The 288,358-nt window shown below is 42.8% G+C and overlaps 1 protein-coding gene and 1 long non-coding RNA gene across 2 annotated transcripts; both read left to right on the forward strand.

Moving 5' to 3' along the window:
* The first annotated feature begins 11,055 nt into the window (after positions 1–11,055).
* On the forward strand, positions 11,056–11,618 carry LOC126416146 (uncharacterized). The gene is made up of 3 exons (XR_007575413.1): positions 11,056–11,233; positions 11,355–11,425; positions 11,570–11,618. It is a non-coding gene; the product is annotated as an uncharacterized LOC126416146 (long non-coding RNA).
* A 50,818-nt stretch (positions 11,619–62,436) lies between these two features.
* On the forward strand, positions 62,437–211,031 carry LOC126417145 (carbonic anhydrase 1-like). The gene is made up of 4 exons (XM_050085043.1): positions 62,437–62,581; positions 151,887–152,045; positions 182,232–182,464; positions 210,678–211,031. Exons 1-4 carry the CDS (start codon positions 62,437–62,439, stop codon positions 211,029–211,031), a joined length of 891 nt encoding a protein of 296 aa, XP_049941000.1.
* Positions 211,032–288,358: the final 77,327 nt, after the last annotated feature.

Here is a 288,358-nt window from a genome sequence, read left to right on the forward strand (position 1 = left end):
CCGGAGATCTTGCTGGCCAGGGTAGTTGACTTACACCTTCTAGAGCACGTTGGGTGGCACGGGATACATGCGGACGTGCATTGTCCTGTTGGAACAGCAAGTTCCCGTGCCGGTCTAGGAATGGTAGAACGATGGGTTCGATGACGGTTTGGATGTACCGTGCACTATTCAGTGTCCCCTCGACGATCACCAGTGGTGTACGGCCAGTGTAGGAGATCGCTCCCCACACCATGATGCCGGGTGTTGGCCCTGTGTGCCTCGGTCGTATGCAGTCCTGATTGTGGCGCTCACCTGCACGGCGCCAAACACGCATACGACCATCAATGGCACCAAGGCAGAAGCGACTCTCATCGCTGAAGGCGACACGTCTCCATTCGTCCCTCCATTCACGCCTGTCGCGACACCACTGGAGGCGGGCTGCACGATGTTGGGGCGTGAGCGGAAGACGGCCTAACGGTGTGCGGGACTGTAGCCCAGCTTCATGGAGACGGTTGCGAATGGTCGTCGCCGATACCCCAGGAGCAACAGTGTCCCTAATTTGCTGGGAAGTGGCGGTGCGGTCCCCTACGGCACTGCGTAGGATCCTACGGTCTTGGCGTGCATCCGTGCGTCGCTGCAGTCCGGTCCCAGGTCGACGGGCACGTGCACCTTCCGCCGACCACTGAGACAACATCGATGTACTGTGGAGACCTCACGCCCCACGTGTTGAGCAATTCGGCGGTACGTCCACCAGGCCTCCCGCATGCCCACTATACGCCATCGCTCAAAGTCCGTCAACTGCACATACGGTTCACGTCCACGCTGTCGCGGCATGCTACCAGTGTTAAAGACTGCAATGGAGCTCCGTATGCCACGGCAAACTGGCTGACACTGACGGCGGCGGTGCACAAATGCTGCGCAGCTAGCGCCATTCGACGGCCAACACCGCGGTTCCTGGTGTGTCCGCTGTGCCGTGCGTGTGATCATTGCTTGTACAGCCCTCTCGCAGTGTCCGGAGCAAGTATGGTGGGTCTGACACACCGGTGTCAATGTGTTCTTTTTTCCATTTGCAGGAGTGTAGGTTTTTTCCCCTATTACACATACCGGAGGTAACGTAAAGATAAATTTTGAAAATGAAAGTGTCCTCCGAGAAACAGTCTGATGAAGTGCTAGTGTGATGCTACCGGATACTACATTTAGCCCAGATTCAAAATTTTCATTGTTTAATTTGTATTTGTGACCCCGAGTATGAGCTTTCGTCTCTAGTCACTAGCCACATTTCCATCCAGCTGGATGAAAAACAGAGGTACTATGTAATTAAAACAATTTCGTCTTCAGTATTTTGACTAATGTACCTGGATAAACCTAGCTGATGCTGGAGAATCTTTGTCATAATGGCAAACAGTCGCTTTGTATATAAAGAACGTTCAACTTTAACGTCCCACACTTATTCGCCATGAAAAATCTAAGTCTGGAAGGCAGGAACAGAATATGAGACCACAGTCTTAATCGGTACGTCACTTCTGAAGGTCAGTTTGGATTTGAGGAACTAATTTGTAAAAGGATAAATGATTCACGACTAAAATTTCCTACAATCTACGTGATTAATAGCTTCCGTTTGATTCGTGATCACCTCTGAGATTGTGGCAAGGTGTCAGTAATAATCAGAGATTAAATGAAGATGGAAAAATGATTTGGCAATAACAAAGCCATTGATGTTTTTGTATATACATCCCTTCCTCTTTTGAACTCAGTACCTTTAACACATTGAACACACATGTTTCTTACTGCCTTGAAAATATTTCCGCTTCTGACTTATGAGAAGAACACAGCAGTGCCATAACCATATTTTCGACAAACTTCGCTCAATGGAAGAGGGGTCAAAATAAGCAAACACGTATCTCGGTATATCTGCAGATATTCGACAGGTTCAGAGAAAAATACGGTCACCATTGTTGAGGGACTTTAAGTGCCTTTCAGCGAGCAAATAATTTAACTGTAGCCGTCATATAGTGGCTAGCATTGTGGCTGAAAACTTTTGCCACCTGTGTTCGAAACCCCACTACTATTATGTTCTTTTATTTTTGTTTACCATTGGTCTACCCATGTCCGTAGAAGATTGTTTTCCAACGCATGTTGAAGTAACGTTGTCTTTATTGTTCTAAAAACTATATGTTTGTGAATGAATTAAATAAAGTAGTAATTAGTCATTGGAAAAATTAGTTCACATTACACTACTGGCCATTAAAATTGCTACACCAAGAAGAAATGCAGATGATAAACTGGTATTCAGTGGACAAATATATTATACTAGAACTGAGATGTGATTACATTTTCACGCAATTTGGGGGCATAGATCCTGAGCAATAAGCACCCAGAACAACCACCTCTGGCCGTAATAACGGCCTTGGTACGCCTGGGCATTGAGTCATGTTGGATGGCGTGTACAGGTGCAGCTGCCCACGCAGCTTCGACATGATACCACAGTTCATCAAGAGTATTGACTGGCGTATTATGACAAACCAGTTGCTCCGCCACCATTGATCAGACGTTTTCAGTTGGTGAGAGATCCGGAGAATGTGCTGCCCACGGCCGCAGTCGAACATTTTCTGTATCCAGAAGGTCCCGTACAAGACCTGCAACATGCGGTTGTGCATTAGTCTGCTGAAATGTAAGGTTTCGCAGGGATCGAATGAAGGGTAGAGCCACGGGTCGTAACACATCTGAAATGTAACGTCCACTGTTCAACGTGAAGTCAATGCGAGCAAGAGGTGACCGAGACGTGTAACTAGTGGCACCCCATACCAGTACGCGGGTGATACGCCATTTTGGTGATGACGAATATATGCTTCTAATGGGCGGTCACCGCGATGTCGGCAAACACGGATGCGACCATCACGATGCAGTCAACAGAACCTGGATTCATCCGAAAAAAATGATGGTTTGCCATTCGTGCACCCTAGTTCGTCGCTGAGTACACAAATGCTGGCTCTCCTGTCTGTGATGCAGCGTCAAGGGTAACCGCAGCCATGGTCTCCGAGCTGATAGTCCATGCTGCTGCAAAAGTCGTCGAACTGTTCGTGCAGGTGGCTGTTGTCTTGCAAGCGTCCCCATCTGTTGACTCAGGGATCGAGACGTGGCTGCACGATCCGTTACAGCCATGCGGATAAGATGCCTGTCACCTCAACTGCTAGTGATACGAGGTCGCAGGGATCCTGCACGGCGTTTCGTATTACCCTTCTGAACCCACCGATTCCATATTCTGCAACAGTCATTGGATCTCGAGCAACGCGAGCAGCAATGCCGCGATACGATAAACCGCAATCGCCATGGGCTACAATCGGACCTTTATCAAAGTCGGAAAAGTGATAGTACGCATTTCTCTTCCTTACACGAGGCATCACATCAACGTTTCACCAGACAACATCGGTCAACTGCTGTTTGTGTATGAGAAATCGGTTGGGAACTTTCCTCACGTCAGCACGTTATAGGTGTTGTCACGGGCGCTAACCTTGCGTGAATGCTCTGAAAAGCTAATCATTTGCATATCACAGCATCGTCTTCCTGTCGGTTAAATTTCGCGTCTGTAGCACGTCATCTTCATGGTGTAGCAATTTTAATGGCCAGAAGTGTATTTTCGGTGAATTTCCTGTAGTGTGCAGTGATTCATAATTATCTGCAAGCGCCAATTTTCGAAAAAGTGGTCGGTTAAACATGGTGTGTCCCGAAATTATTGGCAACGCTTGAAATCTTTCACAGTGTTAACGGTGCATCTTTTCCGAGTGAGATTCATGCGAAGAAATGTTTCAGTGTCAAACATGGCTTCGAGCGATGCTCGTGGTGTTAGGAATTCCTATGTTTCAAATGTCTCTGAACTCGGTATCAGTCAAGGGAATTGACCAAATCTTCTTGAAGAATAAACATGAGAAAAAAATAGGAATCGAGAACTGATATAAGAATAAAATATAAGGAATTCTAGCTTAAAAACATTGTAGCCCCTGAAAATACCACGCACGCATATATTGTGTAATAAATCTACGACATTTATTGTGAAACTCAACTGAAATTTTACAATTAATATAACGCTCTTGCATCACCTAACTTGATAGGAAACATTCGTGCAATAATCTTCAACATACATGGATAGATAAATAAAAGGCATAAAATAAATAAAAACGATAATCGGTTCTCTAACACTGGACACAAAAGTGACCTCCTGCGATGGTAGCCACTACGCCAGGCGTTCGGCTGATCACATCACGCGCTAGAGCGTCATCTACATTACGTCGAGGACTTTGATGGCCATTTTCTCAGAAACTGTCGAATATCTACGGATAAAGCGACACACGTGCTATCCTATTTCGACTCGTCATCGACAGAGCGACATTTCTGGGAAATCGGGTTATCGCACTTGCCGTGTTCTCCTCGTTAGTGTAATGTTCATTTGCAGTAACGTTTACCGCTTCTTTCAAAGAAAATTTCTAGGCGTTGAGAATGAATCATACTAGGGTAGAAATAAAGAGAAGAGTGAAAATGACGTTTAGTGTCCACTCTGACAGAGTAAGTTTATGATAAATGCGTTCTTCCAGCTTGTGTGTAATATACTAATAGAAGGTGAGAGGATGACTTTTGAAAACATCCAAGAGTCGTTTTAGTGAGTGCCGTATGAGACCAAAGGACGTAGGAAGGTCTAAAGGAAATTTTTATCCAGGAGCGATTGTCAAGTGATCTTTGATGTTGTTTCTGATGTTTTGACGAGATACTATTGCTTATTTATTTCAGTCGCAACCTGTTTCCACAGTTACAGACCATCTTCAGCTTGGCAGCAGCGTTGTAAGATGTCTTATTCGCCATCGTATGTTAATGCGTCGACGACTATGACATGTTAGTTTGTAAGCAAACATTTGAGATCTGAATATGTCCTTTATCAATAGAAATGGTCTGAATCAAATATACCACTGAGTGAGATGGTGCCACTTTTAGCACACTGGATTTGCATTCGGTTGGACGACGATTCAAATCCCCGTTCAGCTATCCAAATTCAAGTTTTTGGTGATGTCCCTAAATCGATGAAGGCAAATACGGATGGTTCATCTCAAAGGAAGCGGTCTGTTTCCTTCCGCATCTCTTGCTAATCAGAGCTTGTGCCTCATCTCTAATGAACTAGTTCTCGATAGGGCGTTAAACTCCTCCATTCCTCCACATATACACTCTTTCAGTAGTGACTGAAACAAATAACCAGTTGGTAGAGGCATTGGCGGGAATTTACCATTTTGAAGTCCATATTGTGCGAATTTGTCAAAACGTGAGCAGGCTTATTACCGTGATGTTAGATCTCAACTGTTAAACTAAGTTACATCTTTTTCTATTAGTAATTCCAACCATCCAGAAAGCTGCACAATCTCCAAACGAAGTTTTGGCTTACTGTTGGTCGTTGTTTTGTTCATCCAACGATTTTTCGACAGGGCAACCGCCCGTCAAATTCAAATGAGCCATCGAAGGCTGACAAAGACTTTTTCTTTTTTCTTTATTCTTATTTCAGTTCCCCGCAAAGATGGTGAGCTGGCATCGCGTAACAACCGCACTTCAGCGAGATGTTACATAAAATGTATTTAAAAGACGGTTTAAATAGATAAATAAACGAATGTGAATGATGCCTTGGTCTGATCATGAGACTAGGTGAGGTAGGCAGAATCTGTCAGGCTGAAGGCGCGATGATAAGAATGACAACGGGACCCTGTACCATTGCACGTGCGACTAGGAATCAGCAGCGTGGAAGAAGAGGAAAGGAGAAAGTGGAAGGATGGTGTGAGGTGGGGTGTTTTGATTGGGACTCGATTACGGAGGATTTCATTGTTAGGGAGTGAGAGTTGGTTAAAATTGCGGCCGAAAATGGATGGATAAGCCGTGAAGGTGCATGGACGGTAGAATATGTATGTGATGGCGCAACAGGAAACCTAAATTGCATAACAGTGGGTGGGAAATCAGGTTCTGGGACTGGGTTTTGCGATTTATGTTACAGATCCATCGGTATTCTACGGAGAGGAGAAGGTTTGGGCAGTGGATGAGTTGGTACAAGATGCGAGTTGAGGTAGCTAGGCGGATGTAGAAAACGAGGTTGAGTGCGTGGCTTTGCAGGATTTCAAGGGACTTATGGAATTTAGCGACGCGGAGGTTCAGGCAAGTCTGGTTTGGGTTAGGATGGTGCGGATGAGGGATTTATAAGTGGGGATAACGGTAGCAGTGTGTATACTCCAGGTTAGTAGTTTTAATCGGTTTCGGGCTTTCTGCTGGAGGGTAAGGACTAGGCGTTCCATGTTAGTTTCCTTTACTGTGATAGTCAGATGGATGGTTTGGTTGTAGATGGAGAGATGGGAGTCTGAGTGACGAAACTACCAAGCGCTGCGACCAAAGACGGTGGGGGGAAGACTTGCTCAATTCCACAATACCTAGTGTGCTGCGAGTATTCCGCGCATGCATGAACATCAAGTTGACGCTTCCTGGCAGATTAAAACTGTGTGCCCGACCGAGACTCGAACTCGGGACCTTTGCCTTTCGCGGGCAAGTGCTCTACCAACTGAGCTACCGAAGCACGACTCACGCCAGGTACTCACAGCTTTGCTTCTGACAGTACCTCGTCTCCTACCTTCCAAACTTTACAGAAGCTCTCCTGCGACCTTGCAGAACTAGCACTCCCGAAAGAAACGCAATGGTCCCGAGTTCGAGTCTCGGTCGGGCACACAGTTTTAATCTGCCAGGAAGTTTCATATCAGCGCACACTCCGCTGCAGAGTGAAAATCTCATTCTGGATCAAGTTGACAGACGGACCACACTACCCAACGGCAGCGCTCTCGCTGCTGCAACCGCGGAACGCTGCTATCCTCTGCGTTACCACTCTGCAAGGCCGTTGTCGCTCTGTCGTGTACGATTAGAACAAATTGTAGAAGTGACCGAGCTATCTCCACTGTCCAACTGGTAGCCACTATCACAGTTCATCAGTTTTTCCGCAAGATGTATTTCCACGGATTCTTTAATAATGGAGTCGCAAAAAGATGTTGCTGAGGTGCGAATCATATTTCTGCCGTACTCCATCGAAGGTCATGTGGAAATACAAGGTTCGGCAACAGCAGACTTGCTTGGGAGCAAAAGTCGACTGCAACGTTGATACGCAATGCAGCGTTCTTTCGCAGTGCGTGTGGTCTGTGCTACGTAAGCCGCACCGAGTAGACAAAGTATTTTCTAAATTGCGGCCTGCCGCCCAAAAGGTTGTAGTGCAATGACCACAAAAGGTCTCCAGTATTAGTCTGAACGGAAAATCACATCCACCTGAAATTTACAGATAATTCTCGTTACTTTAAACGAAATATTGCTCACAAAAGGAAGAAAAGCTAAAGATTTTGATAGCATGTTCTCCTCTTCATCTTCCTGATTCTTGAGTTTAACTAAAAGTGCCTTGTTGATCTGCTCTATGAAATATCAATATCTGCCCCTCGAAAGACTGTGGTTAGAGATAATGGATATAACACTCAGCAGGTTAACATAGCACTGTCAGAAAAGAACCATGAATCAGAAAGTGAATAAAGAAGAGAATATGCTGGTAAAATTTGTAAATTTTCTTTCTTCTGAGAACAACATTTAGGTTGAAATAGGGAGAATTGTCTGTAAATTTATGATGAAAGTGATTTTCCGTTCACCATCTAAGATTCCAGGCCTTTCGGAATCAATTAAGTGCTACTTGTTTCTGCGGAAGGCCGGATTTACAAAAACTCACAAGCTGTACCATAATATCGGGTTATTATTTTAACCTTTGTTAGGTCAACGATATTAGGGGAGACACAAAAAACAGTCGCCAACACTTTTCGCAATGACAATATTATTTTCACTTGTTCTTCAGCGGACTTTAGCTTTTTCCCGACCACAATCTTGATTGCAGCTTAGTGTCGTGGGTACAATGACGCTGCAGATATCTTTTAATAATAGATAACTAAATTCCAAATCGGATGACGAAATTTTGTTCGTAAATGTAAAGACTACTCCGGGATGATGTCTTAGGTTTTTCCCACATAGTGTCTGCTGCCTACAAGGCTGTATAGGGCGCGATCTGTGATAGTGACACACCTGATTAACACGTCGTCTATCTCTCCTGCCATTATTGCCAATACGTGACTTTTGATGATGCCGCTGCTTCTTTATTAGAGCAACTCCTAACTCTGGTGTGACGAGGCAGAGTCAACCCACTTCCAGACATCCCCACCGCAGAAAAAACTGATGATGTATCTGGAATCGAACCTGTGTCCTTCCTCGTCTATGGCAGCTATGCTAACCATTCTGCGACGAAGGCGCACATCAGCTGAAATTGAATCCGCTCTCATCAAAAAGCGCTCTTTCGCATTCTGCTTCTTCCTGTGCAGTGGTACATTCTGTCTGTACACGTACATACGCCCTCGTATGGATTAGTCGAACGAAACGAGACTCTATAATGGGCCTGTTCTCAACGACCTACGGAGATTTTAGCCTTGAGAGAATCGTTATTAAGCAAGAATAAAAAGTACTTCTCATTGTCCGATGCCGCCAAAATATCCGGGAGGTGTGTTTTGGTTGTAAAACTGGAGAATTTAATCTCCTCGAAAAAAATCTGTTGGCTGGTGAAGATGAATTACCCTTGAATAATTCTTTTCACAGCCGTCTACTTAAACCAAACACATGCATTCCAAAGTATGTATGGACTACAGGAACTGAAAAAAAAGAGATACGGGAAACACAACACATTACCATGCCTAATATGGTATAGGAAAACCATTGCCGTTCAAAACTGTTTGCAGTCGTCTCCGAACGGATAAAACCAGGTCCTGTATGGTTCTCAAAGGAACCTTATATCGTTGTTCCTGCAAAACAATGGCAATTTTTCGTAACAGTGTTGGAGGTATACAGCGATAACGCACCGTTCTCTCCAAAGTAAACCACAAAGGCGCAATGATATTGAAATCTGTTGACTGTGGTGTCTAAGGAAATGTGGCAACTTATCCTCCTAAAATCAGTCTTGTGCACTACTGGCCATTAAAATTGCTACACCAAGAAGAAATGCAGATGATGAACGGATAGTCACTGGACAAATATATTATACACTCCTGGAAATTGAAATAAGAACACCGTGAATTCATTGTCCCAGGAAGGGGAAACTTTATTGACACATTCCTGGGGTCAGATACATCACATGATCACACTGACAGAACCACAGGCACATAGACACAGGCAACAGAGCATGCACAATGTCGGCACTAGTACAGTGTATATCCACCGTTCGCAGCAATGCAGGCTGCTATTCTCCCATGGAGACGATCGTAGAGATGCTGGATGGCTTGCCATGCCATTTCCACCTGGCGCCTCAGTTGGACCAGCGTTCGTGCTGGACGTGCAGACCGCGTGAGACGACGCTTCATCCAGTCCCAAACATGCTCCATGGGGGACAGATCCGGAGATCTTGCTGGCCATGGTAGTTGACTTACACCTTCTAGAGCACGTTGGGTGGCACGGGATACATGCGGACGTGCATTGTCCTGTTGGAACAGCAAGTTCCCTTGCCGGTCTAGGAATGGTAGGACGATGGGTTCGATGACGGTTTGGATGTACCGTGCACTATTCAGTGTCCCCTCGACGATCACCAGTAGTGTACGGCCAGTGTAGGAGATCGCTCCCCACACCATGATGCCGGGTGTTGGCCCTGTGTGCCTCGGTCGTATGCAGTCCTGATTGTGGCGTTCACCTGCACGGCGCCAAACACGCATACTACCATCATTGGCACCAAGGCAGCAGCGACTCTCATCGCTGAAGACGACACGTCTCCATTCGTCCCTCCATTCACTCCTGTCGCGACACCACTGGAGGCGGGCTGCACGATGTTGGGGCGTGAGCGGAAGACGGCCTAACGGTGTGCGGGACCGTAGCCCAGCTTCATGGAGACGGTTGCGAATGGTCCTCGCCGATACCCCAGGAGCAACAGTGTCCCTAATTTGCTGGGAAGTGGCGGTGCGGTCCCCTACGGCACTGCGTAGGATCCTACGGTCTTGGCGTGCATCCGCGCGTCGCTGCGGTCCGGTCCCAGGTCGACGGGCACGTGCACCTTCCGCCGACCACTGGCGACAACATCGATGTACTGTGGAGACCTCACGCCCCACGTGTTGAGCAATTCGGCGGTACGTCCACCCGGCCTCCCGCATGCCCACTATACGCCTATAAAATAAATAAAATAAAATAAAATATTAATTATTTTTATCTGTATGATTGGCTCTCCTATGAGTCGTCAGGTTTTGATTATTCGGTATCAGACGCTTGACAATGGCTTTTTCGTAAAGGCAATGTTACTCGTAGTTGACCGTGAAATAAAACTGAAATAATCGGACTTCGTAATTAAATCGTTTCCAAAGACTGCTGCGGTAGGTGCGGACTCATAAACTAAATCTCAATATTACAATAATTTGCCAGCCATGCCAAAACGTCGTACAGAGGTGATTGTCTACTAAACAAAAAATTACACAGTTAGTTAAATCAGATATATTCAATGAATAAGCCTACAGTTCATAATCCTACTTACTTTTATAAATATAAATTCTTTACAGAATCGAGTGCCTAGTATGGTTGCAACTCGCAGTAATTTTCTATATCATGAAATATGGCGGTGTGCCAGACAATAAACTAAAATACGTGCTTCTCGCACCACTTCAACCAGGGCTCTTTTTTTTTTTTTTAATCAAACATACGAGTAACGTAAATGTACTTTTGTTTTATCAGCGACACAGCGCTGCAGTTGTGTGCCATAGGCTTTATTTATTTGTCACTGATTATTTATTTAATTAATATCTCGCTTTTCCGAGGAAACTCACGCTCGGCATGCAAATGTGCCTTTATATTGCCCCCTGAATTGCGAGGCGAAAGGACACACCTGCAGGCGAGCAATTCACCTAAAGGCACAAGAAAACTAAGTTATCTACAACTATTTACATGACTTACATTATACTGTATATTATATACAAAATTTGAATGACGCGCGTGCGCCGAAAAGTTCTTATGTTGGCAGATAGAGTGCGCGCATGCGCAGAAGCGTCTGTGTAACTACGGCACTGCCGTTATTTCGTAAATTTAGATCACGCGGCACAGTATTGCAGTTCATATTGTTCGTGTGCGCGCGCATTTCTTAGTCGTTGCACAAAGAAAATATTCCACCAAGATTACATATGAAGACTACATTCTATGACAGGTAACTTAGTTTTAAAATTACAATATTTGTTATAATACAATACAACTTTAGATTGTTGAATGTTCTTAGTTACATAGCATTGCAATGAAATGCTTCAACGAAAAATGTTCTGTTGTTTCAGGTGCGTTGACCTATACACATGGTGTCGTTATCACAGTTCATATTCATCTGCTGCACAATAATTTTTTACAGGTTAGTATCGTCGTGGTAAAGTTTTTTGATCACAGTAACATCGTTGTATAACAACGTGATTAATACATAAGCGTGTCCATTTCCTATTTCCATTATAGTCGTGGTGATGCAGTTCGTTGTGACAAAAAGCATTGTTTATTACAGATCAGACGTGACCCGTCGAGTAATTGGTCCACGTGCAGTTCGTTTTTTTTTTACATTCCGTGGAAGCTTGGTTGCAGAACCTCGGACGGCACATAGCTGGCGTCGATCCTTGGACAGTCCAGGTAAGAGTGTCCGTCACATTTCGAGAACATTTCATTCCCTGAAGTTCCAACCAAAACTCTTCCACCCGTCGTGTTGTTTTCTGGACAGGCACTTTGTGTCCATTTAATCCAGTTAACATCTTGAAGTTGGGTACTGTAGTAATGTCACTAGACGATGCACGAATTATGCACTTCACATATTCAGTTTTTTTTTTAAATATAGCTCACCTAAATGTTCGTGGTTACTCATCGAAGAAATCGTTCATCGCGTTAACAAAGGTACGATGCATCATGAATGTCATTAACAGTTTCTTTCACATAGGTTTCTGCGTAGTTGCAGACTTAGTAATGTACGTTAATGTCCGTGAACAGTGGTTCACTACGCATTTTTTTTTTTAAAGTTTTTCACATTTTGGCACTCGTTATCGTTCAAATTTTCACACAGTAACAGTTACATTATACATCAGTTTAAAAAAAAACATAAGTAATAATACATACACACGTCACATATTTTCTTAGCATAAACATAATACAGTTGCACATAAACATGTTTACATCATCATTACATAGCTATAGGTTATTACATTGTGTCACATTTGATTACATGAGTTTCAGATATTCACATCCTCTTTAGCGGTTTTGCTGGGATATTATCGATGTTTTTTGTGATGTCATCTGAAATTAAGATAGGTTAGACACAACATTCATTACATCAGTAGGCAAGACCAGGCGTTTTCACTACTCAATAAATATTCAAAATAGTAAGAGAGAGAAAATGTTCGATTCCTCGCGTTTTGTGCGTGTGTGTAGAGTGTCTGTGTGGCCTTGACTACTGATAGATGCTTTTCGTGTTGAGAGATGTGCGTCTAATCTATTTCTCAAAGTAAAAGATCGCTTCACAGATGACGTCTGTCAGTTCGTCAGGTGTCATACCAGGTCAGTGGTACCTACAGTCACAAATGTTCCGTGAAAAATTTATATATCATTCACTGCTGCGTAATCATAAATTTTACTTTAATATTCAGTCTTCTCGGTGGTGCCGCGGCGTTGAAAGAAAAGTTCTTCTGTCTTCAACTGCGTCACTGGAACCGCTGAAATGAACATTTCTATACTACTTCTAATCCATGTTGTAATTTGTTTTAGTTCTTGCCACACAGCAGGTCGTTGAGATAACGGTACGTTATATGTCTTATGGTAGAAGATCTTGTGAGGCTTAACTTCAATCTTGTACACATACGTGTTGATAACACCTAATCGTTTGGTAAAAACTTGTAAATATTTGGATAACACTTCGTGTAGTTTTATACGTTCATGTACACTGAGAGCTGTAGCTTCACTTATCTTATGATCAAGCAATGTTTTCAAGTCCATTAGCTCTGCGTCAGATGAGTGTGTTTGCATGTCTTGAATGTCTTTGTCAAGTACTAACTGAACCTTGTACCCTGTACAGTGTTTGTCATGCTTTAGAGTTCTCCTGTCCAAATCAATAATAATTACCCTGCTTTTATCATTTAAAATACATTTACCTTTGGAGAAGTCTATAATGCAGTCCTTCTCGCTCATAATATCTATTCCTAATATGCAATTTGTCACAAGGTTTTGTACAACCAGGAATGGCCATTGTACGGTTCCATTACCTATTTTAACGTTTACAAAAACTTGCTTCGTAACCCTACATGACTTATTACCTAGTGCAGTAGTTATTTTACAGTTTTGGGCAGGAAACTCAGGCACAGGTTCCAATTCACACATCTTTTTATAAAAATTAAAAGATAAAACGCTCACAGCTGCACCTGTATCTAGAATAATAGTAGTTGGAATCCCACCTACTACACCAGTAGTGGATGCTAAAACAATTTCATTTGTGTTTAAACGACATTGTGTACTGTCTTGTAAAAGTTCATCTGATATATTGTTATTGTGGTTGTATCTTATAAATAAAACAGGTAGTTTTTGTTTAGAATTACTCGGCATATCATTATTCTGTTGTTCAAGTGTGGTGTCAAATAACTGATTAACATTGAAGCCGCCCCCCAAGGATTCTTCGGCCACGACCTGGGGCAAAGTAGTGACTGTTTCTAGTTTGTTGGATTAGCATTTGTACTAGGTACTGACACAGATTGAGGTTGTGCATCAGGTGTCATTTCTATTATATTCACATTCGGATATTGCCTATTATGATCTCCAAACTTTTGCGGTTGTTGTTGCTGTTGCGCATTATAACTTACCTGTCGGTCGTAAGGTATGCTCCAATTTTGACCTGGTGGCTGCTGTGGTGAAGCAGAGTTTGAATGAAAGTACTGATCGTTACGAGTCCAACCTTGATGCTGTCTTGGCTCGTAGTTATTATTATTTCTATTTCTGTTTGTGTTTTTGTTATTACCTTTGTATCCGTTGTTACCGTTGTAGTTATTACCGCGGTGCCTCTTGTAGGGATTGCCGCATGAAATGTTATTACTGTTGTAACTATTGTTTGTATTGGAATACGCGTGTTGATTTTGATTTCCGTACTGAGACGGCATGTGAGTTTGCTGTTTTTGTTGTACCGCGTATCCAACTGTGGGCGCGCCAGAATTGTGTTGGCAAGCCTGCATGTTTTGCATACCACTAGTGTAAACATTGTGGCTGCTGTTTTGCCGCGCGAAGCGCTGATCTTCAAGTAACATGTCAACCGAATCTAAAGCTGTTAAAAAATAATCTGAATCGTCATCCGGGATATGTAGAAGTTTTTCCTCAATGTTGAAAGGCAATTTGGCCTTCAACGCTCGGAGTATATCACGTGTTGCGACTGGTTCGTCTAAAAAATGTCCCATGTTCAAGTATTTTTCAAAATATCTGCGTAAGTTACCATTTTTACTGTTAAAAGTTTCAGGTTCTAAGATTTGTCTTCTGAGTCGCTCCTGGACGGATTGCGACCAGAATTTGTTCAGAAAAGCACGCTCAAACTCACTGTACGTGGTACATACGTCAGCTTGACTGTATGCCCAGACAGCTGCATCGCCTTGGATGTAACCGACAATATATGAAATCTTTTTCCGGTCACTCCAAGTGCGTGGAAATGCGTTACTAAAAGATTTGAGAAAAATCACCGGATGAATGCTTCGTTTTTCTGGGATAAAAATCTGAAATTGCCTGTGTTTCATTAAGCTTTCTTCTTCCTTTGCATTATGATATGGATTTGTACCACTGTAATTACTGCAATGCTCAGCTGGCGAGTAATTACGATAATGTTGCTGTGGTTTACCATGAAAATACCTTGTGTTTGTGTTTGCACGTTGTGGTATGTGTTGTTGTCGTGGTGTGTTTTGTTCTTGTGTGTATGTTGTGTGCGGTATGTGTGCGTCATACTCGAATGTATATTGATTTCTAAACTGTACATTTTGACTGATATTTTCGTTACATTCAGACTGTGGTTGATCGGTGAATTGTCTCATGGGTGCAGTGACGGATTGTACTGCGTCACTAATCAGCTGTTTGTTATTAGTGATGTATTCCGCTACGGAGTCGTGCACAATTGTTGGTAAATTTTCACGTATGCATCTATCAAAATGTTTGTCTTTGTTCTCTACCCAATCATGAAATTCTTTATTAATATTTTGAAAATGAGCTGTGGCATCAGATTGTAAGATGTCAGTCAGGTGTTGTTCAACATCGTCAAATTTATTCTGCACGTCAGTAATTCGTTTTTCAAGGTTGTCGTGTACTGAAGGATATGTTTGAATTTGTTCAGTAAGAGCTTCACACGTGACATTAAGGTTTTTTAATTGTGTCTGTAAAAGTGCTACGTCATTTGTGGTCTTTTCTTGTCTCGTATTAAGCTTGGAAAATTTCGTACTGAGTTCAGTCATCTGTTTGGTCAGTGTGGCGTCTATAAGTTCCACACGCTTACATAAAGTGTCATTAGCTGTCTTGAGTGCTATGAGATCAGATTTGATTCCGTCATTTTGTGTCTTTAACTGTTCATTTTGCATCTGTAAGGTTGCCATGTTTTCGGCGTTTTGCTTCATTAGCATTTGTAACATGTCGGCAATGTTTACCGTTTGCAAGGTCTCTGCCCCCGCCGCGTCATTAGACGTGACGTCATGCATTAACATGGGCTCTGATTGAGACTTTGAAATTTTTGTGGTGGAAGGCCTATTGTCAAAATTTTCGTCAACACTCGCGTCAATGTTTGATGAATCGTCACTACCGGTTGCTGTCGTAAAGTCATTTTCTAACATTTGTCTCTCGTCCGAGTCGGATTGCGTCTGAATAGTACGTCTTTGCTGTTCCATTTTTGCGTATTGTTTTCTAGTTATTACCATGCCACACGTGATATATGTTTCAAGAAAATATTTGACACTGATTTTAAAATAAAATACAGTTGAGTATGAATCGGTCGTAGCAACAATGGCTTTTGCTGGAAGCTTCTTTGCGTCTTCCCGCAAAATTTTATAATTGGCTAATATCTTCTGATTTTTTTATTTCTCATATAGTCAAGTCCAGGACCAGAAGGTTGATTTTTCCCATGAAACAAAGAGAACAATGTAACAAATGACAAAATAACAAGTCCTGTCACGGTCGCCAATATAAAATAAATAAAATAAAATAAAATAAAATATTAATTATTTTTATCTGTGTGATTGGCTCTCCTATGAGTCGTCAGGTTTTGATTATTCGGTATCAGACGCTTGACAATGGCTTTTTCGTAAAGGCAATGTTACTCGTAGTTGACCGTGAAATAAAACTGAAATAATCGGACTTCGTAATTAAATCGTTTCCAAAGACTGCTGCGGTAGGTGCGGACTCATAAACTAAATCTCAATATTACAATAATTTGCCAGCCATGCCAAAACGTCGTACAGAGGTGATTGTCTACTAAACAAAAAATTACACAGTTAGTTAAATCAGATATATTCAATGAATAAGCCTACAGTTCATAATCCTACTTACTTTTATAAATATAAATTCTTTACAGAATCGAGAGCCTAGTATGGTTGCAACTCGCAGTAATTTTCTATATCATGAAATATGGCGGTGTGCCAGACAATAAACTAAAATACGTGCTTCTCGCACCAATTCAACCAGGGCTCTTTTTTTTTTTTTTTAATCAAACATACGAGTAACGTAAATGTACTTTTGTTTTATCAGCGACACAGCGCTGCAGTTGTGTGCCATAGGCTTTATTTATTTGTCACTGATTATTTATTTAATTAATATCTCGCGTTTCCGAGGAAACTCACGCTCGGCATGCAAATGTGCCTTTATACGCCCTCGCTGAAAGTTCGTCAACTGCACATACGGTTCACGTCTACGCTGTCACGGCATGCTACCAGTGTTAAAGACTGCGATGGAGCTCCGTATGCCACGGCAAACTGGCTGACACTGACGGCGGCGGTGCACAAATGCAGCGCAGCTAGCGCCATTCGACGGCCAACACCGCGGTTCCTGGTGTGTCCGCTGTGCCGTGCGTGTGATCATTGCTTGTACAGCCCTCTCGCAGTGTCCGGAGCAAGTATGGTGGGTCTGATACACCGGTGTCAATGTGTTCTTTTTTCTATTTCCAGGAGTGCACTAAAACTGACGCGTGATTACATTTTCACGCAATTTGGGTGCATAGATCCTCAGAAATCAGTACCCAGAACAACCACCTCCGGCCGTAATAACGGCCTTGATACGCCTGGGTATTGAGTCAAACAGAGCTTGGATGGCGTGTACAGGTACAGCTGCCTATGCAGCTTCAACAGGATACCACAGTTCATCAAGAGTAGTGACTGGCGTATTGTGACGAGCCAGTTGCTCGGCCGCCATTTACCAAACGTTTTCAATTGGTGAGAGATCTGGAGAATGTGCTGGCAGTTCAACAGTTGAACATTTTTTGCATCCAGAAAGGCCCGTACAGGACCTGCAACATGCGGTCGTGCATTATCCTGCTGAAAAGTAGGGTTTCGCAGGGATCGAATGAAGGGTAGAGCACCGGGTCGTAACACATCCGAAATAAAACGTCCACTGTTCAAAGTGTTGTCAATGAGAACAAGAGGTGACCGAGACGTGTAACGAATGGCACCCGATACCATCACGCTGGGTGGTATGCCAGTATGGCGATGACGAATACACACTTCCACCGTGCGTTCACCGCGATGTCGCCAGACACGGATGCGACCATTGTGATACTGTAAACAGAATCTGGAATCATCCGAAAAAATGACGCTTGGCCATTCGTGCACCCGGGTTCGTCGTTGAGTACACCATCGCAGGCGCTCCTGTCTTGTGATGCAGCGTCAAGGGTAACCGCAGCCATGGTCTCCGAGCTGATAGTCCATGCTGCTGCAAACGTCGTCGAACTGTTCGTGCAGATAGTTGTTGTGTTGCAAACGTCCCCATCTGTTGACTCAGGGATCGAGACGTGGCTGCACGATCCGTTACACCCATGGGGATAACATGCGTCATCTCTACTGCTAGTGATACGAGGCCGTTGGGATCCAGCACGGAGTTTCGTATTACCCTCCTGAACCCACTGATTCCATATTCTGCTAACAGAATTGGATCTCGACCAACGCGAGCAGCAATGTCGCGATACGATAAACCGCAATCTCGATAGGCTTCAATCCGACCTTTATCAAAGTCGGAAACGTGATGGTACGCATTTCTCCTCCTTACACGAGGCATCACAACAACGTTTCACCAGGCAACGCCGGTCAACTGTTATTTGTGTATGAGAAATAGGTTGGAAACTTTCCTCATGTCAGCACGTTGTAGGTGTCGCCACCGGCGCCAACCTTGTGTGAATGCTCTGAAAAGCTAATCATTTGCATACAACAGCATCTTCTTCCTGTCGGTTAAAGTTTGAGTCTGTAGCATGTCATCCTCGTAGTGTAGCAATTTTAATGGCCATTCGTGTAGAATGCGTGCTAAAGAACAGTGGGCCTGACTTCTTGACATCTTGGAACGCAATATCACCATTGGGGAACAAACATCGGGCTGTGGGGTGGAGCTGATCAGCCTGATGGTCACACAATAGTTGGCAGCAATGCGACCCTGCAGAGCGACCACGATATGGTTGCCCAAACATTCAAGAAACGGACGCTACGTTACACTAGCGACGCGTACACTCGGCCAGAAGACGTAAAAAGTGTGAAACAAGGCTCATCCGGCGGAAACAGTGTGAAACAAGACTCTTCCGACCACAAGAAATTCTTTCATTGCTCCGTATTGCAGATTTTATGGCTACCGTACAGCGTTTTCCTTTTTACGTGCTACTGAGTCACTGATGAGTGGTTTCGAGATTGCAGCTCGCCCTGCAGTTCCCTGGTTCTGGAGCTCCTTTCGTATTCTTTTGATGCTGACGAGGGTCGCGAGGGAACATTTAGTTCTGCAGTGTGTTTCGCAGCTATTCTCCTCTTATTTTTCGACACAACTCTGTTCGATCGTCTGTCCCGATCACTCAACACACACACTCACGTCTGCGTTGAGAGTTATTGGATGCTGTTTTTCTGCTTGCCCTTAATGCGGTATAAATTTTCGATCAAGTGTCTCTGGAAACACCGAACACTTAGGCAACCTTGGTTATGGAAAACACCCACCATACCAGTTCCAACAATTTGGCCGCGTTTGTATTCATTTATGTCCGACATAATGAATTCACAGCCACTCAGAACACAGTTCTGAACATGATGGTCTCTTTCAACGTATTGAGGAACTGCACACGTCTCTAGCACAGCAAGCTACACGTTTAGCTAACGTCTGCGTTTGTATCCAGGCATGTATCTCTCGCGGTGCTTCCACATGCTTCTTAAGATAAAGGAAAGACGCACCACGAAGGAATTATCCGAATGGGATGGAAATCGGTAATTATGATGTACATGTACAGACAGACAAATGATTACTATTTCAGAAAAATAGAATGATTTATTCAAGGGAAAGGGCCTCACATATAAAGCAAGTCAATTTTGCGTTCATCCACCTCTGACCATAACGCAAGCAGTTATTCGACTTGACACGGACTTATAAAACTGTTGGATGTCCTGAGCGCTATCGTTCCGAGTTATGTCCAAATGGCGAATTAGATCGTCAAAAATTTCGGGATGGTAGTAGGGCCCTGTCATAATCTTCAAGCGTTCTCAGTTGGGGATAAATTTAGTCAAGGCTTGACAAGCAGTAGAAACTCTTTCAGTGTGCGGACGGGTATTATATTGCTGAAATATCAGCCCAGGATTACTTGCCTTGCATGTAAACAAAACGGGAAGTAGAATATCGTTGACCTTCCTCCGTGTTGTAAGAATGCTCTGGACAACAACCAATGTGGCGCCCCAGACCATTATACTTGGTTGTCTGGCCGTGTGGCTGGCGACACTCAGGTTGGTACGCCACGACTGAATTTTCTTTGTTTTTCAGTAGAGTATATTTTTCCAACCCACTTTTGACATGACACAGACTGCTTCTCTCTTTCCTTCCTTTTTATTTCCTCATGATCGCGTAGAGATACCAAGCTGAAACTCAAATCGAATACTAAGGTCTCCAGTCCGTTAGCGGTGTTACAAAGTTGGACTTCCAAGTTAATGTAATCAAGAGATATGATTATTCATCACAATTTTCGGTAAAATATCTACAGAAAGTGACTGTAGAATAACAATGCTCCAACATTTAGTGCAAAGAACATGAATATTGTGACGAGAAAAGTTCTTAATGTGAAAATGAGCTATGTTTAGAAAGTGAAGACAAAGTGCACCTCCGGGATGTTGTTGGATGAGAGGAAATTCAGATACAAGCCAAAAATTCGAATAACTGTAAGTAATCACTTATTTATGCAAAAATTAAGACATGGACTGTCTTATAATCGGGAAATGTCACATATCAAAACAGAACTGTATAATTCTAGATTCCACCGAGGACGCCTTAAAGTAAAAGGAGAAACACGAAGGGAGGAAAAAAATACACTGCAGCAAGGAAAAGGTGCTTTATCTTTACAAAACGAATATTTCCGTGCTTGCTGCGGATGTGGTCACGCAAACAAACTTGACATTCAACCAATATTTTCACTGAATACTTCTACATTAAGGTGGCACAATTCTAATGCCTTTTCCGATTTTCGGATTCGTATAGCTCTTAATCAAAAAAAGTAATGACACAATTGTTAGAAATAATCAAACACTCTGATAAAACACCAAATAGAATGGCTAATTATGTCAAAAGACTTGCGGAAGCTCTGAAGGGCGAAGTGTAGCTACGCAACAGTTATAACTAACATTGTTAATCATGTAGTCGAAGATTCCGAGAAAATTATGAAGCTGAAATCGGCACAGTTTCATCTGTTTTAGACTAGACCTCTTTAATTGTGAATATTGATCTTCTTGTGTACAAGTTCCATGGGCACCATATCTTATTATAGTGAGGCGTGATGATAATTACATAACGTACAAAGTCCATTTTCTTGCAGTTTCTAATCACACGGTCGCGACCACCGTCTATGTTCGACATCAACGTGCAATAACCACTCACACACTGTAGGTGGTGCACTAGCAGTGGAGCGTATGTAAAGAATGTCACGAAGATGCAGAAGCATTGCAGCCGCTGTCGTAATGCGGAAACGGGTCGATTTGCCTCATGTCCAAAATGATATTACCACTGGTTTCTGGCCAGGGGCGGAATCATTTCAAAACGCCTAAGTTTCTAAACTGTTCGCCTGTGGTTAAAGTATACAGTATACGGTATACGGCAAAATGGCGGTATATCCAAACACGGCGTCGATTCAGCCGTGGTGCACCACGGCCCATAGGCTACAGGGAGAGCCGGCAGCTGTGGCAGAGCGGTTTTAGGCGATTCAATCCGGAACCGCGCTGCTGCTACGGTCGCAGGTTCGAATCTTGCCTCGGGCATGGATGTGTGTGATGTCCTTAGGTTAGTTAGGTGTAAGTAGTTCCAAGTCTAGGCGACTGATGACCTCAGATGTTAAGTTCCATAGTGCTCAGAGCCATCTGAACCATATTTGAGCTCCAGGGTTGAACGACGGCTGCGTAGGTGTGTACGGCCGAACAGACTTGAAGATGCTGAGCAGCTGACCTCCCAGATGAACCAAGAGGCTATCAACAGTGTCTTCTCAACGAAGGTTCAACGAACATTGCTCCTTATGCGCCTCCGCAGCAAGCACCTGATTCATGCACCAATGCAAACCGCTGTTCATCGACGACGAAGGTTAAAATTTGCACACCAGTACCGTAGCTGGACATCCTCTAATAAGGGAAACTACTCATCGCACCCGCTCTCCCTCATATTTTGTGGTAAGGTGACCCATTGGACATGCCGTCTAAAACAGTACAAAGATCAAATATGAAACAAGAAGAAAGCGTACTGAGCTGTGAAATACGAAGCTAAATTGAAACAATGAATGGACAAAGCTCAAGATGTGCATTATTGAGCGCACTGCGAGACTCGCAATGGTTGTGTGGTTGCGATGGTGGAATACAAAACAGGAGACCCGCGGGCCCAATTTCTGTTCCATAAAATTTTGAAAATTCCGTCAGTTCATTTGACGTGTCTGTTCTCCTGCTGTAGGCTTGGCTACTGTCATACTACACTTTTGTCGTAGAATATGTCATGTGGTAGCAGTATATAACCGTAGCAAATAAATGGTACAAGTAGCGAGAGCAGGTGAGATGCTGCATAGACCTCTCACAGAAAGAAAACAACAAATACTCGGATGTGAACTATGTTGTAAATAAGGAACGCAAAAGTTCGAAAATGTTACCCAAGAGTCATAACACGTGGTACTTGTGTATAACAGGAGATACTTACGTCTGGAGGTCCCTTCCTTACACCTCGCTGTTACAAACGGACGGTGCACGACGATAAAGAAGCAGACACAAAGTTCAAGACATCTCAATGACCGCACGTACAGTTCATAAGTTTGTGAAAGAATGTATGGAGCAAGAAAGGAGATTTCAAAACCGTCTTCCCTCCGCAGTCCAGCCCCGTGTCCACATAACCACGACGCAAATTCGCTCGACGTTGCACATCTTCTGCTGGGACTGATCACTGTTTCTAGTTTGCTTCTTTTCCCACAATTCAGTACACATTCTTCCTGTTTTCGTGCTTGATCTGTGCACAGTTTTTGACGGGCTACCCACTGGGTCATCTTATCACAAAATATGAGGGGGGCGCAATGGGGAGTTTCAGTTGTGAGTGGCAAAAGATGGCCTTTTCAGATGGCTCACATTTTATGCTCCATCGGATAAACGGACCTTGGCGTGTACGGCTCTGCAACAATCGCCTGAATGATCCATGCCGGCGGAGGGAGCGAAATGGTCCGGGGAATGTTTTCGTTGCGTTGCCTGGGTGATTTCGTCATTCTAGAAGGCACAATGGAACAACGTAAGTGTGCATAAATCCTTGGGGACCAAGTCCACACCTACATGTGTTGTTGTTGTGGTCTTCAGTCCTGAGACTGGTTTGATGCAGCTCTCCATTCTATACTATCCTGTGCAGCTCCTTCATCTCCCAGTACCTACTGCAACCTACATAGTTCTGAATCGGCTTAGTGTATTCATCTCTTGGTCTCCCTCTACGACTGTTACCCTCCACGCTCCCCTCCAATGCTAAATTTGTGATCCCTTGATGCCTCAGGACATGTCCTACCAACCGATCCCTTCTTCTAGTCAAGTTGTGCCTCAAACTTCACTTCTCCCCAATCCTATTCAATACCTCCTCATTAGTTACGTGATCTACCCACCTAATCTTCAACATTCTTCTGTAGCACCACATTTCGAAAGCTTCTATTGTCTTCTTGTCCAAACTATTTATTGTCCTTGTTTCATTTCCATACATGGCTACACTCCATACAAATACTTTCAGAAACGACTTCCTGACACTTAAACCTATACTCGATGTTAACAAATTTCTCTTCTTCAGAAACGCTTTCTTTGCCATTGCCAGTCTACATTTTATATCCTCTCTACTTCGACCATCATCAGTTATTTTGCTCCCCAAATAGCAAAACTCTTTTACTACTATAAGTGTCTCATTTCCTAATCTAATTCACTCAGCATCACCCGACTTAATTCGACTACATTCCATTATCCTCGTTTTGCTTTTGTTGATGTTCATCTTATATCCTCATTTCAGGACACTGTCCATTCCATTCAACAGCTCTTCCAAGTCCTTTGTTGTCTCTGACAGAATTACAGTGTCATCGGCGAAGCTCAAAGTTTTTATTACTTCTCCCTGGATTTTAAAAACTACTCCAAATTTTTCTTTTGTTTCCTTTATTGCCTGCTCAATATACAGATTGAATAACATCGGGGAGAGGCTACAACCCTGTCTCACTCCCTTCGCAACCACTGTTTCCCTTTCATGCCCCTCGACTTTTATAACTGCCATCTGGTTTCTGTACAAATTGTAAATAGCCTTTCGCTCCAAGTATTTTACCCCTGCCACCTTTAGATTTTGAAAGAGAGTATTCCAGTCAACATTGTCAAAAGCTTTCTCTAAGTCTACAAACGCTGGAAACGTAGGTTTCCCTTTCCTTAATCTTTCTTCTAAGATAAGTCGTAAGGTCAGTATTGCCCCACGTGTTCCAACATTTGTACGGAATCCAAACTGATCTTCGCCGAGTTCGGCTTCTACCAGTTTTTCCATTCGTCTGTAAAGAATTCGTGTTATTATTTTGCAGCTGTGTCTTATTAAACTGATGTCGGTAATTTTCACATTTGTCAACACCTGCTTTCTTTGGGATTGGAATAATTACATTCTTCTTGAAGTCTGAGGGTATTTCGCCTGTCTCGTACATCTTGCTCACCAGATGGTAGAGTTTTGTCAGGACTGGCTCTCCCAAGACCGTCAGTAGTTCTAATGGAATGTTGTCTACTCCCGGGGCCTTGTTTCGTCTCAGGTCTTTCAGTGCTCTGTCAAACTCTTCACGCAGTATCGTATCTCTCATTTCATCTTAATCTACATTCTCTTCCATTTCCATAAAATTGTCCTCAAGTACATCGCCCTTGTATAGACCCTCTATATACTCCGTCCACCTTTCTGCTTTCCCCTCTTTGCTTAGAACTGGGTTTCCATTTGAGCTCTTGATATTCATGCAAGTAGCTCTCTTTCCTCCAAAGGTCTCTTTAGTTTTCCTGTAGGCTGTATCTATCTTACCCCTACATGTGGTCTGTTTTTTTTTTTTTTTTTCGGCCCGATGGCATATGCTAACACCACTATGTATTGTGTCACACAACTCCCAGCCACACAGCTCGCATTGTACGTCCGTTGTTCGAAGATCACTGGGACGAATTTACTGTGCTCCCTTGGACACAAAGTTCACAGAATTTAAAGCTAATACAGAACCTGAGGAATCACCTCGATCGCGCCATGGTTCCTCAACCGAGAAACCTATCGCAGCTGGTCACTGCACTGGAGACGGCATGACTCCACATCCCTGCCGATAATTTCCAGTCTTTTATTGGCTTTCCTCTTCCATTTCTGGGGTACAATAGCTGGTGTTTCAGGCTTTTGGCAGATGGTCTCATGAATGTGAGTGGACCGTGTATTCAAATATAAGTACGTTGACTGCTAGAAATACAGACTAAATCCGCTCATTTTTTCGTCTTATGCGATCATCAAGGAGATGCTTGTAAATGTTTGTGTAAAATACCAGCTAGCCTGCATCCTGTCGCTACCAGAGAACAAATAATTCGTTACATCCGTGAATGACTGCAAAAAGCATGTCTGACAGCCGGAGTAAAACACGCGAACGACCGCGATTTCGTACCATATGCACAAAATAGTGGAAAACTGTTAGGTAAATTACTGATTTCAACCGTTAACATCTTTAGAAAACGTGACATAGCGTGAAATACAAGTAAACGATCGAATAATGTCATGAACTTTTGTTTCAGCTAAAAAGTATCACCTTCTGATGCAGGCGAATTTTTGAGGACTGAGATAATGCAATACCGATTTAATGCTGGGCATCAGCGGGATGATCGACTGTCCTCTCTGTTTTCATACTGTCGAGAAATTTATGTTCCATATTATCTCTTAGAACGCTTTAGTTCCTGACATACTTCTATGAGCTTACTGAGCTCAGTAGCCATAAATAATTCTTACTCTGAAAGTTCTTCGATACAGATAATACTCCAAAGCTATAATTCGGAACTCAGGGAACACTATAAATATGTCGCCTTAATTTATGAGTGTGGTGAATGTTGTGGCTACGAAACTCTGTTTGCAGGCGAACACAAAACGTATGACCAATTTATGGAAATCTACCTGAAGATAAAATTAGCTATGAAGTTACTTTTCCTGTAAACCCGCTGTAACGTAATACATGGTAGATGTTGATGTAGAATTACGACCTAACCCCCAAGGTCTCTTACATAAATTCCACCCACACCATGAATGCAAAGAAACGAGTTATACGTGCGTTAAATTTTAATATTTTGTATCTGAGTCTGCCACAGTTTATATATTCCTTTCGTCTTTCTGCACTATACCTATTTTCACTTGACTCCCATAAAAGTAGTCAACTAATTCGGCGCAAGTATTCTACGGGCAGATTGTTTCCTAATTTATGTGCTAGTTTGCTGTACTATCAAAAGAAGTTACTTAATTTTTAGCTCATAAATTTCCGTACTTTTTAAGAGTTTCATAAGGACGGCAAAAGTCGCATCAGCGATTTAATAATTTGGTAAGTTTGTAGTTCTGTATTTCCAAGATAGTGGTCCTAGACGTGTATAATAAAGGAAGATGGTTAAGCAATTTTCAGTTTGCACATTATGTCATTTGTTTCACATTTTTCGCTCCGTGTGACATTCTAAGTCGTCGTTAAATTTTGTTGCGGCAAGTTTCTGGAAAGTTTAAGTAGAGTAATTTGTCACATAGTTTTGTTAAGAAACGACCTCAATGTCTAGTTGCTTATTTATAATACCTACATGTTTTACTACCTTTAGTTGTATAGTATTTGATGTATACCGCATGTTTCTCATACATCCGTTAGTGCATTGTCTCTGGTGTTTCGGTAATTATTTGCAATTTAATTCTTTCAGTCTGTTACTGAAATCATGTTAAAAGCTCGCCACGACTTTCATACGATGCTTGTATTAGCAGAATGCGATGTTTAAAGTGTTCCGATTCGGTAGAGAATTCCCAAAGTAGTCTAGTGCGTTAGTCGTTTTATCGATATTCATTGATAAAGTCTATGAACACAAAGGATGACCAGCAGAGGCCGCTGTGGCCTAGAGGCTCTAAGCGGTTCAGTCCGGAACCGCGCTGCTTCTGCGGTCGCAGGTTCGTATCCTGCCTCGGGCATGGATGTGTGTGATGTCCTTAGGTTAGTTAAGTTTACGCAGTTCTACGTCAAGGGGACTGATGACCTCAGCTGTTAAGTCCCATAGTGCTTAGACCCATTTGACAATTTTTTTTTTTTTTTGACCGGCACTGCAGCAGTAGTCTTTGCCCAAATTATCCCATCTTGTGTGCCTCCACAGCCCGTGTTCTGTGGTATCGTCATGGAGCAGCGCTAGTCATTCGCTGATGGGCTACTGATTGTTCTTCGTATTTCGCTGCCCCTGTTCATACACATCGCTGAACTGATTATCTCATTCATTTGGACATCTCTATCGAATGGACAAGCTTTAAGATTAAATATGTTTGGAACGGGAAGAAACCAACATGCCTGAGTTTCTCTGAAAGTCTACAACCATCTAATAACGTTTTCCAAGCAAATCAACAATTCAGAGCATGACCTTTAAAAATCAAACTGTGTTATGGATAGCGGTTGTGAATGCATGCATACTGAGGGAGTGTCTGGGAAGATAGTGGCATTTGCCTGTATTTTTGACAAAACTGTTTATTTTTGTTACAAAGGGGTTTCGAATATTCTGTTGAAAATAAAACGCAAATGTCATGAGCGTCTCACAAATGAATATGATGTATCAAGTAATGAACATACTGAAACTGCCTAGGAGATTGTAGTTATCTGTTTGAAACTGATATGGAAATAATTCGTACACAGCACTATGCTTAAATTTACAAGATTATCAGCTCATGATTCCTCTGCAGCATATTGCGTTATCGACTACTATATCTCCAGCTGCTTAGTTGGTTCTTTCCTGAGGAAATGCAAAACAATAAAATTTTCTGTTTTACTTACTTTATTGTTTTATTTTTAATTATTAGGTCCATTTTCAACAATATTTTGTGATTCGCTCTTAGCAGACCCACTCTCAAAGTGCCTGCCATCCAAATGTTGATGTGGATACTATTGCGAAGCAACTTATTTGCGCAGGAAAGGGCTAGGCAATAAACATCGAAACAAAGCACCACGACTTCACATTAGTTGTGGTACCGCTTTATCTGAGTATCAGAATTCCGATAATATTGATTTTATATTAAATTAAAAAAGATTGAAATATACGTCGTCTCGTATCCCCGATGTTCGAAATTGTTCAGTGACCTTTGCGCTACGTGGAACGCTCGAGAATGTTATTTTATTCATTAATCTGTGGAAAGAACAACCATTCGCTTCACACGTGAATAAACAAAGTTTCATCGACCTAGCAGAAAGCCGCAGCGTACTGCAGAGTAATAGAATATGGATCGCCTTTTCTCGTGGTTGGCCGAGCATGAATTTCTTACGGAACCCTGGCTTTTCCCATTCAGCTAATGGCAGCTCTACAAGACCAGGAAGAACACTGAAAATACCTTGGTTTGACATTCAAAATGTAAAAAAATGTAAATGGCAAATAGCACAATTGCTGATTAGTTATTTAGTGCTCAAAATCTCATTCTAAATGAAGCAATTATTTTATCTTAGTAATACTCTTATTTATTATATCTGTTCTGCTTTTCCTTTAGGGCTATTATCGAACACGAACTATCCACAACACCTTTAACTACGTGATGCAATGTACCTAAATGTTGTTTTAAACACATTATCACATATTTTTTTGTGGTTTGTCTATCTGTGGCTCTCCGTAAGGACTGTCGTTTTCGTACAGTTTTACGTTACGGTTCGTCTTAAATGCAGAAATATAGAAAAAATAGTTCTATAGAATTTATGTCTCAGCTTATCTGTAGCGGAGGAGGTTACAAAGCTTTAACTAACATCTCGAAAGAACACGTAATTAATATTTTCTTTAATTTTCTAGCAAATGTCTGCACTCCAGAGGTACAATGAAATCACCGCTGCAACACAGCGAAAATGTGCTGTCACATGACAGTGTTTAATTATGCATTCGCTTCCAGTGTGGTCAAACAAATCTGAATAACGAAGAAAGAAGTCACAGACCATCTCTCTGTGAAGGACCGGAGAAGTGCGTGGCGTGGTGTTCCAAGAGAATTGAGGTGATAGTGATAAAAAAAAAAAAAAAAAAAACAGTCATCGGCCACTTCTTACCATCCTTTACAACGTTTCCAACTTGAGAAAAGTCACTGCCAGCTGGGTCTCCCTGCTGCTCACAACCATTCAAATAACCTTCCAAACCGACGAACCAGCGAATATCAGGCAACTGCGTCAGGCCTACCTTAATGATTTCTTTAGTTGTTTAATTACCATGGACTAGTGCTGGATGTATCACTGAGGGCCCGAAAGGTAGGGAAGCCAGCGGTGGAAACATGTTGATTCACATTTGTCGAGGGTGATGGACATCCAACCAATATCGGCGAAGGTAATGTTACTTTTTGGTCTGCCGCTGTATGACGCTAGCAGATTACACTTCTGAAGGGCGGAACTTCACAGTAGCCTATTAACGAAGCTTTGTGGCGAGGATACGGGTATTTGTGAAACTAAAGCATCAGGAGATAGACGCTGCGTTCTTTTTTCTTCTTCTTCTTTTCGCTTCATGAGAATAACCTACCTTATTTTGCACAGGAAACCTTAACATGCGGTGCTTCCTTCGGCCATCAAATCCTAACATGGCAAACAGTTATTGCTCCCTCTTTGCTCAGATGAAGAGACCATTGCGTGGCAGGCTTTTCCAGAATGACCATTAGTTGATTTTTGAGGTGGACTGTTGCCTGAATAGCCAAAACTGAGACTTCTAGGACCAAGGTCTGTGTTAAGTCAGCCAGTATTGGGTCAAATTTGTCGCAATGACGGACAAACAAGCAGAGAGCTAACATCCCCAACACGTGTCATGGTTCAGATGCTTTTGAGGTGATAAGTAAAACGTTGCGATTAGCCACCATCCTACGTTTCCTTAACTAGAGGTAGGTAAAGTATTTTTGTTCTACTAAGTTTTGTATGCGTCTAACTGCTTTTGGGACATCTCCAGGAAACAACGGACTAACATCCACAAGGAACACTAGTTAATAGATAACCAAACATTATAAACGAAGATTCGATTACTCATCCAAGCCGAACAGCGCTCAACTACGGTGGCCTGACGGGAAGGGACGGTATCATTGCGACAGGGTTGTTGGCGACTATATTAAAAGCATTAAGTAATTAGAATCTACAATATTACAATATTGCAGGTTATTTACTTATAATGGTAAAGTTGTTGAGGTCATGACATTGGTCGAGAAACTGTTGACTATCCCTATTTTTTTTTCTTTAAGTTGAGAGTTGAGGATGACGAACCATGATTCTGGGCTATTCTTCTCTGAGTTGCCATCTGCTGCTGACTGGCGCACCCTAGCGGATGTTGGGAAGCGTAAACGTCGCAGCCCTGGCAGTGAGGCCCATATTCTGAGCCGCTCGCTACTCAGTCTGCCACGCAACTAGTGTTGCCTGTCCATTACAACTTTTCTCTCTTTTTATCCTGTCGACTTTGCATGCGGGAGCTGTCCAGGTAAGGACATCTTGCTTCATTTCCTCCATACAGTCTTCCATATAATTTGCTACCTGCCGAGGTGTTACCATCATTTTGCGTAATTCCTTTTGAGATTTTAAGACAACATATTCTCTGTCTATCATGCGGATGTGTGCATTATCAAGGACCAAAAAAATGTGTTAAGAATTGAAATTTTCACTCTGCGGCGGAGAGTGAGCTGATATGAAACTTCCTGGCAGATTAACATTGTGTGCCAGACCGAGACTCGAAATCGGGACCTTTGCCTTTCGCGGGCAAGTGCTCTAACGACTAAGCTACCAAAGCACAAGTCTCGACCTGTCCTCAAAGCTTTAATTCCACCAGTAACTCGTCTCCTATCTTCTAAACTCCCGAGTTAGAGACTCGGTATGGCACACCAGGAAGTTTCAAAATGTGTTATAGTCAGACTTTCCTTAGACATCAAAATCTCTCAATTGTTCTACAACTTTTGAGGGTTAGGTGACACACAAATAATAAATATAACCTGTTGTTTATCTCAAGTTTGTTGTTCTCACTATGGTGTTGTTTACATGGCGTATAGTAACCAAACACTGTCAACTGCTGTAAGCAGTTAGAGAGAGCCACTATCGAGTTTCAGAGGATTGAGACGTTGTCACTGCTCCACTTCACTTGCATGATCGGGACATATACCACAGCCTAATTGCATTTTTGAACCTATGATGGCAGTCAGCGTAGTGAGAACTTATGAAGACTGATGAGATAGTCGAACCGAATGGCGTCGGATATCATTTAGCATAAACAGCAATAGAGATCCACTGTATTCGTCAAGAGACACCAAATACAGTTAGAGGTGCTTTGAGAGCAAATGAAGCTCAACTTTTTTTCATCGCAGAAGATGGCGGAAACTTGCAACAGGAGTCATGGAATGTACGAATTACGGCGAAACACGAACAAAGTCGGAGCGTGCAGCTGTCTAAATGCCTCTTATTAAACCTTTGTAAGAAATTAGAAGAAGAAGAGACATAGCAATACAAGTGTTAGGATATCAGGGAATACTTTCCACGGTACTAGAGCGTGCTGTGGAAGGTTAAGGGGCTCCGGAACGCCCTATACTTGCAATGTTAAAATAACGCTTATAAATCACATCTTTCCTCACAAAGTATTTGAGGTAGGAAGTTGAACATTTTACAGTTTATTTATTGGAATATGGGCTACAACTTAACACAGGGATTTTACAAAATTTTAGTTCAGTTATTAAAGATGATTTTTTTTCAATTGTAATGAAAATTCACAACATTTTTTTGCAATTTTTTATTTACATATTCAAAAATGTACAGTTTTTTGGAAAAAGGCTGTGTTAAATTATGCAGAGGGTACTGTGTAACATTTACTGAAAGTTTGAAACAAATATGTTTGGAAGATCCTTGGAAAACATGTAATTAGTATGAGAAAATAAAAATTTTGGGAATCGAGTGACTAAGATTGGATTAACTTTTTAGTGCATTCCAGGTCCATTGGATGGGTTATCTTCATCCTCTGCAAACTCCTCCTCCAGCTTCCTCTTGTTCCTCCTCCTGTTTACTCTTGCTTGTATTTCTAGACTCTTTACAGCCCTGTCTGCAGCCCGAAGTCGTTCCTTGTCTAAAGCAAGCATCGCTCGTTGTTGTGTTCGTAGATTTTGCTACCATTTTCTTCAGTTGCAGTTACTGCAACACTGTTCCAAAAGGTGGTCATGTATGAACACTTATCACATTTCAGATGTATTTCACTAGCAAGTCCTACGTGCTTTATTATGGAGAGGTCCAGACCAACTTCACTACAATGAATACATCTTACACAGTTTGAAAAAATTCCTTTGAGAACCGACATATCAAATACTTCATTCACATCCGATTCGCCCATAAAACATTCGTAGTTTTCACTGAACCAAGCTTCTTCTGTGAAGTATTTTCTTGCCCACTTTGACTGCTATGGGCAGGTGTACTTGAGAGGTTAGGTTCACTCACTTGGTTATCGTCTTTATTGTTTACAGTAATAACACATACCTTTGGCTTTCCAACATTTCTCCTTTTCTTAAAAGCCTTCAGAGGATTTCTAATAACATTACTTTTACTCATTATTATACTTCAACAAAACAGAGACTCAAGAAACAGAATTAATTACGAATATTTTCGAGATAACGACAGAGTAAATAAACATGAAACAATCGACAATCACACCAGCGATAAATATTGAACCATCACAGGTTATCCACAACACATACTTTATCTCACATCACTAAAATGTACCTGATGAACATGGACGTTAATAATAACACCATTTGACAGCAGTTTAATAGCGCCACAGTGGGTCACGCCCATGTAGAACACATTTCAAAAAAAATTTAAAAATAGTTGTAGTCTTCGGAATTGAATAAATTATATATCTATTAAAAAGTAATAGTCTGCAGATTCAGAAAACGCAAAAAAGTAAAAATTGAACTTTTCATGATTTTGAGCCTTTTCGGAGCCCCTTAACACTCCAGGGGAAGACACAGACCGGAATACATCCAACTCTGAGGTGAACAGGTTAGCAGAGAAAGGAATTTGTGGCGATCAGTCTCTAGACCGATCACCTTAAATCAAATAAATGGTGAAACAATTCTTTTGTTGAAAGCCTCACTGCCTACAATACTAAATTTCTACTTCCACATAGAAATATAATAAAAAGGATGTTTGGCTCCACGTCCATAATTATTACGATTTAGTGTCCCTTTACATTTGCTTCTACGTAAGACTAAGTTCTGTGAGGCAGAATACTTGAGCTGTACAAGAAATCTGTGGTCCTACTAGCAACTACAAAATCTTAATAGTGATCAGCACTGTAGACTATTTTCCTTTCTAAAGTATAGTACGAATTTCTGACATTCTTAACGATTATAACTTTCAAATATCACTCTCGGTCAATATTTCCACAAAATATTCATTACTGTAATCTAATAAAAGCTTAAAAATCATTTAGTTTCAAGATTTGGTCACGTGATCGAACACTCTCTGTTATCAACTGAAGCTCCTCTGACGTTACAGGCCAAGAGTAAGACGAAGCTACACGTATGTTACCGAAGTGTTGGCCGAAGTTACTAGTGTCTCTCCGTACTTTTTCGTCAAACATTTAGGTACTTAGTAGTGGAAAACACATTTAAAGCTTTTAATTAACAATGGAAAGTAATTTTGCGAAGCCTCATGGAAGCCTTCAGAAGAATGATGCTATTATGGTCTCATTGTTTTTAAAAAGCAACCCGTACTCTTAAATCCGGAAACAAGGAAAGTGGGAACAACATTTCATGGCGACCGGGACGTCAGTAAGTCGCAGAACTGTCCTAAAACTGAGGGAATCTAAAACGGGATTATTTGCACAGATCATACTGAAAAGGTTTTCCAGTGCAGCTTTTGAAACCCTGAGCAATGAAATATAGTGGAAACTTTTCCATTCAGAAGATAATTATGACTTAATTTCTGTGGTTGTAGCCAGTCTACTGCTATTTTCCAGGTACCTCTTTTCTCAATTTAAAGTTTTCAGACAGCGTAATAACACTCGTGGAGAACTGTATAACATTGTTGTGTTGGCCTTCAACAGCTTCGTACATTGCAGTTCTTCTGTTCCTCCACATCATTAACTCAAACCACCAGAAAATTATGGCTATAAAAATGTAGTTTACGTAGCACACTCCTTAAGTATTTGTAGTTCTACTGTGATCTTAACTGTTTCTCAAGAACTATGGTTCGAAACCAGGACAAATTATCATTTTATCGTTATTGCCCTGGTCTTATCAGCGACATTCTGAGTAACGTTCAATTTTTCACTTTGTCAAAATCTTACAGCCTTACAACAGACTCACTGGAGACAATAGGAAATGGTAAATTACTGTCTTCAACTCATTGTTTCAAAAGAATACTGTCGTCAGGAATTGTTAAATGGTTTCTCAGATTCTTCAGAATAAGAAAAAACACCAGGCATGGAATAGAGTTTCTTAACACTATACTTGTTATTCGTCTGAAATTGTTCAGGTGCAAAATGAACCTATTAAATGAAGATAGATATTAAAACGTAATATGATGCAGAATTTAAAACTCTTGCGGAACTGCATTATTAGGAGTATAGTGAACTTAAGAAGAGCGTACATTTAATCGAAAAGAACAGGAAGGAAATAAGGAAGTAAGAACTTGGTGTTAACCGATTCCAACGTCTAGACTGTTTCTCTCCTCTTCCATGGGTACCGTTATTTCGAAAGGAAGCTCATAGTTGAACTGAGTCACATCACAGCTTCCATACAGAACTCGATTTCATATGTGGCTGCAGAGCACAGAGCTACAGTGTAACAACATTCTTTTTACTTCCTTTAATTACGTCAACTGAATAGCATAATACAATGGCACACTGATATCAGCATAGACATTCAAAACTACAGCAAGTGGTACTTAGCCGGTAAACTTTGTTTGAATTAAACATAACAATAAAATGAAAACACTAAAACTGACGATAAATTGAATTAATGGATTGGGGCAATGCCGGCTAGTCCGTGAAATACAACACATAAAATAATTAAAAGCGTAAATTCTTAAGAAAAATAGAGTTTTAGCTGTGAATGCCTCAATGTAAAACAAAGTCACCCTTGTAACGTGAACATACAGACGCGGGTAGTGAAATTGTGTCTCAACTGAACTTATACTTCAGATTCAGATATTGCTATTCCATAAAAAATTAATCATCACAAGGATACAGCCAACCCATTGTCAAGAGGTCTTTAAGCAAGACACAATTTTACAGCATTCTAACATACTTCAAGAAAAAATAGAAAAAAAACAAAAATATTTCAAAGAGCAATTTTCGTTTGTCTATTCTGCACCCTGATGGGACAAGTAGAATCACTACCCTCTATTTCCTCTTACTTAACTAGCATGATTTACAAGACAATTTTTTTTTAAAAAGAAAACACTGTGTTATCAGCATTGTGTTGTAGGACTACGTCACTCTCGAGAGAGCTTAGGCCCCAATGACAGCACCCGACGGCGGCAGCATCTAAGTCAGCGTCAGACACGACGCAGACAAACAAGTTGTACGTTCAAATAACTTACGGGTTTGTCGCCGGGTGACGTCGTTGACCTCCGCCGATATTTCGACAGGAGCACACCCTGCCATTCTCAAGGCACAAATGCAAGGAGGAAGCAATGTGCAAGGGAATTTAATACTTCGGTTCACAGAGGAGAAAGAAGGACGATACCAGACACAGAACAAGTAACCTCAGAGGCAACACACAACCAAGGAAAACCAACATCAGAAATATCGATAGTGACTATTAATCAACAGGTGAGGTAGCACTGATTCTGTCCTTCTGTTTTCTGATGACAGACAGAGCCGGATTCCAAGCAGCATTTAAACCAAATCCACCATCTCTGTTTATAATGTTGCTTGTAGTTTGATTTCAACAGCAGTTTACAACATACGGCAAATCAAGAAATTTATACCCAAGTAATGTGACATTTGTTCAGCCATGATCCTTTTACGCATAACTAATTTAAGATAGCATATACCGAATTAACCAATCATAGTCATCACTTATTTCGGTAATTGTGGTTCATATTGACCAGGGCTAAACAACTGGCCGGTTTTGACCGCGAGTACTCGCGTCTGCTCAGGCACGTGCTCGCGAGCAGGTGCAAGGTCGCGGAGTAGGGAGGGAGGGAGGGGAAATGCGCGCGTACGTTTGAATGTGATCTCGCGTTCTTAGCAGATTTAACTAGCTATCTGAATGCTTTGAACATTTTACTACAAGGTAAAGATCTGCTAATTACTCATTTCATAGATCGAATACGAGCTTTTAAAATGAAATTGACACTTTGGGTGAGTCAGGTGGAAACGGGAAACCTAGCTCATTTTCCTAAATTATCATCCATGCAAGATGTTCACAAAGACTGTGAACGTTATTCACATAGTTTAGTTGATCAGCGCTTTCAAGATTTGACAGCACTAGACAGTGATTTTGATCTGTTCTCTCCATATTCAGCGAATATTTAAGAGATTCGTCCTGAGCTGCAGCAAGAAATTATTGACCTGCAGTGTGACAGAGAATACAGAGACAAATTTCAGAACAAGAAAAACATTTTGGAATTCTACAGACACTTCCCTCAGGATAGATTTCCTCGTTTGCACAAACTGGCAGCTACAATAATATCAATGTTTGGTTCCACGTATGTTTGTGAACAACTGTTCTCTGCAATGAAAGGTAACAAGACGCGCCTGAGAAACGCATTGTCTGATCGAAATTTAAACTGCACGCTGCGCCTAAAATGCACAAGAACACTTACTCCGAACATGGACGCAATTGTAAAGGGCAAAAGGTACAAGATAACAGAGAATCCCACACTGCAGTGACACCTTTTATTGTGTAACAGTTCACAAATTAATGCAAATGTAGAGGCATACACTAAGCTAATAAAATTATGTGGTATGTGTACATTCTCCTTTGTTTCATTTGTCGCAGTAATAATTCGTGTGATATCCCTGCAGGTGGCCGCGGATTTACATTGACTGGCGTCAGCTGTTGTGTGCCCCACGTGACTTTCCCTACTCTCCGCTCTGGTCCGGTAGTGGGGGTAGCGTGCTCGCGCTGCTCCGTGCTCGCGCCTTGCTGCTCACAGCTTGCTCCACGAGCACGTATGTTGTGAAGCCCTGATATGGACCAACTTTCAGACGAGGAGGTGAAAATGAATTATGAGGAATCGGATTCTACCCTTCCTCTTAACTAACCTAACTCACACCGAATACCAGTAACATGCAGTCCGCAGCTCGTGGTCGTGCGGTAGCGTTCTCGCCTCCCGCGCCCGGGTTCGATTCCCGGCGGGGTCAGGGATTTTCTCTTCCTCGTGATGATTGGGTGTTGTGTGCTGCCCTTAGGTTACTTAGGTTTAAGTAGTTCTAAGTTCTAGGGGACTGATTACCATAGATGTTAAGTCCCATTGTGTTCAGAGCCATTTGAACCATTTGGTAATGTGCAACAAACAGATTTAAAATTTGAAGTGTTTACAATGGCACTTCCCTCACTGAATGTTGTTTAAGAATCACTAACAGAGTCTTTATCGTTTTTCATTGGCTTGACATTAAAACATTTTATATTATACGTGCCTGACACAACCGTGGAGACTAATTTTTAAGGCACAGCTGTTAGAACAGGCTACACGAACATTTACAACCAGCTGATTTAAGTATAAACAGCAGTATAGAAGGGACTAAACTCGGACACTGATGAGCCAGAAAGTAAGATAGCACAATCACAACATGGCACGGTTTTGCAGCAGAAAAGATGAGTGCTGCAACTTGGTATTTCTGAGCACAGATCTTCAAACGGCTAGCTTGCTAGAATGGACGCGTTCGGTAACAGCAGCCTGAGGGTTGAAGACATGGCGTTATGCCACGGGGCAGAACGCAGCCACACCCAGGCCGAAGCGCCCACGGACAGCAACGGCTTCCTCTGCGGACGCTGACAACCCCAGTTCCGCTACGACAACGCGGCCTCGCCTCGCCTATCCACTCAGCTGTGTCGCTCCTGCGCGCCACGCCCAACAGCGGACCTGCACTGCTCCAGGTTGACTGCTCGCTGCGACTGCCGTAGCCGTACCACGGCCGGTTCACAAGAGTACTGCGCTCACCCTGATGTGCTCGTAACTCTCTCAGACCTGGCCAGAAACCGCCATCTCAGTCCATCTTAGCCCGCTCCTTTTTTATTTTCAATTGGCCCATCCCGCCACACAAAGCGAGCTAGCGAAGAGCCGACACGTAGCCAGAGCCACAGGTAAAGAGAATGCGCCACGGCCCACATTAGGATATTTTGTGTCGTCATAAGCGCAGTGCTTTCAGTAACAGATGTTGGAGGTCGTGACGTGTACGTCACATAAATATTGACATTTTTATCGGTTGCAAACAGTGAACAATATTGTTAAGGGTGAACCAAAACTTATTTGTATTTTATGTATTTGTATTTGGTGAACATAAGTAATTAGTATAAAAGAAACAGTTAATGTTCTTGAAACAACAGATATGCAGCGATGATTTAAAAATAGCAACAAAAAAAATGGTTTAAATGGCTCTGAGCACTATGGGACTTAACATCTTAGGTCATCAGTCCCCTAGAACTTAGAACTACTTAAACCTAACTAACCTAAGGACATCACACACATCCATGCCCGAGGCAGGATTCGAACCTGCGACCGTAGCAGTCCCGCGGTTCCGGACTGCAGTGCCTAGAACGCACGGCCACCGCGGCAGGAAAAAATAGCATCTTTATTTAAAACATGTCTACGAAAATAAAAAAGGATCGAAAAGAGACGCGATTGTACGGCCAAGGAGGAAGGACGCACTTTATGGTACACACACTGTTTTGTTTTGCGATACGGAAGGCAGCCATAGAGCGGCTACACATGTTTTACGTAAGTTATTCGGTATTCTGCTAAAATAAACTAGTTATTGTTATCACAAAATGAATTTCATTGTAACAGTTGTCACCTCAAATGGTCGCAGCGGCAGATTATTTTTAATAAGAACTTTTTCAGTAGTTTTCGCTGGGGGAAGCTCATCTTCCGATGCAGCCTCTGGTCGACCATTACGCGCCGAAGTATTAATTTATTTCTCAAAGTGTTAACAGTAATTGCAAATGCGGGAGATTTCGTTGTAAGAACCCTTTTAAATTGCAACAGGTAATTAATTAACCTTAAAGTTCATTTTTTAAATTGTACAGGTTCCATGACTTCCGTAAGTTTTCTTTTGGCCGCACCACGGCAACAATCGAAATTCTCTCGAGCCTTGCTTGGCAATCAATAAATAGAAATTGACAAAATTGCATTCAATTCAGTTGACGGCAACTATATTTTAGTCATCACGTTCAAAATCTAAAGCTGGTACATGAATAACAGCGGCCCTTCAAGAACCCGTTTCATATTTACTTATGCACGTAAGTAAAAGTGATAAGAAAAGATAATATCCCTGAGAAAAAGAATCATGCTCTAACAAAAGAGAAATTCATGCTGAACAATAAAAAAATTAAAATGTATAAAAGTTTTTTTTATATATATATAACGTAACGAATGGCAAAGTAACAAATTCTGTGAATTATCTCTTCCTCGTCATCCATATTTTTTGTGCTCGAAGCATAGTTATAAGGTATGATCTTATCCTACATTACCTTTTCAAATTAGTAATAAATCCCAGTGATGGTGCAAAGTTCGTACAACCGAGGTTTCTGGCTACGTCCAAAGCCAAATGAAGTAAATGTCAATAATGAACGGAGGAACCGCTTTCTCGCACTTCAGTAAACTTAGCCATTACACGCTGCTTGATAACATCGAACTGAAGAGTGCAATTATCTTAGAAAACTCTATTGCCTTCTTTTTTGTTTGCAAGATTACACAGTACGCTTTTAGTAGTGCTTCTAGCCTTCAGTTTTGAGTATCTTTCCAGGAGCATGTCATATGTGTTGAAACCTGTGATGTGATAATCATCTTAAATGTTCTCTAGTGTGTCATCATCAGACACAGTGACGACACTTTCAAATTTAAATATCTCACCAGGAGAAGCTTGAACTCAATTTCACTGCTTCTATTGCCTCTTCTTTAACTTCTCATATCACTACCGATTTCAGCGAGGTGTTTGTCATTGTCCTCAACAGTATCGTAATTATGTGTTAGTTTAATAATAGGGTTCTCTTTCTAACCTGTGATAATTTTACACGAAGTTACTTGCAGTACTGTCAAGAAAGTCATAATGCGGGTTAGATCAGCTTCTACTGGACATGATGGCATCACTATCCAGATGGTAAAACTTATTATTGACCAACTACTGCCCTCTATAACAGACATTTTCAATGATTCGTTAATCACAAGTGTTTTCCCTGAGGCCTGGAAACTGGGACAAATTAAGCCACTGCCTAAAGTGGACATCGCTACAGCACCCTCTGACTACCGCCCCATCTGCCTTCTTCCTGCACTATCAAAGGCCTTAAAATATATAGTTCATGACCAGCCCACCAACTACCTAACTACTAACAACCTACTAGACGAGTACCAATCAGGTTTCCGTGAACATCGAAGCACAACATCCGCACTGATAAAGGTGACAGATGACCTGAAACTTGCCATGGACAGACAAGAAGCGACTATCATTTGCTTCTTAGATTTCCGCAAAGCATTTGATACTGTCGTTTACGACATCTTACTAGCCAAACTTAGCGGTCGAAATTTCTCACCAAGTGCAGTGCAATGGTTTCGCTCATACATGACGTCTCGTCGGCAACGCGTTCTGTCTGGGAATATAAAATCACAATGGCGGCAGGTAGTGTCAGGCATTCCCCAAGGCTCAGTATTAGGTCCTATACTCTTCTCTCTGTATGACAATGATGTGTCATCGGTTCTAACCTATTGCAAATATCATATGTATGCTGATGTTGTATCTAAGTGCGAAACCAAGCAATCTCAAGAAAGCTATTCAAAATTTCAATACTGACCTCGATGCACTGACAAAATGGGCACAGGACATAGGACTACAACTAAACGCATCTAAAACCCAAGCGGTACTTGTTGGTCACTCTAAGCTCATTAGCCCAAAACATCGGGAATCTGTACCATCTCTTATCCTAAATGGAACAAATATTAACTTCTCTCCATCAGCAAAGAGTTTGGGAGTAGTAATAGAAGAAAATATAGATTGGACAGAGCAAGTAACTGGAGTGTGCAAAAAAGCATCAGCATCTCTTCATGTTCTACAAAAATATAAAGAACCCTTCCCTTTCGATCTGAAAAAGAAATTAGTGCAAACGCTTATACTCCCAATCAGTGACTACAGCGATATTTTCCCACAAGGCCTCTCTCAGGAAAATTCGAGACGTCTGGAACTGGTCATGAATGCCTGCGCCCGATATATCTCTGACGTTCGACTTTTTCATCACATTTCACCAGCATATGCAAAATTGTCCTGGCTGAGTGCAGACGAACGAAGAGATTTCCATACTCTCTGTCTCATCTACTGCCTTATAAATGTACACTGTCCCTCATATCTCTCCTCGTCCCTAACGCTCATGTCGGAACAACATGACAGAAACACACGTTCCCATCATAATAAAATCCTCTCTGTGCCACTGCATCGTTCAGTCACCTTCTCCAAGTCCTTTCCAGTAGCGGGAACCAGACTCTGGAATAACCTCCCTCGTTATGTTAGAGAACTTAAAAACATGTCCGGCTTCAAAAAACAGTTAATGACGTATCTACTTAAGTAACAGTAATGCCTTCCTCTGTACATGAATGCACTTCACCTCATTACTTCCCTCTTTCCTCCTCCTTAAATCTCCCTTCCCCAAAACTCGCTATACTAGTAAACATCTACTTTACACACCAAGATATTTACGTACATCTGCACAAATCTTTATTACTATTGCCAATTTTTCTCATGTTTATCATTATTATTTGATTTTTTTACTGTTATTATTATTGCTTTCATCATAATCTGTATGTATAGCACCTGTTATAAAAATACTACCAGCAGTTACTTTATTAGGTCTTAGTCACTACTCTTTATTCATATTGTCAATAGAGTAATCTAATTTTCTCATTTAAACTATTGTCATGATGTAACTCTGATGTTTGAAATGCTGCATGTGTGAACACTGGTCCGATGTAAGAGAGGGCCTGATGGCTAATCGGATCAGGTTAAATAAATAAATAATATTTTTTGCACTATAACAGATACTAGAAAACATGAGAGTGCTTCGCCTTCTACACCAATAGCCTCTCCTTGGAGAAGTGTTCATAGTAACTTCGTATCATCCAACCGCAATACAACAGCAGGGTTGATTATCAATCCCCAACCTATATGACGCATAATTATACAGTTAACTTCACAAAAGGCAGTTTCTCATACACAATGAACGGTCTGTATTGGTCTCGACTCGAAAACGTTGAATTCGATGAGACATACTCAGGGGTCTCTAATGGATGACTGCAGGGATGTGCAGATAAACGAGCATCACTATTGCAGTAAGGGACCTATAACTGTCCCAACGCGGGATTTTGGTGTAAATGGTTTTGTACGAGCGTAGACGCTGTACTTGTTCATACGGCGAACAAGGAGGTACATTAGAATAAAGGACACCCATACTTATGTCTACATCTACATCTACATACACTCCTGGAAATGGAAAAAAGAACACATTGACACCGGTGTGTCAGACCCACCATACTTGCTCCGGACACTGCGAGAGGGCTGTACAAGCAATGATCACACGCACGGCACAGCGGACACACCAGGAACCGCGGTGTTGGCCGTCGAATGGCGCTAGCTGCGCAGCATTTGTGCACCGCCGCCGTCAGTGTCAGCCAGTTTGCCGTGGCATACGGAGCTCCATCGCAGTCTTTAACACTGGTAGCATGCCGCGACAGCGTGGACGTGAACCGTATGTGCAGTTGACGGACTTTGAGCGAGGGCGTATAGTGGGCATGCGGGAGGCCGGGTGGACGTACCGCCGAATTGCTCAATACGTGGGGCGTGAGGTCTCCACCGTACATCGATGTGGTTGCCAGTGGTCGGCGGAAGGTGCACGTCCCCGTCGACCTGGGACCGGACCGCAGCGACGCACGAATGCACGCCAAGACCGTAGGATCCTACGCAGTGCCGTAGGGGACCGCACCGCCACTTCCCAGCAAATTAGGGACACTGTTGCTCCTGGGGTATCGGCGAGGACCATTCGCAACCGTCTCCATGAAGCTGGGTTACGGTCCCGCACACCGTTAGGCCGTCTTCCGCTCACGCCCCAACATCGTGCAGCCCGCCTCCAGTGGTGTCGCGACAGGCGTGAATGGAGGGACGAATGGAGACGTGTCGTCTTCAGCGATGAGAGTCGCTTCTGCCTTGGTGCCAATGATGGTCGTATGCGTGTTTGGCGCCGTGCAGGTGAGCGCCACAATCAGGACTGCATACGACCGAGGCACACAGGGCCAACACCCGGCATCATGGTGTGGGGAGCGATCTCCTACACTGGTGATCGTCGAGGGGACACTGAATAGTGCACGGTACATCGAAACCGTCATCGAACCCATCGTTCTACCATTCCTAGACCGGCAAGGGAACTTGCTGTTCCAACAGGACAATGCACGTCCGCATGTATCCCGTGCCACCCAACGTGCTCTAGAAGGTGTAAGTCAACTACCCTGGCCAGCAAGATCTCCGGATCTGTCCCCCATTGAGCATGTTTGGGACTGGATGAAGCGTCGTCTCACGCGGTCTGCACGTCCAGCACGAACGCTGGTCCAACTGAGGCGCCAGGTGGAAATGGCATGGCAAGCCGTTCCACAGGACTACATCCAGCATCTCTACGATCGTCTCCATGGGAGAATAGCAGCCTGCATTGCTGCGAAAGGTGGATATACAGTGTACTAGTGCCGACATTGTGCATGCTCTGTTGCCTGTGTCTATGTGCCTGTGGTTCTGTCAGTGTGATCATGTGATGTATCTGACCCCAGGAATGTGTCAATAAAGTTTCCCCTTCCTGGGACAATGAATTCACGGTGTTCTTATTTCATTTTCCAGGAGTGTAGATACTCCGTAATCCAACTGACAGCGCGGGACGGAGGGTACCCCGTACCACTACTAATCATTCCTTTTCTTGTTCTATTCGCAAATAGAGCGAGGGAAAAATGGCGGTTTATATGGCTGCGTACTTAACCGTAATTTCTCATATTTTACCTTCTTTCCCTTAGGTGCAATGTATTTCGCAACCACCAGGATCGTTGTGCAGTCAGCTTCAAACGTGGTTCTCTAAATTTTCTCAATAGTGTTCCTCGAAAAGAATGTCGTTTGCCTCCCAGGGATTCCCATTTAAGTTCATTAAGGATGTTCGCAACACTTGCGTATCGTTCGAACCCACCAGCATCAAATCTAGCAGTCCGCCTCTGAGCTGCTTCGATGTCTTCCTTTAATCCGACCTGGTACAGATTCCAAACATTCGAACAATACTCAATAATAGGTCGCACTTGCGCCCAAAATGCGGTCTCCTTTTACAGATGAACCACACATTCCTAGAATCCTCCCAACAAACCGAAGTCGACCATTCAAGTACCCTACCGCAATCCACGCACTCTCGTTCCATTCTATATCGCTTTGCAACGTCACACGCAGATGTTTAAGTGATGTGACAATGTCAAGCAGGACACTACTAATGCGGTTCCTAACATTACGGTTTTTTTTCCTACTCATTCGCATTAAGTTACATTTATCTACATTTAGAGCCTGCAGCCATTCATCACACCATATGTAAATTTTGTCTAAATTATTGTATCCTTCATCAGAAAATAACTCCCGATTAGTGCCCATCTTTGCCCGCCAAATCGTTATTTATGTAGACATCAATAGCGTACCTGTCACACTTCCCCGCGGCTCTCCAGACGATACCCTTGTCTCTGATGAACACTCGCCATCGAGAACAACATACTGGGTTCTATAACTTAAGAAGTCTGCGAGTCACTCGCGTATCTGTGAGCCTATTCCATCTGCTCGTACCTTCAATAACAGCCTGCAATGGAGCACGGTGTCAAACACTATCCGAAAACCCAGAAATATGGAATCTGCCTGTAGCCCTTCATCCACCGTTCGCAGTATATCAGCTGAGAAATGAGCAAGTTGTTTCGCACGAGCGATGGTTTCTAAAGCCATGCTGATTCGTGGGCAAAAGACTCAGTCTCAAATAAAATTATTATATTCGAAATGAGAATGTGTTCAAGGATTCAGCAGCAAACCGATGTCAGGAAAATTGGTCTGTAATTTTGTGGGTATGCTCTTTTGCATTTCTTCTATACAAGAATCAACTGCGTTTTTTTTTTTTTTTCTAGTCGCTTGCAACTTCGCACTGGGCGAGAGATTTGCAATAAATTCTAGAGAAGGGGTCAAATGAATTGGGATTCCATCCGTACCTGGTGACTTATTTGATTTGATTTCTTTCAGTTGTTTCTCTACGCCAGGTATACTTATTTCTATGTCGTCCGTACGGGAGCCTGTTCGATAGGGAAACAGTGGTACACTTGTAGGATATTCCTACGTGAACGATTTCTTAGACATGAAATTTAGCAGTTCAAACCCACACCCAGTCATCCTGATTTAGGTTTTCGATGGTTTCCCTAAATCGTGATTTCCCTAAATGGTTCCTTTGAAAGGGCTCGGCGGTTTTTCTTCTCTAATGCGATGAGACCGATGGCCTCTCTGTTAGGTCCCCTCCCCCAACTCAACTAACCAACCAACCAACATGAATTTGAAAACTTCAGCTTTAGTTTTGCTGCCCTCAACTGCCACACAAGACTGGTCATCAAGTGACTGGATGCAGGCCTTAGACCCACTTAGTGACTTTACATAGGACCATAATATCATTGGGTAATCTGCCATATGTTTTGCTGAGGTATGACGGTGGTAGTCGTTGTGTATTTCGCGCGTAGTTCTATTCACAGTCCCACGAATCTGTACTAGCCGTTGCTTGTCGTCATTTGGGCGTTCTCTCTCGAACCGAGAGTGCAACAGGCTATGCTTCCACAGCATTTTCCGAATCTCGTTATTAAACCATGGTGGGGCTCTACCGCCGTTAATCCACTTAGGAGTCACATAGTTCTCCAGACCACTATTTATAATCTGCTTAAACTTTACCATAATTCCTCTATCTCCATCTTACTAGAACTATCTGATGTCAGTTCACTGTCTGAGTGAGATGCTAACAACTCATTGTTTGCTCTTTCTAGAAGAAAAACGCTCCCAGGCTTCTTGACTGTTTTACTAACTTTCGTGACTGTAGTTGCTATAATGACATCATAGTTACAAAAAAACACCGTTTCCGTACTGACGTTGCCGATAAGGTTCGCCGCATTTGTAGCTGCAAGAACTAAGCTAATTCTGTTGCGTGTGGGCTGCCGAAATAACTCCTCAGGATAGTTTTCAGAAAACGGGTCCAAAACTACCACAACTTCTGTCTGTACCCTTACAACGAATCCTTAGACGTCCCAGTCTACACGGTGTTTCCCTAAGAGAGTGCAAGAATTTAACAGGACATAGAGGATGCTTCACTGAACAATTTGAGACAGGGAACCTGGGGTCGGAGAAACCAGTTTAAGAAGATAATAGGAGTATGATCACATTACTGTGCACTTATTTATTTACATTAATTACAGTTAACTGCAAATACCATCACTGACAAAATGAACATACCATTTGTACTGTATCTTACAGAATGTGCTGAAACTGACGGCATTAGAGCTCAAAGCAAGCAAGCATGACATCGGCGAACAAGATTCTGACGTACCCTGACAAATATTCCTGGAGTGTTTCGATTCACATCACAGGCAGCTACGATTCTGGCAACTAATTCCATCTCCTTATCCACTAGGGTCTCATACACTAGTGACTTTAGATATCCTCATGGGAAATAATCAACGAAATTGAGGTTGGGCGAGCTCGCAATCCATGGAACAGGACCTCCCATTCCAATTCAGCAACCACGAAATGCAACAGTTTGTAACTAAAAGAATAGTGTATAATGACAACATAAATAGACTAAACTGGATGCTAGCACAAATAAAATGGTTTGAAAATAATAGCTTCTCATATGACAACTAATGTCACTGAAGCGAGAGAAAAATTAAAACTACTCCACAGTGCAATGCTGAATAATAGAGAGATTCCTGAGCTAAAGAAAGCCTTCAAAATATATCAAGCACACTAAAAGGAGTTACTTACACAGACCAGGAGCAACTATGTTGCAAATAAGCTTCAAAACTAACACAACATAACTACTGGCATCTGGGCAGTCATAAACAGTTTTAGAACCGGCAATGACAAATCCTGTATGGACTTTACTATTAACCACAATGGAATGCTCATAAAAGACCAACTGGATATTGCAAATATTTTTAATGAATATTTTTCTTCCGTAGGGGAAGCCATAAATGACAAACATAAAAACATGCACTACAGTTTTAAAGGTAATACATGTGACCATAGTATATATCTAGCCCCCACAAACTGTGCAGAAATAATGGGCATCATTAGCTCTCTAAAACCCTCTAATTCAGCTGGGCATGATGGCCTAAATACTAATGTTTTAAAAGCCTGTAGCCAAAATGTCTCTGTACCTCTGTCTGCAGCAGACAACAATATAATAGAATGAGGCACCTTTCCAGACAGACTCAAAATAGCACAGGTAACACCCAATTTTAAGAAAGGTGACAACAACAAAATAGAATACTACAGACCAGTCTCAATCCTTCCGGTCTTGTCCAAAATAGTTGAGAAATTTATATACAACAGGATTATAAACTTTCTTAACAAACACAACCTCATGTTCGAAAATCAAAATGGATTCGTAAAAGGTAAATCAACTAGCACTGCAGCTACTCAACTTATTGAAGAGGTGTTAGGGGGTATCGAAAGCAAGGAACATGTGGCAGGTGTACACCTAGACCTGGAAAAAGCCTTTGATTGTGTGAATGTTGACATCCTATTAGACAAGCTACGGAACATGGGCATTAGAGCTGCTGCTTATGACCAAATAAAGTGTTATATGAGCAATAGAAAGCAGTTTGTTCTACTTAAAACGGAAAGTGGTGTCTACAAATCAGAGATCACTTGCATAAAATATGGGGTGCCCCAGGGCTCGGTATTGGGCCCCCTTCTGTTCTTGATCTATGTAAATAAAATTAAATACTGTACTATAAATTCCAAAATTGTTCTGTATGCTGATGACACGTCCATTGTATGTAAAAAGGAATCATGTAATGAACTAGAGGCCGAGCGTAATAATGTGACAAAAGAAATTGTTCAGTTTTTTAATGAAAGCCACTCAAATGTAAGCACCAGTAAAACATGTTTGATGGAGTTTAACAAAAGTAGTTTGAGTAATGAAATTAATTATACATGGGCAACGAATTGGTAAAGATAGAGTCTAGTGTAAAATTCCTTGGCGTAACAATCCAAAGCAACCTGAAATGGGACATACATATTGACTCTCTAGCAACTAAGTTGTCAAAAAATATATTTGCAATCAGTACTACTAGCAAGTTCTGTAGACACACCATAGTCCTAAAGACTGCATACCATGCTCTTTCCTCCTCTCACTTGAACTATGGTATTGAAATTTGGGGGGCAACAACCAAAGCTAATCTAGATAAGCTACTCATTCTTCAAAAAAGGGGTGTGAGAATAATCTGTGGAGCAAAATATAGGGAATCTTGTCGCTACTTGTTTCCAGAAACAGAGGTGTTAACTGTTATAAACACATACATTCTAAAAGCAATATTGCTTGTGAAAAGACTGCACCCAAACACTTATTCAGATTTCCACCAGTGCAATACTAGAAATAAAGAAAGATTTTACATTGGCAGCCACAGAACAGCACTTTACGAAAAGGGACCTCAGTATGCAGGTATAAAATTAGCTAATGCACTGCCTAGAGCAGTCATGGCTCTTCCTACAGTTAAACTGAAACATCAGCTTAACAAATTTTCAGTAAAACACCCTTTCTACGCATTAGAAGAGTACCATACTTATATGAAGAACAACAAATGCTTTGTGAAATTATGTGAACAGATATAAGTAAACACCTTATTGTAATTTTGTTGTAAATTAATGACGTATTCACAAGAATGTGTCTTGTGTATTGTACAAATAACTTTAATCATTACTGTTTCTTTGTACATGTGCAGTGTACCATTCGATGTTGAATAAAGCTATTATTATTATTAAACTGATATGGTTGCGGACATCTACACTGAAGGGAGGTAGAGCACCGTTATGTTGTTCCCACATCCTCACACGAACAGCCAAGGGTAAGTTCTTCAACAGTTCAAGCAGAACTTTTTGCACGAATCTCAAGTACAGGTGGCCATCCAGACTGCTAGGTAGAGATATGGCCCAGATATTCACAGCAAAATGTGCTTGATGGGGTGCCAATACTACAACGTGAGGCTTTCCTCATCCCACACGTGGCTCTTCCTGCGCTTTGTTGTTGCTGTGGTCTTCAGTCCTGAGACTGGTTTGATGCAGCTCTCCATGCTACTCTATCCTGTGCAAGCTTTTTCATCTCCCAGTACCTACTGCAACCTACATCCTTCTGAATCTGGTTAGTGTATTCATCTTTTGGTCTCCCTCTACGATTTTTACCCTCTACGCTGCCCTCCAATACTAAATTGGTGATCCCTTGATGCCTCAGAACATGTCCTACCAACCGATCCCTTCTTCTGGTCAAGTTGTGCCACAAACTTCTCTTCTTCCCAATCCTATTCAATACTTCCTCATTAGTTGTGTGATCTACCCATCTAATCTTCAGCATTCTTCTGTAGCACCACATTTTGAAAGCTTCTAGTCTCTTATTGTCCAAACTATTTATCACCCATGTTTCACTTCCATACATGGCTACACTCCATACAAATACTTTCAGAAACGACTTCTTGACACTTAAATCTGTACTCGATGTTAACAAATTTCTCTTCTTCAGAAATGCTTTCCTTTCCATTGCCAGTCTGCATCTTATATCCTCTCTACTTCGACCATCATCAGTTATTTTGCTCCCCAAATAGAAAAACTCCTTTACTACTTTAAGTGTCTCATTTCCTAATCTAATTCCGTCAGCATCACCCGACTTAAGTAGACTACATTCCATTATCCTTGTTTTGCTATTGTTGATGTTCATCTTATATCCTCCTTTCAAGACACTGTCCATTCCATTCAACTGCTCTTCCAAGTCCTTTGCTATCTCTGACAGAATTACAATGTCATCGGCGAACCTCAAAGTTTTTATTTCTTCTCCATGAATTTTAATACCTACTTCGAATTTTTCTTTTGTTTCCTTTACTGTTTGCTCAATATACAGATTGAACAACATCGGGGAGAGGCTACAACCCTGTCTTACTCCCTTCCCAACCACTGCTTCCCTTTCATGTCCCTCGACTCTTATAACTGCCATCTGGTTTCTGTACAAATTGTAAATAGCCTTTCGCTCCCTGTATTTTGCCCCTGCCACCTTTAGAATTTGAAAGAGAGTCTTAAAGCTGCATGCCCTCGGGAAAAATTACGGCTGTAGTTTCCCCTTGCTTTCAGCCGTTCGCCTGCGCTTTGAAATACCATAATTACAAAATGTCGCCTCATCAGTTAACAGCACGTTTTGGAGGAAATCTGGTCGTACAATCCGTTGTTGGACAAACCACTGACGCTAAGCGATCCTTGGTGCAAAGTCAGTCACGAGCATTGCGGGGACTAGTGGCTGGTGATAGGGGTGTACTTGTTGTTCGTGGAGCACTCGCCACAGACTGGTATGTGCAGCGCCCATTTCACGTGCAGTTCGACGAGTTTTTATAGTGGGATGCGCTGTAACACGTTCCAGCACCTCCTCTTGAAAATCAGGTGTGCGACTGGTTCTCATGTTACCCGGTCCCTCGTTTCTTCTTTCCAACGACCCAGTCTCCCGCAATCGTTGATCTAGAGAATTAAAAACTCGTCATGGCGGATGATGCCTGTTAGCAAATCGGTCCCTTTACAGCCTTTCAGCAGCAAGAGCGTTGCAACGTATTTCCCCATACAGAAGGTTCACGTCAGTGACTTGTGCGATACTGTGCCGATACTGCTCCATCGTACTGTGCTGTACGTCTCTGAATAGCACTGAGTTAAGAATGGGTCTGTCGTTGTTACATAACGCGGTCTGTTATGGCACAATGTAAATTCAATACAACAGAGAGCCACCTTATGAACAAGTGAAGTAAACAAAACCTGCACTATGACTTGCTAATATTCGGGCTCTTGCTCGTTTCCTAGCAGAAAATAAAGAATGTACGTGCAAATAAAGAGCGTAGTAAGACCAAACTTGTACGCGTGTTAGTTCTAGATGAGTTGGGAGACAGTAACACTAGACAAGTTTACTTCCATACCTCCTTCAGCTGGCACCTCCAACCCCACGTTTCCTACCTCAGATTGTTACGTGGAGCATTCTCCATGTCCTGTTACATTTTTGCAGGGTCTTATGGGAAAACCCTGGACACTCGGGAGGTTGAATTAACCTCCAACTAGCATTGCATGATCTGGGCATTTACACTGCAGGACCGCAGTCTCTCTTTTGAATGACTCTATAACTTCCACAGCAAAATCGGGTGTCTGGTGAAAAAATCCAGCAATTAAGTTGGTTTCACATGGTTTCACGTGTTAAACACGACAAGCTAACTTCGCTGTCACATTCAACTTCGACCTCAATGCTTTTGTCTACTGTAATGAAACTCCCCTCCTGTGGCCTTTTGTCTGTCTTTCCAGTATATGTTCCATGATTCGCTATACATCTCAGAGCTTTCAACCTTGTATTTCAGCCACCTCTCGGTCCCGCAAATAATTTTAACACGAGAACTTTCCTAGAGTCAGTAATTTTGGGAATTTTGTTACGAACTGTTCTACAATTTACTGATAAAATTTTGACAGTCAAAGTAACAGGAAGAGGAGGGGATTACTGTTTAACGTCCCGTCGACAGCGAGGTCATTAGAGACGGAGCACAAGCTCGGATTAGGTAAGGATGAGGAAGGAAATCGGCCTGAAGCGATTTAGGGAAATCACGGAAAACCTAAATCAGGATGGCCAGACGCGGGATTGAACCGTCGTCCTCCCGAATGCGAGTCCAGTGTGCTAACCACTGCGCCACCTCACTCGGATCAAAGTAACATTACTCCCAACGCGATCTGACTTCCCTCTCTGTATACCTACTGGCGAGTGTTTCAAACCGCCATCTGGCATGATAACTACCCTTACGTGTACTCCACAAGTAATCTGCTACCCGAGTAGTTACTTGCTTTGTGTAGTTCACCCCTGACCTATCAAGGGGAGTCCTACAAATCCGCAGTCTATAAAGCAGGTTTAGAAACCTGCAACGAAACCGTCCCAAAGACCCTTCACTCGGCTACATACCAGAGGACCGCGATCAACTCTGTGAACGACGGTTCCCCTCACACGCAACATGTGGGGCCAGCAGCCTTCATCACCTCCGTCACATGCCTGTATGAACTGACGACGGCCTCAGAACCCTTTGCGACAGGCGTCATCGGTGCCGAGCACAATTTGCACACGAATGCGTCAGGCACACTCGGTAGCCACAGGTAAGGCCGCCTCCACATCTCGGATGACGCCTCCCAGCAGACATACCGCGTACACATCTACTTTCCTTCCAGCGCTGAACGCTATCTGCCTAAGGGTCTCCGTAACAAACCTAACATTAGAGCTCCCGACATCTGGTTAACCCATCCCCCCGTGTGCTTGTTCGGACCTTTCTGAAAGAGTGGTCACCTGGAAACTCACAGGGTGAGCGCTAGGTGCCAGATATCCAGTCTATACACTGGCCTTCCGCCTCGAGCGACGCGAACATGATGCCGCTCGCCACTCACGCTGCGTCGGGTGCGTTACGAGGTGCCTTGCAAGAAGAGCCCGTAGCCTAAACAAGCGACACACGTGGTGTCCGATGCTACGCGCCACATTCTCCACCGCATTCTCGATGTACGCCTAGCGGTTCACGGCTGACGCTGTGAATCAGAAATTTTCTAAGTCCGACGTCGGGCGGATATCCTGGACGCATACTGTAGTAATACTAGCGGCACGCGTCTCATTTTGCTTGTCATGTTCGTATAATATTAGCAGCATTGACGGTAGGTAATATAATTTAGCTATGTCTTTTTTGTAGACCTCTGCGATGTGAAATGCCCGATAAGCGATGACGTCCCGGCTATTAAAACTTTCCAGCCTTGGAAATTTGTCCACTTTTGGCCCACAGTTAACCAGCCGTTACCCTGCTGCAGTTTATCATTGTTGCTAGTGGTAAAGTTAAACATATATATTGTGGTGTCACCACCAGACACCACACTTGCAAGGTTGTTGTTGTTGTTGTGGTCTTCAGTCCTGAGACTGGTTTGATGCAGCTCTCCATGCTACTCTATCCTGTGCAAGCTTTTTCATCTCCCAGTACCTACTGCAACCTACATCCTTCTGAATCTGCTTAGTGTATTCATCTCTTGGTCTCCCCCTACGATTTTTACCCTCCACGCTGCCCTCCAATACTAAATTGGTGATCCCTTGATGCCTCAGAACATGTCCTACCAACCGATCCCTTCTTCTGGTCAAGTTGTGCCACAAACTTCTCTTCTCCCCAATCCTATTCAATACTTCCTCATTAGTTATGTGATCTACCCATCTAATCTTCAGCATTCTTCTGTAGCACCACATTTCTAAAGCTTCTATTCTCTTCTTGTCCAAACTATTTATCGTCCATGTTTCACTTCCATACATGACTACACTCCATACGAATACTTTCAGAAATGACTTCCTGACACTTAAATCTATACTCGAAGTTAACAAATTTCTCTTCTTCAGAAACGCTTTCCTTGCCATTGCCAGCCTACATTTTATATCCTCTCTACTTCGACCATCATCAGTTATTTTGCTCCCCAAATAGCAAAACTCCTTTACTACTTTAAGTGCCTCATTTCCTAATCTAATTCCCTCAGCATCACCCGACTTAATTAGACTACATTCCATTATCCTTGTTTTGCTTTTGTTGATGTTCATCTTATATCCTCCTTTCAAGACACTGTCCATTCCATTCAACTGCTCTTCCAAGTCCTTTGCTGTCTCTGACAGAATTACAATGTCATCGGCGAACCTCAAAGTTTTTATTTCTTCTCCATGAATTGTAATACCTACTCCGAATTTTTCTTTTGTTTCCTTTACTGCTTCCTCAATATACAGATTGAACAACATCGGGGACAGGCTATAAGCCTGTCTTACTCCCTTCCCAACCACTGCTTCCCTTTCATGTCCCTCGACTCTTATAACTGCCATCTGGTTTCTGTACAAATTGTAAATAGCCTTTCGCTCCCTGTATTTTACCCCTGCCACCTTTAGAATTTGAAAGAGAGTATTCCAGTCAACATTGTCAAAAGCTTTCTCTAAGTCTACAAATGCTAGAAACATAGGTTTGCCTTTCCTTAATCTTTCTTCTAGGATAAGTCGTAAGGTCAGTATTGCCTCACGTGTTCCAGTGTTTCTACGGAATCCAAACTGATCTTCCCCGAGGTTGGCTTCTACTAGTTTTTCCATTCGTCTGGAAAGAATTCGTGTTAGTATTTTGCAGCTGTGACTTATTAAGCTGATAGTTCGGTAATTTTCACATCTGTCAACACCTGCTTTCTTTGGGATTGGAATTATTATATTCTTCTTGAAGTCTGAGGGTATTTCGGCTGTTTCATACATCTTGCTCACCAGATGGTAGAGTTTTGTCAGCACTGGCTCTCCCACGGCCGTCAGTAGTTCCAATGGAATATTGTCTACTCCGGGGGCCTTGTTTCGACTCAGGTCTTTCAGTGCTCTGTCAAACTCTTCACGCAGTATCGTATCTCCCATTTCATCTTCATCTACATCCTCTTCCATTTCCATAATATTGTCCTCAAGTACATCGCCCTTGTATAGACCCTCTATATACTCCTTCCACCTTTCTGCCTTCCCTTCTTTGCTTAGAACTGCGTTTCCATCTGAGCTCTTGATATTCATACAAGTCGTTCTCTTATCTCCAAAGGTCTCTTTAATTTTCCTGTAGGCAGTATCTACCTTACCCCTAGTGAGATAGGCCTCTACATCCTTACATTTGTCCTCTAGCCATCCCTGCTTAGCCATTTTGCACTTCCTGTCGATCTCATTTTTGAGACGTTTGTATTCCTTTTTGCCTGTTTCACTTACTGCATTTTTATATTTTCTCCTTTCATCAATTAAATTCAATATTTCTTCTGTTACCCAAGGATTTCTACTAGCCCTCGTCTTTTTACCTACTTGATCCTCTGCTGCCTTCACTACTTCATCCCTCAAAGCTACCCGTTCTTCTTCTACTGTATTTATTTCCCCCATTCCTGTCAATTGCTCCCTTATGCTCTCCCTGAATCTCTGTACAACCTCTGGTTCTTTTAGTTTATCCAGGTCCCATCTCCTTAAATTCCCACCTTTTTGCAGTTTCTTCAGTTTTAATCTACAGGTCATAACCAATAGATTGTGGTCAGAGTCCACATCTGCCCCTGGAAATGTCTTACAATTTAAAACCTGGTTCCTAAATCTCTGTCTTACCATTATATAATCTATCTGATACCTTTTAGTATCTCCAGGGTTCTTCCACACTTGCAAGGTGGTAGCCTTTAAATCAGCCGCGGTCCGGTAGTATACGTCGGACCCGCGTGTCGCCACTATCAGTGATTGCAGACCGAGCGCCGCCACACGGCAGGTCTAGAGAGACGTCCTAGCACTCGCCCCAGTTGTACAGCCGACTTTGCTAGCGATGGTTCACTGACAAATTACGCTCTCATTTGCCGAGACGATAGTTAGCATAGCCTTCAGCTACGTCATTTGCTACGACCAAGCAAGGCGCCATTATCAATTGCTATTTATCTTGTGATGCATGGACCGTCAGACCGATGTTCACCAATTATGGATTAAAGTTAAGTATTCCAGAAGCTACGTACTTTTCTTGCTAGTATAACTCCTTTAACTGTTCCAGACCTCACGCCAGCCTGCGTGAGTTTAAACGCGTGCCCTTCGGCCCCCGTCCTAGTGGATTGGCTGTCTTGCCAGTCCACAAAAATATATCTCACCCATTATAACAGAAATTAAATTCAATCTTTCCTTCCCCTATTCCTCACCAAAAAAACCTGCAATGCCGTTTCCCAGTTTTGTCTATATAAGTAGTGAACCGGGAACCTGCGAAGAAGGCGTCAGTCTTCGTGCAGCCGCGCGAGCAACAGCATGCAGTTGTCTATGTACACCCCGACTCAGCAGCCTGAAGGAGACTGACCATAGCCAAAATCCCATCCAGCTCTTTGGGAACTGCGGCCAGGTCGTCCTGCGTCCGCACACTGCATGCACGCATCCGACCCATCCTAGCTAGACTAACTGCAGATGTAAAATGTAATAGCAGACATAATGCTAGATGTGCAACTTGCTAACTTGCTAGCCTCCAGACGTGTCGCCAATGGTTGCTGATGTCTCAACGAGCTATGTAGCTGTTTGTTCAGAAGAAATGAAAACTGCGGTACAGGCTGCCTGAATTTACACTTAGAAAATGTGAACTTACATCTCTTAAACAGAATAATACGCTCGAAATTTAAGAAATTTACTGAAACCTGGTAATCAAGGAAGGCAGGATTCGGTTACGATTGCGGACGGGGCCGAAATAAGTTACTGTTGGTTCCCTTTTGCTATTACACGTATTTACTTTAAAATGGTGATTCCAGGCTAAGCAGTAAATAAAGACATCACACGTTATTAAAGATGGAATAAACAACTGTGTAATTAATAGTGCTTTCACTGCGTTACAATTTACCAAATGAGCATTAAATATGGACACAGCAAATAATGTATTAAAAACAAGCCAAATTGATTGCAATAAAAATTTTAAGGCAATTAACCATAGTCACGGCTGAAGGCCCTTAACGCCAAGAACGGCAATTATAAAAAAATTTAAGAAACACATTGTAAAACAGCAATGGAATATCAAGTTTAATTTAAAAAGACAGGCAACTGATCACCAGACGGGTGAGACAAAATGATGATAAACAACCGTTTAAACCTGCTGTAACACCAAGAATGATAATTATATAAAAATTAGAAAACATGCAAACAGGAAATAAATCAAGAAAGGTCTATTTAAAAGGGCAAGCAACTGATCAAAACAGGTAAGACAAAATGATGATAAACTTGGTAGCAAAATCATTTAAACCTGCTGTGACGCGAAGAATCGCAATTGTATAAAAAATTTAGAAACATACAATGAAACAGCAAATACAATAACAAGACACAAGGACCAGTCGCAGACAGTGCACCAGGAATCGACCTCTGAGTGTTTCAGGCAAAAATCACTTTCGTGAACCATGAGATAGGCCGCCAAGTGTTGCATTCACTTCACAAGATGGTAAATCAGGCTAGGGGGAGTCTAACGAATGACTAATGATAATCTTGCTGAGGCTACCTGACGTCCAATAAATCAAATGCAAAGATGTAAAAATGCGCCAAAGCCGGAACCGGCAGTCTGGACTCCGCCTGCAAAGTACTGTGCTTAGAGCACCCAGAACGAGAAAGGAATCACTACCACTAGAGTAGAACAATCGCCAACCACCTTACAATCAAGAAAGCTGTCAAAACTACAAGCCTCTCCGGACAGCACTGGCAAGGCAAGGAAACGTACACTGCTACTACATACACTAACCCACAGGGCGGGTAACTGGGACGTTAGAGGCCACGAGGCAGGAAAAATACCGCTGGTTGAACGCAACAAATTGTAACAAACTGAAAGCAATAAATAGTAATTAGAAGTGCAGGAGAGCTAATCATATCCGCCTTCCCCAAGCACTCCACTCGCTGCTCTTCACCTCGGCGACACTACGAGCAGCAACACGAACCCAAGTCACTGGAGAATCGCAATATCTCACAATGGTGCAGGTTTCTCTACTTAAATACAAATGCACTCAACTTAAAACTTGCACGATCCGGTTCACGACGAGATCGTGCACCCTCGTGGCCATAGGTCTTCGATCCGGCAGTCCATGCGCGCCGCCAGCGAACCCGGCGTGTTCTGGCACTGCGCGGACCTGCCTCCTCCTGAGTCCCCCACCGAACTGCCCACTGGCAAGACCCGGAAGAACCACGACGTCGCCCCAAAGATAGGGCCACAGTTATTACATATCGATAACGGCCGCTGCTACCACTAGCGGACAGGCAACGCTTGCAAAACCAAGTGGCGCTAGTCAAATCGAGAAGAAGACAAACAACCGCAACCATGTCAGCTAAACGATACGGTCTTGCCTCCAATAGGGGGCGGAAACCTACAAACGGCACCAACGTGAGCCGCAGCACGGCTCATTTACGACGAGGAAATGACAGGAAAAAATAACCACTTGACCTGCCGTTCTATAAATGTACAGAGTTATTACAAATGATTGAAGCGATTTCACAGCTCTACAATAACTTTATTATTTGAGATATTTTCACAATGCTTTGCACACACATACAAAAACTCAAAAAGTTTTTTAGGCATTCACAAATGTTCGATATGGGCCCCTTTAGTGATTCGGCAGACATCAAGCCGATAATCAAGTTCCTCCCACACTCGGCGCAGCATGTCCCCATCAATGAGTTCGAAAGCATCGTTGATGCGAGCTCGCAGTTCTGGCACGTTTCTTGGTAGAGGAGGTTTAAACACTGAATCTTTCACATAACCCCACAGAAAGAAATCGCATGGGGATAAGTCGGGAGAGCGTGGAGGCCATGACATGAATTGCTGATCATGATCTCCACCACGACCGATCCATCGGTTTTCCAATCTCCTGTTTAAGAAATGCCGAACATCACGATGGAAGTGCGGTGGAGCACCATGCTGTTGAAAGATGAAGCCGGTGCTGTCGGTCTCCAGTTGTGGCATGAGCCAATTTTCCAGCATGTCCAGATACACGTGTCCTGTAACGTTTTTTTCGCAGAAGAAAAAGGGGCCGTAAACTTTAAACCGTGAGATTGCACAAAACACGTTAACTTTTGGTGAACTGCGAATTTGCTGCACGAATGCGTGAGGATTCTCTACCACCCAGATTCGCACATTGTGTCTGTTCACTTCACCATTAAGAAAAAATGTTGCTTCATCACTGAAAACAAGTTTCGCACTGAACGCATCCTCTTCCATGAGCTGTTGCAACCACGCCGAAAATTCAAAGCGTTTGACTTTGTCATCGGGTGTCAGGGCTTGTAGCAATTGTAAACGGTAAGGCTTCTGCTTTAGCCTTTTCCATAAGATTTTCCAAACCGTCGGCTGTGGTACATTTAGCTCCCTGCTTGCTTTATTCGTCGACTTCCGCGGGCTACGCGTGAAACTTGCCCGCAGGCGTTCAACCGTTTCTTCGCTCTCTGCAGGCCGACCCGTTGATTTCCCCTTACAGAGGCATCCAGAAGCTTTAAACTGCGCATACCATCGCCGGATGGAGTTAGCAGTTGGTGGATCTTTGTTGAATTTCGTCCTGAAGTGTCGTAGCACTGTTATGACTGACTGATGTAAGTGCATTTCAAGCATGACATACGCTTTCTCGGCTCCTGCCGCCATTTTGTCTCACTGCGCTCTCGAGCGCTCTGGTGGCAGAAACCTGATGTGCGGCTTCAGCCGAGCAAAACTTGATGAGTTTTTCTACGTATCTGTAGTGTGTCGTGACCATATGTCAATGAATGGAGCTACAGTGAATTTACGAAATCGCTTCAATCATTTGTAATAGCCCTGTATATCAGGCGAGAACTGGAGATTCCTGGAGGGAGGCTGGAAAACTTACTGAACATTGCGTGTTACTTAGCAATCCTTATAATCAATTTATTGAACATCAAAACTACTTACTAACCTTTTACAACGTGTAAGCGTAAATTAGTCTCTTATTTGGATCAATACAAGCTTTTAATGAACCCAAAGGTTAAAAGTCTCTTTTCTTTTCAGCAATATAAACCTCAAAGCACCAAACATAAATGTACCAGGTGATCAAAAAGTCCGTATAAATTTGAAAACTTAAATAAACCACAGAATAATGTAGATAGAGAGGTACAAATTGACACACATGCTTGGAATGACATGGGGTTTTATTAGAACAAAAAAAATGAAGTTCACAAAATGTCCGACAGATGGCGTTGGACAGCAAATGGTCAGTGACTGCGCATGACAATCGTGTATAAAAGGAGCAGTAATGAGAGAGAGAATCAGATGCGCCACAGTCGCAGCATGTTGACGTTGCTTGAAAAGGCGCTTTTAGTGAAGCTGTATTATCAGAATGGGGGATCGTTGACAAATGCAGCGGTGTTGAGAATGATTTCGAAGTTCGAAGCCACGGTTTGTTAGACGATAGACCCCGTAGTGGCAGACCGAGCACAAGCCGTAATACTGCTGAGACAGTTCAGGAAGAAATGGAGACTGTAGCGGGTTCGTCTACGCACGGTGAAGTCAGCGCTCGTGCAGTCGCACGTCGCACCGGCATTCCATACACCACTGTTTGGTTGGCACTGAGGCGTACCCTCCGATGATATCCGTACTAAATCCATCGGTATCATGAACTGTTACCTGGCGATTTAGTGAAGCGGAGGGCATTTGCGGTGTGTGCGTTTCAAAAGATGGCGGAAGATGACGATTGGTTGAGTAACGTCTTGTGGACCGACGAAGCTCATTTCACGCTCCGAGGGTCTGTCAACGCCCACAACTGTAGAGTTTGGGCTACCGAAAATCCTAGAACTGTCGTGGAAACTCCATTGCATGACGAGAAAGTCACGGTATGGGTTGGATTTACCACATCTACCGTTATCGGGCCTTTTTTCTTCAAGGAAATGCGTGATTCTGGTTTTGTAACTGCTACCGTGACGGGTGAGAGGTACGCCGATATGTTACAGAATCGCATCATCCCCAGCCTGGCTGATAAACACCTGCTGGAGCGTAGAATGTTTATGCAGGATGGCGCTCCACCCCATATTGCTAGACGCGTGAAAGATCTCTTGCGCACGTCGTTTGGTGATGATCGGGTGCTCAGCCACCACTTTCGTCATGCTTGGCCGCCCAGGTCCCCAGACTTCAGTTTGTGCGATTATTGGCTTTAGGGTTACCTGAAGTCGCAAATGTATCGTGATCGACCGACATCGGTAGGGATGCTGAAAGAAAACATCCGATGCCAATGCCTCACCTTAACTCCGGACATGCTTTACAGTGCTGTTCACAACATTATTCCTCGACTACAGCTACTGTTGAGGAATGATGATGGACATATTGAGCACTCCCTGTAAAGAATATCATCTTTGATTTGTCTTACTTTGTTATGCTAATTATTGCTATTCTGATGAGATGAAACGCCATGTGTCGGACATTTTTTGAACTTTTGTATTTTTTTGGTTCTAATAAAACCCCATGTCATTCCAAGCATGTGTGTCAATTTGTACCACTCTATCTACATTAGTCCGTGATTTATTCAGTTTTCAAATTTATACTGACTTTTTGATCACCCGGTACGTCACCTTTAGAATGACAGTCCTTAAGAAATACAGTTTCACTCGACTCTCACTTCAGTATCTAACCACGTTTCATGATCTTCGTGACACAAGTAGGAAGTATATCACAGTTGGTCAGTCCGACGTCACATCCTGGCGCAAGTTCGCAGGTGGCACTATAGGCACAGAGGCGCCAGTCTCAGTGCTAAATTCGCCATTTCTTTTGGCTCCTCTAGTAGCGTTTCGCGGTACTGTGACGCGGGGATTTTAACATGTGCTGCATTAAATGCAGACTGTTTCTTGCAACCGAACCAAAAATTAATTACATAACTTCACGTTTCGAGGTGATAATTGCTACACGAGTGTCACCCATTCTAGATGTCGTCTCGTCTCGTTATTCGAAAGCACCTATGTGTCCAGAAATACTCTCGCGTGATAGGACGGAATGATACAAGACGGAGTGCTACTTGTATTTGATGTGCTGATTCTACTCAAATTATTACCACCACCTGTAAAACTCCGCCCCAGTTCACAGTCCTCATTAACAGAACTGCGTTCCGGTGAAGCGCTTCATTACTGGCTAGTAGAAAAGAAGCTGCAGTAACAGCAGCCCGCTAACAACCTTTGCAGGCAATCGTATTTGAGGCGCGCCTTCAGCCGGCGCCGTGAGCGGGAAGACTCCAGACACGCTGGTGTAGCATCTCGTAGCGTTCGTCGCGCGGCCTGCGCCAAGCGGTGCGTTTCAAAGAGGAAACGAATTAGTGCCGCTGCTCCGAAACGCCTGCGGCTGTAATTCCCCCACGATAGTCCGCGCGGAGACGAGCTCCCATTTTTAATAAAAATCCCTCTCCCGCCGCGCAAAAGCTACCACCTACTCCGCGTTTTAATTGGATGAACCCTCACGGAGAAACGAAACTGCCGGCGCCACCAACTATGTGGGTGTGTGTGTGGGTGTGTATGCGTGTGCGAAATGTAAGCTCGCCGCGTAAGCTGCGCGACAAAATAAAGAGTTCATGGCTGCCGGCGGCGCACGACGCGCAGAGGAGAGAAAACAGCTGCGTTTTGGTGGCTTCAACCGGTAACTCACACTGAGTTGTTACGAGGGCGCCGCCATGAGTTCCGCACGTACAGATTCCGTGTATCAACACTGCGCATTTAATTATCACACGCTGTACGTTGGGCTATCTACAGGTTTAAGGTCCCATGTTTTCTATGCATTTGGTGCAGTCATGTAGTAACCCTCAGGTCAAACAATAGCCTTGTTGCTTAGATAAAGCTCACATAACATGTGCTCGTCTCAATTGTTTAGCCGGCCGCGGTGGCCGTGCGGTTCTGGCGCTGCAGTCCGGAACCGCGGGACTGCTACGGTCGCAGGTTCGAATCCTGCCTCGGGCATGGGTGTGTGTGATGTCCTTAGGTTAGTTAGGTTTAAGTAGTTGTAAGTTCTAGGGGACTTATGACCTAAGATGTTGAGTCCCATAGTGCTCAGAGCCATTTGAATCAGTTGTTTAACTAATAAGGGAAATTAATAAGGCCACCTGAGAAGGTTGTCACACCGTGATTTAACACCACTGAATGCCGCTTTCTTACTTAATCAGAATTCCAGACCGACCATTCGATCTATTTCAGACAGTTTGCTTCAGATCGAAACAGTTCCATTCGCCCTAACCTACGTTCTATATAACCGGAGTTGGTTGAGACGAAAATTCATAGTATTTTTCGCTCACTACATAAAATTGCTTGAAATTTCCCTTTCCTTCCCATATCAGTCAGTTTACTTTATTCACTTTCTGCTTGTTTTTTACGTTGTCTTTGGTTCTTCATTTGGAAATTATCTTCAGCCTTTCTAATATGTATTGGAAGTCAGAATCACCTGTTATTCTTAGAGACATGACAGGTTTTTCGACATAGTTTTCGTGAAAGTAATCCTACGAATCCTGATGTGAGAACACTGATTGTCTTAATTTCTACACCTATTTATAGAGATTTTTGTAGCAACTGATGTAATCCGAGTCAGCAGGTCAAAATACCTCTATTCTGATAGCTGGTTTTACTTCAAAGACTATCTTTTTAAATACTATTACGTCATTAACATATCGATAAATTAACATTGATTACTTTCTTAATATTTTGCTAAAACAAAATGGTATTTCAGGTCTGTAATACTCCGCACAAACAGAGTTGTTTGATAAACATCATAGTAACATTCTGTTTGACTTTTACTTTGAGTTTTTCTAGTGATTTCTGCTTTGCTGTGTTTAGCTTTTTCCAATCCTCTTCCAACTCAGCTCGATAAATTAAATCTTTGAACCGAACTGGCCGTCTGAGAGGTACGCCCAGTGCTGTTTGGATGCACACCACCTTCTTTTCAAGTCTACATCTACATCTACATACATACTCCGCAATCCACCATACGGTGCATGGCGGAGGGTACCTCGTACCACAAATAGCATCTTCTCTCCCTGTTCCAAACAGAACGAGGGAAAGATAACTGCCTATATGCCTCTGTATGAGCCCTAATCTCTCTTATCTTATCTTTCGGGTCTTTCCGCGAAATGTAAGTTGGTGGCAGTAAAACTGTACTGCAGTCAGCCTCAAATGGTTCACTAAATTTCCTCAGTAGCGATTCACAAAAAGAAGGCCTCCTTTCCTCTAGAGACTCCCACCCGAGTTCCTGAAGCATTTCCGTAACACTCGCGTGATGATCAAACCTACCAGTAACAAATCTAGCAGCCCGCCTCTGAATTGCTTCTATGTCCTCCCTCAATCCGACCCGACAGGGATCCCAAACGCTCGAGCGGTACTCAAGAATAGGTCGTGTTAATGTTCTACAAGCGGTCTCCTTTACAGATGAACCACATCTTCCCAAAATTCTACCAATGAACCGAAGACGACTATCCGCCTTCTCCACAACTGCCATTAGATGGTTGTCCCACTTCATATCGTTCTGCAATGTTACGCCCAAATATTTAATCGACGTGACTGTGTCAAGCGCTAAACTACTAATGGAGTATTCAAACATTACGGGATTCTTTTTCCTACTCATCTGCAATAATTTACATTTATCTGTATTTAGAGTTAGCTGCCCTTCTTTACACCAATCTGCCAGGAAGTTTCATATCAGCGCACACTCCGCTGCAGAGTGAAAATCTCATTCTGGAAACATCCCCCAGGCTGTGGCTAATCCATGTCTCCGCAATATCCTTTCTTTCAGGAGTGCTAGTTCTGCAAGGTTCGCAGGAGAGCTTCTGTAAAGTTTGGAAGGTAGGAGACGAGGTACTGGCAGAAGTAAAGCTGTGAGTACCGGCCGTGAGTCGTGCTTTGGTAGCTCAGAAGGTAGAGCACTTGCCCGCGAAAGGCAAAGGTCCCGAGTTCGAGTCTCGGTCGGGCACACAGTTTTAATCTGCCAGGAAGTTTCATATCAGCGCACACTCCGCTGCAGAGTGAAAATCTCATTCTGGAAACATCCCCCAGGCTGTGGCTAAGCCATGTCTCCGCAATATCCTTTCTTTCAGGAGTGCTAGTTCTGCAAGGTTCGCAGGAGAGCTTCTGTAAAGTTTGGAAGGTAGGAGACGAGGTACTGGCAGAAGTAAAGCTGTGAGTACCGGGCGTGAGTCGTGCTTCGGTAGCTCAGTTGGTAGAGCACTTGCCCGCGAAAGGCAAAGGTCCCGAGTTCGAGTCTCGGTCGGGCACACAGTTTTAATCTGCCAGGAAGTTTCAATAGCCTTGTTGCTTAGTTAAAACTCACATAACATGTGCTCGTCTCAGTTGTTTAGCCGGCCGCGGTGGCCGTGCGGTTCTGGCGCTGCAGTCCGGTACCGCGGGACTGCTACGGTCGCAGGTTCGAATCCTGCCTCGGGCATGGGTGTGTGTGATGTCCTTAGGTTAGTTAGGTTTAAGTAGTTGTAAGTTCTAGGGGACTTATGACCTAAGATGTTGTGTCCCATAGTGCTCAGAGCCATTTGAATCAGTTGTTTAGCTAATAAGGGAAATTAATAAGGCCACCTGAGAAGGTTGTCACACTGTGATTTAACACCACTGAATGCCGCTCTCTTACTTAATCAGAATTCAAGACCGACCATTCGATCTATTTCAGATAGTTTGCTTCAGATGGAAACAGTTCCATTCGCCCTAACCTACGTTCTATATAACCGGAGTTGGTTGAGACGAAAATTAACAGACATTTTCGATCACTACATAAAAGTGCTTGAAATTTCCCTTTTCTTCCCATATCAGTCAGTTTACTTTATTCACTTTCTGCTTGTTTTTTACGTTGTGTTTGGTTCTTCATTAAGAAATTATCTTCAGCCTTTCTAATATGTATTGGAAGTCAGAATCACCTGTTATTCTCAGAGACATGACAGGTTTTTCGACATAGCTTTCACGAAAGTAATCCTACGAATCTTGATGTGAGAACACTGATTGTCTTAATTTCTACACCTATTTATAGAGATTTTTGTAGCAACTGATGTAATCCGAGTCAGCAGGTCAAAATACCTCTATTCTGATAGCTAGTTTTACTTCAAAGACTATCTTTTTAAATACTATTAGGTCATTAACATATCGATAAATTAACATTGACTGCTTTCTTAATATTTTGCTAAAACAAAATGGTATTTCAGGTCTGTAATACTCCGCACAAACAGAGTTGTTTCATAAACATCATAGTAACATTCTGTTTGACTTTTACTTTGAGTTTTTCTAGTGATTTCTGCTTTGCTGTGTTTAGCTTTTTCCAATCCTCTTCCAACTCAGATAAGATTCGATAAATTAAATCTTTGAACAGAACTGGCCGTCTGAGAGGTACGCCCAGTGCTGTTTGGATGCACACCACCTTCTTTTTAAGTCTACATCTATATCTACATACATACTCCGCAATCCACCATACGGTGCATGGCGGAGGGTACCTCGTACCACAAATAGCATCTTCTCTCCCTGTTCCAAACAGAACGAGGGAAAGATAACTGCCTATATGCCTCTGTATGAGCCCTAATCTCTCTTATCTTATCTTTCGGGTCTTTCCACGAAATGTAAGTTGGTGGCAGTAAAACTGTAGTAGCGATTCACAAAAACAAGGCCTCCTTTCCTCTAGAGACTCCCACCCGAGTTCCTGAAGCATTTCCGTAACACTCGAGTGATGATCAAACCTACCAGTAACAAATCTAGCAGCCCGCCTCTGAATTGCTTCTATGTCCTCCCTTAATCCGACCTGACAGGGATCCCAAACGTTCGAGCGTTACTCAAGAATAGGTCGTGTTAGTGTTCTACAAGCGGTCTCCTTTACAGATGAACCACATCTTCCCAAAATTCTACCAATGAACCGAAGACGTCTATCCGCCTTCTCCACAACTGCCATTACATGGTTGTCCCACTTCATATCGCTCTGCAATGTTACGCCCAAATATTTAATCGACGTGACTGTGTCAAGCGCTAAACTACTAATGGAGTATTCAAACATTACGGGATTGTTTTTCCTACTCATCTTCAATAATTTACATTTATCTATATTTAGAGTTAGCTGCCATTCTTTATACCAATCACAAAACCTGTCCAAATCATCTTGTATCCTCCTACAGTCACTCAACGACGACACCTTCCCGTACACCACAGCATCAGCAGCAAACAGCTGCACATTGCTATCCACCCTATCCAAAAGATCATTTATGTAGATAGAAAACAACAGCGGACCTACCATACTTCCCTGGGGCACTCCAGATGATACCCTCACCTCCGATGAACACTCACCATCGAGGACAGTGTCCTCACTGGTTTGATAGGCTTGCCACGAATTTCTCTCCTATGCCAAACTCTTCTTATGTGATTACTACTTGCAGCCTACATTCTGAATTATTTGTTTGATGTATTCCACTCTGTGTCTTCATCTATAGTTTTTATCCTCTCCGGCTCCCTGTAGTACATAGAACTGTAGTACATAGAACTTATTCCCTGACGCCTTAATAGACGTCCTGTCATCCTGTTTTCTTCTTGTTAGTGTTTCCCACGTGTTCCTTTCTTGTCCGATTCCACGGAGAACCTCCTCATTCCTTACCTTACAAGTCTACCTGCTTTTCAACATTCTTCTGTAGCACCGCTACTCAACTGCATCGATTCTCATCTTTTCCATTTTTGCCACTGTCCATGTATCAATACCGTACATCACTGTTCTCCACGCCTACATTATCAGAAATTTATTCCCCAAATTATGGTCTGTGTTTGACACTAGCAGACTTCTCTTCGCCAGAAATGCCCTTTTTTCTGCACTGGTCTGCGTTTTATGTCTTCATTGTTTCACCCGGCATATATTATTTTGCTTCGTAAGTTGCAGAATATGTTAACTTCCTTTACTCAATGTTCATCAATGTTGACATTAAGTTTTTCTAGCTATTCTCATTTTTAGTACTTCTCGTTACTTTCGCCTTCCCTTGGTTTACTCTCGGTCCATATTCCACATACAGTAGACTGTTCGTCCGTTCAACAGGTCCCGTAACTCTTCATTTTCACTGATTGTGAAGACAGCATGTCATGATCGAATCTTATCAATGATATCCCTTCACCTAAAATTTTATCTGACTCTTGAAACTTGCTTTTATTTCCATCTTTGGTTGTTTTGTGTTCAGACTGAACCATGTTGGTGAAAGAATGCATCCATGCCTCATACCTTTCTTAACGCAAGCACTTCGTTCTGTGTCTTTTCTCTACACCCTGCTCTCAATTTTCTCAGAATTTCGAACATCTTGCACCATTTCATACTGCCTATCGCTTTTTCCAAGTAGACAAATCCTATGAAAGTTTCTTGATTTTGTTTCAGTCGTGCTTCTATTAGTCAGAACTGCCTCTTTTGTGTCTTTACCTTTCCTAAAGACGAACTGATCATCATCGTACAGGCCCTCAGTTTTATTTTCCATTCTTGTTTGTATTATTCTTGGTTCAAATGGCTCTGAGCACTATGGGACTCAACTGCTGAGGTCATTAGTCCCCTAGAACTTAGAACTAGTTAAACCTAACTAACCTAAGGACATCACAAACATCCATGCCCGAGGCAGGATTCGAACCTGCGACCGTAGCGGTCTTGCGGTTCCAGACTGCAGCGCCTTTAACCGCACGGCCACTTCGGCCGGCCTATTATTCTTGTTAGCAACTTGGATGCATGAGCTGTTAAGCTGATTGTGCTCTAGTTCTCGCACATATCAGCTCTTTATGTCTTCGTAATTGTGTGGATGAAATTTTTCCGGAAATTTGATGTTATGTTCCCCGTCTCATGGATCCTATACACCAGCTCGAGTAGTCATTTGGTTGCCAGTTCCGATGGAATGTTACCTGTCTCTTTTGGCTTGTTGAATCTTAAGTCTTAAAATGGTGTTTTAAATTCTGACTCTAATATTGGACTCACTATTTATACCAAATCCACTCCAAAATCTTCTTCTGTCTCATCATCAGGTTAGTTGCCCCATTTATAGAGACCGTCACTGATTTCTTTCCACCCACCCGCCCTCTCTTCTGCGGTTAACTGTTGGATACCCAAGGCACTTGTAATGTCGCCGCTCTTGCTTATTGAAACTTGCATGGGCCTTTCTGTATACTGATTCAGTCTTTCCAACGACCGTTTGTTTTTCGATTTCCTCACATTTTCCCAGCAGCCATTTAGCCATGGCTTCCCTGCATTTCCTACTTATTTCACTCCTAAGTGATTCATTTTGCTGTATTTCTGTCTTTCCCTGAACTTTCTTGTACTTCCTTCTTTTGTCACTCACTTGAAGTATTAATTCTTTCTTTCGTTCTTAATTAAAGTATTTCTTCTGTTTCCTAAGGTTTCTTCAAAGATACCTTTTTAAAACCCATGTTGGTTCTTCCAGCACCTGTGATTCCCTTTTCACAAAGGTATCCACACCTCATCAACTGAAGTGCTTGTTATAGGTATTCCTTATCGCAATACCCATATCTTTAGCGAACTTCAATAGCATCTCCTATTTCCTCAGTTCCCCAGTATCCCTCGTTCTTCCTCACTAATTCCTTCATACGAATCTCTTGAACGTCAGTCAACTCTTCACCATTACTAAATTGTGGTATGAGTCTATATCCGCTCCTGGGTACGCCTTGCAAGACCGTATTTGGTTTTGGAATCATCCCACATCTCCTGGCCTTTTACATGTACACCTTCTTGGGATTCTTGAACAGAGTGTTCTCTATTACTTGATGAGATTTGTCGCAGAACTCAGTCTTTCCCCTCTCTTATTCCTACTTCTCAGGCCATATTCTCCTGTCACCCCTTTTTCTGGTCCGTCCCCTAGTAACGCATTCCAATCCCCCATGAGTGACAGCTTTTCTTCTCCCTTTACGTATCGTATTGCCCGTTCGATATCCTCTTGTACTCTCTCTATCTCTTCATGCGACGTCGGTATGTATACCTCAGTTGTTGTTGTCAGCCTTGATTTGCTGTTATTTCGGAAGGAACAGCCCTGTCACTGAAATGTTCACAGTACTTCATGAAACTCCCGCTAAACCACTATAAACAGACAAACACCAGTGAGAACTACAATAAAGAAAACGGGTCTCAGAAGCCTCCAGGGAGGTCGGTCTGCCCTGGTTCACTTAGGTGAGCGCATTCGGGAGGACGACGGATCAAACCCGTGTCCGGCCATCCTGATTTAGGTTTCCCGTGATTTCCCTAAATCGCTTCATGCAAATGCCGGGATGGTTCCTTTGAAAGGGCACGGCCGACTTCCTTCCCCGTCCTTTCCTAATCCGATGAGACCGATGACCTCGCTGTCTGGTCTCCTTCCCCACACAATCAACCAACTTAGGTGAGACAGGTAGTGACCCCAACTACACTTGACCTGTCGGAAACCAACCAGGGGACACCCACGGACCGACCGACAAAACGACTTGCTTGCCAACAATCGGTACATGAGAACTCAAACAACAAAAGTTACGAACAAGATTATCCACAATGAAATATGTATTAAGCTGTCAAAACTACACATCATGTTGTGTTGTGCCTAGACAAGACAGCCTAGACACAATGAGAGGAAGCCGAAAGGCACGCGCTAAGCCAAAGCAGGGTGCGTGAGGTCTGAAACAGGATACGTAATGAATGCTATAAAGAAAAGTACGTAGCTTCTGGAATATATAACTTTAATCCATCCTTTTGGTACATCTGGAGATTGTGGCGATACAAGTGAGACTCTTTAGATACATGCAATGTTACTAATGGCGCCTTGCTAGGTCGTAGCCATTGACTTAGCTGAAGGCTATTCTAACTATTGGCTCGGCAAAGGAGCGAGGCTTCGTCAGTGTAGTCGCTAGCTACGCCGTCCGTACAACTGGGGCGAGTGCTAGTCAGTCTCTCGAGACCTGCCTTGTGGTGGCGCTCGGTCTGCGATCACACAGTGGCGACACGCGGGTCCGACATGTACTAATGGATCGCGGCCGATTTAAAGCTACCACCTAGCAAGTGTGGTGTCTGGCGGTGACACCACATGTTGGACAGCGAAAACAGGTGAGGAAAGGACGCTGCTTGAAATTACGTTAGTGGCCAGGGCAGGTAACCGGAACACTAATGGCCACAAGGCAGAAAATTCCGCTGGTACACCTGAATTTGAAACACGGTAATATAGTTAACTTCAGCCAAAAGGAACACTGCCTGAATTTAGGTCAGTGGTCAGGGCAGGTAACGAAAACACTAACGGCCACAAGGCACAAAATGCCACTGGTGCACTTGAATTGTAGTCAGCCAACATAGTTAATTACACCGCATGGCCAATAGAAACACTCGGTGTTGCTCCGCGGAAAACCTTCCCAACAGCGAACCACACAACATAAATGGACGTCGCTTGGGTAGTTGAAACCACTATAGTTGAAACCACTACTCAACTTTGACGTCCTGGGTCGGTGAACCACGAAGCTCGTAGCAATCGGACAGCTCCACACACGCTCCGACACTGCGCAGTGACCGCCAGCGGACCCAGCCGACTGCACCGCGCGGAGATGACTTCCCTGGTCCGCAGCAACCGACCGAACCGCCGCAGAATGCCGACAACATCTAAAATAGTCGTCCGTGAAAATAACGCCAACTACACACACAACGTGACAAACACTTGCACGAATACCTGAACGATACCCAGCAGTAACTATGCACACACGAAGACAAATCGGGAGTTGATGCACACACACACAGCCGACTCATGAACGATCGGCGAGCCAAAACGCGTCGTCCGGTAGGACGATCGACCGACGATCCACCAAGACCGTGGCCCAGCTCAAGTGATGCGTGGCGGCAATGGTCGGCTGAGCCATGTCAATGCAGACCTCACTGCTGCTCCAGCCCGACTGCACTAGTGCCGCATTGCAACTCCCCAATTTTCATGTCCGGACTGCGCTCCAGATGCGTCCCAAATGACCGGCAGCCAGCACTCGCGACCCGCACTCAAAACAGACAACGACCGGGAAGTAATCGCAGTCGAGCAGAGATATATCAATACGCACTGCTAGCGCCGGTCACGGTGAGGCAAAACAGCAACTAGGTGACAGTAGTAATTTAAATTAACGTAGTGAGGTGGAAGTACGCTGAAATGGTTCAAATGTCTCTGAGCGCTATGGGACTTAACTTCTGATGTCATCGGTCCCCTAGAACTTAGAACTAGTTAAACCTAACCAACCTAAGGACATCACACACATCCATGCCCGAGGCAGGATTCGAACCTGCGATGGTAGCGGTCGCGTGGTTCCAGACTGTAGCGCCTAAAACCGCTCGGCCACTCCGGACGGCGAAGTACGTTAAAAACAGGGTGTAAAATACGTGATGGCCGGAACACGAGCCACGCACGGCTCACTTCACACTCTGACTTACATTATTATTCACGACGAATCCTACTCCCATTGTACCATTTTCTGCTGATTTTCGAATTACACTGTATTCTTCTGATCAGATATCTTTGCCTTCTTCCCACTTTATTTCACTGCCTCCACTATATCTATATTGAGCCTTAGCATTTCCTTTTTCCGATTTTCTCGCTTTTCTACTACAATCTAGCTTTCGACGTTCCATTCAACGACATGTGAAATGTTAGTTGTCAATTGATTATTCCGTACTTTTCTCACGGTCAAGTCCCCCTTGGCTGTTCCCGCCTGGAGTTCCAAATAGGTGACTGTATTCAGTTACGAACCACATATCGTGCAGATATACACTCCTGGAAATTGAAATAAGAACACCGTGAATTCATTGTCCCAGGAAGGGGAAACTTTATTGACACATTCCTGGGGTCAGATACATCACATGATCACACTGACAGAACCACAGGCACATAGACACAGGCAACAGAGCATGCACAATGTCGGCACTAGTACAGTGTATATCCACCTTTCGCAGCAATGCAGGCTGCTATTCTCCCATGGAGACGATCGTAGAGATGCTGGATGTAGTCCTGTGGAACGGCTTGCCATGCCATTTCCACCTGGCGCCTCAGTTGGACTAGCGTTCGTGCTGGACGTGCAGACCGCGTGAGACGACGCTTCATCCAGTCCCAAACATGCTCAATGGGGGACAGATCCGGAGATCTTGCTGGCCAGGGTAGTTGACTTACACCTTCTAGAGCACGTTGGGTGGCACGGGATACATGCGGACGTGCATTGTCCTGTTGGAACAGCAAGTTCCCTTGCCGGTCTAGGAATGGTAGAACGATGGGTTCGATGACGGTTTGGATGTACCGTGCACTATTCAGTGTCCCCTCGACGATCACCAGTGGTGTACGGCTAGTGTAGGAGACCGCTCCCCACACCATGATGCCGGGTGTTGGCCTGTGTGCCTCGGTCGTATGCAGTCCTGACTGTGGCGCTCACCTGCACGGCGCCAAACACGCATACGACCATCATTGGCACCAAGGCAGAAGCGACTCTCATCGCTGAAGACGACACGTCTCCATTCGTCCCTCCATTCACGCCTGTCGCGACACCACTGGAGGCGGGCTGCACGATGTTGGGGCGTGAGCGGAAGACGGCCTAACGGTGTGCGGGACCGTAGCCCAGCTTCATGGAGACGGTTGCGAATGGTCCTCGCCGATACCCCAGGAGCAACAGTGTCCCTAATTTGCTGGGAAGTGGCGGTGCGGTCCCCTACGGCACTGCGTAGGATCCTACGGTCTTGGCGTCCATCCGTGCGTCGCTGCGGTCCGGTCCCAGGTCGACGGGCACGTGCACCTTCCGCCGACCACTGGCGACAACATCGATGTACTGTGGAGACCTCACGCCCCACGTGTTGAGCAATTCGGCGGTACGTCCACCCGGCCTCCCGCATGCCCACTATACGCCCTCGCTCAAAGTCCGTCAACTGCACATACGGTTCACGTCCACGCTGTCGCGGCATGCTACCAGTGTTAAAGATTGCGATGGAGCTCCGTATGCCACGGCAAACTGGCTGACACTGACGGCGGCGGTGCACAAATGCTGCGCAGCTAGCGCCATTCGACGGCCAACACCGCGGTTCCTGGTGTGTCCGCTGTGCCGTGCGTGTGATCATTGCTTGTACAGCCCTCTCGCAGTGTCCGGAGCAAGTATGGTGGGTCTGACACACCGGTGTCAATGTGTTCTTTTTTCCATTTCCAGGAGTGTATATTTCATGTATCTTTAAAGCAGTTTCTTCCACTGCCTCCTGCATCCTCACACTTTTGATCGTTACTTATTCATACGCATTTTAAGGACAGTTTTCCGCAGGCTAGGAGCGTGTGTGTACATGTGTCCGGTCCTCCACCACATTAAACAAAGCCGTTGGCAGTCCGAGGGTCACCTCTTACGACGGAAGTCCTTGGCCACTATTGCTAATTTTATTCAAAACTAAAGCAGTGGCTGCCTAGCCCAGAACGTTTTGATTACTATTCAAAGACACTCCCCTAAACCATGGGCTGAAGCTTTACAACTACATTAATCTGAAATGGATTCATAATTTACGTCTTAACTCTGGGGAGGCAGGGTTTGTCTGACGCAGCGGTATTGACATCACAAGCCACTAACTTAAGCAGTAGCCTCAGCTGAAGCAGGGAACTTGAACTTCAATAGTTGTGGTGACAGGCTCAGACTGGTCACTACACGGTTGAGTGTAGCCAGAGGACTCTTTGGCAGCTTCAAATGCAAATATGTTTCCAAGACGACGCTGTATTGCTTTCCCCTAGGGTGAAGACTACAACAGTAAGGCTGCGAGATATGAAGTATATTGTGCTATCCTCAAGAAAATGATAAAAAAACGATTTCAGGGTTTCGTCGCCACAAAACTGCAAAAGAATTTTTTTACTCCGTGGCAAACCAAGGCCTTGCACAATTCTGCGCACCTGAGAGGAGATCAAAAAACTTCATCGGACTGTTCTCCTCATACAGCCCTGATTTCGCGCCTTCCAACTTCCCTCTATCTGACCCAATGAAGGATGCACTCCGCGGGAAGCAGTAGCCTAAGTGGATGACGGGGAGGTTACGGTTTAAGCAACACGTTGGCTGCGACGTCGACCAGTAGAGTGGTATAATGTGGGCATGTGTGCCCTCCCAGTAAGGTGGCTTAAGGCCGTCACATTGAACGGAGTTTTTGTTGAAAAACAGGGTTTTGTAGCTCAAAGTGTGGGGAATAATTTGGTGTACTGTAATCCGAAAAACAACTGCTCTAAGAAAAACACTGTGTTGCATAACTTATTGAGCGCCTGTCTCATTATATCTAAGAGTGTTTTCGATAGACTTCAGTGTGTCGTAGGAACATTAGGTATTATCTTCAGAATTTGAGACTTTTAGATTAAGTTGAGTTGTGTGAATGTATGTAAACTCATTCGGCATCCGAACCTGCAATGAGATATTCATTAACTATGGGCCATTCATTGTGAGTTGTAAATTGCTGTTGCCGCAACAGGGCTACCTTCGGTCTTACACCTAAAGTCATCAGTAATCCATGGTTTCTGTTGTGTACCTGGATGTGTGGGTAAAGAAGGGGATGTGCCTGACTATTCGTCATCATCAGCCTTTCATAAGATGCTATTCCAACCAGGTAATGAAGCAAGTAGGTTTTACTTACAAGTTACATGACTCTTTTGATGCAACATCGATATCAGCGCTTTTATTTTCACAAGTCCGTTTTGATCAAGACGGACTTGTGAAAATAAAACTGCTAAAAATAAAATGATCTCGGACTCATACATAGACTTTATGTCTTCAATTGACAACATCGATGTTACGTGTAAGAGCTCTCTAGTACCACTCGATACTGGGGACAATTACGAGGGTCACCTCTTACGACGGAAGTCGTTGGCCACTATTGCTAATTTGATTCAAAACTAAAGCAGTGGCTGCCTAGCCCAGAACGTTTTGATTACTATCCAAAGACACGCAACATCGATATCAGCGCTTTTATTTTCACAAGTCCGTTTTGATCAAGACGGACTTGTGAAAATAAAACTGCTAAAAATAAAATGATCTCGGACTCATACATAGACTTTATGTCTTCAATTGATAACATCAATGTTACATGTAAGAGCTCTCTAGTACCACTCGATACTGGGGACAATTACCTGCTGAAAAGTGCAAGAACAAAGTGTTACATTGCTAAATTTTCAAAGAAAGTTGTTTACCTCAGGAACCTTACGCTAGGAGTTCAGTTACTGTGTAAGCGTATGGTCTAGAACTACTCTCAGATATTTCTGGATGGAACAGTGTTCCACCTGTTGTCTATTGCATTTAAGTACATCTATTTGTTGCGTCTTTGTTTTCCGGGTGAAAACCCGAAACGAATGTTTTAGAGGCGTTTACAGAATTTGTTGCCTGATATGATCCTACAGTACTCAGAAATTTATTCTAAGTAACAGGGAGCGCTTGTTCATAGTTATATAAGGCTGTGTTATTAGTAATTAGTGATATGCACATTAATATAAATATAGAAAAGCTTGGGCGACCGGACATTGATTTTCCCAGTGACGGTAACTCTTAGGGAAAAAGAAATCGGAAGACATTATCTTTTGAAAAATGGTTCAAATGGCTCTGAGCACTATGGGACTTAACATCTGAAGTCATCAGTCCCCTAGAAATTAGAACTACTTAAACCTAACTAACCTAAGGATATCACACACATCCATGCGCGAGGCAGGATTCGAACCTGCGACCGTAGCGGTCGCGCGGTTCCGAACTGAAGCGCCTAGAACCGCTCGTCCACCGCGGCCGGCTATCTTTTGAAGAAGACATAAAAACAGTTCTATAAATCGGGTATCAGGAAGTCGTTTCTGAAAGTATTTGTATGGAGTGTAGCCATGTATGGAAGTGAAACATGGACGATAACCAGTTTGGACAAGAAGAGAATAGAAGCTTTCGAAATGTGGTGCTACAGAGGAATGCTGAACATAAGGTGGGTAGATCACGTAACTAATGAGGAGGTATTGAATAGGATTGGGGAGAAGAGAAGTCTGTGGCACAACTTGACTAGAAGAAGGGATCGGTTGGTAGGACATGTTTTGAGGCATCAAGGGATCACAAATTTAGCATTGGAGGGCAGTGTGGAGGGTAAAAATCGTAGAGGGAGACCAAGAGATGAATACACTAAGCAGATTCAGAAGGATGTAGGCTGCAGTAGGTACTGGGAGATAACGAAGCTTGCACTGGATAGAGTAGCATGGAGAGCTGCATCAAACCAGTCTCAGGACTGAAGACCACAACAACAACAACAAATCGGGTATTTCGGGTATTTTGCACTCATTTGATACTGTTTCCTCGGGAGTGTCTGGCAGTGTATTGTATTACTTGTAGCCGATAAGTCGACGTAGACGGTTTCGGCCTTATTTTTGTTTGCAAACCTTTACTGACCTACATCATGGCTGTCTTGGGATAAGTAGTGGATCGATTATAGGAGCTAGCACCTTGATTATCATTTTACAGCAGAGATAAGCTTTACAAAACTGAATTTTGGTCTGATGATACGTCCTGACAACAGAAGCAACAAAGTAATAAATAGGAAATAGGAATCAGCGGCAACAGAATTACTTGTATCATGGATTAGACTTTAGGTACCCTGTATGATTTTCCACGCAGAACAGTTGGCTTAAGTCGATTTCTAAAGGCGGCCCCTTTCCTGTCGACACATGTTTGCTGCAGCAGATGTGGAATCAGTACCGATCCGAGCAAGCTCCCCAGGCTACGCCGGTAGTGCGAGTTCGTGTGTGTCCGTGTCAGGGTGCGTACGTGCGTGGGTGTGCGTATGTGTGTGTGTGTGTGTGTGTGTGTGTGTGTGTGTGTGCCAAACGAGACGCAGTTCCGGTGGGCCACAGCCTTAGGCTCTGGGCCTTCACGCTTTGAGGGGAAACCCCTTCCAGAGTTGCGGAATCGCCGGCGGCTGCAGAGGACACGGTTGTGTTTGCACACCCTCTGGCTGCGTCTGCGGTCGCTCTGACGGTACAAAGACGTCGCTATCAGCGTTGATCTCCTCTCTGTAGTTCGCCAGATGGCTTGGTCTTGTTTCTTGCTGCAAAGCCACAACGTAGTACAACTCCTTCTACAGTGTGAGGGATGTTTGATAAGTATGATAAAAAAGCGAGTAGACGTTTCTTAGAAAAACCATATTATTTCTATGTCGACGTTGTCTGCATCAGTGAGAGTAAGCAGCTGGAAAAAGTAGATTCTGTCAGACTCTAAAAAATACAAAACATAGCAGAAGCCCATCTAATGCAATTTTTTTTCCACAAAACCAACTTTTCATATTGCGGAATTGGAAGACGTCACTTTGGTCAAAAGTACAGAATTAGATGAAGGACTGATTCGAGTTCATGCAGTACTGCTATTTGACCGCTAAAAAATGTGGGATGGCATAGAGTCCTCATGAACGAAAATTTTCGGTGTGCCTATCTCTGCCGCTTGTCCAGTTCACATATGAAACATTTCTACAGTGAATGATAAGATTTCTCAATTATTGATAAGCTCTTTTCCAGTATTCTATGTTAGACCAAGGGATGAAAATACCGTATACTTACGTTCATTCGACCTCTGCTTGTCAATTGACAAAAACGACTCTGCCGTTTTGTTTTTCTTTCTGTTGCTTGTATCCATTATTTAGACTGCCACTTCAACAGTGGAATATAAATACGTCTCCATGTTTGGTTGATGTTAATAATTCTCCGCAAAAGTGCCTGCAGATTACCATCACATTCTGCCGACTCTTTTTTCGATTAAGGCTCAGGAATGAGGTATGTGTTATTCAAGAACTGTGATTCATTTTAGAAATAATTAATTTTATAAATACATTACTAACAAAATTTCATGACTGCAAAATATCACCAGACTCTTAAAAATAGTGAAGCAAGAGAAACTGCGAAATGTATAACTTACTTGGAATTACCGTCTCACAACAATTTTCATTTACCCACTTAGTGGTACGTTTACTGCTGTTCCATTCGCGATATTAATTCTTTTAACTACAATTTCGATTGAGCACAGCCGTATAACGATTGTTAGTGGTTACTGTGAGAGTAATTTGCAAACATTTAAAGGAAACATTTTGAATACCTCAGCTGAGGCTTATGTCGGAGGCTTGTTAAAAGATATTTATAACTCCATGGAGATAACCAGTACCGTCTTACAGGGCAAACATTTACGAGCATTATATCACTGTAATGCTCGACTGAATACCGTATAATTGTGGAGTCGTTCCATCGGAAATAAAAGGTGACCCTACAATGTCATAAAACATATTTACACTAACACTACAGGGTTATTACAAATGATTGAAGCGATTTCACAGCTCTACAATAACTTTATTATTTGAGATATTTTCACAATGCCTTGCACACACATACAAAAACTCAAAAAGTTTTCTTAGGCATTCACAAATGTTCGATATGTGCCCCTTTAGTGATTCGGCAGACATCAAGCCGATAATCAAGTTCCTCCCACACTCGGCGCAGCATGTCCCCATCAATGAGTTTGAAAGCATCGTTGATTCGAGCTCGCAGTTCTGGCACGTTTCTTGGTAGAGGAGGTTTAAACACTGAATCTTTCACATAACCCCACAGAAATAAATCGCATGGGGTTAAGTCGGGAGAGCGTGGAGGCCATGACATGAATTGTTGATCATGATCTCCACCACGACCGATCCATCGGTTTTCCAATCTCCTGTTTAAGAAATGCTTCTGCTTTAGCCTTTTCCGTAAGATTTTCCAAACCGTCGGCTGTGGTACGTTTAGCTCCCTGCTTGCTTTATTCGTCGACTTCCGCGGGCTACGCGCGAAACTTGCCCGCACGCGTTCAACCGTTTCTTCGCTCACTGCAGGCCGACCCGTTGATTTCCCCTTACAGATGCATCCAGAAGCTTTAATCTGCGCATACCATCGCCGAATGGAGTTAGCAGTTGGTGGATCTTTGTTGAACTTCGTTCTGAAGTGTCGTTGCACTGTTATGATTGACTGATGTGAGTGCATTTCAAGGACGACATACGCTTTCCCGGCTCCTGTCGCCATTTTGTCTCACTGCGCTCTCGAGCGCTCTGGCGGCGGAAACCTGAAGTGCGGCTTCAGCCGAACAAAACTTTATGAGTTTTTCTACGTATCTGTAGTGTGTCGTGACCATATGTCAACGAATGGAGCTACAGTGAATTTATGAAATCGCTTCAATCATTTGTAATAGCCCTGTATTACCAGCTGCATAGGAAAAAAACCGGTTTTAATGAACTAGCTCGATTTACCTGTAGGTGCAGAACAACAGACTGTTTGCAAGTTTTGAGGGAAGACACAGACTGCAGCAGTCATTGTTATCTTTACCTGGAATTAACAGATTTTGAAAAGTGTCTGCTGTGTCGTCCGAACAAGACACATCCATGGTAAAATCAGCACAGGCGCAAACATGCGAGCTGATGCCAGTGCCATAGAGATTCGGCACTTGGGCGACTTCCACCAGCGCCACGGGGGGCGCTGGGGATGAAGATATCGACTTCGCCTCGGCCAGTTGCCGGCCGGGTACTATCCTTCAATGACCGGGCGACAGCGGATAGAAGCCTACTCGGAATATAAAAGATCAGCTCCCACCCACTTTATTATAGATCGTCGTCCAGGGCTGATTTACACAGAGAAAGTCGTTTAGTGAACTCTCAGCAGGGAACAGACAGTTGTAAATTGCGTTTGCTATGAACTGTGAATTTTACCTGCGATTGCTGAGAATTTTTCCGGGTTGTATGGCCGTGGCCCATGGAACTCTTCAATCCCTGACGTTTCGTCCGAGGCTACGTTGGACATATTCGGAGGTGCTCCTGGTTTTGCTGAGTCTTGCTGACTGCTGACGATTCGGACGTCGAAGTGCGGCCTACGATTATTTACACTTAGCCCTTGAGGGCCTCTTTGTGTTTTATTACATGCAGTGTTGCAGACTTCATTATTCAACACGTAGAAAAGAAGTAAACCTTTATAACTGATATTTGTTACTAATTTTCTGGAGTGTTGTAGAACTTTCTTTCTCCTATCCTGTACCTGGCCCTGTGGCATAGCTGTTTAATAGTGGCAGGGAGAAATTGTCTTAGCGGTGTACGGCACCAGAAGCCGGTACACGAACTCACGAAAAAAAATGGTTCAAATGGCTCTGAGCACTATGGGACGTAACATCTGTGGTCATCAGTCCCCTAGAACTTAGAACTAATTAAACCTAACTAACCTAAGGACATCACACACATCCATGCCGGGGCAGGATTCGAACCTGCGACCGTAGCGGCCACGCGGTTCCAGACTGAAGCGCCTTTAACCGCACGGCCACACGAACTCACCAACTCGGCCTATAGTAACAACAGTGGCGGCTCGGCGTGCACTAGAGTAGCGACGAGGCCCTTACTAAACTGGTGACAAGAGTTTATAACTGATTTTGCAATAAAATTATATTGGTAGCCATTGAGAAACGAATTATTAATTCGACCTACGCTAGTTACTGAAGAATGTGAACATCAACATCTACGTCAATGTTTACATATGTATTCCGCAAGTCACGTGTGACACATGGCGAAGGGCCCCTTGTTCCACTACCAGTCATTTCCTGTCATGTTCCACCCGAAAACAGAGTGAGGGAATGACTATCGTCTATATGCTCGGTGTGAGCCCTGATTTGTTCTCTTTGTAGTACTTATGCGAAATGTTTGTTGGTGTCTGTAGGAACGTTACACGGTGAGCTGCAAATGCCGGTTCCCGATGACTACCATTCGACAAACTTTACCGTCCTTTGGTATTCTTTTCATTTCTTATCACTTGGCAACATTGCACCTAGATATTAAATCGAGTGTTTCAGCAAGAGGTCGTCGCCTTCCCTTCAGGGGTTCCCGTCTGAGTTCACGAAGCATCACTTTAATACCCCGGTGTTGATCGAACATACCGTAACAAATCTCGCTGCCCGCTTCTAAACTGCTTCGATGTCTTCCTTTAATCTGACCTGGTGGGGATTCCACTCGGGCAGTATTCAAGAATGGCTCCTTTAAGGTCACCTATACTGTCCACGAAATTATGAATGAAGACATTAAGTCTGAAGATGAGTCCGTGATGATATTGTGGCACGTTTTGTACAGGCCTTTCTTGATCACACAAACTTTCACGCTTCATTATTACTAGTTTAGGCTACTGCCATTTTCAGGTCATACAATATGTAGGTATCAACGTCAAATTATACATGCAGGTACGCAGTTAGTACTATGTACCTTCGTGCATAATTTGACGTTGATACCTACCTCTGAACATTTTATGATCCGATGACGGCAGTAGCCGAAAACGGTAATACTGAGTGCAAAAGGCTTTTTGATCAAGATGGACCTGCATAATAAAGTTTGAAAAATTATTCCAATAAACTGAAGTCCACCATTCGACCGTCTTTACCGTTCTTATGCATGCATTTCATTTCTTATCACATGGCAACGTTACGCCTATATAATTAATGGAGTGACCGTTTCAGGTAACTCGGTACCACTTCCGCATTCGAACACTATGGGATTGTTATTCGTACTCATTTGCCCAACCTTACATTTTTCAACGATTAGAGCGAGCTCCCATTCCTCGCACCGATTAGAAAATTTAAATTTTTGTGGGTTCCATTGCCTGAAGTGCCCTGAAGTCTGCCCGCTCCTCCACCCACTTTGACAAACCCGTTGGCTTAATGGCAGTGACTTCTCATGCCGAAATTCTTTGGCCACCATAGCTGATGACTTTTACGCAGAATTCAAGCGGTGGCAAGGTTCGAACCCATGACCGAGGATATTTCATTACTAATCAATGGCGTTATCTGTTTTTTAATATATATGAATTTATTAATCAACAGGTATCACAAAACTTTTACGTAGATTTAAATGACAACATTTAAATTAGGTGTGTAAATGGTAAGAACTTTTCTCTTTTCGATTTACTGTTCATAATTCCTTTTTTTTTTTGTGCTTCAAGTGTTGTTTCAGGTTAGATATAGACTCCCTCCCTCGCTGAAGATGCAGTTTATAAAAGAAATATATGAACTACGTGAGTGTTTTTGTCTTAGATGTTGGAAACGCTTTTACGTCCATGTGAATTATTTTGTTGGTGCTTATTGCATGAGCGGTAGTCGAGGGCAAACGTGTTTATTTAAACTTTATCCATTTCCATAAACCAGCAATTCTGGAGCAGCCTACTGTTCTATGTATGGCAGTGTCAATCATTCCACAACACTGGCAGTACGGACGTCGAGTCAATTTTATTCTGTGGGGCCGCGCAGCTGTCGGGATCAAATCATTTGTAAACATGCAAGCTGCTGGACGCAACCTTGAACTTAAAGATTTGCTTGCGAAATTTGACCATAACATCTACCAGTTTAAGTCTTGTCTTGTCAGTTTAAGTCTCATCTAGTTTTCTGGGGCACTTAGAGTTTCTTCCCTATGTTTTCGATTTGGAGTCTTCTCCAAATAAACGTATGTGGCAGTCTGCAAGGCACGATTTATATTCCATAGACCACGTTATGGAACAGAAGAAATATAAGACGAGTAATGCAATTTCGTATGAGTAGAGAGACAAATTTAGTGCAACGTTGAAGACAACAGTTGTTATTGAGTTTATACCTCATAGACTATACGTTACACCATTTTTGATGGCGTCAATTGTCATACTATCGGATTTGTTAAAAGACTTGGTAATTTATTTAGACTTCAGAAACTTTAAACGAATGTGGCTACACCTCGGACTTTTAAGTGAGTGAAATGTATTTATCCTTTACTGCGTAGTTTCTGAAATATTTTACAGTTTCCGTTGGAGGCAGTAAATTGCAAAGGCTATTGAAGCAATGCGCAACGTTAGACTCCTTCTTTTAAGATACCCAACGTGAACAAGATTCACTCTTCATCTGCAAGTTAATAGCAATACTTTCATACCTTTTAGGCATTTCGGGTCAAACATCTCTCGTAAACACGACCCAGAAATGTATTATTTTCAGTATTTTAGCATAATAGTGTAACTCAATATTAATAATTGATGCTGTTGTAAGATAGATGAAGGAGAACTTTTTTCAATCAGATACAGACCAAATCCATTTTTCCTGTATGGTCCAAAATGCAGCTCCATTCCCTTCACAAAGTGCTATTGCCTCCTATCTGTGGCAATACCACTGCATCTACGCTAGCTGTTTGAGAGTGGTTTTTGCATCGTTAACAGCTATATCAACCCTTGCTGTACCTCCAACTAATCTTCCAGTTGCTGATAATGCAGCAAAGGGTAATGTGAGAGGTAGTATTACACTTGTTTTGGGATGGGCACTATAGATTCTCTGTTGAGCGATTTATATTTCAGAGCAACTTGTGAAACAAATCTTTGAGCAGTTTTCGCAGCTGCTGTGAGAGTGCTTCACGGCTTCATACATATTAGACTACTTCAAACTGTGTTACTTACTTTGTTCATTATATTCAGAGTAAAATTTTTATTCTGCATCATCTTTTTCGCAACCATGTCCATTTTAACATACACTGCTGGCCACCGTAAATGCAACACACTGAAGGCAGCATCCGAATCAAGTGAAATTTACACCATGGGTTTGCAGCGATGAGATATGCAACTGATTAGAATTTCAGCGCAGACGCACATCACGCGCGCCTGTGGCGCCACCTCACAACGCCATTTAAGGCTTGGCGATTTCGACGAGTGTACGTTCGGCACGTGTGTTTACCTTGTGGTTGTTTCACAAGACGATCAGTTATGCCTCGTAGACAACAGCGAACATCGTTTGATCAAGTATCCGAGTTCGACAGAGGAAGGATAGTGGCTTACCCAGATTGTGGATTATCATACAGAGAAATCGCTAGTCGTGTTGGACGAAACCAAACAACTGTAATGCGGATATGTGACCGTTGGATGCAGGAGGGTACGACGGACCGACGTGGCCGATCGCATTCACCTCGGTGCACCACTGCACGTGCTGATAGGCAAATTGTGCGCATGGCAGTGACGGATCGCTCAGTGACATCCCGAACCATAGCACAGCACATTGCGTCTGTAACGCATCATCCAGTGTCTGCGCGTACCATTCGACGCCGTTTACAGCAGAGTGGTCTGTCCGCAAGACGTCCATTGCTTCGTCTACCAATGACGCAGAACCACAGACGTCTCCGTCGCCAGTGGTGTGACGACAGACGGATGTGGACGGCAGAATGGAATGACGTTGTCTTTCCTGACGAGGCACGCTTCTGTCTGCAGCACCACGATGGTCGGATTCGAGTGTGGAGACACCGTGGAGAGAGGATGCTGGACAGCTGCATTATACACCGCCACACTGGTCTTGCACCGGGTATTATGGTATGGGGCGGTATTGGATATTACTCTCGCACGCCTCTAGTACGCATTGCCGGTACTTTAAATAGCCGGCGCTACATACCCGAGGTGCTGGAGCCAGTTGTCCTTCCTTACCTTCAGGGCTCGACCACAGCCATATTTCAACAGGATAATGCGCGATCACACGTGGCACGCATTGTCCAAAGGTTCTTCGTCAATAACCAGATTGAATTGCTTCCCTGGCCGGCTCGCTCTCCGGATCTTTCGCCGATAGAAAATATGTGGTCCATGGTTGCTCAACGAGGGAACCAGATTACATCCCCAGCTGCTACACCAGATGATCTTTGGCAACGTGTGGAAGCTGCTTGGGCTGCTGTACCCCAGGAACACATCCAACGTCTCTTTGACTCAATGCCGAGACGTGTGGCAGCGGTGATCTCCAACAATGGCGGCTACTCTGGCTACTGATTCTGGCAGGAACCACATGTCACAGACGTCTGCAAACGTAATCATTTGATACTTGGTCAACATGTTATCTGCAAAATAAATTTTGTTGTGCTACCTCTTGTCTTTCTTGGTGTTGCATTTACGGTGGCCAGCAGTGTAATTATCACCACACCGCTCACTGATAAAGCAGCTAATTTTTCACTTAGCTTAGCACCTTTTGCTTTCACTCTTGCCAGAATCTACATTGTTTAACGTATGTCTGATAATCTGTCTGGGTGTATAGCACGAACGATGTCATGTTCCTTGTACGCTGAATCTGATGGATTAACTGTATCACCTTTATTCTGTCTCTTCATTAACTTTGTTCGTGGCCCGCTTTATGAATAGCTATATTAAATTCAATGGGTAATCTGTTAATAGCGTGATTGTGGAGAGATCCATCTTGCCTCTTCTCCTTGTTCGTTCTTCCAATTCCACATCACGAGTAATGTACTAAAATCTAGACAAAGCTCTTACTTATTTGTTGCTGAAAAGCAGAAAAGTACTTAGTTTTTTGAAGATAGGTATGTGTAGAGGTATTTTTCCACAATTTTGTCACATCGTCATTATATGTCACACATAGATACACCAGGAAGGCGGGATGAGCTGTTGGGCTTCAATGTCTGGCAAGCTAAAGTGTCTGTGTAGTATTTCCAAAGCTGCGAAGGGAAACACAGATAGACTGAATGAAAAATATAGCGACTCTCAAGACATTCGACTGTTTTGAGCGCCGCAGTTTGAAGCAATACCCAAAACTAGCAGGCAGTCTCAGTCTGCTGTTAAACCAGCACGTTGCGAAAGGTTACCTGATTGCCCAAGTATTCAGACCTTCAGAAAACGCTGACGACTCTGTCAAGAGAAAAGTTTACAATCCTGGAGCTCGCAAATTGCGAGAAGCGTAATGTTCATTTGCGCATCGAGGACAAAAGGAACGTTTCTCAGGATTTCTGCAAAGTATAATAACTACAAATTTAAAGTATTAAACTCTTAAGTACATTCTTATGTTATGTAAGTACATCTGTAAAAATTCATAGTTTAGTATTTAAGATTCCTTTAAAATCTTTTGTGAGAAATCATAAGCTACAGAATATATTATTTAACTTCCTACTTACTTTTTTTCAGTTTTATGACTCTTAAGTATCACAATTACGGTACTTTTTAGATAGTGATCATATAACTTAATATTTATGTCTGTAGAGGCTTATGTTCAAGGTTTACAATACTGTGTAATCAATGAGACGACAACGAATGGGAAGCAAACAAAATAAACAAAAGAGTAAAAATTGTAGCAAAACATGCAATTAGTTCGAAATTTTAAAACTGAAAATACAGTACATCTCTTTGTCGGACGAACCACGGTGCATACACAATGCCCCATAAAAAAGTTAAGCACCGAGAAGACATGGTCGGGTGTGAACATAATTTCGTACATGAACAAACTGTCAGTCGGTATGTAAATGAGAAGAGCTAGTATTCTCTGTGACAAGTGAAGTGGCCTCCAGAGTGCATTAGTGTTTTTGATGTTTAGTATTATTACCAGGCCTTATTAGGTACATGAGGGGCATGAACAGCGTTAGACGTGGAGTGATCACAGTGAGAGACGCAAAGATGCTGCGCACTCTTGTGAGACACCGGTGTCAGCACGTCACAGAGTTTGAATGAGTCGGCTCTTTGCAGGACTCCATATGGCCGGCGGTTCGGATCTGTTACCGTGATTTGCCGAAATCGCTCCACGCAAATTATTCGATTCTTTCTTTGCAAGGGCGCGGACTGTTTTCTGAATCCGATTTTGTGCCCCGTCCTTAATGACCTAGTGGATGGGACGTTAAACCGTAATCTTCCTTCCTTCCATTTGGCCGGAAGGTGGAAATGTCCTATATCCGGGTATCCTGGGAATCCGGATATTGTGGTGGCCCAGTGACGGACAGCATTCGAAAGTGACGGTAGGCATCCTCGTTGTCAAGGTTCTGACCACCCCAAGGGAGGGTCGGCATTTTGTGTACCACGCACATTGTAACCCCTTCACATCTGCACCTGGAATCCGACAACAAGGAAGATACTCTTTCCAACATTCAGTGTCATTCCGCACCATTGGCCGGAGACTAGAACAGCTGAACTGGGGAATTATCGTCCCTCGCGTAGTCTGCCATTAACAACAGAAGGAAAATGTCTGCATTTGGATGGTGCCTTCACTGGGAAGGACGGACTTCTGATTAACGGCATCGTACGGTGTCCAGTGATGAATTGCGGCTCGGCACCATCCCCTGTGAACATCTCGGCCAGCATGGAGGTTACCTTTGGCGAGATCCCATTCTTCTGAAGTTTTGAAGAGCCGCAGTGGCGTCACTCGTGTCGCCATCGTGCGGGGAGCCATCGGTATGACGTCAGGTCACAGCTGATAATGAGTGATGGAACACTAGCAGCCCCATGGGTTACCTCTCATGAAAGAGTATCGTGCTGACATTGTACCACAGGTCAGTTCTCGACCAAACAGGGCAGCCCCTCTGTGAAGACTCAGTATGATATTTTTTTACTCCAGTAGCCAGCAAGATCAAAAGACCTCTCCCCTATACAGCGTGTGTGGGAACAGCTTGCACGATAACTTTGTTTTGGAGCCTGTGTCGAGAATATCAAGGTCCAGTTACCATATATGTGGCCAGATTGCCTCACGAGAGGATGCAACGCTTTTATGAACGGTTTCCAACGGAATCGTTGTATACTCCAGGCCAGAGAGGGAGCAACGACACAGTGATAAGCGGGCTCTTACTTGCCTCGATTTCGTAATCACTTAAATAACATCACATCCCATTTCAACCCGCGGAGTTTCTTTTCGTTTGCTCCTCCTCTTCTAGATTCTTTAGTTTTTCTGTCAGGAAGTCTGTTATAATGGTAGCTTATTTTTTACCGTCCCAGAAGAATTACACAATGATGCATGAACAGATTCGATGATGTGAATTAATCACCTTCAAATCTGAGAGCTTATAACTGAAGATCGTTTAATAACTTTTACGAAAAAAAATAATCACCTTAGAGTTAATCAGTAAGGATATTGTAACTAACCAGCATCAGTCCTTAATAACCATTCATATTTGCCCAGAACATGTAATATATTGCCCAAGTAATTGGTATGTTATGTGCAAATAGTAATGATGATCAAGGGTTTGATGCTGATGTGTAAGGATTTCCTTACTGTATGGATCCAGACGGATTTCTTTTACCAGGAGGTTGAAGCTGTTCACCAACTGTGAACCATTAGGTTTAAAAATGATCATTATTTGTGATTGATCAGTCAAATGTTTATGGTTCTTCTACTTCTCCCAAAGTATTTCATGATCAAATAGTTCACTCGCGAACCAATAATTTATGTCGTAAAACAAAAACTTTAACACTAAACTATGGTGGAAATTTTGACATTGTTCAGAAAGAGAGATTATTGATGGAAATATGAGACGCAGGGTAACAGATGAGCGTGTCAAACAACTGACTGAAGAGACATACGTAATTATGGGCCCATTTATGGCTACAGAGATTGTAAAATTGTGGAGGGCTGGACACGTATTCAAGTGAATAGATGAAAGCCACACAAGGAAATTCTTTGTTGGACTGAAAGCGTACGAGAAAACAGAGAGGACTAAATAGTTGTTACACAGGTGAGATCAGAAAATATGCGAGAGCAACATGGATGAGTATTTAACAGTGATACGTGCTCCTTCCTGTGCAGACTACTGCCTGTTTAATACTGAATTATTTAAAATCGGTTATGATATTAGAGTATTTGAGACTGAAAGTGCACTGTGTCCAACCGGTAATCAAGTTTTTTTTATATTCTGAATTCCGCATTTTTAATTTAATACTAAATGTAATTAACTTCAACTTATGGATTTACACGAGCTGCGTGAAATATTTGATTTGCCACGCTGCTACCTCTGACCTGCAGAAACAGCTAACATTTTGAAGTATGGTGTATAAAATTCTCTGAATACTTTTATGTGCATCGAAATATTTATCTTCGTTTTTATCACAATTTCCTTCAGTTTTACAAGTCGAACGTGTAAAAGAGGTTCTGTAAATACTTTTCTGACCAGGCGAAAGTACATACATGTGGCCACAATTATGGATTCTTTGATTGCTCTGGGGGAAGGTTCATCATACTAGAACACATGAAATATATTTTCACTTTATCAAATAATTGAATAAAATGTTAACCTAGCCTTAACACAGATCTTTGTCACAGAATTGCTTCATAATTTACAACTGCCATTGACTACGAAAGCGACATTTGATGCAGACTAACAAACTGTTCTCTTGCAGTACATACTGCAATATTTACAAAAACTCATTTCGTCAGAAACTTTCGCAATTACTGTAGTTCACTCTGATGTTTACTGCTGTAGCTGGGGTCTCAAACTGGATTGAGCTCTTACATTCTTGACACTATATTGACCTTAGACAGCGGGCGCTAATATGCTGAGAGGGAGAGCCCGTCTTCTGAAGGACCTTCCATTGGCTGTTGCGGATTGCAGCGAGCCCTCACTAAGGTTTGTGGTATTAATTCGTGTTGTCACTTATTGTGTGGCAGAGCGATCACTGTACAATACCCCATTTCTCTCCCCTTTCACTCCCCACTCCCCTCCAAAGAAAAGAATCTTCTGCATTGTCTTCATGCAGGGCGGATGCACGGATGAGGGGGGGGGGGGGGGGGAGGGGGGGAGTGCGGACTGAATTTGGATGCAGAAGAGGGATGAAAGGTTAGGGGGGGGGGGTAAATTCGGTCGATGGTGCCTTCCTACCCATACCAAGGTATCCACTGCGAGGGCGACCAGGAATGCTAGCCAAAAATCCAGTCGCAGCTTGCATGCCCCATCCAGAGACGCTGATGCTACGGTCAGCTTGATGGCGAAGGGGTCTTCTGAAGTGGTATGATGACCTTCCGGGGGCGGATCGTTCAGGACATCGGTTCAGCCAGCTGGGCAGAGGCCGACACCGGTGATGTTAACGGTGGTGACGATGGTGATGGAGGGCCATCAACCTCCGTGGGCTACGCAGTGGATGGAACCGGCCGCAGCTGGATGGTAGTGACTGCAGGTGTGATCTCCAGCGACGTGCTGGGTTTGTGAACAAACATGCTGCGGTAGATTCACTAACATGCTCGCATGCGCAGAGCAGCTGGTTTTCATGGCGCCGCAGTAACCGAGCAGAGCAGTGGACGGAATAAAACGAATGTCAGACTGCTTTGGTAATGAGTGCACTCTCTCAACGGTTTTGCTTGCCAAGGACTTGGTAAAACACATCATCCTACTGCTGAAAATTTTTGCGATCTTGCGGAATGAATTGTTTTTCTTGGCGACCGCAGAAGCTGTGACAGGGTGCGATGCCTCCGACTGTGTACCAATATTGCAGGCGACTTCCCGACACGTGCAAAGAGCGGCAGGGCGACGGAAATATTTCCAGGGTCTAATTCCGTGTATGGAAGAAACGGAGTTTCTCCAAGTGACCTTTGAACGTCCGAACGAACCGTTCCGCTTCACCGCTAGACTGCGAGTGAAACGGTACAGTGGTCACATGGCGTATAGCATTGGTGACATGAACCTATTGAAAATCGTCTAATGTGAGTTGTGGAGCATTGCCGGCGACAATGACCTCTGGAAGACTTCATAAGAAAAACTAGAAGACAAATCCGATGCCGTACTTGCAACTGATGTGGATGTCATGGGGATAACAAAAGGAAACTTACTGCAAGCATCTGCCACTAACAACCATCGCGTGTTGCAGAAAGGACCCGCGAAATCAATATGAATGCACTGCCACAGCCGAGACACGTGGCCACTCAAAATGGGTGATGTGGTGTAGGTGACTGGTTTTCCTCAAAAGCTTGCAATGCACATTTAAACTGGCAATATTTGGTGATACCTCGGAGTTCCGCTACATGTTTGACTGTCTGAGCAGGTTGCCGCTTCAAGCGCAAAAATTTAAACCGTACAGCTGTCACATGAATTTGAGTGTCATAATATTCGACTTGGAATTTCACAAGGCTGTCGTACATTGTTTTCCGGGAGCAGTTCCGGGGCACAGTTTGGCACAGAGCTTGTACACCTTGGGAGCAGGGTTGGCAAAAGTAACAATTTCACTCCACACCTGTTATTTTGCAGACGGCGAAGTGCGCTTCTATTTTCGCCCTGTAGTCCGCGTTACCAACATAAAAACCTAAACAAGCTACTTACAAAATAAACGGAGTCTTTCACGATCCTCCTAAAAAGTTAACGTACCCAGACATTAGGCGACCTTGTCAGCCAATAGTGCAATGCGAAATCTGCACAAGCCTTACGGCTGAGCCATCCCTGAGGCAGGTCAAAATGTGCCAGTGTGACAGTGATCCGTCCTGTTGAAAAGAGTTTTTTTTTTTATTTTCTCGAAACTAGAAAAAAAGCGAAAGCGCCAGCATATTCACGTACATTTCAGAAAAAAACTGCTGAATGAGTCTTGGAAGTACGCTGCTGATCATAGCAGAAACAATTACGTTAAGTTGCATTGTGGGCGATAAATCGGAAATCGTTTTTTTGGTATTTTTTTTCAGAGATTGATTCCCATTTTGCAAATACGTATTGACGGCAGCTGTTTGCGACACATGAAAATCTTTGCCTGAGTGCGACTCGAACCCGGATTCACAGGCTGGCCGGAGTGGCCGAGCGGTTCTAGGCGGTTCAGTTTGGAACCGCGCGACCGCTACGGTCGCAGGTTCGAATCCTGCCTCGGGCATGGGTGTGTGTGATGTCCTTAGGTTGGTTAGGTTTAAGTAGTTCTAAGTTCAAGGGGACTGATGACCACAGTTGTTAAGTCCCGTAGTGCTCAGAGCTATTTGAATCATTTTGACTGATGACCTCAGATATTAAGTCCCATAGTGCTTAGAGCCATTAGAACCATTTTATGTATTTATTTATTTATTTATTTATTTTGCGTGCATATTAAGCCCCAGTCGTCGCCGCTAGCGACCAGGTGAAGCTACTTTCGTTCCGCCACATCCGTTGGTTCTTCTTACTACTCTGGGCAAAGGCTCATCGAACTAGAACACATGAAATATTTATTTCTCTCATTTTACCCATCATCAGCAACTGTAGTCGCATATAATGAAATAAGCGAAGGCTCACTGCAGTCCGCAACAAGCAGTGGAAGGCACTCCAGAAGACCGCGCCTCCTTTGCTGCCCAGCAACGCTTTCATGCTAAACAGTAAATCGACCTCAGCGTGAAAGCGTTGCTGGGCAGCAAAGGAGGCGCGGTCTTCTGGAGTGCCTTCCACTGCTTGTTGTGGACTGCAGTGAGCCTTCGCTAATGTCTAAGGTATCGATAGACACTGCCGACTTTGGTGTGGCACCGCTATCTCTGGCCACCACCACAAACACTTTCTAAAAACAGCTGCGTTTATTTGCAAAGATCACATCAGCCAACACACTGTTGACGACAGCTCACTTCACAATATGTACTTTTGTACAGTTAGAGGGCCGGCCAGAGTGGCCGAGCGGTTCTAGGCGCTACAGTCTGGAGCCGCGCGACCGCTACGGTCGCAGGTTCGAATCCTGCCTCGGGCATGGATGTGTGTGATGTCCTTAGGTTAGTCAGGTTTAAGTAGTTCTAAGTTCTAGGGGACTGATGACCTCAGATGTTAAGTCCCATAGTGCTCAGAGCCATTTGAACCATTTTGAACAGTTAGAGGGTTCTGATCGTTTTCAAGATGTAGAAGGGACATAAGACTTCATGATTACTTAATACTGGACTCGTTTAACCAGAGAGTAATTCTGTAGTCACGATCTCGACGGAAATGGAGAGCTTCTCGGTGCATAAGCAGCTACACCAACGGCTTCCAAAGCTATGTAGATATCGAAGTCGTCGTCCGAAGTGGGCTGCCGAGTTGTGGCTTTGCGTTTTGAAATTTTTACCACTCGAAATTCCAAGCTGAGTTATTGTGGTTCACTATTTTTTGCATTGCCTGTGTTAGTGGAAACAACACGACCGCTGCTCAGATGAGTTAAATTTTTTAACGATCCTAAGCACTGTATTCCGTTTTGTTATTCAGCCCTATTACTCACTGACTTAGTACATTTCTCAGCTATGGTGCAGTTACTACGGTAGTCAAAACCTCAGTTCAAGTTTTGCTTTAGTCTGCTTGTATCTCAACAAACCGGTAAAACGTTATTGTATTCGCACCTACAAGGGATCTTCCTCAAGCGATAATGTTGGAGTGAAATGCGAATGTGCTTCCCCATTATGTCAATATTGGACTGAAACTTTCTTAAGTTGCCACATCAAAATAATTGTTTGTTGAGCTAGGAAATGCTATGTTACTGCACCGTACCTGACTTTGTTAAAGTGAAGCTGCCAGACTTCCTCGGTCTAAATTAATACATACTCATGTGTGTGACGGAATCTGCTATTATAAATATTATTAAACGACACTATTTCTTTGGCATACTTCACTGCTTAAAGCATGCTAAATACAATCACAGAAATACCTACAGTCCTTGTTGATTACTTAATTGGAGTTACTGCAATTATCAGCGCTAATTTCTAAGAACTTTTACTCAAAGTTACTTTTGTTAAGATTGTGGATTCAAATTCAATGTCAGGCTGCTGTCGCAAAATACTTTAGTTGCTATTCTGTTCTGAAACAATTTCTCCAATTGTGTTTGTTAACTACTTCTACACGCAAAACGTGTTTGCTAGTGATACGGTCACTACATATTCAGATTGTTACACCATTAACAGTTACTTCATTAATAAGATTTATACAAGAATAAAAAGATTATATGGTATCCAAGTTAGACGCAGTGCCCTCTCTCTGTATGTAACTGCAAGCTCAATCCGTAATCTTGCAAATAGCTCCGAAATCTACTTTGAGTTATTTCTTTCCACACCTATTCCAATAAACATTCCGTGGAAAATTTTCAGAGATTCCTCTGTTCCCCTACCTGTAAATTCCAGTCATTTTTTCTAGAGCTCTTCTCTTCAAAATCTGCTGCCCAGTTTCCACAGTCTATGGTGTTGTTCCGTGTGATCAACTTATCTTAAATGTGACGTAAGTTTTTAGTTCCATCGGTTGACAGCTTCTCATATTAGGAGTCCTGAAATCATTTCCTCAGTATGTGTCATCATTTTACATTACTTTCGATGTTAACGTTTCTCCCTTTTCTGACAGAAATTGCTTCACTTTTGTAAGCTTCGATATTAGCGTGGGAGTGTTAGCATCATTTAAGATCGACTTCCCTTACGGCTGAATGGAAATGCAGATGAGACTCAGCAGCACAAAATTTTTTATCCTCATCTGTATAGATTCATACTCTCAATTATTATTCACATCTGTGTAAGTTTCCATGACAACAGAGGACAAATGCGTTTTTAGGGACACTAGGAGCAAAGTTCCAAATTGTGTACGCTTTTTCTTTCTGTAAGTTGTTCTCGTTTTCACCTAGCGACAAATTAAAACCAGTTAGTAAACTAAGGGATTCGTGTTATTTCATCAAAGAAAAAAGCCCGAAACAGCTTGCGACGTGGACATGGATTCACAAAATCAACGAGAAGGTATGTAACAATGGTGTCTTTTAGTTATTTTGACGTTGGTTTAACGGTTTCCTCTATGGCACAAAGAGAAAATAGTGTGTGTAATATAAAATATATTTATGCCTGACGTATCCTTCGTATCGTAGCAATCAACCTCCCGAACATTTTAGCTGAAGTACTTGCGAGGTTTACCTACCACACATTTTTCATTTTTCTGTGTTCTTCGGTTCATTATGTGGGTCAAGCGTATGGCCTGATTTCGTCCGTCTGCTCTAACAGTGTCGTGTTGTTTAACTTCACGAGTTTGCGATGCGAAAGATATAAGTGACTTGTAACTAAATGTTATCCTTGGTTTTCTTAGTATTTTTTGCAAACAATGCCGTTTATTCTAAAAATGTCGTGATTTACGAGGAAGGTGTTAGACAGGAACCTGTGACCAAACCTGCAGTTGCTGCTGAAGAAACGAGTAACGATCGTACTTATAATTCCGGTTTTCACAAATATTTTATTGATTCTTCCCATATGTGGCATGATTTCCGATGGTGAGATTAAGCAGGAACCTAAGAAGCCAGCTGAAATTTTTTCGTGTGAATCCATTAGAGCTTATATTTATAATCTTATTCGTCACAAATATTTGGCTCTTTTTCAAATTATTTCAAATTTTTATGAGTGAAACAAGTGGCGATAATATTTATAATCTTGGTTCTTACAAATATTTGACTGGTTCTTTTTCTGCTGATTTTAATGTTACATCGTGGAGACGAGAAGTATTCGATACGTAATCGTTTTGTGGGCGCGCGATGCTGGTTGATGATTTGGGGGAGGGACCAAACAGCGAGGTGGTCGGTCCCATTAGGCTAGGGAAGGAAGTCGGTCGTGCCCTTTCAAAGGAACCATCCCGGCGTTTGTCTGAAGCGATCAAGCGATTTAGGGAAACCACGGATAACCTAAAGCAGGATGACCGGACGCGAGTTTGAACCTTAGTTCTCCCGAATGCGAGTCCAGTGTGCTAACCACTACGCTATGCTGTTGCCAAGTTAAATGTGCGATACTGATTGCTATGGCTTTATGGGAAGAGATGTATCACTGTCTTCGTTTGAGCTGGGCTAGCGAAATAATCGATTCCAATTGTGCGCTCGTGCTTTTGTGTGTGTGTGTGTGTGTGTGTGTGTGTGTGTGTGTGTGTGTGTCTGTCTGTTTGTTTTTTGTTATTATTAAAATGGTTCAAATGGCTCTGAGCACTATGGGATTTAACATCTGTGGTCATCAGTCACCTAGATCTTAGAACTACTTAAACCTAACTAACCTAAGGACATCAACACATCCATGCCCGAGGCAGGATTCGAACCTGCGAGCGTAGCGGTCACACGGTTCCAAACTGAAGCGCCTACAACCGCGCGGCCACACCGGCCGGCTGTTATTATTATTATTTTTCAATTTATTTTGGATGAATTCGTATTTGTTACTTCTTGATTATGTGCTTCTCTTGCATAGATATTAGTCTAATAGTACGTTTAGTTTGTCCCCGTCCAAAACCCCCTAAATCCCTTGGTTATCCCGTTAGTTTCATTTCATTAGGTAACCCAAATAGGTATATCGTGTCTTTTATGTTTGTATACAGCTGTAATTGTCTGCCTTGTGCTCGACATCTCGAAAGACGTAAGCGATTTGTTGTTAAGTGCTTTTTGTAATTTATTCGGTGTCTGGTGTAAACTATACTGTTTATGTCATATATGACGTATTTGGTCAGAGCAGACGGATGGAGTCGGATGGTGCGCTGAATTGTATAATACGTAATCCTACATTCACAATTACAGAAAGTTCTTTCACATAGTAAGAATCAATTAATGCATTCTTCGAAAGATCAATACTGGTCAATTATAGCAGGAAAAAATGAGCGCATTGGAGATAACCCGATTCTTTCATCTGTGTTTCAAAATAACAACACAAAATTTGGACGAACACAAACGAAAATGTAATTCCATTGCTCTTGCCCTGGCCCTTCGGAGCTCTCTATAATCTACAGGGTGGTCCATCGATCGTGACCGGGTCAAATATGTCAAGAAATAAGCGTCAAACGAAAAAACTACATAGAACGAAACTTGTCATCTTGAAGGGGGAAACCAGATGGCGCTATGGTTGGCCCACTAGGTGGCGCTGCCACAGCTCAGACGGATATCAACGGCATTTTTTATATAGGAAATCAGCACACATTGTACCATTTAGACTGCCATCGATAAAATGGGGGCCAATTATCCTTCCTCCGGTAAGGCCGCACCATACATTAACCCGCCAAGGTCTCTGATGTTCCACTTGTCGCAGCCATCGTGAATTTTTCGTTGCCCAATAATGCATATTACGCCGATTTACGCTACCGCTGTTGGCGAATGACGCTTCGTCGCTAAATAGAACGCATGCAAAAAATCGGTCCTCGTCCCGTAATTTCTCTTGTGCGCAGTGGCAGAACTGTACACGACGTCCAGAGTCGTCGCCATACAATTCCTGGTACATAGAGATATGGTGAGGGTGCAATCGATGTTGATGTAGCATTCTCAACACCGATGTTTTTGAGATTCCCGATTCTCGCGGAGTTTGTCTGCTACTGATGTCCGGATTAGCCGCGACAGCAGCTAAAACACCTACTTGGGCATCATCATTTGTTGCAGGTCGTAGCTGACGTTTCACATGTGGCTGAACACATCCTGTTTCCTTAAATAACGTAACTGTCCGGCGAACGGTCCGGACACTTGGATGATGTCGTCCAGGATACCGAGCAGCATACATAGCACATGCCCGCTGGGCACTTTGATCAATCAATACGATATCGACCTTTTCCGCAGTTGGTAAGCGGTCCATTTTAACTGGGTAATGTATCACGAAGCAAATACCGTCCGCACTGGCGGAATGTTACGTAATACCACGTTTATACCTTTGAGACTATTACAGCGCGATCTGTCACAAAGCGAAAAAATATGGTCTAAATAAAACATACATATTTCTTTACATACTACATGAATATGTAATAAGAAATGGGGCTTGCTATTAAAAAAACGCAGTTGATATCCGTTTGACCTATGGCAGTGCCATCTAGCCGGCCAACCATAGCGCCATCTGGTTTTCCCCTTCAAGCTACACCAGTTTCGTTCTTTGTAGTTTTTTAATTTGATGCTTATTTCGTAAGATATTTGGGCCGGTCACTATCAATGGACCAACCTGTATATATTGTTGTCATGTGTTAAAACATACCATAGGATCAAATCCATGTCACAGGAGAAATACTAAGCTATAGCAGCATGAACGACCATTGGGAAGGTAGTTGCTATATATAAGAAAACTCAAGTAAGCCCTGGGGAAAAGAGAAGTAGCCGTGTTAGGATGTAGATCTTATTAGACTGCCCAGTCCAGAATAAGAAGAGAGAGCCTGAAAATTTGAGGTGTCTTATAAAAGGAGTGTATAAAGCATAAAAAGATGACAAGGCGAGAGGATAAATATCGGATGAGTGGTGTGATGCTGCGAGAGAAAGGTAACAAAGCAGTGAAACCCTTAAGTCGAAACAAAGCATCTGGAGCAGCTGACATGAAGGATAAATGAGACAAACGAAACAGTGTCAGACTTCAAGAAAAAATATAATAATCCCAATAAGAAAGAAGACAGGCTATGACAAATGTCAGTATTACTAAACAATACATGTACTAAATCGTACTGTCAAACACGCATGAAACGAATAGTAAAAGATCACGCGGAGAACGGTCCGTTTCGGTTCAGGAGTTATGCAGGAAAATATGAATTAAAGTCTACTAAGACGTATCCTAGAGAACGGTAGAAGACGATGAAGGTGATATTTATTGCAGCTGTAGATTAGGACTAACTTTTGACACTGTTAACTGAAATGAATTATTTACAACTCACAAACTAACAGGGATAAAATTATGTAAGCCAAATGTTGCATACATCTGCAGAAATCAGTCAGTCATTTTAAGAGCTGAGTGACGTGAAAGGTAGGACGTTGTTAAGAATGGTTGAGACGGGGTCGCAACCTTATAAATCATGTCGTGTATTTCGAAAGCGGTAAAGGGAGATAAGAAATCAAATTTAAGCTAAGTGAAAAGAACAGTTAAAGTTTTATTTTTACCTACGACACTGTCATATTGTCAGAGACAGCAATGGTGTAGAAAGATATGATGGGATGAAGGGATACCGTCCCGAAAAGAGGTCAGAGGCTGAAACTTAAAAGAAAAAAGGAAAACAAATGTTCCGAGACAAGTGGAACTAAGTCAGGTTGTTTTGAGAGAATTAGATTAGGAAATGAGGCACTGACAATAGTGAACCCTTTTGCTAGTTGTATAACAAAATAACGGATGATGACAGATGTAATGCGGATATAAAACGCAGATTAGCAATGTCCACAATAGAGAGTACTGTATTCTCAAGACTATTGGAGAAGGGCAACGTCGTCTTTGGATCAAATTTGGTGTTCGACTGTCGGGTTGTCACATACATGGGCGCACACGTGATGTCATCATGCCCCCTCTCTCCTAGTCGACGCTCTTTCCTAAGCCTCCCCCTCACCGTTCGCTAACACATCCACTCTCCTCCACTCACCCCTTTCTATTCAAATTCTTCATAGTAGTCCAGTCACAGAACAACTAAGCCTATTTACTTGAGTAAACACATTCGCATATCCCAATTATAGATCAACAGTGTAGAACCTCATCAACTCACCCATTCACATTTCTCAACAGTACCTAAAGACACATGCCTTTCGTACAATTCTAATTAATTTCTTGAAAATAGGCCAACCATGGAGCTTGCTATGGCAAGGATTGGCGCGGCGTAATATCATTCTCATTCAGTGCTGCGGGCAGCTGCATGATTTCTGCATGGCATCTAAAATATTCGCGCCACCGCCAACGTTAATTCGTTATCTGTATCCCGGTGGCATAAATACTTGATACACTACGCTATGTGAAATTATGAATTACCAGGATCAGGGAAATGGCATGGAAGGACTAAGTCCGTTTAACTAATATAATTTATCCATGAACAACAACATTTATTGTTATATATTGTTTTGCAATATATTTTTTCTGTAACAACAGGTTCGTTTGAAAAACAGTTGAGACAAATGAGGCTGATCTGACATCACAGACATGAAGTAGTCCAAAATGGTGAATGCGACAGCAGCTGAATTACATTAATAATAACAATCTCAAACCAGTTCAAGAAATGACGCCTTAACAATAGTGGTATTTTTAAAATTTTTATATTAAACCTTTTAAACGAACCATGCAATTAAAATAATTGAAACAGTTTTAGATAAACTTCATCAAAACATTAGGAACGTGATCAATAAACTTAGAACAAGGATACGACATGTATTAAACGTCAAAGGAAAAACATTTTGTTCGAACCAGTTAATCAAATGTCTCTTGGAGGACAATAGAATTCAATTTACAGTGGAAGTCAGGTAATATAAGACACAGCACATACAGCCAGGGCGCGCGACTGCAAATAAACAGCAAGCCCTGCCAATAAACTCTCGAGAACCGTGCAAATGGCCGCAAGTAAGCCAGGCCAACGCAGCGAAAAGCTGCCGACACGGAACACTCTCCCAGCAACAACATGAAAGATAAATGCCTCTTTTGGTTGTACTGCAACTAATGTTATGGTTTAACCGTGGTTCTACCTGTAAAGCGTTTCCAATAAGTTGATGCGCCGTAGGAAAAATTTCGCTAACAGAGAACTAGAGAAATGGAACTGTAATTTCTTTTAGGAATGAATATCATAACCAAACCAACTCACTTGGTCTTACCATTAACTGGAGCACATAACATGCTTCAAAGGGATGGAAAAGTAGTGATACCAATGGCCACCAGCTTCTAACACATCGTGGAAACAAATATTAAAACTTAGAAACAGTTGGTTTTCTTGCATTAGAATTTTAATTAAGAAGCAAAAAGGAGTAGGCCCCTGATATAGCTATGCGTGATAAATGGGCACATTACATATCCATAACAACATTAACCATGAAAAATTTCATAGCCGGCCGCGGTGGCCGAGCGGTTCTAAATGCTTCAGTCCAGAACCGCGCGACTGATACGATCGCAGGTTCGAAATCTGCCTCGCACATGGATGTGTGTGATCTCCTTAGTTTATTTAGGTTTAAGTCGTTCTAAGTTATGGGGGGCTGATGACCTCAGATCTTAAGTCCCATAGTGCTCAGAGCCATTACAACCATTTTTTAAACACATTTCTTGAACGAGAACATTGGCCAGAAGATTAAGACAAGTTACTTAAAAATTATACAGGGCAGACAGGGCGATGCGTTATTCCCAAATCATAGAGCCAAATAAGAAGACGTTCATGTCGACTCATTGAATATACATCTACATCTACATGGATACTCTGCAAATCACACAAGTGACTGGGAGAGGCTTCATCAAAACACCTTCACAATTCTCTATTTTCTCAATCTTGTATATTGCGCGGAAAGAACGAACATCTACTTCTTTCTGTACGAGCTCTGATTTCCCTTGTTTTCTTGTGGTAATCGTTTCTTCCTGTGTGGGTCGGTGTCAACAAAATATTTTCGCATTGAGAGGGGAGGAGAAAGTTGGTAATTGGAATTTCGTGAGAAGATTCCGTCGCAACGATAAACGCCTTCGTTTTAATGATGTCTAGCCCAAATCCTTTATCATTTCAGTGACACTCTCTCCCATATTTCGCGAAAATACAAAACGTACTGCCCTACTTTGAACTTTTTCTATGTAGTCCGTCAATGGTATCTGCTAAGAATCATACACCGCGCAGCAGTATTCTCAAAGAGGACGTACAAGCGTAGTGTAGGCAGTCTCCACAGTAGATCTGTTATATTTTCTAACCTTCCACACAACATTTTCTATATGTACCTTCCAATGCAAGTTTTCGTAATTGTAATTCCTAGGTATTTGCTTCAATTTACGGCCTTTAGATTTGACTGATTTACCCTGCAACCGAATTTTAACGAATTCTTTTTAGCACTCATGTGGGTGACCTCAGACTTTCTGTCATTTAGGGTCAACTGCCAATTTTCGCACCATTCAGATATTTTTCTACATCGTTGTGCAATTTGTTTTTATGTTCTGATGACTTTATTAGTCGATAAACGACAGCATCATCTGCAAACAACCTAAGACGGCTCCTCAGACTGTCTCCCAAATCGTTTATATAGTTAAGCAAAGGGCCCATAACACTACCTTGGAGAACGCCGGAAATCGCTTCTGCTTTCTCGATGACTATCCGTCAGTTACTACGAACTGTGACCTCTCTGACAGAAAATCACAAATCCAGTCACATAACTGAGACGATATTCCATAAGCACGCAATTTCGCTACAAGCCGCTTGTGTGGTGCAGTGTCAAAAGCTTTCCGGAAATCCAGAAATACAGAACCGATCTGAAATCCCTTGTCAATAGCCCTCGCCACTTCATGCAATAAACAGCTGGTTGTGTTTCACAAGACCGATGTTTCCTAAACCCATGTTGACTGTGTGTTGAGGTAATTCATAATGTTCGAACACAATATATGTTCCAAAATCCTGTTGCATATCGACGCTAATGATATAGACCTGCAATTAAGTGGATTACTCCTACTACCTGTCTTGAATATTCTTATAGACATGCGCAATTGCTCAAACAGATGGTCGGCCTTTGGGGCCGAGCGGTTCTAGGCGCTTCAGTCCAGAACCGCGCTGCTGCTACGCTCGCAGGTTCGAATCCTGCCTCGGGCATGGATATGTGTGATGTCCTTAGGTTAGTTAGATTTAAGTAGTTCTAACTCTAGGGGACTGATGACCTCAGATGTTAAGTCCCATAGTGCTCAGAGCCGTTTGAATCATTTTTAAACAGCTTGCTGGGTGGAAAATCGGTGCACAGAGCTGACCAACTAGTTGCGCAAAACAGAACCAAACCAGACCTCTGTCTTCTGTCCAATCCTGACAAAGAAGAGTGATCGGCCATACGGAAAAGTCATCGTGCTGATTCGCACCACGTGTCCGTTGCTCCAAGCACTCACTGCTGCTGTCCCCTGCTCCACACGGTGCGAAAACTACCCGTCAAATGCCTGTGCAACGCTCTTCGGACCCCCCCCCCCCACCCTTTCACTCTCTCTAGGCACGACTCTAGAGGCCGTTTTTGAAGACACTACTGGCCATTAAAATTGCTACACCACGAAGATGACGTGCTACAGACACCAAATTTAGCCGACAGGAAGAAGATGCTGTGATGTGCAAATGTATAGCTTTTCAAAGCATTCACACAAGGTTGGCGCCGGTGGCGACACATACAACGTGCTGACATCAGGAAAGTTTCCAACCGATTTCTCATACACAAACAGCAGTTGACCGGCGTTGTCTGGTGAAACGTTGTTCTGATGCCTCGTGTAAGGAGGAGAAATGCGTACCAACACGCTTCCGACTTTGATAAAGGTCGGATTTTAACCTACCGCGATTGCGGTTTATCGTATGGCGACATTGCTGCTCCCGTTGGTCGATATCCAATGGCTTTTAGCAGAATGTGGAATCGGTGGATTCAGGAGGGTAATACGGAAAGCCGTGCTGGATCCCAATGGCCTCGTATCACTAACAGTCGAGATAGGAGGAATCTTATCGACATGGCTGTAACGGATCGTGCAGCCACGCCTCGATCCCTGAGTCGACAGTTGGGGACGTTTGCAAGACAACAACCATCTGCACGAACAGCTCGACGACGTTTGCAGCAGCATGGACTATCAGCTCGGACACCATGGCTGCGGTTACCCTTGACGCTGCATCACAGACGGGAGCGCCTGCGATGGTGTACTCAACGGCGAACCTGGGTGCACGAATGGCAAAACGCCATTTTTTCGAATGAATCCAGATTCTGTTTACAGCATCATGATGGTTGCATCTGTGTTTGGCGACAATGCGGTGAACGCACATTGGAAGTGTGTATTCGTCATCGCCATACTGGCGTATCACCAGGCGTGATGGTATGGAGTGTCATTGGTTACACGTCTCGGACTCATATTGTTCGCATTGACGGCACTTTGAACAGTGGACGTTACATTTCAGATGTGTTACGACCCGTGGCTCTACCCTTCATTCGCTCCCTGCGAAGCCCTACATTCCAGCAAGTTAATGCTGGACCGCATGTTGCAGGTCCTGTACGGGCCTTTCTGGATACAGACAATGTCCAACTGCTGTCCCGGCCAGCACATTCTCCAGATCTCTCACCAATTGAAAACGTCTGCCCAATGGTGACCGAGGAACTGGCTCGTCACAATACGCCAGTTACTACTCTTGATGAACTGTGGTATCGTGTTGAAGCTGCAAGGGCAGCTGTACCTGTACACGGCATCCAAGCTCTGTTTGACACAATGCCCAGGCCGTTATTACGGCCAGAGGTGGTTGTTCTGGGTATTGATTTCTCAGGATCGATGCACCCAAAATGTAATCACATGTCAGTTCTAGTATAATATTTTTGTCCCATGAATACCCGTTTATCATCTGCATTTCTTCTTGGTGTAGCAGTTTTAATGGCCAGTAGCGTATAATCGCAAAAGGGAGTAATCCACACACGATGGAGAGACGCCAGCTAACAGTTATCCATAGTGAAATAAGCCGCCACGCCTCACTGTGAATAGTCTGAGAAAATATTGTTGTCTTATTTTCACTACAAATGTGATAAGCTATATTTGAGCACACATGGACGTGTTGATCTGGTTGGTGTCGCAAACCGACACTAGCATACTACTCTCCTTGACGTTTTCTGAAGAAAAGTTTTGAAGCTACAGTTCTTACAACCAAATAAATAACCTATTTTTTTCATTAATAATGTTGGCACATTTGAAGAATGTATTTGTAATAGAACTGTGAAACCGATAGTTTACTTAGTACATACTACAGTTTTGCGGTATTAGGTAACTGTATTCGAAATAAAACGCGTCAAGTTTTGATGACAGTGTTTCGAAGAAGGCGGGGTAGCATGCTATTGCAAATAATGTTCAGGAAACATTAAGTACGAAAATTTAACTGTAATCTATTAATGTTTTAGAAGTATTTAAATACTGGTTCACTTCACTTACCAACTGTTTACAGGAAGAGATGCTAATGCACCATTTTAAACACTAGAACTTATGTATGTGGAGTTGTTGTCTGGCGAATGCAGGTTTCTATTCTACTTTCATTAGGATCAGTTTTAGACGTAGTTTCGTTGGTGGTACGAAATTGAACTTTTATTGTGTGTCCTTTTTTTTAGAAGTTTGTCAGTTTACCAGAGAAGATGATAACACATAATGATCTATAACAGAAAAACGCTAGTTGTGTGGCAGCTTGGTATTTTTATTCCCCTTTCCATACTTGAGACTGTGAGGGTCCTTATAAGGTTTGTAAGCCTTCTGCAAAAATGTATCTATAAATTAAAACACTGAATATTCTTATTTCAAAACCTTTTTACTCGTATAACTTGTGCTGTTGTTATCATATGCAACTGCTGAGCAGTACTGACTGTTGGTTGGCCCTCTATTGTACGAGTGAACGGTATCGTGAAACAAAACCTTAGAATTAAGGAGGTAAGGAATTTAAAATAATGGGAACTACACTAATTAAATGCGAAAAGTAACTAACTGTGTATTCAGTGAAAACTATTTAACTGAAACTCAATGTTGAAGTACATTATGGAAGTTGAGTGACATGAAGTCCAATTCCTGACTTGAGATGTTAACAAAAAATAAATTTTGCTCTACTCAGAAGAAAAATAACTGTTTGAAATTATCTACACTGTTCCCTGTAAATTAATCTGCTTTCTTATTCTGACTATGAACTGTTTACTCTTATTTGCGAACATAAGATCTCCTCTAAAATCTCAGCTGCTCGCTACTATGCCTCAAGCAAGAGTGCACCAGCGCCGCGCAACTGACTGATTACCGAATGCACCTCCCATTACATGTCAACACTGAGTCAAGCATCTTATCCGTCACTCAGGCACTGCGCTCACTCATCTTTGTCCCAGTACAGTAAAGAAGAATTATATACAGTGGCAGAAAATATGAGAATACTATAGGTTGAACACCATATCACAACCTTTTGACAGGACATTACTGATTTATTTTGCTAGGTTTTCTGTTTTAGTTAAAGCTGTTGACATCAATACGAGCCCAAAAATAGGTGTGTTCAACCTGTATGTTTCGCAGACTTACGCGAACATAATGTTCTAGTTGGCTTTCTTTCTTATTCTAACGTTTTTCGAGAGAAAATTTTGAAGTTATGACCATTTCATCATCTATTTGTTAAAAGTGACACTTTATTTCAAGCCATCTGTGAGCAAAATATAAAATTGTTGTTTTCTTACCACATACAAGAGTTTTGTGCTGTTATGTTAATTTATTCTGAGGTGAAGATGCCTAATTACGCTGATAGTGTGGTCTGTAATAAGTAGCAGCGTCTGGCATTGGAGATAATGTTTAAGGGAACCTGATAATTTCAGATATTTTTCAGGAAGATGCACTCGCCATGAACTATTTCTGGGGAAGAGTTGATAATGCATATGTACTACAATAGAAAAATATGTCTGTCGTTATTGACTGGCTCATGTAGCCATTTAATATACACTCATGGTTTCGATTTGAGGAGCAGTGGAGGCTTTGTTCCATTGGGGCAAATAACATTTGTTCTTGTGGACATGAAAAATATGACTGAAGTAACGACTCAGGAGAAATGGTGATAAATGTTTACAATAATATTCCTAACTGACAAGCATTTCCATCGCAAAGAAGGTGGCCTTCATCCAACAATACAGCACAAGAAACTATTTGAAAACCAACAAAAAATTTTACTAACAATTTTTGATTCCAGATTTGCCATATGTACCAGGGATGGCGTTGGAGGTTGGGGAAGGAAGCCATTGGGCCCTATGTCATGTCACAGAGGCTTTGTTGATAAGGGTATATATCCACAGTCAGTAAGGAGAGAAGTCGAGATTGTTGAGCTTGTGACGTCATAGGTAGGGTACTAAGAACATTAGATAATTACACCTAATGAGTGAGATCTCAAACACGTGGAGCCTCACTGCAGAGTTCAACCTTGAACATGCATTATTTCTCGTATTACAGAGCTGTGGGCTGCACATGTTCATTCAAAAAATACTTGAGCGTTATATTGTGTGTGCTGCACAATCCTTATGTGTTTCTATCTCACTATGCTAGTGAGTTTGTTTTATTATATACAGCTTAGCCTCTTCTGGTTTTACTATCAGGAAGTTTCGTGTCTCTCTCAAACTTTGTTTAAACATCCCGAACCTGGTGGCCATCCTCTTCTGGACATGACTAACACATTCAAGTTTTGTGGTAATCTTCTCACCATAAGGCTGAGCAGCTACTACACTGTTATATGCTTTTGAGTCTCTGTCACCTAAGAACTTAGTGCAACACACGCCGCTTTCGTTCACACATCGAGTAAAAGTTTTAATAGCTACAGAGGCTTCCATACCACCCCTTGTTACTTCACTTCTGTCACAGTTATGCCCTTCTTCATTCCCTAATTTGCACTTATAACAATATTTGGTTATAATCTGGAAATATAGTACCTTTCCCGTGTCCAAACTGGTCACCGTAGCAACAGAATTCTTAGGACTGTAGCCACACTTCTGCCAAGTGCCATCAAAACCAACTGGTCTGTCAGTTATACCACCATTTATTTCAACAACTTCGTTTGTAGCACCCCTTATTGACTCACATGCAACAGACTCCACAGCAGCTCCAAGACATCCTGCATACTTGTTGATTTTACAAGGTGGACATGGCTTATTCATCACAGCACACATTGATTCTGCTGTAGTGTGTCCTTCGGCAACAGCTCTCAATCTATAAAACAATCTAACATTTACTTCAAATTAATTATCTTTACACTTACCAGAATTCCAAAATGAGTGAGTATATTTGAAAATGACACAATTAATGATTAATTTCCTGGCTAGTCCATTTGATACCTCACTGTCTTCATGTGAACTAACTGGCCCTCCACATATTTTATAACACACGCATTCACCTAACACTCTTGTTAGCATGTGTGAATCTATCAAAATATAACCTAACTTACCATTTACACCACTTTCGTTTTGAGAAAACTGTGTATCACAACACTTTATTTCACTCTTCTGACCACTAATGGGTGTTTCTCTAGATACATAGTTTGCCTGTATTTCATTGTCTGTAACTTCCCACGCCACATATTGAACACAATCTTACCATTTATTCGAAAATCTATTACCATGAAACCCAGCTTTCTTAAAAACCCTTCGTTTTTGCGTCATTCTTTACTTTTTGAGAGATTTAGCAATCTATTCGTCACTTTTCCTAGGAAAAACGTTAGTACTTCGACGTAAAACGCGTGTTTCTACTACGAAACCATACGATACTGTTTTAGACAGTGCTACCAATACAAACACGTAATTTAACCTTTGTAGCACAGCAGTCCACAGTCTTCTATATAAAAAATTACCGATTTTATTAGATCTTGAAATAATACACGTAAAAATTTTAAGATTTTCAACAAGTGCAGATTATATTTAAAAAATAAAGTAAAATACTTCCCATCTGAATTTATAAGTGATATACATATTATTTCATTCGGACAATAACAAATTTTATAGTGAGATAAAAATCCAAAATTTTCCGGTCTAACTCCCCTTAAGAGATAAAATAGTGATGGCAGTACAGAATCAAATAGAACGATTGAGGATCCTTGGACAACACGAGAGATACTGAATAAAACTGATGTAAGTAGAAAATATAAAAGTGCTGCAAACCAATCAGGCGAAAGGCAACAGACACATTTAGGAAAATGAGTTTAACATGAAGTGCAAAGCAGCTAAGCAGAAATGGCCAGAGGACGAATGTACGGATTTCGCATTTTTCACTGTGGTAAAGATAGACCACCTACAGGAAAATTAAAGAGGCCTTTGGGAAATTAGAAGCAGCTGTATGAATATCAAGAGAACAGATGGAAAACCAGTCCCAAGCAAAGAATAGAAATCTGAAAGTTGGAAGGCGTACACTGAGGACCTATCCAAGGGAGATACATGAAGATGAGATAGTGTATATGATAATACGAGAAGAATTTTATAGAGCTCTTAAAGACCTAAGTCGAAACAAGGCACCGAGCGTAGACGATGTTCCGTTAGAATTACTGATAGCATTGCGAGAGCCATCCACGACAAAACTCTTCCATCTAAAGTGCAAGATATATGAGGCAAGATAAAATACCATCACACTTCAGGAAGAATGTAATAATTGTCATTTCAAAGAAGCGGTTGCTGGTAGATGTGAAAATTTCGGAATTACCTGTTTAATAAGTCATGGATGCAAAATACTAACATAAATTCTTTAGATAAAAATGGGAAAACTGATAGAAGCTGATCTCGGGAAAGATGCGGTTTGGACTTCGGAGAAATGTAGGAACACTCGAGGTAATGCTGAGCATACGACATATCTTCAAAGATAGGTTAATGAAAGGCAAACCTACGTTTATAGCAGTTGTAGACGTAGAGAAATATTTTGACAATGTTGACGGGAACACTCTCTTTCAAATTATGAACGTAACAGGGGTAAAATGCAGGGACCGAACGGCTGTTTACAACTTGTACAGAAACCAGTCGGCAGTTACAGGAGTCGAGGTGTATGAAAGAGAAGCAGTGTTTAAGAAGGGAGTACGACATGATTGTAGCTTACCCAGTTGTTATTCAATTTGTGTACTGAACAAGGAGTAAAGGAGGCCGAAGAAAAGTTAAGAGGAGGAATCAAAGTTCAAGGGGAAGAAATAAAACATTTGAGAATTGCAAAGGACATTGTAACTGCGTCAGGAGTAGCAAAAGCCCTGGAAGCAGGACAAGGATAATGCAATGTAGTCGAATTACGTCAGATGATGCTGAGGGAATTTCATCAGGAAAAAAAATTTGGAAATTTGTGGTAAGGTGTTGTGGGACGAAACTGCTGAGGTCATCGGTCCCTAAGCTTACACACTACTTATTCTAACTGAAACTAACTTACTTTAACGACAACACACACACCCATTGCTGAGGGAGGGCTCGAACCTCCGACGGAGATAGCCGTCCGGACCGTGACCAGACGCCTCAGACCGCGCAGCTGCCCACGCGACAATTACACTAGAAAATGAGACACTTTTAAGTAGCAGATGAGTTCTGCTATTTGAGCGGTAAAATAACTGATGATGGTCAATGTAGAAGATGTAAAAGATAAACACGCAAATGGCAAGAAAAGCATTTCTGAAGAACAGGATTTTGTTAACTTCATATATAGATTTAAGTGTTAGGACGCCTTTCCTGAACGTATTTGTCTGGAGTATCGTAATGTACGACATACATTCAAAAAATTCCGGAACTTTGTACACAATATGTTTTTCCGCTTACCTTTGACGTATTGTGCATAGTCTCTTTGGAAATACTCTCCTCCACAATTGATACACCGCTCCCAACACTGTTTCCACTTCCGGAACCAGTCTTGGTAAGCCTCTAGCTGCATCTCGCAAAGCGCCGTCTGCGAATTTTCTTTTACCTAGTGTATCGTAAATCTTCGTACTTTCAAAGGTGTTTTCAACTTTGGAATAAAAAAAGTCCGCAGGGGCCAGGTCTGGAGATTACGGAGAATGAGACAACAAATTGAATTGGTTTTTTGTGCATTAGTAACGCACCAACATGGATTGATGTACGGGTGCGCTACAGTGATGCAAGAGGCATGAATTGTGTCGGCACATTTCAGGCCGTTGACTTCTCAAATTTTCTTGCAGTTGTCGCTACACGTCTCGAGAGTATGAACGATTAACAGTTAGTCCCTGTAGCACGAATTCATGTTGAACTAGTCCTCCAAAGTCAATGAAATCCTTCAGCTTAGCTATGACATTTGGCCTGAACTGACGAGCTTCTTTTGGTCTTGGAGAACCTTTCCTGACAGACTGTGAAGACTCAACTTGAGTCTGAATACCGTAATCGTAGACCCACATCTACGATTCTCTTCAGTAACATATCGTTCTCGTTTGCCAGATCCAAAAGCTCTTCACAGATTGCGAGGCGAAGATCTTCCTGGTCTTGACTCATGAGCCGTGGGACGAACTTGGAGGCAATACAAAGCATTCCAAGATCCTGTGGCAGGATTTCATGACATGATCCAACTGAAATGTCACATTCTTCTGCAATCTCTGGGACAGTCAGTTTTCGACTGGCACGCACAATATCGTCGACGTTCCTGACATGAAAATCGTCAGTAGACGTCGAATGTTTCCCGGAAAGAAGGTAACCTCTAACTTAACGTCCGGTCAAGTCTAAACCATTTGAACCATTCGTAACACCGAGTACAGTTGAAGCACTCATCACCGTTGGCTTTCTGTATCATTTTGTCTGTCTCTGTAAATGTTTTATTCAGTTTCACGGAAATTTTGACGCAGAGGCATTGCTCCACTATCTCTGACATATCGTAAACTGTGCGTCACAACGTTCTATTTAATACAAAACTGAACAATAATTAACGGAACTACAACAATTAAACTTCCAGCAGCTAGACATTAAACACAGGCCCGTGCAGTGATGACAACCGCATTTCGGTCTAACACACTATCGCCGCGAAATTACGAATGTTCCCGAATTTTTGAAGAGACGTCGTATGGAAGTGAAACGTGGACAATTAACAGTCTAGACAAGAAAAGAATAGAAGCTCTTGAAGTGTGGTGCTATAGAATAATGCTAAAGTTTAAATATGTATATCGTGTAACTAATGAGGAGGTACTGAATAGAACTGTCGAGACAAGATATTTGCAGCACAACTTGACTAAAAGATGCCGTCGGCTAATAGGACACATTCTGAGACATCAAGAGATCACCAGTAGAGCTTGGGTGTGGGGTGGGGGCAAAAATCGCAAACGGAGACAAAAAGATGAATACCGTAAGAAGATTCAGAGGGGTGTAGGCTGCATTAGTAATTCGGAGATGAAGAGGCTTGTACAGGACAGAGCAGCATGGAACGCTACATCAAACCAGGCTTCGTACTGAACACCGCAAAAACGACGACAACAGGAGTTGGGTTTTATTTGGGGGAAGAGACGAAACAACAAGATCATCGGTCTCATCGGATTAGAGAAGGATGGGGAAGGAAGTCGGCTGTGCCCTGTCAAAGGAGCCATCCCGGCGTTTGCATGAGCGATTTAGGAAAATCACGGACACCCAAAATCAGGACGGTCGGAGGTGAGATTGAACAATCGGCCTCCCGAATGCGAGTCCAGTGTGCTAACCACAGCGCCACCTCGCTCGGTCAACGACAACGGACTGAATCAGAATCCTACCGACAAACTATCAGAGGTGGTAGTGTGGAAGTATATAAGCACAAACGTCTGCTAAACATGGGCTATGAGTGCTTGTTCATCTTCGATTCTGTGAAACACATTTCATCTATTGGAAGCTCTTTATATTCTGTATGTTGGAATGAGGCCATATGGGCAAAAACAAGAAAAAAATTTCCAGCGAATATGAACTCCAAAATGAATACCTTAAGCCGCCTGGTAGAATTTTGCACAGAGCATAACTTAATCATAGCTAACACTTGGTTCAAGGATCATAAAAGAACGTTGTATACATGGAAGAAGCCTGGAGATACTGGAAGGTCTCAGATAGGTTATATAATGGTAAGGCAGAGATTCAGGAAACGGGTTTTAAACTGTAAGACATTTCCAGGGGCAGATGTGGACTCTGACCACAATATATTGGTTATGAACTGTAGATTAAAACTGAAGAAACTGCAAAAAGGTGGGAATTTGAGGAGATGGGATCTGGATAAACTGAAAGAACCAGAGGTTGTAGAAGTGCTTCAGGGAGAGCATTAGGGAACGATTGACAAGAATGGGGGAATGAAATACAGTAGAAGACAGTTTAGACAAGAAAAGAATAGAAGCTTTCGAAATGTGGTGCGACAGAATAATGCCGAAGATTAGATGGGTAGATCACATAACTAATGAGGAGGTATTGAATATAATTGGAGAGAAGAGAAATTTGTGGCACATCTTGATTAGGAGAAGGGATCGGTTGGTGTGGCATATTCTGAGGCATCAATGGATCACCAATTTAGTATCGGAGGGCAGCGTGGAGGGTAAAAATCGTAGAGGGAGACCATGAGATGAATACACTAAACAGATTCAGAAGGATGTAGGTTGCAGTAGGTACTGAGAGATGAAGAAGCTTGCACAGGATAGGGTAGCATGGAGAGATGCATGAAACCAGTCTCAGGACTGAATACCACAACAAAAAGCGCTAAGAGCACTTGTTCAGAAGACGAGGTGTGTTTAACAATAGCAAAGATCAGCAAGTGTTAATATGTCTTAAAAATGCACGTTAGAGTCCAAAAAAATGGTTCAAATAGCTCTGAGCACTATGGGACTCAACTGCTGAGGTCATTAGTCCCCTAGAACTTAGAACTAGTTAAACCTAACTAACCTAAGGACATCACAAACATCCATGCCCGAGGCAGGATTCGAACCTGCGACTGTAGCGGTCTTGCGGTTCCAGACTGCAGCGCCTTTAACCGCACGGCCACTTCGGCCGGCGTTAGAGTCCATGTTTACTGTTTTTTCATTTGTTTAGTCCACACGAGCACCACTGAAAGTTTGTTGGTACAGTTGTTGAGTCAACCCATTTATTGGCTAAAAGTAAAGAAAATAAAAATATAAAATGAAGAACGATTTATAGACAGGTAAAATCAGACAGCTATAGATGTTTTAATCAAGGTTCAAAATAAGAAGGTTAATGACAGAGAGGAATAGTTAGAGAGAATATCACTACCTTATAATGTTATGAGCGCATTTTAATAGACACATGCTCTGGAGCGGGGTCAGAACACGTTGCCGTTGTACCTCTGCTGTATCGATCGGTTGGCGCATTGTCTTGCTTAAGAAACCGGTCTCTTGCAGATATACTGCTCGGTACAGTAGGCGGAGACTAAGCAGGTCCCGTATCAATACCACTGAGATACAGTACCACAAGCTCTTTATTTTCTGTGTCTGTCTCTGTAAATGTTGTCTTGCCGGAACCAGCAGAGAGAGATGTGAACAGTGGTGAATTATATCACAGACAAAATAAAAAAGTTGCAAGTGCTCTCGAAATGAATGGATAGTGTCTTGCAACAGGTTATAAGATGAATGTCAACAGAAGTGAAACAGATGTAATGCAGTGTGGACTATTTAAATTAGATGATTCTAAGGGATTAGGAAATGAGCAGCAAAATATTTGACGGTTGCTAAAGTACAGAGGATATAAAACACAGACTGGGAACAGACTGCTCGTCAAGCCCACTCACGATGCATGTAATATCGGTGAGCTGTCCGTGTGTTAAGGGGGGAAGGTGCGCGATATATCTGAATGTGACCGAGGGCACATTGTGATGACCCGGAGGTTCGGCATGAGCATTTAGGAGATTGCACGACTTGTCGGGTGTTTGAGGACTGCTGTGGTGAGCGTCTTCAACATTATATTACATTATAGGTATTCTGAATCGCGAAAATGGACAACCATTAGCTGTAGAATAGAATGACGACAGTGAAAATCGGTGCCAAACCGGGAATCGAATCCATATTTCCGCTCATAGCGGGCAGTAGACTTACCATTCGGCTGTCTGTGCGCGACTCACGGCCAGACGAAAATTTCCGTCTATCGTCAACCTTCTGTCTACAACCTGCACACGCACATCCATTACGTATATATTCTCGACTGGTGAGATTTTTTACTAGGAAGTCGCTTGCTCGGTGTCGGTGGGTAAATGTGATATTACAGTGCCTGTGTTATTCTGAATTATGGCGCAAAGTTCCTTTGGGCATGCATGCTCGTCCAAAGGGCCAGGCACTGGGTCAACTACAGCCGTTATGAAAAACATCAAATGTATTCGCAGTTGGTGCACGTCCAAAAGAGCTTTGCGTCGTAATTCAGAATGACACAGGCACTTCTACATCATATTTATCCACTCATACTGGTCAATTGATTTTTTAGTGAAGTGTCTCACCTATAACGGATGTACGTGTACAGGTTGTATATACGAGGGGCGTTCAGAAAGTAAGCTCCGATCGGTCGCGAAATGGAAACGACTATGAAAATCCGATAAAGCTTTGCACAGATGTGTTGGGTAGTGTCTCTAGTATAATCCCAGTTAGCATCACGTCGCTCTTCTCATTTCTGAGCTCGCAGCGAGTGCGTAAAGATGTCTAGAAAATAGTGTCTGCCGCCAAGTACGAGGGCCTGGTGAGAAATTACGCCTGAAGCTATGCAGCTAACATTACATAACTGTCGTGCTGTTTCGTCTTCACGACGATTCTCAGCCGCATTCTGCAGGGGCAATGAAGATGCTCCTGCATAGTTTTCAAATGGAAATGTTAGATTACCCACAATACAGTCCGCAATTGTCTCCCCCTGAGTTTCATCTCTGGTCACATGAACCGCTATCTTTGAAGACAACATTTTGACACAGACAACGAGGTGTAGGTCAGCGTGGAGAATTGGTGGAAAGCACTGGCGGCTGCTTTCTATGATGAGGCTATTGAAAAGTTGGTACAACGCTATGACTAAAGTCTAAGTCAGAAAGGCGACTACGTAGAGAAGTAGCTGAAAGGTGTAGCTAATTGTTACAAGTAAAACATTTCTGATGTTCACTGTGGTTTCAATTTGGCAATCAATCGGAGCTTACTTTCTGAACAGGCCTCGTAGATAGTTGACGACGTCTAGAAGTTTGGGTCTGGCCGTTAGTCGTGCACAGATAACTAAATGGTAAAGCTATTGCTGGCGATAAGCAGGAAATCCGTATTCAAGTCCCGGTCGGGCACAAGTCTTCAATGTCGTCATTCCATTCTACAGCCAATGGTAGTCCATATTTGCAAATGAGAATACATTTAATGTATTTCATATCGGCTGCAGTCACTGAAGTGCCTGTTCCTTTGGACGTGCAAGGTACTTTGCATTGTAATCCAGTTTAACACAGGAACTGCAATGTAGTATGGTGAAATCACGTCCATACTTCATTGGGTTGGGTGGACTGGGCAGACTGGTAATACAAGACATGGGCAAGCTGTAGCGGACTTTAATGCTGGGCAGAGAACAAGTGTGTCTGAACACACAGTGAAACGAACACTCCTAACGATGTGCCTCTGCAGCCGACGACGCATGCACGCGCCAATGTTAACAAAAGGACATGGGCAACTACGACTAAAATGGGCACGTGACCATCGGCACGGGTCGTTGCTACAGTGGCAGAGTGTTGCGTCGTCTGATGAATCCTGATGCCTTCATCATTACGCCGATGGCAGGGACGCGAATCCATCGTCTTCCAGGGGAACAGCTCCTTGACACTTGATGAAGACAAGCTGGCGGCGGGTCGATAATACTGTGGGGAACATTTACGTGGACATCCACGAATTCAGTGGAGCTCGTGCAAGGCACCATGACGGCCAAGGAGTATCGTACACTAGTTGGAGACTGCATGAGGACCATGTTTCCCAAAGGCAGTGACACTTTTCAGCAAGATAATGCGTCATGTCTCGAGGCCACAAGTATTATGGAGTAGGTCGAGGAACACAATAGTAGGTTCCAATTGATGTGCTGGCCCCCAACTCGGAGATATGAACAAGGTAGAACACAACTGGGATGTGACTGAGCGTGGCGTCAGAGCTCATCGACCCCTTCCCAGAATTTACGGAAATTATGTGATTTGTGTGTGCCGATGTGCCAACTCCCTCCAGCGAACTACCTAGGACTTGTAGCTTCCATGCCACGACGCGTCGCCGCTGTATCCGTGACAAACGTGGACATACCGGCTGTCAGTTAGTTGTCGATAATGTTCCGTCTGTTCAGTGAAAATGAGTGCAAAATATAGTGCCACATGAGAATTTTGAAAATTGAATGGATGGGTCGAGTGGAAACTTCGTAAATCAAACTGTGAAAAAAAGAAGTTCATGGCACAACTTGGACTAAAATAAGGGATACGTCTTGAAACCTTAGCGACTGAAGTGGGAATATTCCATGATTTCCTACAATATATTCTGCATTTTTTCAATCGAAACTGGCCGAGAAAAATTTGTTGCATTATTTATTAAATGCCCCTTCTAACAACGTCCTAGTCACTTGAGGCACCGACCTATTCTACTCGTGGATACATGAACAATATTTCTCCCACCCAGTAGCAATCTGTAATACAATGGCTCATCAGTGCATAATGTATTCGTAGCTGCATTACCTTCCTTGATTAAATAACTCTGTCCGAACAGGCCTCGTAGCGTCAAACGGTACAAATCAACAGCCGTTTTATGCTCATCGACAGGCGTCACTGGATGCAGACAGGGAAGGGCATGTCGTCAGCAGAATGCGCTTAATGTCGTTCTCAGTTTTCGTGACCGGAGCCGCTACTTGACAATCAAGACGCTCCCTAATTGGTCTCACAAGAGACAAGTGCGCCCCGCTTGCGAAGAGCTCTGGACGGTCACACATCCAAGTACTAGACAAGAACGATGGCGCTTAACTTCTATAACATACTACGTGATCAAAATTATCCGGAGCACGCCCCAAAATATACGTTTTTCATCTTAGGGGCATTGTGCTGCCACCTACTGCCAGGTACTCCATATCAGCGACCTCGCAAGGGAACCTCCCCAGCGCACCCCCCTCAGATTTAGTTATAAGTTGGCACAGTGGATAGGCCTTGAAAACCTAAACACAGATCAATTGAGAAAACAGGAAGAACTTGTGTAGAACTGTGAAATAATAAGCAAAATATACAAACTGAGTAGTTCAAGGGAAGATAAGCAACAATAAGGACAACAAGGCCGCCGGAGCGCCGTGGTCTCGTGGTAACGTGAGCAGCTGCGGAACGAAAGGTCCTAGGTTCAAATCTCCCATCAAGTGTAAATTTTAATTTTTTCTTTTCAGTTTATGTGACAAACTTTTATGTTTTCATCACTTTTTTGGGAGTGATTATCACATCCACAAGAAAACCTAAATCGGGCAAGGTAGAAGAATCTTTTTACCCATTCGCCAAGTGTACAAGTTAGGTGGGTCGACAACATATTCCTGTCATGTGACGCACATGCCGTCACCAGTGTCGTATAGAATATATCAGATGTGTTTTCCTGTGGAGGAATCGGTTGACCTATGACCTTACGATCAAATGTTTTCTGTTCCCATTGGAGAGGCACCTCTTTTCGTCTACTAATCGCACGGTTTTGCAGTGCGGTCGCAAAACACAGACACTAAACTTATTACAGTGAACAGAGATATCAATAAACGAACGGACAGATAATAACTATGCAAAAGTAAAGAAAGTAAAACTTTCAATCGAGGGAAGACTTGAACCAAGGATCTCTCGTTCAGCAGCTGCTCGCGCTACCACGGGACCACGGCGCTTTTAAGCACACTTCGTCCATGATGTTGCTTATGTGGCCCATGGACTACTCAGTTTGTATATTTTGCTTATTTTTTCACAGTTCCACACAACTTCTTCCTGTTTTCTCAATTGATCTGTGTTCAGTTTATCAAGGCCTATCCACTGTGCCAACTTATAACTAAATCTGAGGGGGGTGCGATGGGGAGGTTCCCTTGTCAGTAGTCATTAGACATCGTGAGAGAGCAGAATGGGGCGTTCCGCGGAACTCATGGACTTCGAACGTTGTCAGGTAATTGCTTGTCACTTGTGTCATACGTTTGTACACGATATTTCCACACTCCTAAACATCCCTAGGTCCACTGTTTCCGATGTGATAGTAAAGTGGAAACGTGATGGGACACGTACAGCACCAAAGCATTCAGGCCGCCCTCGTCTGTTGACTGACAGAGACCGCCGACAATTGAAGAGGGTCATAATGTGTAATAGGTAGACATCAATCCAGACCATCACACACGAATTCCAAACTGTATCAGGATCCACTGCAAGTACTATGACAGTTAGGCGGGAGGTGAGGAAGCTAGGATTTCATAGTCGAGCGGCTGCTCATAAACCACACATAACGCCGGTAAATGCCAAACATCTCGCTTTGTGTAAGGAGCGTAAACATTGGACGACTGAATAGCGGAAGAACGTTGTGTGGAGTGACGAATCGCGGTACACAATGTGGCGATCCGATGGCATCCTGTGGGTATCGCGAATGCCCGGTGAACGTCATTTGCCAGCTTTTGTAGTGCCAACAGTAAAGTTCCGGGACGGTCGTGTTATGGCGTGCTCGTGTTTCTCATGGAGTAGGCTTGCACCGCTTGTTGTTTTGCGTGGCACTGTCACAGGACAGGCCAATATTGATGTCTGAAGCACCTTTTTGTTTCCCATTGTTGAAGAGCGATTCGCGGATGGCGATTGCGTCTTTCAACAGGATCGATCACTTGTGATAAAGCGTGGCCTGTGGCGGAGTGGTTACACGACAATAACATCCATGTAATGAACTGGCGTGAACGTAGACCTGACCTTAATCCAATAGAAGGACTTTGGTATATTTTGCAACGCCAACTTCGTGGCAGGCCTCACCGATCAACATCGATATTTCTCCTCAGGGCAGTAATCCGTGATGAATGTGCTGTCATTCCCCAAAAATCCTTCCAACACCTGATTGAACGTATGCCTGCGAGAGCGGAAGCTGTCATCAAGGCTAAGGGTGGGCCAACACCATACTGAATTCCGGCATTACCGATGGAGGGCGTCACGAAGTCATTTTCAGCTATGGGTCCGGATCACATAGTGTATGACGTGAACCTATGTTACCACTACAGCAGTGCCGTTGGCTCATTGGTTAAATGGTTAAATGGGTACTAAATATGTACCTATTTTCAAAATTTCCGGACAATTCACGTAATTAGAGCCACTAAATAACGATACAAAATAATTACTATATAGACCCTATACTATGAACATAAACTGTAATGTGGCTTGTTTATCCTTCATTACAGAGTGTTGTAAACCTAATGCCACGCCAGCGCCGTTTTTCAGCATTTGGTCCTTTAATGATGCTGTTCTCGCCGCTTGCTGCGTGGTGATCATACGTGAGTAAATTTCTGACCTTCTTTGGTATTATAGGTAGTGTGAGAGGTTACAAAAGTAGCTGACTTAGCATGTATAATATCTCGCCTGGAAATAACTTACCTTCCACTGTCGTTACAATATTTGAAATTAGTTACTTTTCAACTTTAGTTATATCAACATTTCAAATGCACCAAAGGATACCTCCTAATATCGTATGTCACCTCCTTTGGCCCGGCATAGTGCAGCAACTCAACGTGGCATGGACTTTGCAAGTTGCTGCAAGTACCCTTCAGAAATACTGAGCCATCTAGCCTCAATAGGCATCCATAACTGCGAAAGTGTTGCCTGTGCTGCATTTTCTACACACATTGATCTCTCGATTATGTGCTGTAAATGTTTATTAGCACTTATATCTGGCAAACTTAGTGGCCAAATCATTTGATCGAATTGTCTACAATGTCCTTCAAACAAATCGCGAACAATTGTGACGCGGTGAGTTGGCGGATGGTCATCCACAAACATTCCATCCTTCTATGGGAACATGAAACCCTTAAATGGCTGCAGATAGTCTCCAAGTAGCCAAACATAGCCATTTACAGCCAATGAATGGGTCAGTTGGACCAGATGACCCAGTCCACTCCATGCAAGCACAGTCCGCACTACTATGCCGTCACCACCAGCTTGCACAGTGCCTTGTTGACAACTTTTGTCCATGGCTTCGTGGGGTTTGCGCCACACTCCAACCCTACTATTAGCTCTTACCAACTGAAGTCAGGACCCATCTGACCAGATCACAGTTTTCCAGTCGTCTAGGGTCCAAAAGACGTGGTCACGAGCCCAGTAGAGGTGTCACAGGCGATGTCGTGATGTTAGCGAAGGGACTCATGGCAGCCTTCTCCTGCTGTAGCCCATTAACGCCAAATTGCACTTCACTATCCTCACGACTCCGTTTGTCATACGTCCCACACTCATTTCTGCAGTTATTTCGAGCAGCGCTTCTTGTCTGTTAGCACTGACAACTCTACGGAAACGCCACTCTTCTCGGTCGTTAAGTGAATGCCCCGGTCACTGTTTGTGTGTGTGGTGAGAGGTAATACCTGAAATTTGGTGTTCTCGGAACACTTTTGACACTGTGGATCAGAGAATATTGAATTCCTTAACGAAATCCGAAGTGTAATGTCCCACGCATCTAGCTCCAACTACCAAGGCTCATTCAATGTCTGTTACCACCCACTGTGCGACCACAATCACGTTGGAAACCTTTTCACAGAATCAGATCAGTAGAAATAACTGATCCATCAATGCATTGCACTTTTATACCTCGTGTGTGCGATACTACAGCTATCAGTACACATACACCTCGCTATACTATGACTTTTGTCACCTCCGTGTATAAACACAATTTGTGTATACTGAGTGTAGAACCAGAACTACACTAATTAAGTTTCGAAGGTTTTTCAGCGATGCTTTCTAAGTATTTAGGAATAATTGACATGTGGACTTTGGTGGGTGTGGTAATTTAGTTTCATTTCATTTCTTGAGTGTATACCATTTATATAATAAACTAAACTAAACTGAGTCCAAACAGGCCTTGGGAGGCCCAACGGTACCGACCGGCCGCCGCGTCGTCCTCATCCACAGGCGTAACTGGATATGGATACTGAGTGGCAGGGCATGTGGTCAGCACACTACTCTCCTGGCCGCATGTCAGTTTACTGGACTGGAGCCGCCACTTTTCAGTCGAGTAGTTCCTCAGATTGCCTCACAAGGGCTGAGTGCACCCCGCCGCCGACACAGCTTGGCAGACACATCCTAGTGCTAGCCCACCCCGACACCACTTAACTTCGCTGATCTGATGGGAACCGGTGTTACCACTCCAGCAAGGTCGTTGGAATAGCATTTATATAGGCTCCAAAATGCAGAGGAAGAGCAGGACGACGACGCTATACTGAGCCTTTACCACGGCCATGGCAGTCACATCACAGTAATCTTGCGTCTGAGCGTTGTTGCATTATTTGATGTTTTCTGGTGTACATTTTGGCTATTGGATAGTGAAGGCTGTCCCTGTGGTATAGATTATCGTTGCCGCTGCAGAGGTGTCACAGTTGACATGAAATTGCAAGTTTCTGTCTGACACCGATTGCAGTTGCGCAGTACCTGGCACACACAGTGGTGAGCCCCCACGGAGCCACACCTCCAAGGACTCTGTACCACGACCGCGCCCTGACACCGCTATGTAGGACAGCCCGTGCCAGTGAGCCAGACTGCTCGCATTTTGAGCATCTTGACTACTACACGATTGTTCATGCTTATATCAGTTGGTCCTTGTTGATACTGAGGTAGTTGGACTGTGTTTCTTGCTATATTATTTTTAATGAGTCATTGCATACTTGGAGGGACGCATGTTAAGTGTATCTTCTGTTTGTTTTGTTAATTTGTTGGTTACTCATTTCTTCTCCTGTCCTGTTTTCCTACAACGACAGCTGCCGCACTTCTATGTAGCCCACCTCCTCTTATCTTTACATACAGAGTCGTACACAACTCTCTCAATGCTGCGGAGATATTTTCACGGAATCAACGATAACTGAGGTGACACTCGAAACAATCCTCATTAAATTATTAACTTCTAATGAGCCACTGGAAACTATTTATACATTACACCAAAATACTCTGAAACATTCCTCACCGACCTCTAGAACTTTGTCTATGGGGAACGGGTCCACTCTGCATACAGATACAAATGCAAATTTAAATGTTAGGAAGTTTTTTTCTCAAAACATTTCTCTTGGGTGTAGCCTTAGATTTAAAATGAAAGATGAATAACCAGTTCAGACAAGGGGAGAATTAAAAATTTTGCAGTTGAATGCTGAGGTTTATATGTACAGGTCGAGTAACTAAGGGGTATTTCTCCAAATTACAGAGAAAAGAGATTTATGTCGAATTGGACTAAAAGAAAACATAGACTGACAACCCACAGCGCTGGGATTTCAAGACCTAGTCAGTTTCCAGAAGTCATTTTGCTATTGTTTATAACGAACTTCAACAACTCCCACTTGATGCTGAGACCTCGAATGAAGAGATCAACACACAGCTGAGCTAGTTATAAGGGTTGCTAAGGTGGGTTTTTGGGAGTTCAAATATTTCTGGGTTTCCACCATTTTATCGGGCTCCCATTGACTGAGTGAGATGGGACGGTTTCCCCACCACCTTAACATGCTGAGAGAGACACATTGTAGAGCTTTCCTGCCATTTCAATGTAGTCCCATTATTCCAGGAGCATCCCGCCAATTTTGTGTCACATGACCACTATAGAGTTATCCGCCCACTTTATTAAGGCGTGTGCGTAGGACAATGTGATCGATACCTAACTATGCCATGATCTTGAATACAACTAGCACAATCGCATATGATGTATGAGGTTCGCTGGGTGACATTAATCATGTACTGGTGGTTCCCTGGGGGGGGGGGGGGGGGAGAGGCGTGAGGGTGACCCTAAATATAAGTTAACCTACCACTAGATGTTTAACCTGACAATGAATGTGACAAGCGCATTGTCTTGGCCTTTATGCCCACAGGATAACTAATCTTGCAGAGTTTATGGTGGTGCCGTTAGGTATGACTTTCAAATGGACCACACTTTGAACGCCTCAGTGCACTGTGAACATGACTTTGCCTGCTGATGGCAAGGTTTTGGACTCTTTTAGTGTTGGTGAACCATGGTGTGGGAACTTCATTGGTGGTTTCATGTTTCCAGGATCAAAACTGTGAACCCAGCTTTCATCACCTGTCACAATGTTGTTAAAGAACCTTTCACCCACGGCAAAAGAAATTATTAATTGAAATCAATGTCCTCTGATTCATGTCACGCGTGAATATCTGAGGCATGCATTGCACACACCGCTTTCTGTACTGCAGTTCTGAAATGTTGGCCTGTACGCGCACCCATGAATTGCCACACTTACTGGAGAGTGTGTCTGAGGACTTCCTCTGATGAGTCCATCTACTCGATTCCGGTGAGTCTCGTCTGTCGCTGTACGCGGTCGTCGACTCCGAGCTCTGCCACATACGTTCAGATCAGAACAACAATGCCCTTCATTTAGTGCACGAACATCAATACGTTGCCCATTGCTGACGTCGATACAATCCTCACTGCAGACGACTTTCTTATATGAATTTCAATGTGAACCACATTTTCTGGTGTTAGGAACTCTGTTACAGCACACTGTTTCTCACGTACCGACCAATTTACATTATGTACTGCAGTATTACACGCTACAATTCGGAGCTGGTAGTAACGTCTGTCACTAAAGCGGGAAAGGTGAACGAGTTATATGCATGGCACGTAGTACCTGAAACGATTTTGAGAACAGAATAAAAAAGTTAGCAGGCATCAGTTTTCAGTACGATCTCACAGATCATGCGTGTAACTTACTGGATGCCGTTTAGTATTAAAGGTGTATATCTTGAAGTCAATAATGTCAACTCAGGTAGGCAGATATCGTACTGCCGCGATATGACGCTGGTCTCGCACCGTGGCAACTTCTCTTCTTATTGTCATTTACGTGATGTTAATATAGGATAAGAGCCAGTTGTCGTTTTTGATCTGACGCCGAAGGAAATGTTAAGGTGTTGGTTTGAATGATTCATGTGTTTAACACAGTCTCCCGCCTCTTGAGTACAAGGCAAGGAACCACAAAAGTTCTTCTTTGAGAGGTTGTTCAAATCACAAGTCACATTCCCGCCTTCTTCAATATTGCAGAACCATCAGAAACCCATTCTACACTTCATCGTTTTTTGGTAGGTTCGTATGGACAACATCAAGTCTCATCATGGTTATAGCTTCTTGCGGATTATCAGTGTATTGCTAGTTGAAGGACAAGTTCAATGTCTTTCTACACATTCGTCAGAATGCCATGATATTGAGACGTCGATGACCAATTTGCTCCTGAACTAAATTATGTAGCCTACCTTTCTATTTCTTGATGATCAGAAATACTGAAACTCTCGGAGTTCTTTACCAGATCCTGCAGTAGTAGCTAGTTTTCTCAGATGTGCAATTCCTTAAGTAAATACCACACTTCGTCGATTAAGCATTTCTTCAAAAAAAAAAAAAAAAAAAAAAAAAAAACATTACAATAATAGTTTAAATCATCAACTCAATGTGGAATATCAAACTGACGCCTCGAGATATCAAATCGTCGTCCACGGTTTGTGATAGATTCCTCTAAACGTATTTTTACTACTGTGACATCATTAGCATAATCAAGGTGCTCCCCTTTCCTCGACGGTGCACCAAACTTCTTCAAGCTGGGACTACGAAGCATGAAACAAACGCCTTGCCCAGTGGTGCAACTCATGGTAAACTGTAATAGCGTCGCCCCACATTGAAGATATACAGCGTCCATCCGTGTTTGTTCACAGGCACAATCACATCTACCTTCAAACAGCTTGCGACTCTAAACTACTTAACCATTAAAAAATGAATTCAACAGACCCGATATTCCTTCGTCGGAAAGGTACACTTGGGGAAATAGATCACTTTACCAAAGTGATATGTTACCGCACGATCATCGTATTAGTCACCCGATCCCATACCCCTAATATATGCATGAACAGTGCGATGTTTTCAACTAGAATGCATCGTCTCATCTTGTTTCCGACTGTGGTCATGACCTGCCATTTGCGTGTACTGTTATCCATCAGTCCACGTGACATTTATTGGGCGTCTAATTGCAGCGTTCCTGCGATCGCGCTAATTTATGTCCTCTGTGACGTACTGTACACACTAGAAGCTGTCATACGCATATAGAGCGATGGCTTCTGTTACCAATAGCAATGAGGTAACTCGGATGATATGGTTGTTTGCGAAGACGCAAGACTCAGGTGCGCTACTAGTCTTCGTTCTTCCACTGACACAAATGTTCATTCACCGTAATTCTACTCTCTTTACATACGTGATAAGTAAACTGTGCAAATGTGACATCTTCATTTCACGTCTGTTATGTTACTTTACATAATGAATTATTACCAACAAGAGGACTACAATGAAATGGGATTTGTCTGTATTTTTATATTTATGCTACGTGAAGTTCAGATCTACTTGTTCTATCGGTTTATTATTGAGAACTATTTTCGTTCGGAATGGGTGAATATCATAAAAGGCCAATGTTTAATTTTATTTATAAATGTAGTCAAATTGTAGCTTGCACTTACCTCACTTAGTTTATACAATTCCATTTGCAATTTATCTTCGCTGTCCTGTATGACACCTTGATCAACGCAAATACCATCGTGTTCATATTTTTTATTCCTCTCAATATTTATGCCTTATGGTGTCCTATCTCTTTCCCATTCCCTGATCATGTCATTTGTATAGATGTTGAATAATGTTAGTGACTACCTAGCCTCTTGCTTTACTCCTTTAGTTATTTGTATTTCAGGTATAATTTCTTTACCAGTGTCAGTTCCAATTCTGGAGTTCATACATTGGCTTTCCCGTGCTCGATCAGATGTTGAAAGATTCCTCTTTTCTCCCTCATTGCCGTAGCTTGTTTCTGTGAATTCTGTCAAATGATTTTTCATAATCTACAAATGCTAGGTGAGTTCCCTGATCAAATTCTCAACTGTTTTCAATTATCAGTTTCACTGCAAAACATCACATATGCATGATCTTCAACCCGCTTGTTCCTCGATTAATTTACATCCGAGATGTTTCACAGTCTTTCTTTTAATATTCTCCTGTAGATTTTACAAGCAATATTCTGAATACTTACGCCTCTGTAGTTAGATATATTACTTCTTTTACCTTTTTATATAATGAAATGACCTTAGCTATTTTTCAGTTCTCCAGTATTTCATATTTTATCTAGCACATGTTAAAGAGATGTTGTACTCTTAATTGTAAGATAATTCCTCCGTGTTTAATCTGCTTCATTCCATCTAGTCCTGGACATTTTTCGGCTTTTAATGTTTCTTAACTGTCTTTAACCCCATCGTTTCAATGTTCCTTGTACCGTTGCTCTTTATAATATGTAAACCATTTAGATGGTTGTATTAAGAATTTATGATTGCAGCGAAAACAGGAATATGGTGTACGACTGTTAATTGTAAATAAGAAGACGTGCACTTTTCATAAGAATATCTATTAGATGTCTGTTACTTAGCATATAATAATTGAATTTTATATTTAAACGAGGTAGGCATTGTAACTGTAGTAAACCAAAACCAAAAAAAGGTGACACGAGACTCGAATCAGCGATTAACAGTTTCGAGTGCTACTAATTAGTTCACACCCTTATGTATTTTAAACTTAGCGAAATTATTAGAGAACATCGACGTCTGTTGAAAAATTCCCATGAGTTGGGAATTGACCCCAAAATCCCCAAGGCGCAGGCGAACACTCTGCACATAGCCACGCTTCCTATCGAGAAATACTGACGGCGATTTAGCACATTATCGACTTTCGAAAACTTGAAAGTAGATTTTCTTGCGAATTTTTGAGAGTTTCATCGAACAATTTTGTGAGATTGATATGTAAGTTCCGAACCTGATGTAACACAAACACAAAAAAAATTACAAAAATATGACTGGAGAGTGATCGCCTTGTAAATAGTTTACATGGGACTGACATTAACAAGATGGTTAGTTTTAGCAGATACATTTAATTCAAAGACATTTTAAACACTGCAGTTAAACACAACGTAGGGGCACTTCTTCAGGGTGACATACCTAGTTTGAAAAATAAAAACGTAATTTTTTAAAAGTTATTGGTATTTGAAAGTGATCTAGAGTGTTCATATACATAAATGATATTCTTACCTCGATTCAGTGCCATAGTTTTGTTGCTCGGATTTCTGAATCCGAAAATGTATAATTTTACTAAAATAAAGTGTTCGTTTGATTACTGAAATTTGCAATTTCAGTTTCCCGAAACAGTTTTGGCCGGCTCTTGTGGTCAAATTGTACCTTCAGAATTACACCCTTAAATATTATGGTACTGGCAATATTTCCCATTTTCGCGTTATACATTCTTTAGTTATTCGAATAACTACAATCTCTAATGCACATTTGTGATACCTATTTTTAATTTCTTTATATTGGTACTGAAAGCTACAATTTGAATTTTTACAAAAAGTGCCTACTTGAGTATACACAGGATGTCTCAGAAATATTGCGACAAGCTCCTAGGGCAGACAGAAGACATCACAAAGGCGATTGCAAGCCTCAGGGGTAAGCAGTAACAGAGGTCCGTTATCGGAAAAGTAATCGATTCATTTGAAACATTTACTGGATACAATGAGTACACAAGGTGTACGACGTGAGTACAGCTCTGGTGTCATAATAGATCCTCCAAGTTTGCTCCATCAGACCGAGCATCGACACCATGCATATACAATACACACACAAAGGTAAAGGCAGTCGACGTTCAGCAACGATAGTTACTATGTGGGTCCGAGTTTTGGATATAATGAAAACAGACACTATTACGATTCGTAACTGCCTCTTGCATAATTCTTAAGCTAAGTGAAACCTTTAAAAGATTATAACCTGGTGCCAAGAGACTTACATATTTGAAAGCATACACAAACCAATAGTTGTAACGAAGCTTTAGATACACTAAATTTAAATGGGGTAAAACTTAAATGCGGCTGCGTTGTTGCAAGGTAGTTGGTAAACACAAAGATCATTCACTTATAACGCTTACCAGGCATCGGAAAAGAAACAGGTCAGCAACCTTTTACGTTCATCTTTTGTTCAGTTGAATTAACGAGTGGTTTGCTACACTCAGTTCCATGGCACCAACGTTCCAATTCGAAACATTCAGTAGGGTCCCCTCATAACAACATATTGTTGCCCAAAGCAGCTTCCTAGAGCCTGGGTATTCCCCGTGTTCATAATACCCAATATACGTTCTTAACACGGCGGCATGCGAGATGCTCAGTGCATACATAGGTGTCCCACGTACTGATCTCCCACCAAGTGTCCACTGCTAAAAGGAGAGAGAAGCGATCGACTGCCACGCTGACGGGCTGTAACAGTTGCGATATGATGACGTTACACTCAGGCACTCACTGATTTTCTTCATACTTAATAGAATATGGAGGTCAGGGCCTGGACATAAATTTCCTAAGCATTACGATGTCATTAAAAACTTCGAATACATCCAGGTTGAAGATTAGGAGATTTCGAAGCATAGCTCATCAAAGTTACCACCGGTAACCGATCTCACAAGGGGAGGCCGCCAATTGTGAAATTCAGATTCGATTCATACTGTGCATAATAAAAGCTCATGGCCAGAGGTGTAATGTGCCAAAGCACCAAGATGCACTTCTCAGCCACTGTCGAGAAAATTGACAGTTAAAAGAAGCCGCTACGGTGAAATACTACGATTTATGGTTTCCTACAGCGTCGTGGCACAGTGGTAAGTGCTCGGGTTCGGAATCCGAAGGTTACTGGATCGAATCTCGCGCCATGCAAATTTTTTTATTTTGTTTTTTGTAATTCAAATGTATACACACACACACACACACACACACACACATATATATATATATATATATATATATATATATATATATATATATATATATATCCAATCCATCGTCCTCCATCAATTGTCTTCTCCGATTTTTGCCGATATGATACGATACGCGTGGTATGCATCAAACCTGACGAACGATAGAATAATGTTTTCAGAACGTCAATCAGGTGTGTTTCCCAACAGATAATTTAAAAAACAATTGTTCTTGTAAAAACGCATCGTTTATCAGATGTGCTCGATGTCGCGCTGTTTTCTGCTTTCCATGTCTCTATGATAACTATCACTCTGGTTGGTGCGATACTCCAGCTACTTCTGGTCACTATTTGTTAATTATGTGCGAGTGTATACCGTACTTTTCAATAAATTGTATCCACTTGAATACTATTTGTGATATTGTGTTTTATTTCAAGTTTTATTTTTCCACGACAAACAACTTTCAGCAACTTATTATATGCATAATTCTTGCAACTGATAGCCGGGATTTATATATATATTTGAGTTACAAAAAACAAATAATAAAGAAAAGTTGCATGGCGCGAGATTCGATACGGCGACCTTTAGATTTTGAACCCGAGCGCTTACCACTGCGCCACGACGCTATAAAAAATAAATAACCGTAGAGAGTACTTCACCGCAACGCTTTCTTTTAACTCGATTTTCTCGACAACGGCTGAGAAGTGCATCTTGGTGCTTTTGCCACATTACACCTCTGGCCATGAGCTTCTATTATGCGCAGTATGAATCGAATCTGAATTTCACTATTGGCGGCCTCCCCTTGTCAGTAAAAGATTTAGTGAATAGAAAACAAGTGCACAGCTTACAAAGCTCATAAACATAGTAGTGTTCGTCTGAAACAGAGCTGTTGCATTTTTATTTTTATTTAAATCTTACATTTATTTTCAGAGCGAAATGTTAACTAACAAATATTGAATCATATTTTTAACTAAAATTTACAATTTTAATGACTGGTCATAAGAAAATAAATTAAAATTTGATATTAGTTTATTCCACATCACTAACCCAGCTAGTTAGTTCACCCTACTGACGTAGCAACGTGTCGAAATGACTATAACGAGTCGAGGACAAAAGCAGTGAATGTATCTATGGTTTAACTCAGATGGCGCCAGCGGCGACCACTCCATTTCGTTACACTCCTCACAAGCGCCAGTTGCACACAATGATGTCACCCCATTAGGGGGGCACTCAGTGTGACACAAGTTATCGCCTGGAATACCAACCAATCGGGAGGATTTAGTTTAGTAAACTGATTTATAACGCACGACCCTGCGAGTCAGTGACAGTCCGTCAGCGACGTTCGTAGGCACAGTTCATTGGAAGGACAGCAGAGTTCATCATCAATAGAGCCAAATATTCGAGATTCCTCAACAACCAGCAGTTTATCATGGGCAGCCGGGATTCGCCTTCAGAGGTTCTCTGTCGTAAGGTATCAGCTACACATTTCGCACTAGCAGTGATCAAAAGAGAGCTGCCACCAACCAGGAAACTGCCATCTTCATTGAAGAGTGTCGAGGACAGGAAATGCCAATGTATCAGCTGGGACATCGTACCTGACCTTGTCTCTACATGGTTGTTTACTTCTGGAAATGAATGTTTACGGGTCTTACTGGACAGAGTAGTATGTGTTTTATCCGAACTGGAGGTACGTCTAGGGAACCGATGCAATAAACAAGATATATTAATCAATTTGTTCTAATTATTTTTATATAGTATGTTGAGAACACATACAACAGATACGCATTCGAAATTCTTTATTGTTAACTGAAAAAAAATGATATACATCAGCTACACTATTTAGTCCTTTTAAATAACAAAGTATTTTATTGTCTGTTAGAGATTCCTTATTTGTGCTCCAAATGCTAGCATTTTTGTGCGGTTAGTACCTACAAATAAAAATATATTATATGATTTAAAATTTGTTAACCAGCATTTCCATTTTATTAAAAATGTGATATAAATGTAAGTATACACAAATTGCTCTTAAAGAGTTTCCAACTAAAGACCTCATAATTGGATGGCTTCCACACTTCACATTTCTCTTTCAGCTATCGGAGCAGCGTTAATGACATAATTTGTACTGAATAACAACCAGAAATCTTAACTTTTTGAGTAGTGACTTGTTCCCATTCGTCTTATAGTTATGTCGTGCTGCTTTAGGTAACTGATGTCAGGGCACTGAACTCGAAATGCTCTACGCATGAAGAAAATTGAAGAGGGCTAGTACATAACGTCCTCTAGTGAGGTCGATGAGTCCAACATAAGGTTAAAGTTCTCACTGGCCCTTAGATATGGAGCTTACTACTTGGATAATGAACAGGGGGAAACTGCAGTGGATTTTCAGGTGAATAATTTTAAACAGCTGACATGATTGTATAATTGTAACACACAGAGAGTTTCTGAATGTGGTTCGAGATTATTTTAGTTAAATAGGATGAAAATCAGTTACCAGCTAGGACTTAAATAGGGTAATATTTCCTTTCAATAAGACAACTGTGTGCCCTGCACAAAGAAATATTTTTGAAAATTTGCAGAAATTGCCAATTAGTAATATTTCCCTGATTAAATATTGTCTAATCTTATTCGTAAACTGAGATGTAGCATGGTCTATGAGAATATCATTTTGAAATCCATGCGTCTAATAGAGGCATATGTTACAGTTTCCAGAAACGGGGTAAAATAAGTAGTGCAATGAATAAATGCAATGTATATCAGTATCAGTACTTTAATTCTGAGTGGATCTGACAACAACCTGCTCAAAATACGCTGTGATAGTGGTGCAATGCATTATATATGAAGAGAATTATTCTAATAATTTACTTGAGACATTATAATAAGTGGGAGGTTTTACTTTTGGAAAAACTGCTAAAATTTATAATTTCTTTGGTAGAGGACAGAATAACGGACATTGTTGTATGTATCCATCATTGATTTTTACGTGTATTCGAAGTCGAGGGAATTACATCGCCACATACATTAAATTCCGCACAAAGTACAAAGTAAAACGTATCCAGCCTGTAAGTTGTTTCCATTATGATTTCTTCCATTTTTTCGTCGTCCATCGAATTAGCTAGGCCTCACACATTCTAAGGCATGCAGAAGACGCTCGTGGTCCAACATCTACGTCTACATCTACATGATTGCTCCACGATTCACATTTAAGTGCTTGGCAGAGGGTTCATCGAACCACAATCATATTATCTGTCTACCATTCCACTCCCGAACAGCGCGCGGGAAAACGAACGCCTAAACCTTTCTGTTCGAGCTCTGATTTCTCTTATTTTATTTTGATGATCATTTCTACCTATGTAGTTTGGGCTCCACAAGATATTTTCGCATTCGGAAGAGAAAGTTGGTGACAGAAATTTCGTAAATAGATCTCGCCGCGACGAAAAACGTCTTTGCTTTAATGACTTCCATCCCAACTCGGGTATCATATCTGCCACACTCTCTCCCCTATTACGTGGTAATACAAAACGAGCTGTTCTTTTTTGCACCCTTTCGATGTCCTCCGTCAATCCCACCTGCTAAGGATCCCACACGGCGCAGCAATATTCTAACAGAGGACGTACGAGTGTAGTGTAAGCTGTCTCTTTAGTGGACTTGTTGCATCTTCTAAGTGTCCTGCCAATGAAACGCAACCTTTGGCTCGCCTTCTCACAATATTATCTGTGTGGTCTTTCCAACTGAAGTTGTTCGCAATTTTAACACCAGGTACTTAGTTGAATTGACAGCCTTAAGAATTGTAATATTTATCGAGTAATCGAATTCCAACGGATTTCTTTTGGAACTAATGTGGATCACCTCACACTTTTCGTCATTTAGCGTCAACTGCCACCTGCCACACCATACAGCAATCTTTTCTAATTTGCTTTGCAACTGATACTGGTCATCGGATGACCTTACTAGACGGTAAATTACAGCATCATCTGCGAACAACCTAAGAGAACTGCTCAGATTGTCACCCAGGTCATTTATACAGATCAGGAACAGCAGAGGTCCCAGGACGCTTCCCTGGGGAACACCTGATATCACTTCAGTTTTACTCGATGATTTGCCGTCTATTACTACGAACTGCGACCTTCCTGACAGGAAATCACGAATCCAGTTGCACAACTGAGACGATACCCCATACGGCAAACCGACGTCAATGATATAGGTCTGTAGTTCGATGGATTACTCCTATTACCCTTCTTAAACACTACTGTGACCTGCGCAATTTTCCAATCTGTAGGTACAGATCTGTCGGTGAGCGAGCGATTGTGTATGATTGCTAAGTAGGGAGCTATTGTATCAAGCTAATCTGAAAGGAATTTAATCGGTACACAATCTGGTTCTGAAGACTTGCCCGTATCAAGCGATTTGAGTTGCTTCGCATCCCCTAAGATATCTACTTCTAAGAAACTCATGCTAGAAGCTGTACGTGTTTCAAATTCAGGAACATTCCATTCGTCTTCCCTGGTGAAGGAATTTCGGAAAACTGCGTTCAATAACTCCGCTTTAGCGACACAGTCGTCGGTAACAGTACCATCGGCACTGCGCAGCGAAGGTATTGATTGCGTCTTGACGCTTGTGTACTTTACATACGACCAGAATTTCTTCGGATTTTCTACCAAATTTCGAGACAATGTTTCGTTGTGGAACCTATTAAAGGCATCTCGCCTTGAAGTCCGTGCCAAATTTCGCGCGTCTGTAAATTTTAGCCAATCTTCGGGATTTCGCGTTCTTCTGAACTTCGCATGCTTTTTCCGTTGCCTCTGCAACAGCGTTCGTACCGGTTTTGTGTACCATGGGCTATCATTTCCATCTCTTACCAATTTATGAGATATGAATCTCTGTTGCTGTTGCTACTATATCTTTGAATTTGAGCCACATCTCGTCTACATTTGCATAGTCAGTTCGGAAGGCATAGAGATTGTCTCTTAGGAAGGCTTCTGCTGATACTTTATCCACTTTTTTTAATAAAATTATTTTGCGTTTGTTTCTGGTGAATTTGGAAGAAACGGTATTGAGCCTAGCTACAACGACCTTGTGATCACTAATCCCTGTATGTCATGATGCTCTCTATTAGCTCTGTATTGTTTGTGGCTCAGAGGTCAAGTGTGTTTTCGCAACCATTTACAATTCGCGTGGGTTCGTGGACTAACTGCTCGGAAGATGTTTTCTGCCTACCACCGGTTTTGAACAAGTATTTTTGCCAATATATCGAGGGAAGGTTGAAGTCCCAATCAACTATAACTGTATGAGTGGGATATTTATTTGTTACGAGACTCAAATGTTCTCTGAACTGCGCAGCAACTATATCATCGGAGTCTGGGGGTCGGTAGAAGGAGCCAATTATTAACTTAGTTCCACCCATACCAATTCCCACGGAGTATCTACTTCGTCTTCCCTACAAGATAAACCACTACTGACAGACACAAACACTCCACCACCAATTCTGCCTAATCTATCTTTCCTGAACACCGTCTGAGACTTCGTAAAAATTTCTGCAGAACTTATTTCAGGCTTTAGCCAGCTTTTTGTACCTGTAACTATTTCAGCTTCTGTGCTTTCTATTGGCGCTTGAAGCTCAGGGACATTCCCAGCACAACTACAACAATTTACAACTACAATTCCGACTGTTCCTTGAACCAAGCACGTCCTGTATTTGGCATGCACCCTTTAAGATTGCAGCCCACCCCGTACTTTCCCGAGGCCTTCTAACCTAAAATACCCCCCAGTCCACGCCATACAGCCTCCGCTAGCCGCGTAACCGCCAGCTGAGTGTAGTGAACTCCTGACCTATTCAGCGGAACCCGAAACCCCACCACCCTGTGGTGCAAGTCAAGGAATCTACAGCCAACACGGTCGCAAAACCGTCTGAGCCTCTGATTCAGACCCTCCACCCGGCTCTGCACCAAAGGTCCGCAGTCGGTTCTGTCAACGATGCTGCAGATGGTGAGCTCTGCCTTCATCTCGTAAGCAAGACCGGCAGCCTTCACCAAATCAGATAGCTGCTGGAATCTAGAGAGAATTTCGTCAAATCCAAAGCGACTCACGTCATTAGTGCCGACATGTGCCACCACCTGCAGCTGGCTGCACCCTGTCCTCTTCATGGCATCCGGAAGGACCCTTTCCACATCAGGAATGACTCCACCCGGAATGCACACGGAGTGCACACTGGATTTAATCCCATCCTTAGCCGCCATATCCCTAAGGGGCCTCATTACGCGCCTAATGGCTGATGGAAACGGAAATGATCGTATGGCAATTGCATCATATGCTCGGAAGGAGTGAGGAGGTTCATAAATTGGAAGTCAAGTTTCCAGATATACTTCTGACTTAATCAAGTCATTTCGATAATACTTTAGTACTGTCTACACAATATCTTTTTATTATAGCTATGTATGTTGAAGAGATGTATCATATAACATGGAAACAGTTCAGTGTACTATTTGCAAACATTTTAACTCCTATCATTGAAGACCCTAATTAAAAATAAAGAAATAACGCTACTTCTTTCCCCACAGTGTACCTGACAAAAGAAGTACTGGATATTGACAACGTCTTCCCATGGATGTTTTACAACCGGATTAAGAAATTTGGATATTCTTATTGTGATGGTAAGTAGCCAAAATAAAGTTATTTTATGCTTCATTATGAAATTTTAGGAAACAAATCTGAATACGTACTTAAAAATATAAAACTCGCTTGTATCTCGAAATAAACATAGCAAGTGGTCCTTCACATGTAGTGGACGATGGGACTCCTGAAACTGTGATATGACTCGTGCCGCTCCTAAGAACTAATGTTCGAGTTATTTATCTGCTGTTGATCACGTTTAAAAATGGCTTCCATAACACGGAGCCTTGTAGTATCACAATGTTTGTTATAACAGTGAAAATTAAATTTATCAAGCATCTTAATATTTTTTCCTACTTAATTTTACTGGTTGTTGTAGAATAATATGTTATATCCAGAATGAGATTTTCACTCTGCAGCGGAGTGTGCGCTGATATGAAACTTCCTGGCAGAATAAAACCGTGTGCCCGACCGAGACTCGAACTCGGGACCTTTGCCTTTCGCGGGCAAGTGCTCTACCAACTGAGCTACCGAAGCACGACTCACGCCCGCTACTCACAGCTTTACTTCTGCCAGTACCTCGTCTCCTACCTTCCAAACTTTACAGAAGCTCTCCTGCGAACCTCGCAGAACTAGCACTCCTGCAAGAAAGGATATGCGGAGACATGGCTTAGCCACAGCCTGGGGGATGTTTCCAGAATGAGATTTTCAGTCTGCAGCGGAGTGTGCGCTGATATGAAACTTCCTGGCAGATTAAAACTGTGTGCCCGACCGAAACTCGAACACAGGACCTTTGCCTTTCGCGGGCAAGTGCTCTACCAACTGAGCTACCGAAGCACGACTCACGCCCTGTACTCACAGCTTTACTTCTGCCAGTACCTCGTCTCCTACCTTTATATGTTATATATTTGAGAGTAAAACTAATCTCAGTACAAACACATTTACGATTAAACTTCGTCCACAAGTTACTACGTAGCGAAATGATTTTGATTTCCCAAGTGCATGGGGCACACCAAACCATGAAACAACGGGGAACAGTCAAAAATTTTAATACACCCCACAATAATAAAATGTAAGTGGAATTACGTCTGTTCTATATTACACTAAGACCACTAACGTTCTTTTTAAAAAAAAATTGTGGTAAATGGTTCGTCATTCTGGAGGGATCACGGATACAGAATCATTCCTAAATATTCAGTGAAGAAGACATCAAACTAGTTGACAGTGAAATGAGGCTTCGTAAAGTACTAAAATGATAGGAATGAAGGATCCAACCATCTTCATCATGAGTGCAGGACGGTTCCCGCTATGCAGCAGGAGAAGGAGCTAACAAATTACATTTTACAAAATTTAACAGTACTTTGTGGCTTCTCAGTTTAACAATATTGGAAGGTAACATATGAGACCGTGGCTGTTAATCAAATACTTCGATCTTTAAATTGGAATGAGCAGAAAAATCCCGGGATTGGGTAATTTAGAGGCTTTATGGCAAGGAACTAAAGATTCTGTACTCTAAGAATTGAGAGTGGTATTATGACCATTAACGTTTGTAACTTGTTCTTGTGTAAATATTACGGAATTATGAGGCCATTATAGCTAATCATTACTTGCGTCATTGTGCTTCATTAATGGTGTTAGTATACCCCAATTTGTGTGGCACGCTGAACCGGCACATTTAGAATAGGAACAAAAGTACAGTTAGTGGAAGTAATTTATAAGCTATGTAAACCGTCTTCCGCGATGTGTTACGAACTGCTCAGTTTAACTATTTAGTGGCACAATATTACAATTTTTAGTGTCACTGTGCTCGAGTCTCTCCTACAACATCGAGGGGAAGACTTTGGAGTTTCAGAGGCTGCTACTAATGAAATACAGAAATAAACCCATAAATATGGGAACGAATATACAGCGAGGAAGGGACGTAATGAACGAAGACGAAAAGAGCTTCATAAGAGGGTTACCCAGATATTGCAGTCCTAGCACGCAGCAATCCACGTGCAACAGTACCTCTAGATGACCGGAAATCAAATGAGGCAGCCCGTTCATAAAGCAGACTATTGTGCAGTAACTGGTCTTCCGTATTTCAAGGGAAATAGCGCTGTAATAATACATGCCGGAGTGTGGGAAGGGATAGGGCAACAATGCACCATCACGTGCCACAGTGGTCCCGCAGACGCTTCCTGTGTGGTCAGACAAGTTTGAATGACGAAGAAGAGAGCGACAGATCAGTAAACAATAGGAATTCGCCAAAGAAGTGTTTGTGTTAGAAAAAGCAGATAAGCAGTTCTTAGAATCTCACTTAGATAATTAAATGCAGTTATTTAGTTCCAGATGGACATAGAGGAATTATAGGGAAAGTTTAAACAGATGTAAATTCTGCTACAGACAAGTACGTGCCTAGTAAGTGGATTAAAAACGGTATAGATCCATCATGGTTTAATAACGAAAACTCATAGGAAGCAAAAGCTGCTGCACTATCGGTTCAAAAGCGGACGCACAAATAACGGCAGGCAAAGACTAGTAGAGATTCGTGTCTCTCTGAAAAGATCTATGCACGAAGAATACAGCAGTTACCTTGACTAAAGATCTGGCGGATAACTCGAAAAAATTATGGTCCTACGTAAAACCTCTGGGGAGGTCAAGGGCTTCCATCCATTCGTTCGGTGATCAGTTTTGTTTGGCAGTAGGAGATAGCAAAAGGAAGACCAAAGTTTTAAATTCCACGTTTAAGATATCGTTCACGCAGAAGAATCGCACAAACGTACCGTCCTTTGACCATCGCGCAGAGTACCTTATGAATGAATTACTAATAAGCATTCTTATAGTAGAGAAACAACTGAAAGAGCTGAAAATAAATAAATTGCCAGATCCGGATGGAGTCTCAATTCGCTTTTAAAAAGTATACTATACTTCATTGGCCTCTTAATTAGTTTTCATTTATCGCGAATCTTTCAATCAGTGCAAAGTGTCAAGCGATTGGAAAAAGCGCAGGTCACTCCTGTATGTAAGAGGGGGAAAAAAAAACGCAAAATTACAGACCAATCTCCTTCACATCGGTTCTTTGCAGAATTCTAGAGCATATTCTGAGATCGAATAAAATAAATTTCCTAGAGTCCTAAAAGCTCTCGTCCATGAATCAGCACAACTTTAAAAGGTATCCCTCATGCGAAACCCAGCTTGCCCTCTTCTCACATCATATACTGCGAACTACGATGAGGGCAACAGGCAGATACTACACTCCTGGAAATGGAAAAAAGAACACATTGACACCGGTGTGTCAGACCCACCATACTTGCTCCGGACACTGCGAGAGGGCTGTACAAGCAATGATCACACGCACGGCACAGCGGACACACCAGGAACCGCGGTGTTGGCCGTCGAATGGCGCTAGCTGCGCAGCATTTGTGCACCGCCGCCGTCAGTGTCAGCCAGTTTGCCGTGGCATACGGAGCTCCATCGCAGTCTTTAACACTGGTAGCATGCCGCGACAGCGTGGACGTGAACCGTATGTGCAGTTGACGGACTTTGAGCGAGGGCGTATAGTGGGCATGCGGGAGGCCGGGTGGACGTACCGCCGAATTGCTCAACACGTGGGGCGTGAGGTCTCTACAGTACATCGATGTTGACGCCAGTGGTCGGCGGAAGGTGCACGTGCCCGTCGACCTGGGACCGGACCGCAGCGACGCACGGATGCACGCCAAGACCGTAGGATCCTACGCAGTGCCGTAGGGGACCGCACCGCCACTTCCCAGCAAATTAGGGACACTGTTGCTCCTGGGGTATCGGCGAGGACCATTCGCAACCGTCTCCATGAAGCTGGGCTACGGTCCCGCACACCGTTAGGCCGTCTTCCGCTCACGCCCCAACATCGTACAGCCCGCCTCCAGTGGTGTCGCGACAGGCGTAAATGGAGGGACGAATGGAGACGTGTCGTCTTCAGCGATGAGAGTCGCTTCTGCCTTGGTGTCAATGATGGTCGTATGCGTGTTTGGCGCCGTGCAGGTGAGCGCCACAATCAGGACTGCATACGACCGAGGCACACAGGGCCAACACCCGGCACCATGGTGTGGGGAGCGATCTCCTACACTGGCCGTACACCACTGGTGATCGTCGAGGGGACACTGAATAGTGCACGGTACATCCAAACCGTCATTGAACCCATCGTTCTACCATTCCTAGACCGGCAAGGGAACTTGCTGTTCCAACAGGACAATGCACGTCCGCATGTATCCCGTGCCACCCAACGTGCTCTAGAAGGTGTAAGTCAACTACCCTGGCCAGCAAGATCTCCGCATCTGTCCCCCATTGAGCATGTTTGGGACTGGATGAAGCGTCGTCTCACGCGGTCTGCACGTCCAGCACGAACGCTGGTCCAACTGAGGCGCCAGGTGGAAATGGCATGGCAAGCCGTTCCACAGGACTACATCCAGCATCTCTACGATCTTCTCCATGGGAGAATAGCAGCCTGCATTGCTGCGAAAGCTGGATATACACTGTACTAGTGCCGACATTGTGCATGCTCTGTTGCCTGTGTCTATGTGCCTGTGGTTCTGTCAGTGTGATCATGTGATGTATCTGACCCCAGGAATGTGTCAATAAAGTTTCCCCTTCCTGGGACAATGAATTCACGGTGTTCTTATTTCAATTTCCAGGAGTGTATATTTCTAGGTTTCAGAGAACCGTTCAACAAGGTACTCCACTGCAGACCGTTAACGAAGGTACGATCATACGGAATAGGCACCCAGATATGTGACTGGCTCGTAGACTTTTTATGTAATAGAACCCAGTATGTTATAGTCGACGGCGAGTGTTCATTCAAGGCAGGGGTAATATCAGGGGTACCACAGGGAAGTGTGTTAGGACGGTTGCTATTTTCTGTACACGTAAATGAAGTGGTCGACAGGGTGGGCAGCAATCTGCCGTTGTTCGCTGATGACGTGGCAGTGGCCAGGAAGGTGTCGAAGAACAGTGAGTGTAGGATGATACAAGATCAACGAGACAAAATTTCTATTTGATGTGATGGATGGAAGCTAGCTCTAAGTGTAGAAAAATGTAAGGTGATGCGGATGAGTAGTAAAAACATTGCCGATGTTCAAAAATCTGAGCGTAACGTTGCGAAGCGATATGAAATTGAATGAGCATGTGAAGATTGCGGTGGGGAAGATGAATGGACAACTTCAGTTTATTGGGAGAATTTTAGAGAAGTGTGGTACAACTGTATAGCAGACCGCGTATTGGACGTTAGTGCGACCTATTCTTGAGTACTGCTAGAGTCTGCGGTATCCACACCAGGCTCAATTGAAAGAGGACATCGAAGCAGTTCAGAAGCGAGCTGTTAAATTTGTTACCGGTAGGTTCGATCAACATTCAAGTGTTACGGGTATGTTTCGAGAGCTCAAGTGGGAGTCCCTGGAGTGATGAAGACATTCATATCGAAGAACACTACTGAGAATGTTTAGGGGACCGGCATTTGAAGCTGATTTCAGAACGACCCTACTGCCGTCAACATACATTGCGCACAGGAACCACGAAGATAACATACTAGAAATTAGAGCTCACACGAAGGCATATAGACAGTCGTTTTTCCCTCGATCTTTCTGCGAGTGGAACATTAAAGGAAACTAGTAGTAGTGGTAGAGCGTACCCTCCACCACAGACAGTGCGTTGGCTTGCGGAATGTCTACGTAGATGGAGATTTAGAAGTGGAGGACGTGGTTAACTACAAACGACCTATCACAATCAAGCCGATACTGGAGTAACTGAAAATCAATAATGAATCAGTTTCCAAAATCTCACACAAATATTAGAATACACTATGTAATAAAAAGTAACTGGACACACTCAAAAACATACGTTTTTCATATTAGATGCATTTTTCGCCACCTACTGCCGGGTGCTCCATATCAGCGATCTCAGCAGTCATTAGACATTGTGAGAGAGCAAAATGAGGCGTTCCGCGGAACTCACGGACTTCGAACGTGGTCAGGTGATTAGGTGGCACTTGTGTACTACATCTGTACGAGAGATTCCACACTCCTTAACATCCCTAGGTCCATTGTTTCCGAAAAGATAGTGAAGTGGAAACGTGAAGGGACACGTACAGCACAAAAGCATAGAGACCGTCCTCGTGTGTTGACTGACAGAGACCGCCGACAGTTGAAGAGGGTCGGAATTTGTAATAGGCAGACATCAATCCAGACCATAAAACACGAATTCCAAACTGCATCAGGATCCACTGCAAGTACTATGACACATAGGTTGGAGGTGAGAAATCTTGGATTTCATGGTTGAGCGGCTGCTCATAAGCCACACATCATGCCGGTAAATGCCAAACGACACGTCGCTTTGTATAAGGAGCGTAAACATTGGACAATTGAACAGTGGAAAAACGTTGTGTGGAGTGACGAATCCCGGCACACAACGTAGCGATCCGATTGCAGGATGTGGGTATGGCGAATGCCCGGTTAACGTCATCTACCAGCATGTGTAATGATAAGAGTAAAATTCGGGGGTGGTGGTTTCATGATTTGGTCGTGTTTTTCATGGAGGAAGGTTGCACCCCTTTTTTTTTTTGCGTAGCACTATCACAGCACCGGCCTACATTGATGTTTTAAGCACCTTATTGCTTCCCACTGTTGAAGAGCAATTCGCGGATGGCGATTACGTCGCTCAACACCATCGATCACCTGTTCGTATTGCACGGCCTGTGGCGGAGTGGTTACACGACAATAACATCCCTGTAATAGACTGGTCTGCACAGAATCCTGAACTGAATCCTACAGAACACTTTTGGTATGTTTTGGAAAGCCGATTCCGTGCCAGGCCTCACCGACCGACATCGATACGTCTTCTCAGCGGAGCACTTCGTGAAGAATGGGCGGCCAATCCTCAAGAAACCTTCCAGCATCTGAATGAATGTATGCCTGCGAGAGTGGAAGCTGTCATCATGGCTAAGGGTGGGCCAACACGATACTGAATCCTAGTATTACGGACTGAAGGCGCCGCAAACTTGCAAGTCATTTTCAGCCAGGTGTCCGGATACTTTTGATCACATAGCGTATGATTAAAGGAACCGCCCGCTCGGTTCTAGGACTACACAAGCCCGCTGAAAATCACCAACGCACCGAACCAACAGCAGTAATGTTGCAGCTGTGTCAGTCCAATCCAGGTGTCTACCATAGCTGCCTTATCAGGAGTGCTGGGTGTTTCAGTGTGACCCCGAGATAGAGAAGCAGAGTTGGCAGTGAGAATATCTGGTCTCACCACAGCAGAAAAGAGGAGCGACCGAGCTGCTTTTTGATGGTGTTTATAAAACGGCCAAGTACACCCCTTCACTCATTTGTTTCATGCACGACTCTTTTTCTTTCCTTTATTTTTTCACAAAACAGAAGAGTGTTGACTCCGAGTAAGGAAACAGTGAACTATGGTGGCGCCGTGGACAAGACAGACTGTAATTTTAGGAATTCTTACGCCACGTCATCGTGCATACAGATGTAAATTAACATATAATTACTACAAGAAGATGAATATAAGTCTTCTAAATGTGAAAAACGAATACATCCTACAAAACGAACTAGCCGTTGTTTCGTTATAGGGAACTAATATTTATCCTTTTCAGATACTGTTCTGTAACGAAGTGCGTGAATAACGAAATCAGCTGATTCGTGGTGCTTCAGTGCATGTTGATGGATGTGTGAGCTAACTTAAGTTCAAACGATATGCGCTATTAACTGATACACTGTATATAGATTGCCGCTTTACGAGACAAAAATGGAGCCTTGTGGTTCTTATTTCAGATATCATCGAAGTGCACCGTTGCAACGTAATAAACACAGCTCTTTGGATATAGAAATAAAATAGGAATATGCTATATTTCTTACTTCATTTTTTTTTTAAACCTCACTAGTTCACCCTTCATTTCTTCCATCACCATTCAAGCTGCCAAATTAAATTAAATACCTGAGCTACTCTTTAAAATCGTAGGCCAGGAACGAAACAAGTACCCATTACTGATTTTGTAACATTACTGCAAGCATTCAATTATTTTAGGGATACATTAATCTGACGTTTCTGACGCCCACATTATAAACGTTGTCGGCTACACAGTAAGTCAGCTGTTCTCGGCCTGTGTAGCGCTCCCAGCTTGTTGGCGTGGTGGCCGCGGAAGGGGCGGGGGAGGAAGGGAAGCCTGATAACACTGCGTAGCGGGCGCGAGCTTATCGAAAAAGTACGTGAATTCAAAAATGATCAGTTTACTCAAAGAGGGCAAAGGAAAGTGCATTCTGACATGACAAAAAATTAAAATTTACATTTACATTGATATGATGCGCATGTAAATAGGGCAGTATCAGTAACGTACATTTACAGAAAGACAGGAAGACAACAGTATCAGGCACTTTCGAAAAAAAATGGGTAGAAATGCAGGAAAGCGGAAACAGTACGGCTGGAGAAGGAAACGAATGAATCTAAAAAAGAGAGGATTGTCGGAATGAGTGATTGTGCACACAGAAAAGTAAAATACACTTTCGGTGAAATTAAAAACTAAGGCGGAACAGTAAGAATGTATTTCCGCTGTTAAATACACAGGAGCGAACTCTTAGATGGAATGAGTATATTTAATTCAATTTGGCATGTAGAATCTGTGTTTGGAGACATATAGTCAGTCCTTCCGGAAAATATCATCCACACAACCCCGAAGGTAGCAAGGGCAGAAAAGTGCAAGAGCTGTCGCACAACCAGTTTAACAGCTTCTGGACCGAAGTTGCTGACAAAAATAATTCAGAGGAGTAGAAAAGAAAAATTGAGGACCTGTTAGCTGACCACATATTAGGCTTTAGGAAAGGCAGGGGCACTAAACAGATAGCTATCATAGCGCGCTAGATATTGGAAGCAAGACTTAAGAGATGGCAAAACACGTACATAGGATCTGCCGACGTAGTGAAGGCGTCCGATAAGGTAAAATACTGCAAGAGGTAAAATGTAGCGGGATATGGGTGAAAACCATTTAGAAAGACGGATAAAATACGTCTTAGAACCAAAAGGGAATGGCAGGACATGAACCAAGTACACGGATCAAAAAGTAGGTATGACAGGGATGCATTCTTTTGCCAGTACTGTTCATTCTACTCATATACATCGAAGACGCAACAACTGATGTAAGAAATAGGTCAAGGAGGCGCATTGGACTTCAAGGTGAAGACATATCAGTGATAAGATCCACACTGCTGTTCTTAGTGACAGAGCCGAAGAATTGAAAGAAAGGAGAATTAGAGCTTAACGTTCGGTCGGTAACAGTGTCATTAGAGACGGAGCACAAGCCCAGATTATGGAAGAATGGGGAAGGAAATTCGCCGTGCGTTTTCAAAATGACCGTCCAGACATTTGCCTTGTGCGGTTTAGGAACATCACGATACACCGAGGATTTGGTACGTCGTCCTCCCGAATATGTGTCCAGTGCGCGAATCACTGTGTCACAATAACAGTTAATGGACCTCTTAAATCGAATGAATTGACTAGTGAGCACACGATATGGATTGATAATAAACCGAAAAATATCGAAAGTAACAAGGAATATTAGAAATGAGATTAGCGATAAAATTATTACCAAAATTTGGGACCACAAAGGAGGTGAACAAAAATCGAAATCTGTTACCGAAGAAGCAAAGAGGAGATGAAAGCATACTAGCACAGGCATACGAGACATTCCCGATTAAAAGAAATCTGTTAGCCTCTATCATATGCTTTAATTTGACGAACTGACTTCTGAGTCTCTACATTTGGAACACAGCATTGCACGAAAATGAACCTTGGACGGCGGGATAGAGGGAAGATCAGTGAATGGATGTCTTTGATGTGTTGTCCTGTAGAATTAGCTAGATTTAAAAGCTAATAAATTAGGAGGTCGTCTGCAGAAAAGACGAGGAGAACATCATCTGTCACACACGGAGACAGGATGTACGAAGATATGAATAAATAACTTCCATGACACTTCAGGGAAGTGTAGAGGGTGTATTGAAATAGATCCAACCAATAAGGACGTTCTGGGCAAGTGCTACTCTGAGATGAAGAGGTTGTCACAGGAGAGGAATTCGTGGTGAGCCACGTCAAACGAATCAGAAGACTGATGACCAAGATAGTAGCAAGGCAGTGTAACGTTGTACGACATCTGAGACTATATGCTTAAGGAAGATCACTATTTCGGTGTTGTCAGCGCTAGGTGATTGATTAAGAGGTGGAGTGCCACTGTAGAGGCAAGACCTTGTCTCTGGTAATAACAAGCCACTATCAATCACGAATTTATAGAAAATATAAAAAATAGATGCTACGTAGCTAGATTAAGATCAGATCGGTTTTCTTATATAGGACCAGTTATCTCTGGTATCTCATAACGTCGCAATAATGTAATGGTTCAAGTGGCTCTGAGCACTATGGGACTTAACTTCTAAGGTCATCAGTCCCCTAGAACTTAGAACTACTTAAACCTAACTAACCTAAGGACATCACACACATCCATGCCCGAGGGAGGATTCGAACCTGCGACCGTAGCGGTCGCGCGGTTCCAGACTGTAGCGCCTAGAACCGCTCTGCCACCCTGGCCGGCAATAATGTAATGTATCGATATATTCGACACAGCAGCTTATTCACCACCACAAGAGTGAAAAAGTTTGTTATACAAAATTACAGACGAAAGTCATTTATCACACTGTGTCGAATCAGTTCTTTCAGTGCACTGTGCGCGAGATGCATATCGGCCATCTTTTCAACAGTGTCTCCGTTGACTTACAACTAATTCTGCCGGAAAATCAAACCCGAAACCAAATCGAACGGTACTGAACGCTGTCTTGAAGACAAAGAGTAAGGAGGCCATTACAATTGTCAACAGCAAATAACTTGTGTGAATGGAACAAACTTTTACCGGACAAGACGTACCAAGCACATCGTCGACATTTGTACTGTTGATCTGAATTCTTCAAGGCATTCTAGAGAGAAGGATGACTGGGGAAAAGAATCAAAAGTGAGCCAACCTTAACCACGTGTACCTTATACCAAAATGCTCAGAAAGTATCTCTGAACAGCTTCCGAAACTATTTCGGAGAAGTTAAGCTTCACTCTTTGTAAGCAACTACATCAAACAATGAGTCACCGTAAGATTTACTTGTACATTATTTTAAATGGCATTAATACATGCCCCAATAATACTGTGGATTCCCAAATCAAAAATTCCCCCGTAGTCGTTTATTGTTCAGGATAGCAGCGCTACAGCTTCGTGTGTTGTTAGTTGGGAGGATTTTTAATTCTATTAATAACGTATAAATCATTGCGAAATGTATGTGTTGTTTTAGGAGTAACAAGACAAGTCAGATGCGCTCAACTATCTCCCTCCATGAGTGTTGCCCCTCAAAGCAAGGCAGGAAACATACGCACGTCCGCAGCTAATAAAGCGTCTGCTTTCTACCGCCGTGGCAAGATTCTCACCACCACTGCTCCCATTGCGCTAGTGCCGGCTCTCACCTCAGGTTTCCGCTTTTATTGGATTGGCTCCTGAAACCGTTCCTATGACATACGTCAGATTTAAAGTGCAGCTTACGAATTACATTACGTTTCGTGTAGTTTTAAGTTACATTCACAGCAATTATACACGTAATTCCGTACATCCAAAAGACATTGAGAGTCCTTCAGTAATGAAAATCGTGTTTTATAACTTGGAGCGCACTCGAATGGTAACCGAATACCCTCCACGATGGAACCATGGATTCCTTCCATTCAATAGTAAGCAGCAGAAGCGTTGCGACGTTTATCGCACTGGAAGACGAGACGATCAATTCGTGTCTCAGAGGACGCTGCCGATTGCCGACGGGTCCACAACCGCATCCACTCCTAAACTTCCTCGTCCTACTGATACCGACGTCACCAAAGATGTGGAACTCGCACGGTGAAAGATCCGGGCTTTACGGAGAATGTTGCAGTGTTTCCCAACCAAATCGATGGGGCATAGCTTTCGTCCGACTGGCAGTTGGGGAGTGGGCATTATCGTGCAACAGGGTTATTTTGTCCGGCAGCATTCGAACCCGAGAGCAAATAGCAAGGCCAGCGGTGGAAATATCCCACATCTCTCCAGCCAAACAAATCTGAAGCCACCGTCGCAGGTTCGAGTCCTCCCTCGGGTATGGGTGTATGTGTTGTCCTTAGTGTAAGACCGAGCGAGGTGGCGCAGTGGTTAGACACTGGACTCGCATTCGGAAGGACGACGGTTCAATCCCGCGTCCGGCCATCCTGATTTAGGTTTTCCGTGATTTCCCTAAATCACTCCAGGCAAATGCCGGGATGGTTCCTCTGAAAGGGCACGGCCGACTTCCTTCCCCATCCTTCCCTATTCCGATGAGACCGATGACCACGCTGTCTGGTCTCCTTCCCCAAACCAACCAACCAACCAACCTTAGTGTAAGTTAGATTAAGTAGTATGTAAGCTTACGGACCGATGACCTTAGGAGTTTGGTCCCATAAGACCCTACCACAAATTTCCAAAAAACTCAAGCTGTTCAAAGAAGTTCCGGTCAGGTCATGATGGCCTTCTTCGACTGAAGGGGCCCTCTGCTCGTCGAGCTCTTCGAGGGTGGAAACACAATCAATGCGGAGCGCTTGGATGACACTTATTAGAAACTGCTAGGCGCCTTCCAGTCAAAACACCCGGGAATGCTGTCGGACGAAAGCATCTTGTTACACAGATAAGCCCGCCCTAACACTGCCAATTGGACGAAGACTACACTTCAGCTATTTGGTTGGAAAACTCTGTTACATACTCCTCACAGCCCGAATCATTCACCATGTGATGTACACATCTGTGGTGACTTGAAGAAAGGCATGCGTAGACGTCTGTTTGAGTAGGACGAGGAAGTACAAGAGTGGTCGCACCTGTGGATCTGTCAGCAGTCGACTACGTTCTAGGAGACAGGAATTGATCGTTTTGTCTCCCAGTGCATTAAATGTCTTGATGAAAGTGGTCATTACTTTTGGACGGAACCATTCTATACTTCCGTTGTGCGCCCCGATAGCTGAATGCTCAGCGTGACGGACTGCCGTCCTCAGGGGGCCGGGTTCGATTCCCGGCTGGGTCGGGGATTTTCTCCTCTCAGGGACTGGGTGTTGTGCTGTCTTCATCACCATTTCATCCCCATCCGGCGTGAAGGTCGCCCAATGGGTCGTCGAATGTAATAACACCTGCACTAAGACGGCCGGACCTGCCCCGTAAGGGGCCTCCCGGTCAATGACGCCAAACGCTCATTTCCAGTTCCATAGTCCTGTTGTAGCGTGTGTTCAGTTTTCATTTCCCTGACCCTTATATATTGACTGAACAGGGTTGAGAGGGAGCGGGAAACCTAAAACTACACAAAAAGAAATATCACTGCAAATATTCTAAACTAAAAATGAAAGGAAATGATGTTGTGGTATATATCAAGGAATTCCGTTTCTCAAATGTTTCTGAAACAGAAACAAGATTTTTTCCCCAAGCTAATTATTACAACACTTACTGACATAATTTTAACAGCGTATTAATTAATTAATAGTACTTAAGATGTTACCTTGCAAGTAAAACTAATCATCAGTAATGTGGTATTATGACTTTTTGTTACGAATGAAACAAAGTAGTTGCTCCAAAAGACTGCTTTAAGCAAGTGCCAAATAAAGATGAGCAATGTTCTCTTACCAGACTTGGCGGGCTAGTTCGTTGATGTTACCTCCCACAAAGAGCTATTATGTCAATGTCAGAAAGAGCCTATTTTTAATTCCAGCACATCTTTGCAAAGATGCGAATAGTTTGTAAAACGAGAAACCAAGCATAACGACTATAACCAAATGACAGAAGTTGATCGAGTACAGGGATTGGAAATAAATATGGAAACACCGCGAGGAACTTATAGTTAAACAAGGCATTCATAGAGTTTGATGTTCAAAGAGCCACCGTTCAGCAGATTTGTATTGAATATAGGGAAAAAACGGCAACCGTCAAGTCACAACGCAGACAAAAGCGGGTGTGGTGAGTGATCGTGGCAAACCAACAGCTGCAGGTGAAGAAGTGAATGTCGCACAAAAATAACGAATGGAGCTCCACAACGGGGTATTATGAACGGGGCACGTACACCCCTGTATGTCTTTGACAGAGGAGCTGTAAAGGGTCAGGTGTATCGGGACGTCATTTTGCACCAGAATGTCCGGCTTTTCAGGGGTGGAGTGGGTCCCACCTTCCTCCTGATGTATGATAACGCACGGCCCCACCGAGCTGCCATCGTGGAGGAGTATCTTGAAACAGTAGATATCAGGCGAATGAAGTGGCCTGCCTGTTAAACAAATCTAAACCCCATCGAGCACGCCTGGGAAGTACCACTGCACGTCCTCAAACCTCTACCGCAATTCAGCAGCTCCGACAGGCACTGGTGCAAGAATGGGAGACCATACCCCAGCAGCTGCTCTACCACCTGATCCAGAGTAAGACAACCCGTTGTGCGGCCTGTGTACGTTTGCATGGTGATCATATCTCGTACTGATGTCGGGGTACGGGGTACATGCACAGGAAACTGTGGCGTTTTGTAGCAAATGTGCTTCGGGATGGTTTTCACGACTTATCACCAATACCGTGGACTTACAAGTCTGTGTCGTGTGTGTTCCCTATGTGTCTATGCTATTGGCGCCAGTTTTGTGTAGTGCCACGTTGTCTGGCACCACATTCTGCAGTTATCCTTAATTTATCAGCATGAGTGTGGTTTACAAAGCAGATCTCATCTGAAGCAATCTATCTGGAGTAAATAGTTTGATTGTAATCGATCCTGAATTATGACCAAAGTAAAGTTTGAAACTAAAGTCAGAACCAGAATGAGATTTTCACTCTGCAGCGGAGTGTGCGCTGATATGAAACTTCCTGGCAGATTAAAACTGTGTGCCCGACCGAGACTCGAACTCGGGACCCTTGCCTTTCGCGGGCAAGTTTCATATCAGCGCACACTCCGCTGCAGAGTGAAAATCTCATTCTGGAAACATCCCCCAGGCTGTGGCTAAGCCATGTCTCCGCTATATCCTTTCTTTCAGGAGTGCTAGTTCTGCAAGGTTCGCAGAAGAACTTCTGTAAAGTTTGGAAGGTAGGAGACGAGATACTGGCAGAAGTAAAGCTGTGGGTACCGGGCGTGAGTCGTGCTTCGGTAGCTCAGTTGGTAGAGCACTTGCCCGCGAAAGGCAAAGGTCCCGAGTTCGAGTCTCGGTCGGGCACACATTTTCAATCTGCCAGGAAGTTTTAAAGTCAGAACATTGGTATGTACGCTGATATTCCTCATTGTTTCCTAATTTGTCCATGCTGACCTACATTTAATTACAACAATCTCATCGGTGGCTACCTAGGGTGATGTGTCTCGACTCCGATAGAGGTGTCCGGTTCTTCCTCACTTTGCAGGTCCACACACGTGGCCGTCGGGCGCGGCCGGCCGGCGCCAGTCCCCGGTGAACGTCCGGTCGGAGTGCGTGCAGCAGGTGGACGGCTGCCCGCCCCTGCTCTGGCCGGGATACGACGTCCTGCCCTGCAAGCTCAGCCTCAGTAACGACGGAACAGCAGGTGCCGAAATGACTGTGCTGTGTCGAGGCCACTCAGCACCTCGTCACTGGTGACGCAACTCTCTCAGTCCAACCAGGCTTGGAGCAGCTCTTTACATTCCTTACCTGTAGAACCTACCCTGCGATTTACAGAAATGATGGAAACCTGATGCGTGATAGACAGATGGGAATTTAAACAGGACTGCTCTATACCTAGTATTGCGTTATTACCAGTCTGCTTCTGACGGTTCGTGTTAAAACGCACACGCAATTTTGTGCATTTGAACCACTTTATTGCAATTTGTGTTAGAGAGGTTAGGTTCATAAATGGCTCTGAGCACTATGGGACTCAACTGCTGAGGTCATTAGTCCCCTAGAACTTAGAACTAGTTAAACCTAACTAACCTAAGGACATCACAAACATCCATGCCCGAGGCAGGATTCGAACCTGCGACCGTTGCGGTCTTGCGGTTCCAGACTGCAGCGCCTTTAACGCACGGCCACTTCGGCCGGCAGAGAGGTTAGGAGTTACGGAGCCTCAGTATACGTTCACGCTGCAGCCTCGCTGCTCGCTGCTTGCAAGTCAGATCTCGCTGCTCGCAAGGCGACATGTTATCTTTATGCTGCAGCTTCGCTGCTGGCCCATCGCTGGTTGCACAGACACCTCGCATCTCGACGGGATCTTAAGCCCGCGGCTTGTCACATAATCAGCTCGGTAGAGGGTTACTTGATGTATTTGAATCAAAACGGTCTTGTCTGTACCATCTGACGACAGTGATAGGGCTTTGTTCATGACGAAAATATGGTTGTTGAGAAGGTGAAGGAAGAGCCTTTGGAAGTAAACCGTGCACAATTCAAATACTTTCACCAATTCCACGACAGCTGTGAAATTGTTCAGAGCTCTTTTTCAAATAGTTACAAATTTCGTTACAACTTTTTCAGGTTGTTTTAAACATGATTGAGCTACAGACAGTTCAACATCTGAAGATTCGATAGGCATTATTGTTAATACAGTTTCTGTAAAAGAGCGATTGAGATTTGCCAGAATTACTTACTCCGAGATAATATTTTGTCAGTTTTGATCCACATCTACCTCAAGTATTATCCTGCCTCTTGCGCGTTTTGATCCTCATATTTTGTCCAAAAACAGAAAACGATGAATTAAGTGAAAGAGAGTAATTTTCGAAAACTGGACCAAGAAGCGGCTCTGATGATTTTTATGCCTCAGGTCTCACCAGGAAATCGTCCAATCTGACATGTCGAAACCTATCATGAAATTTTTCATTCACGTATAATACGCCGAAAGCAGTGCAATGTTCCAATTTTATCTTCTGAGGCGTACTACTAGTATATTTTTTAAATGTAAAGGTTACTCGTTTTAGATGCACGAACAAGAGCTTATAACAAAAGTCGAAAAACAGCGGCTCTCGAACTACGTACGGCTCTTTGCCCCCCTGAGTGTGGTTCTTCCACTAAATATCACTTCTGGGAGCACTCGTACATTTCCAGAAAGGTAAAATATCAACGCGTATCGCCAGTTCGTATCTTTTCATCGTGTTGTATAATGTATTACGTCTGAGTTCGTGTCCCCGCAGGAAAGACTGGAACTGTAGTTACAACCCGCGCCCCTGCGACTGGAAATTCTACCTCCTTCTATCCGAAGCGCAGTGGCTTCGTTCCAATGTTACCCCGTCAGTGCTACTTTCTTCTCCACTGGCTGTCGTTATGCACATTTACTGTGGCACGAAGTTTCAAACTGTCTGTACGTGCGTGGGACGCGTAAGCGATATATACACGAGCAGAGTGAGACCGACAGTCTGCAGTGTGGTTAGCGCCAGTCGGGTACGCAAATTGCACGCGGGCGAGAACAGCTGTCACACTAAGCATACAGTTACTCTATTTTTCGAACAAGCTGCAAATACTTTTAGGTATTCTCGTCATCAGTTTAAGAACTGTAATTGTCTTGGTGGCTTTGTCGTTTAATATAAAATCCTCTGTACATGATGCAAGGAACAAAGCAGTTGAGGAACTTCAGAAGACTCAAGAAAAATCAAGCTCTGTACTTAATTACTTGATGCAATCTTCGAATAGTATTAATGTCGCAGATTTTCTGCTTCGTCAAGAGACTGCTAAGAGAAGAAAACCATATACAGAGTGTCAATACATTAATAGTATTTTCATAAATACATCGCAGGAGCTATTTCGGAATTTTAAGAACAAATCAAATACTCTAAAGAAATGAAGACTTACCATTGTCTGCTAAGATAGTTAAAGGTATATATGACATAAATGTCTTTGAATATAACCAAAGACATAGTCGAAGACCTGAAATTATTCTCAGCTTTGTCGATTGCAGTTCATGGGTCTTGTGAAAAAAGAGACAGAGCAAATTTCACTATTTGTGCTATTTATTTAAAAGAACAATTTTTCTGATTTCTTCCACTCAAAGATTAAATTCGCGGAGAGGATATAGTAAATGCTATAACTGGATGCATTGAAAATCATCATATTTTATTCGGTAAACTCGTCTGAGTTCCCATAGAGGGGAGAAAAGCTGTAACTGGCGTCAGAAACGGGTTTGTCGCTGTTTCGAAAGTAAAAAATTAATCATGAAATACTTAGTTACTCAATCATCAAGAACCGCCTTCTGCGCCGATTTTTCCAGAAGAAATTTGCAAAGATACACAACTGGTGATTGCGACTACCAAATCCTTTACAGTTAAAGCTTTTAATCATTTAATGAATTTTGCTGAAGTGGAGAGAGAATACACAGATCTTACGCCTCATAACGAGAACTGTCGGTTAACAAGACGAAACGTTTAGAAAGTTTTGTTTCCTTAGTAGCAGAAACTAAAACACCTCTCACTGAGAAGGGTACACTCACTTGTCACTTGTCACGTCTCATTTAAATATGGTTAATCGAAAACTAAACGGGAAAGGAAAAATATATTTTTTTTTAATGTCAGAAAAAATTATTTCATTTGAAAATTCATAATTACGTTCCACTACGGATTGTTAAAAGATAAATTTTGGTCCACTTTCCAGGCCTACGGAAACTTCTTGTAGTGAGTCGAGAAATTGTTGTAATGACAATGAGGATGTAGATTACGATTGAAATAGCCCCACTCTGGTCGCCAAAAATGTTGTGAAATCTATAAATTGCTTGTGAGATCACATAACATGAAAATTACCAATGTGGCCGCCCAAAGCTGGGAGCCAATAATCAAGTGACATAATTAATACAAAGGGTACGAAATTAAGGGGCTGATGTATGAATGCTTACATGATCCGAACATGAAAGACATGAATTTCTTTCAGTATTGCTTACACAAACCAAAACAAAAATATAAGGGCCGATTTGACTGGACGTTGACACGACTCAGTTATGGGGAGGGGAAGAATCATCTCGTCATAATTCGTTATCATTCGTCGTGTACTGCTGTCGGCGGCAGTCGTTACGTCGGTACGGCACGAAATCTGCTATAGCACAGTGTCGGAAGGCAGATTTTGGCTACGCATGTAAGGATTGTGTCCTCTTGCTTCCACCTTGTCTGAGGGACCGTCCTTTCACTTCCTCATGTATTTCTCAGCTCACCGATTTCACAAAATTTTTCTCTTCTCGACGTTGTCGGCCGCGGAATACATTTTCAGTGCCAGCCACTGACTGTTCGCCATTTCATGACCGCGACTCCTAGTGCAGGTTGGAAATTCTTTATCTGGCATGGGCTGGCGTATGACTCGGGAACTAGCGTCTATCTTATGAGTTTACCTTTTTACGATCTTTTTCTGCATTGCGAAGTAGTTGTGAGTGCAGACACGTAACACTTCTTTCTAATCGCTATCTTCGCACGAGGCCTGGACAGACTAATATTTGGTCTCTGTCTCTGAGTTTGCTGGCGTCTGTGATTTATAAGGAACGTTCTTACTGTCCAGAAAATGTCTTTTTACGAAGGCTGACTTCTTTCGCACGCCTCCCCGTGCGAATTCGTTGCGCATAGTGTACGCTCCCCCCCAGTCCTGTGGAGTACCTTAGTTGTCGCACGTTTTTGCTTTTAAGGCAGGCAAAACGACTGTTGCTAGCACAAAAGAATTCACTTGCTTTCATATTCCGTTCTTGACGTTCCCTAGTAATGGCTCCAAGGGTCCATCAGCTTTGGGTACACTCCTCATTGTCTACCAGACTCTACTCAACGAGTTCATTCTTGAGCGAGGCGAAGTTGTCAGCGCGGTTATCCTCTGCGTGGCTGCAGAATGGCTCCAGTGCCCGTTTCTCGGATCCTCGCCGCATGGGGTCCGGCTGGCTTTCTCCAGGGACGCAGGCGGTGTGAGTAGGCCAAGGGGGTCCCAGACGGAGGTATCAAAATCTCCAACTAAATAATTCTGATAATGACTTTCGCTATTTCAAAGCTAAACACTTAAATGTGATGGAAGCTTTCCTCAATGTGTTTCAGGATTTCAGAAAAAAAACTTGATGTTGCTGTGACCAGATTCGTTTTTCTCTTCAATATTGGCACTGGCAACTCTTAATCACAAATACTGGATATGAAAAGTAAAGAATTGTTGAGAGAAATTTTGCATGCCTTGGACCAAAAAAAAAATGTCAACTTATTTCACAGGAGAAGTGGTCTGCTTTGAAAGACATGACGAAGAAAGATATGCTGAACTATAACAGCTGGAATAATCATTCTGGTTCATTTAATCAGGTGAAAAAAATAGCGTTTGCTGTTCTAAATATACATGCAGACAGCCAATTTCGAGCATGAGCCTTATGAAGAGCAATCTGCGAATTTGTCTTCCAGACGACAACCTGGATTCGTGCCTAAAATTAGAAACGAAAATATACAAGCTTGACGTATCCCAAATTTCCAAGAAAATGCAACGCCATTGTTCACATTACATCTACATCTACATCCTGCATCCATACTCCACAAGCCACCTGACAGTGTGTGGCGGAGGGTACCTTGAGTACCTCTATCGGTTCTCCCTTCTATTCGAGTCTCGCATTGTTTGTGGAAAGAAAGATTGTCGGTATGCCTCTGTGTGGGCTCTAATCTCTCTGATTTTAGCCTCATGGTCTCTTCTCGAGGTATATGTAGGAGGGAGCAATATACTGCTTGACTCCTCGGTGAAGGTATGTTCTCGAAACTTCAACACAACCCCTTACCGAGCTTCTGAGCGTCTCTCTTGCAGAGTCTTCTACTGGAGTTTACCTATCATCTCCGTAACGCTTTCGCGGTTACTAAATGATCCTCTAACGAAGCGCGCTCCTCTCCATTGGAACTCCTCTATCTCTTCTGTCAACACTATCTGGTGCAGATCCCACGCCGATGAGCAGTATTCAAGCAGTGGGCGAACAAGTGTACTGTAACTTACTTCCTTTGATTTCGGTTTGCATTTCCTTAGGATTCTTCCAATGATTCTCAGTCCGGCATCTGCTTTACCGACGATTACTTTTATATGGTCATCCTTTTTTAAATCACTGCTAATGCCTACTCCCAGATAATTTATGGAATTAACTGCTTCCAGTTGCTAACCTGCTATATTGTAGCTAAATGGTAAAGGATCTTTCTTTCTTTGTATTCGCAGCACATTACACTTGTCTACATTGAGATTCAATTGCCATTCCCAGCACCATGCGTCAAATCATTGCAGATCTTCCTGCATTTCAGTACAATTTTCAGTTGTTACAACCTCTCGATATACTACAGCATCATCCACAAAAAGTCTCAGTGAACTTCCGATGTTACCCACAAGGCCTTTTATATATATTTTGAATAGAAACGGACCTACGACACTCCCCTGCGGCACACCTGAAATCACTCTTACTTCGGAAGACTTCTTCCCACTGAGACTGACATGCTGCATTCTGTTATCTAGGAACTCTTCAATCCAGTCACACAATTGGTCCGATAGTCCACATGCTCTTACTTTGTTCATTAAACGACTGGTGGGAACTGTATCAAACGTCTTGCGTAAGTCAAGAAAAACGGCATCTACCTGGGAGCCCGTGTCTATGGCCCTCTGAGTCTCGTGGACGAATAGCGCGAGCTGGGTTTCACTTGACCGTCTTTTTCGAAACCCATGCTGATTCCTACAGAGTAGATTTCTAGTCTCCAGAAAAGTCATTATACTCGAACATAATACGTGTTCCAAACTTCTACAACTGATCGACGTTAGAGATATAGGTCTATAGTTCAGCACATCTGTTCGACGTCCCTTCTTGAAAACTATGATGACCTGTGCCCTTTTCCAATCTTTTGGAACGCTACGCTCTTCTAGAGACCTACGGTGCACCGCTGCAAGAAGGGAGTAAGTTCCTTCGCTTACTCTGTGTACAATCGAACTGGTACCCCATCAGGTCCACCGGCCTTTCCCTTTTGAGCGATTTTAATAGTTTTTCTATCCATCTGTCATCTATTTCGGTATCTACCATTTTGTCATCCGTGTGACAATCTAGAGAAGGAATTACAGTGCAATCTTCCTCTGTGAAATAGCTTTGGAAAAAGACACTTAGTATGTAGTGTCTGTCAAACCAGTGACTTAATCGTTTGGATACCTTACCATTCAACTTTATCAATGAATAATATCGTTGTTTAGCATAACACCACGTTTCATTCAAAGTACCTATTATAAAACTAATAGTAAGCACAGTTTAATAACTTTTATTGAGTGTTGAAGAGGGAAAGGAGATGAAGTGTCGACTATTGGGAAACATTTGTCGAGGCGTTTTGGATATACAGGGTGTCCCAGCTATCTTGTCCACCCAAAATATCTCTGGAACAATAACAGCTTTTGGAAAACGACTTTCACCGGTATGAATGTAGGGCTGGGGCCCGTGAATGTACATATTTGGAAACATTGTAAAACGAAAGCATATGTGTTTCTTAACACAAACTTACGTTTCTTTAAATGGACCTCCTACATTTTTTCTTGAGCAATCCATAGCATGACAAAGCACATACACAATGGCGTTGATTGCATCGCAATATTCCCATTACATCCCGAGATATTGAGACGCGAAGTTGACGCTTGATACACCCGACATGCTCTGCTAGCGCACGTCCTGAGGATCAGACGTGAACCCCATGCTGCCCGTATTCGCGATGTGATTGACATGTCTAATCACACCTCCATACTTATAAAGAGGGACACTTACTTGTCAATCACATGGCGATTACGGGCAGCATGGGGTTCACGTCTGATCCTCAGGACGTGCGCTAGCAGAGCATGTCGGGTGTATCAAGCGTCAACTTCGCGTCTCAATATCTCGGGATGTAATGGGAATATTGCGATGCAATCAACACCATTGTATATGTGCTTTGTCATGTTATGGATTAGTGAAGAAAAAATATAGGAGGTCCATTTAAAAAAACGTAAGTTTGTGTTAAAAAACACATATACTTTCATTTTAGAATGTTTCCGAATATGTACATTCATTGGCCCCAGCCCTACATTGATACCGGTGGAAGTCGTTTTCCAATAGCTGTTATTGTTCCAGAGATATTTTGGGTGGACAAGATAGCTGGGACACCCTGTATAGTACGTACGTAAACGAAACAAATGTCCAAGGCGAGTATAGATGTGAGTGTTGGTAAAGGTCAACCCCTTCAAAAGTACCTCAATAATACTGAGGACGTTTTTAACAAGTTCAGTCATGTTAGTAACAATCAACGTCCATATATAGTTCAAGCATAAAAGAAATTCTCTTTCTTCGATGAATAAGCAGACATAGCGGTGACAAGAGGTGTAGCCGGTCGTGGTGGCCGTGCGGTTCTAGGCGCTACAGTCTGGAACCGAGCGACCGCTACGGTCGCAGGTTCGAATCCTGCCTCGGGCATGGATGTGTGTGATGTCCTTAGGTTAGTTAGGTTTAACTAGTTCTAAGTTAGCAACTGATGCCCTTAGAAGTTAAGTCGCATAGTGCTCAGAGCCATTTGAACCACTTTGACAAGAGGTCTAGTGCTGCAAAGCACAAAGTCCAAAGTGCACACAAATGAATTTTAACCACTTAAACCGTACAAAAACGTCTCACTTCAATAATTTTTTTGAATAACTAGCATTTCATATCAGCAGCTGAACTATTGGATATGCAATCGTTACACAAGATACCAGCAGGAGGGAAAAAAATCAAGGCCGTGTATGATGCTACAAGCTAGCCTATGGTAGCTGCAGTTCCCTGCCTGCTAAACGACTAAAAAGCTGTAACCACCACACCCAAGAGGTGCCACAATTATCAATAGCGTAAGGAAATCTCACTAGTGGCCCCAGTGAAGATCACCCTTGAGTTGGCTAACTAGTCATACAATTAATTTAATTGCTTCAAACCCACAACAAAATATATGACATCACAGGGGATGAGAATGGGTGTCATTGAAAAATTGACAACAAGGATAACAACGCTATCACAAAAAGATTTATTAACTAAAATCAGTGTTAAGAGAGAACACATATAAGCAGAAATTTCGACTGTATAACATTTAATTAACATGAACTCACGTTGGTTGGCAATAGACTTGTGGAACCCAACTGGAAATTACGCATAAATGAGACTGGCTACTAGGAGCGGAAGGATGCCAATCTAGGGAAGCACACTCTTCTGTAACGTTCCACTGATTGGTCTCTCACGTCAAGATACAATTATGCAAAATGTGGACACTGGGAGTGAATGCTGCGAGTACAAGGCTGCTATGAATATAGATGCCTGCGGAAACGATTGAGAGGCTTCTGAATTTGCCGAAGCTGCGCGACATTACCGATATAGCCGGTGAAAGACGTGAAACAATCGTCTGTGTGAGGATGCTGCCGAAGCATCGCACTAAGGTAATGACACCCCTGTGCGTCGGTGATTGTCTCACATCTGCAAAAATATATAGTTTCTCCCGGATGTCCAGACGTCTTTACAACTAACTGCTCTCTCCGTAGAATACGGAAGAACTCTAGCGACTGTACTTTGCGATGGTCGAGAAGCAGGTCACTGGCTCTCCCTTTTGTCCAGAACCTTCCAAAAACCAGCCGTTCTCCCGATGTTCTCAAATTAAGCTATCATGGAAAACCAATAGTTACCGTACCAATCATGTTTTCTAGGAAGGAGACTCGATCTTCTTCAACCAATCACTGCAGCGCAGTACACATTCTGTTCTCCAAAAGACAGCACACAATGACTAGAGGTCCTGCAGCCAAACCTCCGGCGCATTTCAAAGATGAGGGAAGCTTCCTAGTTAAAACAAGCACCATCTCGCCCATAAAACGATTTAGTGGGGGCTGTTTTGGCGGGACGCGGTGCCATCTGAGAAACGCGGCATCCGGAGAAATTCGTGATCGAAGTACGCTGTTCTTGTAATAAATACATTAGCCGGGTGCCAGCTCGACGCCGCTTTACCTGGACCTGCACGTGGGATAAGGAGACCAGACTCCCACATGATGTCCACTTGCTAATAAAGCGGCTATGCCGGCTCCAGGATGCCCGGCGCTGCCAGTTAGTGTCATTTCGCATTCAGTTATGGCGTTCACATCATCTTGCTTGGCCGCTAGCGGAACAAGGCCGGCCGCCAGAATGGCGGCCCATAACCCACTGCCCTGCCAGGCCCACGGCCTGCTTTGCTAATCACAAAGGAATCCGTGAACTTGCTTGCTGGTTGAGGAAAGTTCTAAAGCTGCCCCTAATGCAGTGGCTACCTCCAGCGTCCATAAATGCGTCTCTATAGCCGGGTTTAATTCTACTACTGCAACTAACAAAGTACGCTGTTCTTGTAATAAATACGTTAGCCAGGTGCCAGCCTGACGACGGTTTACCTGAACCCTAACCATCAGATTAATATCAACAAGGGAAAATTTAGACACGCTAAAGGCGAATGAGATTATACGATAATCATCGAAACAAAATGAAAGTGGAGGTGCCTCATGAGTGTTATCATGGCAGTGACCTGCCGGGAAGGCAGCGCCATCTTTCATTACCCCCCACCCCAGTACATTATTTTGCGGCGTTTGTGGCTCACTTAAGGCAAGGGATAGTGTGACACAACAGAATGAAAGTGTTTCAATTAAAACATCGTAAGAGCTACTAGTCGTGGTTAAGCAAGAAAGGGCAGAGATCATGGAGGCGAATATTGCCAAACTCATTGCCAAGTTTACTCTCATACCTAAAGGGACGCTCAATCATTCACAGAAATGCCCACATGCGCTCACACATCCTCTTCTCCACTTGCAAGAAGTTGAGTGCTGCTTACTGAAAGATGGCGGTGCCTTCCATGGAAAGCCACTGCCATGGTAATACCCATGAGGCACCTCCACTTTCAGTGCTACATTGCAGGTGACTTCCAGTAATCGGCAATTTAATTAGTTGTTATTAAATGTTTCATAACAATTCCTGTACCACATTTCTTCTGATAGTTTTTGATCTATGTATACAGTATTTTGTTAACTATGAAACAATTCCCTGTGAATAACCTCCAGTCTTCACAAAAACAAACACCTTCCTTCGACCAGGCACAACTAATAAAACAAAATTAACTCGTTCTGTCACTTCACAGTAATTACTAATTTATTTAGAGAGAACTGGATGGTCATGGCGTTTGTTCTGCATGTTGTGCTACGTACCAGGCAACCTGTATCAGATTCGTAAAATGCGATGACACAGACTGACAGTGCAGAAATGACTGAAGTTTAACAATGCTGTTCTGCTGATAAACCTGAAATGCAAAGTACTATCGGTAATTATATTGTCTGACAATTATCTGAAACCTACTTCACAACACTAAATTTCTTTTTTTATCGAGAGGCTGAATTACACTATTGGTTCCTAAAGGAATTCGAATTACTTTAGGTCTTTCCGTCCTTCTCCTAAAGACAGAGCTATCGTTATGACCACGCCAAGAGTCCAACAAAAGCAACGAATCATTTTCTGCAGATGGTAAGAAGACGTTTCTGATTCAACATTCATAGTTATTTTCCCCGATGTTTCTAGATTTCGGTATGTGAATTACAAGCCTTCTGCAAGCAAACATTCCTGTTTTTTTTTTAATTTTTGGTCCTAATTTGCCTTTTATATTCCTGAAGACAGAGATAAAGTTGCAGAAACAATAATCCACAGAAACGTACCACTGGAGTTGTCGTACACGATTGTGTCGTGGCGTTCATTGACTGCACAAGCGACTCTGTCTTTTTTTCGCTCGAATTGATAAAGTCCAGTTTCCACGAAACCTGACCGATTGGCTTTGTACTGCACTTGTGAGGGATAACAAGAAGCTTCAACTCCACGTCAACTAGGAAATCCTCTACAGTATTACCGACTAATGATGCCTCCTCTACACGTTTGTTTGAGGTAAACTTCATAATTTTCCGACTTCCTGCTCCGTGTAATTTCCTGAATCTGTTTAATCAGGTCGAAGAAGGGTGGATATCTGTAGTGTTCATCTCAGTTGCAATTCAGTGCGCCCAGTGTCGTAAATGGTCCTGAGTAACAGTGCATTGACTCTCAATAGCAATTGTAAATCTTTCGAAAAGTTTTTCTTTCACATTAATGCGAATTTCATTTTGGTGCACATTTCGTTCATCATGTATATCTTTTCTCCAATTTTAAAACTCATGTTGAGATTTTACGGGACACAACCGGCGATGCACACTGCTAAGGTTTAAGTGTTTCCTTCTTTCTTCGTTTGACAAAAAAAGTGTACAGCCTATCCTTTGTCACTGAAAGCTCTTACCATACATGTTTTCTTTGGGCTTAAAGGTACTAAATTTTTGGTCTGAACCTTACTTAGTACAACAATCGTCGGTCGAACCACAATTCTCGAAACTGTCAGAGTTATAACTTGTTTCTTCGAAAGATACCATCATTTCTACGAAATGTCGACATCGTTGAAATGGATGTTCAAGAAATTCACTAATAAATAAAACATATGTAGGTCTTCAGGAGAAGTAGGTAATTGCGATTGCATACCATGTTCTTCATATTTTATGTTTGCTGGAATGCAATCATTAATTCGATTTCTCATTACTGTGAAACTCTGGAACTCGCAGAAAAACAGATGCTATTAGCAAGCATATGCCATGAAATCACAAAGGAAATTAATTCAGTTTTGCTCCATTGTTACCACTTAGCAATACCTCAAAGATAACGCTAATTATTATGGATATTAAATGAATTGCAAATTCGGGTGAACAGCAACTGAGCAATTGTGTCAGAGAAACTACCAACGGAAACTGAAATTTGCCTTACAAATTACGATCGTATTGTGCCGTGTTATCTGTTTACCGATGTGCCGTCAATCAAAGATATGTGTCCGCTGTGTTGAGCGTGCAGTGTCTGCCACTGCTACGACCGCCTGCGAGCAAGGGATTTGACAAATTTCAACATTTACGAGGGCAGTTCAATAAGTAATGCAACACATTTTTTTTCTAAAACAGTGGTTGTTTTATTCAGCATTGAAATACACCAGGTTTTTCCCCAATCTTTTAGCTACACAACACTATTTTTCAATGTAATTTCCATTCAATGCTACGGCCTTACGCCACCTTGAAATGAGGGCCTGTATGCCTGCACGGTACCATTCCACTGGTCGATGTCGGAGCCAACGTCGTACTGCATCAATAACTTCTTCATCATCCGCGTAGTGCCTCCCACGGATTGCGTCCTTCATTAGGCCAAACATATGGAAATCCGTCGGTGCGAGATCGGGGCTGTAGGGTGCATGAGGAAGAACAGTCCACTGAAGTTTTGTGAGCTCCTCTCGGGTGCGAAGACTTGTGTGAGCTCTTGCGTTGTCATGAAGAAGGAGAAGTTCGTTCAGATTTTTGTGCCTACGAACACGCTGAAGTCGTTTCTTCAATTTCTGAAGAGTAGCACAATACACTTCAGAGTTGATCGTTTGACCATGGGGAAGGACATCGAACAGAATAACCCCTTCAGCGTCCCAGAAGACCGTAACCATGACTTTACCGGCTGAGGGTATGGCTTTAAACTTTTTCTTGGTAGGGGAGTGGGTGTGGCGCCACTCCATTGATTGCCGTTTTGTTTCAGGTTCGAAGTGATGAACCCATGTTTCATCGCCTGTAACAATCTTTCACAAGAAATTGTCAGCCTCAGCCACATGACGAGCAAGCAATTCCGCACAGATGGTTCTCCTTTGCTCTTTATGGTGTTCGGTTAGACAACGAGGGACCCAGCGGGAACAATCCTTTGAATATCCCAACTGGTGAACAATTGTGACAGCACTACCAACAGAGATGTCAAGTTGAGCACTGCGTTGTTTGATGGTGATCCGTCGATCATCTCGAACGAGTGTGTTCGCACGCTCCGCCATTGCAGGAGTCACAGCTGTGCACGGCCGGCCCGCACGCGGGAGATCAGACAGTCTTGCTTGACCTTGCGGCGATGATGACACACGCTTTGCCCAACGACTCACCGTGCTTTTGTCCACTGCCAGATCACCGTAGACATTCTGCAAGCGCCTATGAATATCTGAGATGCCCTGGTTTTCCGCCAAAAGAAACTCGATCACTGCCCATTGTTTGCAACGCACATCCGTTACAGACGCCCTTTTAACAGCGCCGTACAGCGCTGCCACCTGTCGGAAGTCAATGAAACTATACGAGACAAAGCGGGAATGTTTGAAAATATTCCACAAGAAATTTCCGGTTTTTTCAACCAAAATTGGCCGAGAAAAAAAATGTGTTGCATTACTTATTGAACTGCCCTCGTATTCTAAATATTTGCAGTGTTCCTCTTCAGCTAAATATGTCACTATATTCCTTTCGGACTGTTCTTAGTGTACAAAAACATCAGGGCTCATTTCACATGTCGGATTCGACACTTCCTTTGTCAATGCATTCAGAATCTGCTGAAGTAATTGCCTGTTTAAAATCAGAGCTTGTAGTTGTCGCTCATGAAATTACCTCATAGTATAAATGTCCTTTACTTCTCGTTATGGTCAAAAGTTTTTATGCCCTCAGACTATTGGTTTCGGTCTATAATGACCATATTCAGATATGCAGCAAAGTTTTGGAAAATACATAAATACAAATAGCAGATTGTCTACAGCTTAAAATAATACAACGAAGCATGATAAAATTATTACTAACATACATGTGCATTTGCGAGCTTTACATATTGAGAGGCATGCCTGTTTTATAAAACCTTGTCATAATATACTGCAACCATAGAGGGTAAACGCAAAATCAGCACGAGCATCGCCAAACACAAGCAAATGATAGTATACACAAGTAATCTTGTCAGCAGCACTACTGTTCAAATCAAACTGCCGTACAGTAGGCACAAAATGTTTGTGTTGCAAGTTCGCCAGAGGTTGCTACTGTAGGAGTACATATATTCTTCGGTGATAACTGTATGATGTAAAATAAAGGAGGATACAATCCGTAAAGTCTGTAATGGGCTTATAAGTTGTACAAGGCATTGCAGTAAGAAAAAGCGATGAAATAAAACACAACAAAAGTTACATTGTTAAAAAGGAAAAATTTAAGGGACAGTAATGGACATACGGACAAGTGGTGATATTTTATAGAACGACAAAAATAATAAGCAGCTTTCCAAGTACACAGAATAATACAAAAATTACAAAACAAATAACTAAAGGAACACAATGTGAGGAAACAGGCTGCCGCATATAAGCATCACCCTCTGCTGGCGCTAACGCCAGAACGCCTCATAGGCGAGAAATCGTTAGAGGTACGTGACCGCAATAGGGCCCCTCGTACTCTGCGGCACGCCTTTCCAAGAAAAGAAGGATAAAATCCCGTACCAGTGCATGAGGAAGATTATCTAGTGTATTATATAAACAGAGAAGAAACAAGGGAACACTAGAGTTATGCGCACAACGTCACAAAACAAGGTAAATATGTAAGGCACTCTGTAGTAGATGAAACTGTCAGCAACACATGTAAAACAGAGGCGTTCAATAAGTAAGACTCTTCCATTCCATAACATCGATATCTGGTTCCTGTAACCATCATAGAGGAATTGGATACCGACCTTGGCTACCGATAGGTGTGGCACGCCTATCGCGGGTAGATCCTTCGACGCAGCTACATCGTCCTGTGATGTAATTTACTGCCGCAACAACACACTTAGACTGGGATCGAACGGTGATGCTGTACTGTACCACACCACATGAAAATAACAATAATTAAAGTAGAACATTATAAAATAAAACACAGGAGGTTTTGGGCATGAAATCGCTCTGCCAATTGGTGTGGCCGAGCGGTTCTAAGCGCTTCCGTCTGGAACTGCGCGACCGCTACGTTCGCAGGTTCGAATTCTGCCTCGGACATGAATGTGTGTGATGTCCTTAGGTTAGTTAGGTTTAAGTAGTTCGAAGTTCTAGGGGACTGATGACCTCAGATGTTAAGTCCCGTAGTGCTCAGAGCCATTTGAACCATTTTGAACCGCTTTGCCAATTAAGCTGTATTATTGGCTCTTGTTTGTTCGGTTTGTAAATTTCAAGCTGGTGTAAGAAAATAGGAGCACCGCCTTTTACCGTCATACTATTCTTAATATTCGATATAGAATGACCAGTTTCAGATAAATGCTGTCCCAAAGCAACGTTTTTCTTTTTCTTTAAACCTTACGTTACAGGAGCGGCCGTTTGATTCATACAATATTTGTCACGAATACTTCAAAAATTTGTGGTCATAGACGTGAAGTAAAGGAAACTTATTGTATTTTCGGGTCGCAGTTCAATTTGTGACAATGTCGCATCGTGTGAAATTACCTCATACGCTCAAAACTAACACTACGGTCTGCGTAGTGAGAAAATGTCACCAGTCTACTGAGAAGATTGCTAACCAATCACTTATACAAAACATCCTAGAATATAGCTGAAATGTGGGTGATGTCAGCAGATATTGAACGTATACATTGAAGAGCATCACCAGTTTTCGCACGCTTGTTTCACCCAAGGAAAAGCGCAACGGAAAGGCAGAATGAATATGCTTTGGCAGATGATTGAACACAGACGAAAACTTGCGAAAAACTACATGCAGTATTGACTGAGAAATCTAGGATTTTAAGCAGTTATTTTTTCCGAGATCCAAATGCATATGATGTGGGAAGAAACCTTAACGTGTGGTATAAAGCGAAGAAGGCCTACCCTCCAACATGTATCTGACAGTATGATGAAGATGCAGATGGAGGTGAATACGAAGATGCATATTGTTGAGGAACGGTGTACATAAGGAGCAGTTCGCTAAACGAAAGCACTGCTAAAGCAACCTCGAAGTTGGAAATCACAGATCAAGTTTCAGGGCGAGCGGCGATGGTAGCAGCATGAAATACAAATAGTTTGATATCCTCGCCTGGCCAGGTTCAAAGCGAGCAGAGCAGTGGGGAGCGATGGTGCACGCGTAACTCGCCGACTTGGTGGACGTTTTGATTAGCACTGCGCTACGGCCGTGAGCCACGAGCAGCGAGTTACTGAAAAAGTGCACCCTGGTAGTACGGGGCGAGAGCAAGCTGCAGTTGAGAGGCTACGCAGGATGTGGGAGTGTCCCAGTTAGCCAGGTAGAGGAATCATCTGTTCCAAAAGATGTGAAAGACATCAATCAATCCGCTTCTCATTTAATTTTGTGATTTCACTGTATCAAGTTCGGCCACGTATCTTTTCTATGCCTGCATTTCCTCATATTATTCACTCTAATATTTTCCATGCCACTGAGGAAGAAACTTATTTATGTGTGTTTAGACTCCTCTTAATTACACGGATATGGATCCTCTACACCTCCCATGAACTCGATCCTACTCACCCGTTTGTCTCACCCATCCTCTCCCACCCCCGCCCACTGCTGCACCTGTATTCCCACGTCCCACCTGCTCTCCGTCTCTCCACCCTCCTTACCCTCTCCCAAGGTGGCTTCCACCAGTTCCCCCCTCTCTGATGATGCCCTCCTCCCCTCCATCTATCCCTCCAACTAACTTTGATTCTCCCTCCCTGTTCCTGTGTTTTTTCTTTGGGCACCCTCCCTCCCTTCTCTCCTACTTCCCTCCCTCCTCCCTTTCTCCCCACTCCTCCCCCGGGCCTCGCCTACCCCCATCCCTCTACTCCTACTTCCATCTCCTCTGCCATTGGCATCTATGCTCTCCCATCTCCCTCCCCCTCACCCCTCTCCCCCTCTTGGGAGGTCCCCGGACTCACACAGGTTACGTGACCATTCGCGGGCCGGAGATTATCGCCATCCGTTTCTCGTGTGTGCCATCGTGTTTTGTGTTTAGTGTTCACCGTCACACTCCATCGTTCACATGTGCCATCGATATCATCAGTGTTTGTGCGTCGTGTCAACAGTCGAGTGTGAACGGCTTCATGTTTTTTTTTCTGTTACTGTGTCTACTGTTTTTTACTCGCCGATTGTTCAAACTTATGTCTCTTCATGGGCTGAAGAGCGGCGTAAGGTGCTGCTGCCAACCTACCTGTTGTTGTACAGGTATCAAAATCAAAATAAAGAAAGAAAAAATATATCTCTTAATTACAATTGATAGACAACATAACATATACCTATAATTAACTGTCCCTAACAAGAATGATAGATTGTGTCGAATGAATGTTGGATGTAATTAAAAATACGTGGATATAGGCAAAATCAGGTAGAAGTTGTTGGTGCAACTTGCAATAGCAGCCTGGAAAGACAGCTGAATGTTATTTTCGAAGCCACACGGAGCTGTGCGACCCCAGACGTGCGGCCTCAGGGTTGACCCTTCCTAGTTCAAGCCCTGGGACATCGTCTACAAAATTTAAGACGTTCAACGAAGTGAAAAATTTTAGGCCGAAAGGACCAGGCGGTTCTGCATCTGTCTTCATTCTGGAAAAAGCATCTTGGTGATTAACCACTGCTCCATCATCAAGTTTGTCGAGCTCTATACGCAGAGTCAGGACAGCTGAGATTTTGGACGCAACTTCCCGGGGAGCAGATGAGGCCAGACGTAGCAAACAGTATCTGCTACGTGAGCTGCTAAGAAGTGATATTTGGATGGGAGTTAGTTCCATTCTGAGTACTGATTCTCTATAACGATTAGACCCAATCGTTAAGAGAAGTGCAGTAGTTTTGCGACTGATGATTCCAGTACCGTTTTAAGTAAATTTAGGTAGAACAGAAATCGGTCCTTAATCGCCCACGATCCACTTCATGCAACGTACGCCCAGTTGATTTCCACGATTCTTTTCACCGTGAGTCACGAGCTGGCTCTGATGATTCACTTACTAATGGAGACTGGTGAGCTGTGTATTCGAATCTTTGTGCATGAGTAATTTGGTATCTGTGATGTGTTTAATTAATGTAACTAATCCTTTGCTGAAAAATGTTTGGTACGTTGTTTTCGTTAGCTCGTAAGGAAACATAGGAATAGTATTTTGACTTACACACCCTGTAAGTGTTGTTTCCGATGTAGACTCCACCTGTTAAATAAATGGTCATAATTCAGTTACTTAGTTGTCTAAACTTCGTCCCTTCATGCATGCCAGCACGCTTTTCTTTTCCTGTAGTGTCCATCCACATGTACCTTGTGAGAGGAAATTGCTTGAAATGCTTAGCAAAGTTCAAACTGCGCTCTATCGTTCAGGAGTACCCTAACCAAAATTCCGCTGTGTAGTTTTGCACTACGGATAAAAACTAGAGCTAAAAATCAATTAATATTCATCGAACTTCACACACTTTGGAACTCAGAGCAGGGGAGATAACGTTAACCACGACATTTATATTGCAGTTAGCTCCCAGCTGCCCATATTCCTTGCTGTAAGGATAACTTTCAGATGTTGCGGAGATGGTGCGTAATATATGTGATTGCCAATGGTCGACGTGAGAAGGAATACTGTTGAGACAAAATATGAAGACCGCCTATTCAACAGCGATTTGATACATTTCTGGAACGCAAAACAGTAATGATCCTGCGTGGCGTGAATTCGACAGGTCTTCGGTAGATTTTCGGAGGTGGCACGAATTCAGTACGTCCGTGGAAGGTTTTCGGAGGCACGTTGCACCAGATGTCTAAGCTGTTCAGCTAACAAGCCGACCGCGAGTAGTCGTCATCACCGATTTCGTCCAATTTTTTGGCGTTTGGAGGGCTTAGCCAGAAATGAAAGTGACAGAAATTGGAGGTCAAAGCATTTAGAAGAATATGTGTTTTTGGTTTGGGCCGAGCGTGGCATGAGCCCTTTATTTCAATGTAACTTAGAGGCAGCGGGTGGCGCAGCCGCAAGAGTACGAAGCATCAATCTGAGAGTTGTGGGTTCGATTCCTTCTGCGGGAACTTTCCCTTTTATTTTCAGTCTTTACGTTCCTTACACTTGAAATAAACCGCAATAATAATCAGTATATGATGGTTGACCATATTTTCACAAATAGTATGAAAAGGAATAGTAAAGGAAAATTAGGTAGAGCAGTAAATGTCATCAAAACCTGTAAAACTTATAAAAACCGTATATGATTCCCCCGAAAATTTACTCTTTAGTGCGGCACTTCTGTGTCTGCTTTTATCGACAGGAAGATAATTTCATGATAAAACTTCAAAAATGGTCTTCCTTCATCGAAAGAGAAAAAGAAATCACATCTCGAGAAGACTGCATCAAAACACATGCCAACATTTCGCTTCCAATAGTCGATGAAAGGATGTGTTACGCATGGTTTGCTAGTAGACTGTATAACTGTAGACCACGTTTGTTTCGCTGTAGAAACTTTACAGAATTATCACATTGTGGAAATAAGCCGTTTTTAACAGGCGCAGGATACCTAGAAAATTACTGTTTCTCCTGTTTTTACGATCACTATCAAATTAGAACGTGTAAATCATCAACTGCAAAACAACCAAAGTATATAATTTTATATAGGTAATTCTTAAAAATCTGTTATCAGTCTCAAATTTTTGTTTAAGTTCCCTTTTCATGCCTTCACGAAAATGTCAGTAAATACATACATTATGCATTATTTCGGTTTATTTATATTGTACGTAACTTAAGACATTGAAATTTAAAAAAAAGTTTCCATGGAGAGAATCTAACCTCGGGCCGTTTTCTGCTCTTCATGTTGCACCAACCACCGCCTGTACGTCATATTAACGTTAAAGCCTCACGCCTGACTCGATCTATACCAAAGACGCTATTTTGTCTAAACTCTTGGACATCTGAGCTCCAACTTCTGTCAGTTTCATTCCTTGCCAAACCCTGGGTATACCATAAACATGGACAACATCGTGGATGACTGGTAGGCGTATTCCCCTTTGTAAGTTATGGGGCGATGTTCTGTGAGTGCAGAATTGGAGTCCTATAGTGTCCTAAATGTGTCCCAACGGGTTCAGATCTGGGAAATTCGGTGGCGGACACATCAGCGTGAGTTCAATGCCGTGCTCCCCAAACCACCGTAACGTGGTCCTGGTCTTGTGACATAGGAAGTTATACCGCTGGAAAATCTCATCTCTTTCGGGGAAGTATGAAGCATTAATTCATGCAGATATCCAGCAACAGTGTTCATGTACACTTCAGCTGTCGTGGTGCCTTTGATAAGTACCACAGCTTCCATGGAAGCGAAGGCGATTGCCCCCATAGGATAGTACATGCCACCTATCCCTCCTTCGTCTGTGATGCACGGCATGTTTCGTGCTGGCGTTCGTGTTGATGACGGTATATCCGGATATGACCCTGGACCTAATGAAACAATGAAGGTGACTCATCCGAAAAGGCGAAAAGTTTCTGTTGATGTATCATCAGATCTCATGCCCGCTGCTGTAGTAGATGACGCTGGTGTTAGGTCAACAAGGCAATAATAGGTTCTCTCTGCTACAGAGCCCATGTTCAGTGATATGCCCTGAACAGTGTGTTCCGATATAATTGTGCCCTCACCAGTATTGTAGTCTGTCGCGAGATATGCCACAGGTTTCCTCCTAACCTGCTTCAATAAGAGGAAGAGTGTGATCGGTCTCGTGATCTGATGAGGTGTAGACACCCAACATCTCGTAGCCTTCACATGATTTCACTGCCATTCAATGATTTTCAAAAGATCTTCACGTCAGCAGTATGCCTTACTTCAGAGAATGTCGTTCCCAGGTTTCAGACAGTGTCAGAGTCGCTTATGTCAATGGATTGCCCCATTTGTGGAGCACATCTACATTTGCTGATTATCCATTACCCAATCTCGGCCGGCCGCGGTGGCCGAGTGGTTCTAGGCGCATCAGTCCGGAACCGCGCGAATACTACGGTCGCAGGTTCGAATCCTGCCTCGGGCATGGATGTGTGTGATGTCCTTAGGTTAGTTAGGTTTAAGTAGTTCTAAGGTCTAGGGGACTGATGACCTTAGATGTTAAGTCCCAGAGTGCTCAAAGCCATTTTTGAACTCAAGCTCGCGGTGAGCAGTGGTGTCTGAAAATAAGAACGAGACGGTGAGATACGCTTGCAGTTTGAGCGCCAAGAATAAAATACTTCACAAATATTAATCAAAGTCGACGAGAGCCACAGCGATGGGCCAAAGGAATAGTCTACTAAAGTATTTACTTTTAAGGATATGGTGTCTGTTCTTTCGGACATGTCCGAAATGTCCGAAAGAACAGTCACCATTGAAGACCTGTAGCTGTCTAGAACGAAATCAGAAATACATTAATACCTTCGGCTGCCAACGGGGGTTGATATTTATCAACGGGGACAGATGAAAATGTGTGCTCCGACTGGGGCTCAAACTCTAGATCTCCTGCTTACATGGCAGACGCTCTATCCACCTGAGCCACCGAGGGCACTGTGGACAGCGCGACGGCAGGGAATATCTCGCCCACGCCTCCCGCGAGACCCACATTCTCACCTTGTATGTCCACACACTACATTCGTAGTGTCCCACCCCAACACACTCATTGTTCGTGGAAGACATTCTTACCAAGTCCCGTAAGAGTTCGTGGAATATTTGTGCATCCGCACAGAAGAAGAAGGTTATGGCCGGTGTTGCCAGAACTATACACTTATATGGATACCATGTCTGTTCTTTTGGACAAATATCAACGCCCGTTAGAAGCTGAAGGTATTAATATTATTCAAATTTCAGTAAAGTACTTCGTGTGCTAATTCTGTGTTCAGTTACCTAAAAACTTAATGTCTTATATAATAATTTCTACCGGTTTATTGAGCCGGAACCTGCCGAAGTTGGCACGAATGTTGTCGAAGTGTGACTGAAATTTAGCCCGCTAGTCGCATTTAAGAGGCTCACCTTTGTTCTGAAGACATTGCATGTCACCACTCTGGAACTTGGGATTACGTCTTTATTTTCTGTGTCGCTACGTCGGTCGGTACGCAACAGAGACAATACGGACTTCGGAATAATGGCAAATCTCGAGTGACTTATGCGCCATCTAAAGAGGCGAGTTTGTTAGGAACACGACACATTCTTCAATTGTACAATAGTGAGTTCGGAACCAAAGTAGGTTTTATCTGTGTTGGATGACTTAAATTCCGTAATTTATCCCCTTAGAGAGATAGAAACTTCCTAGACGTGTCGAAATGACATCGCAAAAACGAAGCGCGTCCTGTTCTGTGCAGTGAATACAATGACTTCAACGATTAACGTAGCAGGAAACAAATAATAATGGAGAGGTTCCCAATTTTTGGTTGTATGTATTGATATATGAACTGGATGAAATATACTGCGGAGCTTTTCGAAGTGCGATGTTCAGAAACGTCTGCTTTTCATATCATCGAGTACTTCGCTAATACATAAACTTCTCAACATATTTTCGGTAGTTATTGCCTGACGGCGGTATTTTCAAGGATTACTGATTACGCAACTGCGAGCAGAGGGAATAATATGTGATGTTCACAGTAAAGGTGCCATTAACTTAGCGAAAACATCGGTATGAGGGACTCCTTTTTTTTTAAAAAATGTAGAGTGTTCTAGAAGGTCGGAAGTATGGGCCAACTGTAGCCATCGGGAGAGTGTGTGCGCATTTGTATCGTGAGACTGGTACTCGGTGACGAGTAGTCGAGGTAGTTGGTTTTAGAGCAGAGCATCCGCATCGTGTATCCGCTTGAGTACCATTCGCCTGTCACTGGCTTTGCACGCACCTCACGAGAGCACGCAGCTTGCAGTTCACTCATTCCCTATCACCCAGCACTCACTCACCGAGTGATGGATAAAAGTCGCGTCGCCTTGAAAACTACACAGCTTCATCCCAACGTAGCGGCAGTAATGGGAGCGGCAAGCGAACGAAATTGATTTTCGAATATTGAATGTGGTTGACGGTCATTGTTTTGGCTGTGGAACATTGTATTTCTGTGAAGGAATAGCTAATGACGTAATGCTCGCTTTCAGTCAGCTACTAAAATTGTACTGACATATTAACATAAACGTATTCTGAACAGAACAAATAAAAATATTAATGTTGAGGAGCATGACAATAGACTATAATTCTTAAATGTGTTTGTAATTTGCCAAAAAAATTCATTCCAGCTGCACCGACGTATTTCGTGTGTACATACAGCAAAAGAGCTAAATGGACTCGTTACAGTTGGTAATAAGGACGGAAAGGGAAAGGAAGAGGAACGTGTACTGGAGAGAACAGGTGGATATCCACGTGGCTGCGAGAGGCCCTCAAGTGGCTGTGCTACCTGCGTGGCTGGTTGTAAATCCGCTCACAAGGCTGCAATTAGCATCTACATCTACATCCATACTCCGCAAGCCACCTGACGGTGTGTGGCGGAGAGTACCTTGAGTACCTCTATCGGTTCTTCCTTCTATTGCAGTCTCGTATCGTTCGTGGAAAGAAGGATTGTCGGTATGCCTCTGTGTGGGTTCTAATCTCTCTGATTTTATCCTCATGGTCTCTTCACGAGATATACGTAGGAGGGAGCAATATACTGCTTGACTCCTCTGTGAAGGTATGTTCCAGAAACTTCAACAAAAGCCCGTACCGAGCTACTGAGTGTCTCTCCCGGATAGTCTTCCACTGGAGTTTATCTATCATCTCCGTAACACTTTCGCGATTACTAAATGATCCTGTAACGAAGGGCGCTGCTCTCCATTGGATCTTCTCTATCTCTTCTAGCAATCCTATCTGGTACGGATCCCACACTGGTGAGCAAAATTCAAGCAGAGGGCGAATCAGTGTACTGTGACCTACTTCCTTTGTTTTCGGATTGCATTTCCTTAGGATTCTTCCAATGAATCTCAGTTTGGCATCTGCTTTACCGACGATCAACTTTATATGATCATTCCATTTTAATTCACTCCTAATGCCTACTCCCAGATAATTTATGGAATTAATTGATTCCAGTTGCTGACCTGCTATTTTGTAGCTAAATGATGAGGGATCTTTCTTTCTACGTATTCACAGTACATTACACTTGTCTACATTGAGATTCAATTGCCATTCTCTGCACCATGCGTCAATTCGGTGCAGATCCTCCTGCATTTCAGTACAATTTTCCATTGTTACAACCTCTCGATATACCACAGCATCACCCGCAAAAAGCCTCAGTGAACTTCCGATGTTATGCACAAAGTCATTTATGTGTATTGTGCATAGCAACGGTCCTCGACAACTTTCTCGTACTTTCGTGAAAAATACTGGCGCTCTCATTCGCACACTGCAGGCCCATGCGGGCCACGCGTACAGGCCATGTGTTTGCAGAGCTCTAATTGGTTGGACGGCTTGAGGCACAGAGGCTGGGAAGAAAGCTTAAGCCTAAAGTACATACAGTGTAAAAAGGAGAAAGAAGAACTACATTTAACGGAAGTAGTTTGTGGAGGAAAACTGAGAGAGTGGTAAGTGAGGGACGTCTGTGGCTAAGTGGGCTGAGTGTTACTCGACTAAGAGAATCTGACGAGTAACTGTGTGCTATCTGCGAGTTAACTAATAAACTGTATTAAACTGAGAGGTACCAAGAAAGGTATTATTACTTCCTACATACAAAGTAAGCAGTGCATGGGTTGGTCTGGGCACGTAGCTGAAACAACTGCCATAGTAAGTGATACATCGAACTCGTTTTAGACTCATCCGATAGCCACAAAGTTGAGTAAAAATTTTCATGTAAACAAAGTAGTGGGTGGTTACGTCACCTGCAGAATTCTTGTGGTGGGCCTCCACAAGCGGTTGTACACTGGAACTACTGCTACAGAATGGGTGTATTTGGTAACGAAATTTGTGACAAGTAAGATTACAATATAATTATATTAGTTATACAAATGATCCCTAACAGTTTGAGTTTAATAGTCATATCCACAATTCCAGTACTAAATAAAAATCATTCACGTTATGCACTAATATATCTGGCAATTAAAGAAGCAAGTTACGAAACCATACTGAAGATTTTTCTCTATAGATGAGTCTTTAATTAACAGCTATGCAGGTTCCATTAACTTTTTGTCCGTAATTCTCGTGAGAAATATATCACGACGTGGCCAGGAATAATAAGCCACTCGAAGAAGAATTGTCACCAACAAGATAAGTCATACTAATCCATGTAACACAAACTCAGTACAATACGTTTACCTCATTTTGGAGAAGGCGAGAGTCAAAAAATATCATCAGGTATGACGTATCCATATTAACTGTTAAATAAATACTATGGAGCTATGAAATTCGCGGATGCCGATTACTTGATTGCAAATGCATTTGTCAACAGCCCAAACATTTTCTGTGGGCTTAAGGTGTGGTTAGTTAGCGGAGCGGCCAAGGAGCGATGGTGCGATAGAGCATTTCTTCTCAAAACAGGAATGTATGTGTGCAGTCCTGATAAAATGGACGTTGTCGTCTTGCGTGGAACTTACACCGACTACTGATCATGAAGATTTTGAAGACTGAGCTGCACTTGACGAACAACGCATCACCCAATAGAACGCAGAAACGACTTTGACCTGAACCAAACACTCCACACATTGCAAGCTAAACGACTCATTACGTCGTAAAGCACTCGATGCTTTCCACAATTTAAAAAGAGACCAAATGTCGACTCTAGAGGCCCCACAATGCGATTCCAGTCGCCTAATGTCCGGTTCTTGTTTTGGCTTGTTGGAGACGTGCCGCATTATATTTCGCTATGAGCGCTCACTGGGTACAGCATCTCTTCTCGGGTTGAAACCTGATTGTCTCTGGAAAGGAAAGACACTTGTCTTTGTCCCTGTCAGTTAGGATCTTACGTGGTGTAACACTGAAGACAGATGTACACGATTAGTTGTAGACACACAGGAGGATCCGAGTTCAAATCAAATAGGATAACTTCATTCACGGACTGGTCACTGGCACCCCCCACAGCGGCAGATCCTATCAGACATTCTTTTACGTCTCCACGTCGAGCATCAGCCGGTTGCGTCATGCACACTTCTTGACTGCCATGCGGCACACGACGACTAACTTTGCCTCGCCAATCTCTTCATCTCAAAATAGTATTTACACCCACTGTCCTAAATTATATGTTAGGTATGTTCCAAACTCTCTCTTCCTCTACACTTTTTACATTCTACAGTTCCCTTTTGTACCATGAAGTTTATTCCCTCATGTATTAGAACATCTAATATCATACTGTCACTTTTTCTGGTCATTTTTCTACGATTGTTCCTCTCCTCATTGACTCTTTGGATAAACTTCTCATCTCTTATCTTACCAGTTTAATTAATTTTCGACGTCGTTCTATATCATCACATATAAAACACTCGTTTCTCTTCTTTTCCAGTTTTCCAATAGTCCACGATTACTTCCATGCAATGCTTTATACGTCTACATCTACACCTTCATCTACGTGGCAACTGCGCTATTCACAATTAAGTGACCAGAAGAGGGTTCAATGAACCACCTTCAAACTATCAATCTGCCGTTCCGCTCGTGAGCGGCGCGCGGGAAAAACGAGCACTTAATTTCTTCTGTGCGTGCCATTATTTCTCTTATCTTATCTTGATGATCATTCCTCCCTATGTTGGTGTTTTCGCAATCGGAGGACAAAACTGGTGATTGAAATTTCATGAGAAGACCCCGTCGCAACGATAAACGCCTTTGTTTTAATGATTGCCACTCCTCTTTACGTCTCATGTCTGTGGCACTATCTCCCCTAATTCGCGATAATTCGAAACGAAGTGTCCTTCTTTGTACTTTTTCGATGACATCCGAGCAGTCCCATCTGATGAGGATCCCACACCGCACAGCAGTACTCCGGAATAGGGACAAGCGTGGTGTAAGCAGTCTCTTTAGTAGACCTGTTGCTCCTTCTAAGTGCTCTGCCAATGAACCGCAGTCTTTTGTTGGCTCTAACCACAACATTATCTATGTGATCATTCCAATTTAGGGTATTTGTAATTGTAATCCTTAAGTATTTAGTTGAATTTACAACTCTCAGATTTGTGTGACTTATGACGTAATCGAAATTTAGCTGATTTCTTTTAGTACTCACGTAGATAACTTCACTCTTTTCTTTATTCAGGGTCAATCGCCACTTTTCGCACCATACAAATATCTTATCTAAATCTTTCTGCAAATCTTTTTGGTCATCGGATGACTATACAAGACGGTAAATGACAGCATCTTCCGCAAAAAATCTGAGACGGCTACTGAGATCGTCTCCTATGACGTTAATATAGATCAGTAACAATAGAGGGCCTATAACACTTGCTTTGGGAATGCCGGATATTATTTCTGTTATACTCGATGACTTTCCGTCTATTACTACGAACTGTAACCTTTCTGACAGGAAAACACAATCCAGTCGCACAACTGAAGTGATATTCCATAGGCACGCAGTTTGGTCAGAAGACTCTTGTGAGGAACGGCATCGAAATCCTTCTGTAAATCTAAAAATACAGAATCAATTTGACATCCCTGTCGATAGTATTCATTACTTCATGAGCGTAAGGGCTAGTTGTGTTCCGCAAGAACGATATTTTCTGAATCCGTGCTGACTACTTGTTAATAAATCGCACGTTCCGAAAAATTAATTCCTGAAATTAAGACCAATGTTGGCTACTAATAGGATTGTTTTGGCGAGAGATGATCTCTTTGCCTGTGTCAGTCAGGTTTCTACATCTTCCCTGAGGCCCTGTCATGCGTTTCTTTGCTTCCAAGGCAGCAGAAATCAATCGCATCATCTAGTCCATGGTCCTCTGTTATGACTTTAGTTTTATCGCTAATTTCGTTTCTCCTACTCCTAATTTCTTTTCATTTTTGTTTGGTTCCCTCTCAGTCCATACACTTTACACATTCCGTTCCACAGGGCCTGTAATTCTTCTTGACTTTCGCTGTTCATAGCAATATCATTAGCTACTCTTATCATTGATATTCTATATTTCACGAGTGTTGTCGAGAAAGTAAGTTCCGATCCGTTGCGAAATGGAAACCAATCGGGAAATCGGGTAAAGCCTTACACGGTTCTGTTGGGCAGTGTCTCTAGTATGCGTGTCGGTCGTGTCGTATCGCTCTTTTCAGTTTTGAGTGAATAGTGACCACGTAAAGATGCGTAGGAAATAGCGTCTCCCTCCATGTAGGAGAGCCTGGTTAGAGATTTCGCCTATGTCATACAGCCCACATAGCACAATTGTCGAGCATGCCAATTCTAGGCTGCACGCTCCAGGGGCAATGATTACGCTCCTCCAGCGTTTCCGATGGGAAGTGTTTCATCACCCACTATACAATCCGTAATTGGCTCCCCCTGAGTCTCATCTCTGCTCACAAGAACCGCTGGCTATGAAGACAAAATTTTTCCACAGACAACGAGCTGCAGGCCAGTGCAGATAACTGGCCAAAAGCACAGGCGGCTGCTTTCTATGCCGAGGATACTGGAAAGTTGATACAATACTACGACAAAACTCGAAATTGGAGCGGCGACTGTGTAGAGAAATAGGTGGAAGGTGTAGCTAACTGTTGCAAATAAAACGTTTCTGGTTTCACTGTGGTTTCGATTTTGTGACCGATCGGAACTTACTTTCTGGACAAGCCTCGTATTAGTCACAGTCGTGAAACTTTGTCTTATTTCAGTCATTGCTTCCTTGTTCTATAGACTGAAAGGTAGGATCCCGGGTTAATCTTTTCAGTTTCAGTCCTGCTCTTCCATTATTCCATGGTTTCCTTAATACTTTTCACGTTGTCGAATTTTTTTTTTCTAGGGCGACAAATCCCATCATCGTGTCTTGACTTCTCGTAAGTCTTGCTTCCATCATCAAGCACTAAAAGTAAAGCCAGACTGATAGTCTCCAGTCATAAATAAATTTTATTTTCCATCTACAGCACTCCAAAGCGACCAGTGTGCTCTTTTAGGTGGATATTTTTAGATAGTTTCCAATCTCTTCCTCTCTGCCTTCATATGTGCCTGAACCAATCGTTGTTATTTCTTATTGGGTGCTTCATATCGATACGTAGAGGAGGTGGACCAAAATATGTAAAGATTACAAGCACAACACGTTACCATGCCTAATACGGTGTAGGAATCCTGTAATCATTCAAAACAGCTTTCAGTCATCTCGGAATGGGTAAAACATGTTCCGTATTGTTTTCAAGGTTCACGCGTACTTCTCTCGCAAGTGCACCTCAAATGTTCGATAACACTGACGTCTGGTGACTCTGGTGGCAAGGACAGATGCAATAATTCATCCTAGTGCTCACGGAACCAGGCCAGGTTGATGCAACCTACAAGAACACGCGGGGCCTGTCGTCTTGGAATGTAGAGTCACCATTGGGTAAAAGCATTTTACCTTGGAATAGTCCTGATCAGCCAAAGTAGTCACATAAACCTTTGCAGTATTGCGACCTTTCAGAGTAACTATGGTGCCCATGGAATACCACGACATGGCTTCGCAGATCCACTATTAATCTCCGCTATGTTTCACCCTTGTGACGTAAACTCGGCCAGAAGTGGGTAACAGTGTGAGACAGCACTTATCTCAACAAATGACTAGGTTCCATTGCCCCACAGTCCACGTTTTGCGAGCTTCGATACGGTGACTCTTGAAACACAAAACACTCATCTACCTTCTCCTTACGGATGCAGCCACCAACAATTTGCCTACGTTTGAATTTACTTAGCTCCGACATAACCCACTCACAATTACACGGAACATGGTTCTGACCATGAGTAACACAACTTATTGACGAGTTCTCACAGGTGCCGTTCGCGAGAATATAACAACAGCGGTACTTGCAGACTTACATAGCATATTCACTTATTTTGTAGCATGCATTTCTCGCTGTGTTCTCATGTATTTGTCCAACCACTGTACATGACTCTGTCCCTGTGGGCTGCAGCTCCGTTGTCTGCTGCAGCTGTGCTGCGCGGTTGCTGGGGCGGCAGGAGCAGCGCACCGGCCCTCAGCGGCGGTCCTCTGGGCGAGGGCTGCTGGCACTTCGCGTGGGCCGAGTTCCACTGGGGGCCCAGCGACGACGAAGGCTCGGAGCACACCCTCGACTACTGCCGGTACGCCCTCGAGCTGCAGGTCGTGCACGGGCCCTGCGAAGGTGCGCAGTACGAGTACGTCTGCGTCGCCGTACTCTTCGAGGTGAGGCAGTATCGAAACATTTTACCCTGTAGCTTCTTTACTCACTTGCAGACCTAACAAGAGGTTCTAATCAACACACTCTGCGCTTCAGTGAGATATGTTAGAGGGTCATGCTGAAACAATTTATATGCGTTCAATTTGTAATGGATTCTTTCACCATGATGCTCAATTAATGTAAACAATATAGAACCTTTCAGCTCTTGGACGTGTTCATAAAAAGCAGAGATTCTAATTCATGCACCGTGCTATAGTGCGAGATGTTAATGGTCATGCTGAACGCTAAATTTGTACCCAATTTTTAATGGATTGTCTGATCATGATGCACAATTAATGGAAATAATAATTATAGTACCTTACAGCTCTTAGGCATGTTCATACAAAGCAGTGAAGCATATTGATGTTAAATGAATGCGTTGTTTTAAAAACTAGGTAGAAGAGGTAGGAGGTGCTAAATGTAGCCGGCCGCGGTGGTGGAGCGGTTCTAGGCGTTACAGTGTTGTGACTGACGGTTCACAAGTGGTAGGGATATTTAATTATTTCTTCCCAAATGTATTAGCAAAGAGAGGACAAAACGACCCAGTTTATGAAATAAGAGAATATATAGAAAATGTCTTTCCATGAAGCTTTAACCTAGTAGAAATAGCAGCAACATTCTTGATTGTAATTAACAGAATTACAGAAGCCCTCTAAAACAGAAGCTCATATGATGCTGAAGGAATTTCAAACCGAAATCTGAACAGTTGTCCTTACTTAATAATTAATGTCATCAGTGATACACAGAATACACAGGGAGTATATTGAAACATATGGAGATATTTGGAAACGTAATGTAGTTAAGAATAGTCTCACGGTAGAAACAATTTACTTAGCGCTACACAGTTTGGTTTTCAGGAAGGTTCCTGTTCACACATTCTGTCACCAATATTACAAGATTTCAAGAATAAAGTGATGTGTTCAAAGTATTTGATTGTACAGATCATGTTACTCTCACTGAAAAAAAAATAAGTTTCGCAGAACTGAGGGCTTTGCAGACCACTAATTTGATTCATGTTTAACAAACAGAAAGCAGAAAGCAATGCCAAATAATTAAAACAATGTTGAAACGAGAGAAAATTTTAGTGACGGTGAAAAAAACATGAAGGAACATACGAAAATTCAATTTTCGGTCCATTCCTATTCCGTGTGTATGTGAACGTCCTTCACTTATCTTTAATCAAGGGAAGCTGGTGCTTCGTGTACAAGAAGTAGAGCCATATCGACAATTTCTCTAGCCCAAGAACAGGCGTCGATAAACAGGGTATAATGCTCATAATCATGGGTGTACCTACAGATAAAAACTTCAACTAGAAGAAACAATCACATTCAGCTATTTGGCAACTTCGTATATAGCTAGTCTTGGAAACAAACGAATCAGCCTTCTGACATATGTTACACACATCCACTCAATTATATCTTCTGGAATGATTTTGTAGTAACTCGTCACTCAGGAAGGTGGAACTGATATACAAAATGCGAACACTAATAATAATATGTTGTGTTGACCTACATTTATCTTGTAGAGACCTCTTCAAGGAATTAGGCATTTTAATTGCACCATAATAAATAAATTTACTAATTAAATCCGTGATACAAAGTCTACCACACCTCGAAAGAATAGCCATATCCATACCTACACAAGAATAAAAAATGACCTTCATTGATCACTATTAAAGCCTTCAGTTACTCATAAATTTGCTCAGTATGTCTCTTCCAAATTGACTGATAATTTGGTTAGTAGGATGAGGCTTCTAACAGATAGTAAAGCAAGTATAAAATCTGACTTAAAATAATTTCTTCTGGACAACTCTTTCTAGTCCATGGACAAATATATGTTAAAAAATTGGTAGTCAATAACAAAAAACGTCTAGTTTTAAGTGTAGGTGTATGAGTAGGACTGAATGTTCGTTGATAGTTGACCATTACTCACCTGATGGTGGTGGTGGTGGTGGTGGTTAGTGTTTAACGTCCCGTCGACAACGAGGTCATTAGAGACGGAGCGCAATCTCGGGTTAGGGAAGGACTGGGAAGGAAATCGGCCGTGCCCTTTCAAAGGAACCATCCCGGCATTTGCCTGAAACGATTTAGGGAAATCACGGAAAACCTAAATCAGGATGGCTGGAGACCGGATTGAACCGTCGTCCTCCCGAATGCGAGTCCAGTATGCTAACCACTGCGCCACCTCACTCGGTCTATTACTTAGCTCAGAACCCTTAGGGTGGGTTACAATATGGGGTAAACAAGTAATGTAACAAAGTTTACAAATAAAACAAGAGAACAAATGACTGGTAGCCATAAAACGTCATCCAAAATCGTACTGAATACCTTCCCAGCAAATTACTTTGAACAACTACTGCAGGAACGCACTCGAAGTGTAAATGGTAGCGATAGCATACTTGACGTCTTAGCAACAAATAAACCTGGCCAGATAAGGAGCATCAAGACAGATACAGGTATTAGTGACCGCAAGGTTGTTGTTGCTAGACTGAATACCATAACGTCCAAACTCACCAGAAATTAACTTAAAACGCATCTATTTTGAAAAGCAGATAAAAATTCGCTTGACACTTTCCTAAGACACAGTCTCCACTTCTTCCGATATGATTACATAAGCTTAAACCAGATGAGACTGAAATTCAAAGAAATAGTATCAATGACAATTGAGAAACATATACGAAATAAATTACTAAGAGAATGTACTGATCCCCATGGCACACAAAATAGATCAGAGCACTATTGCAGAAGGAACGAAAAAAGCAATACAAATTTAAAAGAACGCAAAATCCAAAAGACTGGCGAAGTTTAATACTAGCTCCTACTGTAGCACGAACTTTAATGGGAGATACATTCAATAGTTTTCGCAACGAAACTCCGTCTCATAATCTGGCAGAAAACTCAAAGAGATTCTGGTCGTATGTAAAGTACACCAGCTGCAAGACGCATACAATAGCTCCATACTTAGCAATCATATACAGTCGCTTGCTTGTAGAAAGAAAAACATTAATTGACAAATAGGCAACACGGAAACTTCCTGGCAGATTAAAACTGTGTGCGCCGACCGAGACTCGAACTCGGGACCTTTGCCTTTCGCGGGCAAGTGCTCTACCATCTGAGCTACCGAAGCACGACTCACGCCCGGCCCCCACAGCTTTACTTCTGCCAGTATCTCGTCTCCTACCTTCCAAACTTTACAGAAGCTCTCCTGCGAACCTTGCAGAACTAGCACTCCTGAAAGAAAGGATATTGCGGAGACATGGCTTAGCCACAGCCTGGGGGATGTTCCCAGAATGAGATTTTCACTCTGCAGCGGAGTGTGCGCTGATATGAAACTTCCTGGCAGATTAAAACTGTGTGCGCCGACCGAGACTCGAACTCGGGACCTTTGCCTTTCGCGGGCAAGTGCTCTACCATCTGAGCTACCGAAGCACGACTCACGCCCGGCCCCCACAGCTTTACTTCTGCCAGTATCTCGTCTCCTACCTTCCAAACTTTACAGAAGCTCTCCTGCGAACCTTGCAGAACTAGCACTCCTGACAGAAAGGATATTGCGGAGACATGGCTTAGCCACAGCCTGGGGGATGTTCCCAGAATGAGATTTTCACTCTGCAGCGGAGTGTGCGCTGATATGAAACTTCCTGGCAGATTAAAACTGTGTGCGCCGACCGAGACTCGAACTCGGGACCTTTGCCTTTCGCGGGCAAGTGCTCTACCATCTGAGCTACCGAAGCACGACTCACGCCCGGCCCCCACAGCTTTACTTCTGCCAGTATCTCGTCTCCTACCTTCCAAACTTTACAGAAGCTCTCCTGCGAACCTTGCAGAACTAGCACTCCTGACAGAAAGGATATTGCGGAGACATGGCTTAGCCACAGCCTGGGGGATGTTCCCAGAATGAGATTTTCACTCTGCAGCGGAGTGTGCGCTGATATGAAACTTCCTGGCAGATTGAAACTGTGTGCGCCGACCGAGACTCGAACTCGGGACCTTTGCCTTTCGCGGGCAAGTGCTCTACCATCTGAGCTACCGAAGCACGACTCACGCCCAGCCCCCACAGCTTTACTTCTGCCAGTATCTCGTCTCCTACCTTCCAAACTTTACAGAAGCTCTCCTGCGAACCTTGCAGAACTAGCACTCCTGACAGAAAGCATATTGCGGAGACATGGCTTAGCCACAGCCTGGGGGATGTTCCCAGAATGAGATTTTCACTCTGCAGCGGAGTGTGCGCTGATATGAAACTTCCTGGCAGATTAAAACTGTGTGCGCCGACCGAGACTCGAACTCGGGACCTTTGCCTTTCGCGGGCAAGTGCTCTACCATCTGAGCTACCGAAGCACGACTCACGCCCGGCCCCCACAGCTTTACTTCTGCCAGTATCTCGTCTCCTACCTTCCAAACTTTACAGAAGCTCTCCTGCGTACCTTGCAGAACTAGCACTCCTGAAAGAAAGGATATTGCGGAGACATGGCTTAGCCACAGCCTGGAGGATGTTTCCAGAATGAGATTTTCACTCTGCAGCGGAGTGTGCACTGATATGAAACTTCCTGGCACATTAAAACTGTGTGCGCCGACCGAGACTCGAACTCGGGACCTTTGCCTTTCGCGAGCACTTGCCCGCGAAAGGCAAAGGTCCCGAGTTCGAGTCTCGGTCGGCGCACACAGTTTTAATCTGCCAGGAAGTTTCATATCAGCGCACACTCCGCTGCAGAGTGAAAATCTCATTCTGGAGGCAACACGGATTCGGAAAATATCGTTCCCGTGATACACAAGTGGCACTATATTCTCATGAAGTAATGATTACTGCTGACTGATGACATCAAACTCATTCCATATTTTTAGATTTTCAGAAAACTTTACACCCCGTTTCTCACAAGCGACTTCGTAGTGATCTGCGTGCCTATGGCGTATCTCCTCAGTTGTGTTACTGGGTTCGTGATTCCTGTCAGGAAGATCACAGTTCGTAATAACCGGCGTAAAGTCATCGAGTAAAACAGAAATAATATCTGGGGTTTGCCAAAGAACTGTTAAAGGCCTTTCGCGGGAATCCACTAAATTACGGTTACACTACATATCACACAAACCTAACTCAACTAAATACTTACGGATTACAATTACCAATAACTTAAACAGGAACGATCACATAGACAATGTTGTGGGGAACGCAAACCAAAGACAACGTCTATTATTCGAACACTTAATGTAGCAAGTCTATTAAAACGTCTGCTTACTCTACACTAGTCCGCCCTCTTGTAGAGTGTTTGTATGACAGAGGTAACGAAATGATCACTTTAATAAAATAAGAGAAGTCAGAGCTAGGTCTGTGTTGGGCGTTATGCGGATTTCAAAACCTGAGGGTGAGCTGCGAATCCGCATTCACTCCAGCCCTTTCGTCTAAGTGAACAAGGCAATAATGTCTAGAATAGGTGCTCGAGAAAATCACTGAGACTTTTAGCGCTTTAAGCTGGCATGTCAGCGACATTTGCTCAAAGAGCTGTACAAAAACTCAAGCTAAAGAAATCTAACAAGGTAATGGGAGTGTGTCAGCGGAATAATTGAGGTATTGTTGTGCAGCGTCAGTACTGCAGCTGTGTCGTAGTCTTTGTATGATGGTCCGGTTAGCCCTGTATCACAGTTTTTTTCTGGTAATTACATTTATCAAGATACGTAAAATCGTAGAACAGATGACTTTGCAGTTCTAAAAATCCACATTAATTACTTCAGGATTAGCTTATTTTTATGTTTATTTGTTTATTTATTTATCCAACTTTAAGCATTTACATGCAATCGATGTCGTCGTGAGTAATGTACAATTTACATATTAAGAAATATAACTATTGTGAGGTATCACACAATGCTAAAGTATACATTTTAAAAGAACATACATAATAAAGGAATACATTTAATATATAAAGATATCCCACATAACTAAAGTGCGCATTTTAAAGAATATGTATAATCAAAGAATACATTTCATACATAAGGATTTCTCCACATGTTTAACAGCTAAATGTGGAACTACAGAGACAAAAAGGCTTAGGAAGAGGTACAAACAGAGCTGCCTAGTTGTTTCGTAGGTCAGGTCTATTTTTGAAGAGTTTTAATATTCTTTAACACCGTAAAAAGCTTTGTCTTTCAGTCATATTTTAGTCTTACTTTTAAATATATTAAAAGAGACACAATGTGCCTGGACAGGTAATGTGTTGAAAAGCGTTATTCCCATGTATTCATAACTGTCTTATGTTTTCTTGAGTCGAGTTGTTGGTATGTCTATCTTAAATGTTTGACGAGTTTAAGATTATGAACGGACTGCCTAAGGTTGTAACTGTTGAAGTTTTCTTTTATGTACAAAAGGCAGCTGTATATAAAAAGAGAAGGGGCTATCATTATCTGTATTTCTTTGAAGTATGACCTACATGATATGTTATTTTTGGTAATCCCAGAGATGCTCCTGATGGCTTTCTTCTGTCAAATAAAAATTTTCCTGGACCATGGAGAATCACCCCATAGAAGAATACCATAGCTAATATGGCAATGAAAGAATTCATAATAGGAATTAATCAGCAGGCTTTCAGACACACAGGTGCATAACTTTTTCAGTAGATAGATAACTCGCGAAAGCTTTCGAGATTTGTTGTGTATGTGCCTCTGCCGGGTTAATTTCATATCTAAGTATATGCCAAGAAGTTTTGCAGAAGTGTACTCAATATCAGCATTGGATAACCTGAAGGATATATTTACAGTCTTTTACATAGTTAATAGCTAATTCATTGGCTTCGAACCACATATTGGATAATCTGAGAAAAATCTTTACTTTGCTCCTTCAGTTTATTTATGTCCTTCCCTGAATTGATGAAAGTTGTATCACCTGCGTAAAGCACAGGTTTGCATGACATATTGCTGGGCAGGTCATTTGTAAATATTATAAACAGTAATGGCGCAAGGGGAACACCTGTAGTGACATTGAGTAACTGTGACTTTTGACCGTTGTAGCTTACAGTTTGCTTTCTGTTACTGAGATATGATTTAATGAGGGAGAGTTCCAGATCCCTAATGCCGTAACACCATAGTTTTTCCAGCAGTATTGTGTGGTTTACAGAGTCAAATGCTTTGCTTAAGTCCACTAGTGTGGCTTCAGCAGATAATTTGGATTCAAAAGAAGGTTGCACAATAGAAACAACATTTTCAACAGCATTAAGTGTTGATAACTGGGCCCTAAAACCATATTGAAACTTGAGTGATATGAGCATAGGAGTGTGGTGGAGCATTTGTCCAACATACATTGTTCGACCAGTCTTTTTCCAGCAAACTATAGCTTCTGATAGGCATGAGAACAGTATACTATAACTGTTGTTCGGGGAAATCAAAACTACGAAAAGTGGACAGGGCGCACAAGATTTGTGACCCGACTTATTTATAAGATGAGCTTCAATATCTGTTGTCGACATTCAAGACGAATGGTTATTCGAACAAAGAAAGAGATCGAGCCTTCGCCCTAGGGTGAGAATCAGGATCAGCGACGAATGACGACCGCCAGGAGCGAAAGTTTTCCTTCCGTCCATCAGTGCGATTACAGACCACATTGGGAAAGTGTTGACCAAGTAAGGCGTAGAAACTGCTTTGAGACCCACTACGAAGTTAAATGAATGTTTTAAGATCAGTGAAACATATACGACTACCTATGACTTCACCGAGTGTATATGGAATTCCTTGTAAATGTGGTCTAGTTTATATGGGTGTCATGAAAAAACGTGTCAGCACCAGTCTGATTGAACACAAGTGGAACTGCCGTCTGGGACATACGGAGGAATCGTCCGTAGCGGAACATCTTTACCAAGCGGTTGATTATGAAACAAAATTGGCGGAGGCGAGTGTTATATCGAAAACACCGCATTATCATGCCCGTATTTGTAGGGAGGCTATTGAGATTTACAAACACCGTAATAATTTTAGTAGAAAAGTGGAAGGTGTTAAACTAGATAAATTTTGGATATCTGCACTACAATGTAAGAATGGCGATCGATTACATTCAGTCGGGAATGTAGGCACTACCAAAGGTAATCTTGCAGCCGACGTCACCTGATGGACTGTGGTGCCCTCTACACTGATCATTCGAAGCTCCCTCTATTTCTGGTAGCAGTTCGCCACTTCATCTCTGAAGATGTCTCCCGCAGTCGCAGAGGAAACGTTAAGAGGAGGTTTTATACATTGAGCCCAGAAGCTTTAAGTGATAACGAAAAGTGTTACCTACAATTCTTTCATATTTCATGCATGGAAAACAAGAACGCACACAACACCAATAAGGTGTCTATAACAGTACGACGAGGTAACTGGTATAATCGAAAACGTTCAGCCAAGTGATGGATGGGAGATAAACCAACAGAACTTCTTCGTGGGATTCCAATAGATAAGAAACTACAGGCTAGTAAACGAAACGTATATCGAGCTAGAAAACATCCAGAAGTAACACAAATTCATACGCGATAAATGTCAGATTGCTTACAATATCATATTCCATGTTCTGATCGACCAAATACTTTGGAAAATAGGTTTAGAGTCTCGAAATCTTTCAGCTACAGTTTTTATTCGGTAAGCAACGGTACATAGTATATTTTGCTATCTTATTTCAATTTTCCTCTTCCAGTCTGGAATGGTGCGCGGCTAGGGTTACCCGAAGAAGCCTAACACCTTCGCTTTTATCATGGCGGTCGTGATGTGAGACGAAATGTGTGAGGGAAGGTGTAACATATTACTTCGCATTTCTTGGAGGCACACTATGCAAAACTAAATCTCTCTGTGATGCACAACATCTGTCTTGTATAGCTATCTACAGAATTGAATGAGTCCTTGTGTGATGTTCTTTCACTTGTCAAACAAAACCTTCAGGAAAAGTGCTACTCTTCATGCGTTCACTATTTCTTTTTTTTATATTGATACGTCATAAAGACCTGCCCTCTTGGATTTCTATTACGGGTCGTTTGACAAAAACGTTACGCTGTTTTTGTTTAAAACGAATTAGAAACGAACTTTATAAACACCATTCACTCCCCACTACTTTGTTTATACTCCACAAATATTCAATATTCCTGACCTCAGTAACTACAAATGTAGTCATAAAATTTTAAGTGTAATGAAAAAACCAAGTTACGTAATTAACATTTTGTTGATTTGTAGGTACATGTCAGAAGACCCGGTAAACAATGACATGCACGCATCAAAATACCGTAGCACGGTGCTAGAAGAACTTATGCAAAATGGCGCAGCCCACTCATAGCGGAGTATCACGCGTAATCCGTTTTCGGAGGCATGGAAAGTGTTGCAGTTGCGTCAAACGAGTCTAATAGACATCTTCAGGTCCCATAATAATTCTTACAATTGTTGCCAACGATAAAAGTATGCTAAAAAGTAAGTAAGTTCTATTTAGAATCGTAAAGGGACCACAACAGATTAATTTTCCCCTTTTTTTGACTGGTTACAGCTGGCTATTTTTTGCACTGTCACTAAAAGTGTCTCAAAATTTGTCATCTCCACGTTCGTGCGACTATTAACAGTGATCAACACAGTCTGATGTCTGTCAGTGAACAATTTCGAAAGATGGACTTCACAATGTCGACTTTCCATGTGTCATTCGCATTACGGTACGAATACAATCTTTGATGATGATGATGTTTCGTTTGTGGGGCGCTCAATTGCGCGGTTATCAACGCCCGTACAAATTGCCGACCTTTGCTCAGTCCAAACTCGCCACTTTCATGAATAATGATGAAATGATGACGACAACACAAACACTCCAGTCATCTCGAGGCAGGTGAAAATCCCTGACCCCACCGGGAATCGGACCCAGCACCCCGTGCTCGGGAAGCGAGAACGCGTCCGAGAGACTACAAGCTGCGGACTATAATCTTTGAATGACTGTATAAACGATCTTCATCCGTTTACTGATTTAATATGAGTGTTCAGTAAGTTCTCCAACGCTTTCTTTCTTGGCCAGTTTCGGTTGAAAAATGTAGATTTTGTTGAGACATATTCCCGCTTCAGCCCTCGTAGTTTCATGGAGTTCTGATATGTAACTGCGCTAAACATAGCTTTCAGAATGTCATCTGTAACTGAGGTGCGTTCTAAGCAAATGGCTGTCTTTGAGTTTCTTTTGGTGGAAAACTGAAGCATGGCAGATATTCATAGGTACTTGCTGAATGTCTACTGAGACCCTGAAATCAACAAAAGCACGGTGAGTTGGGCGAGGAGTGTGTCGTCATTGCAACAAAGTCACACAAACCTGCCACATCTCCCGCGTACCGGCCGACAACAGACAACTGTGACTCTCGCGATGTGTTCGTCGTCACAAAAATGTAAACGAGCTTCTCTTTCTCCATGACATCGTAAGGGCTTACGCAAGTCTGCGCACTAGAGAATAGCTCATAAAACTTCTTGGATTGTTGTTGCTCATCAACCCTACATCCCTGATCTTGCACCTTCTTACTTCTATACGTTTGACACTATGCAAGAAGCAATACGTGGATCGTGGGGAGGTTATTGGTGCAACAAGACGTTGGCTCCAACGTCGACCTGGTGATTGGTACCATACGGGCATGCAAGCACTTCCAGTAATGTGGCGTAAGACAGTCGCACTGAACGGAGATTATTTTGAAAAGCAGGGTTTCGTAACCTGAAGAATGGGGAATAATAGGGTGTACTAAAATCCTGAATAAATACAATCCGCTTTCAGAGAAACACGTGTTGCATTAGCTGCTGAACATCCCTCGTACCTATGACCCAAACGTCTTAGTAGATTTCTTCGGTTCAGGATATAGTACTTTACTTTAGAAGTATCGTACCTTTCTCCCTATGTTCATTTTGGCTTCGTTCAGCTTCTGTGTGTCAATCATGTTTGGGATGAAACTGTGCTTCGGAGCACGGCTGTTGAACTATGGTCGATCTTTCTATCCCACATCTAGATCGATATATACTTATGTAAAGTTTTTTGCACGATGTTCTTCAATTACAGCCATAACACCCCACATTTGAAACTCCCGAACGGATATTTATCGATGATTTCCATGGTTATCTGCAGTCTCTTCCATGTCGTACTTATTAAGCAAATACATAGTCTTAAATATCTTAGTAAACCTTTAAACATTTACAGCCTCTGATTCTTAAATACATGTGTGGCAACTAATCCACTTTTCTATACGCACTCAATTGAAAGTCTGTGCTTTGGCTAGCAACGGGTCTAATTCAGCATGTCGCAAACCTTTATCTTCAAAATAATAAAGGCAGTAGATGATTCCAAATCGAGTATTTGGAGATAACGAAACAACAGTCAGTAATTAGCAGGGGAAGGAGTGGGAACAGTAATTCACTTAAGCAAAAGTTATTGATTGGAATTATTTAAGAAATATAATTTAAAAACAAGAGTATCTAATACTACTGCAGTATCTCTACTTTTACTACACAAAATCAGTTTACATACAGAAGACAATACACTGAAGTTTAACAGCAATAGCACACAATTTCCCAACCAGTTGCGTAATTACACATTGCAGTTGGGCAACTATGTGCTTGACAGGGGAGGTTATGTTAGGTATTCATGAGTGAAAATTATAGCCATTTAAATTAACTACCAATTTCTGTTACGAAATTACTTAACTGAAACATATTTCTATAGTAACATGGAGTATGTAATCGCTTTCATTATTACATTTCGACAAATTTTATAATACTTATTTCTTGGATAAGCGCTCATTACGAACTCAGCCTTAAGGTATCTTCTGCAGTGCGTGGAGCACGATTCCTATCACAGAATGCAAGATAACTGCAGCGCAAATACTTGTCTTTACCTACATCTACAGAGATGCAACATACCTTATTACGTTCTTTAGTTCCGTAAGTGTAGGCAGTGATTCCGAAGCATCAGTAAATCGTCTTATGGTCGTCTTCGTCTTCATAAAAAATACTGATAACGTCTGTTACATCCGATGACTCTGGTATTTCCACAATAATTCTGGTTTTCTTCTTAGTTTTTTCTGGCTGCTGTGTAAAACACACTAGTACATCTTTCCCTCCTTTGCTCTTGCATTGCACCATTACGCACAATTTGCTATTACGCACTGGCGAAATCACATTCTGTGTCTTAATATGGTACCTTTAGGAAACAACTCCGTCTATATGTAATGAATTACAGGTGGTAACAACACATTCATAGAAAAGGTCAACTTTAATATCTACAATCTAACTTTCTTACTTTCTGCCTGCTGAATATAGCTAGAAATTATCGTGTTTGTTACGTACAGGAAGCACAAGAGTGCAGCAGTTTTCAGAAGTCATTATGTGTTCAAAAATGGCTCTGAGCTCTATGGGACTTAACATCTGATGTCATCAGTCCCCTATAACTTAGAACTACTTAAACCTAAATAACCTAAGGACATCACACACATCTATGCCCAGGGCAGGATTCGAACCTGCGACCGTAGCGGTCTCGTGGTTCCAGACTGTAGCGCCTAGAACCGCATGGCCAATCCAGCCGGCTCATTATGTGTCACACGAGCTTCAAGTATTGAACGCTCACGATAACTTGTTGTATACAATTACCCTATACCCCCAACTCGTGTGGTTTGAAACCTTAAATCAGCAGGAACTGTGTGGGATGCATTTAAAAGCGGAGTAGTTTTCTGCATCGCCGTTCGTGCCACGCCCTTCAAAAATAATAAAAAATCATCTGTGATGTGAACATGGCACATTATTCCCTATGAATTTATAAGAATTTGTTGTTCTATTGAAGTCCAGTATAGAAAGCAAACGAAATGGGTGGTAATGACTGGGACAGATTTTGTAATATTTTTATGATAAATGCCGTCTTGCTGTAAGTGCGGATGAATGTACGAGTATGTCAATAAACAATCACGTAGATTAAATATCTAGGTGTGGTATGATACTCCGTCTTCAGGCCACCAGTGGCCTACTGGGACCATCCGAACGCCGTGTCATCCTCCGAATTGGATGCAGATAGGACGGCCGTGGGGTCAGCACACTGCTCTCCCGGTCGTTATGTGGTATTCTTGACCGAAGCCGCTACTTTTCGGTCGAGTAGCTACTCAATTGGCATCACGAGGCTGAGTGCACACCGAAAAATGGAAACAGCGCATGGCGGCTGGATGGTCAGTCATCCAGGTGACGGCCACACCCAAATATCTAGGTGTAAGGTTGCAAAAAACGACGTGAAATGGAACTGTAGTGTAAGGACGTTAGTAGGGACGGTGGATGGTTCCGTTTCTTGGGAAATTTCTAGGTAAGTATAACTCACTTATAAAGAAAACAGCGTACAGAAGACTTGTGCGACACATTCTTGAGCTATGCTGGAGTGTTTGGGATCGCCACTAGGTCGAATTAAACGATCAAATCGAAGCAACTCAGAATCGAGCTACTTTATTTGTCGCTAGAAGGTTCGATCAACAGGCGAATATTAAGGTAATGCTCCTTGAACCCAAATTAGAATCACTGGATGTAACCCTACCACTACTATTGTAATTTAGTATACATTTACATAAATAACAGAAATCATGTCTCTATGTTGCCACCGCATAACCCTCTTACTAAGATTTAGTTTAATTTACAAATAAAGTACACTATGGAAGGATAGTTCTGTTAACAAGAAAAGCTAATCAATAGAGTTACCGTTTTTACAGGATTTGACAGTGTGTTGTGTCTAATGGATAAATAAATTACACTATTCACTTCTTTTCCTAAGTTCTTACCCAGCGGTTCGAAAGAAATGTAGTATGAATATTATTATACTGAAGCTAGGACAACTCTGTTTCAGGTTCATTTAGTGGTTTAAATATGTTAACGATCGCCAGCCTATCCAGGCAATGAAACGGTGAAATATTGGAAAAGCAGAAGTATGAATTGCACCTACTTTCTTGCTACTGTTTAAATTGATTTTCCAAATAAATGTTACTCCACTTAAACAATGTAGGACTACACCCTTATACAGTATGTTTCTAAAAGACAAAAGCCCAGTAGATAACTTCAAGGAAGCTACAAAAATTTGGCCAGCGGGAACCTTTCGAAAAGCACTTTTTGTAATCAACAAACTTAAATGCTAAAATACTTAGATACTAAAGCACACACTTTTTATACTGAACTTTTCAATTCAATAAAATCTCTTTCCTACTGGAACTTACTTTAAAAGGGATTACTCTCCGAACTAACTTTGTATACTCTTTTAATTGATTTTATTAGCTTATATCACTCTGCCTGAATTTTACGTAAGTTAAGTTTTACTAAAACACTTTGCAATAGTTAAGAAAACTTTCTCATTATTTACACAAAAACAATTTAAATGGTAAAACAGGATACTCGGGTTAATCAAACACCAGGAAAGAACCCTTTATAGATGTATGATTAGGATGAAACAACAGTGTGAACCAGTTTCTTTAAATTTCAAGAATGATTATTAAAACACAGTTTAATTTATTACTTCACGATGCACAAAAGCAAATACAAATAAATCTCATCTGAAAGCTGTAGGCTTGGGTATGGTGAACAATAGTGGCTACACTCCCATACTACGGCCTCCAAGTATATTGCAGTATGGGCTTAGTTTCTCTTCTTGGCGTCGTTCAGTTTTACATACAGTAGCCCAACAACTCGCAGCTATGTCGTAAGCACTTTGCAGTCTTCTTCCGAGGCTTTTTTGTGCAAATTTGCGGGCGAAGTTACTCCTGCTCCACAAAGGTGTTGCCTCAAACACTGCTTCCTACAGACTTTGTGACTTAGTTCCCGTGCTTGCTATATGTAGCGCGCCCTTTCGACGTTGCCACCTTTTCCACTCATCAGAGCTGCTTTCGTTTTAAACAAAAGCACTAAGGCTTTTACATAACACCTATTTCTTACATTGTTCCTAAGCGTGATCATTTCTTACAGTTGTCAATTTTACATCTACGTGAGTATTTTATACATGCAAATACTTTTAAATACAAATATCATCCGAAAATTAATTAACCTAATTAACAATGTACATAGTGCTTTACATACATTACTGACGTACAATGCAAAGAGCTTCAATCTCCAGTATAGTGGACTTTACATTACATATATAGAAAATCTGGTACCAATATGCGAAAATTTTAAAGCAAAAAATTATAAAAAATACAGATGAACCAGAAACAAATAGTGTTATATGGTGGGAAGGAAACTACTTTTTCCCAAAATACTGTTGAGAAAGTTTAGAGAAGAGGGATTTGCGGCTGACTACAGGACGTTTTACCCGCTGCCAGCGTATATTCCGCGTAAGGACTGTAAAGTCAAGTTAAGAACGAAGGAAGCATATGAACAGTAGCGTTTCAATCACTCTGTTTGCTGTTGGAACAGGACAGGAAATTGCCAACAAGGGTATAGGAAACCCCCTGCCATTCACCGCATGGTGACTTGAGAAGTATGATGATGGAAAAATTGTTTATAACACAAAATGTAAATCAATTCAATTTACATGATCTGACATCCAGAATTAGATTTTCACTCTGCAGCGGAGTGTGCGCTGATATGAAACTTCCTGGCAGATTAAAACTGTGTGCCCGACCGAGACTCTAACTCGGGACCTTTGCCTTTCGCGGGCAAGTGCTCTACCAACGGAGCTACCGAAGCACGACTCACGCCCGGTACTCACAGCTTTACTTCTGCCAGTACCTCGTCTCCTGCCTCCCAAACTTTACAGATGCTCTCTTGCGAACCTTGCAGAACTAGCACTCCTGAAAGAAAGGATACTGCGGAGACATGGCTTAGCCACAGCCTGGGGGATGTTTCCAGAATGAGGTTTTCACTCTGCAGCGGAGTGTGCGCTGATATGAAACTTCCTGGCAGATTAAAACTGTGTGCCCGACCGAGACTCGAACTCGGGACCTTTGCCTTTCGTGGGCAAGTGCTCTACCAACTGAGCTACCGAAGCACGACTCACGCCCGCTACTCACAGCTTTACTTCCGCCAGTACCTCGTCTCCTGCCTCCCAAACTTTACAGAAGCTCTCATTCAGCAAGTGGGCCGTTAAGCTGTCGGGCATCTGTTTCCATTGCTTGCACATTCGACACACATATAACGCTCGTGACTTGTAACTGACATCAACAAGGCTTAAACCTCCTTTCCTTGTTGGGAGTGTTAGTGTATTGAACTTCACTTTGAAAATGTTGCCTTGGCATACAAAGCTTCCTATCGCGGATAAAATTCTTCTGGCTGTTTCTAATGGCATCGGAAAAACTTGGACAACATAGTTAAGTTTGGATGTTATATACACATTTACTAGTTTTATTTTCTGTATCTCGTCCAGTTGCCTCATACTGTTTCCTTGTACAGATGCTCGTATGATTGCAAGTAGCTTTTTATAATTGACGGCAATAGTGTGTTGGATGTTGCTCCTAAATTCAATACCCAAACATTTCAATGTGGATACTTCCGTCAATTGTCCCCGATTTTGCATGGATATTCCTCTGCCTAGGTTCATGATGCCTGACTTCCTTTTATTTAGTTTGGCGCCAGAAGCAAGTTCATATGTGTGTACAATCTGAAGAGCTTTCGCCACTTCATCTTCATTTATAACCAGGACGCCCACATCATCTGCGTAGGCGTTGCACACTGTTTTCTTGCCGTTTATACACAATCCTTGCAGGTGATGCGTGAGTGTCGCGAGGAGAGGTTCTATTGCTATTGCGAAAAGGGCCATTGACATTGGGCAACCTTGACGTACTGATCCAGTCAATTCAATCTCTCTACTTAGTTGTCCGTTTATCATTATTCGTGCTACACTGTTTTTCAGAATTTGTTGAATAAACCTCACGAATCGTGGTGGGAATCCCATTACTTCCATGATACCAAGAAGATACTTATGATCGACTCTGTCAAACGCCTTCTCGAAGTCTAATGACACTAAAGCACATTTTATTCGGCATACATTTGCGGTTGATATTATATCCCTATATTCGCATATATTCTGATAGATGTTTCTGTCTTTGCCTACACATGTTTGGTACGTGCCAGTTACAGAGTTAATAACCATTTTTATTCTTCTTGCTAATACGCGGGCCATAATTTTGTAATCACTGTTGAGTAATGTTACTGGGCGAAGGTTTTCAATCGCTTTGCTAAGTGAGTTTTTAGGAATTAGAACTATGATCTCTTCAGGAAATTCTTTGGGAGCGGCAACAGTGCCACTCATGATTTCGTTGTACATACATAGCAACTTGCTTTTCATTTGTGGCCAGAACACTTGGTAGAATTCCACGGGGATACCGTCAGGTCCTGGAGACTTATTTTTAGGACTCTGTGCTATTGCGTCTTTCAATTCGTCCTCTTCTATTTCGGCCATGAGATTTTCTACTTGCTCTGTACTAATTCGTCCTGATACGTTTCTAACAAGATCACGCCGCGCCTCGTCGACGGTAGGTTTGGTGGACATCATATCTGAGATATATTTATGAACAGCGTTTTGAATTTCATGCTGTTTTGTGTGCCTGGTCCCATCAGGTAACTTAACTTCTGTCAGTATTTTTCTGTTTCCTCTCTTATTCTCACGCATTACATGGTACATAGCCGTTTCTTCCCCTTCTACAATGTTGTGTAGTCTCGCTCTGACTTTAAAACCTTCTGACTGTCGGCGCCTCAGCGCTAAAAGTTTTGCTTTGACTTTCTGAATCCGGCTACAGTTCTCCATTAATCGTGTGTCCAAGGTGTACAGGTCTCTATGGCAGCTAAAATAAAATTCAGTCGTCTTTTTAATCCAGAAACTGTTCTGTCGCGAGTAAACCATCAGCATTCTTCTTATTCTAGGCTTCGCACATTGTAACCACCAAGCTATGGCAGAACTGTATTGCGGGAATCGTTTCTCGCATTCTTGCCACACATTAGTAAATGCTACGCGACATTCCTCATCTTGGAGATGTGTAATGTTGAGTTTCCATATGCCCCTCGCTCGGTAAGTCTCTTGTTTTTCCAAATTTACTGTGGTGATGTACGCGGCATGGTCAGAAAACATAGTGGTTGTTGGTTGTTTTTTGGGGAAGGAGACCAGACAGCGAGGTCATCGGTCTCATCGGATTAGGGAAGGACGGGGAAGGAAGTCGGCCGTGCCCTTTGGAAGGAACCATCCCGGCATTTGCCTGGAGCGATTTAGGGAAATCACGGAAAACCTAAATCAGGATGGCCGGACGCGGGATTGAACCGTCGTCCTCCCGATTGCGAGTAAACATAGTGGGCCAGACCTCAGACTGGAGTACATGGTTCTTAAGGTTGGACGACACGTAAATTCTGTCTAGCCTGCTTGCTGAGTGACTGTTAAAATATGTGAAACCGGCCCGTGCGCCATGGGTATGTTCCCAGGTATCGGTTAACTGCATTTGGTGGACTATTCTTTCCAGTTCTACGGACTTGTTGAAATTCGGTGTCTGGTCTTTCGGGCTAAGTACAGAATTAAAATCGCCGGCTAGGATTATATAATCTTGACGTGTACCGAAGAGATGAACGATTTCCCTTCTAAAAAAATTCGCTCTAGCACGCCTGTTATTGTTGCCTGACGGTGCATAAACGTTGATGATGCGGGCATTGTTAACAGTCACTGCAACCCCTCTGCTGTTTTCAAGTTTTGCTATTTGTGTGACACGGATGCCTTCTTTCGTGAGAATTGCGGTTCCCAGCTCTGCACCGATACCGGGGTTTATTGTGGCGTTGTATCCACGTATGTTTTCTAATTTAGTATCTGTTACTTCCTGTAACAGTAGTATATCAACGTCAGCTGCGTATAGAAAGTCTTGCAGATGTTGTAAATGCAGGGAGGAGCGTATCTTATTAATGTTCAACGTAGCGATTTTGTAGGCTTGCGCTGCGTTCATATTGTCCTATTCATTACCGAAGTCAATATTCGCCATACGAAGTGCTGTCGGAGGAAAATCCTTTTTCACATGTATGTTCCGGCAATGATGTATTCATCGTGTTCAGTTGATCTCTTGGGGCAGGAGTCTGTTCCGTTCCTCCAGTTTCGTTCAATTCTTCATCTTGATGCATTTCATCCGATTCATCAGCCCAGGTTTTGTGTTGATTAGCTTTCGATGTCTCTTTTTCTGCATTTCTATTATCAGGGAAAACCTTGTTTGCATCGAAATTTACTATCAGTTTCAACCTCTCGTTTGACGACTGGTCCGTTGACATGGGGCATGGTGTATATGATTTGGCTTGCAAGGGGTCAGGTGCCTGCATACTCAGAACCGGATTACGATGTTGTTCTTCATGCAGTTTGTTGCTAATCTGCTTTGCTTTTTCTCGCAAAGGGGGTGCCAGTTGTTCAGCTCCCTTATGAGCTAGTCTCCTCTTTTTATGTTTCCTTGGAGGACTGACTCTTGGGGCGGTTTGATCGTTTTCCGTTACATCTTGGGTTTCTTGCGCTCGGTTCTGTTCTCTGGCAAGTGATGGGTTGGTTTCCTTGTGGTGTTCTGGAGAGTGCTCATTCTGAAGGACTATAACCGGTTCAAGAGTTTGTTCTATTTGAACAGAGATATTTAGTTCTTTTTCTTGACTCTTTGGCTGTGTTGTCACCGTCGAGTCGCTAACTTCCATTATCACTTCATTGTCGCGAGCTGCATCATCCTGGGTAGCGTCCCGAGTAGCGTCAGGAGCGTCACGCGTATGGAGTTGTCCAGCGGCTGCCGCTGCGTAAGTTAAAGGCAACGTCGACATGGCCGGGGGTCTCACTGCTTCGCCCTCAGGTAGCTGGGCCACTCGGCGTTGGATACACTGCGAGCGGACATGGCCTGTTCCGCCGCAAGACGCGCAGGTTCTTGGCTGCCCATCATATATGACTATAGCCCGATAACCACAAACATTTATATACGAGGGTATGTGCTTGTGTAAATCCACTCGCAGTTGCCTGACACCATTCAAGGCGGGGAACTTGTGAGCAGGAGACCACTTTTCTGCAAAGTTGCTAATTATTCTCTCATAAGGAGCTATCACGGAATTGATCTGCTCAGCGGTGATTTCAAATGGTAGCTCAAAGATACGGACAGTTCTTAATCCAAAGCCAGCATGCGTAACACGAACTTCACTAACACTGCCATCGTGATGTTTGAACTTAAATGTTCCGCCACTAGATTCAACAATTTTGTCACACAATTCCGTGTTTTTAAGCTTGACATACACAATACTACTCACAATTGAAAGGTGAATACCTATAATATCCTCAAACGAAATTTTCACAACTTCTTCTAACCATGTCTCAATTTCGAACGAATTCGGTCTCTGCCCTTTCTGGTCAAAAACAAATTTCTATGTGTCTCTTCTATTAGGCTGATCCATCTCTCCTTCTAATATGAATCCATCAAGAGTCTCAAATAACGCAGTAACTACTGCAACAGGCGCTTGACTTACCGAGCGGAGCGCAGCAGACCGCAGCGCACAGCACACGCCGGAGGTCCGCACACCACGGCCGCCAAAAGCCGACTGACCAACTGAGCTACCGAAGCACGATTCACGCCCGGTACTCACAGCTTTACTTCTGCCAGTACCTCGTCTCCTGCCTCCCAAACTTTACAGAAGCTCTCCTGCGAACCTTGCAGAACTAGCACTCCTGAAAGAAAGGATATTGCGGAGACATGGCTTAGCCACAGCCTGGGGGATGTTTCCAGAATGAGATTTTCACTCTGCAGCGGAGTGTGCGCTGATATGAAACTTCCTGGCAGATTAAAACTGTGTGCCCGACCGAGACTCGAACTCGGGACCCTTGCCTTTCGCGGTCAAGTGCTCTACCAACTGAGCTACCGAAGCACGACTCACGGCCGGTACTCACAGCTTTACTTCTGCCAGTACCTCGCCTCCTGCCTTCCAAACTTTACAGAAGCTCTCCTGCCCGCGAAGGGCAAAGGTCCCGAGGTCGAGTCTCGGTCGAGCATACAGTTTTAATCTGCCAGGAAGTTTCATGAACTGACATGTCTTCCAATTTTCTTTTAATATGAGAGATTAGCGAAGAACGATCTACATCAAATGAAAAAATTAGCCAAGAACGTTGTACATCAAAACGAAAAATTAGCCAAGAACGTTGTACATCAAAAGGGAAAAGAATGTGAAAGAAAATGTATATATTTACTTTCATATCATTTGCCATGCAGACACAGTTTACTGTCTTAAAGAAAATGTAGATGTTTCATTGGTAACAAGTGGTTATTCGATGTCAAAAATGGCCCCATGTTATCGTTGATGCAGTGTTGTTATCATTATTATTGCTAATTGATCTTTGGTGTCTCATTTTCGTTCCTATTAGTATAGACGGTGAACATTAATAAAATCGACACACTTCAAGGACTTATCCCTGACTGGAAAGAGAGGAAGAAAGGTCCTATGATCATGTGTCTGGAATTCCGTAGTTGTCAGGGTAGATGATGCTGACAATTGAAAACTCCGCTGACCATGTAGTGCATTCCATGGGCGTTGCAGAATGTGTGAGTGACGCAGCGTACAGCAAGGAGCAGAATGATCCGGTATTCATGTCGGGAACAAGCCGAGGTGGTGTTTGTGCACGGCCAAGCACATGAAAACGGTAGAGGGGCAGCACGGCTGTACCAAAGCAAGTATCCTCACAAACACCAACATCATCACACAACATCCGGAGCCCATGTTGAGCGTTTGTGTGATCATGTGTCCTTTCAGACAGACGAATCTTCTTGTCGTTTTGCGTTCATTCATCCGTATCGTCAATTTCATCTGAGCGTGAGTTTGTTTGCGAACAAACTGTAACTTGTCATGTGTATCACCAGTCTTCAAAAATTGTGTACCCTAATCTTCGTATTTCATTGTTTAAACTACTTCACCCTCTTATTAGTAGGTGAAGATCAGATATCCGCGCAAAGAAGAAGTAGTTTAAACGATGAAATACGAATATTATGGCACACACAACTTTTGAAGACCAGTGATACACATGACAAGTTGCAACTTGTTCGTAAACAATCTCACGCTCAGATTAAAATGATAATACGGCGGCATGAACGCAAAACGACAAGTAGTAAATTAATTAAAAAATCATATAGGTGCCATCATAACAAAAATAGGAAAATCGTTAACCCAATAAAGCACGAACAAAGGAGATGCTACCTCTGTTTTACTACCATTGTAACCCCCCCCCCCCCCCAATAAAGTTAGTCAATATTAACTGAATAATAAAATGAGCCAAGCGTAACCTCCTTGCAAAATTAAAGAATAAAAATTGCGCAAATGTAAACTCCCCACAAAATATCGTTAAGGAATGAAGATTGATCACAAACCCACAATAACATTAATTAAATAATGAACCATGAACTGAATGTAACAACTCAACAGCAATAATTAAACCTGACAAATTTTATAAGGACAGCAGCGCTGACCTACGGCCCTGTGAAATAATTAAACCAAACTTCTTGCCTCAGTAAAACTCCATCTATATCTGCTCTTATTTTTCGGCATAGTTTCGTGCAATGCTGGCTTATATTTAATTTTGATTCTTGGAGGGAATGCATAGGAAATATTATTTAGCTTGAAATGAATCTTTTTCTTTAAATGAGTTACTTTATAAAAAGTTATTATTGGGGCATCATTTTGAACAAATTAATTACAATTAACATACCTTATTAGCTGAGCGCAATGCTGCTTCATTACCTTCTACAATAGTATACATATCGTCCACCACATTCCTGACCAGTCTCGTGGGCAGAGCACACCGCGGACGCATGCCGACTCGCTACACACTACTGCCGACTGACTACTACTGCAGACAGAGTGCAACTCGCAACTGAACACTCGCGTGGTCAAGCGCAGACTAGCAACGATAAATAACTCTCTGGCCAGAGATTCTGTCATGCCTCGCCATCGCTGGTAATGAATACATATGAAACGTACGCGTTTCACCATGACACGTCATTCTGTTCCGAGAGGCTGCTCAATCACCCTACGCCAAAGGCAATACTCGAATGTTATACGGAGGAGTAAGCAGAAAGCTCTAGCAGCCACTGTCACCTTCCCAGAGTTTGGAGTCACAACTTCTCACTCAAACAGTTACCCAGTTAGCGACATGAGTATGAGAGCATCCTGTTCCAGTTCTCGCGACGAGCAGAAAACACTACGGAGAATTTAATCTGGACCTTCCCCATGACAGTCATATACTCCGACCACTCAGCTACGAAGGGGGACGTACAACAGAAAAATAAGGAACATGAATACACCACTTACACAAAACACGATCACAGGTATTTTTCTAGTTAAAAAATGGTATTCCATTTTTGTGACGCTGACATGTCTGCTACCGCTAAAAATGATGAATTGTATGAATACATTATTATCCATTGGTCTATGGTAGATGTGTTATTTTGTTCCGTAATTTCACTTAAGACTCTTACATCCCCAGACGCTTTTTGGTCTATCTGTCACTCAAGGGCAATTGATAAAGCAAAGCTACATGTGTGTGATGAGGCTGGACAGTCACCATTAATTATGTGACTACGTGGAGACTGTTCTTCCGGACAGCCATTCATGAACTTCATGTTCCCAAACAACGATGGAATTTTTATGGATAACAGTGGGCCATGTCAGAACATTCTGGACAGTTGGAGCGAATCATTTGACCACCCAGATGATCCGACATGAGTCCCATCGCGCATATATGGGACATAATCGAGAGATCAGTTCATGTAGAAGATCCTGCAACGGCAACACTTTCGCATTTATTGGCGGCTGTAGAGACAGCATGGTTCAATATTTCAGCAGGGGACTTCGAACGACTTGTTGAGTCCATCACACATCGAGTTGCCGCACTACGCCGGGCAAAAGTAGGTCCGACATGATACTAGGAAGTATCCCATGAGTTTTGTCATCTCAGTGTATGTAAAATTACCCGCAGATTTTAGGGAGAAAATAATTGCTTTTCAGACAACCGGCCCTACACGATGTCTCCAACAGACCAACATCCAGTCTTTTGGCGTCAGATAATGTTTTATTCGTAAGTGATGCTGCTTGTTGTTCACTACTTTACTCTGTGTGTGCTAAAGCTTGCAGTGGCTTTTACATCTACATCTACACCTAAATCCAAATCTACATCATGATCCATACTCTACAAACCACCTTATGGTGCGTGAGGGAGGGAACTTCTGGTGTTATTATCTTTTCGCTACCTCTGCGCTGCATTCACGAATGATACACAAGAAGCACACCTGTCGATACAACCCCGCATTAGCTCTAATATATCCCATCTTTTCGTCAAATCATTTGGCTAGATGAATATCGAAATAATTAAACTATTTCCTGGTTCTTCTTGGAGCATAAGTTCTAAGAATTTCAGCAGTAAACTTCTCCGTGATGCACATCATCGCAGCCGGCCGAGATGGCCGAGCGGTTCTAGGTGCTACAGTCTGGAACCGCGTGACCGCTACGGTCGCAGGTTCGCATCCTGCCTCGGGCATGGATGTGTGTGATGTCCTTAGGTTAGTTAGGTTTAAGTGGTTCTAAGTTCTAGGGGACTGATGACCTTAGAAGTTAAGTCTCATAGTGCTCAGAGCCATTTGAACCATTTGAACCACATCATCACACTTATTGCGTCTACTACTAAACCATGTTGAGCATTTCCGTAATGCACTGTACGCGAAACTAAAAGGTCCAGTGACGAAACGAAGCCGTTGACTAGACCTTCTCTTCTGTGAATACAACTTTAAAGTGGTCTCAGAGCGATGAACAAGACTCTGGACTCGGTTGGACAGGAGTTTTGTAAGCCACTTCTTTCGTGATTCTGTTAGTTTACCTTAACATTCTCGCATTGGATCTCTACGTGTTATGAGTTTTTCCTATTATCTGTTTCAAACTGTCATTCCAATTTTAGTCGCCGCGAATGGTTACCCCTATGGTTATATAGTAGCTGATGTTCCCTGTGACCCGTCACAAAAAGTGTAAACGAAGAGTACTGGATTTCTTCGCCTACTTAGGCACTACCGGATATACACTACATTTATTTACGTTCAGGATCAAGTTTCAATCCTTACACCAATCAATGATCTTCTGCAGGTCTTCCTGCAGTTCGCTTCAGCTTTTTCGCGCTGCTCTCTTCCTACAGCCAACAGCATCTTTCGCATGCAGTCTCACTGAGTATCCAACATTACTCACTAAATCGTTGATACATATTGTAAACAATAACGTCCCTGTAACACTCCCGGTTCCCGTGAAGTTAGCTCCATATATGTCGATTACATCAGTTATGCATGGTGTATCTATCTTCAAGGGAGTCATGAATCCAATCACCTTTTAAGATGGCCATCGTCAGTGACCATGGACTATTATATCCGCGGATATCCGCAGTAATTGCTGCCTTACGGATAAAAGCGTGCGCTGTTGCAGGTACCTGTGTGTTATTTGCGGGTATCAACAATAGTTTCTCAGTACTTAAAAATTAAAGGACAATAATAAGTTTATTATACGCTTTTGGTAAAACTGCGTTACGTGCGGCCAGTGAACTAAATTACATCACTCGGCTCCACACGTCTGTTGTAATGTTACCTGAGAACGTGAAGGCTATGAGGATTCTTGGAATATTTGCTCGGTTCAGATAAAGTGGAGAACTTGTCCGCGGAAGGCAAAGATCCCGAGCTCGAGTCTCGGTCGGGCACACAGTTTTAATCTGCCAGGAAGTTTCATATCAGCGCACACTCCGCTGCAGAGTGAAAATCCCATTCTGAAAGCGGAGGACTGTTTCCTCTGGCAACGGCCGCTTTAGCAGTCGGCGATCACGTGAGGCACATGTGGCAGATCACAAAGCTCCGCCGTGCCGGCATATTTTTATTGTTCATAAGAAGCCACAGTGCCCCACGGTATCCCCGTCCATTTGATTGTTCACCACCAGACGTCTACTTTTCTAAAGAAGCATGAATTGCTGCAAGACATTTCATTGGAGTTTCCAACAGCTTTTTTTTTTATTATTTTTGGTACCACTTCGAAAGTTTGACTGTGCAACGCCCTGAAAAAGGCTTTATCTGTTGTTAACATCCGCTGGGACTAAATATGGCAACATGTTCTTCTTCCAGGTTTTTCATGTTTTTAAATGCGCATTCTATATCAACCCTACATGCAGCTGTCTTAAATCGAATTCATGTTACATTTGCCGTAATGGAATTCAATTATGCAATTTTGGAAAGCCAACGTGATAACTAGCGTTACCTTTTTTGCGATTTTCTTTGCATAATCTCACTGCTGTTTCCGAATCACATACGCTATAAATAATGTTCTGTATGAAAGCTGTGAATCTATCAACGGTTTTATTAGTAAATTGGGAAGTATACGTTACAGTGCTTGCGACAGTAAGAAGAGAAACACGTCGACACAATTTTGCAATATCGTATTGATGTAGGTACACTGGAGCGCCAAAGAAACTGGTATAGGCATGCGTATTCAAATACAGAGATATCTAATTAGGCAGAATACGGCGCTGCGGTCCGCAACGCCTATATAAGACAACAAGTATCTGGCGCAGTTGTTAGATCGATTACTGCAGCTACGATGGCAGGTTATCACAAGTTAAGTGAGGTTGAACGTGGTGTTATAGTCGGCGCACAAGCGAAGGGACAGAGCATCTCTGAGGTAGCGAAAAAGTGGGGACTTTTGCCATACGACCATTTCGCGAGTCAATCGTGAATATTAGGAATCCGATAAAACATCAAATCTCCGACATCGCTGAGGCCGGAAAAGGGTCCTGCAAAAGCGGGACCAACGACGAGCGAAGAGAATCGTTCAATGTGACAGAGTGCAGCCCTTCTGCAAATTGCTACAGATTTCAATGCTGTGCCATTAACAAGTGTGAGCGTGCGAACTATTCAACGAACCATCATCGATATGGTAACAGTGTACCCTTGAAGACTGCACAACACGAAGTTTGACGCGTCGCCTGGGTCCGTCAGCATTGACATTGCACTGTTGACGACTGGAAACATGTTGCCTGGTCGGACGAGTGTCGTTTTAAATTGCATCGAGCGGATGGACGTGTTCGGGTATGAAGGCATCCTCACAAATCCATGGACATTGCATGTCAGCAGGGGACTGTTCAAGCTGCTGGAGGCTCTGTGATGGTGTGGAGCGTTTGCAGTTTGAGTGATATGGGAACCCTGACCTGTGTACATACGAATCTGACAGGTGACATGTACTTAAGCATCTTGTCTCATCACCTGCATCCTTTCACGTCCATTATGCATTCTGACGGACTTCCGACAATTCCAGCAGGACAATGCGACATCCCACACGTCCAGAATTGCTACAGAGTGGCTCCAGGAACACTCTTCTGTGTTTAAACGCTTCCGCTGGCCACTAGAGTCCCAGACATGAACATTTTTTAGCATAACTGGGATGTCTTGCAACGTGGTGTTCACAAGAGATCTCCACCCCTTTTACTCTTACGGATTTATGGACTGCCCTGCAGGATTCATGGTGTCAGTTACCTCAACACTACTTCAGACATTAGTCGAGTCCATGCCACGTCGTACTGCAACACTTCTGCGCGCTCGCGTGGCCCCTACACGATGTTAGACAGGTGTACCAGTTTTTTTTTTGGCTCTCTAGTGTATGACAAACCAACTTTGCTACTAACATTTAACAGTTGGCAAAATAGGACAACTTGTGCCACCATTCCATTTTCTTGTTGCCTGCGAAAATGTTCCAGGGAAATATTCGCAAACTCTGCTTCGGTAGACGCGACAGTATGTTGCTATCTGCTGTCTGTATCAAGAAAATAGCAGGAAATGTATTAAAATACGGTTATCTAAATTGTGAGACCCGTGCGTAAAATGTTAGAAATCGGATACGAAATTTCTTCCATCAGATTGTTTTCTACATACATAAGAAATAAATACGTATCGTGCCACTACCATATGAATTTCGGACTTCAGCAGACGAAAATTCAGGCAGGTATAGGCCTTTTCTCAGAGCTGTGGCGGTTTAAAGGGCTTCACAAAACTTAAATACCTCCGGATGCGGATCTGGATAAGAAATTTGCTGATGCGGATAACGGAATTGCGGACATCATTTTTCTTATCTCCGCAGACGTCTTTCGTTCCATCCTACGGTTGTCGTTGTTATAGGGAAACAGCACCAAAATCTAAGCCTTTATTATACTCCAGCAACAAGTGGAACCAGAGCCGTGCCTTGTGGTGTCCAGGCGGTCATGGAGGACAACCCGTACCTGGACCCGGTAGTGCAGGCGCTGCACCAGGTGAGGCGGCCCGGCTGCTGCACGCAGCTGCTGCCCTTCCCGCTGGACTGGCTGTCCCCGCCGATGGAGCAGTCTTACCTCTCCTACGGCGGCTCGCTCACCAGGCCGCCCTGCAGTGAGGGCGTCCTCTGGATCCTCCGCCCGCACCCGCTCACCATCTCCAGTCGACAGGTACCTACCTTTAAAAATTGTGTTTACACGGGACGAGTCTCTCATCGTGAAGCACTCCAGGTCTTGTCTCCAATGGGGCTGGTGCAGAAAGGACCTGGGACACGACACGCAAAGTGCTGCTCAGCGTAATTTACGACTGCATCGCCCTCCAGCCTTGGTTGCAGGCGCGCTAATCACGAAGTTACTGGGTTACAGCATACAGGGTGGCGCACGAAATGAGTTACCATTTTGTTATTGTATATAGACTTTATTTTCAACACAATCTGAAAGGAACATATACTACAATGAAGAGCCGTCCATGGAGATTTGTTCTAACTCAGCACATGCTCAATATGTCCACCGTTTCGTTTCCTAACTTCGTTCAAACGAACACTGAAGTTAGAGATTACCCTACGGTGCATGTCTTCCGTAATTTCACTGCAAGCTTGAGGAATAAGTCTTCTGAGGTCCATTAAATCACGTGGACGTTTCGGGAAAATGTTTTCCTTTAGGTACCTCCAAAGAAAAAAGTCACATGGATTGAGGTCTGGACTATTGGGGGGCCGATTTTGTCCGTCATTGAAGCGACCTGGAAACCTGAGTGAAATGATCTGTATGTCGAAATGCTCGTGTAAAAACTCCTACACAGTGTTTGCAGTATGTGGCCCTGCTCCATCTTGCATGAACCACTGCGTGTTGAAGGGCAAAGCAGTAGCAAGAAGCTGTGGAATGAAGCTATTGCGAAGCATGCTCAAATAACGCTCACAGTTTTTTCAAAGAAAATGGGTCCAATAAGTCCGTGACTGGAAATTGCTGCCCACACTGTAATCTTCGGAGCATAATGTTGCCGTTCATGAAGCACTTGTGGGCTTTCAGTGCCCCAAAAGCGTACATTTTGTTTATTAACCACACCGTCCAAATGAAAATGCGCCTCGTCTGAAAATCAAGCGTTGCTGAGAGTATCTTCCGTTTCCTCCGCCCACTGAGCAAACTATAGTCTCTGCTCAGGTTGCCCTCCGTGGTTTGAACTGTGTAAGCATTCACTTGAGCACGAACAACTGCTACAATTCCGCACTGCATTGATAATGACCTGACACAGGTCGAATCTGATCTGCGTTGTGACTATAAATGCCATATTAAAGCAACTTAATTCTACGACTGATTGCTGCTCTGTCTAACCCAATAGTCTCTGCTGCTTGTGTTCCTCAGTGAGCTTATGTGCACAGGTCATCTTGTATGGGTACATATGGAGGTCACTTTTCAGAATGCGATGAACGGAGCGTCTGGATATTCCCAGTTGCACTGCTGCCTTTCTACATGATATCCCCGGACTTCTCTGTACAGCAACTCGTACCGCTTCAGTATTCTCCAGCGAACAAACAGGCTTAGGCCGAGGTCGTTTCGCTTCCAATACTGTTCCTTCCTGTACAAATTTATCGTACAACCTGTGGATGGTCTTCTTGCACGGGACCCATCGTGTGTTAAACTGTTCCCGAAAACGCCTCTGAGTCACAACAAGGCTTTTCGTTTCATGAAAAAGTAACACAATTGCCGATCGTTGCTGTGTCGTCAGTCTTCCATGGTCAGCCACTGCTGCTTACTAGTCTCCTAGCGGCAGTATCGTGAATTACACGTCATTTCGTAACTCATTTGTTTTTCCAAGCTCTGCTGATACTGCTGTAGAGATCCCAGCGGGATATCTAATCTGCGTAGTAAATTGTGAAAGAAACAATTGGCAACACATTTCGTGCGCCACCCTGTAAGTTGGTTGCGTTTTGCCGTAATTTTAATGAACACAACAGATACACATAACAGAGACTTCAGTCATCAATGTTGTATTGTCCTTCGCCATTTACAACAGTCTTCCAACGCTACGGTAACTGTAGAAATCACATGCTTTTCAAGCGAAGAACTCGTACAGTCATATCGGAGCGTATTCTCGTCCGGAAAGGAAATTTCTTGGAGGTTCTTTGACAGAGAAAATCTGAGGATACAAAATGAGATACATAAGGTGGGTACGAAATTACTTTCCAGTCCAACTCGTGTATAATGTTTTTATCACTCTGGCAGATTGCTGGCGGTCGTTATCATGCTGTAAAATAGTTTCACGCAGTATTGCTGTTCACAGTTCTTGGACTCCGTCAGTAAAACGACTCAGCTGTTCACAAAAAACGTCAACAAAGGGGAATCAATTCGTAGAACACCACAACGTAGCTGTTCCAGCAGACGCATAACATTATCTTTTGTGGATGCGCGCAGGTTTTTGTTTAGGGGGCTGCTGCGTTATTTGGGCTCAGCCAATCTTTCCTTTCCCATATGTTCTATATCTACATCGATACTCTGCAAATCACATTTAAGTGCCTGGCAGAGGCTTCATCGAGCCACCTTCACAGTTTTCTGTTACTCCAATCTCGTTTAGAGCTCGTACAGAACGAACACCTATATTTTTCCGTATGAGCTCTGATTTCCCTTATTTTATCATGGTGATCGTTTCTCCATATATAGTTCGTTGACAACAAAATATTTTCGCATTCGGAGGAGAAAGTTGGTGATAGAAATTTCGTCAGAAGATTCCATCGCAAATAAATACGCCTTTCTTTTATTAATGTCCAGCCCAAATCCTGTATCATTTCAGTGACACTCTCTCCCATATTTCATGCTAATACAAAACGTACTGCCCTTCTTTGAACTTTTTCGATGTACTCGGTCATTCCTACCTGGTAAGGATCCCACACCGCGCAGCAGTATTCTAAAAGGGGAAGAACAAGGGCATAAAGACACCATTTCTCGTCAACTGTAACTATACATCATAGGAATGGTCGATGTTTTTATGAGCCAATTGACGACGAACAAGCAGAGACGCAAATACGACCACTTGCAGATTTTTCAGATTTTGGCTTAGAGCATGCGGTAGCCGTACTCTTCATTCTTAACCGTCCCCATTCCATGCAAGTATCGTATGATGACGGAAGGATCACAGATGATCACATCTGCCAGGTCTCGAGTGCATTGACGTGGAACACTGTGGATTAATGCGTTTAAACGATCTTCAACAAACCCCGAAGGTCTTCGTGAACGTGGAGAGTCGCTAGTGTCAAAACGAACGTCCTTTATACGAAAAAACCATTTTCTTGTCTAGCTGTGTCCAGTGGCATTATCTCAATAAAACAACGCAAATGTTTCTGATTGCCTTCGTTGCTGTCACGCCCTCTACTTACCTCAAGTAGGAGAATACGTCGGTAATGTTCTCATTTGTATACTCTGCACTCCATTTTCTATCTTTCACACCTCCACTCACTGTCTTCACGCGACAAAATTACGAAATGTAAACTTAAGTAGGGATGTAATGGAAAATGTAAACATTTATTTAAAAAATCATTACTGCCATATTTATTAATGTGCAAATCTAAAATTTTGCGTGTGTAAATCAAAAGAGATTTTTTTAAGACAAAAATATAAAATATGCAGGTATAATCTTTTTCAAGAAATTTGAATTTGTATTTTTTTATTGTCTTTTTTATCAAAAGCCAGGACTCACATTCTAATCATGCATTTAATCTGAAAGTTTTATTGTAGTGTCCTGAGAAGATTATATGACCACTGAACTGTTGTTGTTGTTGTTGTGGTCTTCAGTCCTGAGACTCGTTGGCTGCAGCTCTCCATGCTACTCTATCCTCTGCAAGCTTCTCCATCTCCCAGTACTTACTGCAAGCTACATCCTTCTGAATCTGCTTAGTTTATTCATCTCTTGGTCTCCCTCTATAATTTTTACCCTTCAAGCTGCCCTGCAGTGCTAAATTTGTGATCCCTTGATGCCTCAGAACATGTCCTACCAACCGATACCTCCTTCTTTTCAAGTTGTGCCACAAACTCCTCTTCTCCCCAATTCTATTCAACACCTCCCCATTAGTTATGTGATCTACCCATCTAATCTTCTGCATTATTCTGTAGCACCACATTTCGAAAGCATCTATTCTCTTTTTGTCCAAACTATATACCGTCCATGTTTCACTTCCATACATGGCTACACTCCATACAAATACTTTCAGAAACGACTTCCTGACACTTAAATCTATACTCGATGTTAACAAATATCTCTTCTTCAGAACCGCTTTCCTTGCCATTGCCAGTCTACATTTTATATCTTCTCTACTTCGACCATCATCAGTTATTTTGCTCCTCAAATAGCAAAACTCCTTTGTTGCCTTAAATGTCTCATTTCCTAATCTAATTCCCTCAGCATCACCCGACTTAATTCGACTACATTCCATTATCCCCGTTCTGCTTTTGTTGATGTTCATCTTATATCCTCCTTTCAAGACACTGTCCATTCCGTTCAACTGCTCTTCCAAGTCCTTTGCTGTCTCTGACAGAATTACAATGTCATCGGCGAACCTCAAAGTTTTTATTTCTTCTCCATGGATTTTAATGCATACTCCGAATTTTTCTTTTGTTTCCTTTACTGCTTGCTCAATATACAGAATGAATAACATCAGGGAGAGGCTACAACCCTGTCTCACTCCCTTCCCAACCACTGCTTCGATTTCATGCCCCTCGACTCTTATAACTGCCATCTGGTTTTCTGTACTAATTGTAAATAGCCTTTCGCTCCCTGTATTTTACCACTGCCAACTTTAGAATTTGAGAGAGACCACTGAACTACAGTTCTTAATTTATGGTACAAATTGTGCCATTAACACAGTATTTAATTTTGCACATCGAAAATTAACTTTTGTTCTGCATACAATCATCCAAAAGTCAAAATGTAATTACAGAATCTCGTATTTTTTAGTTCCAGGGTGACAGCTGCACGTTCCGAACAGTTCCTGAAAATTCCGTAGCATTAGCGCATAAAGCTTTTGACAAAAGGCTTCTAATAACGAAAAAAATGTGAAACAGAGAAAATGGGGTTCAAAGGATTTCTTCTTGTACATCTACATGTAATAAGCTTTAATAAGCTTACCTCAATTTTGAAATCCTCCATACTGATATTCCTCAACCTTTGGGTTTTTCTCCTGTTCGAATCTGCCTGGCTTGTATTTACAGGTAAGGCAATGATCTGTTATTTTTCTTGACACAAATTTTGAGAACTTCGAGTCCACAGAATGCCCTTTTTTAGCATCTAATCCAAATTAAATTATTGAGGCTCTCATTTGCCTTTTTTGTCTCTACGTGAAGACACTTTCTCAATAAATCAAGGTTTGCAAGAATCCTGAATGTCGGCTTAATTTGCATTAATGACAATAGTCCTTCGGACACAGGTTGTGCATTGGTGTTTGGTCAGTGGTTAGTCTGTGGAAGAAATTGTCGACACAGCAAACCTCTTTGGGATGTGTCCAACATATTCCAACTTTTTTATTGTTGTATTGTACGAATTTTTATCTGTTACAGCTTTGAACAAAGAGGAGTCCCCATCGCCAAGGTATTTAGTATGTCTAACACCTTACTTGTCATCAGATCTGGAGAATATCGTGACAACTGCACCAGCCTCCATGCCCCCACTTGAGCCACTATAATTTTTAGAGCATGCTGCTGCATGCTTTAGTTGCCACAGTTTCTCGCTGCCTTCGTTGTTGGTCATTTTCCTCGTTGCACACTGGTGCCAGTATTTAGACATAATTTCTACATCTAAAATTTTACCTGAATCAATGCCAGTAACAGAAAATGACCAACAATGAAGACAGTGAGAAACTGTGGCCAGAAAAGCATGCAGTAACATGCTCTAAAAATTATGTTCTTCATTTCGAGCTGCTTCCTATTTTTTGTTGGTAAACTGAATTCCATGAAACCCACATTTCCTAAGCACAGTTTTTCCACCACCCATTACGCATAAATCTTGACTTCCACGTGAAGGTTTGCGAATTCAGTCTTCCACCTACTAATATTTGTTAACGTTGTCAAAATGTAAATAAACCACACGCAAGAAAGTTTTCAGGCAAGGATATAGATGTCAGGCAGAAATATAGATGTCAGCCAAAGATATCGAAAGAAAATAGCCCTCACAATGACAAAAATTCCACTGAAGCAAGCAGTTTCCCAAATTCGGAAGAGGTGGGAGTGGCCTCCAGTGCAGAGTTAATCAGTTTAACAATTTAAAGGCATTTCTAAAGCCGCTATCACGATAAAATTCACACACAACATAGATTAAGCTGTGTATATCAAGAAAATAATCTTTTTAAAAAATCAATTTTTTGGACCAAAATACATTAAATACCTTCTTAAATAATAACAATGAACTACAAATAAAAATGACAATCCATAAATAAGCCCATAGCAACCGGAATGCCAACATGAAAAACGCAAACTCTACACACTTACGCACCAAACTAATAGTATACGAAAATCGACGCAATAGATCTAACAGCGATCATCTAAGATGAGGGGAGAAATTTGCGAAGAAGGTTCTGGTCACGTTGATGGATTCAGCAACAATTCGTTACGTATATTTAAAAATTTGCTTTGGCGTTCTTTGGCAGTCATTAACGAAGGTCTGACACATCCAATCTTTCCAAATACAGGTGTTGGGCATAACTGGGTAACACCACGAGCACGATATATAAAGCGTAATACGATGCAGGAATACCACTGGCATTCAAACCTGCTTCCAGTGGTCACCGAATTGATAAATTCTGTATTGTTTTCAATGAAATCTTGTGCCATGCTTCCTGCGATGATGGAAGTGGATGGAGATCAATCACCCTTTTCTCCGAAGCAGAGCACAAAGTCTGAATGAAATTGAGGTCTGATGACTTCGGTGATCAGGAGAGAAGCGACAGTTCGTCCTTGTCTTCAAAAAACAAGTCTTGGAAGATGCGAGCAGTGAGAACAGGGGCTCTGTCATCTCGGAACATAGCTCCGTCCTGTTTCACTCTTAGCAGGAAGCAATCTGTATTGTAGACATGGGACGTAGTAACACAGACGTAAGCTCGGGCAGAATTTTTAATTGTGTGAAACAACACTCATCCAACGAAGCGACTTTCTTCCATTGCTCCTTAGTTCACGTTTCATGGCTTCGATACGACGTTCTTCTCCTACGTGCATTTCCATCACTGATAAGTGGATTGCAAGTTGCAGCTCATCCTGCAGTTCCCTGATTCTGGAGCTCTCTTCGTATTGTTGTGGAGCTCATAGGGTCCGCTAGTGCAGCACTTAGTTCTGCAGTAACGTTTGCCTCAGTCGTTCTCTTATTTCGACACGATCCTCTTCAGTGACTGACGGTTACGATCACTGAACACACATTTTCGTCCGCGTTGTGGTTTACAGGATGATATTCCGATTTCCCTGTACGCGTAATAAATTTTCTTTATGGCGCCTTGTGAAACACCAAACACTTCGGCTAGCTTGATTACGGAAGCACTCACCATATATGCATCAACAATTCGCCGATTTTCAAATTCACTTACCTCCGATAGACGCAATCACGACTACACAGAACATTGTTACGCCACGACTGACACTTTTAAGTGCTGAAGGCAATGCACGGGTGTCAATCTGGTCAAATAAAACAGCGTAACCTGCTGACTTGGCTTGGATCTGCATTTATGTTGAAGCATGTGCGTTGCTTGGACTTTCTCCACGTTTTTGTCCAACCCCTATATGTGGTAAAGGGCCAGGGCTAGGTAACCTTTATTGTGCTAACTGATACTTTTAACGTTTTATAAACTGATGGCTCTCGATCTTCCACCATAACAGAGTCCAGTAAATTGAAGTAGAAAATATGATGTAGCCAAGGTGGTGGAAACGTGGGTTCGACAATGCCAAGACTGCTTGGTAGCTACAACAGGAAAACACAATTAATTATCAGGAGTACAAAATAAAAAAGTATTTATTACTTAACTTTGTAGTAGTCCATGATCTACTAGTTGACAATCATAGAAGACGCGGCTAGACTAAGCGTCTGCAGAATAATATAATTTTCAAGTGACAAATCTTGCGGTGACGAATTAATCTCTCGTAATCTTGAATGTCGAATCCAGTGCGTTTGAAGACTAACTTGGCACTGGGCTACAAAGACGTGATGGCAGCAATGACTGAGCTGCAGACGATGTCTGACTAATATCGGCGCTGGCTGACCGCTGAGCGCGGCTACGAACTGTAGACTGGTACAACTATACTACACTCCTGCTACACATGACGTGGCCTAGCGGCGCCTCGCGGCGAGCTTAAGTACTGCGACTGGCTGTGTACTCTTTGGCTAGCATAGCCGTTCTTCTGTTCCGTTTATCGAGAGACTCGCATCTGGCGGATCGATCTCTCAGGCAGCGGTGTGGTCGTATGACTGACGACATCACATGAACATTGCCCCTCCGTTACTGCGTCTATTAAAGCGTATATTTTCTCCCTCCTCCCTGTGCTAGCAACATTATTCAGTTTGTAGGATTACTATACTGCGTAGCGAAGCATCAGCCACTGACAGATAGCAATATTGTATTTAGTTTGTCGATATTTCTTAGCATTTTCACAGAATATATATAACTCATTTCCGTACGGAGAGCGCTGTTATTCATGTAGACTATAGAATCTTCCGAAATATGCACCTATGAAGCTAATGACAAAGTCCTAGAAGCTTTTAGAAAGAACAGTTCATATACGTTCTTTTTAAGCGTTGACTGCCATTTAAATACAACAAATCTGGCGAGAACGACGCGATTTTGAAAATCTTCAATGCACCGATGCCTTGGAACGGCGTACTTTCATAACACGCGGGATTAACAATACGAAAAGCAGTAAATACGTATAGCCCTAAACCATCATTATTTAGTATCCCACAATTTTTGTTGTAACAAATTTTACCAGTAACGAAGCGTTTTCGAGATATTTTCAATGTACCGGTGCTTTCAATCAGCATATGCTTGCATCGCGTAAGTTATAACATGAAAGCCACCACAAACGGGCTTCAGCTGCAATCGACTTAATCCAGTACACTGATGTGACATTATGGACATCTGCGTAATGGTGTGAAATGATGTGTCGGTCGAATTTTAGGGCGCTATATGGCAGCGAAAGTGAATGGAACTGATTCGACAAGCCATTGGGAGGTCTGCGGCGGTGTGTGATAGCAGATGTCTATGAATAAGTCACGCAGTTCTTCCAAATTACGGACCGGTGGTCATTTGTTGACCAAACGAGGTGGCGCAGTGGCTAGCACACTGGACTCGCATTCGGGAGGACGACGATTCAATCCCGTGTCCGGACATCCTGATTTAGGTTTTCCTTGATTTCCCTAAATCGCTCCAGGCAAATGCCGGGATGATTCCTTTGAAAGGGCACGGCCGACTTCCTTCCCTAATCCGATGAGACCGATGACCTCGCTGTCTGGTCTCCTTCCCCAAACAACCCCAACACCTCATAAGTCACTTATTGATGAAACTGGTAGTTGATAGCGTCCCATATGTCTTCCATGGGGTTCAGATCCGGTGAATTCAGTGGTCAAGCCACCGACATGAATTTAATATAATGCACCTCCGACCCCGGTAGCTGAGTGGTCAGCGCGACGGACTGTCAATCCTAAGGGCCCGGCTTTGATTCCCGGCTGGGTCGGAGATTTTCTCCGCTCAGGGACTGGGTGTCGTGTTGTGCTAATCATCATCATTTCATCCCCATCGACGCGCAAGTCACCGAAGTGGCGTCAAATCGAAAGACTTGTACCAGGCGAGCGGTCTACCCGACGGGAGGCCCTCGTCACACGCCATAAAAAATAAAAACCTCAAATCAGTGATGCACGCTTATTCTTTTTGACACCGATAGTTATCCTACTGAATGATGCCACTTTGGGGGAGGACACTAAGGGGTAAGGGATTCAGATGGTTCGAAATAACATTCCCATAGGTCATAGGGGTCATGTTATCTTCGTTTACTACCAAAGGTCCTCTAGAAGACCTCATGAACGGCCCATAGCAATCTCCACCGGTCGGCATTCTTGGTATGTTACAAGTTGCCAGCAGCCGATCATCAGGACGACGGCTAATCGGGGCGTGACCATCCATCTGAAGTAGCTAAAAGCGTGATTCATTAAACACGTTGTCACATCTCCATAGATCTACGATTCAATTTCGAAATTCCCGTGCCTACTGCAGTCGCAACACACGATGTCGCTAGGTGAACAATGGGGACCTGAGTAGTCGTCTGCTGCAGAACCCCATTTCAGCAAAATGTGCCTAACGGTGTGCTCCAAAACACTCGGCATTGTACCCAGTCTTCTTGTCTTCCTATCCTTGTCTACAGAGCGGACAAGCCTCCGAACTCCACATTCTGTGATGGGGAGGAGACTTCAACACCCTGACGTGTAGATGTTCACGATAGTAACACGCGACCATTCGGCCACCTCCTCCGTTTCCGAGACGCTCGTTCCTGGGCGCTGAGTCATAACACTGCTTTTTGTCCAAGTCGCTTATGTCAGCTGTATTCCCAATATGCGGCTCGAGTTGCTGCTAGACTGGTTCCCCATTCGTTTTGCACACTTTATATACTTTCCTTACAGCGCCACGTGCCCGCAGCGCCAACAAGAGGCGTTCAGTCTCGCGGTAAGCAGTAGTCATAGCGTTTTGGCCCATGTGCGACCGTTGTCTCCTAAGTTCAGTTTTAGTCGTAGAAGGCGATCTTGAACCCCAAGGACTGGGCACATCTCCAGGAAGAAAGAATTTTACATTCTGAATCTGCCTCTCAAGTTCAGAAATGCGCCAAAAATGAAGTTCCACTTTGTGAGGTGAGAAATCTCAACTAGCTCCACGTTCACATTCGTTTCAAATCTCTTGAGAGGACGTCTTAAAAGTACTGTTACACTGTGCGTCAACGGAACATCTCTGTCAAATGGAGTTTGATTATCATTTCTACAGGGTGGTCAGCAACAGTCTGAAAAGCTTGCAAGAGTGAGGCAGGGTACGTTGTGCTAAGAAATAAATGTTGAGAACAAAATTCGATACGTTGTCCCGTTTCCGGGTTAATTAGCACCTAAGTTAGTCAGTAAGGCCGTTGCGGGTGCTAATTCAAGAGGACTGCCAGAGACAGTGTCGACAAACGTGTTCTTCGTTTGTTTTCCTAAAATCAAAGAAGAGAGCTATACAATAATCGGACATGGGACAGTAGTAAGGATCGGACTCGAGCCAAAGGTTGAGCAGCCTCGTGTGCTGTCATCTACGCTCTGAATACAACTGACACGGACTGTATCTGGCGCTCCGCTGTAATTTGCGCGCGCAATGGCCTGTTAGGCTAACATCGAAGCTAATTAATTCGGGAACAGCAAAACCTACCCTGCAACACCCTTACCAGCTTTTCAAACTTTTTCTGACCGCCCTGCGTAGAGAAGGCCTAACACCACCCTAAGTTTCATGATCACAATTTAATGTGTTTGACGCTATTATGAAAGCTTTATTATTAGCTCCCATATACAGAAACATCCTTAGAAAAATGACCTCTATTTCAACAGGTTAATAAACCTAACTCCTCCATGCACCGTATGTGAAGTACTGAGCATATAACAAGCTATGTAATTCTCAAATTTTTCTAACACATTCCGCAGTAGTTGGTAAACGTTTTTATATATGTTTATATAAAAAATGAAGAAATTCCTCCAGCTGTATTTAAAGTGTCGATTTTATTTTGGAAACTAGTTTCAACGTTGTAACAACGTCATCTTCAGTCCCATACACTTGTTGACGTCAACTGCGTGCGGCTGATACTAGAAGTAAGTGGTGAGATGTGGAGGTGCTCCGTGTGGAAGGTAGCAGGTATTGTGTTAAAAAAATTTAAGGACTTAAGATTATGAAGGAAGCCTTTTCTGTTTAATATATGGAGAAACTAGCTAGTTACATTTTGCAGCTTTGCGAGACGAATCGTCCAATAGTTCCTAGTAAACAAAATCTACTAGCGTCAATAACAACGGCATCTGAAGGCATCCTCTGCCGATGACTTTTTCGAGGAGTGAAGAGGGGTGGACACAAAATCAGAGGAGAGTCTTACCATTAGCGAGGGAAACTGCACATGAAAGGCGGAAGCAGCAACAATGATCAACGGCATGAACATGAACCACTATATTAAAGATACTTTACGTGCATCCATATAACATTATAACATGTGGACTGTAAGTGAGAAACTTTGTTTCTGACACTCTGCATACGGCAATACAGAGCTGCAGTTCATCGACTATAACATACGGTATTGGAAGTTTGGCAATTTCACATTAGATTTCGTATTCTTGCGCCGTCAACCACTTAACGACATAATCGGTCGCTTATTCCAGATATCTGGTCGGTCCTGAATACCTTCTGGGAAAACTTGCAGTAGTCGGCCGGAGTGGCCGTGCGGTTCTAGGCGCTACAGTCTGGAGCCGAGTGACCGCTACGGTCGCAGGTTCAAATCCTGCCTCGGGCATGGATGTGTGTGCTGTCCTTAGATTAGTTAGGGTTAATTAGTTCTAAGTTCTAGGTGACTGATAACCTCTGAAGTTAAGTCGCATAGTACTCAGAGCCATCTGAATCATTTGAACCAAACTTGCAGTATGTGTTAGATCAGCTTACCCCCTCCTCTCCCCAGTCACATGTGCGGAATTTGATATACTTCTTCTCTGCTCCAAGAGGTTGTACCTCGGATGTCCTCTCTTTATTCTTCCCAGCCTTTTTCATCCGTTCCAAAGGAGATTAATCCTTTGACGGTCTTGGATAAGACGTGCGATATCTAAGTGGTAGGGAGTAGTTGTTCATCCAGTCTTTCAGTCTTCACTCACTGGAAGTTATGTAACATAACTTTTACCGCATTTCAGAAACCTCTGCTAGTAGTAGTCTATGCCGTAGCTATCGTAATAATACAAAGACGCTTTGAGCACGACATTTGACTCTTTCTAAACCTTCTAGTAATAATTTGAGCACAGCTTCTTCGGAATATTAAGTTCGCTAAGGCAAAGATTATTGCCATCACAGGTCTGTACGATTCAAAAATTGTTCAAATGGCTCTGAGCACTATGGGACTTAACTGCTGATGTCATCTGTCCCCTAGAACTTAGAACTACTTAAACCTAACTAACCTAAGGACATCACACACATCCATGCCCGCGGCAGGATTCGAACCTGCGACCGTAGCGGTCGCGCGGTTCCAGACTGTAGCGCCTAGAACCGCTCGGCCACCACGGCCGGTGGTCTGTATGATTCCACTCAAGCGGTATTACAATTTCCACCTTCGAGTCACTTAATATGTGTATTCAGATTAGAAGTATCTAGTTTTGTTACAGGTCGTCTCTTCAGATCAATATCTAGTTACAATGAATTGCATTTTAACTGAATCTTTGTACTGCTGACGAACTACGATTTCTTCGCTACATTAAAACACCTCAACGTACTCTCGAACGGTTTGTCTTCAGTTATGGTTTTCAGAATTGCTTTTACTCGGAAAGGGCTGTGCGCTAAACCCTATCTGACCATCCAGAGTTGGGTTTTCTGTGGTTACCCTTGGTCGATTAAAGCGAATTCTGGCTTGACTTCGTTGAGGACACACCCCAATTCCTTCCCTGCCGTTTCTCTTTCTGAGGTTAGGAGTTCTTCTGAACCTATCCTCGTCAACGGAACGTTGAAACCTAATTTTACATCCATGTCTAAGAAGTATAGAACAGTAACAAGAATGAAAATATTGATTCGTATGAATGTGACTAACGAATTACTCACGAAGTATTAATGAATCAGCTACACTGAGCTCACGCTAAAAGATTCTCCCTGAATATTAACCTAGATTTGACAAAAAAGTCTGGAAAATTTTGCCACATTTGCCTTGTCGTAAACTGTTTCGCGAAAGTTTAGTTCAAATGGTTCAAATGGCTCTGAGCACTATGGGACTTAACATCTGAGGTCATCAGTCCCCTAGAACTTACAACTACTTAAACCTAACTAACCTAAAGACATCACATACATCCATGCCCGAGGCAGGATTCGAACCTGCGACCGTAGCGTTCGCGCAGTTCCAGACTGAAGCGCCTAGAACCGCTCGGCCACACCGGCCGGCGAAAGTTTAGTAAACTGTAACACATCCACGAAAGAAATCGTTCATATGACATATTTTGCTTAGTTGTTCAACAGTATGGGACGATTACAGGTTTACTTAATAGAAAATAAGGAGAAGCTCCAAAGAATGGCAGCACGTATCGTCACAGTATCGTTTAATAACGCGTGATCGTACGGGAATACTCAAATAACTCTATTCGCAGTCGCTGCAAGAGAGGCGTTGTGTAGCACGTAGAGGTTTACTCCCAAAATTCCGAAAGCGTATGTTCCAACATATTACTTACAGCGCACATACGCCTCGGAAAATGAGCACTACAAGAAAATCAGAGCTCATAGGAAGATTTATTGATAGCCATTCTTCGCACCCTCTAAGACTCTAATAGTCTGACTGTGCCTCCACCGAATTTACTTTTTACACTATCAGGTCTGATATGACAATTAATGTATAGCTTATTCCAGCTGAGCGAATAACTTACCGATACTCTCCGGTGTATAAAAAGGATTTTTGTAACACGTGTACCTAAGTACCGTAATTATTGGAAACAAGGCATCGTATCCGTAAATCAATACTCCCCGTTAGAATGTAGGTAGCGACCACCAGATCGTTACTGTACGAGTGTTTACTGAGTATAACAATAATCAAAATGTTAAAAAACTTAATCAACTAAAGATTCATTGTAGTTAGCCGTAGTACTTTTGTACCAAAAATTGCTAAATGAGTTTACATTTCAGAAAAGAGCGACCACCAGCTCCAAACCGTGTTTAATCTTATAAGTGAATTTGAAATCGCTCAAGTAATGGGCAAGAATCGTTATGCAATGACTGAACAAAACAGACTCGCAGATGACTGGATGTTGAAAAAACATGTAACGTGAACACTGAGAACCCTAATTCAAAGTTCAGTGATTTTCATTGTAATTATGAAAAGCAGTCACATGCAACAACTTCATAGAGAAAGTACTGTGTTACGTAACTCGCGATAACGCGGTCTTCCTGGATGTTTGCGTAATCACGACTAAATTTTATTGCTGTTCTCTGCTGATTGCTTTTGAAATGACGCCGAGAAAACTTTCTTCTATGGCAACAACTATCTGTTACTTGGGCATATGCACGTAATATTTTTTACAGAACACAACAGAAAATCATAAATTACTTTGACTACAAGAGACCCAGCATATTTTTGTCACTGAAATATGAACTGCGTTTGGATCACTTTCGGTCTGACTTGATTGTCTGCAATGGTAGGTAACAAAATATTAACAATTATAGTTACGCTGGCGTGCGTATTACACAGCTACAATAATACTGGCTGGACTTTTGCAATATGCTGCTTGTGTTGCGGTGTAACGGTTATTATGAAATTCATTTTTGGCAATAGTCTCTTTTTGATTACCGAGCAGCTTGGATAAATTTAGGTCACGCAGTATTCTTCAATGATTCTAAAACCTTTTTGCGATACTTTGCCTTGCCACATCATTTCCTGTGGATTAGGGAGGGTGGGACATATAATAAGATTAATCAGGTATACCCTCCGCCACACTCCGTGACTTGACTTACGGAGTTCAAGTTTAGATGTAGCTATAACAGTAGATACGAAGAGCGCGGATTACGATGTCACACAAGAGGTCAGTTGCCAAGATGCAAGAAGCTTCTAGAAATGTCAGCACTAGGCCAGGCATGTCCAGGAGATGCATCGGTTGATGGTTCGCAGGAATTAGGTATGTTATTATTTTGGCACGCGTCTACGACACTTCCTGCAGTTTTTTTTTGTCTCCTCTTTGTTTTAATCTGATTAATAATAAATTTTATGACAGGTCTGTCGTGTATATTTATTCTAATCTGGTAGGTTATTTAATTTATATCTCTGTAAATACATGGTTTATGTTGTGGTTAAGAAAGCTATTGACTTCGTTAACCTCCAATTTATTATGGATCACAAATTACAGCCATATTTTTCATGGTGAGAGTGGCGTTGCTCGAATGGTAGATGTTGGCTCCACATCTTCAGATCCCTGCAGTACTCTTAGACGAGATTTTTGGACATGGGTATTTGTTCTCTAATTGTTCCTCCGCGAAACATCTGCGATGTATCAAAAATTTCCATTGTTTTCTGATAAGAATTTTTAAGGATTTTCCCTGGACACTTGAAGAATGAAGCGCTGAGCTAAGTAGCTTCCAAAAAAAAAGTGAGATGTTGCTATGTTTCAACGACCTTATTCTCAGTAACATCCATAAGGCTGAGGATTTGTGACGAATTAAAATTGTGTACAGCAAGAGTAATCCAACCCAAGTTCCAACATCAGTTGATGGAATTATACCATCTCCACTATGCGTGCCAGCCACATGGCCAAATAAAACATACTTCAAATGCCAAAGGTATGGACTGGGGTTCAATCTCATAACGTCACAAATGTCTAGAGCAAAGAGTATGCCGCTAAGGAATAGGTACATGTCATCTCATCCATAATATTTTTATAGATCTGAAAATAATATCAAAAGGATTATTGTGACGAACTGTATCGGAAACAAGACATTCAGAAAACTCCACTAACTGATTTATAGCGTAAAAGAAACATTATTTCGCTCCAAGCAAAATACTATTTTTCTGAATGAAGTTACACAACTATGAGTAAGGATACGCTCATTAGCGTTATTGATTAAATGTTTTGTAGATGCTATATAACGGATGTATAAAACGAAAGATATTGTAATACAGGTATTTGAAAGGCCCGTTGGTTCTTGTACTACGATACTTCCTCTAAAAATGTAAGGGACGTCATTAGGGCTTAAGAACCCCTATACAATGAGGACAATAGAATTGCAAGACAAATTCAGTTGGACAACGATTGGAAAGGAATCAGACGTTTAGGTCTTAGCGATAGCTAGAAGTTCTGAGAATTTACCGAAAATCTGAATCGCCATCAAATGCTTCATGACTTCAAGAAACCGCTCTGCACATTTCTTAAAAGCTTTTATAAGATTATGTTGTTGGTTTTCTCATGTTAAGCCCACTTGAAGAAATGGACCACACCTGGAATAACATAATGGTTGCCTTACAGTGTGTGTGTGTGTGTGTGTGTGTGTAAGGGAGTCAGCGGTTATCATATCTTCACTGTCCTATTAATTACGACTGTTACCAGTAAATTACAGTGTAGACCCTAAGTGACAATATGAAGGTCGACGACAATGTTACATTATGTGATTGTCACTATGTAGATGAAATATCACCAGCGTAAGGAAAGGCTTTGCGCAGTATGTGATGCCCTCAATTTATTCTGAAGGCCAGATCTTTGGAAAACCCATACTGTGCTGTTTGATTACACCAGAGGTTCAGTGTGAGCGGAATCCCTCTTTATATTACACGATCCTTGCAGTCTCTTGCTGTAGCCAGCATCGAAGCACATGACACGACTCAAGGGAAATCACGCTTCGTATTTCCTCGTAGACTGTGCTGGAGTTGAAACGTGCTGAAAAATCTGAGAAATACAGCTTATTGCTGCTTTACTCTGACATATACTGTGTCATACAGTTTCATGACATTATTTCACTGTGCCAATATGCTCTGTTTCACAGTAATCACGGTATCGGTGCGAAACAGTCGCACTTCTGTAGTTTCAAATAACGACAGTATTTGAAATAAGAATAGTCGTTGTGTGTAGGCGTTGAGATAAGGGAAGTTGTGAGAATGATGAGAAAACATCTATAAAAATGAACTAAACGACTTGAAATAATAATTACTAATTTGTGATATGTCCTTTAATATACATTTCCATGTGTGCAGAAATGACTTTTGCATTCAGGATGTTTGTCCCGGCTCGTACAACGGGCAGATTTCAGGGACTGCCAGTAGGGCCATATAACCTATAACTTTAACTCGACAAACATTTTCAGTTACAGCAAGCACGTTAGGTCGTTGCAGCAAAAGGTAAATCACAATTCAAGGCGGCAATGATAAATATGTTTGTTGTTTCGGAAAGTATATTCGTTTAGAAAAGCCAACTTGTAAAACAGGCCGATATATTTGACTACCGCAGTATTTCAGGCTGTTATCTGCGATAAAGCTGTATACGAATTGTCCAGTTACTAAGTACTTTAAAACAAAATTGTATTTGGAATCGGATGTTATGAAAAGGAAGTCTCTTATTCTTGATTAATAATTCAGCTTCCTAATATATAGGTTTGAATTCGGCATCTCTTTTGTTCTGCAAATAGCAAGTTTTGGTGCAAAATCGCTATGAAGTGTCAGAAGCCAATTAAAACACCCTTATAGCGATATCTCTGTCATCGTGTAGATTGGTATGTGTTGAGAAAAAGGGATGCCGGCTTGAAGCAGGGAAGATTGGTTTTAACGTCCCGTTGACAACGAGTCGTTTAGAGACTAGCCACAAGATCGGATTGTGTCAAGGAGGGGAAGGAATTCTGCCGTGCCCTTTCAGAGGAACCATCCTGATTGCCTGGAGTGATTTAGGGAAATCACGGAAAGCCTGAATTTGGATGGCTGGACGACGGTTTGAACCGTCGTCCTCCCGAATCTGAGTCCAGGGTGCCAGCCACGGCGCCATCTTGGTCGGTGGATGCTGACTGGTATAATAATATATATTACCATGAGTAGTAAAGTATTTCGGCATCATTGTAGAAGCGGTGTGATATTAGTTTTCAGAAATGCTGTATTTATTGGCGTCCACTATTCTCGTTAGAAAGTACGGCACTCTACTATTATTCACTTACTCTCAGCCACAACAGCGGGTTTCTTAAATTTCATATTGCCTAGAATAAAACATTTGTAGCCAGATACTATGCTATTTGCATTGGTTATGTGCATGAAATGATAATCCAGTTGCTTTTAAGGAATTTTACCTTATGCCCTTTCGGACAAGAGCTCGTTTGAGATATATATATATATATATATATATATAAGCATTTTCTATAACTAATAAATGAAGACAATCGAGTGGGGAGGACACCACACACCACGAGGAGGCTTGCGAATATATATATATATATATATATATATATATATATATATATATATATATATATATATGCGCCCTTCGCAAGCACCACACACCACGAGGAGGCTTGCGAAGGGCGCATATATATATATATATATATATATATATATATATATATATTCGCAAGCCTCCTCGTGGTGTGTGGTGTACGGTACCTTGTAAATCACTGTTCTAGGTCCTCCCTTCATCCTCTCCCAAATGCGAACTATGCGTTGGAAGAACGACTGCTAGTAAGCCTCCGTGTGAGTCTTAATGTTATGTTCATAGATTTTTGCAGAGATATATACGAGAAAGCAAATGTCTTGTTTGACTCTTCTAGGGCCATAGACCCCCGGTAATTCAACAGTAAACTACGACGTGATACAAAGCGCTTCTCTTGTAAAGTCTACGAATAGAACTGGATGAGCACGTAAGAGAATTTTTCGAGCTACCTAAGCGAACGTGACCAATGTGCCTATGAAGACTCTAGCTCAATTTGTTTACATTTGTGATAGCATGTGATACAGGCCAGTGCCGTACCCAAGGTATCACAAGGCATTCTCTCCTTACAAGTGGCGTCATCACTCTTGTCAGTGACATCAGTCTTATCAATGGCGTCATCACCATTGTGTGACAGCCCCGATCCTGCTCCTCCATCTCCCATCACCTCGTCTCTTGTTCGCCCACATTCCACGGTAAATTTCCATCCGGCATCCGGTAAATTCATCGGAGACTTTGTAGAACTCGCTGTGAAATATGGAAACGAGTATAAAATACAATCTCCATAAACAGTTAAATTTGACGTTCACTTATGCAATGTAACTAAAAAATTAAAAAGACACAATAGTCAAAGAGGAGATTTACTACAAACATGCTTCCGCAGTACTTAAAAATGAGAAATATAATCAGCTGCTGCTATATGCTTCTGTTGTTTGTCTTCACCAAGAAACGGCAGCGTTCATGATTGAGTAATGGTACCATACATCGTGTACCGTACAATACACCCTCAAATCAATTATTTCCCACATCTAAATTGTTCTATGATGATTGCAAGTGTAATAGTGTTTTCGTTTTTTTTCAAATCTAAAAAACCAGTGAACATACGACAGCAGTACAAAAATATGAAAATTTTTGAAGTATCACAATTCTGTTTTACACGCACACATGTACATCTCAAAATGACACCTAAAACTTGATTGGTAACTCACAAATTTAGTTCGTCAGTACTATTTTTATGACTAATCAGAGACGGCTTAAAAAACAACGTGCTACACAATTAACCATTCAACTTCATGCTTAGTCAGACGATGTAGCAAAAATAGCTCTGCTGAGCTTATAGTTGTAGACTATACATGTTATCTAAAATAAAACAGAAGCAGGAAAGCACGTAAAATCACCCAGTTTCAATTACTGTCACCTACTGGACGACTGTATTTCTTTAGGTCTACTATTGGTATAAGGCAAAATGCACCGTCAAATTAAATACGAGAGACTTTCAATAAGTAATGCAACACGTTTTTTTGTTGAAAGCAAGTCAGTTTTTATAGATGTTATAATTATATTTTCCCCTGAGCCATTGAAGTCTCTTCTTTATATACGATAATGATTGAAGCAGAAGAAATGAATTAAAATCTGTGATGCGGTCGGGACTCGAACCAAGGTTTTCTTGCTTGCCAGGCAGAAATGCTAACCAGTTTTTTCGACTTTTGAGTGACCTGAGAGAAGGGTGTGGGACGACGAGGGCAAGGGGTTCGACAGGATCAAGAGAACTTTATTGTATCAAATTCACACACACACACACACACACACACACACACACATATATATATATATATATATATATATATATATATATATATATATATATATAGATCCTAAAACCGCCACCAGAAGCTTCCGATTCCGAGACATCTTCGAGTAATGAATGTAAAGGGGACTCCCTCTACGCCATTTTCTCAGAGGATCAGTCATGTGCGGTAAATCATTTCAAAGCGTGCCTTCTAGTACTCAGACCGCCCCAATGAGCATGAGGATCCTCGAACAATGCGCCTAAATAATTCGATTGTTGTGATTCTTCAGTTTCTCCCGGCGCATTTGTTGCTCGAACAGTTCATAGGTATACTGCCGGTCCATAGTGTCCAACGGGCACAATATTTCGGCGATCAGACATGTCGCCATCGTCAGGTGCGCTGACGAACTGAGCTCCTGAGGGCGGGCAGCCGATTTAAATCCCCTTCCCCCCGCGAGCGGCTCTCTTCGCCGTCCGCGCCCGCGCGCCGGCGGTCCCGAAGACGTGGGCGTCAGAATCTGTCGTACCGTCGGTGTGCTTGCTACGTCCGCCCTAGTCGCCAGTTCGTGCTTCTTGCTGAGAGTCTTCTTAATTACATTCAATGCCGGGTCACAAGCCTTGCTGAGATTGTAGCCGCAATCTAGGTTGATAAGATCTTCCCTAGTGTGAATTTCGATAGCCTCCCTTATAACGCTGTCCGAGTATTTAGAGGTCTGAGCCAGGATGATGGTACGCTCATAATCCATCTCGTGTTTCTCGGACAAACAGTGATCGGCTACCGCCGACTTATTTGGATATTTCAGTCGAGTGTGCCTCTGATGTTCTTGGCAACGATCTTCGATGGTGCGTACTGTTTGCCCGATATAAGTCTTCTCACACTCACAGGGAGTTTGGTATATGCCGGCGTTCCTCAAACCGAGGTCATCTTTCACACTTCCCAGTAATGCCCGTGTTTTATATTGGGACGCTTTTAACTCGGTTTTTTTTTTAATATGCGGCCGATTTTCCCCGATAGTGCACCATTGTACGGAATAAAGACAGTGGCTACCTCTTCTTCCGTGACTTCATCCGTCTCCACAAGTTATGCTGTGGTATTGGGACGGAGCGCGCGTCTATTCCGAATACCCGTTTTTTCGGAACACGGTCTTGAGGTGTTCCAATTCCTGGGCAGATTCTCTGCGTCTGAGATGCTGCGCGCCCTGTGTATTAGTGTTTTTAGTACTCCACTCCTCTGAGAAGGTTTGTGGCGGCTGTCTGCATGCAGGTACAACTCAGTGTGCGTTTTCTTCCTGTACACACCGTGGCCCAGGGTACCATCAGGTCTTCTCCTGACCATGACGTCCAGGAATGGTAATCTTCCTTCTGCTTCGGTCTCCATAGTGAACCTGATATTTGGATGTATGGAGTTTAGGTGTGTAAGGAAACCCAGGAGCTTGACCCTACCATGGGGTCAGATGACGAACGTGCCATCGACATAACGGAAGAAACATGTAGGTTTCAAATTGGATGACGCCAAGGCTTCCTCCTCGAAGTACTGCATGTACAAACTCGCGACCACCGCCGAGAGTGGTCTGCCCATTGCGACTCCATCCGTTTGCTCATAGTTCGGTGGTCTTTTTGTCAAATTTCTGCACATTAAGCAAGACTGACTCCAGAACCGAAGCCGGTTCATGAGACAGCTCCACGTCAGTGAGATTGATGATCGTCTTGCATGGTGCCTCCAGCGACGGCTTATCCGAGAGACGTGAGAATTTTGAAATCAGACGGCCAGTGGCCTATTTATGTGCAGAATCGTCTGTCGCCCAGGTAACACCATCCACCCAGTCCCAGGTCCTCGAATTAAACCTGATTGTCCAGTTTAAGCCGAAGTTTAAATAGTTCCTGGGAGTTGTATTCAAGGCTGCGGCGAGTAAAGTGCACCCTCTCACGTACCAAGGCAAGGCTAACCCGTCTCTTAATTCTCTTGGCTGCTGCAGAATCGATGTGATGCGTGACCTTAGCAAAGTTCGGCACAATCTGCTCGGTACGACATCTCTTCAGGAATGCAAGAGCACTCAGCAAACGGCATCTTCGGTGGCGCAGCTTGTCAAGCATCTTCATTTCCTCCCCGTGAACGTATATGATGTGATTCTCCAATTTCTCCCGGCGTATTCGTTGGTCGTACAGTCCACGGGTATACTGCCAGTTCATAGTGTCCAATGGGCACGATATTTCGTCGATCAGACATGTCGCCATCATCAGGTGCGCTGACGAACTGAGCTCCTGATGGCCGGCGGCCGATTTAAATCGCCTCCCCCCGCGGTCCGTTCTCTTCGCCGTCCGCGCCCGCGCGCCGGCGGTCCCGAAGACGTGGGCGTCAGAATCTGTCGTAGCGTCGATGAGCTTGCTACGTCAGCCCTAGACGCCACTCCGTACTTCTTGCTGAGAGTCTTCTTTATTACCTGTACCACCAAGACTATATGAACTCTCTAAGGTCCATAAAGAGGGGTACCTATGCACCCGATTGTCAGCAACATTAGGGCACCTACTTACTTGCTGGCAGAAATCTGGCTGAATTACTTAGCCCCTATGTGGGTAAATGCCCTCACCATATCCGCAATTCCGTGGATGTCGTGAAACGTCTCGACAACTTCAGACTGAAAGACACTGATATTCTAGCCAGCTTCAACGTGGTCTCACTATTTACCAGGGTGAGTCAGTCGAGGTTACTGGGCAGAAATTTGACGAAAAGACCACCGAACTCTTTAGGCATGTCTTGACTTCGACGAATTTTCTGTTTAATGGGGAATACTATGAGCAAACGGACGGAGTCGCAATGGGCAGCCCACTCTCGGTGGTGGTCGCGAGTTTGTACATGCAGTACTTCGAGGAGGAAGCCTTGGTGTCATCCAATTTGAAACTTACTTGTTTCTTCCGTTATGTCGATGGCACGTTCGTCATCTGACCCCATGGATTTGCTTACACACCTAAACTCCATACATCCAAATATCAAGTTCACTATGGAGACCGAAGCAGAAGGAAGATTACCATTCCTGGACGTCATGGTCAAGAGAAGACCTGATGGTACCCTGGGCCACGGTGTGTACAGGAAGAAAACGCACAGTGACTTGTACCTGCAGGCAGACAGCTGCCACCAACCTTCTCAGAGGAGTGGAGTACTAAAAACACTAATACACAGGGCGCGCAGCATCTCAGACGCAGAGAATATGCCCCAGGAATTGAAACGCCTCAAGACCGTGTTCCGAAAAAACGGGTACTCGGAATAGACGCGCTCTCCGTCCCAATACCACAGCACAACTTGTGGAGACGGATGAAGTCACGGAAGAAGAGGTAGCCACTGCCTTTATTCCGTACAATTGTGCACTATCGGGGAAAATCGGCCGCATTTTAAAGAAACCCCGAGTTAAAAGCGTCTTTTGCCCGCCCAACATAAAACACGGGCATTACTAGGAAGTGTGAAAGATGACCTCGGTTTGAGGAACGCCGGCATATACCAAACTCCCTGTGAGTGTGAGAAGACTCATATCGGACAAACAGTACGCACCATCTAAGATCGTTGCTGAGAACATCAGAGGCACACTCGACTGAAATATCCAAATAAGTCGGCGGTAGCCGAGCACTGTTTGTCCGAGAAACACGAGATGGATTATTAGCGTACCAACATCCTGGCTCAGACCTCTAAATACTCGGACAGCGTCATAAGGGAGGCTATCGAAATTCGCACCAGGGAAGATCTTGTCAAACGAGATTGCGGCTACAACCTCAGCACGGCTTGGGACCCGGCATTGAATGTAATTAAGAAGTCTCTCAGAAGGAAGTACGAACTGGCGTCTAGGGCGGACGTAGCAAGCATATCGACGCTACGACAGATTCCAACGCCCACGTCCTCGCGACCGCCGGTGCTCGGGAACGGGTGGCGAAGAGAGCGGCCCGCGGGGGCAGGGGATTTAAATCGGCTGCCCGCCCTCAGGAGCTCAGTTCGTCAGCGCACCTGACGATGGCGACATGTCTGATCGCCGAAATATTGTGCCCGTTGGACACTATGAACCGGCAGTATACCCGTGGACTGTGCGAGCAATTCGACTGTTGTTTGCGGTACAATAAATGGTGGCGGAACTCCTCAAGAGTAGTCGCCAGGCGGACCCACAAGTCCACAGCGCTTTCGGGCGTTACATGCAAAATGTAATACAGCACCATGCCCATCAGGCAGTTGACGGGGTTCGTTTTGATAGTAGGAAAGTAAACGGCGTCTCGATGTAGGTGCTCGTCCAACGTGATAGACTCTGACTGTTGTCGCAACAGATGCGCCAGCATACGTTGTACAAGATCACAGCAGCTGCCTGTCACAGCACATGTCAAACAGGGCGCGTTCGAATCAACGACTGCGCATTGCGGATACAAAGGGTCGAAAGTGAGATGGATGGAATGGAGGCACTGGTGTGTGGCTAATTTGCCGTTTACCACCGCATACCACAAGGAATGAACGTCCGTGGGCAGGTATGGTGTGCCGACTGCACGCCACACCATGGTTCAGCGGATGGCTGGTTGTTGTTGTTCGACGTTGTTACGGGGTTGTCGTGCCTGATAGATGGGGTGATAATCTCTCGTGCTCCGCGCCCTCGTCGCTGGTAGATCCTCGGTCATGTAGCTCAGTTCGACCAGGAGATCGCGGATGTGGGAAAGAGACGGAGCTATGTGGCCCACGGGGTCCGATGGACGAAGATCTCGTGGCGCGACGATCTGGAGCAGCGTCCCCGTCAAACTGTTGTTGGCCGCTGTCAATGAGAGCTGCATTGTCCGTAGGAACAATACCCGCGCGTGGTTGTGACGTGGATAACCCCAGGCCCCTGCCAGTGGAGACCTCGTTAAAGAGATGTATCGAACTTTGAGTGTATGACCTTCACTCACAAATTCTCCTTACGCCGCCTGGGAACAGTGGGCCATGGTGACTGTCGGCGGAAGAATGTGCGCAAAATAATTAAGTTGGGACGCTAGGCAGGTGTTGATGTACCGCGTTCGGAGAATCATATCCATACAGCGGAATCTGCTTTCACACAGCAGTGCCCTCGTCCTTTGTAGTATCCGGCGATATGTGGCTGACGCAGTTGGGCGAACTGTACCTGAGAATTGCACCCCAAATGCGTTCAGTGAGGGGGCGTTTTGGAAGGGCACCGCTGTCGGTTAGAGAAGACCTCTCCCGACATCCATGTACGTCGTCTTGAGCATGTTGGCGAACGCGTGCGTGCAGAACTTGTTTGCGCAGCAATCGCCGACATAGTGTAGCTGAGGCGGAAATAAGGGGAACGAGCCCGCATTAGCTGAGGCAGATGGAAAACCGCCTAAAGGCCATCCACAGACTGGCCGGCTCACCGGACCTCGACACAAGTCCGCCGGGTGGATTCATTCCGGGGACCAGGGGCTCCTTCCCAATCCGGAAAGCTGTGAGTTAGACCACATGACTAACCGGGCGGGCGTCTTGTGGATATTTTGTCGAGATTTCAATCAAACCTGACGAGATTTTTTTATATCAGTCATCAGACGCAGCTGGAGTAGGTTCTGAAATTCCGTTCCCTCCCATGTATGTCATCGTCTCACAATAACGATTAACTGCCACTTTTATGTAATGTAAGGTTAACGATATGGGTCCATTTTGAAAAGTATCAAGGCGTTCCCTATCTTCCACTTCTCGTTCTTTTAATAAACTTATTCAGTTGATCATCGATTAAAGTCATGTTATTGTTTTAATCGAATTATGGCTTTAATAGTAATTAAAGAAAGAATCAAACCCTTTTGAATCCTCCTTTCTATGCTGTAATTCTGTTTCTGTACATGTAATGGAAGATGTTTCCCTTGTGTCAGCAGATGTCCCCGAACGTCATGAGAGCAGCCTAGAGGTCCCTCTGTGTTATTCTGTAGGGAATTGGAGTGCTTTCAGGAGAACTCAGCTCCTGGTGATATGGGGTACTGATCCAACCAGAAACGTCAGATATAAGGATGGTTGGTATTATTCTAGCCCAGACGTTGGTCTGGAACCGGCAACCGACTTTTCCGCATCGTCTAGAAAACAGGACACAATATGACAGTCAAGCGTTTTCAGCAAAGGTCAGTGTACCCAGCCCAGTAACCTCTCAGAAGACAGATGAGAAGACAATTCATTCGAAAAGATTGCTACTTGCATACCAATCCCAAAAGCAGCTTAACTCTTTCGATTCTGTACTTGTTTTTCACCGTTCGGTGAAAGAGTAACAGCAAACAGATGCCAAGAAGCTATGGAATAGATGCTTCTTTCTTCAGTCACACGCAAGGAAGAAACACTAGCCTGGGAGGCCAGAAATCTTTTTCCGAAAGTTTCTGCTTGAAACGGCAGGGGCCTGGCGGAACAAAGAAACGAAACGATGACGCAGTCTCACGAGTCCAGAACTCTGAGACAGTACATCGAAGAGCTAGTCAATTGGAGCGTCACTTTTACACAGTTTTTGGTGATAGAAAATCAGTAACATAGTAACTGCGCTATTTTCTAGAGCTGGAAACCATTTTTTCTCAATGTTTTTCGACTTTTTAGATGCGAGCTCAGTGCAGAGTTGATACAGAAGACGCAGTTAGCAGACACCTACTTGTTTGTAGATCTTCTGACTACACGGTTCAGCAGCGAGATTTAATGACACAGAGATGAAGAGAACCGATGCTCTTGATATGGGGCAGATGATACTTGCAATTAGATTTATCGGTGCTTGTGGGACAGTCTGAATTGACAGATGAATTCCAGTGGCATCCATCTACACCATCCACAGCTAATCGTGAGCACACAAGTTATATTTAGAGCATTTGGCGTCGTCAGCTGGTTAGGAAGGAACAACGTCAGCGGCATTCCAGTAATACAGTAAATTCACGCACTCTTGCCATGACCAGCCGGACAGGAATCTTTGTACGTTTAATTTCATTTCTGCTTATGATATGAGTGCACCATCACAGTTGTCAACTTACGGCTGTGTGTGCTAAGTAAATACGTCAGGAAACTGAATACCACTGACCTCTTTCCTTGAGAAATAACAATGCCAAGCCTTTCAATGTTGACTGAAACTTACTTTCATACTTCAGTTAGATACCTAGATGTTCCTTGTGTGTTCAGCTGCATTCTATGCAGTGTCCTTTATTAATCTGCGTGCACCGAATATTCCCTTTATCACAAATTTGGTTTCACTTGGATGAAGTCTTTGATTTTGCAGGTGCCAAATCCTTTTCATTTTGTCTATTAATACTGAATTATGGAAATGTCAATACCGAAGACTCAATACTGACATCACCCTATTTGTTAATAACTTTAGTTAAAATCTGTTGGATTACATTTTTATCGAGTATCTGAGTTCTTCATGGAGCGGTCGGCCCCTTAGCAGCCCCTCTGACGCTGGTCCTTGTACCATTGCAGAAGAAAGGGTCAGAGTGGTTCCATTTAAAAATTTACAGCCAATGTTGGAATTTGTCTGTAGGAGAGATTTTTTTGTTTATGAACATTGGCATCCCGTAGAACGTAATGGCCAGGTCGTCGATGCGCTGCTGCGACGTAGGAACGAGGAATGCAAGGCGTAGGTCATCAGGATAATTCCTTATATGTTCCCAATTTGCATAGAAAAATTCCAACGCAGACATAGACTGCAATAAAATAAACTTTATTCAGAACGTGACCGTTCCTTTACGCTTACAAAAGGTCATATATACACGGTTCCTTACATTAAAAGTAACATATTTAACTTCGCTCTGTACAAGATCATTTTTTTCTGGTTCATCACCTGCAACTTGAACACCTATATAATACGGGTTAGTGCCTTGAAACATTTTATTTTTACATTTGCACTGATTCTCCAGATCCACCCATGACTTAACTTTACCAATATCAGCGGCAGTCTCTGGTTTACAATAAGTAACATATTTATACGCAAGACGTCTACTGTACTTCCTCCAGGGCACACCTGACGATCTATCTGGTTTAAGACTAAATGCTCCAAGCTTATTACTACATGCAATCCTAACCCTTTCCAGAGCTCCTTGATCTTCAAATATTTTTTTGTTAGCTCGTTCATCCAATGTTAGTCTTTCTATCCTTACATTTACTCTATATATATATGTAACAATTTTGTTAATAATGACACCAGCATATTTATTAGCGAAAAAGTTAAACTCATCAGATATATCATAATGTTTAAACGTTGCAAGGTTCTTTGCAGTGTCGTCGCTCTTCTCTTGACTGCCCATTTTCCCATACTCAAATCTAACACCATCCGACTGCGTGTACTCCGTACGCCATTTACACATACGAGAGAAATATGGTCTACTAAGCATCGGGCGACGGCGGCGTATCCAACGCCTCATTCGTGCACGGCGATACCGGCTCCTCATCTTCGTCCGACGAAACATATATGGCTTCCGCCTCCTCGTCCATGTCCGAATTGTCCGACGCCATCTCCTGTTTCACATTCAAGACTTGAAGACCCTGTCATATTTAACACTTTATAGGAAGTTTAATTTTGAACAGAAGATTACGTAATCCTCTCATTCCCTGGCAGCTTCGACTACGAATTACTAAATAATGTCCATTGATAGCTACTGGTGAGTCACCAGTCATCACCATTTTTATATCAATTCAAACTTCATGCCCTACAAAATATCAAGAGCTTTGTCTGTTCTTTTATCAGAACACAATGCTGCCAGTTTAGCCCCTGTTTCATTTATAATTTTCTTTCATGACGTTTCTTTATCTCCATACCATCTTACTTGTTGAATTCACTTTTTCTTCTTCTCCTTGGTCTCTCTCAACTTCATTACCTCAGCCTCTGCTCTCATAATGTGTTGTTTTCTTAGGCTTCAGCTTCCTTGTCTTGACTTAAATAACGAACAATGTACCAATTACTTAGTTTTCATGCTTGCACAACGCGTTTGGAGAACTTATTCCTATTTTCAGTTACATATTTGTTTATATGAATGTTTGTAGTGATGTTTGCATATGTGATTATCTGCCTCTCTTGTGACTTTTTTGGTGTTTGGTGGACAAAGTAAATCTCTGAGTGTTTTTAAATGCTAACGTTGGCAACGGTATGTTTATTTGTCTTCTTACAGAAAGAAAAACAGTAGCATAGTAACTGTGCTATTTTTTAGAGCTGGAAGACCTTTATACATAATACGACACAAACGCAAATCATCAGTTATACTGATTGTTTTAGTAATCAAACCATGCCACAAAGATATTAAGATATTATGGTTTCATATCGAGTTTGTACGCAGTCAGTGGTGTTACAATGTTTTTACATTACATTATATATAAGCCTGTCAATTATAAAATGTATTTTACCACTATGAATTAATGAACTGTCGATCATATTTTTTAGTGAGGAAATACAAATATTTACTAGAATCATTATAGTTATCATGTGCAGGAGACACATTTGAAAATGTTAACTGATTCCCTATCTTGTTTGTCATTGAGAATGTTTTCCTCTTGCTTTTTGTGGTGTACAAAAATTTCAAGCTGCTCCATTAAATTCAAGAATTGTGATTTTTGGAAGTGGTATGGCATTTTAAGGTCTTCTGCAGTGGTTTAGAATGGATGTTCTGTTTTTTTATGTGTGTTGATAGTGATGATTTCGTAAATTGGTAGGATTTGAAACAGTTAATGTGGTGAGTGTATCTAATTTGAAAATTCCTGGTACTTTGTCCTAAATAGCTGCTTGAACGAGTTTTACAAGTTATTTTGTGCATTATTAAGTCTGAAAGTTTGTCTTATTTATTGTTTAGGGTGTGGAACGAAATTAAGTAATTTGTCTTGGTGTCTCTTCCTTGAGAATATTTTAAGAATCACAGTAGAGTTTGATAAAAGGGTTTGAACACATTTTCTATTATAGTGTAAGCTTCGGCTATCGTATTTCCCAGCAGCGCCAGTAACCCGCTGGTAATTGAAGATCTAACTTTTAAAACTAATATTTTGTACAATGGAATCGACAGGCATTTTGGTAACTGCTTAATCAACAGCTAAACGAATTAATATCAAATGTCTCTATTCATACCACAATACAAAACTGCTCACATGTAGCAGATGACGTCACATACAAATATAGTTATCGAAATTCAAATGGTGACACTCACACAGTGGCCCTTTGAGAAGAGAAAAGGTCAAAGCTGAATGCAATACAACATAATGGATTGAAAGTAGAACTACATCTTACAAAGCGTAGGCAATCATTACTGAAAAAAGTTACTTACATAGATGTCGAAGCAAGATATCCATTTTATGGGAACATATACGTTTCAGACCATTTCCTTTAATAACATTTATAGCATTCCACAGTGCTTGAAAATTTTTAAAAAATATATCTTTTCAGTACCCTATAAATTGATATTACTGTCCACACACTGAATGACACATCATGGGTAGGATTTCAATGCGAGAAGATGTGTAAGCTACAGTGAAACTAATGCATTGAAAATCTAATAAAACAAGAACTCTATTCTGCATGGAGATACACCTCTATGCAGTTCTGTTTCTTTGACATTTCAATAATTGTACACTTTGCTGATATGCACAAGATACGAAAATGTGTCTTATTTCTTTCCTCATTGCACGTGTATAGGGGCTAACAAAGAATATATAGGTAAACTTTTTGTTAACGTGAAAATTAAAACCAAGCATATGAGTTAAAGCTGAGCATGTGACTAGCAAGAATCAGTAACAGTAGGCAAACAAGCACTACTTTTAGAGTTCCAGCTTTATTTACTGTCGATACAAATATATCAAAAGTCGAATAAAATACGTCACGAAAGCATCCTGTTCACATCACAATCTTCTGCTCTTCGTTATTCGAAATGAATCAACAGAATGAAGTTAAGTTAACGAGGTTAAATGTGTTATATTACTAGAGCAAACAGGCAGTTAACAACAGAAAAGCGTTCGAAATTGCCTTCCTGACACTGTTATTCAAGCAAGCACTATAATTTTTAGTATTTAAAACAGATATTTCACGCACACAACAGGATTAACGAACAAGAATCAATCTTAAACAGTAGTATGCTAATGTTTTGGGCTGCTTAAAATGGTGGCAGGCCCCGTCCACTCTGGCTTCAAAACAAAGTACAGCGTAAGTCTATAGTGCCATCTCCCTTCTCTCCTTACCTCCATGATGACACTACGCGATAAATTTCATCTTCGATCATATTGTATTAAACTACATCTCTGAAGTCTTCTTCAAATGTGTAAACAAATGTTTTCACTGTTTTTCCAAATTTTTCTCACGTGTTTTCCGCAATGGATTGACTAATACGAAACGTAACCTCTATCTCATTACAGGAGAACATATTTATATCACTCAGGAAGAAATTTAATTTATTTGTTAGACGATGATGGTCCAAACGGGTCTGAAATCCATCACGTACTTTAATAAAACACGAAAAAGTTGAGTCTGAAGCCCAGGAGTTTTTATTTATACTTCATGTGTGTTTGGAGTTATATAGGGGGTCAAAAGAAAGTGTCGAGTACTCTGTGAGGTGGTAGTATTCATCTAAACAAGAAAAATTTGTACAATAAACATGGATTTGGAAATGCATAAGTCCAATAAACTTGGGTCCAAAATGCAAACTTTTTGCGATAAGCACAAGTTTATAGGTGTTCAACGTGGCGTTCATTCATGACAGTGTTACCCTCTACCCTGCGGCGTAAGGAATGACGCACCCTTTGAAGTACATCCGGTTGTTGTTGTATCTGCTGGCACGCGTTGAAGACCTTATAGTATCCGCACACCGCTGATTGTCGTGGCGTAGACCAATTCCTTCAAGTGTCCCCATAACCAAAAGTCTAAGGGATGGAGGTCTGGAGAACGAACCGACCAAGATGTGGTACGTGCCCGACCAATCCAGCGGTCGTGAAATATCTGCGCCAGTTGTTCATACGTATTGTGATGAAAGTGCGCTGGTGTGCCGTCATGCAAAAACGACATCTTTATTCGATGCTGCAATGGCACAGCAAGGCAGGCCATACATTAATGAGCAAGTCCACATAATGCGCCACTTTTAACCTTTGTGGTAGCACTTGTGGCCTTATTAATCTTCGCCATGTACGCTTGCCCATATGTTGATTGAGAAACGGTGTTGATGCCCTCTTTCCTGAATTGTTTGAGGATTTAAATCTGCCCGTTATGGAAATTCACAACTCCTTCTCTTGTAAACCCTGCCTCATCGGCAAATAAAGTCTTGGATATGAACAGTGGATTTTCAACATGATTTTGCAACAGCCATAGGCAGGACCGCCGTCTACCATGATGATCCTGTGGCCGTAGGGCAATTTTTTCATAAAGTAATTCCCCCCCCCCCCCCTCATTTAAGGGAGTGAGAAACGCCTTCTACTGCTGCTAATCGTAGCACACAGGTCCCATGGGACTTTTCCTCCCAACGTAGCACAACTTCCATGTCAGGTGTGCGGAGTGTATGGGGCCTTCCACAGTCAGTCTTCCGAGGTGCAAGAGTACCTGTGTCCCGTAGACGCTTGAAAAGTCTGCCGAACAGTTTATCAGAGGGCACAATGCTCTGTGAAATATTTTTCGGCGTAGAGGGCACGAGCTCGCAACCTAAGTCCATTCGCTAACCCATAGCAAAATATCATATCCCCCATTTCGCTTGTCGAGTACTACGCTTCGATTACTATCAGGTGGCGCAAGAGGGAAAACTTAAATGTACTACGTCATTTGTATGTACAAACAACGTAATAACAGTAAACACGTAAGTGAATCAGCGTTTGGGAGAAGGTAAATCACGTTGATACGGACACAGGGGTTGATAGTACTGTACAATAAGGCAAACAAACACAACGAAAGCCAAGGTAGTCTACAACACGACTTGTTTTCTTGTTTCGATGAGCGTTACTACCTCTCAAAGTATTCGACACGTTTTTGAACACCCTGTAATTGCATATTACAATATGCAACCTCCGTACATTTTTTACTCGGTAAATGATAAAGAATTTTATTTCAATGGCAAAAATTTTATTTTCGAGATATCGACCTTATATCTCTGTCTTGTTTAGCAATAATCTTCTTCAAGGACCGTCTTTGGTGATGTTTTGGTGTATGTAAACATACAAGAGGTTCTCCCTCTGCATTGAAAAAAAGCATGCAATTATAGTGATACATCATAATAACTTTTCACCCAAACACCTCATCCCTTCGTATTTAAGCAGTTGGTTTCTCTCTTGGTTGTGTCATACGTCAGTGTAGTGTTTTGACATCACGTATTTTTCTTAGATGTTCGTGTTATGTCGAAGTTGCTTCAGGAAAATACTGTTGTAGACTACATTGGAACCCTAGTTCTCATTGGTACATATTGCAGCCTTCGCCAAAACTTGTTATTACACATAACCTCAACTAGGCACAATTATTTCTAACAAACAGCTGTAAACTGCCTATCAGTATTACCGATTACAGTTTCTAATGTAGATCTTGACTATGATCTTGTTCTCCCCTAAACTGCTTGTTGCAAACGTGGGATATTACTAACATATTTGTATGAGAGTCCAGCAATTACAGTTTTTTTACGTGAACCATTAATAACATTTCCTCAGATTGAAATAACATCACATTTTGCGTATTTTAGATATGGGGATGCCATTATAACACTTGGCAAGCGTCATAGAACTACTGAGGAATGGAAATATTTAAATTGAGCGTGCATTGTGTCTTATAGCACAAATAGACCTAAAGAATGGAATTAATTACATTCGTCCAATAGGTGACAGTAATTCATACTGCCTATTTCTTTGTGCGCTAGGCAGACAATGCCTAGCACTCTGTTTTAGATCACACGTGTATTCTGCAGCTATAACCTCAGTCAGGTTTATTTTGCTGTACTGCCTGGTTTAGCCTTAACTCGGATTGTCAACTGTCTGTGTAGCACGTTATTTTGTAAGCAATGTATGGTTACGCATGAAAAGAGCATTGGGATTGTTAATTTGAGAAATACGAATCACGTTTGAGGTTCACTTTGACAGATATAAAGGTGTGCGCGTGTGTGTGTGCCTGTAAAATTATATTGTAAAACTTGACGTAAAAATTGTATACTTTTGTATTGCTGGAGTATTTCTGCAGACGTTCTATATGTGAAAAGAACATTGTAACACTTGACAAGCAGACAGACATCGTAGAAATATTTTAACGTGAAAGCTAATAATTTTTTGTGTCTGTTGTGCCTTACATCATTCATGGTCTAATAACTGTAGCGTGAAGGCTGCCGTCTTCAGTTGGTGATGGTAAGCAACAGAAGCCTAAAGCAGCAGTTGATTTTATTTCAGTTTTGAAGTTTTGTAGAATTATATTTATAGTAAAACTCATCTTTCATTCAGTTATGTATTTCTAATTTGTAAGTTACATTGCATAAATGAAAGTTAGTTTTTAACTATACATTGAGTGTATATTTTGTACCCGCTCTTGTATTTCTTAGCGAATGCTATATAATTTCCAGTGGAAGTACCAGATGCAAGATATAAATTTGCTGACGAAGCTGTAGTCTATTTTACGTTAGCAGTTCTTTGCAGCGAAAAACGGAAACATCGTTAGCAGTACTGTTTTTTCAAGCGAACTGCTATATTATGCTATTCAGGCGAGTGTTGTGTAGTTTTATTATAGAACATGTGGGCATGCGTGCTTCTGTGTCGTTGTGTGTGTGTGTGTGTGTGTGTGTGTGTGTATGTGTGTGTGTGTGTGTGTGTGTGTGTGTGTGTATTTGTATTTTTCGTAATTTAGGGGTGGAAAGACTATATTTTATCCCTGTTACGTAATGTTTTGGAAAATACTTGAGAATATGATACAAAAAACCAAAGGTATCTCATCGTTCAGATATCCATCTGGGTGTACATTGTGATTGGTTGTGTTATTTTAATGGACTGTAGGTTACTGACAGCAGAGGGTAAGGGGCTGTATTGGAGGAACAGCGGGGAGGGGCTTGGCTTGTCAGATGCTGATGATGACATCGTCTATAAATCTGAAATTATCACTAATACGACTTATTTTATCACTGATAAGTAAGGCAGGCTTTCTGGCGCTAACCTGGATAACATCATACAATAAATTAGATGTAGAATACCTCTATTAGATTCTTTCGGGACAATGTTGAGGGAAATGTAAACTACGTAAAGACTGTAGTCATCGGTAGAGGTATTGTTCGTGCCTTACGCCAGAGCTCTCATAAAGCTTATTGGCTGACATTATCCGCTGTAGTTGGGTTGCGAACCAGAAAGAAGCACGTGAATGTATACAGGGTGTTACAAAAAGGTACGGCCAAACTTCCAGGAAACATTCCTCACACACAAATAAAGAAAATATGTTATGTGGACATGTGTCCGGAAACGCTTACTTTCCATGTTTCAGCTCATTTTATTACTTCTCTTCAAATCACATTAATCATTGAATGGAAACACCCTGCAACAGAACGTACCAGCGTGACTTCAAACACTTTGTTTCAGGAAATGTTCAAAATGTCCTCCGTTAGCGAGGACACCCTCCGTCGCGTGGAATCCCTGATGCCCTGGAGAACGGCGTATTGTATCATCGCCGTCCACAATATGAGCACGAAGATTCTCTACATTTGGTACCGGGGTTGCGTATACAAGAACTTTCAAATGCCCCCATAAATGAAAGTCAAGAGGGTTGCGGTCAGGAGAGCTTGGAGGCCATGGAATTGGTCCGCCTCTACCAATTCATCGGTCACCGAATCTGTTGTTGAGAAGCGTACGAACACTTCGACTGAAATGTGCAGGAGCTCCATCGTGCATGAACCACATGTTGTGTCGTACTTGTAAAGGCACATGTTCTAGCAGCACAGGTAGAGTATCCCGTATGAAATCATGGCGGTGAATAGAGGAAGTACAGTACATACTCACGAAACTAAAATGAGCTCTAACATGGAAATTAAGCGTTTCCGGACACATGTCCACATAAGATCTTTTCTTTATTTGTGTGTGAGTAATGTTTCCTGAAAGTTTGGCAGTACCTTTTTGTAACACCCTGTGTAATCTTTACGGGCAGTAACGAGGGGAAAAGAGGATACAGTTGGTTGACTTGAAAAGATTCACATCGCAGCTTATGGCCAGGAAATTCAAAATATTTGGAAAAAAAGAAGCATGTGTATAAACATAAAGAAATCCTTACTGATCCACTACTATCTAAAGACGGGAAAGCTGAAAGGTGGAAAGAAAAAAGAAACAAGAACTACGCCAGGGAAATAAACTTCAACATAATATTATTATAGAAATGGAAAAAAAAGTAGGTGAATATGAGATGGTAGATACGCTACTGCGAGAAGATTGTGGCACGGCACTGAACGATCTAATTCAAGGAAAAGCTCGTCCAGATGAAGATATCACCTCATAATTAGTGAGATCCCTGGGAGAGCCAGCTATCGCAGAACTATATCACCTTGTATGTAAGCTAAATAAGAAAAGCGAAATACCCTCAGACTTAAAGAAGTCAACACGATGGGTGTCCGGCACATTATTCGCTGACAGCTAAAAGTGGGTTGCAGAGACAATTCGCAGATAGTTGGATTGGACGCAAACGGGATGTGTCTTGGCGGGCTCGTTCGGCAGACATGCAGCCTCCGGGTTTTTTCTTGTGGGGATTCGTAAAAGACATTGTTTATAAAGACTTTCCAACTACACCTGAAGATATGCGAGAGACAATTGTCAGAGAATGTGCTTAGATAAGTGCCGAAGTGATAAGGAATACCACTCAATCCATTGTAAGAAGATTGCAGCACTGCATTGATACCAGTGGTCATCACTTCGAACACCTTCAGTGAATGGACGTTCATGCCACCTTTTTGACCTTCGTTGACTTTCAAAGACCTTACTGCTACACGCCATTGGATTCGTCTCGATAGCCGCTATCAGAAAGTAAGTACCAAACTATAGCATCCAATTTAAAAAAAAAAAAAAAACAAAGTTGACCTACATATCTCTGACGCAACCCCACGTAGCAACAAAAAAGCCGCCGGCCGAAGTGGCCGTGCGGTTAAAGGCGCTGCAGCCTGGAACCGCGAGACCGCTACGGTTGCAGGTTCGAATCCTGCCTCGGGCATGGATGATTGTGATGTCATTAGGTTAGTTAGGTTTAACTAGTTCTAAGTTCTAGGGGACTAATGACCTCAGCAGTTGAGTCCCATAGTGCTCAGAACCATTGGAACCATTTTTGAACAAAAAAGCCAACGTCATATTACGGACCTCGTTGTCCTATGCAACATTTGTCCCACAAACTTTTCAGCTCATATCATACTTTCGGATTTATTCTAGGTTTCCGTGGTTTGTGACTCACCCTGTATAAAAATTTTTGGAGACCTGTTCAATTAAACGTAGAGGAAAAATCAGAAAGCTGTCTAAATGCTTGTCTTGTTTAATGTTGTATTCGTCCACTTGAGAAATACGCACAGTACATTCGTACAACCATGTGAAACTGCCACAAAAGTCCTTCTTTGTGATGTTGTTGAACTCACGTGACACATTTACACCTTTCTCGATCTCGGCGAAGCATCAGAGACCCTTTCTGCGCTTCGGGGCTTTACGTTAGTTTCGTATTGGTAACACCAAGTCGTTTCACTGTTATGAATTGCTTTGCAAGCTATTGGGTTCTCTAGTACATACACGAGCGGACAACCCATGCAGTTCATGAAAAGAGAATTCATAAATAAATTTAATGAACGTCTAATATCAAATGATAAAAATAATACATAGGTTTATTGTTATATTTGCAGATTCGGTTGCTAACAGTAGATCTGAATTAAGAAATATATACTGATACAAAAGATTTATAAATCTTTCACTCTTCAGTACAATGCCTACTCTGAAGATGCCGAAACCTGGCCATCTAAAATTCGTAAATGTTATTGAACTGGCAAACACACAAATGGAGGCCAGTTCATGAATGTTCGAATTTAAGTACGCCCACTGCTGCAGCTCCGGAGAGGGGATGTTGGCCCTTCGTTGACAGTGGCAGCGCAATCGTGTCGCGGTGGCGGCTGTAGGAAACGTAGCGGCGTAACTGGCGGTACCCGTATTTGGAAATGCGGCCTACCGGATAGTGGATAAAATTATAATTGAATCAAGACCCTAAGCTGTCGACAGACGGCAATATACATCAACGGGGACAGTTGAAAATGTGTGCCCCGACCGGAACTCGAACACGGTATCTCCTGCTTACATGGCAGACTGTCTATGCTTCTGAGCCACCGAGGGCACAGAGGATAGTGCGACTGCAGGGATTTATCCTTTGCACGCTCAACGTGATACCGACATTCGCAACTTAATGTCCACAACCTGCATTCGTAGTGCCCCTGCCAACTACATCCATTACTCGCGGCAGACAATCTGACAGAGTCCCGTAAGAGTTCGGGCAATGCGTGTACATAAGCACGGAAGAAGGTCAATGGCTGGTTGGCCTTACCTATACATAGAGATCGTATCTGTTCTTTCGGACATACGGATAGCATCTCCATATACAGGGTGTTTCAAAAATGACCGGTATATTTTAAACGGCAATAAAAACTAAACGAGCAGCGATAGAATTACACCGTTTGTTGCAATATGCTTGGGACAACAGTACATTTTCAGGCGGACAAACTTTCGAAATTACAGTAGTTACAATTTTCAACAACAGATGGCGCTGCAAGTGATGTGAAAGATATAGAAGACAACGCAGTCTGTGGGTGCGCCATTCTGTACGTCGTCTTTCTGCTGTAAGCGTGTGCTGTTCACAACGTTCAAGTGTGCTGTAGACAACATGGTTTATTCCTTAGAACAGAGGATTTTTTTAGTGTTGAAATTCCACCGCCTAGAACACAGTGTTGTTGCAACAAGACGAAGTTTTCAACGGAGGTTTAATGTAACCAAAGGACCGAAAAGCGATACAATAAAGGATCTGTTTGAAAAATTTCAACGGACTGGGAACGTGATGGATGAACGTGCTGGAAAGGTAGGGCGACGGCGTACGGCAACCACAGAGGGCAACGCGCAGCTAGTGCAGCAGGTGATCCAACAGCGGCCTCGGGTTTCCGTTCGCCGTGTTGCAGCTGCGGTCCAAATGACGTCAATGTCCACGTATCGTTTCATGCTCCAGAGTTTACACCTCTATCCATACAAAATTGAAACGCGGCAACCCCTCAGCGCCGCTACCATTGCTGCACGAGAGACATTCGCTAACGATATAGTGCACAGGATTGATGACGGCGATATGCATGTGGGCAGCATTTGGTTTACTGACGAAGCTTATTTTTACCTGGACGGCTTCGTCAATAAACAGAACTGGCGCATATGGGGAACCGAAAAGCCCCATGTTGCAGTCCCATCGTCCCTGCATCCTCAAAAAGTACTGGTCTGGGCCGCCATTTCTTCCAAAGGAATCATTGGCCCATTTTTCAGATCCGAAACGATTACTGCATCACGCTATCTGGACATTCTTCGTGAATTTGTGGCGGTACAAACTGCCTTAGACGACACTGCGAACATCTCGTGGTTTATGCAAGATGGTGCCCGGCCACATCGCACGGCCGACGTCTTTAATTTCGTGAATGAATATTTCTATGATCGTGTGATTGCTTTAGGCTATCCGAAACATACAGGAGGTGGCGTGGATTGGCCTCCCTATTCGCCAGACATGAACCCCTGTGACTTCTTTCTGTGGGGACACTTGAAAGACCAGGTGTACCGTCAGAATCCAGAAACAATCGAACAGCTGAAGCAGTACATCTCATCTGCATGTGAAGCCATTCCGCCAGACATGTTGTCAAAGATTTCGGGTAATTTCATTCAGAGACTACGCCATATTATTGCTACACATGGTGGATATGTGGAAAATATCGCACTATAGAGTTTCCCAGACCGCAGCGCCATCTGTTGTTGAAAATTGTAACTACTGTAATTTCGAAAGTTTGTCTGCCTGAAAATGTACTGTTGTCCCAAGCATATTGCAACAAACGGTGTATTTCTATCGCTGCTCGTTTAGTTTGTATTGCCGTTTCAAATATACCGGTCATTTTTGAAACACCCTGTATAATTAAGGCTAATCGGCCATTGACCTTATTCTTTTGTGCCGATGCACATGCATTGCCCGATCTCTTATGGGACTCGGGCATATTGCTGCGAGTAATGAATGTAGTGAGCAGGGGCACAACGAATGCAGTGTGTGGACATTAGGTTGGGAATATGGGTCTTACGGGGAGCGTGCAAGGGATAAATCCATGCAGTCGCAGTGTCCTCTGCGCCCTCGCTGGCTCAGATGGATAGAGCGTTTGCCATGTAAGCAGGAGTTCCCGGGTTCGAGTCTCGGTCAGTGCACACATTTTCAACTGTCCGTGTGATGTATATCAACACCTGTCGACAGCTTAGGGTCTTTATTTAATTATCATTTCATTGTAGAGAGCTGCATGGTCACCGATGGTATCTGTTCTTTCCGACATGTCCGAAAGGACAGATACCATCTCGACATATGGGTAGTGGACGATACCGCAGTCCACCAGTGATGTATTTTTTCCAAATGTGATCTGTCCGCGTTTTCCATTTGTAACAAGTTACAGCACGTCTTCACACGTAGTTGTTTTTATCGGTAGACAAGGTGTGAGCGACAAGCTTTGAAAATACATTTATCATATTTAAATCATTCTGGACCGCGTCTTGAACACTTGATTTAAAGTTTTTGCTTCACTGCAGTTTGTACAGACAAACGTTGATACACTACGGCCGCATGTCCACTACTTAATACTGCCTACTCACATCTGCCTGGTCGAATGCACATACGTGGTTTATAGTTGTTACACATTTACAGTTGCCACTGCAACCTGCCAACTGCCGACCTGACGACGGCCGATCTACAACCCTCCCCCCCTCCGCCCAACTTGAGGAAGGTGCGGAGAGTGGGCTGTGCCGTGGACAGTAATGAGGCTGGTTGCTTTGATGGGGGCAGAGCAGTCCAAGCCGTGTACGGACATAGCGTCTTGCGAGGACCAGGGAAACTGCCCCGGAAAACCAGGCACAGGACGCATCAACGGCGCAGGTAGGATAGTGTAGGGTGCTGCAGAGGGTGTCGGCAACTAGCCGACGGTGACGGCGTCGATGTCCATGGGAGAGGCGTTGGCACCAACGGCGTCGCAGGTAGACAGGCGGAGACTCGGTAGACTGCGTAGGAGGCTGTTTCGCGGTGGATGGATGAGGCTGCGTCACTGCAGCCGGACGTCGTGCAGAGAAGAAATCTGGAATAGTTTGATCTACGGCAGGATCACTGAATTCTCGAAGCCGTAGCTGATTCTGGTGGCTCTAATGATTCCCTCCGCTGCCGCGAGTAGTATAGTGCGCTCTGCAATCTGAAAACAACGCCGGATGCCCATAAATGTGGCTTGTTGTACATTCTTTATTGAACTCTGTCGTCTGGGTGAAACTTCTTGATGATGTCTAAAGCTGGAGCAGAGCGGTAAGGACGAAGCAAATGCAGAAAGATCCGATGGCGTCTTCCATGCAAACATTATGCCGGTGAAATGCAAAGAGCAGGAAAAGTACGATATGAACTTAAAAACATCAGTAAGGCATCTACATGTGAAGGTGAAACTCGAAGTTTTGACATCTGGATCTTGAACGTTCAAATGAAACGTTATGTCTTGCCGTTAGGCCGTAGTCGGAATGGCGCTGTTCTGAAATGACGGGTTCCATTGTTTTTGTAAACTTGAAGAAATTGGTTGGAAGAAAAAGGCGGTTCACTGCCAGACATACTCTGAAATAATAAAAGAGTATATTTGTAGACAATGACGATAATCAACCAACCTGTTTGCCAAAACGGGCAAGCAAAGTCTATATGGAGTATCAGAGTGTGGCCAGGAGAAATATTCCTGGTGCGGAACGCCCTGATTGTCCGCGTAAGTACGACGTCGTGCCTTCACACGCTCTATTTGCTGATCCAAACCAAGCCACGTACAACGTTGGCGAGCCAGAAGCTTAGTACGAACTGTTCTCCAGTGACCTCCGTGTAGAAGACTTAACACTTGTTGTTGCAATAAGTTGGGGATGAATTCTCTTGCCTGTTCATTAGGCGTGTAAAGCAGAATTATATTATTCAGAAGAGATAAACTGCTGCGATACGCAAAGTACCCTCGCACTAAGGGGTCGGGAGCATTGCCAACCTTTGCGAATGTAACGTCTTGGCAATCGGTCATACTCTGTGGCTTGTGCCAGCCGCCATGAATCAATAGGAAAATAATCCAGGGCTGGCGAATCAGAAGAATCAATACGTAAACAAAAAGCTTCCGATGCGTCGACTGCAGCATGTGTACCGCCGGTAAACGAGATAAAGTGTCGGCGTTTGCGCTTTGCGCCGTCCGGCTATACAGAATTTCATACTGGTAATTTAATACTAATGGCGACCAACGTGGAAGCTTTTGCGCCGTGCGGTCAGAAATTTGTTTCGATAGATGAAACATTGCGTCAAAGGCTTATCATCGGTGACCAGGAAACATTTTACGCCACACAGCTTATGATGAAATTTGGTGACAACATATATTACAGCGAGGGCTTCCTTCTCCAGCTGATTACATTTAATCTGATTATTGTTCGTAGTTTCGGAAGCAGACACCATAGGGCGTTCGGTTTTGACAGTTTAATGGTACAAAACAAACCTAATGCCATGGGACTAGGCATCGACTGTAAGCACAAGTGGTTTGAGTCTTGCACAAGACAATGTTTACGTTTTCAGTCTTTCAAAAGTTTGGTCACCGTCTTTCTCCAATGGAACGGAACATTTGTAAATCTAAGGCAGTTCAGAGGCGTAACAGTTTGTGCTGCATTGCTAATGGATTTTATATAGTATGCCAGTTTTCCAAGAGCAGCTTGCAGTTCACGTAAATTCTTGGGGGATGACAACTATTGAATTTCTTGCAGATGTTTCATCGAGGAACGAGCACCGCTGGCGTCTATGATATGTGCTACGCATTCAGGTCTAGTTTCGAAACAGGAACATTTCCACGAGTTACATTTGAGGCCCCCCTTAGTTAAAACTTGAAATAGACAGTGTCAACTTTTAAGGTGTTATTCTAGGGTTTGTCCGGAAACGATTATGTCATCAAATTAGTTAAAATAAGAAAGTACCTTAGACGTTAACTGTACGAGAAATTTCTGAAACAACACAGGCACGGAAGCACTTCCGGAAGACAAGCACTGATATTCAAACAAGCCAACATGAGTATTAACAGCAAAAAGATTCGTTGTCTCTTCGTCCAATGATAATTGAAGATAGGCTTCTACAAGATCAGTTTTTGAGATGAATTCTCTTCCCATTAAGCGATCCAAAATTTCGTCTGTACGTGGGAACGGATAGCAGCAGTCAATGATTGTTTGTGAATTAACCGTCCATATTAAATCTGCACAAAGACCAATGTTATAATTAGGTTTAAGAATGACAACTGAGGACGATGCCCACTGACTCACTGAAATAGATATTGAAGACGCCAACGGATTCTAGCCTCTAAATTTGTCTAGACATATCGTCACGTAATGCACGCGCCACATGGCGCTCACGGCAAAATTTGGGTTGCGCATTAGCATTCAGGGTTATCTGAGCATCAAAATCTTTTGCGCATCCTACGTACCGTCGAACAAATGTTGATACTTGTCACAGAATTGTTTAATTGCGGCATGGGAAACTTTTGCGTGAATTGCATTCACATTGTCCTGTACGTCTAAACCGAAGCCGGCCGCTGTGACCGAGCGGTTATAGGCGCTTCAGTTTGGAACCGAGTGACCGCTACGGTCAGAGGTTCGAATCCAGCCTCCGGCATGGATGTGCGTGATGCCCTTAGGTTAGTTAGGTTTAATTACCTCTAAGTTCGAGGGGACTGATGACCTCAGATGTTAAGTCCCATCATTGCTCAGAGGCACTTGAACCATTTCTTCTAAACCGAAGGAATGAGACGCATCCATACCGAAAATATTTGTGCCCGTGCATGAGCGGTCTACAGTCAAAAGTATTTCCTTAGTCGTGATTTTTTTATTTATTTTGCAGGTAAGCGGCACGTTCCAAGCACTGAAATGCTATCGTTGCTATAGACAATGAGGCGCAGACTTGGTGTCTGCAAAGGTAGTTGGCCAACTTTTTCGCTATACTCGTAGGCAGTGAGACGCAGCTTTCATGTCTGCATAGGTGGTTGGCCAAAGTTTTCATATGTATCTAGGTCAAGCTACGCGACAGAAGCTCCGGTATTTAGTCGAAAAGGCACTGAGTGGTTACAAATTTGCGATGTTATCCACGGTTTGCGGTGTTTTCTCTGAAAATAGTTATCCATTATGTGTTGTGAAAGCTGTTTTCTGTTTCCACCTACGAACTAGGGTTGTTGTTGTTGTGGTCTTCAGTTCTGAGACTGGTTTGATGCAGCTCTCCATGCTACTCTATCCTGTGCATGCTTCTTCATCTCCCAGTACCTACTGCAACCTACATCCTTCTGAATCTGCTTAGTGTATTCATCTTTTGGTCTCCCTCTACGATTTTTACCCTCCACACTGCCCTCTAATGCTAAATTCGTGATCCCTTGATGCCTCAAAACATGTCCTACCAACCGATCCCTTCTTCTGGTCAAGTTGTGTCACAAACTTCTCTTCTCCCCAATCCTATTCAATACCTCCTCATTAGTTACGTGATCTATCCACCTTATCTTCAGCTTTCCTCTGTAGCACCACATTTCGAAAGCTTCTATTCTCTTCCTGTCCAAACTGGTTATCGTCCATGTTTCACTTCCATACATAGCTACACTCCATACAAATACTTTCAGAAACGACTTCCTGACACTTAAATCTATACTCGATGTTAACAAATTTCTCTTCTTCAGAAACGATTTCCTTGCCATTGCCAGTCTACATTTTGTATCCTCTCTACTTCGACCATCATCAGTTATTTTACTCCCTAAATAGCAAAACTCCTTTACTACTTTAAGTGTCTCATTACCTAATCTAATCCCCTCAGCATCACCCGATTTACTTTGACTACATTCCATTATCATCGTTTTGCTTTTGTTGATGTTCATCTTATATCCTCCTTTCAAGACACTGTCCATTCCGTTCAACTGCTCTTCCAAGTCCTTTGCTGTCTCTGACAGAATTACAATGTCATCGGCGAACCTCAAAGTTTTTATTTCTTCTCCATGAATTTTAATACCTACTCCGAATTTTTCTTTTGTTTCCTTTACTGCTTGCTCAATATACAGATTGAATAACATCGGGGAGAGACTACAACCCTGTCTCACTCCATTGCCAACCACTGCTTCCCTTTCATGCCCCTCGACTCTTATAACTGCCATCTGGTTTCTGTACAAATTGTAAATAACCTTTCGCTCCCTGTATTTTACACCTACTATCTTCAGAATTTGAAAGAGAATATTACAGTTAACGTTGTCAAAAGCTTTCTCTAAGTCTACAAATGCTAGAAACGTAGGTTTGCCTTTTCTTAATCTTTCTTATAATGTAAGTCGTAAGGTCAGTATTGCCTCACGTGTTCCAACATTTCTACGGAATCCAAACTGATCTTCCCCGAGGTCCGCTTCTACCAGTTTCTCCATTCGTCTGTAAAGAATTCGCGTTAATATTTTGCAGCTGTGACTTATTAAACTGATAGTTCGGTAATTTTCACATCTGTCAACACCTGCTTTCTTTGGGATTGGAATTATTATATTCTTCTTGAAGTCTGTGGGTATTTCGCCTGTCTCATACATCTTGCTCACCAGATGGTAGAGTTTTGTCATGACTGGCTCTCCCAAGGCCATCAGTAGTTCTAATGGAATGTTGTCTACTCCCGGGGCCTTGTTTCGACTCAGGTCTTTCAGTGCTCTGTCAAACTCTTCACGCAGTATCTTATCTCCCATTTCATCTTCATCTACATCCTCTTCCATTTCCATAATATTGTCCTCAAGTACATCGCCCTTCTATAAACCCTCTATATACTCCTTCCACCTTTCTGCCTTCCCTTCTTTGCTTAGAACTAGGTTGCCAACTGAGCTCTTAATATTCATACAAGTGGTTCTCTTCTCTCCAAAGGTCTCTTTAATTTTCCTGTAGGCAGTATCTATCTTACCCCTAGTGAGGTAAGCCACTACATCCTTACATTTGTCCTCTAGCCATCCCTGCTTAGCCATTTTGCACTTCCTGTCGATCTCATTTTTGAGACGTTTGTATTCCTTTTTGCCTGCTTCATTTACTGCATTTTATATTTTCTTCTTTCATCAATTAACTTCAATATTTCTTCTGTTACCCAAGGTTTTTTATTAGCCCTCGTCATTTTACCTACTTGATCCTCTGCTGCCTTCACTACTTCATCCCTCAGAGCTACCCATTCTTCTTCTACTGTATTTCTTTCCCCCATTCCTGTCAATTGTTCCCTTATGCTCTCCCTGAAACTCTGTACAACCTACGGTTTAGTCAGTTTATCCAGGTCCCATCTCCTTAAATTCCCACCTTTTTGCAGTTTCTTCAGTTTCAATCTGCAGTTCATAACCAATAGATTGTGGTCAGAATCCACATCTGCCCCTGGAAATGTCTTACAATTTAAAACCTGGTTCCTAAATCTCTGTCTTACCATTATATAATCTATCTGATACCTTTTAGTATCTCCAGGATTCTTCCAGGTATACAACCTTCTTTTATGATTCTTGAACCAAGTGTTAGCTATGATTAAGTTATGCTCTGTGCAAAATTCTACAAGGCGGCTTCCTCTTTCATTTCCTCCCCCCAATCCATATTCACCTACTACGTTTCCTTCTCTCCCTTTTCCTACTGACGAATTCCAGTCACCCATGACTATTAAATTTTCGTCTCCCTTCACTACCTGAATAATTTCTTTTATCTCATCATACATTTCTTCAATTTCTTCATCACCTGCAGAGCTAGTTGGCATATAAACTTGTACTACTGTAGTAGGCATGGGCTTTGTGTCTATCTTGGCCACAATAATGCGTTCACTATGCTGTTTGTAGTAGCTAACCCGCACTCCTTTTTATTTTACTCATTATTATACCTACTCCTGCATTACCCCTATTTGATTTTGTATTTATAACCCTGTAATCACCTGACCAAAAGTCTTGTTTCTCCTGCCACCGAACTTCACTAATTCCCACTATATCTAACTTTAACCTATCCATTTCCCTTTTTAAATTTTCTAACCTACCTGCCCGATTAAGGGATCTGACATTCCACGCTCCGATCCGTAGAACGCCAGTTTTCTTTCTCCTGATAACGACGTCCTCTTGAGTAGTCCCCGCCCGGAGATCCGAATGGGGAACTATTTTACCTCCGGAATATTTTACGCAAGAGGACACCATCATCATTTAATCATACAGTAAAGCTGCATTTCCTCGGGAAAATTTACGGCTGTAGTTTCCCCTTGCTTTTAGCCGTTCGCAGTACCAGCACAGCAAGGCCGTTTTGGTTAATGTTACAAGGCCAGATCAGTCAATCATCCAGACTGTTGCCCCTGCAACTACTGAAAAGGCTGCTGCCCCTCTTCAGGAACCACATGTTTGTCTGGCCTCTCAACAGATACCCCTCCGTTGTGGTTGCACCTACGGTACGGCCATCTGTATCGCTGAGACACGCAAGCCTCCCCACCAACGGCAAGGTCCATGGTTCATGGGGGGGGCGAACTAGGGTACTTTTCCGAATTTGGTATTTGGGGGAGCCTTTTTGAAGTGTTGAGGTATTCACAGTAGACACCTGTGGGATCGTTTCCTGCGTCTTCGCTTCTCTGATTTTTGAGCAGGAGGAGGCGCAGAATCTGAAAATCAAATGAAACTGATTTCCATATGTCCCTGCTTTCCATTATGCCCCTCTTGAAACAGAGGAAGGCCATCATATCCTTCGCAGGCAGACCGGTTTTTGCATGTCCAGTGCTATGACAAAAATTGCATTCAGCTTGTCTGAAGAAGCAGTTCTTCCGATCACGAGTAACGTAGCATTTCACACATTATTTCGCTTTGCCTAGAGCTGGGGCTGTGTAATTAGCGATGCGCCGGCGCTGCAAACGCTGTGTCTTGTGTGTCCGGCCGTGTTTACGAGGGGGTTGCTTGCGAGTGCAGGGTCCGGCGCTGAGCCTGAGACAAAGGTTGCCTGTCTGAAGTGAAGCGATAACTGGTTGGCAGAAATCTTGCTCAAATGATTCTCGAACTTCGCATGCATCGATAAATTCAAGCACTTGACAGAGGCTACGACTGCGATGCTTTAGAATTTCGGCCCTCAGTCTCTGATCAGATTCTGAATAACAGCAAAAAATGGTTCAAATGGCTCTGAGCACTATGGGACTCAACTGCTGAGGTCATTAGCCCCCTAGAACTTAGAACTAGTTAAACCTAACTAACCTAAGGACATCACAAACATCCATGCCCGAGGCAGGATTCGAACCTGCGACGTAGCGGTCTTGCGGTTCCAGACTGCAGCGCCTTTAACCGCACGGCCACTTCGGCCGGCGAATAACAGCACTTCGACGCATTTCAGCCTGATAAGTTTCGACACAGATACAATTGAATTTAGTTTTAGTCATACCCTGCAACTCCACAATCCATTCTTCACAGGACTGTTCACTACGACGTTGCAAGCAGAAAAATTAATACGGTGCAGAAGCAACGCTTATCTGACTCTCAAAGAATTCGTGTAATCTTCCAATTATGATCTCTTAGGGCTGGATTTGGGGCTCACTGACAGAACAATATCACTAGGAGGCACTAGGTGTACGCTCACACACATGAAAAGTGCAAGACGTGATTCACTTGTGGCTGACCGGAGGGGCCGAGAGGTTCTAGGCGCTACAGTCTGGAACCGCGCGACCGCTACGGTCGCAGGTTCGAATCCTGACTCGGGCATGGATATGTGTGATGTCCTTACGTTAGTTAGCTTTAAGTAATTCTAAGTTCGAGGGGACTGATGACCTCAGCAGTTTAGTCCCATAGTGCTCAGAGCCATTTGGTTCCCTGTGATTCTGTAGGCGACGAAAGGTTGGTGCAGCTGAGTTATTTATTTTTTTCATGTTTCCTTCATCTCATTGAACTGTCGGAAGGACAAAGACAGTAGTTGAATTTCTTCTTTAGCTGTTGCCAACTTTTACTGCTGGGCTGCTTGCGTTTGTACGAGGCAAGAAAATCAGACAGCAGTTATATTGTTTGCTGAGTCTGAGACTGAATAAAGGATATTAGACGCTGCTCAGTACTTAGATGTTATCCTCCTTAGTTTGTCATGATTCCTTAAATGTGTCATCTTAAATATTTCAATTTATAAATTTCAAATTAATACACACACACACACACACACACACACACACACACACACACACACACATACAAGAATTCAATAGAAGAAAAATGTTCGTCTCTGATGTGCAAAATTTCTTGCTCGTATTCCATTTCCTCCTCGCCAGTCTGTTATGACTTCCTCTGCATGCTGTTTGTTTTTTTAGTGGATACAGGAGTGAAGGACAGATGCTGTACAAGAACGGAGATTCGGATATTAATACACTACTGGCCATAAAATTTGCTACACCAAGAAAAAATGCAGATGATAAACGGGTATTCTTTGGACTAATATATTATATTAAAACTGACATGTGATTATATTTTCACGCAATTTGGGTGCATAAATCCTGACGTATCAGTACCCAGAACAACCACCTCTGGCCGTAATAACGGCTTTGATACTCCTGGGCATTGACTCAAACAGAGCTTTGATGGCGTGTACAGATACAGCTGCCCATGCAGCTTCAATACGATACCACAGTTCATCAAGAGTAGTGACTGGCGTATTGTGACGAGGCAGTTGCTCGGCCACCTTTGACCAGACGTTTTCAGTTGGTGAGAAATCTGGAGAATGTGCTGGCCAGGGCAGCAGCCGAACATTTTCTGTATCCAGAAAGGCCCGTACAGGACCTGCAACATGGGGTCGTGCATTATCCTGATGAAATGTAGGGTTGTTCAAAGACTTAATGCTGCAAATTTTACTAATCGAACGGCATGTGAAGCGAGTGAGGTTCGGGCAGTGAGTGGTGTAAGTTCACGAACCTCTTGTCAACCCCTTTTCACAAGTCTGGGTATTTTGACATTGGCTTCTCAATATATATATATTCCTTACCATCATTTCTTGTTAACAATATTAGCTTATTTCCAAGAATAAGCAGCTTTCACTCAGTTAATACTCAGCAGAAATCAAACCTGCATTTGGGTCGAACTTCCTTAACTCATGTGCAAAAAGATGTGCAGTGTACTGCTGCATTCATTTTCAATAAGCTGTCATTAGAATTCAAAAATCTTAGCAATAATCCACGCACTTTCAAATCGAAACTGAAGAGTTTCTCATGGGTCACTCCTCCTATTCTGTCGAAGAGTTCCTTGAAAAATTAAGCTGATTCTTGTTGTATTGTTGATTGCGCTTACTTAAACCTATCATTGACTTTCTGGGTGCATAAACATTTTATTTTTATCTGCTATTACTTTTTAGTTGTAATTTCGTGTACTGTCACGTTTCGTGACCTTGGAGATTTGCTTCTCAATTTGGTCCTATGGAACTTGACATGTAAATAAATTAAATTTCTGTGGACCAGCTGCATCCCTTCATGCATTTCTTCTCCGATTGCGACGGTTTGTTGCAGCAGGATAGCTGTTCGTTTCACAGGGCCAAAATCGTGCTTAAGTTGTTTGAGGAGCGTGGTAGTAAACTGCCGTCGGTGCCTTGAAAACATAGTAAATCTCAGCTGAACCCAATGGAACACACCTAGGATGTACTCTGGCGTCATTTTTCGGCCACAGGCCACCGAAACTGCATTATCTTTGACTAAACATCTGCTGCAACACACCTCTGGAAGCCTAAAAGGACTTGCTCAATCTATGCTACTCAGAACCGTTTGTGTATTGCGTTCCAGAACTTGCTACTGAACAGATGGTCAAATATATTTTCTCTTCACTTATATAGCACTGGTGATACCTCCCATTGTGCTTGTCATATTAGCGACTGTATCGTTCTTGCAAAAAGCTGGTAAAATGTTGGAAAATAATAAATCTCAACGCTTGCATCGTTTTTGATGTGGTTCTCTACAGATGGTTGCAAAAGTCTCACACAGAACTAAAAGAGGTTCTCCATGATAATTGAAAATTTTTGTATAATGCGGTAGTGACAGAATCATCATTTATTTGGATGAAAACTCCGTCGTCGGTAAAAATTTTACGTTTGGTTTAGATCTGGAGGTCACAGATGTGTTTGTAGGACTGGTCTTTGCCTACTAACTTTAGCTATATTCTGAGTGTCAATGTGGTTTCAGTCTGGCTGCTTTCTGTGATTTCTTTCCAAAGACTAATAGTTTGTATCAAGTTCTTTGCAATACTACTGTGTCGTATTAAATAATCATCAACCCTGGTAACTGCGCCATTGGTGAATCATCAGTGCATGAGAAATTACTATCTCAACCATTAGATCAACTCCAGCTCCATTAAAGTTTCTTCGTTGATGGTTAACTACTATGTTAGCAATAATCTTTGCCTCCTTGATACTGATATGTTGTTTAATATTTTATAAGATAACAGGTTTTTTTTCGGTTATTGAATATCAGATAATAACGTTTCCACCACTCTGTATTAGCGTAGCATTAGGCAGTCAACATTTGTAAAAGGCTGTGCCTTTCCGCTGGAAACATTCACTTCACTCGCGTCCACGTCTCTTTATTTATATGAGAAGTCGATATTCTCGTTATGTCTTACTTCTGGTACCAAAGATTATTTAAACTCTGTTCGAATCTTAATTTGGGACTCTTTTTAGTACCAAGATGCATTTTACCGATGTTATAAGGCCGTAGAGTACGTTCTAAGGGTGATGATCTTCATCTTTCAGCTGGCCTTGAGAAGATTTCTTTACGTGATCGTTTCTTAAATCTGTAACCTTTACCATCCCTTATGTACAGCATTATTTCCGTTTGATTTGTTCCGTGCTTCAAGAGCGTCCCACTTCAGCAGCCATAGAGTAACACTGTTTGAATTTCTCAACGGTACGTAACAATTTCTCCTAACTGAGGGTTAGGGTGGTTACAATTTCTTCTAGTGTCTAAACTCACTCTTAAGATAATTCTCCTTCTAATGTCTATAGTGTGTTAACGACACTGACATCGCTTGAATTCTGGCACGTAATGGCCGTATAACCTGCTTCCGCGTAACACATTCACTCTTCATTGTTTCAGAATTTACGTAATTTTTTACACATAACAGCAGCTTTTGTCTCAGGAAAGAGATACCATCACTAGTCCAGCTTCCCCAGCAAGTCGCATTGTCTCTAGCTTTCATCAAACGCACATTCCTCAGCCACATGAATTTCGAAGGAATAAAACAACGGTGGCAATTCCTCCTGTTATTGTCAATGAGCGTGAGGGGTAGTCAAGACAACTCTCAAACCTGTCCCGTGTAGGTGTTTCTCCAGTAGATCTTACTGAATTGCCATTGCCACTGTAGTGAGCAGAGGTCCTCATGAAGGGCCTCTCATAACTCAGCAAGTGCTCTACTAATAGCTTCCTCTGACCCGTTTTTATATTTTTGGGTCTGTGTCTAGTTTATGTTACTTTAGCAGGGACAGCATGTTTACTTCATCCGTTATGTTTAATGCTGTGACTCACTCACGAAAGCAACGGGTGTGATAAAAGTTGTGTTACACATGTAGTGGCACTCTCTCTTAACACTAAAGCAGTCGACAAAACAACACCGTCGATCGACGAATTACCAACAGCAGTGTCTCATGTCCCCAGTGTGTATTATATTATAATTTACAACACTATATGCTGACGCAGAGTCGCAGTATACTATTAGTATGTCACTAATCCTCTTCTTTAATCAGGTGATGCTTTGGTGAAGAAAATTACAGAATTCTTACAAGTTAACTGCATCTTCAGTTTCACCGGAATAGCGTGCGTTACTGGCTGCCTTGGCTAATGAGATATGGGATATTGGTTAACAGAGGAGAATCAAAGACACTAGGCCACATAGTATAAATTTAATGCAAAATTATTCCCTATCCACTTCTGCCTATTTGTACTAATCTTTACAGGGAATGGTCAACAGGACCGGTTTGAGATCTCGCGGGGACCACAAGAATGTGAACTGAGATGCTCCTATTCGGCAACACGTACTCATCTTCATAATATAAGGTATTATTTTACTTTCGTGTAACAAGTGAGAATAACGTCCAACGAAGATTCTGTCATAGGTTTAAGAACGAGAAAATGCTTTGAACTGTATCAGACGAAAACTAATAGACGTTAGTCAATTCAGTACAACTTCCTGTCGAATCCGACTCTCACTAGCTCCTCTCGAATAGAGATGAAAAATCACCATGTACTATGCACATATCTCTCTTACATCAAATAGAAATAAGATTAGCAGACAATTATCCATGTGGAACATGTATACAGGCTAAATCATAACTCTACCAAAAAGGTTTCAGAGGTAATTAGAGGATTTTTCAGAGTGTTCTGGCGTAATGAAACCTTGGTCCCCAAACGTTCGTTGCAGAGTAATGATGTACGAGTAATTATGATTTCTTTAGTTCATCGCCCCAGTTCTATTTATTTATGTAAAATACCTTCTCAGCAGCTAAAAATGTCTACAATACGACAACACAAAGTACATAGTGGTGCAACTATCCTAAAACAGATATGAAAGGTGTGTAATGGAGACACTGTCTATGGGAGAACAACTCACTCAGCGTCCTTGTTCCGCACTTCACCGCATTTTGTGAACAACAGCTGCGTTTCGGTAAACTCCACATCAGCAAACCTATCCCTACTGCTCTGTATCACTGTTAAACAGCAACTAACTCAACGTAAAAATTGAAACAGAACCAAGCAGTAATGAATGCAATGTAGAGGTCGAAGAGTAAAGTGGGCTTAACGGCATCAACAACAAGTACCACGAGGAAATGCAACAAATGTTTCCAAACAAGACACGTAGTGCATACCGTCCACATTTACAATGTTACGCAGATATGTTCGGTACAATACAGATAGAAAAACATATGAGGGCAAGAAATCAAACGAAGTGTAGTTGCTCTGTAACGAGCTATCGGTCACCACGGCCCCTAATACAAAAATACCCAGAGAAATTTGCTGAAAAAACTCCGAATTTATTTCGGTGGAGTTCTTGTTCACCCTGTAAATTTGATACTGACCAAGTGCCAAGGTTAATCTTACTTTGCTTCCCCTAACTGAAAAAAGTACGGTGTCTACTGTTCCAGATTTTTACTATCATTTGAATTATGGGACAATCAGAATTAAAAGAGGCTTACCATTTCATCCCCTGATCTGTACATAATGTCTGGACGTCAGTTACAAGCTATTACCGTTCAAGTTCCAAAGCAGAGTACTTAGTATTGTAAAGCTACTGATGTAAATCTTTCCAGAGAACACAAATTCGCAACGGACTCTGTAGGAATACTTCATGCAGTAAAATAATGCGACTCACTGGTTGGAACAGCATTATGTAATTCTGGATCACTAGACAACGCTGTGCGACGTGCAATGGAAGTGAATGAACACACTAAACGGATTAGCATTACAACACATTACAACACGCATGGAAACTTTACGTAAATACATTAAAACATAGTAGACAAACATACAGTAGGGTACAATGTGCTCTAATTCAACTTTAATGGAAGGAACGTACAACAGATTCGCAAAAATAGCACTACGAGAACTATATTATCATTAACCTTATTTCAACCAAACGCCTGCCGGACTAGGGAACCATCCAATACTTAGCAGCCGAAGAGGTTTGCTGGGTGCGTTTCACGACTTTTGGATCAGGTTTTGTACCAACGCTCGTAATATTTCACAGCAAAGTAGAGTGGAACAGGAAATGTGAACATGTGAAAACGACCCTCGTATCAGCTTTCATTACGTAAAATGTGCTTGATTAAAGATAATTATAACGTTCATATAATACAGAATTTTACATCAGTTTTCTATTATTTCCAGTGTTTTAATAATAATACAGCCTCATCTGCGTAATTCGAAACAACGTGACTGTCTTCAAATCGAAATGGCTAGCTGTCAGGTTTCATACGAAAAATTTTGGTAGAGTGGTAGTGGGACTGCTGCAAGCATGAGAGATTTGGCAAGTACTATAAATGTGCTTTGTAGATAACTCATCCCTAATGGTCGTTTGACATTTCCTTTTTTCAGCCATAGTTACGACTGATAAACCCTCTACATGGGATAGCGCCTAAGCTTCCAAGGACAGCAACCTCCTTTATCAGTGTTGGTAACTTAGTTTTGCGAAGATGATAATTTTAAATGCAATTCTACATTAATATGTGGGCATTTGTTTAAACTGTACTGAGCAAAGGAATCTCCTGGTGTTAAAGATCGGCACTAGGTGCCAGACAAAACTCATGCGAGCAGCGTATCACAAGTGGTTCTTTCTTCTCTTGCCGCTGAACTCTTAAGAAAGAAAGAACAAGTCTGATACAGAATCTCTCATGCCTGAGTAGAATTCGCAACGAAGAGCCGTGACGAACTTCACAAAATAAGGCTTGTGTTGTGCAAAGAAAGTGAATTCTGGAGTCCCTCGTGCACATCGCTTCCTGACACGTTTTCCTTTCCGCCCGTGTTCCGGCCCCCTGTGCCTTCCTCAGGCTCACGTTCTTCTTTCCCCCACCACTCTCGCGGCGCAGAACGCAATGGTGGGAGCTAGAAGGGTGGGTGAGAGGGAGTAAGGGGAGAGGGGTAGCGTCTGGCGCTGCAGCAGCTGCTGCGCTCGGGGCGTGCCACTAAAACAAACTCTAGCAGTTTAAACAGAATCCCGTGCAGGCCGGTATTTAATTTCCTCCCGTACCGTACAGCATGCAGGCGCGTTGCGCGAAGCCCGAGGCGCTTCCGAACAGCACGCGAGCGCACAACACACGCGGCTCAAGGGGAAAAGTCTGTCTGGGGAGAAGTGTGGTGAGGGGTGGGGGGGGTGGGGGATGAGATGTGCGCGCCAGTTGCTGACGCGGCTCCCCGGGCAGTGCGAGCTTCCGGTGGGGCAGCGCCTACCAAGTTGGCAAAACAGAGCGGCCCAGCCGGCCAAGGAGCCCCACTGTGCATCTGTACAAGCCTGGCGGCTGCTGCTCTGTTCAGCAGTTACACAGGGGCAGGCGATGAATTTGTATGGGGGGATCAGAGTGTGGACGCAATAACAGAACTCAGTGTGGGCAGCACATAAATTTTACGCGATTACTTAACTGCTTAAGACAGCAATGAAATATCATCTCTACTGCTTCCTTTATTCCACATTAGCAGTATGCATGCGACAGCATGCGTATTTATATAGTGATCAGCCTGAACATAATGCCTACCTGTCTAATAGCCAGTATCCACCGTAGGTACAGATAACAACGGCGACGCAGCATGGCAGCGACAGGGCCTTGGTAGGTCTCTGGAGGTTCTTAGCACCGCATCTTCAGGCTCAAGTTACCTAATTCTCACAAATTCCTAATAGGGAGATGGTGAGCACTGGCGCAAAGTACAATCACATCGCAGATGTGACCAATCGGGTACAGATGTGTCGGGTTTGGGGACCAGCACATCGATTGGAACTCGCCATTGTGTTCCTCGAACCACTCCAACACACTCCTGGCCTTCTGACATGATGCCACTGCCGTCGGGAAAAAGTGATCGTCACAAATGGGTACACGTTATGTGCAATCAGTGTACGATACTCCTTGGCCATTATGGTGTCTTGCAGGAACTGCACTTGATCCCAGGATGCCTGCTTGAATGTCCCTAGACATGTTATGGAGCCGCTGCCCGCTTGTCTCCAGCCCGTAGTACAGGTGTCAAGAAGCTATTCCCCTAACGACGAATTCGTGCCCTACCATCGGCATAATGAAGAATGTATCATGGTTTATCAGACCATGCAAAACTCTGCCACTGCGTCCAAGTACAGTGCCGATGGTAGTGTGCCCATTTCAGTCATATCTACCAGTGTTGTGGTGATAATATTGGCACATGCATGGGTCGTCAGCTGCAGAGACCCATCGTTAAGAGTGTTGGGTTCACTGTGCCCAGCATTAAAGTCTGATGTTAGTTCTGCAACGCGAACGGCCTTGCCGCAGTGGTAACACCAGTTCCCTTTAGATCACTGATGTTAAGCACTGTCGGGCTGAGCTAGCACTTGGATGTGTGACCATCTGGTCTGCCGAGCGCTGTTGGCAAGCAGGATGAACTCAGCCCTTGTGAGGCATACTGAGGAGCTACTTGATTGAGATGTAGCAGCTCCAGTCTCGTAAACTGACATACGACTGGGAGAGTGGTATGCTGCCACATGCCCCTCCATATCCGCATCCAGTTACGCTTGTGACATGGCGGTCAGTCGGTATCATTGGGCCTTCCAAGGCCTGCTCGGATGGAGTTTCAGTTCCGCAACAGTTAGCTGCCTGTCCTGTTATACCAGCCTGTCCAGCCTACGACATCCGACTGATGTAATGAGAGCTGACTAGTTGGTATACAACTATGATTCTAAAATGTACATTATTAAGTTGATTTATGTATATATATCTATTATTATTATTGTTAACTTAATGTGTACATGTGTGGTTCATTCCTTTTTTATTTACTGTTTGCCACTACTGCTACAACGCAATATGTGCTCCTCTTTTGTGTAAGCCACTGTACGCCACTGAGTTATCGTCTTTATCTTCAGTTTCATTTTATGACCGCAACAACAATAGTTTTAACATCTGATGCTTTATTTCCTAATCCTCTTCCATTTCGTGTGGGTACTTTAAACCAACTTCATGAAGCAAAATCTTCCGTTTTTGTTGTCTTTAGTTCAACTTAGGTGCACTTACTTGCAGTTCTGCTTGTCGTCGCTCCTGCTTTCGTGCATCAGAGAAACAACATGTTTATGCGCGCTTTGGCTGACTGCGAATGAGCAAAAATTGAGCGACAACAAGCGCAGTAGTAAAAAGGTGCACCTAACAAATAATAAATAGTAAACATACAACTTGTGTAGTAGCACATGAATGCTGTTTTGCACTGGGCATGTGCAGCTTCCAAAACTCAGTCGCTGTGTTTATGATGTGCTAATAAATATTTAAACATGTTTTACACTAGATGGAGATGGGCGAAACTTTTATTGCAATAAATAAAAAATATAAAGAAAGGCTAGTGCTGTATTTCTTAAAGTAAGTTCGTAAAAACCCGCCCGTTTAGCTGCGTTCGTTTACACGACCGCTTCCTGGGCGGGGAGATACTCCGGCCCTGATCGAATCCGCTAGGCAGAATAACGACGTGGGATCGTCGTGCCGCTCATCCTGGATGTGGTTTTTATACGGTTTTCCACATCCCACTGGGTGCAGACAGGGCTGATTCCGGTGTTACAGCCCATATAAACGCTACGCAACAAACAGAGCACTTTCTCGCACTTGCGTATAGAATTTACTCTATATACAGACAGAATTGGTTCACTACTTCTGTCTGAGTGGGTTAATAGGAAATTGATGACCTTAGCTGTTTGGAACACTTAAACACTCAGTGAGAATCAGAGTATTATAAATCCAAACAATCTTTCTTCGTTCACATTTCAGGTTATGCGATTTGTTCATATAAATGGACAGATGTGCAGTATATCATTTACTTCAATTACTGATCTGTTTCCTTAAGGAATAGAGAGATCTGTTTTCAGAACATTCTGCCGTACATTTAATAAATACTTGAAGAACGTCACGCTTTACCGCCAACAATTCCTGATAATATTTCTTTACTGAATAACCAGTTTCGATCCATGAACCATTATCAGATTCTTTGTCTAGATTAATGTATGTGTAGGCGTTACGTTGAGAGACAAAACTAAAATTAGCAAAATATTCATCAAGGGAGCGAAATTTAGTAAGCTTTATCAGTATCTGAAGGTAACTCCTACATATGCACGGATCAAAGTAAAGATGTCTGATGATGCTCCGCGTAACGAAACTGGTTGTCCAGTACAGTACCTTTTTCAGAGACTCTTGGTGGTAAATCATTACGTTCTTCAACGCAGGAATCGTTAAAATGTTAAAGTAACAATCGACTCCAGTGCACAATTCTAAATTTCTGATGCATGCTGAACTTCATTAATTTCTTTTAAAGCTATGAAGCCGGAAAGAAAAAGAAGAATTAATGTCTAATATTCCACCGAATAGAAAACATAATCAAATAGCACAAGGAAGTACACTGCGCTCCTTTCAAAGGAAATTTACCGGCTTTCGCCTTGATTATTTTCAGGAAACAAGAGGAAACGAAAATCTGGATCGGCTTAATGTCCATCCTTCAGAATTCTAGGCAACCGAACCACCGCCACTCCTAATATTTGCTTCCGGGTCTGTAGCTTTTTCGTGTCTGGACCGTATTCATAGCTATGCAACAGTACTTAGTATGTATCACCACGAAAAAATAAAAAATTACATGATTAGTTGCTTAGTTTGTTTTTCAGGTGCTACGTATTGGCATCTCAGCACCGTAGTACCGTACCAAACCGTTTGAGTACCAAAACCAAAATGGGTCATCTCCAGTTTATCACAGGGCTGTGTTACTTTGTTCTGAGTCCGCTAACAACGTGCTACCGTACTGTGGAGTGGTCATCTCTATGTGTTCACAATTGCCCACTCGTACCTGCAAATAAGAAAAAATAACAGTTGCATTAAATAGTTTTTTAGGGGTGACAATTAAAACTTCGTTAATTTACCTCATATTCTGTCTGGAAATTCCATGAAATACAATATTTTCCGTCGTTTGCGATGGTTTTTTCAGTCTCACGAGCCGTAATTTTATGTTGCCTGATTTAGTGAAATATATTTTGATGACATGAGGTAATCGTTTTAGGAAGTTGTAAAACATGTATCCTGTCAATCGTTCTGTGCTGTCTAATATTTTTATAATTCTTAGCAACTAAAAGTTTTATTGTATTTTTTGAATATTTCCAATTTTTATCGTCATTGGTTTTTATTTGTAGTTCTTGCACTTCATGTGGGAGCTACTGTTTGTGCAGTATGGTATACGATAATATTTAATCTTTACACTGATGTGATTTTAAATCGAGCGGTTCTAGGCGCTACATTCTGGAACCGCGCGACCGCTACGGTCGCAGGTTCGAATCCTGCCTCGGGCATGGATGTGTGTGATGTTCTTAGGTTAGTCAGGTTTAAGTAGTTCTAAGTTCTAGGGGACTGATGACCTTAGGAGTTAAGTCCCATAGTGCTCAGAGCCATTTGATTTTAAATATTTTTCTAGTTTAGATTTTTATCAGTCACTGTTCTAATGGAATGTACAGTATTATGACTTAGTCATTAGAATCCAGATAGAATATTATCGATCCTGACTTACTGTGTGAGTTTTTTCACTATAATATGACCCTCTTTAGCATCTCTGTGTCCTAATGTTAACTGGAAGAGGATGAAAGTGTATGAAGCGAGTTTTAGCCATATTACAGCCTCGTCCACTGAAAAACTAGTTCTCTTCATTACCTCGGGCAGGTTTTATTCAAATTCAAATGGTTCAAACGGCTCTGAGCACCATGAGACTTAACATATGAGGTCATCAGTCCCCTAGAACTTAGAACTACTTAAACCCAACTAACCTAAGGACATCACACACATCCATACCCCAGGCAGGATTCGAACCTGCGACCGTAGCAGTCTCGCCGTTCCGGACTGAAGGGCCTAGAACCGCTCGGCCACACCGGCCGGCTGGTTTTATTCGTTTGTGCCCCAGCAGTGTATAATTTTATACTTTTTGATTTTTAAAAATTCATTTTCTCTTGTTTACTATGACCCCTTTGCATAGGAATTTTACCTGCAAGTTTAAGCAAGATCTTTTATGAGGCATCACTGTCTGTCATGTTTCTTTGTGATTATATCTGGAAACTTACTAGCGCCTACATGCGCTATTTGCTGAGGGCTGCGTATAATAGCGTGTACAGCTTGTACTTCTTTTTGTCCTGCACTATGTGTACAGCCGGGAGCATGAGAAACTGTATCTCCTGCGTATTTACTGTGTGTTACATCTAGGTAGGCGTCGCATATCTGACAAGGTAATCTGCTGCCTAGTCATATATATATATACGTACTTCAAGTCAGACTAAGCCGATTATTTGCTTTTAAATACTTCTTGGCTATTCTCTTGGTGAAGTGTTTAATAGAAAATCGCGCAAGGCCTTTAAAAAACAAAACTTAGCAAGGGCACCTACCTGCTGAGGCTTTCATGTATTTTAGTCGCGGTTTCCCGTGTATTTCACGTCTTTCGTATCAGTAACTTGTTTTTATATATATTTAAATTTTTTTGAGTATGTCTTGGGCTTAAGATTGTTCACTGGCTTCTGAACATTTTCTCAGCCATATTCTGGTATATCTTACTCTCAGCGTATCACCGCACAGTGGTTTTACAAATTCTGTCGACAGAGGTTTCCTGCTGGGACGTTTCTATGCGTGGCTTCCTGTTGTGCTTAACTTCGTCTTTTGCCAGTAAGTTGTTTTATTTTTCTTGATAGTCCAAGTTTGGTAAATTGGGGTCACGCCATTTGACCGAAAGGCAGAATTTTTTCTCGTAAGCCAATCTGAAGGTGCCTTGTGTAAGGCTAAACGCATCATTGGAGGATAAATGAAATAAACATATCCATTTTTGCAATCAAGATTGTTTGTTCTTCCATATTGATTTAATTGACTCCACTGACCGCGCGGTAAATATACACTCCTGGAAATGGAAAAAAGAACACATTGACACCGGTGTGTCAGACCCACCATACTTGCTCCGGACACTGCGAGAGGGCTGTACAAGCAATGATCACACGCACGGCACAGCGGACACACCAGGAACCGCGGTGTTGGCCGTCGAATGGCGCTAGCTGCGCAGCATTTGTGGACCGCCGCCGTCAGTGTCAGCCAGTTTGCCGTGGCATACGGAGCTCCATCGCAGTCTTTAACACTGGTAGCATGCCGCGACAGCGTGGACGTGAACCGTATGTGCAGTTGACGGACTTTGAGCGAGGGCGTATAGTGGGCATGCGGGAGGCCGGGTGGACGTACCGCCGAATTGCTCAACACGTGGGGCGTGAGGTCTCCACAGTACATCGATGTTGTCGCCAGTGGTCGGCGGAAGGTGCACGTGCCCGTCGATCTGGGACCGGACCGCAGCGACGCACGGATGCACGCCAAGACCGTAGGATCCTACGCAGTGCCGTAGGGGACCGCACCGCCACTTCCCAGCAAATTAGGGACACTGTTGCTCCTGGGGTATCGGCGAGGACCATTCGCAACCGTCTCCATGAAGCTGGGCTACGGTCCCGCACACCGTTAGGCCGTCTTCCGCTCACGCCCCAACATCGTGCAGCCCGCCTCCAGTGGTGTCGCGGCAGGCGTGAATGGAGGGACGAATGGAGACGTGTCGTCTTCAGCGATGAGAGTCGCTTCTGCCTTGGTGCCAATGATGGTCGTATGCGTGTTTGGCGCCGTGCAGGTGAGCGCCACAATCAGGACTGCATACGACCGAGGCACACAGGGCCAACACCCGGCATCATGGTGTGGGGAGCGATCTCCTACACTGGCTGTACACCACTGGTGATCGTCGAGGGGACACTGAATAGTGCACGGTACATCCAAACCGTCATCGAACCCATCGTTCTACCATTCCTAGACCGGCAAGGGAACTTGCTGTTCCAACAGGACAATGCACGTCCGTATGTATCCCGTGCCACCCAACGTGCTCTAGAAGGTGTAAGTCAACCACCCTGGCCAGCAAGATCTCCGGATCTGTCCCCCATTGAGCATGTTTGGGACTGGATGAAGCGTCGTCTCACGCGGTCTGCACGTCCAGCACGAACGCTGGTCCAACTGAGGCGCCAGGTGGAAATGGCATGGCAAGCCATTCCACAGGACTACATCCAGCATCTCTACGATCGTCTCCATGGGAGAATAGCAGCCTGCATTGCTGCGAAAGGTGGATATACACTGTACTAGTGCCGACATTGTGCATGCTCTGTTGCCTGTGTCTATGTGCCTGTGGTTCTGTCAGTGTGATCATGTGATGTATCTGACCCCAGGAATGTGTCAATAAAGTTTCCCCTTCCTGGGACAATGAATTCACGGTGTTCTTATTTCAATTTCCAGGAGTGTATTTTAAATATTTTTCAGATTTTACTTCACATTGTCTATTTCGGGATATCTTTCTCCCTCATCAGACTCTCTGGAACTTAAGTAGATCGATCGAAACAAGATACGGCTGACTATCACTGTACAGGATATAGGCGTATATCTCCGTCGTCGGTCTGTTGTAAAATTTTGTAACACGTTTACGCTCGAGTGTTATGACATTTCTGCAGACCGGAAACCTCGTCTGTAGGGATAAAAAAGGCTTCCGAAAACCATGACAGCTTACAACCATACTCGCTCGGTTCGTCACGAGACACGGACAGCATTTTATTTCGGTTACCAGACTGATGCCGTGCTCCTTGACTTCTGGAGGGCGTTCGATACTATGCCACACTGCCAGCTGATGTAGAAACTATTAGTTTGATGCATTAAGTTCGTAGCATTTTTGTTTTGTATATCAGGAATCCGGTTACTATAGGTTTATTTACCGACTGTCAGTTTTTATTCACAATTCACTGTTGCTATTTAAGTTTACATATTGGGTTGGGGTAGGGTTGTTTTTGGGAATGAGACCAGACAGCGAGGTCATCGGTCTCAACGGATTAGGGAACGACGGGGAAGGAAGTCGCCCGTGCCCTTTGAAAAGAACCATCCCGGCATTTGCCTGGAGTGATTTAGGGAAATCACGGAAAACCTAAATCAGGATGGCCGGACGCGGGATTGAACCGTCGTCCTCCCGAATGCGAGTCCAGTGTCTAACCACTGCGCCACCTCGCTCGCTTTATATATTGCCATAGGGAGATGCAGTGTGCAGTGTGGATACTAGAAAATGGAGTATCAAGTTGAGAATTCGGAACATTTTCGACATAATATTCTGTTTCAGTTCAGTACATGGTTAGCAGTAATGGAGGAAGCCACAAACATTTGCGCCTCGTTTTAACTAGGGTTAACTGCTCTGCGCATTCAGGAAGACCTTCGGGGTTTGAGGAAGGTCGTTTAAACGCTTTAATCCACAATGATCCATGTCAGTGTAATCGAGAACGAACAAATATGGTGAACTGTGAGCATTCCGGCATCGCACGTCATTTGTATGAAACGGTTAAGGTTCAAAACTCGGGTGTTTAGTTGCCGCGTGCCTTAAGGGGACACAGTCGCGAGGGATCTCCCATAAGGAATCAATGCTAAAACGAACAAACTTCAGGTACACTTTCTGAAGTAACTAATCGAGATAAAGCCCTGACACGTTTCCAGTGTACAGCTGAAACATCATTCTCAAATCACATAAAATGTATTTTATATATTTCATGAGTAATCATTTTTTTGTTCTATGAGACAAAAAATTAAAACTTTTCTAAACACCTTGGAGCTTGTAAATCTGTTCTTTTTATCACTACTGGTCTAATTTTATCTAATTAATCATCGTTGTATTAACAAGAGACACTGTAAGTCTGATGTCTGTAGCAGTCATAGTTTTTGAGAAAAGTGTACCAGAAGGTCAAAATATTTAGTTTTGAGAAAAATGGTATTAAAGTTTTACATTCAAGAAAGTAATGTACAATGTCATACAGAGACACTTTTAAATCATTCCAGGGCTATAATGTGGCTCAGCTTCTTGATCTTTATCTTCATTTCTTCTTTTCTTTGATCTTCTGGCTATCCTGGCCTCCTTTGTAGCATTTCCTGTAGAAATATCAGCATAACGGATACGGTCCATGTCAATCTTTTTCAGTCCCCTTTCAGTATTGATACCATCCTTTGTTCCCAAGAGTCTTAGTACATCAGGCTTCTTTGAGACACCAGCATTGAAGCACATCACTGCATCATGAACACCAAATTTTAGTGTTTCTTTTCTACCGAAAACTGTTTTCGGTAGCCTTGTCCAAATGACAGAATTCAAACTTTCATTTGGGTTTTGAGTTTTTCCATGGAGACACTTCTTCAAGAGCTCTTGCTGGCTAAGGTCTCTGAAATGGGTTTCACAGCTAGCAGGATTTTTTCTGGAATTGAATGTTTGTGCTTATAGCTGGAAGATGTAGCTGGGTTGTTGAATTTGCACCAGCTGTCAGGTCCCCGTGGGCAAAGGTTATGTTGTGTTTCCTCATCTGTTGAAATTTTATGAAAGAATGTAGCCCAGATGGCTCTCCTCATTTCTTCTACATTGTTGCAGTTATTTCTAATGGCCATACCATAATAAGTCTGGATCCGGATTATTTCAGCCTTTGTCAGGCCCCCTTTACCACCTAACTTTTTTTTCCTTACATATCTTTAGAAGTCGTGATCCCATTCTTTTCTGTATATATCCCATACATTCCAGTTTATTAATTTTGACTCTTGGCCCATAACGTTTATTTTCTACCACTTTCTGATAAGCCTTACTGTCCCCGTCCCCAAGATAGTCTGTATAAAAGATACCTCTTGACTGCAGAGACCTTTTGAAAATGTTAGCAACACCAGCCACTTCCATGCCTCTACTAGAACCATCATAGTCCTTTTTTGCACACATGTTGTACAGTGGGATTTTTGCTACAGATGTCAGAGAACTTAGTAATAGTTTCAATATCCAGAACCTTCCCAGTATCAAACGAAGTTGCTGACACAATGCCATTTAGGGATGTATGCCCACGTTTCTGCCAACTGCCATCAAAACCAGCAGAAATTTGCCTTGGGTCGGATTTCGTATCATTCAACTGAACTGCTTCTTTGGTTGCTTTCAACATTGTAGATACACTTGCCTCAGCTACAACTGCACCAATAGTCTTGTTGTAAACATCAAACTTCCTTGGAGGTGGAGGAATGTTCATCACTGCACAAAGAACAGCACCTGCACTTCGCCCTTTTCCAATAGATCTAATGCATACACTAATCTTATATTGTTTTCATACAATCTGCTTCTTGTTACGTGGGATGACATTGTATTGGCAGTACAGCTACATTCCAAACATGTCAAAACTAAATTACATGTCCGCATCTCGTGGTCGTGCAGTAGCGTTCTCGCTTCCCGCACCCGGGTTCCCGGGTTCGATTCCCGGCGGGGTCAGGAATTTTCTCTGCCTCGTGATGACTGGGTGTTGTGTGATGTCCTTAGGTTAGTTAGGTTTAAGTAGTTCTACGTTCTAGGGGACTGATGACCATAGATGTTAAGTCCCATAGTGCTCAGAGCCATTTGAACCATTTTTGAACTAAATTACAAACAATTGCCTTGGTTTTCACCACATCTTCGTGCAAAGTAACGTTTCGACCACAGTTTTTTCAATTTGTGTGTTTTTCGATAAGTTCACGAAATAACCTCATGGAGATCAGAATGTTTGTGCCAGTAACAACAGAAACACTGTTTACACCACACATTGCGTTGTCACGCATTTGAGAGGCACTTTGAAAACCGGCAGCGCCTAGAAGCTTTTTGCTTGAAGCACTGACACTCGCACTGACTTCACTTTCAATTTTATTGTCTGCCCTCTGTTCGAAACTAGCAGTTTCGTGGTTTATTTTTACATATTTATTTCCACAAAACTTAGGCTTATATCCAAACTTCCTTATTCTACCCATTGTGTTATAACGTTTCACAAAATCATTACATTTGTATCACCAAAATGTAAACAACTAGGATGAAGAAACTGACAAACGACAGTCGAGAATGCAGACAGGCTGGCAAACATCAGAATATCAATTCTCTCTTGCAACCCAAGTAGAGAGTATTTATATCCCTGGAACATAAATGATTGTTGTACTATAGTCAATGCTGAGTACTGTGCAAGACACAGCATAAATGGACGTGGCGCTAGTTACCGTGCTTCACGAACAAATTAATAATCAGATTTGTATGAAACAAACGGCATTTTGTAGCCAAATAATTGGAGCATAGATTAAGACTAAAAAAAATTCGATTTTCTTGAGCCTGTTCGCGACTGTGTCTCCTTAAGCCAAAATACGAAAATCAGTGGCTGGTCATACGTGCATCTCTGCTTGCTAGCTGTCAGTTGGCTCGTACACAACTCTGAACATTCCTATCTTGTACCGTTACTGGCGAGGGAAAATGGTGTCTTTATGCTAACGTAAGGAAAAGAAAGAAATGGCTGAGCCCAAATAAAGCATTAAGTCTCCGTACGAAGACCTGCGCACATCCGCAAAAGATAATGTTTGGCATCTCCTGGAACAGTGACGGTGTGGTGTACTGCGAATTACTTCCCCCAGTTGTAGCCATCGCTGTCGACATTATTGTCAACAAATACGACGTCTTGCAGACGCAGTCCAAGAATAACGACCAGGAACACTGCGTGAAGAGATGCTACTCCACTACAATCCTCGCCTGCATTTTATTAGATACAAAAAGCATTATAGAGGAGCTGGTTTGGGAAGTCATTCCGCACCCACTTGATTTCTTCGCCACAAAACCACGTATTTCCACAATCCCAGAATCCAAAATTTACCCGAGCGTTGGCAGACTGTTGTAAATAGTGAAGCGTCTCTTATGTGTATGTGTAGTGTTTATTTAACTTATGAAAAAACATTACGAACTAATGCAGCAACCTAATACAACAAACACAGCGCAGCGTGTCATTCCGAACGGAGACAAATTTTCAGACGGGAAGCTAACTTCGCGTATTCATCAAGGGAGTGTTGTAGAGCCACAACCTTTCGCAGTACGTGTAGATGACCTAACGGATGACGTCAGAAGCTCCATGACACTTTTGTGGCTGACACGTCTCTGTACAAAAAAATAGCAACGTTATAAAATTGTACCAAAATGCAAGAAGACTTGCAGAAGGTGGAAGATTGGTGCAATAATTGGCAGTTGAATAAAAAAAGAAAGAACGATAAAGGGCTGAAGCTAGTTCTTCAGCATGCACGTCGATCTGGGATCATAGTATGGATATAGGGAGGAAATAGAGAAGAGCCGTGGATTTCGTGAAGGTTTCATTTTGTTAGGTCGAAAGCGCCACGGACTTGGTCAGCCTAGCCAGCGGCAACCGTCACAAGAGAGGCGTTCTCCATCATGATGTGGTTGGCTGTAAAACAGTCGAGAGATTACTCTTCTAAAAGAGCCAGGCAGACACGGTCAGTACTTTCACTGAGCACTAAATACTTGATGTTACTGATGAGAGTGTCACTACAGCAGAGTTACTAAATATAGTTTTCCTAAATTCCCTCACCAAAGACGACGAAGTATGTCTTTCAGAATCTGAATCAAGATCGACTGGCAAGCTGAGTAACTAAAAAAATGCACTACTGGCCATCAAAATTGCTACACCAAGAAGCAGGTGATAAACGGGTATTCATTGGACAGATATATTATACTAGAACTGACATGTGATTACATTTTCACGCAATTTGTGTGCATAGATCCTGAGAAATCAATACCCGGAACAACCATCTCGGGCCGTAATAACGGCCTTGATACGCTTGGGCATTGAGTCAGACAGAGCTTGGATGGCGTGTACAGCTACAGCTGCCCATGCAGCTTCAACACGATACTACAGTTCATCAAGAGTAGTGACTGGCGTATTGTGACGAGCCAGTTGCTCGGCCACCATTGACCAGACGTTTTCAATTGGTGAAAGATCTGGAGAATGTGCTGGCCAGGGCAGCAGTCGAACATTTTCTGTATCCAGAAAGGCCCGGACAGGGCCTGCAACATGCGGTCGTGCATTATCCTGATGAAATGTAGGGTTTCGTAGGTATCGAATGAAGGGTACAGCCACGGGTCGTAACACATCTGAAATGTAACGTCCACTGTTCAAAGTGCCGTCAATGCAACCAAGAGGTGACCGAGACATGTAATAAATTGCACTCCATACCATCACGCCTGGTGATACGCCAGTATGGCGATAGCGAATACACGCTTCCAATGTGCGTTCACAGCGACGGCGCCAAACACGGATGCGACCATCATGATCCTGTAAACAGAACCTGGATTCATCGAAAAAAATGACGTTTTCCCATTCGTGCAGCCAGGTTCGTCGTTGAGTACACCATCGCAGGTGCTTCAGTCTGTGATGCAGTGTCAAGGGTAACCGCAGCCATGGTCTCCGAGGTGATAGTCCATGCTGCTGCAAACGTCGCCGAACTGTTCGTGCAGATGGTTGTTGTCTTGCAAACGTCCCCATCTGTTGACTGAGGGATCTAGACGTGGCTGCACGATCCATTAGAGCTCTGCGCATATGATGCTTGTCATCTCGACTGCTAGAGATACGAGGCCGGCGATCCGTATTACTCTCCTGAAGCCACTGATTTCATATTCTGCTAACAGTCATTGGATCTGGACCAACGCGAGCAGCAATGTCGTGATATGATAAACCGCAATCGCGATAGGCTACAATCCTACCTTTATCAAAGTCGGAAACGTGATGGTACGCATTTCTCCTGCTTACACGAGGTATCACAACAACGTTTCACCAGGCAACGCCGGTCAACTGCTGTTTGTGTATGAGAAATCGGTTGGGAACTTTCCTCATGTCGGCACGTTGTAGGTGTCGCCACCGGCGCCAACCTTGTGTGAATGCTCTGAAAAGCTAATCATTTGCATATCACAGCATCTTTTTCCCGTCGGTTAAATTTCGCGTCTGTAGCACGTCATCTTCGTGGTGCAGCAGTTTTAATGGCCAGTAGTAGATACTATCGGTGTAGCAAAGTAGCTTAAGCCGCTTAGTCTTAAATTCAAGGCATCCGATCCAGCTTCTGTGCCAACCACGTTTCCTTTTAGAGTATGCTAAACCAATAGCTCCATTATTAGTAATAACGTGTAACAGTTCGTTCGTTCGAAGATCCCTATCTAATGATTGGTAAGCTGCATAAGTCACACCAATAAGCAGGAAAATTGTTAGGAGTAATCCACCGAATTAAAGACCCATATCGGTAATGTCGATGTGCAGTTGGAATCTGGAACACGTACTGTGTTTGTGTATTATGATTACCTCGAAGAAAACGATTTGTTGACAAACATCCAACACGGATTCAGAAAATATCGTTCGTGTGAAACATAACTAGCTCGTTATTCTCACGAAGTTGTGAGTGTTATCGCTGCGGGATGTCCAACTGATACCATTTACTTAGATCGTCAGAAAGTGGGTACACGATAAAAAAATGGTTCAAATGGCTCTGAGCACTATGCGACTTAACTTCTGAGGTCATCAGTCGCCTAGAACTTAGAACTAATTAAACCTAACTAACCTAAGGACATCACACACATCCATACCCGAGGCAGGATTCGAACCTGCGACCGTAGCGGTCACGCGGTTCCAGACTGAAGCACCTAGAACCGCACGGCCACTCCGGCCGGCGGTACACGATAAATCACACAAATATGAACGCTGTAAATTCAACTTAATACTTAGGGATTACCGTTACGAATAACTGAAATAGGAACTATCACGCAGATAATGTTGCAGGGGAAGCAAAAAAAGATTCTGATTTAATGGCAGAACATTTAGAACATGCATCAGTTCTCCTAAAGACTTTGTTTACGCAAGGCTTGGCCGCCCTCTTCTGGAATATTTCTGTCCTGAGAGTGATCTGCATGAGACAGGATTGGCGGAGAAATTCGAAAAAAGTCCAAAGAAGTGCAATTCGTTTTGTATTATGACAAAATAAGGGAGACAGTGTCACAAATATGATACACTAACTGCTCTGGCAGTCATGAAAACCAAGACTTTTCGTTGCGGTAGAACCTTCTCATGAATGGTCAGTCAGGTACTTCCCCTCAGAGTGCCAGCCAATTACTTGTGAATTGCAGAGCAATCATGTAGACGTAGACGTATACTGCTTCCTCCTATGTACACCTCGAGAATATAACATGAAGGTAAAGCGAGAGAGATTCTAGCTCACACAGAGGATTAACAATCATTGTTCTTCCTGCAAACCATTGCCGACTGCGACAGCATAGGGGCAAGTGACAGTGCCAACGAAAGTACCCTCCGCCCCACGCCATAAAGTGGCGCCCCACACAATAAAGTGGCTTGAGGAGGGTAGATGTCGGTTTAGATATAGATGTGGGTTGAGAATTGTGGATTAGATCAACAGACAGGCTTCCACAATGGATATACACTACATGATCAAAAGAATCCGGACACCGCCCAAAACATAAGTTTTTCGTTTAAAGCCAGGTACTCCATATCAGCGACCTCAGTAGTCATTAGACATCGAGAAACAGCGCAATGGGGCGCTCCGCGGAAACTCACGGACGTCGAACGTGGTCAGGTGATTGGGTGTCACTTGTGTCATACGTCTGTACGCGAGATTTCCACACTCCTAAACATCCCTAGGTCCACTATTTCCCATGTGATGGTGAAGCAGAAACTTGAAGGGACACGTACAGCACAAAAGCGTACCGGCCGTCTTCGTCTGTTGACCGACAGATACCCCGCCTGTTGACGAGGGTCGTAATGGTGTTTCCAGACCATCACACAGGAATTCCGAACTGCATCAGGATCCTCTGCAAGTAGTATGGTAGTTAGGCGGAAGTTCAGAAAACTTGGATTTCACGGTCGAGCGGCTGCTCTTAAGCCACACACCACGCAGGTAAATACCAAACGATGCCTCGCTTGGTGCAAGGAGCCTAAACATTGGACGATTGAACAGTGGAAAAACGTTGTGTGGAGTGTCGATTCACGGTACACAATGTGGCAATCAGATGGCAGTGTGTGGTCGCGTTTTTCACGGAGGGGCTTTCACCCATGTTGTTTTGCATGGCACTATCACAGCAGAGGCCTACATTGATGTTTTAAGCTCCTTCTTGCTTCCCATTGTTGAAGAGCAATTGGGAAATGGCGATTGCATCTTTCAACACGATCGGGCACCTGTTCATAATGCACGGCTTGTGGCGGAGTGGTCAACGACAATAACATCCCTGTAATGTTCTGGCCTGCGCAGAGTCCTGACCCGAATCTTGTAGAACTCCTTTGCGATGTTTTGGAACATCGACTTCGTGCCAGGCCTCACGGACCGACATCGACACCTTTCCTCAGTGCAGCACTCCGTGAAGAATGTGCTGCCATTCCCCAAGAAACATTCCAGGACATGACTGAACGTATGCCTGCGAGAGTGAAAGCTGTAGCAAGGCTAAGGGTAAGCCAACACCATATTGAATCCCAGCATTAGCGATAGAGAGCTCCACGAACTTGTAAGTCATTTCCAGCAAGGTGTTCGGATACTTTTGATCACATATTATATCTTACTTTAACTGACGAATTTTAGTTTCCAGTCACATCTGCTAAGCGAGATTTTTCTAAACTTATCAGCGGAAAAATGTTCCTATTGGAGTACAGAAACAGCGATTATGTTCCCGTTTATTTGAAAGATTCTAGAAGAAAAGTGGGGTACCAGATGCCTCATCCAGACAATGTGTTTTTAATTGAGACTGTGCTTCACAACTTTAAGAAGACACTATGTCATATCTCATTTTGTTTGTATGGCACCACCAGCTCAAGGAAATTTCATCATTTGTAAGGCAAATACAGACCATAATAATAGTAAAATAAATGTTTACTTTTTGTCTTCCGATATTTACGAATACAATGGAAAATATAACAACAAAAATCCCAAAATATTTTACTACTGTTTGAGGAGTATGTTTCCACTGCGACTCGGCACAAGACAGTACCCTACTTATGGGCATGTACATTTATCGTTGCATATTCTCTTAGAACTACACTTATTATGAAAATTGTTTCCAAAAGTTTCTTTGTAAAAGCTGTATTATTTCTCATAAGTTATTGCTAAACGGTTATACTGAATACCCGAACCCAGCAAACTAGCATCGGCAACCCAGAACTGATATCCGTAGTTCAATTAAACTTTTATTCTCAACGGAAACAGATGCAAAGTATTGTAACGTATGTAGAATTTAACCCGTGAAGCAGTGAAATGAGGAAGGACCGTAGTTGATGAGGAAACGAAGGTGACCTTACCACTCATGAGAAACACACTGTCACTCATCCCTTCCCCATCCCCCCCCCCCCCCTCTCTCTCTCTCTCACTCTCTCTCTCTCTTTTCCTCACACACACGCACACACATACACACGCACATTCACACGCATCATCCACTGAGGCAGACGTAGATATCAGACTTAATAGTACTTCCAGAGTACTATTTGTGTTACCTTTATTTCGTATTGTGTTAATAGCCTACCATTTCGCTGGTTTTTAATTAAAACTGTAGTTCATTTGGTATTCATTTAAAAACTTCCGCCCCCTTTCGATGGAAACATTCATTTAAAAACTTCATTCATCGTTTCCATGGAAGTTATTTAAGACAGAATTGCGTAACAACTTCGAGATATGAAGTCACTTCACTTTATCACGAAGAGCATTTTCGGATCAATAATTTATCACGCTGCCATCTTCCTTGGATACTGTAATAACTCGAAACTTTTCATCCCGTATTGTTAGTTAACCTTTATACTGATTTCCTAGAATTAGTTCTAGCCATTACAAATAAAATCTAACTTTTGATTTTTCACGCCGTTCGCCTTTTTTTTTAATATGAATGTGCCATCATATAAATCCTAGTATTTAACGCTCATCGACTGTCCCATTGTTACTACTGACCGTTATTCGTCTAATGGTCTAATAGAATCGTTTGATTACCTTGTCCTACTAATTTTGTCTTTCCAAAGACGCCTTCACCGCAAATAAATAGGAAGTTGTACATCATTTACCTATAAAAACATTATGGCATGTGCCCCTGAATTTTTGTCCTGTCCATGCCGTACGTAATACGCACATCTGTGTTTTTCCTGCGCATTTGTACATACAGACGACTCATAACTTTTCAAATAGTGCGGGTAGCTTCTCTGCAGGCCTTAGCCCATTTTGTCATCTCATGACCTCAATATCGATAGTATGTTAAAATCTAATCTTCCTGCTACCAACCTTTTGAGACGTTTTATTCCGCTGATGAATAGTTCATTATCCTGGTAGTTACATGGCTGGTTTTGTTTCGGGGAGTGGTTTCGGTTGTTTGACCATATCAGTTCTTCCTGTACTCATTTATTTTGCATGCGACCGGAAAGGTGGAGAGATATTCACTATCTTTGCGTGCTAAATCGGTTCCTTCTTCACTAGTGCCCTCAGTGCATCTCGCCCCACTGTGATATACCCATCGTCATTCCATAACTGTATCATCAGATCGGATACGTCCACCATTTTATCTCTACCTTTGCTTAATACTAAATCTTCCTAAATCTCCTACTTAATAATAGACATACACCTGTGTAATAAATCACACTGTAACATGAGTCTTATCGAAAATCATTATGCATTCAAAAGGAGATTAATGGTTTATCTTATATCCACGGCTTCGCTCCGGCATATCGCATCTGTTTTCTTTCTGTCCAAAAGAGAGCCTGTATCTTAGTCACATTGTAAACTATTCGTTTCTCATCTCTCCATTTCTGTTTTTCTTTTCCAATATCACCTGATAACCTCATCTTGTTCCTTGCTGTCCCTCTGAATAGTCAAATCCTTATCCACATTTATATGATTCTGTAAGATGTCACCACTCATATTCGACAAGAATATACCGAGGAAACTGCTTTATGTTTATCTTTTCTCTGTGGTTTTAATATGTTTTTTTGTCCATCTCCTCTTAGATACACCACTTCACGCTTGTCAGTTAAAGCTCTGAATACAGGTCTGTAGTGTATAATGTTGTTTGTAATGCCCATTTCACGATAAAGGATAAACTCTTTCAGTTTCAAGTATCCAGTTGTTTTCATCTTTCATTGAGATGGTCAGTCTACTACCGTTCATTCTAAGAAAGCGCCATAAAATTTCAACCCTCTTTTTCTGAAAGTGCAGGAGATTTTCTACAAATTTTAAAATACCTCGTCAGTATTCCATCTGATTCAGATTACATCAACACGAAACGGACTAAAAATTTTACTTTGTTCTTTCCTATTTTCTTTTTCTATGCCTTTAGTTACTGACTTCTGATCAATGATTACAGTCTTTGACGCATATAATGCTTCAGGTTTGATCACTGTGACGTACTAAAGTAAGTTTTCGTTTCAAGATATTGATTTTTTGTTGTACCTATGCCTTATAAATCAATGAGCTTTTTGTAATTTAAATATTTGTAACTACACAATTTGATAGAAAGGTTCAGAAGATTTATCCTAGATATTTAAATTAGGTTACTTGAGATACTTTGAAACACAATGTAAGCTGTGTTGGCCATTTACGTATCCAAAAGAACCTTCTCCATGTATTTGGTTTTTGAAAATAAATTTTCAGTTTACTTTTAGCTGAAATTTCATGGACTTTTCAAGGTAGTTAAGCGCCAATTCTATTCTGTGTTCTATGAAAGGAACGGTAGATCGCCAGCATAAGCTAAACATCGTACATGAATTTTAGTTTCACTTAGTCTGCAAATGGTTATTCCTTTTACCGTTTTTCCAAGTCAAAATTATTTTTCTAGGAAAAGAGTGAATAATAAACAGGTAATCCTTCTTCCTCCGGAACCCTATTTTTATATCAAAAGGTTAAGACACTTCGCCCTGAAATTTTAGTTTCTGAGCTGTTCTCATTTAATGTTTGCTTGATTATATGTTTTGTCATTCTTTCTGCTTTAAACTCTTCTGATATATTTGACAGTATACATCTATCCACTGAATTACACGCTGTTTTCAAAACTACAAAGGCGACCACCGTTCGTCAGCCCTTGCGCGTTCTAAAACCGTCTTGAGATTCAGAATCTGTTCATCATAAAATGTTTCTTTGCTAAAACACATTTGAGATTCTTCAGTTAAACGGGCCATCAGTGCTTCAGACCTTTTAAGTATGACTTTGAAAAAAAAATTGTAGGTAACTGGCAGCAATGAAATCCCTCTGTAGTTATTTCGGACAGTTTTATCATCTTTCTTGTGTAATGGATGAGTTATGGCTCAGTGTCATAATTTAGGGATGGTTTACTGCAGCCAAATGTATGTTGTTATACAGAGCGTCCCAGGTGGAGTTGTCATTATTAAGGAATATGGCAGGAACCATCATTCGAAACAAAAGATTGTGGTAAACATGGGCTCCAGGATGCATACCTTAAGAACTATGAGGACTTCTTCATCTTCGGTATTATAAAACAAATGTCTTTTGCTGCAAGCTCTTTGCCGTCCTCGTTTTTGGAGGACGTAGAATGGACCAAAACAACAAAAAATTGTCTCGTAAACATGGGGTCCAAAACGCATGCTTCAAGAACTATGAGCACTTGTTCTTAAGTAAAGACGTCCATCACAGTAGTGAAGGATCCTTCAGGTACGCATCTAAGAGCCCATGTTTACTAGAGTTTTTGCTTCAATCCATTCGTCTCTGTGAATATTGACCATTCATCATGGGAGGCACTGTATGCTGCTCATGTGCGAGCGGCGTTCAATAAGTAATTAAACATATCTATTTTCTTCAGCCGATATAGCTTGAAAAAAAATCAGAATTTGTTGTGGAACATGGTGTGATATTTATGCTTCAGGCATTCCTATAGTTTCATGAAGTTCCGATAGGTGGCGCCGTTTTACGTAGCATTCTAACAAGGGAACCTCCCCATCGCACCCCCCTCAGATTTAGTTATAAGTTGGCAC

This window comes from Schistocerca serialis, chromosome 8 (assembly GCF_023864345.2).
Source record: "Schistocerca serialis cubense isolate TAMUIC-IGC-003099 chromosome 8, iqSchSeri2.2, whole genome shotgun sequence".
NCBI lineage: Eukaryota > Metazoa > Arthropoda > Insecta > Orthoptera > Acrididae > Schistocerca > Schistocerca serialis.

Coding starts and splice junctions, on each gene's coding strand:
- LOC126417145 (XM_050085043.1), top strand. CDS start 62,437: ATGTGGGTGTGTGTGTGGGTGTGTATGCGTGTGCGAAATGTAAGCTCG. Junction 62,582..151,886: donor CGTTTTGGTGGCTTCAACCG/GTAACTCACACT, acceptor CTCACTTTGCAG/GTCCACACACGTGGCCGTCG. Junction 152,046..182,231: donor CAGTAACGACGGAACAGCAG/GTGCCGAAATGA, acceptor TGTCTGCTGCAG/CTGTGCTGCGCGGTTGCTGG.